At 38.7% G+C, this 277,500-nt stretch overlaps 4 protein-coding genes and 1 pseudogene across 11 annotated transcripts in view; 1 reads left to right on the top strand and 4 right to left on the bottom strand.

The window, feature by feature from the left end:
- The window catches only part of IKZF1 (IKAROS family zinc finger 1), an 87,830-nt gene extending 69,892 nt beyond the window's left edge, over nt 1–17,938 (bottom strand). For all 8 annotated transcript variants that reach the window (XM_032237815.1, XM_032237817.1, XM_032237821.1 and 5 more), the window contains exon 1: nt 17,758–17,938. In XM_032237815.1, the coding sequence (XP_032093706.1) occupies nt 17,758–17,905 (148 nt within the window). In that variant the 5' untranslated portion in view covers nt 17,906–17,938. The remainder of the gene's footprint in view (nt 1–17,757) is intronic.
- A 68,683-nt stretch (nt 17,939–86,621) lies between these two features.
- On the bottom strand, nt 86,622–118,862 carry SPATA48 (spermatogenesis associated 48). The gene is made up of 9 exons (XM_032235890.1): nt 118,284–118,862; nt 115,790–115,887; nt 110,938–111,008; nt 110,147–110,273; nt 107,992–108,059; nt 106,475–106,516; nt 105,429–105,536; nt 88,399–88,506; nt 86,622–86,769 (listed from the first exon to the last, which is right to left on the bottom strand). Exons 1-9 carry the CDS (start codon nt 118,783–118,785, stop codon nt 86,622–86,624), a joined length of 1,272 nt encoding a protein of 423 aa, XP_032091781.1. The 5' UTR covers nt 118,786–118,862.
- A 9,820-nt stretch (nt 118,863–128,682) lies between these two features.
- ZPBP (zona pellucida binding protein) lies at nt 128,683–169,372 on the top strand. The gene is made up of 8 exons (XM_032237841.1): nt 128,683–128,909; nt 135,881–135,946; nt 140,691–140,816; nt 147,381–147,530; nt 149,506–149,724; nt 150,506–150,582; nt 161,963–162,140; nt 169,199–169,372. Exons 1-8 carry the CDS (start codon nt 128,801–128,803, stop codon nt 169,291–169,293), a joined length of 1,020 nt encoding a protein of 339 aa, XP_032093732.1. The 5' UTR covers nt 128,683–128,800; the 3' UTR covers nt 169,294–169,372.
- A 15,611-nt stretch (nt 169,373–184,983) lies between these two features.
- On the bottom strand, nt 184,984–239,926 carry VWC2 (von Willebrand factor C domain containing 2). The gene is made up of 3 exons (XM_032237289.1): nt 239,207–239,926; nt 207,096–207,225; nt 184,984–185,135 (listed from the first exon to the last, which is right to left on the bottom strand). Exons 1-3 carry the CDS (start codon nt 239,924–239,926, stop codon nt 184,984–184,986), a joined length of 1,002 nt encoding a protein of 333 aa, XP_032093180.1.
- Nucleotides 231,983–232,079, bottom strand: LOC116523114 (annotated as a pseudogene).
- Nucleotides 239,927–277,500: the final 37,574 nt, after the last annotated feature.

Raw genomic sequence — 277,500 nt, 5'->3', positions numbered from 1 at the left:
AAAATGAAGAACGGACTACTCCATGGCTTGAAAAAGGGAGTCTTGACCTATGATTTAAAATACCATAGAACCCATAAGTAAAAGAGATGAGGATGCATAAAAACTTGTACACTTCACTATCAGTAACACGACAGCACTCTCTATCAGCTGAGGACAGGAGCCTTGTTTAGAACAGCAAGCCAGCTCCTCATTGTCCTCAATGATAGGACTAGTTGCATGTGGAAAGATTCACAGGAACAGACATGTTCATATGTGGATGGTATATATGTTATATCCATGCTATCAGATATCCATATAGATCATTATGCATTTAAAGTTAAGCACTTGTAAGTGATTAATTCAACATGAGTTAAACTATTTAACAACGAATGTAAAATGTTCATATTTCCATTCCAGTCTTCTACTTTGCTTCTATCCATAATATTTTCACTAGCATAAAGGATCGATATTAGATATAAGAATGATGCGCATATGCCTTCTTTATTGTTATTCCTGACTTTTGATAGACTTCAGAAAGATCTGGTTTTTCTGACCAGAACGCTAAATGAGTCCATTTTATGAAAGTGTACATTATCATCAGTGACCTTTGGTATATGTTCTTATAATATATATTAGTTATAGGTAGTCCTTGACTTACAACAGTTTATTTAGTGACTGTTCAAAGTTACAATGACACTGAAAAAAGTGACTTATGACCATTTTTTACACTTACAACCTTTGCAGCAGCCCCATGGTCACATGATTTACATTCGAATGCTTGACAACCAGTTCATATTTATTTGCAAAGTCCAGAGGTCATGTGATCACCTTTTGTGACAAGCAAAGTCAACGGAGAAACAAGATTCACTTAACAACCATGTTATTAGTTTAACAACTGCAGTGATTCACTTAACATATATGGCAAGAAAAGTGATAAAATGGGGCAAAACTCAATCAACAAATTTCTCACTTAGCAACATAAACTTTGGGCTCAACTGTAATCATAAGTTGAGGACTACCTATATTTGCTTTCTTGTGTTGTTTTCCCTTTTCCCTTTTTGGATCTTGATTTTCTTTTTATCTTTGTTGTTATATGCCAGCCAGAGACACAAACTGTGATAAGAGATCCTTATAATTTTTAAAAATCAATAAACAATAAAATACCAGTTGATTTTTCTGTAGATATAGAGCTTGAGCCATCACAGTTGTGCATACAAAACCAGCTTTGTTTCTGCAACTTTCACTTCACTATACCTGTCTTGTAATAAATATTCCAAACTAGCAGGCAAACAGAAGGAAAAAGCTCTCATTATCACAATGTTAGAAAAGCTACAGTTCTATCAAAGAACCTTGATGTCCATGGGAGTGTTGTAAATATGCAATACCCTTATACTGAAGTCAAGAAACGTAAAACAGTTTATCTTTGGTAATATCATAGATGGTTTTTTTTAGATTAGATGTTTTTCCATAATCTTCTGACAACTGAAATGATATATTTTTTATAAATGCACATCAATTAAGTTGTACATAAACAGAAAAGATCCACTGTTTCAACATTATTGGTTTCCTTCTTGTGCTATGGATAAATAATAACTATGTTATTATTGTTCTGTCTTTCTGATAGTTCTTGTTTTACATTTAAGGATAGGATACAAATGTATTTAAAGCATCCACAGCCAAAACTACAATATATGAAGCTGGAACTGAATATTTCAGATTTTGTTTTCTACAATATATACAGCTTTCCCATAAAAGAAAATACATAATTTTAAAATTGTAAGTAAATGTAACATCTCGGAGTAATAAAGACTGCTAGATTTTTGTCACTCAGTTCTGCAGTTCAGGTCTCTGACTAAACTGGGATCCACCCAAAATTAGATTTGAAACATTTATTCTATTAATAGTTACGTACTATTTATTGAGGAGCAGGGCAAGCACTTTATCATAGACAAATTGGTATCTAGGCAATGACCAAAGGCTAAAATTCCATAGTGTCCATGCCAAGATTCTCACCCAATTCTAGTTAAGAACAAAGAAAACATCAAAAACTATTTGATCCTGAGATGTAACATTAATATCCAGGTGGGGGAGTGTCACATATTAAGAAAACTCCATATGCCAAAATACTCTATTTTTGCTGTGTTTAATGTTTGATGTTTAATAAATTTATAGGCCGCCCAATCCCGAAGGGCTCCGGGCGGCTTACAACAATACATTTAAAATAGAAGTTAAAACACAAAAACATAGTTAAAAAGACCACAACATACACCCAGTCTAATCGGGGCTGGAACTCAATCATGAGTTCAACAGCCCGGGGCCTGCCGGAATAGCCAGGTCTTAAGAGCCTTACGAAAGGCCATGAGAGTGGGTAGGGTCCGGATCTCTGGGGGCAGTTTATTTCAGAGGGTCGGAGAGGCTACAGAGAAGGCCCTCCCCCGGTTAGTTGCCAGCCAACATTGTCTGACTGACGGCACCCGGAGAAGGCCCTCCCTGTGATCTTATCGGTCATTGGGAAGCATGTGGCAGAAGACGGTCCCACAGATATCTGGGTCCTAGGCCATGTAGGGCTTTAAAGGTGATAACCAGCACCTTGAATTGCATCCGGAGACCAATGGGAAGCCAGTGCAGCTCACGGAGGATAGATGTGGTATACCCAATATCACTCGCGTGGCTGCATTCTGGACTAATTGTAGTCTCCGAACACTTTTCAGGAGCAGCCCCATGTAGAGCGTGTTACAGTAGTCAAGCCTCGAGGTAACAAGGGCATGAGTGACCATGTGAAGTGCCTCCCGATCCAGGTAGGGCTGCAACTGGTGCACCAGGTGAACCTGGGCAAAGGCCCCCCTGGTCACAGCCGACAGGCGATGCTCTAATGTCAGCTGTGGGTCCAGGAGGACTCCCAAGTTGTGGGCCCTCGCTGAGGGGAGTAGATTTTCACCCCCCAGGCATAAGGATGGATTAATCGAACTGTCCTTGGGAGGCAACATCCATAGCCACTCGGTCTTGTCAGGATTGAGTGCGAGTTTGTTCACCCTCATCCAGACCCTGACAGCTTCCAGGCATTGGCACATCACTTCCACCGCTACACTGAGTTGGCACGGGGCGGACAGATACAACTGGGTATCGTCCGCATATTGGTGGTATTTGATCCAATGCCGGTGAATGATCTCACCCAGTGGCTTCATGTAGATGTTAAATAGGAGGAGGGATAAGACCGAGCCCTGTGGCACCCCATATTTAAGGGGCCTAGGGGTCGACCTTTGTCCCCCAACCAACACCGACTGCGACCTGTCAGAGAGGTAAGAGGAGAACCACCGCAAGATGGTGCCTCCCACTCCCACCTCCTCCAGCCATCGCAGAAGGATACCATGGTAGATGGTATCAAAGGCCGCTGAGAGGTCAAGGAGCACAAGGATAGAGGAGTGTCCTCCATCCCTGGCCTGCCAGAGATCATCGATCAGTGCGACCAAAGCGGTTTCAGTGGCGTATCCAGACTGAAAGGGATCATATATGTATCCCAATTGGAATTCAACCAGAATAAGTTGCATCTCTATTTGTAGTTTTAGATCTGTTGCTATATAAGTTCCAATCCATGCCCAGAAAACATTCCTTGAATTTCTCAGTATATTTAAAGATTGGAATAATATGATACTCCATCCAAGCTATTTGGAACATTGAAGTCTATTACCTTAATTTAAACAAGATTTGCACTGCATTTTTTATAATTTCTCCATTTTCAGTGGAGCTTATTTGCAATCTATAGTATTGTTAGTAAGCTTCATTAAATGCAGTAAGAATTTTTCTACATAAATGTGTATTACCAATCAGTTTGACAATCCTGTCTACCTAGATAACACTATCAAAACAGATATGATCTCTAACGATTTAAGAGAGAAACAATTATCCTTACATTATCCTTAACTCAAATGTGAAAAAATGAGTTTATTTTATTCTTCAAAGAAAAAGGAATATATGCTAAGTGGAGAATGAAGAGAAAATAAAAGTTCACTTTACAACAATACCTTTATTTCAAAGATCACAAAACATCGCATTGTAAAGCAAATAAGTTACAAAAGGGGAAAGGCTGATTTGACTTAAGCAACACAGCACCTTATCTCCATAAAAACTCTATGTAAACTTCATGATATTACCATTAATTTGCATGTTTTTGTTTAATTTATGCTAAAATGGCCATTAGAATTCAACTTGCAGAGTTGATAATAAATATGTTTATATTCTGCCTACTACACTGATGGTTTTGCCTCTTGATAAAATGGGAATGAATTGCAAAGACATATTCCACTGTACAGATTTGTATTCTGACCACTTGTGAAGGAACTTTACACAATTTATCATACCCAAGCCAGAACTCAGATGCACAAAGTGTCACCAGACATTTCCCAATTTGATACACTTGAAAATATTTTTCCAAAATATTGGAAAAATCTTTCAATAGTTAATAGCGAATTACAACAGAATGAATGGCAATCATGGGTATTATGTGGAGGAAACGTGGCTTCCCTAACCTTATTCACAGAACTCTATATGTATTTAGGGGGAAAAAAGAGTAAAGACACAGGAAATAGGCAATGAATAGCAATCTTTCAAAACAAAAAAAGCATTGAATTTAAATCTAGAAATTTGAAATTTAATCTGTCTGACGTTGAAAGAATCTACTGCTATCATTTTACAAAAAGTTTCTTTTTAAAACCATTCTTTAAAAAATTATAGCAAACATTGTGTGACATCTAGTGGGCTCCATTTAAACATGAGTTTAGTTAGGGTATAGGGATGTACAAAACTGTTAAAACTTGCCCAATACAAATTGTCACCCACTACAAACTCTGAATGAATAAAAGGAAAAACTGTAATATATATCAGTGAATATAGAATTCATTGCCTTAAGAGTTGATGACAGCCAGCTATTTTAAGAAAGTATTAAGCAACTGTATTTATGGATTATAGGATATTGAGAATATAATTGACTTACATTCCTTTGAAGCAGGAAAAAACAGTTCCCCTTTATTTTATTTTATTTTGCTTTTTTCTCTGCTTTATTAGCAGTTGTGGTCAGTATGCTGATTTGAAAGGTTTTTCTTCAGAGCAAACCATTTTGGGTAAGAAAACTTAGTACAGATATCAAAGGTATTTTATGATGCAGTACCTTTACCATCAAGGCATATTATTCAGTGAACCCAGTCATTTGTTGTGCAGAACTGCATCAGCTATCTTAATAAACTTGAGAAAGGTTTATGTGGCCTAGGTTTACTAGAATTTCAAGGGCAAGTGATCACTTCTTCTTCTTCTTGCTGCTACAGGAGCAGAAAGGTTTGCCAGAAAGGTTACCGTATCCATCCCATTTTCTGCCCACTGAAGATGTTCAGTGCCATTCTAAATTATTTTTATTACCTTTTTCAGATTGACATCATATTAAATTTACCTGCTTTACAACTGTCATGACTTACAATCATAATTGCAGGGTTCAATTATGATCATAAATTGAGGATTACCTATAAAATAGGTAACAGGTGGATAATGCATTGGGAAGAATCAGAAGGGACATATTTACTTGTCAATCTACCACCAGAATCAACCCACTGCACTCTTTACAGTCCTCGCTCTGTTCCAAACAAAGAACATCAGTCTTATTACCTGATCCCAAAGTTTTGATTTGTGTAAAATTTCCTCAGAACAAGATGTCAGTATTCGTCAGCTATTCTGGAAAACCTTTAGCCATTTCCTGTTCAGGAAGTTGCTACAGCACTCAGACAGTGATGGGATCTTCAAAAAGCAGGTCTATACAACATGCAGTCTACCCTGCAGCCTCGGGCAGCCCACTAACAGTTTTAAAAAGTAACACGTTTGTCCCTGCCACCCCAACAGATTTTTCCCAATGGCAGCAACTGCATGGTAAATAGCATCAGTAGAAAAATTGAGTGGTGGCATTTTTCTTTTGGCAGCAGACAGGGGCAAAGGCAAAAGCTTCCAGCCTTCTCAGTTTGTTCTCCCTGGTTTGTGGAAGGGTCACTCTCTCCTGGAGAGCAAAGCTTGGGAAGATATCTTGATAATGACAGTAAATGAGAAATGCTTGGACTCTTACATTACAATTTGCTGTGACAGTTAAGGCTAGAAACCGGGATACTGTGACTTCTAGCCTTGTCTTGGCACAAAACCAGCCTAAGGGTCAGTCACTCTCCTAAGAAGGAGGAAATGGCAAACCACTTCTAGAAAACCTTGCCAAGAAAACTGCAGGGATTAGTCCAGGTAGTTGTCAGGAATCAACACTGGCTTGAAAAAATAAAATAAAATAAAAAAATAAAATAAAATAAAAAAATAAAATAAAATCCTGGCTTTTATTATCTTAATGGCTCTACCAATCCATATAGACCCAGACATGCATTTATAACTTTGGACAGTTCTGCACTTAGACAATTTTGCTGAACTAAATACAGATTCTTATGGATGAATGCACTGGAAACCTTTGTCCAAAATTGAAAACTGTCTTTAATTAAAAGTATTCAATATCTCTACTAGCAGCTGATAATTAACTTTATTACTGGAATTTAATAAAGTAGACCTCTCAATCCCTATGAAAGATTCTACTTTAGAACCATTTTAATTCTATTTTTAATTTCCTCTCCAGCATACTACATACTATACAAATAATAACTAACAAAAAAGTCCTTTCTAGAAACAAAAACTGAGAAACGTAGTAGTCTTTCTTTCTCAAATTTCCATTAAATAAGTTTTCTCTCCAAGATTATCAAGATATGCAAGAAACAAAGTTTATAATTAAGATCAATTCATTTCCTCCTCTGCAGTGTTAACACATCTATATGGAACTTTTCTGTAGAAAAAAAAGGGATTATATTTAGTCATAGTTTCTTTTCTCAGGAAGTTAGATGAATTGACGGTTATAGTAATAAGCATACGGTTTCACATCAGGCTTCTACCTACCTAATGAATCCAATTTGTATCCTTCTTTTTGCAACCCTCCCCCAATTTGAATATGACTAAATTCACAGTCATATCCATGAAAGGAAATCCCACTGTATTAACTAGAACTCACTCTCAAGGGCCACAAATTTGAAGCTTTTGTGTGTTTCTATTTTTTTAAACAAATTAAAAATTACACATATAAACACAAATATGTTCAGAAAATCCTGTATAATTCATTGTTCTGGATTAATTTCTTGTCACCAAATTCACATGTGAGAAAGATGTTCTGTGAAAATAATGCATTAAAAACATTTCCTTCTTTTTGGATTAATTCACATTACATCCTGTTGATAGAAAATATAGTTCCCTTTATAAATGGCATTTAAATTATCTTACTTGCTCTTCACATTTTAATATTTGAAATATGTTACGGGAAAAATTATTACAAATGCCACATATTCAACAAAGCTATGTAAATTAACCCAATCCTATGCAAGTTTATTTGTGTCTAAGTATAGTGACATCTATTAGTGACATCTAACTCTGCAAACTATTATAATCTCAATCATTTTCCCAGGATGTCAATCATTTTCCCAGAATAAAGAAATTTGCTTCATGAAGCATGAATTTGAGATCAGTACACTTTCCTATTAAAGTAGTTTTTCCTAGTTTTTGATTATGTGCAAATTCAATAAGTATTGCTTTTATTTCAATTTAATAGGTAAAGTCAACATCATACTAAGTGGAATAATCAGATGCAAAGTCGATTAGATTTTTGAACATTTGGATAAAAGAAGATATTTTGATACATGCAGCTTATGGTACAGGAGTAAAAAAAATGTATTTGCCACCTGCTAATTCAGTACAAAGATCAGGGATAAAGAAGTCCCATTTTGCCCTCAGTACGATCACAATGTTACCAATCCAGAAAAGTATCATTTTAAGTAAGATTAGTTTGAAAAAAGCTTGCTAGAACTCTCTTTAAAGAAGTGGCTATATTTGGATCACAAAAAGATCGCATAAAAGATAAGATTTTAAAGAAATTACAAAACATTCTGACCTAACAATAACAGTGTACCTGTTTTATTTGTATTCCAATATGTTTAATGGAATACATTCAATAATTCTTTCTAATTTCTCAATACTGTTTAAGGAATTCTAGGTTAAAAAGAAAACAATCAGATCTTAGATTTTTGCATTTTAGATAGGTGAAAGGATTTCTAAAATGAGTTAATCAATTTACCTTCTGTCTCCTTGGGCCAGCTCTTTCAAGTTAACTTATTTTAGGAACTAACTCTAACTCCAGGTCAGAGTGAAATGAATGACATCTCATTAATTTCAATGGGATGGATTAAAGATGATTAATGCTATGGTCTCTGACCAGGCATCATTCCTTTTCACTATTTCAATTAGCCACAAAGAAAGATTCATTCTTGATGAGGGAAGGGAAAAGACGTGTTCATTTTAAATCTTTCCCACAAACGTAAGTTAAGCTACTTAAATATTTGTTTTCTGTATTCAGTATTACTTGTTTCATTTGAATTAACCTATGTTTCCCTTTAATGTGCCACTTTTCAGATTAAGAACATGCCAAAGTATAGGCAGGACCAGGGGGAAAAGTTCATTTGCTTTAAATTAATTTAAGTGAACATTAATTAAATTATTTGTATTTAACCCAAAATTTAAGTCATATATAACTTTGGGGTCTGCATAGGGCTTAGGGTTATCAGCTGATAGTAGAATAATACTGCAGTTGGGGGGAAAACTATAAGTAGCTTTTCTTCCAACTACAACTCAATCTCAAGTCAAGCAACAAATTGTGCAAAAGTTGGTGCATCAATTCCTGTTCTAGAAAAATATTCAAGTGATAACGGCATACTTTATAGTACTATTGGCATGATTCCAAGTTCATAAAGGGCCACTATTGGACCATTAGGAATTATGTCCATAATATATTCAATTATTCATAATTATATAATAATACATTGTGAATATAATTATTGATATTGATTTTAATCTGTAAATGTAATTTATTTATACTTTTCTCTGTTTATTGTTACTTTTTGGGGCTTGTTTATTCTTAGAATTTCTACCAATAATAATTAAACAAAGAATAATATCTGAGTGTCCAACAAAATGGATTTTTCTAAAAAAAAAATGAAAGCAGCAACTCAATAAAAAAGGAATGCTCAAGCAAAGTTAAGTGGGTAAAAGGGGTGTGAGAGACATATGCACATGAACTGATATCTCAAACACTAAGAATACAGGAAAAAGACTAAGGCAGTGATGTCTAATGATGCGTGCAGTTAAAACTATGTTGGCACCCATCTTAGCCATAGTGACTTAATAAGCTCTATTTCAAAGCAGTATTTATCAAATGTTGCACTTTTATTTGCAAGCAGGCAATCATCTTTGAATTAAACTTATAGATTCACAGGGCTGGAAGGAATTTAGAGGTCTTCTATTCCAACCCATTGCCTGACAGGAAAACATGTGTTATCCAAATAGTTGTCCAATGTTTGTCTTGAAAATCCCCAACAATGGAGCACCCACAACTTTAATTATTCTCACTGCCAGTAAGTTTCTCCTAGTTCCAGGTTGGTCCTCTCTTAAATGATTTCATACCTATTGCTTCTTGTTCTGCACTCAGGTGCTTTGGAGAATAAGTCAACCCTCTCTTCTCTGTGGCAGAGGTGCCAGTTGGCCCATGGAAGAAACACAACACTGATCTAGAAATACATGTGGTGTGCCACAGCAAGATTCATCTGCTGTGCATTTTGGATACCATATATTTGATTGCCTGCAATAAGCAAGCATTCCGCACAGATTAATTAATAAGGAATATTTGTATTGTATTTATTTAAAGTGACATTTCTATTTCTGATTTTTTTAAAGCTGTAAAGGCTTTATATAAACTGTCTGCTATTCTAAAGTGTATATGGAAGAGACTATTCACTGAGAAATCTTCATTACATACCATGACTCCTGCGGCATTTCCTTATTATGGGTGAATGCAACATAGCTTTACTTAATCAGCATTCATAGAAACAAATTGGGTTGATCAACTAGCACTGGCATGCAGCTGAAAACCTTTTTCTTCCTCTCCTGAATTCCCTGAGATTACGTCCACTGAAACTGAATTGGCAAACTGATGAACAAATATCTATAGTTCACCCCATAAAACAAGACACCATGTTCATATTTTAATTTTGGTGTAGATTAAGCACTTATTGCAAGTAGTTCTGTATGAACATAGAGTAGAAATCTCCTAGAAAGTTATAGGCAGTTATAGACATTTGTGCACATGAGCTTCAATGCTGTTATAGACATAAAAGTTTAAATAATCGAGTTGAACAAGCCACAGAAGTCAACGCTTCACATTTATTTCCTCCGTAGTTATTCAGGTGACACAAAACTAATTAAGTTTTGCAGGAACATGTCTTAATCAGGGAAAATTGAACTTGATTGAGACTGAAGAGGACACTGAATTTTGAAGGAGTATATAATGTCCTAAGTGATTTTAGGAGAGATGCAAATAGTGATAGATATTAATAGAACTGAAAAGCACTATAGGATTATTGGTTTAAAAATGATTTTGTAAATTTCACAGAAATATAAACTACACACCAAAATCAAGGTATCTAAACATTCTGAGGATTTCTGCATTCCAGTTATTAGCTTCATACTTGTTCAACCATGGAGGCTTTCCCCCTCCTTTGATAATATTCCTTACGGAAGTGAATCTAAACCAAATATTGGTTGGTAATTACTTTTTACCGTATATACTCGAGTATAGGCCGACCCGAATATAAGCCGAGGCACCTAATTTTACCACAAAAAAACTGGAAAAGTTATTGACTCGAGTATAAGCCTAGGGTGGGAAATGCAGCAGCTACCGATAAATTTCAAAAATAAAAATAGATACCAATAATGCCATTGCCCATTGAATAACATATACAGCCTGCCTGTGCCCATTAAATATACAGTAGCCATTGTAAAAATTTGCTCTGCATAACAAATTATTATCACACAATACCGGTGTATTCAATGAAATACTTCACTCACCTCATGATGCTGATGTCCCGCTGTGATGATGATGTCCCGCCTCCTATGACACACGGCACAGTGATTCCTATCATTGGATCACTGTACCAGAGGAGGTGGGACATCGCTATGTGGCTGCTTGCCATAACATGGAGGAGGTGGGACATCGTTGCAGAGCGGCAGGAGGGGGAGGAAGGGGAATCGTAAGACAGCCCTGCATTACATTAGAACGTGAGGAGGGGGGATGGTGCGGTGCACGCTGCGCGGCAAACTGACACAGAGGGAGGGGAAACTCAGGGGCGCTGGGCCATTCACGAGCGTCACCCAGCGGCATGGCCCCGCCCCTTTTTCTCCTCCATTTCAGGCAAATTTTTCACTGACTCGAGTATAAGCCGAGGCGGCTTTTTTCAGCTCAAAAAGTGGGCTGAAAAACTAGGCTTATACTTGAGTATATACAGTAATTTTACTTTGAATTGAAGAGGGGCTGGAAATACAGACACAATAATCTATGCATGTCTGCATCTTTTTCTACTTCTACTGCAGGGTGATTGAAATGCCTATTTCAGATGATCTCACAGAGCAAGCAATGAAAGCAGAGTTTAGAGCAAGATTTAATACAGGTGCTTTGGTGTGGGAGGAGTTATTTGGATTTCAGTTTGTCTAAATTTGTTCCATTGTCTTGATTTTTCATACAAGAATGAGCAGAGGGACTTACTGGAACCCTTTTGTGAAAGTTATTGTGTGGAAGAAGGTTTCAGAATCTACTGTCCATCTCTTTGGAGAATCACTTCCACATAGACACTGATCTTGCGTCTTTTACCTTTGCAACATTTTCACACTGTTTAGGCAAGTATCTTTGCTACTTGTGCTCCAATCTTTAAACAACAGCAGCATTCCTTCTGATCTACTTAGGAAGGTCACAAAAACCGGGAGTGACATGGCACCCCATCTTTATTCTTCCCTCACTATCTTTTCATTTCACACACAAAAAATAAGTTTTTGTAAAACTTCAAGTGGCGGGGGGAAATGGGAGGAATGCAGGTAAACTGCCATGACACCCTGTAGAGGAAAGGGAGGAAAATCCCAGGAGGCAAGCGGAGTTTACACAAATGAAAAATTCTGTATCCTTTAGTTCTAGAGGAAACACTGCAAAGATGTCTTTGATTCTCTCAGTCAGTTTACATTTCTAACCTCCACATAAGTCCTGCAATATTATGAGGCCACATTCTCAAAAAATCATCTACACAAAAGGGCTTCAGGAAAGAAACATTTCTCTTAACAAACTGATCTGTTATTGAATATGAATACCTAAACAGAATAAATAATCTACCTCCATAGAAATTGTGAATGTTGGGTTTGTTTTTAATATGTTGTCTTTGTCTTGTTCCCCCCTTTCCCTTGTCTTTTGTGAGCCGCCCGGAGTCCTCCGGGAGTGGGCGACATACAAGACAAATAAATAAATAAATAAATAAATAAATAAATAAATAAATAAATAAATAAATAAATAAATAAATAAATAAATAAGTAGATCTTGTTTACATCTAATCTCAGTAGAAAGGGCTGGACGTAAGTGTGGCTTTAATACAGGAGATAAAGGACATGTTGAATATAGTTTAATGAATTAAATACTATATGTTACCTAGAAATTTAAACTGCCACATATCTGTAGACCTGATCCAATGTTTATTTAAATAGATATCTATTAATTAAAACTAAAATAGTTGAAGTTTTTTCCTCCTGTGGAGCTAAGCCTCCAATACAACATTGAAAATCTTATGTGCCAACTTGCAACTGTCAAATCATCTACAGCATGATGAAATTATAAACTAAAAATTTCATTTAATTGTTCTTCATTTCAATATTCAATTATTACAGTATAAATCATGATGTACGAATATTTTAAGGCAGAAAATGAGCCTGAATGTGTATGTATTGATTTTGGAGAACATAAAGAACCATGCTTCTAACTAGAACAAATAATGTAAAATTGACACATACCAATGGTTGTTTAGGTCTAACAAAATTCAGATTCAAGCCTTGCCTCAATTATGAAGCAAATTTGTGCAAAAATCTCTACATTCAGAGAGAACACACTCAACTGTAGACACTTTTCGCCAATGAAATAAAGGAGGACTGCTGTCTTACATCTTTTTCTGCAACTCAGAGCATCTCCAAAGATGGACATTACCCAGGTTCTTCAACTTGTTTGCATGACCCAAAGTCAGGCATTATCCCTTAACCTAATTAAACATTTGGTAATGATATGAGCCTAAAATATTTGGATAACGTTGGTTAAAGGATATAGATATATATCATTAATAAAGAAAATACCAGAAAGTTAGAGTCAGCAGCTTGTATTTCTGTAAGTAATGGAAGAAGAATTTATTTTCCCATATTTTACATTATAAAAAGTCAGGTTTAATCCAGTTAGGTTATGAAGCAAATTCAAGTAATCCTTTAAAATCAGGAATAATTAAGGAAACCATGCCACATATCCTAACATGGGTTATACTGGACCACAACAATTCATAAATGGCTGATATCTTTTATGATTGATGAAATAGTGCCAAACTACCTTTGAACATTTTGTCTTTGACTTTCCTATCATCATAACTTTCAGAATACTTGAATACAATGCTGTTGTGTCTGTGTAATGAAAATGATTCATTTCTAACCAAAAACAAAAAAGAATGGAGTTGATAAGTTACTTTTGGATCCAGAAACAACACATCAGGAACATAGTGAAACACCACAGCACTCCTCAATCAAAATAAGAGTCTAATAATAGGTGTTATATGATTCATATTCAAGATATTTTTGCCACTGTTTTGTAATCATTTTAATAAAAAAGCCACATGGAAACCTTTTTCCTTGTTTGAAAAGTTCCTATTGACATTAAAACCAACTAACTTCTCTAAGTGATCATCCTTTTGAGTTTCTTCACCTTCAGAAGTCAAAGTTCAGAACTTGACTAATAGATTTTCACTTTGGCTCTTCAAAAATGAACTTATTCTCTGAAAAGAGATAGCTAAATATCAGAAAACTTTCTAATGTCTTCTAATAAAATACCTACACTACCGAGAATGGAATTTATACGTTTCATTACGTTTTCCCATTATATATATTTATAAATAACCTTTTAGTATTGGATACTTAATGTATTTAGCACATTAAACTGTAATAGGGGTATTATAATTTAATATGAATTAAATATTGATATTAAACTCATTGAACATGCTTCTTTTCTGACAACATAAATTAAGTATACTTTTGTTTTAAGCAATGAATAAATTAGCTTGTTTTAATGTATGGAATATTATATTTTCCTACTTCTGTTTTACGGTGGCTTGCCTTATGTTGTGCAGGTTTATTTGATGCACTAGCTTATTTAAAAGAGATGGTAATGAACCAAATATATTTGACAGGCTTAAAAAGATCTAACTCTACCTATGAAAGATCAACTATCTTGGTGTGTCAGCATTCAACCAATCTGAGAAAGTCTGGGACACCGATACTTGAATTCACAGTAGGAGCAAAATGTCCTGAATCTACTTACACATTTCAATCGCTAAATATGCTGTTGTGTTATATGCAATTCTATTTGCTCAAGCTATATTAATTTGCATGGTACATTTCCAAGAAGAAATGTAAGCCTGACTCCCATATTGCAACTAAATTACAATTCTAAGAATGATGATTAAATCTTAAAATGTTAAGATTTAATGTTAAGATTTAATGTTATGTTTAATTTAAAAATTAGCTTTCTGTTAAAAAAATCAAAATTATAAGTTTGTGATACAAAATAACAATATGTTTTCAGTGTAAAACATTTGGAGTTAGCAGTGCAATTAGAAAAAAAACTTTTCAAAATATGCTCATAGAAGATATTTAACAAGATTCCCAATGTAGCTTCCCTTCATTGCTACTGTGGATTATTTGTGTGAAAAGAAAATTTATTTTGAATCTATGCAGATATAAAGGGAAACCCTTGCAGAGATGGGGTACAGAACAAACACTTCTCACAAACATCTATATTTCTACATGAACATTCATGCATTTTTTTTGAAGGGATACAGTTCAATGCTTTGTGTCTAAAAACTACTTTAATCCTAGTGCACTAATAGTAAATCTTTATATCGACTACGATGTAAAATAAATCGTGTTCATTTTTCTAAGTTGGTGCATGATCTTAAAAAAATGAAAAAGCTGCAAAATTATGCATCACAACTACTATACCACCTCTTACTACAACTATTATTACCTTTACTATTGCATTAATTCTTTAAACCAAGCATTTTATAAGTATGTTTTTCATTCAATTACTACAGAACACATTTGTCTGGCAAGAATATTTGAGAAAATAAAGTTATATCAGGGACTCCAAATAGAATTCAGGGCATAAATAAATAGCTGAGAACTGTATAAGGCAGAGACTCAAAGACCTCACTGAAAATGTATGTGATTTCTTTCTTGAACTCACTCTTTGGTGCTGCTGAATTATTATTATGGTTACTGTCATTCCATACCTATTCTTATTTGGAATAAATCTCAATCACCTCCAGGAATATTTTTAGCAGAATTCAAGCGAAAGGTGGTTAAGGACTGTTAATTCAGCTTCTCCTGAACAGGACTTTCATTAAAAAAAATCTGGGCATGCAGACAATCCTGTTTTTTAAAACTTCCTATTTGATGTTGAATTTATGTGTGTGTAATTGTTTGTGTAACTTAACTATGCATTTCAGTGTAATGCATTTTTTCTTAATTCATAAGTCACACTGGATTCAGAAGATGTTCTGTGAAAGAAGAGTGCACAAAATTGCTTTATTCATTTGCCTGAAGTTTAATTTTAGTACTCAGCATATATTAAGACTGGATTAAATAGTACAAATTAAATGTTTCCTGTTCATAGATTCAGAGATATAGCTTTATAAATGGGAAGGTGGTAGGGGAAGATTATTAGAAACCTTTAACCATAATTCTATTTCAATCCCTCCCAGTAAAAATGTTTAGGTTTGGCTTCTCCCAGTTAAAATGTTTAGGACTCACTGGAAATTTATGGAAGCTAGTCCCATTGTCTTTTAAGGAGGCTTATAGCATACTTACGATTGCAATTTAATGAATTTCTCAGAGGCTGAATTTCTAAAGTTAATCTTGCTTTGAATATGGAAGAAATTCTTATTACCCAGCTAATCGTGTATTTTACCTGATGTCTTATTGACAAGTACAGTGGATCACTCACTTTTTCATTGTTTTATATATAAACATCAGGAAAGATTGGTAGAACTGCATTGCATTGCCCATGGAAAGTAAGCTTTCTTTGTACAATAATTCTGTTTTTAAAATGCAAATTTAATAGTTATATCCTGAATCAATTTTATTTTTTGGTTCAGTGATCAATATAGTTTTAGAAATGCTAATTTCATACTCATGGCTGGCCTTATAAAGTGTAGAGAATCTATAAAAATGAAAAATTCTCTATTGGGACAAATATATTCCTAATCGAAAACTTCTTTCTCCCCTTCTTTCAATAACTAAATTTACTGATTAGAGTGTAAAATGCTACATTTCAGTTCTCACTGTCCAGCATATAACTTTCCAAACCTAACTTGTTTATTTAAGCAAATTTACTTGTAATAAGCAGCCATTAAGTAGAAAAGGGAGACACATTTTTTCCAGTAAAATGAAAATAAATAAATTTAAAGACATGCTATCAGTATTTCGTTTTGTTTTCTATGTGTTGCATTACTGTAATAAATTAATTTGATGTCAGTCTTTAATACATAAGTTTAAAGAGCCCTTAATTTTAATTTTCTTGTGAAATAAGCATTAACAGATTATTTATAGCTAACACTGGAAGAGCATGCCTGCAACTCATGGATGGTTTGACTGCAAACAAAGTATTACATGGGCATTTTGTGGAAATTTGGGCCCCAACATTTGGGTATCCTAAGAATCCTTGATTTTTTACTTCTTGTTTTTTGGGAGGGTGGGAGAGAGTGTAATTGTAAAGTTCAGGAAAAAAACGTTCAACTTCTTGTATTTGGGTGTTGCAACAACTTAAAAAGTGGGAGAAACTGTCCCAATTAATGACAGAAAATATTTACAAAAATAGCTTTTATTTTTTACAGCTTAATGTTTTTCATAGTCCTCAACTCAGCACTTCAGCTTTGAATTTGTTTTGAATTTCTTATCATTTCTCCTTCGAGTTTAAAATGCAAGTATACAGAAATCCCTTTGCTTATCTCTTTCAGAAATTCAGGCTTTTGGGAGCAAGAGCATAACTTCATAATCTCTTTTTCACAGATTACAACTAACGGGTCAGTTTGTAATGGGAAAAGAAAAAGTAGTAAACTCGGCCCAAGAAACAACTATCTTCCCAGGTTTAGAGCCAGACTGTCGCTTAAAAAAATGTCCCTCTTCCGAATAGAGTATTCAGCGCGATATTGTTCATTATACATTTGTGTGTATGTATGTGCGTGTGAGTGAGTGAGAGGGAGAGAGAGAGAGGAGAACGCGAGCTCTAGCACTTGTTCGAAGCGCACGCACTTCACTCTTCTCCGTTTCTCACTACTCAATAAAACTTCTGCTTTTTACACCCTTCCCAAAAAAGTTTACAGCCATAGAATAAACAGCTCCGAAAGAAATAGAAAAAGAAAAAGAAAGGAAAGGAAAAAGAAAAAGAAGGAAGGGAGGGAGAGAACAAACGAGAGAGAGAGAGAGAGAAAACCGCTGTCAAAACAGCAGAATAAGACAGGCCAATTTAGATGGGCGCGCTCTGGCGCGAAAATACGGTACCTGCTCTGGCCGGAGCTGGATGCAAAGAACTCGCCCAGATCTCTCCACTTCCATGTGCAGCGGCTCCTCGGCCAAGCAGAGCGACAGGAGGCAGCTCCGCTCTCAGTCCCTCCCCTCGCCACTCCACTTCCTCATTCCAGTGCAACATCTTTGAAAACGGCCGGTGGCTCCTGCGGGCATTTCGCCCCTGCACTGGGTTTTGCGGAGCTTTTTCATTTGTGGGCAGGAGGGAGAGAGCGCGGGGGACTTGTCGTGCCTGTCAGATGATGAAGGCAACACCCCTTCTGCTGCTACCTAAGGTTCCTAAGCAGGGCAAGGGCACACTTTGCCTTCTTGAATCCTGATGGATGCACCTTGTGTGGAAGTATTGATTTATTTGGTGAAAGAAAAACCCAAAGAGAAAGATAAGTCTATTTTCATTCAATAGTGAGCCTGGAAAAAAGGAGCCTTCACCACTAGTATACCTTAGAGCCCAAGATGATCATGTGGGGGTTGCCTTTATATCCTGATAAATATAAGTATAATCTTTATTGTCATTGTACTTAAATACAACAAAATTGATTGTAAAAAACTTCCCATATTAGTCTATCATTTTTCTCTGAATAGTCTTGGAATAGATGTCCCAGTTCTAAACCCAGTTAGCTTGAAAAAATCTAATAGTATAAGATCCAAATTGAGTAATAGCTTTGGTCTTCAGATTAAAATAGGTCTTCTCTAGATAGGTGTGTGTTTGGATCCAACTTATTGAATTAAGTTCAACATACTTTTGATTAAATGCACCTAAGACCACACATTTTGCATATTCCAATATTCCCATGTGGGAAGTATTATTAAGAATTATTGTTATATCTATAAACTGTCAAATAGTGGTGAAGGCATGTTGAACTTGTTCCAGAAAGTTACTTCTAATTTCTATTACTGATTTCTATATATAGTATCAGAGGTGGGTTGTTCCTGGTTTGGCCCAGATCAGGCGAACTGGTAGTGGCAGCGGCAAGAGGCTCCGCCCACCAGCGGAGAAAAATCCTTTTTCTGTTGAGTTTTTAATTGTTCTTTTAAGTGGATCCTGTTTAATGGATAAATGCTTAAATGACCCAATAATTTTATTTATTCATTTATAAAATTTATGTGCACACATTTTAATTGTGATTCATTCTGTGTTAGTTAAAATTCTCAAAGGTAGGCAAGAAATATATCAACATTAAGCACTATATGGACACTTAGTAGAAATGGGATTGGTGCTTATTCCATGGGAAAAAAATAATCCAATTAAGTCTTTGGTGGGTGTGGCAGGGGAAGGATATTGCAAAATCCATTCCCACCACATTCTGGGGCCAGCCAGAGTTGGTATTTTCCAGTTCTCTGAACTACTCAAAATCTCCGCTACCGGTTCTCCAGAACCTGTCAGAACCTGCTGGATTTCACCACTGCTTTAGGGCTAGTCACAATCTTGCAGACCATAATAGAAATCTTGCAACAGAATAAAAAAAAATAAAGGACACACAGACCCAAACATCTCAATTGCAAACCCCCAAAATATATAAAAACTCATGTTCTGACCAGACCAATTTGCCCTCTATCTCCAGAAACATTTGCTGTTGTCACTGCTGTGTCTGGGTCAATACAGTTCATGGGACTTATCTGGGTGTCAGTTATGGAATTTGTTAGGCAGTTTGAGGACTTTAATTTGTTGGGAGTCAGCCTATTCAGTTTCTGAGGGGGGAAATCTTTCCAGGATACCAAGTAATGGGTTTTTTCTCTGATGCATACAAGAGTCCAAAATGTCTTTGACTTCAAAATTCTGCTATATTATAATGGAGTTGGAAGGTGGTTGCAGTTTGGGATGCAAGTAAGATGTGATTTCTGGTTTCAATAGGCTACAATGAAACACTGGGTGTATGCCAGAGGTGGTATTCAGCCAATTCTGACAGGTTCTGGAGAACCGGTAGCGGAGATTTTGAGTAGTTCAGACAACTGGCAAATAGGCTGGCCCTGCCCTCCACTGCCTCCCAGCCTCCCAGCTGATCTTCTTTTGTTGCCCTGAACAGGAGAATGGAGCTAGTTGGGATTAGATTTTGACTTGTGTTCAGATGGTGACTGGAGTCACCTGTTGCCTGGAGGGGATGACTAGTTTAATCACCTCTGGCTTTAAACTATTGTCTTGCAGCAACCGGGATAAAGCATCTGCTAGAAAGTTTCTCCTTCACAGGAGATATAACATGACCTTGAATCAGTTAAAGTACTGGGCCCATCAGGCCTGTTTGGATGATAGTCTCTGGGAGTTTTTCAAGGTTTCTAAGTTTTTATGGTCTCTCCATATTCAAATGGGATTTTCTCTCTTTCTAGAAAATGCCTCCAAGTTAGGAGCACCCAGTGCACTTCTCCCAGACTTTCCATTTCTGCCCCATCTCATTTAGTTTTTTAGAAGTGTAGGTGCATGGCTGTAATATCCCTTGATCATTTTCCTATAGAAGCACTGTACTCACTGCAACATCACTGGCATCAACCTGAATGACGAAGGAAGAGTTGGGGTCTGGATGTTTCAGAAATGGCTCGGCTGTGATCAGGCATTTAAGCTTTCTGAATCCAGCCTGGCATTCTATAGTCCATTTAAGTGGCATATACCTTTTGTCTTTAGAAGATGGGTCATAGGGAGAGCAATCTGGGCAAAAGAGGGGATGAATTGGCGGTAAATGTTTGCAAATCCAGAAAGCTTTGTAGTTGCTTCCAGGTGTGGGAAGGAGCCCACTCTAGCATGGCCAGCACCTTTTGGGGGTCGATTTCCATCTCCTTGTGGGAAATGTGGTAGCCCAGATAAAAAAAATTTACTCCAGTGGAATTCACATTTGGACAGTTTGGCATATAGTTTGACTTCTCAAAGCTTCTTCAGCACAGCTCTGACTAGTTTTACATGTTCAGCCATGGTCTCAGTATAGATTAAAATGTGATTCAGTTAAACTAACATTCCCTTATACAAGTGTTCATACTGCACTTTGTTTATTACTGCATAAACATAGCAGAGGCCCCTTGCAGTCCAAAAGAGGGAACCCAGAATTAAAATCATCCTAAGGGGAAATTGAAAGTCATTTTCCACCCATCCTCTGCTTAGATCCTAACTCAGTCGTACGCTTCCTGCAAATCCAACTTGGTGAAGACATTTCCCTTCTCTCGTACTTAGTTTCTTGACAGGGCATGATTGACCAGGCATCTGGTAAACCCCGAGTCCAGGACGGCTACTAGATTCCCTTTGTGCCCAGAGGATTGGCTCACCAATTTTGGAGGATAGTCACTCGGTTGACCGGGCAACTTATGGAGGGATGATCATTGTAGCCTGATTCATTTTCCACTGGGTCTGTTAGAGTTCTCCCACCCTCTTTGGAGGATGGGGAGAACTCTAAGACTTCTACTTGCGTGCTCACATTTGCAAACTGGTAGAGAAGGTAAGTGTATGCCACCCCTGGACCAACCAAATAATCAGGAGAAGGAAGGAAGGTTAAAGGGACCCTTTAACTATTCTGTTAACCCTCTCCTTCCCTGTTAAAAATACTACAGGGAAATTGATGGAACTTATATATAACTGTTAAATGTCTGTAATCACTAGAGACAAGATTTTAAATTCTGTTAGGGGAAAAAATGTAAAAATAAGCCATAAAAAGGAAATACCTTCACCCTAGTTTGCCTGGCCAGCAAAACAAGGTGAAGAGAACAGTGTTCCCTTTTTCTTCTCTGTACTTTAAGTAGTTTTGTCAGGAGGGAATGTTTTAAACTTATTTAGAAGAAAAGGTTTTTTTTGCATTTACTGTATATGTTGTAAGTGGGTCTAATCTGTCTATCCTTCTTCTAAAACATGAGATATGTCCATCCACAGGAGCCTCATAAACTCAAGTTTGCTTGTGTAGGGAAATAATCTTTTTCTAATTAAATTACTTTTCATCTTCTCAGTAGTCAATAAAATTCCTATAGAACTAATCCTGATACAAATGGTATAAGCATTTTTCAATCTAAAAAAAAACAACAATATGGTCTTTTCATCTGAACTGTATATTGATAACACTGAGCCAAATGCTACCAGGATGTTTAAATATTTTAAAGTAGGCTCTCCCTGCCCTTCACAAATGGTACAAGGTAAAATATTATGCTTATAAAATTATTTTGGAACATTCAGCATGCTTAAGATGCCATCCCTTAAGTCTTCTTTAATATGTACTTTACCAACATTTGTTACATTTGTCCATTTTCAGAGGTTGTCTTTTCTTGTTCTCTTCCATCACTAGACATCTTTTTATTATTACCAGAATATAGCTTTTCTATCTTTTTTATCTGTGGTGTTCCCATTTTTTTTGTAACAGGTTTATCTGTTTTTTTTTTAAAAACTGAAGTGTTAATGTCTTGCGTGGGTCTCTACCCCACTCCACCTCTTCATCTCTTCTCTGTTCTCTATTTCTCATGTCAGACTAACAACCCCTCTTCTGGGAGGGTCACCCACAAAGGGGGAGTTTGATCTTGTCTTCATATCATATCACTCCTGCCCAGATAACTCTGCAACCTGTGTAAGCAGAGTTCATGGACCCAGACACTGCTTCTAGAGGAGACTCTCCATCCATTGGAATCATGGGATTTGATTTGGTCATTTGCAAAAAAAAAAAAAAAAAAAGGGGGGGGGCTCCTGGATCCTTTGGTCCCACATAAAGCCAGCCATAAGATTAAGATAACCTTTATTGTCAATTTTTACTGTGAGCACTGTACACATTAAAAAGGAAATTCTGTTTCCTGCTCTCAAAATAAAATATATATCTATACATTCAGAGATAACACACTCAACTGTAGACACTTTTCGCCAATGAAATAAAGGAGGACTGCTGTCTTATACCTGGTATATGTATGGTATATACATATAGCAGTAACAATAGCACTAGGATTTATATCCAAACCCCTCACATCCTGGACATAAATTGTTTCAACTTCTACTTTCAACTTCTACTCTCAAAACGACACTATAGAGCACTGGGCATCAGAACAACTAGACCCAAGGACAGTTTTTCCCCCGAATGCCATCACTCTGCTTAACAACTAATTTCCACAACACTTATGACTATAACCATGTTATTTGTATCTTTAAATTTATATTGTTTTTATTGTTTCCTAGTACAATTTGATACCTTATTAGTAACCTTGACTATCACTAAGTGTTGTATCTTTTTATTCTTGATGAATGTATTTTTATTCTCCTTATGTACACTGAGAGCATCTGCACCAAAGACAAATTCCTTGTCTGTCCAAACACACTTGGCCAATAAAGAATTCTATTCTATTCTATTCTATTCTATTCTATTCTATAGCTTCACAGTGCTTTACAGCCTTCTCTAAGTGGTTTACAGAGTCAGCATATTGCCCCCAACAATCTGAGTCATAATTTTACTGAAAGGAACTAAATGGAAGGAAGGATGGAAATTAGTATAGTCCCTTATGGCTGGAAATGGGATATCTGAAGGCAATTAATTACTGTATCTTCATAAAGGTGTGCAGTATGATCTTAAGATATTTTTGTCATTTTAAATATCACCTAGTGGTGTCACAATTTGGGGAGACTTCCTCAGGGAAACTCTTATGTTTTATTTGAATGTTACTTTAGTGCCAGAAAAAGATTATATACTTATATTTTACTTATTTATTAGATTTGTATCCTGCCTTGATTACTTTATGTACTGCACTACATACGTGTGCACAGTGCATAAGGTTCACACAAAACACACAAACACATTATAACTTTTAATGCTGTGAACATTGTTTTTATGGTATTTGGTATGTTTGCTCTAATTTACAAAATGCTTTTTATACTGTACATTTATTATGGTTTATCTGTCTTATTCGTCTGCTTTTATTTTATTGATGTTTTAATTTGGGAACATGTTATAATGTTAAAGGAAATAAAACCAACAACTTTCTTAAAACCTTCTGTAGCTCTTTGCTGCCACCTAGTTGTTGTCTGGATTTTTGTAATTTTTAAGTTTTACTTTTACTATTGAAATGAAACAAACAATAGCAAAAAATACACTTTACTTTAACAGTAAAAATAATCCATTCGTTTTAAACATTTTTCAGCGCTGAAAGTTACATTTGATTATTAGTAGATAATTACATGTTGATTACAAATGACATAAGTAAGTGCTGCTGTGGAATAACGTAGACTGGAAATAACTAGAGTTTTATGAAAAGTGTGGTTTAAACAAGGATTTGACCTTTTAGAAAATATGTATGTATGTATATGTATATGTACAGTAAGTGTATGTGTATATATATGCCACATGACCATGGAAGCATCTTCAGACAATGCTGGCTCCCTCACCTAAGAAACAGATGAGCACTGCCTTCTGTGTCTTTCTGTTTCTGTTTAGCTAAGGAAATAGCTCTGAAATAAGGGTGTGTAGTTCTTATTGCACAGTTCTCAGTGTCAAAGCCCAGGAACCTTGCAAGGGGAAAAACCAATGGAAATCATGTGACCATGATTGATAGCGGAAGCATGGCAGTAGGTTTAGACTTCCAACTTGCTTCTTGGAAAGCTTGTAGAGAGTCAATGGTGTATCTTGCAGGGAAGATTGCAAGTTGCTTGGATAAGTCTCTCCAGCCTGTGCACTCTTGGTCAGTTCATATCACTCAAGTCATCCTTCAGTCACCCAATAGCTCACAGATTTTTTAGTTGAAAACAAAAGGCATCTATGGCTGGACAAAATTAAATTTATGAACCCTCAATTTTTTTCTAGATTTTTTTCAGTGCAGACATGCTAGTCCTTTATAAACTAATTTTTAAGATAAATTCTTACATGATAAAATAATGCAATAAATTCAGAGCAATAAAATTCCTGAAGAAAGAAATTCTCTCTCCCACATTATTAGTCTCATACAAAACAAAACAAAAAACAACTCATATCTGGTGTTATTGTCCTTCAGAGAATGAAACATTTTGTAGACCTCAGAAAGAAGTAGAAAAGAATCCCTCTCATACCCAAGAAATTTTAAAAAATGAAATAAGAGAAAGAAAACATAACCACCTTACTTAAATACCCTTCACATTTTTTTGTGTTCTTAAAAGCTATCCAATGGCATTTCATATTGTTTTCCTTCTTTAAATTTCTTAACTCTCACATTTTACTCAATTTAAAGATAGTCCTCAACTTACGACCCTTTAAAAGTTATGATGACTTCAGTTAAACTATGATGCTGCCCCACCCTAGGATCATGTGGTAATCATCTGGTGGTTGACAATCTGTTCATACTTCTTACTGGTTGCATAGTAAGTGCCCAATAAACACCCAGAAATTATGTGATCACAACGAGCAATTCTCTCTTCTGGCTTCCCCAGAAAGTCAAAGGGGAAGCTGGTGGGAAGACTACAATATGCTGCCATCTGCTGAGAGGAACGACTCTCATATCTGGGCACTGGCCAAAAGAGCTGGCTGCCAAGGGGTGGAGAATAGAGAACAGATCCTGAAGATCTGAACTCTGCCTGCACCTTTCCAAAGAAGTTGCCTTCCACACGCAGAAGAGAGCTAAACTCCTTTAGCGAGAAGGAGAAATGAAACATAGATCTTAATGTTTTAAAATCTGTTTTTGCACCTGCAGAAGGTCCTTCATCCTCATTTTTTAGCAATGATATTATTACATGCATTTTCTCTCATCCATAACTTGTGTTATTGTACTTCCATACTGCCCACTAATGAAACTCTTGGTACTTCTGTAAAAGTTTGTCACATAATGACCTGGATAACCCAGATTTGATCCAGTCAAGACACAGATACTGTTGGTGGATGTTTTGTCTGTCCAGCTAAATGGTGCCTTGCCTATCCTGGAGAGATCTGTACTTACATTAAAGTAATGTAAGTGCAGATCTCTTGTAATGCAATGCGTTATATGTGGAGGTGCCTTTGAAAATTGTCTGCAAACTTCCTTTGGTTTAAAATAGAGCAGTTAAACTGCTCACTGGGGCTGACCAATGCAATTCTATTGTGGCATTTCTTAGTTATCCATTCTGGCTGTTTCTAGACCCAATTCAAAGTATTGATTTTGACCTTTCACGATTTGAACAATTCAGGATCAGGTTACTTGAAGAAGTGTCTTCTATACATGCAACCCAGTTTTCAAGATTTTCCAATAAGACTCGCTTCCAGAAGTGAAGTGGACTGCTACAAATGGTAGAGCTTTTTCTATGGTGCCCCCCACCCCGTAATGTCACAGCATTATCTCTCCAGAGAAATTCAACTTATACACACTAGCATTACTTTAATGATAGCGGAAGACCTTTCTATTTTCCCATTGTTTTTAATTGCCTCTTAATTATATTTTGTATTTTGTGTTATATTTTAATCCATATAGCTGCCTAGTTTATATGATATTCTTAATTTCACATTTGTTTAATTTTATTAGCAATAGCAATAGCAGCAATAGCAGTAGACTTATATTCTGCTTCATAGGGCTTTCAGCCCTCTCTAAGCGGTTTACAGAGAGTCAGCATATTGCCCCCAACAATCCGGGTCCTCATTTTACCCACCTCGGAAGGATGGAAGGCTGAGTCAACCCTGAGCCGGTGAGATTTGAACTGCTGAACTGCTGATCTAGCAGTAGCCTGCAGTGCTGCATTTAACCACTGCGCCACCTCGGCTCTATTATATATTTTTAAATTCAAAATGCTTCTTTATGATAAATTGACTATTTAGAATATAAATTAACTATTCAGCTATTAAGTGTTTTTTTTAAAATAAATAAATATTCTTTCCTTGCTGTTCTGAGCAGAACTTGACACTAAAGAAAAGTGGTCAATCCCATATTCTGTCACCACCCTTGTATTCTTCACTAAGTCTATCTATCATCATAAACAATCAAACCAAGAATTCTTTTTCTCTTGGACTGTATTTGTTTGGAATGTTGAATAAGTCTACACCCCATTCCCACATTCATTTCCATTCACTGAATAGATTGACACCAATCTATGGATTCTACTTTCACACACACACCCCAACAACTTAGATGACACTAATTCATACTTTCTGACATATATTTTGGCCCTTTCATTCATAATAATATACATCCTACATGTATTAATTAATTCCATTCTACAAGATCTGGCCACCTTTATTAAAATATACTACATCTTTCCCTTTCTCGTATTTCATAGACAAACAATATGCAGGTTTTTATTTGATTCATTTTATTTGTTAACATATACTTTAATGTTACTTCTCCTTAAAGTTGCAGTACCATACAAAAAGTGGTCATCACTGAATGGGCCCATTATAGCTTTCTCTGATTGAGGCTTTCTTATAATGTTTTTCATAAGATCAATGAAGTTTAGCTTAGCAGCCTTAATTGTATTCATGCCAGACGCAACATTTCATACTAATGGTAAAGCTAGTACTGATCACTTTTGGAATATATTAATCACTACACTACACTACAATCAGAAACCAGCTTTATTCCAAGCATACTCACTTTACTCTATGCCAGCTATAACGTCTGTTCTAGATATTACCATTGCATGACAACACTGTTCCCCTCACCATACCGCCTAAAAGGTGCTATATGCACAGTGCATTGACATACTTTTAGGATTGCACAAGCTATGTATGAAAATTGAAAGCTGATGAAAAGGCCATCAGAATGCTATCAAATGATGCCCAGGGAAATAGTATTCCAGGATTCAGTCACAAGAAATTTCTAGTTGTACCTAGAGAATGATAACACTATATGTTTACATTGCAAATGCTTAACTTAAGTTTGCTACAAGAAAGCCATAGAAGTGTTCATCACCACAACATAAACAACTACATGCAAAGAACAAGACTGCAGTGGCTGTTATAAGTTAAGACAAGCAGGTTGAAAAGTTTATTTTATGAATTCTGAGGAAAAAGAATTTGTGTTAATGGGAAGTGACAAAGTGGGAGTGTACTGAACTTTATTTGCAGCAAACTTTATTATGCAATATTTGCAAGCAAGTAAGGAATTGAAGTTGTTTTGTTTTGCCTATAGCTAGGCACACCTACTCATGTGCCTGGATTACTATCCATTGCTTGGAACAATATGTGAATAATTTTATACTGTGTATGTTATCAAAGGAAATCTAGCACCACTATTTGTGGAAAATATTACATGTGTCCTTCATATTTTTCAGAATATTTAAAATATTACATGTTCTTAAACAGAGTAAAGGAATCTATTGTGTGAGTTGCGTAGCATTTGAGATGTCTATCATATGCCATAGTAGAAGCTATAAAATGTTGAATTACAAAACAGAATCATTTGGTCTAATATTATACAATAGTATAGTTTGATCCTATTGGTTAATGCATCAGTGCAGAAACCAAGAGACAGTAGTTCTCCAATAGTCCTGCCTTTAGGCATGACAGCCTCCTGGATGACTTTGTGCCAATAACCTTATCTCAGTTCACGATGTCAGGCTGAAGTGATAATCAAGTCAAAAATTAAGGCAATCTAGTCAGTTTGCACTCTTTCCAGAGTCTCAACATTTGTTTTTTTAAAATATGGTGACAAAAACTGGATGAAATATTCTAAATTTAGAATATTGCATCCAGTTTTGATCACCATATTATAAAAAATTTATTGAGACTCTGGAAAGAGTGCAGAAAAGAACAACAGATGACTATAAGAGACTGGAGGCTATAACATACGAAGAACAATTACAGGAATTGGATATATCTAGTCTAGTGAAAAGAACTAGGGGTGAGATGATAGCAGTGTTCCAATATCTTCAATACTTCCTTAATAATTAAATAATTATTTTATTTAAATTATTTAAAATTAAACCATTAATTTTTTTAAATTATGTTTTATAAATTATATTAATATAATTATTAAAATTAATAATTCAATATTTCAATATGGTCTCAAAGATATTGCTATTTTTCCATATGTTGTCTCATCTGAAGAAATTAAACTTCATTCAAATAAAGTAGAAGCTATTCCACAACTGCTGGGCACTAGAATGTCTACCTGATGAAAATTATTGCTAATTATATAAATATTTCAAAACTTGACTATGAAAGGAATTGCTTAGGACTGGACTGAGATAGCTAACTGCATTTCAGCAAGTGTAAGATGCATTAAGTAAAGATTGAATTCTGGTTTGTAATCCAAAGGCACCAACTTTTGTGGTAACTGGTCAGTCCTGTGGGAATTGCTGCCATCTTGCTGCAAACTGGAAGATAGATTAAAGAAACCTGTTTTCTATGTGTCAGTTTTTCTTTTCTTCTCTGCTCTATTATTATTTTTGCCTATTAAACAGTTAATCAGGGAAGTTTTCCAGCTGAATAGACATGGAGGATGTCAGCTCTGAAGAGCCTAACATAAAACCTGTCTGACAAACCAATTCCGAGATCCTTTTTGGATCAGAACCCCCCTGGAGTGGGGGGCAAAGAAGGGGCAGCGTCTCATCAGACCCAGAGGATGACAACAGGTCCCTCGCAGGTCGGAGATTTGCTCTCTGAATCAGAGTAGGAGCAGCAGCGTAGCAACATAGCTGCACAAGAAGCTAGCTTCCAGCCAAAGCAACTGAGCAGGAGCATACAGGACAAGATGATAGACTGATAAGAAGATCTAATTACCTCACAATCATAAATCAAAAGCTGGAAAAGGCAAAGAATCTTGAGAGTATAAATAATATTAATGGACAGATCTGGATTTTGGCAAAGAAAGAAAGGAAGGGGAAAATGGAGGGTTGAATCACTAGCTCCAAAAAGCCTTTTGCTTGAAACAATTTGGACAGAAAAGGAGAAAGTAGAGAAGTGACAAACCCACTCAAATATAAATTCTAAATTTGGTTTTGGATTTGAAATAGAAACCAAACATACCAAGATTTGCTTCATCTGAATTTCTTCTAACTAATATATCTTAAGCAACTCTAATTAATGAGAGGTGGAATGTAAACAAGGGAAAAAATCAAGAAAAAAGCACTATTTTCTCACTGCTAACTGATAACCTAATCTTGCCTGTGCTGTAAGATTAAATTAACCAACCGCCATAAATCAGAACTTGGAAAAGAAGGAGGTGAAGAGAAACATACCTGAGTTTGGCTGTATGCAGGTTTGTTCCAATTAATATATTCTGAGCAACTCTAAGCAATGAGAGGTGGAAGGTAACAATAGAAAAATAATAGTAGAATCAAGAACTGGGAAAATCCGAAGTTTTTTTTTCTTTGCAAAAGATCAGCTAAATTTAAGGTAGACCAGAATTTTGAAATAAGAACTGTATAACTATCTACAATTTTGGAACTGGACATTAAGGAAGAACAAAAGATGTGTACAGCTTGTTATTCTATATAGTAGATTAAGGGAATTGTAATGAACATTGAACAGTAAGGATTGTTATTTAAAGACAATTAAGGGTAATATAAGCCAAGATATGGAAAAATGGAGAGGGAATACGAAATATACTTACAATGGGAAATTATTAAGATTTAAAGACAGAATCACAAATTTGGGGTGTGTAAGGATGCATAATTAACTTGATTTTGTATTTAATAATGGCAGCAAGACTGTTGGTGGTGCAATACTGGAAGAAGGAAGATTTGCCTACTATTCATTAAAGTAACAAACCTAGCAGAGATGGCTAAAATATCAGCATATCTCAAGGATCACTCAAATGGAGAGATAAACTGGAGTGGAGAAGATGGATTGACTATACTCAAAATAAATATGGGACTAAGAAATTCCAGATAGTTTATGACTGAAGAAACAAGGAATGATATAATCTGTTTAGAGTTAGCCTAACAAAAGAGGAGTTAAAGCTCAAATGAAAGATAATACTAACTTTCTTTAAGTTTATTTTAGAACATCTTTGTTAAAGATTTATACCCTGTATTTGTTCTGGGAAGTCAGGGGGGGGGTTCGGGTGGGGAGGGGGGGAGGTAAACATTTGCAAAAGTTTTTTTTCTAAAAATTTTCAATTAAAAAAAGGATGCATAATTATATAAATATAATGGTGAGAATAGCTGGGAATTGTAACCAGGTCTACATCTCGGCCAAAAATAGGCTGGGGTGGAAGGGTTAAAAACACAATTACTATATATGTATACTTTTTCTCTCTCTCTTTTAAAAAGAAAAAGGAGGAAGATAAATGTTAAAATTAAATATGTATAGTGAAAAGAAATTATAAATACCATCAACATAAAATGGAGCTCACTCAGAAGCTGAAATACACCAAGTAAATGAGATAAAGAGTGAAGTAGAGGAGAGAGATAAGGGAAGAAAATAGGGCTAGAAGAGAGGGCTGAAGAGGAAGAGGAGAAGAGAAAGAAGGAATGGAAAGGGGAGAAAGGAGAAGGAGAAAGCAAGGGGAAGTAGAGAAAAGAAGGATGACATAGGGAAGAAAGGAGGTAGGGAGGAGGACAGGGATGTGCAGTCACTGGAGGCAGGGGAAGTGGGGCCTCACCAGACTCATGAGGAAAAGGAAAGAATTTTTAAAATAATTAAAAAGGCCAAGGTAGTTGCTGCCAGACTCCAAGTCACAGTGACTCTGAGTCTGCTTGTTAACTGTAGGGGGAGGCGAGAGAACTATGGGCCTCCTTTGCATAAGGAAGTTTTCACCTTTTAAGAGTTAAGCAAGGGTTAAAAGGTGAAAAATTCCGTATGCAAAGGAGGCACGTGATTCTCCTGCCTCCTGATCTGGGAACAGCAAATCATGCCTTGCAGGTTTGAAGTTGAGCGACTGTGGAAAAAGAAAGAGGAGCCATGAGGAAGGCACGCTTACGTTGGGCGGGTATTTTTGGAGGGCGCAGAAGGAGTACCTCAATGGCAGCAGCCTCTGCATGGAGTGCCCAAGTGAGCCTGCTGGCTCTCTCCAAATTTGGTCCTCTGGCTGAGATCTCGTAAGCGCAGTCTTCCCCACAGCAGCCCGACATGCTCGGTGAGGTATCGTCTATTTCAAATGTAAAGGGTCAGGACAATTGTTTTTTTTAAAAAAAAAAAAATAGCAGGCCCACATACACAGACCTTCCAGCTGGTGTTTTCTCAATAAAATTGATCGTATTTGGTGAAACAATTTGATATTTGTCGAGATAATTTTAACAGGGTGAATGCTCTAATCTAAGCAAGGAGGCAATGTATTAAAAAGGGGTGTTTTGTTTAATTAAAAAAAACCCCACCCAATTATCCAGCGATCCGGGACTTTAAAGTCCTGCCGCTGGGGCCGTGCCATCACTTTAAAGCCTTGCCACCCTTTAAAGTGGCGGCATCCGCCATAGAGTGGGACTCCGGGAGAAACCAACGGGACGGCTGAGAAGACTCCTACTGTACCCCATCAGCTGAGAAGAATTATTCGGTGGCAGGCAGGTGGGCAGCAGCAGAAAGGAGGAGAAGGGGTCCCATTCACAGCCTTGATCCCCCTCTCCATTTCTGAGCTGGGGAGGAGGGGCTCGGCACAGCTCTGACCCGGGCTGAGAGGAGATCGCGAAGGCGTGGGGTGAGATATCCCTTTTGGAATCCCCCCCGGGGGGGAAGGAGAGCCCAGAGTGGTGGATGCCGCCTCCACCTCCCCAGTGCCAGAGGGCTGAGCGGGGGAGAGAAAGAGAGGCAGGTAGTCACCCACCTACCCTCCTCCCTGCCTCCGCCCCGCGCAGCTGGAAGGCCATGCTAGGGAAGAGGCCACGTTTCCCAAACTTCCTGTCCCTCTCGCTCGGCCAACAGGTGCCAAGAGCTGCCGACGTGACCGCCACCGAGCAAGCGCTTCCTCAGCCAGGGGACCACAGGAGCCACCGCAGCCGCTCCCCAGGGAGAACCTGAGCGCTCGCTTTCTTCTCCCTTGTGGAGTGTGCATGCGCCAGCGAGATGAGCGGGCCTCCACTTCAGGGCCCCGGAGACAGGACTTAAAGTCCTGACCCGGCCCCGCTCTATGGCGGACGCGGTGCCGGGGCTTGGGTGGGGCTTTCGTGCTTGTCTCACCAGCCATGAAGCTCACCGCACGTCACTGGAGGAGGAGGAAAGAAGGAGAAGAAAGTGATGGATAACATATAAATATAGTGTATGGACAGGAGAAGAGCCAATAATTGTTTAATTATTCTTGGGAGTTGATGATAAGATGAATTGATGTAAACATTTAATAATATAATACGATGTTGGCTATATAATAGTATATATGTGGTTATATGTTATGAAAATGAAAAAATAAAAAAAACTTTATATATAAAAATAAAGTTAATCAGTTCTTTATGTTTATGCTTTGATCCTTTAAATAAATTAGCAGTTAGCCTAACTCTGGACAGCATTTAACTTTTTGTTTAGGAATGATACTTATCTCTCTAAAATATTTGTTGCCAAATGATATAAGTTTATCATATTTCTACCACAAATGAAAAAAGACCTTTTTTTGACAAGATATCTACTATTTGTAAGAATATTTTTGATATATATGTGGGAATCTAACAGGAGTTCAATGCTGATGATGTATAATCATCCACTACAGTTCTTGCACTGAAGCTGTAATGAATTCATCCAGTTTCCATAACTTCTACCAACTTGTTTCCTGAATGGTTCAGTATCCCAAGGTTCAGTAACCCCAACATCCTCTACTCCATAGGGCAGATCTCCTATTTCTAATTACAGTAATAACCCTTAAATGTTTGAGACTGTTCCTTTTGATGTTTTTTTAAATATGTATTAAATTCTCACAATTAATATCTGATGATTTCCTGGACATACTCATATAGCCTGGAAGTGGTTTGTAATTATAGGTAATCCTTGACTTATGACCACAACTGAGACTAAAAAATTCAGTCATAAGTTGCTGCAGCCATAAGACATAAATTGAGTCAAACAGGCAAATAAGAATGCTGGTACTGATCATATAGGCAAGGAGGCAGGGAATGTTTTGGGTTCCATCCTCAAGGGAGATACACCTGGTGGGACACAGAAGGGTCTTCTCCGTGGTGGCTCCCTCTCTCTGGAACATCATTTCCCCAGAGATTAGAGCGGTCCCCATTCTAATACTCTTCCGGAAGGTGCTGAAGACCTGGTTCTGCCCGTGGGCCTGGGGAACCCAAAAAGGGATGGTGCCCATTAAATGGCTCATGTGATCGGCTGTCACTGAGGCGGAAGGTGGGAGTGATTTTATTACATTAATTTTATTTGATTTTTTTATTAGTTTTACTGTTTTTAGATGTAGTTTTTTATATTCTGTAAGCCGCCATGGGCGAATAGGCAGCAATATAAGGATAAATAAATAAATAAAATAAAAAATAAAGATGAACTGGTTGCCAGGGATCTGAAATATGGCAATGTGATTAAGTGGGGAGGAGGGCTGAATCTAGCGCTATAATTTCCCAGTTTAAATTACAGATGCAAAAGTTTTCCATCCAAGTATTAACACCTAGTTATGCTCTATCAAATAATTTCATAATTTTATGCCAATTGTTTCTATGCATATATCCATTTTCTATACTTAAACTTCTAAACTTTAAAACAAGAATGTATTTTGTTTTTGTATATACATGAAGAAATATACATATTAATATATATGTACAATGGGTCACAAAGTAGCCAACTTAGTAGCAAAAAGATTAGCAATGAAGAAGATATGCTGTAATTTTGACAGTTCACTGGGTAAAAAGCATGTGCTCCCAATTTTTGAGCCTTGTGCATTGACATTCTTTGTGTCAGAAAGTCAAATGGGAATTACCTTTCCCCTTTTGGCATTTTTATTTAAAATTTGAACTTATCTTTTCAAACCCTATCCCCTCTTTAATTGACTCCGCTGGTATTTAGCATTGTCCTCAGTCTGTTGTACTAATATATGTACTAGTCCTGCTTTAGATACAAAGTCATATGAATCTCTCTCTGCCTCTCTCAGGTCTAGGAAGGAGGCAATGGTAAACCCATTGTGAAAAATCTTGCCAAGAAAACTAAAACGATTTATTCAGGCAGTTGCCAGGAGTCAACACTGGCTCTAACACACATACTTATATTTTTTGTACTATTACAAGTGCTAGATTATGCCTAATTTGGGATCCTGTATCATTTTCCTAAGAGAGAGGGGGGGGGGGGGGGGAGAGATAGATTTTAAATGAAGCTCTTGATTTTTGAGCTTTTTTAAAAAGAGAAAATGAATTTCATATTAGGTTAAATTCACTGGCAACCTAAGAATATGTGGAATCTCCATGTTAAGTCTCTTTCCTTCTTCCACCCATGCAGAATGATGAGGGTTGAGAAGGATATTGGGATATGTAATAGGTGATGGTAAGTTGAAGAAGAGTGGTGGTGCGATGGAAGTCAAGAAAGATGAACAAGAGTGTGCAAGAAATGCTCTGAGAATTGGGTGTGTGTGCCAATGTGCAGGGGAGGGCAGGAAGAGTGTGCAGGGATACACAGAGGTGCGCAAATGTTCCAGTGAGGGCATAGAGACATGAGAAATATCACATAGCTTGGGGAATGCATGTGGGTGAGCAACATGGAGGTTTTAAAGAGGAGATTGGACAGCTATTTGGCTAGAATGGTACAAGATCTGCTGCTTAAGCAAGGGTTTTACTAGAAGACTGCAAGTTCCCTTCCAACTCTGTTATTCTGTAATCTGTATTTCTATGGCAACCACTTTGGTCTAGTGGTCAAGGTGCTGGCCCAGAAACCAGAAACCAGTGAGTTCTAGTCCCACCTTAGTCATGAAAGCCAGCTGGGTAACTCTGTCACTCTGGCTGAGCTCAACCCAGGGAAAATGAAGAGGAAGGAGAATTAGGTATGTTAGCAATTTCAGTTATTTATAAAAAATATCAAGATGGTATACAAAGATTCTGGAAACAGAATTTTCATAAGCTCCAAACATTTGGAGCTGTTGGCTATTTTGACCCTTTGACTCTGTTTATTTAATAGCTGAATGAAATTAATGGGGATTAGCATTAAAAAGGTGAATATGATGCCATCAGTACATTGATGATATTCAATTTTATTTCTCCATTCCTTTAGCCTCAGAATAACTTGTTCAGTGGCAGGTTTGATATCGTGAAACAGTAATGGCTGGATAAGAATCATTAAAGTTAAATCCTGGAAAGGTAGAGGCATTATGACAATACACTTCTCAGATCTGGATATGAGAGACATTTCCTATTCTTGTTGGGACCAGTACCTAATCAGGCAATATTTCTTAAATTAAGAGTACAAACTGGACACAAGAGTATAAACATCTCCATGGGTTTCTCTAAGAAATAATGTAATACAACAATGCATATAAAAGTGATAGCAATAAACTATTCCTAAATAAGGAGATGTTTAAAAGAACATTGAAAAATGTGTGTGTTATAGTGATAGAACAGTTGGAACAACCAAAGTTCAAGCCCATCTTCAGCATTGAGCCTGTCATTCTCTCCCAGCCCAATTTATGTCACAGAATTATTGTTATGGGGGAAATCAGCAAATAACAAAAACCAAAATCAAACAAAGAAAAAGTGTTCTTTTTTGAGAAAGAAATGATTGTTGATTTTATTAAATGGCAAATTAGGAAAACAAAATTTAAAAATCCAGGAAATTTTAAAATGCAACAGAAAGAATGTACATGATAATCAACAATCATTATGTTATGCAAGATGGTAGGGGTTTATACCATAGGAATGAGAGTGACTAAAATGTTAAGGCTTTATGATGGAAACATTCAGATTATATATGGGACCTATGAACTGCATTTTCAAATAGTCATGGATTCTTTCACTTGCTTAAATTAAGAAGTGGCCAAATTTGTGTAATATCCTGCTATCTCTCTTCAGAGATGTGCAAATCCCTGACTTCTCCACTTCAACTCATTCCTCAAGGACCTCCTCCCATTTGCCTTTTCCTAATCAGGTAGGCAGCAGAGAAATTTTCAGAAAATTAATAGAGAAATAGGCCCAGGTGCATGTACCAACAGAAACAACTCAAAAGCATTAGCAAAATGTATTCATAAGGAATAATTTCTGTAGTAAGACTCATGTATTGGTTTTTTAGAGTGCTTTAAAATATACTTGATTTGTGATTTATCTAATCACTGTAGACTCAATACATTGATATTCTGAATTAACACTTATGAACTGGGGTACCATCATTAATACAAAATAATAAAAAGGAAGCACATAATTTTTATTTTCCTTTAATCCTAGGAAAACTCAAAAGACTGGCGAAGTATTTTTAAACACTTTTTCTACTCGACTTGTTTCTCTGGATCTGATGTCATTGCAAGAACGATTGTCAAAATATTTTAACAAGGAAGATTCTTCAATCTCTACAGGCAATCTTTTTTCATTGCTTAACTCACAATTTCTGGAATTATGAAATTTTTCTGGATAAACAAGTTGAGTTGTAGTTTCTTCAGTCAGCTTCACTTCCTTAGTGGCAAAGCAAGAACGATTGCTTCATACTATGTTCTGAAAGTGGTTAAGTTAGTTTCTTTGGGTTAAATGCAACCTACTGTTTAGATTCCCCTCACATGTTACACTTTCATAACATGTGTTTTCTCACCTCTAAACACGTTCCAACTTCCTATTTGTGTGGTAATTAAATCTACACTTAGTTGCATAACTCTGCAGTTTTCCTTAGAAGATCCCAAATTGCTTTATTACAAATGACCAAGCACATTTCATATCATTTGAGAGTGTCACTTTACTTCCTACCAGAGTAGAGTTCAGGACCTCTGTTTATCTCAAAGCAAAGGAAATAATTGCCTTTGTTTATGTCTGAAAATGCTGGGCAATTGTTGATGTGTCTTCTTGAATATAAGGGTTTCTTCTGTAGCATTTAGGACCCAAAATAAGAACAATATGTGGACAGCCAATGGTCAAGAAAGAGGCCAAAGAGTGAATATAAAACAATAGAAGAACCAAGGGACCTTTTTAGCAACAATTCACCTAGACTAGAAGACGAAATAGAACCAATCTATTTACAATAGCTAGTGGCATTCCAGATTTATGCAACTACTCAGTTTAACCATCAATAAATCTAGGTGTTCTGGGTACAAATCAGGGTCTTAGAGAAAGAGATCCAAGTGACTTATGCCTATGAAGATACGACAAATTGAAAAATGCATGAGGAGCATCTCTCCATTTACCCCTTCTGTCCAGAATGTAGACTTTGTGGAATGTGGACAGAGAGGACCATTGGTATGAAAGAGAGGTAAAAAAGGCTTTCATTGTTAAAATTGAGCAGTCCTCTCTCAACAGAGGGGGAGGGATAAGACATCGCCTATCTCCTGTCTACAATGCAGTCCTTTCAGCAATTCTAAGAAGATTACACACCCGTTTGCACTTTGATTCATGTAGATGTAGGTTGTACATACGAAACCATCCTCCGCACTGCAGCCTGCTGCTGCTGCTGCTGGTGGTGGTGATGGTCTGTGGAGTCAGAAAGGTTGGGGACTGCTATTGTATTACATTTAGAAGTAAGCACACACCAAATTTAAAAAAATACAGAATTGGGGACAAACTAATTATACAGGAGAATAGTGCATAGCTAAATGTCTATGGAGAACCTGAGGGCACATATAAACTCCCAAATGTTTCAATGGCTCTGAGAGAGTGTGCTAATGACCAGATCCCTGCAAAGAAATATGATCCTTCAATTCCCTCCCCTCCCCCCAGCAATCCTGCCAGAACCGATTCTTGGCTGAGAAGTGAAACTTCTTCAAGGAATAAAGTCCAGTTGCCTTTTGATAAAAAGCATCTTTTAGACAACCATGACCTGGATTACTGAGAATCCCAATAGAGATTTAGCCATAAACTATTATCCTATGTAATTAGCTTGTACCCAATTCTGTTTTTTGTAAATTTGGTATGTGCTTATTTCTAAATGCAATATAACAGTGGTGAGTGGTCCCCAAAGTTTCTGGCTCCAACAAATAGTGGCAGCGACAGGTGGCAGTGGGGAGGATGGTTTTGTATGCACAACCTACATCTTGCTCACATGCAAAGGAAGCTTTGCACACTCAACTGCTGCTTGTGTGGTCTGGTTCCCAACAGGCAGTCGTCTGGAAGTTCGGGATCACTGCAATGCAAGATCGATTTTTTCCACTCAACAATCTATGTTTATTGTTATCCTGGTGCTCTAGAGTTCAAGCGATCCTTGACTTATGGCCACAATTGAGCCCAACATTTCTGTTAAGTGAGAAATTTATTAAGTGAGTTTTGCTCCATTTTACGACCTTTGTTGCCACAGTTGTTAAATGAATAGCTGCAGTTGATAAGCTAGCAACCTTGTTAAGTGAATCTGTCTTCCCCATTGACTTTGCTTGTCAGAAGGTAACAAAAGGTGATCACATTACCTTGGGAAACAGCAACAGTCATAAATATGAATCAGTTGCCAAGCATCTGAATGCAAAGGTCCCAATTGTGAAAAAATTGTCATTGGTCACATTTTTCAGGGCTGTTGTAACTTTGAACAGTCACTAAATGAGCAGTTACACTGTTGTAAGTGTAAAGGTAAGTGCAACACCTGTATTAGTGCACTTAATACCTTTAACAGAATGCAAATTCCTCATTCCAACACCTTCAGCTTTGCTTTGTTTTTTTTTCTTCACTTTTCTCCTAATGCCATCAAGTAACTGGCTAGAAAAGAAATCAATTTTATATATAATCAGAACAGAAGAAAACCTGGGCTGAAAGATTCATGTTATATTAACTGGCCATCTATTGGAGCTGTGAATCCAGTGATATTAATTCTTCAGAATTTCAAAACCTGATGACTATATGAAAGGTAGAAAATGATTTACTTCATGCTCTCTATTTGTCTGCTACTTTGCCTTTTAGTCCAAGAGATTACTAATTTGAGGTCATTGATCCTGTCTTTCTTTCCAGGCACAAATGCACCAAAAAGGATGTTCTTGGACTTCCCATCTGATAATTAGCTGGGTAATAGGCTAATTGTCTAGAATGGGATTTAACTCTGCATATAAATCAAATAAAGAAATGTTGCAAATCATTTTGGGAAGCTAAACAAACACATAGAAAAAGAAATATTAGTTGTCTTCATCTGAAATTCATTGCTTAAATGATACCAAGCTATGTTACATATAATTAAAAGCGGATATAGACCTTAATTTCGTGTTAAATAGTTTGTAAACCTGTAATCTGCCTAAATATGAAGAGTAAAATGCAATTCTCTATAAGATCAGGAGAAGAAAAAATGAAATGTTTCATTTGCAATGGCTTTGACTATTTACAAGCTAACTATCTTAGAAAAATCAAACATTCCACTGATGATAATTCACCACAATCCATGAAAAAAAGAGCCAGGAAGAACAAATGCCAAAATAAATGGATCAACAAATGTCAATTTTGCAGCAATTTTTAATTTTATTAAAGATAAAAGAAAGGTTTACAGAACTCAGCAAATGAACAAAATAGTACCTCAGTCTGGGGAGGGTTTTAAGTTTCTGTGGTTCATTAACAGAATGAGTTTGTTAGTCAAAGAAGAGGCACTCAATTTTACAATTAAAATGCCTTATATTTATCTCATTGGGAGCTAGTTTGCTCTTTGTAATTATATAATCTTTTTATGGTCACTGACCAGCAAATGTGTAATTATGTGTACAGTAATTATGTCTTATAGAAAGATATTATGTAAGATTTAAATGTAATCATTATTATGTGGCTGAGGATAGAGAATTGCATATAAAGGACACCTCCAGAAAAATGGACTTCTTGCATTAATCTGCCAGAACATAAAACAAGGGAAGCAAATAATTCCAGTTCTAAACATTGCATACATCCATGGTAATGAAAAATAAGATGCAGAAATGCAGGTGTTGTTTATGAATTAGAAATTTTAACCAAAGGTTAAAATCATACCTTTGTGAATTGATCAATGCACAGGCTATGTAAAAGGCAAGGGTATTAAGTCCAATGAATATGAGGAGGCAGGGAGAGCTGAAATTCCAGGCAAAGTCACACGGATGCAAGTTTACCTATACAATTTGCTGGGAAGAAAGCATGGTGTGTGCCTGCACACTCCTAGTTTGCTGAAAATGGTAGGTGAAATTTTGAGCAAAGTTAAGTGATTTGAGATCAGAGAGTGTAGAGAAGGGAATAATAACTATATTTTATCCAGCAGCTATTGACAATAATCCGGTATATCTTTCCAGGATGGGAGTGACTTTTGGGATGACAGCAAGGAAGATATGTGGTTTTCAAAGCCTAGAAAAGAAATCAGTAATTTATAAATCTGGAACATTTGCATATTTTTAGGGAATCATGTTGCAACCTCCTCAATGGTTCAAGAGGCAATCAGCAAGATGATCAAAGTGTCAGGCCTGCAATTATATCCCTTTTAGGATCTTTGGCCTGCCACACTTTCTATTATTTCATTGTGCTTTTTCATTAGTGTAGTAGTTAGGAGGGGGGAATAGAAAGGAGTAGAATGGTGGAATGTGTTGTTGTCATTCTTTTCTAGAAGCCAAGGTCATCTTGTGTCTCAGCACCTCTGCACCTGACTGAAACCAGCTTGGTGGAGATGCCAGCGTGGCCGAAGAAGATTGGATCGTGTGATGGATTTATGAGTGTGAGGATAGGTTCATGAACTTTCAACTGGGTGGAATCCCAGGAAGTTTTTCAGATTTGGGATTCCACAGATGTACCAAGATGTCTGGGAAATTCAATCCAGCCAGCAAGACAGGATTTGGCCAGCATCTTTCACTTGCCAGCCACCGGAAATTGGGCTGCAGCTTGTGAATGAAGCACCACCAAATTCAGCTTTCTTCCCAGAGTATGGATGGATAAGATGCCAGTGTGCACCTCCTTGGCCATCAACATGGGAAAATCCTCCAAGCCAGCAGAGGGAGCCTTGGCCCATAACTCCTCAAGCCAGCAGAGGGGGCCTTGGCACATAACCCCCCCCCCCCTAGTCAGCCATCGTTGGTTGAACTGCAACCTGTGAATCAGGCAACCCCAGGATGGGTCTTAACCCCTGGTCATGGATGGAAGGGATGCCAGTGGGCATCTGAGCTCCTTCAGCAGATGGCACCATGGCAGGTAACTGGGCAGTGGCCAACTGAGGGATTGACCTCCCCACCGATTCCAGGCTCTCCTCCAATGTCCCAACAGGTTCTTACCCCACCTTCCTACAGAGAAAGGTTCTCAACAATGGAAGAAGGGATTATCAAGGGGAAAGCTACAGAATAGATAGCAGAACAATGTGATGAGGTGGTTCCTAAGTTTAGAGATGCAACTAGGTTCCTTTCCTTGTGGGGGCCAATAAAATGCCACCCTTGCTGTCAACTTGGCCACACAGCGTCAGAGTGCTTGGCTCCAGCCCTTATGCCACAAACGTGCGCACCAACCGCCACGGCGGTAAAGAGAAGGCCCCAGATGCCACCAGAAAAGAGTCATCTGGGCCAACAACCTCTGGAAGAGGATCCCCAACTTAAGGTGATGAAGAGTCCTACCAAAGGGGAGCCTTGGAGGAGGAAAATGCTGAAGATCACCTAATGGTGAATGCACCCCTTTGCCTTCCAAGTCAACCTCCAAGTACCTGAGATGGGGGTGGAAGGAGAAGTTGAAGCAGTTGTGGACACCAGTTGCACTCGATGATTAATCAGCATGTCGATTGTCAAGCAACTAGGCATAAGCACAAGACCTCTGGCCTGTCCCATTAGGGTTGAGCAGGTAGATGGAACGCTAATTGGAGGGGCCCAACCCATGCTAGTAACTGAACTGGTGAAGTTACAAGTGGGCCGCCACTATGAGCTTCTCAGATTCATTGTGGCTCCAGAGATGCCAGAAAAAATAATCTTGGGGTTTGCATGGCTTGACAAGTGGAAGCCTACGATAAAATGGGAGGACGGTGGTAGGAAATTGATGATTGTGTTTGAGCGGCTACCACCGGTGGAGGAAAAGGGCCAGCCAGGGATGATTGAATCCAGGAGCCCAGAACCTGCAGCAGAGACAAAAAACCCAGGGGTCCAACAAGTACCAAAAAACCTGTTGGGGGATGTTTTGTCGAGAAAACCGCAGTATGACAGTAATGGAAGCCAAGATAAGCTGATGACAGCTATGAAATTGGCACTCCCAACAGACCAGTGGCTCAACAATAACCAGGAAATCCTAACAAGGGAAAATGGATTAGCCTGGAAGGGGTCCAAACTGTACATCCCCGCAGGGTTGAGGCTGGAAGTTCTACAGCACAGCCATGAGGCAGAACTAGGAGGCCACTTTGGATTCCTAAAAATGCTCCACCTTGCCAGGCATCAATTTTGGTGGCCAAAGATGGAATCAGAGGTGGAAGATTACGTAAAAAGCTACGCTACTTGCACAACGATGAAACCACTGCCGGAGAAGTCCCCTGGATTGCTACAACGAGTGGCCAGCCCTAACCGACCATGGGAAGAGGTCGCAATGGACTTCATTGTGGAACTCCCTGACAGCAGTGGAAACAGAGTAATCTGGACAGTTATTGACTTGGTTTCCAAGCAGGCGCACTTCATCACTTGCTCAGGGTTGCCGTCCGCAAATAAATTAGCGAAAATGTTTGTGAGAGACATTTATCGCCTGCACGACTTACCCAAGAGGATCATTTCAGACCACGGAGTCCAGTTCATAGCCAAGTTCTGGAGAGAGGTCCTGAGATCCATTGGGTCCACACAAGAACTGAGCTCAGAGGTTCATCCCAGCATGAACTGCTCATCAGAGAGAGCCAATGCAATGGTGGAACAATACATCTGGTATTATGTGGACTATCAGCAAGACAACTGGTTGGACTTGCTACCCATCGCTGAAGTGGCATACAATGCTTTGGTCCACAGTAGCACAGGATTAACGGTTTTCCAGATTACCAGTGGCATGGAATTTGTTGCCATGCCTGAGCTGCCTAGAGAACCTCCCTGCTCCATGTCTTGTAATGAATGGGTGGACACGCTAAAGAAAGGATGGGAGAATACGAAGAAGGGTCTAGCAGATGCAGGGAAAATATCATAGACTCCAGGCTGAATAGGGGTCACTTACAGTATCTAGTGCAATGGAAGGATTACCCTTTGTCTGAAGCCACTTGGGTGAAAAGTTGGAACTTAAAAGTGCAGAAGTTAGTGGAACAATTCCATGAGAAGTTTCCCGATAAGCCAAAGGGTCCCCCTGGGGGTGGGGGGGAAGAGGTGGTTAATTTTGTTATGTTACCTTGTATGTTATTCTCTTTTCAGGAAAAGTTTTTCTTCTGAGGAGAGGCTGCCTGTCAGGCGTGCAATTATATCCCTTTTAGGATCTTTGGCTTGCCACACTTTCTATTATTTCACTGTGCTGTTTCATTAGTGTAGTAGTTGGGAGGGGGGAATAGAAAGGAGTAGAATGGTGGAATGTGTTGTTGTCATTCTTTTCTCGAAGCCAAGGTCATCTTTTGTCTCAGCACCTCCGCACATGATCAGAACCAGCTGGGTGGAGATGCCAGAGTGGCCGAAGAAGATTGGACCATGTGATGGATTTATGAGTGTGAGGATAAGATCATGAACTTTCAACTGGGTGGAATCCCAGGAAGTTTTTCAGATTTGGGATTCCACAGATGTACCAAGATGTCTGATTTATTAAATTGGAACTTTAAGAATCATTTTGCCTTGGACTCTGATTTAATTCTGCATGATACTTGGAATGATGACACAAAGAAGCTATGTCCTAGCAAACTTACTGATAAATATGATGCCAAACTCCACATAGCTAGTTTGCAAGGTTCTTAATCCTAACCATTTTATATATATTCTGAAAATCCAGCCTTTTGGATGGTGTTTGTTAGAAATCTGATATATTTTTAATTCCATATACCTTCTCATTTTTGTCCATTGTAATTTTTGATTGATTGATTTATATTTATATAATTATTATTTATATAATTATTTTTATATATTAAATTTATATGGCCACCGATCTCACAAGGAATTATTCTGAGAGGTATAGAACAAAAATATGAAATAAACAATTACATGTTATCAAGTAATTGTTGACTCTAACTGACCCCATAGATGGATTTTCTCCATGAAGATCTGTCTATCTTGGTCATTCAGGTCTTCCATTGGCACCCACTCATACAGTAACCCAGTTCATCCATCTTGCTGCTGGTCATTCTTTTCTTTCCTGTCCTTCTACCTTTCCAAATATTAGAGTCTTTTCTAGAGACCTTGATGAAGTAGGATAATTTGAGACAACTAATTTGTGCCTGGAATGAGAACTCTGAGTTGATTTTGATTTTTCAATGATCCATTTCTTTGTGTTCTTGGCTGTCCACAATATTCTCAGGAGTATTCTCCAAAACCAATATTCAAAGGCCTCAAGTACACTTCCTATGTTTCAAGGTCCAATGTTTTATGTCCATAGAGTGTCACAGGAAATACCAAGTATATGGAATTTGTACATGATTAATGCTAATTTCAGAAGATAACTTTTTTCTACTTTTTGTAGTAGAATATCATGCTTAATTTTTTTAGTTAAAAACAATGCAGAGCATAAATTTATATGATTTAGCATTTGACAGAATATTTCAATATTAAAATAGCTTAAGCAAAATTTAAAAGAAGGAAGAGGGAGGATTAGGACTATGGCTTTTCCTCTAGCTCCCTCTCTCAAAAAGCTGATGAACAAAATTGTAGCTGTGTTTCAGCCACTTAGAAAAATGGTCCTAAACTCTTTAATAAAGTTGAACTTCCATTACAAAACAGTCCCCAATGTGCCACATTTTCCTGTTGTTTATTTGTTTAAACATGAAACACAACATATTAGCTGAAAAACAAAATAAAATCTATATCCAAAACATTTAAATTAAAAAACAACAATTTACTGTATATTATTTACATAATCCAAAAGCAATGCAGCATCAATATAATCATAAAACTCAGTGTTTCATTTCCGTTTTATAGCACAATTATTCTTTCTCCCTAGATATTTCTTTAAATCTTATTTATTCCCATGGGAGACTATTTACCTGGATTGGGGTACTATTTATTTGGGCAACAACTGATAGATGTATAATTCTCCCATATGGAAAACTGAATTTGTTTTTATTCAGACGTAGAGGTAGAAACTACCTCATGTATACTATTAAAATGTTCACAGTATAACCCAGAAGTGATCAAATTTAATAGTTTTATGTGCTAATAGGACAGGAAGCTGTTACTCTCCTTCTGGGTAATATCTTCAGAAACCTTTAAGAAATTCTTATCAGAGCCACAAATGGTAGAAGCCATCAGATCCGTCTTTCATGTTATTAATTGTTAGTTGTTAATTGTTTTAGGATTTTCTCACAATTTTAAGACTATTTTTATAGCTATTGTACTGTTGGTCTTTTTCATGTGTTTGGTCTTGAACTATAGATAAAATTTTGAATACTTGTTACACATTAATGTGGTACTACGTGGACTTTATGAATTATATTCAAAAGCAATCCTAAATATAACATATTGAAATAATCTTACAAGATTATAAAATATTGTAATTAAATTACCTTTTTTTCTAGCTAAGGAGTAGCTGGCACTTCATTTTATATTTCATTTCATGCCATTTCTTGTCATGTCATGTTATTTTCTCATTTGCATTTCAAAGGCAAGCACTGACAAGAGATGACACTTAATGCTTGCTAAGGAGACCAACCTCTTCTAGAATAGACCAAACATCCTCCTCCTGAACAGACAAAACATCCATCAGTTGTTTGGTATGATGCAGATTAAGTTCACTAGCTTTTTCCCTGTCCATTATTGTAATCACATATTAAGCACTAAATGTTCAGATTATCTCAACCAGTGGTTTGATGCATCTCTTAAACACCGTACAGGAAAATATCAGGAGCTGAATAGATATTTTCAGAATCTTGAAATACTAATTCAAATCTCAGCAGAACCACCATACATTTGTTTTATCCAAAACCAATCTAAATAGCCTCTCTGGGAGAATGTCATGTCTGAGGATCCCCAAAATGACAAGTCCAGAAGCAACAACAACATTGCTCTCTTTCTCTCTGTTTCAGCAAATGCAATCCCAAAGGTGACCAATATGGTATTAGTCCTAAAACCAGATCAAATTCTCACTGAAATGGAACTATAGGAAAAAATTATGCATTAGTAATTCAGCATTTATAGACAAATATTAACAAGAAAGTAGATTTTGGCTTTTATAGAGAATAATCCCTAGGGGAAAGGGATAAGCCAGTGGTCTGGTCAGTGGACTAAAGATTGTAAAATTATTTTTCCCTTTTCTTCTTTTCCCTATGTCCTTTAATTCCAATTTGAACTTCTGAACTTTTCCCTCCAAGAGTCATTTTAAACTCATTATATAATTTAGATAATATAGCTAATTCTTAATTATTTTGGTACTAGAATTATTATCTTGCATATGAATGTTCAAAACTGTTAAACATAAATAGTACAAAATAAAAATGGCAAAGTTTTATGAGGTAGTTCCTTTTCTAGGGGGTGGATGGATATTGATTGCAAGATGCAATAGAAATGTTCTCTTGCTACATCTCTTCAGTCCATCTGTTCAAAACTTTCCTACTCCAAGACATGTATAGACGTCAAAGACTGTGACTTTCCTTTACTCCTCAGGTAGGTCTGTCTATTTACAGCAGTTTTAACAGGCATATTATCAAGCTTCTTGTATCACTGCCTGGATATGTAGCTTTGCAGAAAAGCTACTTTTCTCTACTAAGTAGAGATTTTTAAACGTTTATAGAATGTGGCTGTTTATTTTTATAGAACATGCTTGTATGTATCCCAGAAGCAATAAAAATTAATACAGAATGGTACAGTTTCTCATATAATACCAGTACCAATCATTTTGGCTTGTGCTCCTTGGCTAGCATGATGAGGGAGAGTTTTATGAAGAGGAAATTAGTTGCAGAAAGAAAATCAGCAGAGGATGATTAATATAATATTGGGACTATTAGAAGGTAGAGAGTAAATGTCAGAAAAAGAAATATTTACTACAACTGCCCCATTACACTATAATTAGTTTATATAATTCAAACTTACTTCTATGTAATTTGTATGAGAGGAAAACTAGAAGTGCCTGAATGGATGAATCACATGAGAACACAGCTATTGAGTTGCTGGACTTACCTTCAAACAAGCAAATAATCTTGAGGTTACCTACTCACACTGTATTGTGCTGACAAATGGATCTTGACAGCTCACAGCTGAATTTGGTGAAAAATATTATTCATCTGAAAAGTCATGAATAGTAATTATTTTCCCTGTTTCTCTGACTTCATCTTCCTGTGTGAAGGCTAGAGTGAAAAAAACAACACCAAAAGAAAGTCCATCAAACATTGCAGCCTTGAAAATTAGCAATTCTGGGTTATAATACCTCTCTCTGCTTTCTTTCTTTTTACCGTGCTCATTTACTATGTTAATCTTATATTTATATTTATTGGCTCATGTAAAATCAGATAAAGTAGAAATATTCCATCATAATTGTCTTGTTTGCAGAAGAAACAAGGATACCAAAGTCATATTTAGTTCCAGTATTGAATTTGCTCAATTTTCTGATGACTTTTCTGATGACATGGTCATTTAGGATACACTCAAATTTTCTGTTGGACTAGTCAGATCAGATGAAGAATTAATTTTATGTCCCAGGAATGAAAAATAAATGTTACATACAAAAGTACAATTTTGGTGCCATTGTGAAGGGCAGAGTATCTAAGTGTGCCAATAGTACTTTCTATGGAGAGCACAAGGAAGGGGGTAGTGATATAATGAGTCATATATATGAATGAATGAATGAATAAATGCTGATTAAGTGCTATCAAGTTGCTATCAATTCTTAGTGCTCTTGGATAGATGTTTTCAATCTGACTTTTAAGTCTCTCAATGGTGCATTCATTGATATTGTAATTAAGTCCATCTTCCTTGCCACTGGCTATCCTTTTTATTTTATTTTGATTTTTCTAATTATTACAGATTTCTTGATGGAACTGGATTTCTACATTATGTGTCTAAATGTTGATATTCAGCGCTTCAAATGAGAATTTTGGTTATTAGTGCTTCAAATGAGAATTTTGGCTTGATTCATTTATCTGTTTTCTTGCCATGGTATCCTTAAAAATGTTATTCGTCATCAAAGTTCAAATGTGCATGTACTCTTTCTGTCGAGCTTCTTCCACATTACAGAGTGTCATGGGGGGCGGGGGAAGCTGAGCAATTCTTGGTTAGTGTGGACATATCACTGTATTTGAATATCCTTTCCAAAGTCTTAATTGCAACCCTCCAAGTGCTTATCTATGGTAAATTAATCAAGCAAGCAAGTGCAACTCCCTCCTCAAACAGGAGACCCTGTATCATTTCAGATAGGTGGCTGTCCAGACTTTTCTTAAAAACTTCCAGTGATGGAGCACATACAACCTCTGAAGGAAAGCTGTTCCACTTGTGAGTCTGACTTTGCTTTCTCTTTCCTTCTTATGTGGCTGAAAGTCAGGGAAGAGGCCGTTTAAATATTTTTCTAGTAGTTTCCTGCCTCCCTGGGCTTAACTCATATTTCAGCACCTGTTGTCCTTATGGCTTTTGGAGATCTTTCCCAAGATCGTCTTCATAAATCCATACACCACTGCCCACACTAGACTTAATCTTCTCTAATTTGTGCAAAGAAAGTTAAAAAATGGGAACACACTGCTGATTTAATCCTTTCTCTGTCTCTCAGTAGCTCCTTGTGGTCACAAATAAGTGTCAGGCAAATCAACCAGAACCACTAGTAAATGGTAAAATAATATTGGAGGAAGACTGGTAGAATCAGGGAGAGAAGTCAAGCAATCAGTTAAATCAGTTTAGAATCTCAACATAGTCACAAGCAGAGGTGGTATTCAGCCAATTCCGACTGATTCTAGAGAACCGGTAGTGGCAATTTTGAGTAATTCAGAGAACCAGCAAATACCACCTCTGGCTGGCTCTGCCCCCATTTATTTGCTGCCTTCTGAGTCCCAGCTGATTGGCTGGGTCTTCTTCTGTTGCCCTGCACAGGAGAACAGAGCTACAAAGTAGGTTAGTGGAGTGGGGAGGGAATGTAGATTTTACAGAATTCTTCCCTTGGAGTGGGGTGGAAATGGAGATTTTGCAGTATCCTTCCCCTGCCATGCATACCAAGCCACGCCCACTAAGCCATGCCCACCAAGCCATGACCACAGAACTGGTAGTAAAAAAAATGAATCCCATCACTGGTCACAAGAGGTCAAATCCAACCCCCTGGTTGCCATTGAACCTTATCTAGTTTTATCCAGGTCCAATCCATTAGTCTGAGAAAATTCCTGTACGTAGCCTTGAACAATAAATCAGTAATTTTGAACACTTTACTATGGATTTGGTTGTTTCTGCCTGACATGTAAACAATTTTGTTATCTTTTACCCATTTTATAAGAATCTCCATAGATTGCTTGCATTTCCCTGGGAATGACCAGAGAAGGCTTCATGGATCTTGTGGGAGGTCAAGCTTATCCACTTGTGCAATGAATCCAAGCTGGGTCTCTGCTTGAACTGTCCTTCCGGCCTGGCTGGCAGCTTCCCAACAACAGTCCCTTTAATGTAGAGGTAGAATGCCTCCCCTTCTTGTGTTATCTGTGCCGACATTCATTGTCTTCTCCCAACCTTTTTTTCAACCAACTTGCAATCCTGCAACCAGAAGTGGATGTGGATGGACAGTCTATCCTTTCAGAGGCTAATCTCTCATCTCTTCTGATGGGCCATGCTGGGAATTCTCTTCATTCTGAGATCGACATCTGCAATGTCTGAGTATTTTCCTGACAAGACAGGAGAGTCACCAGGTGTATATGCCTATGGAGAAGATGAGAGTGAAAAGCTTCTAACAAGACATTTTAGGGGTGGAAAAGAAATTTCTTCTCCACAGAACTCATGTATATTATGTAACTGTAGCCAGTTAATATGTAACAAAACGAGAATCTGTGCTACGCAGAGTGACAAGAGTTCTGTGTGATGCTCAATAGTTAGTGCTAAGAACACTGACACTATAACATTGGGCTCAGCTAATACCATTTTCCTATTTTTTTCTGTCAGCACTGGGTCTTTCTAGTGTCTGAATAGATAAATTAAACTTTTGCACTATGATCTCATCTACTAAATTAACTGAGTCCCCCTCTCCCCACAACCCTGAGGGCAAAGAGAAAATATTCCAGCATGAAATCTAAAGAAAAGGTAACAGAAGCAATATGAATTTCTTGTCCGCTGTCAGAGCCCAGCTGTTTGAAGCTTCCCCCACAGAGTTCTACGGAAGGGAACCTGTGAAATTTCCTCAGAATCCTGGAAGTGAAATCATCCCACTCTCAAAGAAACTGCAGCAGAAAGGAAACAGATCTTCACAAGGTAAATGAGTCCATTGTGGCAAGGTGAGGGAGTGGAGCAATTGTGGGGAGCAGAGGGGAATAGGCAGGCTGAATGTTGCAGTACCTCTGTGGTCGTTCATAAGGTAAATGATTGCCGTGGTGTTGCAACATTCGTAATTTTGGGACTATGTTATAAATACTTGGGATAGGTTATTCCAAAACTTTGAATGGTCACTAAGTGAACTATCATAACTCAAAGATTACCTGTAACATCAAGAGTCTGGATGAAGATGATCATTGCAAGTATCTGGGCATCCTTCAAGCCAACCATATCAAGCACACCGAAGTCAAATAGAAGATTAAAAGTGAATAGCTTATAAGAATGAAGAAAATTAAATCAAATATTTTCATTATAGTCTTTAACCACCCATTGCAATAAAAATGTGCAATAAAAGTGAAATAGTTCAACACAACAAATTTATTGTTGTGGAATGGAATAAATAATGGGACAATAAAACAATATATGGAATATATCTTCTTCTCTATGAAGTCCAAACTCAGTGAAGAAATATCCTCAAAGTAATTAATACCTGGGCAATTCAATAATTAGATACACAGCTAGAACAGTGGACTGGACTCAAACAAAACTAAAAGCCCTGGATAAGAAAGCCAGAAAAATAATGATAATGAATCATGCCCTTTATTCACACAGTGATACTGATAACTGTACTTACCAAAGAAAATAGATGAGCATGGGATGTTGCAAGTAAACCAGACAGTTGTAAAAAAAAAAAAAAAAAAAAAAAAAAGGATATTGGAAGCATGTTTAAAGGACAATGAAGAACATGCACTGAAGCTAGTACACTATAAAGGTTTATTGAGTTCCAGAGAGATGAAAGTGGCCAGCCAAATGAAAAACAGATAAGAGACATGGCAAAGCAATGTGGCCAGTACATAAAAAAATTTTTTAAAAAAATTGCAGGCAAAGCAGATAACACCAAGACGTGGCAACAACTAAGAGGAGGAAAACTGAAGAAAGAGTCGGTGGCTAATTGCAATGCCTATAATCTCCTGAGGTTCTGGAAAGCCCTTAAGACCTGGCTTTGATCCCTGGCGTGGTTCAGTGTGTTGAAGGGACCTGCTGATATGGATATGAATTCCTGGTATTATTATGACTGTTTCAGTCCGGGCTGTATGTTTTGTTTTGTTTTGAACTATTTTTACTGTTTTAAAGTTTTGTAAACTTAAACCTCCAGAGTCTCCTGGAGTAAGGCTATAACAGATTATTATTATTATGGTTGGTTGCATAGTCAATCAGATGTTTACACTGGATTTGACATTTTATCCACTGAGTCCTTCCCAAGGACTTGGCAGATGTTGTTGTTTGATGATATTAAAGGTATCATTGCAGGATTTAAGCTGTTCAAAGTAAAGCTGCATGTAATGGCTCTTGCACATTTCTTTGAAGGCCATCTTCTTTATACTCTACCCTGGTTGATATTCCCAATCACAGAATTGTTAGTATAATTGAAATAGAATAAAGGGAAAGCCTCCGTTTAATCTACCTTTAGGTACTATAGAAAATAAAGAATATAAATCTCACAAATATTGTGGGTACTTTTCACAATGTATATAATATTTAGACAGATTGAGGCTACGATATTGGACAGCAGAAATCTGAATAGCAAATAGAGGCAGCACATATTCTCTTTGCTGCCATCTAATGGTCATCATGATTTTTGCAGTCCCCACTTAGCCTCTTTAAAAAAATAGTTTTTATTTAACACTATTATTCATCATTTCTGCATGCTATTTTCAACATTCCTGTTTTTTTTTCCAATTTTAGTCTACGAGCTGCAAATATACAAAAAGCTGCAAGATTGTGTTGCTGTCTCCTTTCCCATCCATCAAATATTTCTTCCAAAATCTTGTACAGGAATCAAGGCTGTAGCACTAAAAAAAAGTAGGATGGCTGCATAAAAGCCGGTACTGAAGTCTTAGGATGATATTCATTTTATTATGTGCATCTTCTAGACAGTGATTTTAATGTTATGTAAATACATCTGGCAATTTCTAATCTTTATTGAAATGCAAGTGTCAGAGCTCTTCTGTAGTATAGGCTACCAATGATAAAAAACAAGATTTGCTTTTATACAAGGAAGAGCATGATTACCAGCTTTAGAAATTCAGTTTTTTCCAACTTCGTTTCAAATTTAAACTAAGACAAGACGCTGCAATAGAAATGGGGGCGGGGGAATAGCATCAGAAAAGCAAGTATTGTTTTTTTAAAAGGTTTGACAGGAATTGTTTTCCTTCTTTCCCTGAATTCATCAATATATGTTGCATGGAGAAGGCCTCTATTAATTGTCCAGATTAATACATTTAAAACTGGGAGGGATAGCCAACATTCCAGAAGATAGATTTAAGATCCTTATAGATCTTGACACATTTTTTTTCAATAGTGGGCCATATCTAACAAAATAAAATTCAATGGTGAGAAAAGGTTTTACACTTAGGCAAGAAAAACTGTACAGGTACGGATAAGGTGAAACCTGACTCAATAGAAGTAACTCTGAGAGGGACTTGAAGGCTTAGTGGACAATCACTTAAACATGAGCCAACAGTGTGCAGCAGCAACCAAAAAAAAGCCAATGCAACCCTAGGCTGCACTAATGGAGGAAAGAATTAAGATCACATGAAGTGTTAGCAATGCTTTATAAAGTCTTACTATAGCTATCACTTTATAAAGCCTTAGTAAGACCACACTTAGAATGCTGCATCCGATTTTTGTCACCATTTTATAAAAAAGATGTTGAGACTTTGGAAAGAATGTGTCAAGTTTCCTAATAATGCTGTAACTGATTCATAATAATCAAGCCAATGTTTTAATACAAAAAGCAATGATTTATTGATAGCTTCATTAGGAAAGATTTATTCGCAGCCAAATCTTTGCTTTGTTTATCTGTTTCTGAACTTTACCCCTGTTCCTTCCCTCCCCATAGTCTCTGTGATAAATCACGTTACCCAATAGATACACCCCTCCCAGCAGGCAGCAGTAATCTGAGATCCCATTCCAGCTGTCAGTATGCGTGGAATTTACTCCCACTCATTCCGTCCCCATGACAACACGGAGAGTTGACATCCGGCTCCCCTCACCTTCCAAAAACAACCTGTGCAAAGCAAAAACAATTTGAGTACAAAATAGGATTCAAGGCTACGTCCTCCCCCCAGGCTTGTTTGGATTTTTTCATGGTATCTTTCTATAAGGCAATCAGCCTGGATATTTCTACTCTTCACCCAAGATGCCTCGGACAAGGGGTAGCCCTTCCACTTGATTAAGTACTGGAGTTGTCTCCTGTGCCACCTTGAATCAAGGATTCATTGCACCTCATAATGAGTTTGGCCTCCTGTGACCACAGGGCTTGTGGGGAGTGCCCCAGGGTAGTAATCTCAGAGTGGATCCAACCATGGGTTTTAAGAGGCTACTATGGAATAGTGGGTGTATCTTCCCTAGTAGTCGGAGCAGTTTCAATTGCACTGTGACTAGGTTGATGATTTTTACTATGGGGAATGGTCCCACAAACTTTGGTCCCAGTTTCTTGTTAGGGAGTCGCAACCTCAAATATTTTGTGGAGAGGTAAACCTTCTCTCCCACCAAGAATAGTCATTGCAGAGCTCGGTGTTTATCTGCCTGTACCGCTTTAGCCAGTGTTTTTTTTTACATTCTCCCAGGTTGCTTTTAGCATTGACATTCAGTCTGTCAAGCTGACTGAGGAGGGGGGATCCCTTGGATACTCAGGCATTGGGACAAAGTCCATGCCACTCATTACTTTGAACAGTGTTAGTCCTGTGCTACTGTGAACAGTATTATTGTATGCAATCTCAGCAAAAGACAGAAGGTCTGCCCAATTGGACTGCTGATAGTTCACATAGCACCTCAGGCACTAGTGTGTTCAGTTTTTCTGCCCCCCCCCCATTGGTGCTCAGGTGAAAAGCCAAGCTAAGGTCCTGGGATGACCCAATGAACCGCAGGAACTCCCTCCAGAACTTAGCCGTGAACTGGACCCCTCTGTCTGAGATAATTCTTTGAGGTACTCCATGCAGGTGGTAGATGTGCTTCAGGAACAGTTTGGCCAGCTTGTGAACTGAGAGTAGTCCGCTGAAGTGTGCCTGTTTGGAGAACAGGTCTATTACAGTCCAAATCACCATGTTTCCCCCACTTTTTGGCAACTCTACTATAAAGTCCATTGAGATCTCCTCCCATGGCCTCGTTGGCTCTGCTACTGTTTGCAGCAGTCCGGGGATGTGTGTTCCTGGTCTTCATTGTGGCACGGATGGTGCAACTTTTCACATAATTGTTCACATCTTTATTTCAGGCCACCAGAATTAGTTCCAGGCTAAGTGTAAAGTCTTTAGGAATCCAAAGTGGCCTGCTGGTTTGGCATCATGGCTCCTCTGGAGAATTAGAGTGCATAGGAATTCCAGGACATAGAGTTTTGTCCAATTCCATGCAAGGTCATCTCTTTTTGTCAAAGTGTGTTGGTTGTTTCGGAACCAGGGGTCTGCTAGCAGTACAGTTTTGAGTCTCATGGTTAGGTCACCTGAAAGCCTCCTTTTCCCAAGCAGTCCATCATCTCTCTGTGTCTGTGAGCTTGTGGGAGATGTAGGCGCAGGGTTGTAAGTTTTCTTGGCTGTTTCTTTGGAGTAGCATTGCTCCCACTGCTGTGTCACTGGCATCTGCTTGGATCACGAAAAGTTGCTTGGGGTCAGGATGCTTTAGCACTGGTTCCTTTGCAAACATTTCTTTTAGTGATTTTGATAGCTGGATGTACAGGTTGGCTGCCAGAAGTTTTTCCAGTACCTGTCGGATCAGGGTATGTGGTCATTATTGGTCTCTGTGTAGATGAAGATGTAATCCAGGGAATCCCCTTGTAGAGGTGCTCATGCAGCACTTGGTTTATTAACTGCATGAACACTGCTGGGACTCCCTGCAGTCTGAAAAGCATCACTTTGAATTGGAAGCTCCCTAGTGGGCAGTTGAACTCTGTTTTCCACTCATCTCCTTCCCTGATCCATATTCAGTAGTATGCTTCTCTGAGGTCTAGTTTGGTGAAAACCTTTCTCTTGGCCAGGTGAAAGAGAATGTTCTTCATGAGGGGGAGGGGGTATAGGTTGTGTACGCACACTGCATTGATCCCTCCAAAGTCCACATACAGTCTCATAGTTCCATCTTTTTTTTTCTTTGAAGAGGACTGGCACTACAACCCATGGCTTGGCTGGCTTGATAAACTCTCATGGTAGGTTTTTGTCCATATATTTGTGCATTTTTTGTATTTCCCAGGGCATCATGGCATACAGTTTGGGTTTGGGTAGTTTTGCCCCGGGGATGATTTCGATGGTGCAATCTGCCTCACAGTGGTGGTGGTGGTGGGGCAGAATATTGCAATAGATCTCACTGAATACTGCTTTGAGGTCCTGATATTCCTCTGGGATCTGCTTTCCATCCCCCCGCATCTGTAGCATTTCAGTAGACTTCGAGGGGGGACTGGTTTCAGGGCCTGCTGTGTTGCTGTGGGTCTGCGTTGGCCGGGCGATTTCAGGTTGAGTTGACCTCTCTCTTTCAGGTCCCGTGGTTTTCTCATGTCGTTAGTGTGCAATCCATCATCAACTTTTATTGCTACTCAGAACTACTCAGAGAGTCAGTTTGGGATGTTGCGGTAGGCAATTACTTGGGCAATCCGCTGGTCCAGACTTATTCTGAAAAAATACACTAACAGATACTCTGGTAAAGAGAGTAGTCTTCCAATGAGTCTCCTGAATTTGCTGATATGCTCTTTGATGGAGCAGCCCCTCTGCTTTAGGTTGCTGAGCTCATCTTCCTCATGCAGGTCCTCCTGCATTTCCTCAAATCTGGCCTCTAGCAATCATTGGATGTCATCTACACCTTGCAGTTGGGGTTCTCTCCTCTTGTGGAGGGCTGCTAGCCATTCCCTTGCTTCTCCCTTTAGTCCCTCTGTGGTAGTATTCACTATGGATCTAGGGGATGAGTAGAGGTGTCCATAGCATTCCAGGTGGATCTCAGCTGAGTCAAGGAATAAAGCTAACTGGTTTGAGTCCCCATCAAACTTTCCTCTGAACTGGGGCAGTTCAATCAGCACTGCCCTTCCCTCCTCCTGTCGGCCTCTGTATGCTTGTGTTTATGTCTAAAGATACTCCTCAGTTCTAGTTCAGAGGAAGATTGTCTGCCCTGTGCAACCTGCCTGCTATGTGGGAGAGGCACATCTTCCTTCTAATGGGTGGGAAAGGGGGGCTGCATTCCTGTGTGTTTCTTGTCACCTCAAGAGGATCCACTGCTCCTCCCCTTTCTTTTGGCCTGCCTAATGGCGTTTCTTCATGGAGGGTGGCCCAGTCAAATTCCTCCTCCCGTTGCTCTAAGGAACTTCCCAGGGACTCCATTGGGGGCTTTTGGGGACTGGCTTCATTCCAATCCAGTATTCCCAGCTTGCTCAAGGCCTTTCCCTTTTTCTGGGCATAAGGGTGGGATGGGGGGGGTCAGCTTTAGCTGTTTTAGGGATTGAATACTCATCTCCTCTTGCTTTACCCATCGCCTTTGATGTCTGAGGTCAGGCTGCACTCCAGCCACAATCAGGCTGTCTTTAGATAGCTGGCATTTTGCCATGGTCTTCGGAGTTCCCTCCAGGCACCACCAATATTTAAAAGCAAGATTTGGCTATCTGTCAAGCAATGTTCCCTCTAATTTTTTTTCAGAGTGTGCGGAAAAGTATAGTGTTCGAGCGGCACATTTTCATGCCTGAGCACCTGAATTTTTTTTAGCCATAATTGCCATCAGAGCAGATGTTGGGAGGGGGGCAAGGAGGAAAAGGGTCCCCTCCCTCTCCCTCAGACCCCCAGGAAGGAAGGGAGGGAAGGGAGGGGGAGGGAAAGGAAAGAAAATGGGAAACAAGAAAAGGAAAGGAGAAAGGAAAGGAGAAAGGAAAGGAAAAGAGAAAGGAAATAGAAAAGAAGGAAAGGAAAAAGGAAAGGAAATGGGAAAGAAAAAAGGAAAGGAAAAGAGAAAGGAAAGGAAAAAGGAAAGGAAATGGAAAAGAAGGAAAGGAAAAGGAAAAGGAGGAAAGGAAAGGAGAAATGAAAGGGAAAGAGAAAGGAAATGGAAAAGAAGGAAAGGAAAAGGAAAAGAAGGAAAGGAAAAGAAAAAGGAAAGGAGAAAGAAAAGGAAATGGAAAAGAAGGAAAGGAAAAGGAAAAGAAGGAAAGGAAAAGGAAAAGAAGGAAAGGAAAAGAGAAAGGAAAGGAAAAAGGAAAGGAAAGGAGAAAGAAAAGGAAATGGAAAAGAAGGAAAGGCAAAGAGAAAGGAAAGGAAAAAGAAAGGAAGTTAGAAGAAGGACAGAAAGGAAAAGGAAAGAGTGGAAAGGATTGGTACTGCTCAAAAATCAAGTCTCAAGATCCCGTGGACCCCTTTGACTCAGGCATTCCAATTCCACGCTGCTTCCCTCTCTCCCCAAAGTGAAGGGATCGCAGAAAAAATGCTGAGCCCAGAACGGGGCTTCAGATGAGGCTATGCCTGAGAAACCCCGGATGTGCAGAGAAACGCAGGCTACAACCAGCGAATCCTGTTTTCCCAGGAACTGACGAAGCCCCAGAGGACCAATAGGAATTCTCCCTTCTGCAGCATCATCGATCTCCAGGCAGAGTCTTCCTTGATTTCACCAATCACCAGATGGAGGAGAGAGTTCGATGCAGAGAGAGAAGGGGGGAGGGGGATATTTTTAGTCACATTTAAAGACATTAAAAAACAGTGCGCTGCAGTTTGAAACTTGTGTGCGGTGTTTTTTGTTACCGCGCACACATGCAGCTTAGAGGGAACGCTGCTGTCAAGTTTCCTAACGATGTCGCAACTGATTCATAATAATCGAGCCAATGTTTTAATACAAATGCAGTGATTTATTGATAGCCTCATTAGGGCAGCCAAATGTTTGCTTTGTTTATCTGCTTCTGAACTTTACCCCTGCTCCTTCCCTCCCCTCAGTCTGTGTCATAAATCACGTTACCCAATAGATACACCCCTCCCAGCAGGCAGCAGTAATCTGAGATCCCATTCCAGCCGGCAGTATGCATGGAATTTACTCCCACTCATTCTGTGCTCATGACAACACAGAGTTGACAGAATACAGAGAAGAGCAACAAAGATGATTAGGGATAATAGCAGTAGCAGTAGACTTATATACCGCTTCATAGGCCTTTCAGGCCTCTCTAAGCGGTTTACAGAGAGTCAGCATATTGCCCCCAACAATCTGGGTCCTCATTTTACCCACCTCGGAAGGATGGAAGGCTGAGTCAACCCTGAGCCGGTGAGATTTGAACCGCTGAACTGCTGATCTAGCAGTAGCCTGCAGTGCTGCATTTAACCACTGCGCCACCTTGGCTCTGAGGCTAAAACATATAATTTGCATTTGTCTAGTCTAATTTAAAGAAGAAGAAATTTCCTGATAGTGAGAACAATTAACCAGTAGAATGGCTTGCTTCAGAAGTTGTGGGTACTCCATTGCTGGAGATTTTTAAGAAGAGACTGGGCAGCCACTAGTCTGGGTTGATATATCTCCTGTAGGACACCTCTAAGTCCTTCCCAACTCTATTGCTCTGTTAAATTATACATTGCTGTTAAACTTGCCTTTTTAAATGGAAGCCCAAAGGATATTTCCAGATGTATTGGTTTAGTTTTTGCATGGGTAATTCTTAAGGAAATAGTGATGAGTAAGTAATTCTTATTGGCAATCATGCTGAACAAAACAAAGACAATCTGTCTAATCTCGTGTGACTGAACTCATCAAATGTCTACCCAATTATTAGCATAGTCTTTTGATAGTAGGAACTAGCCAAAGAGTGGTAGGAAGTTCATTAAAGAATTTTATTTAAGATTAATAGAAATTGGAGATGTCCCATGTGTCATTCCCTAAATAACAGAATAATAGGGGATGGGATCTTGGAGGCCTTCTAAGCCAATCTCCTGCTCAAGCAAGGAGACGCTTGGAAGTGGTTGTCCAGTCTCTTCTTAAAAGCCTACAGTGCACTCACAATTCTCTTTTTCTTGGGGTGATGGCGAAGGTTTTGAGATTGTGTTTGCAAGCTTCTGGCAGAATTTTTGGCAGATGTTAGAAGGATTGAACATGCTCTGAGAACAAGGAAATTTTGAAGGAGGACATGTTGCTTGACATTTAATTGAAAGGACCGGAGATAAAGATGTGAACCGGGAGAGCTGTAGTATATTTGGCAATATTTCCCAGAGGAAACCCATGATATCACTGGTTTGTAACAAAATTACACTTAACATTATTTTTTAAATAAATATATTAAGAACTAAAAGCATGAGTATATGAAGCCATCTTTTGTTCAGGCTTAGGACATCTTATTTAGGAATTAAAGATACATAATCTAAGGCTAAGGTTTTTCCCAGCCCTGAAATCTTTTATCATGAGATACCTAAGTTTGGGATTCTAGTGATTGTAACCACATTGATATAAGTCTAAACACATTTGCGACAAAAAGGAAAGGGAAGGAATGAAGGAAGGGGGAAGGGGGATGGGGAAGGAAGTCAGTTTCACCACTCTGCTCACTGCTCATTGTCACAATATAAGCCTTAAAAATGGATTTTGTCTTTTCATGGCACTTTGTCTTTAGAGTTCCATGCAAAAATAGAGGATTGGTAGCAATACATTGGTAGATCATCTCTTTGGCAAATGAAATGGCTGTTGTGGACAAGCAGAAATAGCAAGTTTTTTCATTTTAAGTCTATGAAGTGTATGTCTTCTTGACAGGTTTGAAGCCAAAGAAAAGAAGACAGAATGTCCACACACACACACACACACACACACACACACACACACACACACACGGACCTAACTTGAGCACTGAAGAATACCTTAGGATAAATTGAAAAATAGATGTCAACAGCAAAATCAATTATTGACAGTTGCTGTCCTGATTGGGTTGAAATTGACAAAATTACCATGGAGAAAGAGAATATTGAATAGAGAAATAGAAATGTTATTTTGGAAATTAAGACAAGGTTTTCATTGTAGAAATGTACTCAGTATAGTTAATATATGTTATATATTTCAGAGTTTGTGCTTTATTTCTTAGAAGAATCCCTGCATGGATTGCTGCTGTGATTATGTGGGACAGATGGGGAGGAAGCTAACTCCAGATAGCAAGAACACAAGTGAGCAGTCAAACAAGGAGACCCAAACTTATTGGCGCCTCACATTGCAATGAATAAGGACATATGCAGCTACTAAGAATGTTGTCTGAGCATATACAAAGATAGTCAGGGAAATATTTGAAGGCTGGGAAATGGGTCCTGTGTCAGTCAACAGGAGTGCTGATTTACCACCAGATTATCAGATAATGAGGAGCTAAGAACTTGGCAGCACAAGGAAACAACAGACAACAATTTAATAGCAAGTCATCAACACTCCAATCAACAAATAAACATACACACCCAGGCACCACAAAAATATTACATATAAAATAGTCCAAAGTCCAAATATTTTATATTACATATAAAATAGTCCAAACTAGATGTTCCCTGAGGATAGGCTCCAGCACAAGTTCAAAAGCTCTGAAGACTAAACCTCTGGTCCCAATAATTGACCCACATTGGATCCTACAGCATTATTCTGGGACACATACATTTGCCTTCATTTATGATAATTAGGAATATTGATGAGAATAAAAACAAGGGTTTTTATCCAGGTGAATATCCAGCCAAAGTATTTTAAAATGAGAACTGTGTTGTATGGACTCAGAATGAAAACTAAATGAAGATGAGGAAATAGAACAGACTTGGGCATTTTATAGCCTGTGGACCACATTTACCTCGTGAGTAGTCTCAGTTCACCCCATGGCGTTGGCAACATCAACTGGGGTAAGATGGCAGTAGGGGGGTAATGGCCATCCACAACAGCCCAGTTTTTCATGTGGCCACTTGGAAATTAATTGCCCACTCCTCGAATAGAAAAATAAGTCCTCTCCAAAGTATATGTGACAAGATCTGATGTGATAACAGTATGGTTGTCAGAAAATCTTGAATGGTCTGTAATAATTTGGATTTCTCCTAGATTCTCCTTAAAGGGCAGGTAGAAGTTACAGCCAGAATAGCTTTTATACAGTTTCATCTTGTACATCACTTGTACATGACCATTCTTGTGCTCCCTTTGTGTGACATCTCATGCCAGTTCATGCAACTTGCTCTACATCTGATTCCCCTTGAAGAACATGTGGAAGGTACAGCTAGTTCAGAGGGCAGTAGCATAGTAACATGGTTGATCCATGTCCCTATTAGTGTTTTGGAAGGTTCTTAACTCCTGTCTCTTCTTGAAGGTCTTTGGAAATGTTTAGCCCAGATTGGTTTTAAACAAATTAAAAAGTACAGATCCTAATATTAATCCCTTAGTAACCTCATTTGAATTAATCAACTAAACTTTATAACATAAAACCGGAGAATGAACAAATAGATGTATGTATGTGTTCATACAATCCCTCAGTCACAAAAAAGATTGATAGTGCATATGGAAACACAAAATTGAATAATTCATAAAGATATATTTAGAACTTGGTTAAACAAGTAAACAATAAATAGAAATAATACAGTCTATCAAGGATTTTTTCAGGATATAATGGGTAAGTCATTTGGGATTTCCTAATGACTTTCTTGAGCCATCCCGTCAGGGACATACCTAGAGGGGTTTTTTTATTAGCAGCATACCAAACAGTAGGGACAATGCATCCAAGTCAGCCAAACAAAAAAAGGCGACAATTTCTGAACAATAATGGATAAGTAAGAAGTTGGAGATACCCTTTTAGAAAATATCATTAACTTTGAGACTAGGAACAACAGAAATTTGAAAATGTCAGATATTCTGCTTATTTGAAACAATTCTCCAATTTGAAAATTATTCATTTATTTCTACTCTTTATTTCTTTTTTTATTTAAGAATTCCTAGTTGGTAAGAGTGGCTGCTGAATTTATGTAAGAGCATTAATTAGAAGTAAATAATACTTTTATGTTGGAACATGCTTGTTCACATTCTCAGAACCAGTCTAGAAAGTTAAGGTTCCTTGAGGTTCTTTGGAGTTTGTGAGTGACACTTCCCATTTGCAGAAACTTTTAATGCACATTAAGTCTTACCTTCTAATTCTAACAGATGTTTCAAGTGTAAACTAAGTTTATGATTCTTCAGCTTTTCCTTATAGGAACTGCTTGATTTTCTGCCTTTGACCCTACAAAAGCTACAATTGTAGGGAATATGAGTGCAGGTACCATCATTTTTATTTGTAGAATATGTATGTAGAATATGTATGTAGAATATGTATATAGGCATGTAGAATATGAGTGATGAGATTTTTTGTTATTCCAGGATCTGATGAAGCCTGAGGAAATGCACTGTTTAAATAATATTATTTGTTTCTCATTCTCAGTGTTTTGAAGTCAATAGAAATGAAGACATTCATATATATTTTTCAAACTAACTTTGAGGTTTTATGGATGACAATTTTGTGACAGCTATGCTACACTTGTTTCAAGGAACTATCATGTTTCAAGGAATTAGCCCTTTTTTAGAATGAAAAATGTTTCAAGCAAATAAGAAATAGTCTATTACTTTTCAAAGTTACAAAAAATCACTGCACCTTTTTCTGCCTTCCTTAGCTTTGAGGAATGAACTAGGATAACTCAGGAGCTGTTGTTTTATATGGAAAATCTTTACAAAACTGTCAAAGTTAAATCTGTGGGCCAGAGAGCAAATTACATTGTGATAGATACCACAATTCCCAAGAACCTTGAGTTATGAGCTAAACTTTCACAGTTGCTTCTGTGAAATATCAGAGGGTGATGGCTAATGCTTGAGCACAGAATAGGCCAGCCTGTAAAGAAAGTCATTGTAAATGTCCTGCTTTTTCCTGCTTTAACCATTTTTGGCTTCATCAAGATATTTTCTTCTATTCCACATTAATAAAGGGGGGGGGGGAATGAACAAATAGAAATTATTGGGGAAATGCAGTTACAGTATGAGGAAAAAGGTACCAGGATAAATGATCCTCAACTAAACAGAACTAAACTACTGAAACAAGGGATCATGCTGTCATGAGTATACTGATTTCTACATCATGATTTTCACTACCTATAGGACAGAATACTTTACAAGTAAATTGCTAAATCAAACAATGTGCTATCATGAGAACTTTCATTTCTAGACCACAGTTTACATTATCAACATGAAGAACATCTAGCAAGAGACAGACTCCACATCACAAAGACTGGCAAGATTGTGTTTGGGAAATAACTGGCTCAACTTACCCAAATTATACCTGGAGGGTGAATGAGACCAATTTAAAGCACTAAACCCAAAGCAAAAAAGCCCAACAAAACAAAGCAGATAATGAGAAAGGGGGTAAGAAAGAGATACACAAGTGTAAGTCAGGAGAAGCAGAAAGCAAACTCAGGGTTAATTATAAAAGGCTCAGATGTCTAATGCTCATAGTGTGGGGAACAAACAATGAGAGTTTGAAATCCTAGTCCAAGAGGGCAGATAGAATATTGTTGTCCTTATTGAAATGAGGTGGGATGGAACCCACAATTGGAACACATGACTAGAAGGACAAAAAATGTTCAAAAGAATCAGACTCAACAATAGAGGAGGAGGCTGCACTGTATGTAAAGAATTACTACACCTCTACAGAAATGCATACTAGTAAGAATGAAAGCCTCTTGAAAGTAAATATCAGAGGAAAAAATACATAATTTTACTGTAGGTGTGTACTACTCTTCAACCAAGAGCTGAAAGCAGATGGACTATCTTAGCTGAGGTGTGCAAGAAACACACCTCTGTAGTAATGGGGAACTTTAACTACCTTGACAACAACTGAAAACACACTCTGCAGCAACTTTGTCATACAAGAGGTAGAGGAGAGAATTATAGGCACAGTTATATTAGATTAATCCTTACTAATAAAGATGAAATGGTACATAGAGTAAAGGTTACTCTATGGGGACCTTTTCTTTGGGGAAGAGTGACCATGTCATACTAGAATTTAACATAATGCAACCTCAGGTAAATGAACAAAGTCAGACTAGTGTTTTGATCAGGGAGTTGGACTCCAGGGTCCCTTCCAGCTTTATGATTGTATGATTCTATGAGATCCTCAATATAATGCAAAATATTAAACATCCTCCATGTGTTTAAGGAGGAGCACCAATCACCAGATTGTATCCAATTAAACTGTCATTGGGAATGATGACATAAAAAGCTGTATTTCAAGGACCTGGGTATCTAACTAGAGCGCTTTCGGGGTTATCCTCATCATAATGTATGCTGCTTATGGAAATGCTTCCTCGTGTGCTTGCATTGAGCATTCATCCTTATAAACTTTTGGACAATCAGAGAGATAGCAGTTAATTTGTGTTCTGCAATTTCTGTTTCATGGTGTTTATGATGATTGGTAAGTTATGTTTTATATTTGAAGGTTGCAATTATAAATAATTGTTAAAATACAAAATTCTTTCAATTGTAATTTGCTTCCATTTTTCATATAACCACTTTGGGGTTATTTTTATCATGACAAACAGTTTAGAAATGTCACAAACAAATAAAATATTTCATTAACATTTTGCATGCTCCTTACTTTGAACCCATTTAGATGATAAGTTGGTATTCTACAATTATTTGGTTTTTTTTTAGCTTAAAAGATGACTCAGAAGTAATACACAATATTGAAACTTCACCCACCTTTTCCTGGAGCAAGGGCAGACATCATCTTTGACTTCTGAGATTTGAACTCTACAAATTTTGTCTACATTTTCATAGTCTTAAACATTACTTACTTTTGAAAATCTAAAAGACCCTAAATTAAATGCCACGGCAAAATTATACACTTGTTTCAGTTTTGTGGGATTTATTTTACTTTATATACTTCAAAATTTCTCAAGTGAGTCTAGTCATATAGCAAGAGCTGTGTGTTGAGACATGACATTTTACAGGAATAAATTATTATTTTTCTCAGAAGAAGGACAAAGGTTGCTTCAAAACAGCAACATGTTCAACAATACTGGCACAGGCTACTTTGGCTACTAATGTCAATGAAGTTATAACAGATGAATGCATCTATCTAAGTAATTGCAAGGAAATGTTAGGAACATAGAGTGTTTAAAAATGAGCTCTAATTAAGGAGAGTTTTTTAATAAACAAATTCATTTTATTATAGATTCTTTAAAAAAATAGAAAATGGCTATTGAATAAGCAATTATAAGACTAATAAAGCCCTCCACTTATTAGGGAATATCATTTCACAATCATCTAGCAATCTATCTTCCACTCCAGTTGTCGAAAGAACAGCAATCCTTTAGAGATGTACCATTCTTATTACAAATCCTTGTCATTGCTATTACAGTTGAAAAGGCTGTATTTGTTTTAAGTTAGTTCCCACTTCAATTATCTATCAGCCTGTTGATAGTCTTTGGAGCCTTCTGCCTACAAGGATGATACCAATCTAAAATTGACTCCATGTCTTTGTGCCTATATAATCTCTCATTCAGTTATGGGTCTGTAAGAAATGGAATGAATATACATATCCAGCATTTCCTCACGGAAGTGTCAATTTCAGTAACCACCTCTTGCTTTGATAGTGAAGCACTTGGCTAGAATGGGTATGGGCTGTTTTGATAAACCTGTGTGTCTAATTGCTGAGAAAATGACAGTTCATACTAACTGCTCCACTACCAAAGCAACAAGCTAACCCCACACAAGGGACGTTGCATTAAAATTTTGTTCAGATGAGCACAAACATGTTGCCATAACCTAGAATGCCAAAGAAAAGACTCAGGCCACTTGTGCTGCATCATCCAATACAAAGTATGTCCATGCAACTTTGTACTGGACAAAATTATCAATGCATCACAATACAACCAACTGCTTTAGAAGCTGTTCATACCAAGTTTCTGAAAGACATAAATTTGTGTCCCTCATTCAACTTCAAAATGCTCCTGATCAGCAAAAACTTGGCTGCATTTCTATAGGGAGCTGCCTGAGATTTTGCAGTCTTGAAGGCTTTGGCTAAAACTAATGTTTTGGGATGACCCTCTGATTCCCTGATAATGGAGACAGAATGAGAACCACTATATTATCATGCCTCTCACTCTCCATATTCTATCCATAAGCATTACACAATTTATGATATCAAAAGCTACTGGGAGATTATTTTAAAAAAAGGATAAAACAGGATACCAGGTCTGACATAAGGATTATCAATGCTGTCTCTATTCTCTGCCACGCCTGAAACTGAACTGAAAAGGTTCTAGATAACCAATTTCTTCCAAGACCTCCATAACTGTAACCAAGCCACCTTTTCACAAAGATTGGAGACTAGGTAGCAATCAATCAGAAGCTATCAATCAGAATAGAGCTGAAAGGGACCTTGTGTCTGGCTTGCACATTTTTGCTTCACTCACAGCTTGACAATAAGGATGGGGTGGTGTGTGGAATGCAGGGGTGGGAGAATGGTATCCAAGCATCTGTTGGCTTCCATGAGATATTGCTGACATCTCAAGAACACCTGAGCAGATGTCCCAGTGTGACTGGCAGTTTCCCATAAGAAAATGAAGAGACGTGATTGATGAATGTATTGGACTGTGGATGGTGCTAGGGAAAAGGGATAATTAACTATGCTTGCTTTGCGTGGGAAACACAGAGCTGGTTTCTCTTCCTCTGTGCCAATGTGGTTTGTTCAGTAAAGTTGTATACTCTTGATAAAATAATGTCCCAGGAGTTTCTTTCCTGGATTTTCCAACTAGACAGTTAACATTAAACCAGATCTCTATGTAGCTGCCTATACGGACCCACCAGGAGCTTGGCAGCTTCAAGATGACAGCAGCGATGTGAGGGTGAAGCAAGGAGAAGCCCCCTCTTGAGAAGCCCTGGTGGCAGCCAAGCCAAAGCTGGGATGCAAGCGGCTGGCACATGCCCCAAACAGAGGGCTGAAAACCCTGCACTCAAGGGGGAGAGAGCAATGGAAGGTCTCTATTCAGGCTCCAAGGGCTGGTGAACGAAACATGTGGGGAAGGCGGTAGAAGCAGAGGACCAACCAATCTCTCCTGCAGTCATAGTGTCCCAGGGGAGCAAGTGGAAGGCTGGAGGAACAGCCAAGTGGGATGACTGAAAGACATTCAGTACTCCATGGAGAAAGAGGGGGTGCTCCCCTGCCAAGGGGAAAAGACCTGATGGCACCAGCAGCATGTTTCCAATGTGAGAAGGAAGGCCATTGAGCAAACCCCAGCCCAAATGAAGCCAAAAAGAAAACTCAGGTGGCTGAACATGCCCTGCAGGTCTCTCCTCAATCCAGCGAAAGGGAAGGAACTCTGACCTATGACATGCCTGGCTTGGTCTTCTTTGAAAGAGACAGCAAAGGGGAATGGCAGATGGCACCATCATCCCTGTGATGATCTGAGTTGAGATTTTGGTGCTCTCCTTGCGAGTAAGAGGGGGCCTCATGGTCTTGTGGACTTGAAAGGCACTCGGTGCCTTCAGGCAGTGGAGAAATTAAGACTGAGGTTGAGGAAGTTAAGGCAGCCCAACTCCCAGTTAGATGGTTCTCTTATGAAAGGGGCACCAGCAATTTGCCTAATGGAGCCAGTGAGCCTCAGGACTGGGACCCACGTAGAGACTGTCTATTTTATTGTGGCTCCTGGAATGACTAAGAGCATGGTCCTAGGACTAGCCTGGTTCAGGAAATGGAATCCATCAGTAGATTTGGACAAGTGACCAATGAGAAAGAAAGCGGCTAGCTGGCAGAAGCCAGTGAAAGCGTGGAACACCATCCATGAACCTGCAGTTAGGAAAGTGAAAGTACTGTCACTGAATACATCAAAGAACCACTCATTTCAAGTGAATACTGCAATCTAGCAAAGGCATTCAGAGAAAGGGAATTAGACATGCTCTTGGCTCATCCACCCCACACATGATATTGAGAGCTTGCCAGGGGCCAAATTACCCAAGCCGAAGGGACATGCTGAGTTACCTATCCAAAGGGAAGATTTTCACTAAACTGGACTTGAGGGAAGCCTATTACCAAGTGAAGGTTAAAGAGGAGGATAAATGGAAAACTGCATTTAATTGCTCTCTGGGTTGCTACCAATTTTGGATAGAAGATAGAAATCAAGTGTTTTAAATATATAATGCTGAGATAATCTATGGTCACTTATTAAAAAAACTGCAAGGAAGAGAGTTTCTAGTATTTAGGGGCAGTGTTCATTTTGCTCTAGTACTACAGTAGATAAAAAGATTCCTAATTCTACAGCAAATACTTGTAATACTTGTTTATTCAGATAGCTAGAATCTTTATCCAAGTTTATGCCTTGGATGATCCTTCTGAAAGAATATACCTTTGACATTCTTTCCTGGCATTGTTTATTCATCTCCCCCACGACCCACCACAAATAGGCAGCATTGCAAGATCTGGGGTGAAGAGATTTACCTTATGTTATTATCTGAATCTCACCCTACAGGAACAGAACCACTGCACAATACCCCTAACTCCAAACCACAGAGACAATAGAGAAGGATACTGTGATGAAATGCTACTGAGAGATTCAAGAGAATCAACACGGTCATATCCATTTTTCTCCCTGGAAAAGCCATTTGTTACAACAAAGGTTGAACCAATCCCATAACTGAAACTGGATGATTCATATTTCCCAAACTGATATTGTGCATGCTCTGAGAAGTAATGTTTGGTAGCTTTAGGAACTGGAAGCATTTTTGATCTTCCTCCTATAACTGATTTTTACTGTGCTTCTGAGGTTTCTAATGAATTTGCTAAACTACAATTCTTCAGAAATCAACTTTATCCTCATTTCTAGTGGAAGAGATAATCTTGTGTGGAGTAAATGTCACTGATTAGTAGAAGACAATTTTTTCCAGTAAACTTACATGTAAATCCATGCACATGAGCCTTAAAACATTATTTGACTCACAGCTGACAATTTCACACATTGCAGTCCCTTGCTGCATAATTTTTGTTCTAGATTTAGAAAAAAACTTTAAATCAGAATCTAACTATATATGATGCAGGAGCACCTTTAGCAATTTCTTATGAATTAGGAGATAGTTTATGTAATGAACTTTTGGATGAGAATAAATCATGTTATTTTCATCTGTAGAGTGTTGGAGAACAAGGCCACATGAATGTAATACATGTTTTAAAATGTTCCTCTGCATGCTTTGCAAAAGGTTGATGTAATCCATTGAGGTAAGGCATTAATGATGGATTCTCATAGGTTTCTCAGCAGAGACATTGATGTAGAAAGTGTTCCCTGGAGGTTGAATATTTCAGAAACATTGCTTTAAGTAAGATTCACTGGAAATGAACTAATGATGTTGCTGGGCACTTGAAGCCATCCCTAACGGATGTTTATCCTGTACTTTCATGAAACCTCCAAAGAAGATTCTGCAATTTCCTTAGGCAATTCACTATATTGCTCAACTTCTCTTACAAGTAGGAAATTTTTCCTAATCTTTCTCTTGAATCTCTGCAAATAGAATTCACTTCCTCTTGTCCTAATGCAAGAGGCAAAAGAAGAACTATGTTGTGGTCTACCTCTTTGAGAGACAATTGTTTTTATCATATCTCTTTCCCTAGCAAATTATATTCTTGTAGCTTCTTGATATACATTTAAGGGCTCTTATTTGGATAGCAAGGTATAACAATTCCTACTTTGTGTATATGTATTATTACCTCAGTATTAGTTATAACACACCTGGGAATAGAGTGGAAATAAGAAAATAAATGATTGGGATAAGCTGTGTCAGTCTAATTTACTATTAGATAATAATTGCATACTATTTGATGATGATAATGATGATGATGATGATGATGATGATAATACTCGGAATATTGCATATTTTAAGAAGGTACTTGGTTGATACCTAGGATGCTGGCAACAACCTGTATTAACCATTAGCACAAGTCAATGGTATTTGTGATACATTTTTGAATGGTTAGTTGACTGAGTTTAACAACTCAGTTAACAACTCAATGTCACCTGGGTTAACAAGGTCCATGCTAGATGTTGGAGTTCCTGGATATCTGGTAAAAAATGGACTGCAGGATTCAAGAGTATTGGCTAAGTAACCAGGACCAGCAGCTGCACATCTACTGAAAGAAAAGGTGTTTACTTGCCGCAAATATACAGTGATTGAAAACAAAGAAATAATTTTCTATTATTACAGAGCAAGTCCAACAAGAAGTACATTTTAAATGAATGTAACAGTTCTGGAAAGAACAACATCCAGAATCAGAAATAACAGAAGAGGCTAGCAGATCAATGTCAATTTATAATATGAATTAAAGTATCCACAGAAGCAGAATTGGAAGAACTGCAAAGGTTTGTCCAGGGCAAAGAAATCAAAGCTTGCCAGAAGTAACTCAAAATGTAGAGGCAAACCAGGGGGACTTGGCAATAAAGGAATCCAACAGAATATACAACTGTATTCATTTAGAAACCAGGCACTTTCTCTTTTGCCTCAGGAAGAGCAAAGCCCTCTAACTAAAGAAGTAAAAGAATTGAAACAAAGAATAATTTAACATCTAGAAGAGCACAAAAACATCAGAGTAATGGTGCATGCGTTGAAGCTTATTCCAAAGAAACATCTAGCACAAGCATTAAAAGATGCAAATATTGCAATATCAAGTATAAGCACCAACTTACTGCAAGACACAAAGAATTAATGTATAGCATACTGCAGTTATAAGGCAGTTATAGCTTACATCCCCAGGTAGGGATGCAAAATCAACAAAGGAAAAAAAACTGAATAGTGCATCACAAAAATGAAAGATAAGACTGGAAAATAAGATCAGCAAGTTAAGATCAGACATAAGCAAGCTAGAACAGATGAAAGAAAAGCTAAAGAACACCTAATCAAGAAATACCACTTAGAAACAAGGAAGATCAAGAAAGCAGCGGAAATAATAAAGCAGCAAATAACAACTATAGCCAAGAACATCAACAGATACGAAGCTCAAATTGCAAATTATAAGCAGAACCTTCAATTTCAATCCAATTAGAAACATTTCTACCAATCCATTAATAGATAAAGTGCAGTGAATTAGTTAGTACCTGACAAGGAAGAAACAGTGCAGTTCTGGATGCAGATACAGGACAACCCAAATAAATACAAGGATGCAGCTTTCTTAAAAGAGGTGAATAAGAATTTTTAAAAAGTTGAAATGAAAGAACTAGCCATAATAGCAAAAATGGTAGAGAAAAGAGTAAAAAAATATCAAGAATTAGTCAGTACCAGGTGAAGATGACCTGCATGGTTTTTGGTTGAAATATCTAACTAGTCTATACCCATTCGTTGCTAAGTAGTTTAAGAACATACTACAAGAGGTGAAATTGAAGAGTGGCTAACATCTGGGAAAACCTACTTGATAATGAAAGATCCAGCAAAAGGGGCAGCACCAGGTAACAACACACCAATTACTTGTTTACCAACAACTTTCAAATTGCTAACTGGTTTGGTAGCTGATGTAGTCCAACATCATCTAATTGAAAACAATCTCTTTCCACCTGAACAGAAAGAAAACTGCCCCAATATCATAGGAACAAAAGATCAACTCCTAATTGACAAAGTTATATACTGAAGCATCAGCAACACTTCACACAACGATCAATGATGGCATTTATTACTAAACTCTATATAGACTTCTTATTAATCTAGAAGACATAATTTTACAACTTATTCACATTGCATAGAACACTCAAAAGTATTAGTATGATGTAAGAAATATATGAATAGTAGATTAGCTTCACATCTTATTCTTAGAAATCTATAGTACCTTTTACAAAGAATAAACCTGTGACTATCTATGGAGATTCTCAGTCATCCAGGTCATGGGTGTCCCAAAGGTGCTTTTTCAAGAGGCATCTTTGGGATAACTGTTGTTTTTCTTTGAAGATGTTTTGCTTCTCATCTGAGAAGCTTCTTCAGTTCTGACTGGATGGTGAGGAGTGGAAGGCTTTATATTCCTTGTAGTCAGTTGGTCATTTGCATTCTTTAGAGAGTCCTGGAAGCTACTTGGAGATTTATCTGTGTCATCAGGGTCACCTAGGGTGTAGAGTCTTCTTGGAACTGCTGAAAGGACTGTGTGGTAGACTGGAGATGGGATGTTGCATCCTTCCCCTCTGTTGAGAGAAGGCTGTTCAATTTTGACATATATGGCCTCTTTGATCACTCTTTCAAATTAGCGGTCCTCTCTGTCCATGTGCGGTGACTTTGCTGTCTTCAAAAGGGTGGCCTTTGTCTTTTAAATGCAGATGGGCTGCTGAATCTTGTCCTGATACGTTTGTTCTCCTACATTGTGCCATGCATTTATGAAGTGGCTGTTTTGTTTCCCCAATGTACCAATCTGCACATGTGTCACTGCATTGTACCGCATACAACACTTTGCTCAGGTTGTATCTGGGTGTTTTATCTTTGGGATGGATAAGCCTTAATGTAGTCTTGGGTTTAAAGTGTGCATATATGTTGTGTTAGCTAAAGATCCTCCTAAGCTCTTCAGCCAGCTCACCTGTGCTTAATTGAATGATAGAAATCTATATAGAATTCTAAATACAAATATTGACATAATAATATGTGCATGTCTTCCCCCCTTCTGCCATTCAGAAAATACATAGACAGCTGGATAAACTGGAAATTTCTTTCCAGTCTCTGGAATACTTTTACACATTTGCAATATTACTATTATGCCTAGAGTTTTTCCTTCTTGAATTCAGAGTGGTTTTCTCTTTTTGAGAAACAGTCTGCATTTGTAGGTTTCCCCTACTTATCCAGTGCAGTTGACTTTAGACAGAGAAATATAGTAAGTGATCTATTAAAACATCAATGCAAAGAAAGAATGCATCATCACTGAACCTTTGCATGTTTCTCTAGCCACTGTGTAGAGTTTATAATGGAAAGACAGAAGAGAAAATAGAGCATCTCCGTTTTTGATTTTATCCATCTTTAGCTCTTTCTTAATGAAAGCTTTGAGATTTTAGGCTAAAATAAAGTTTACTTATAATTACCGAGCAGCAATGATATCAAACAGTTAAGAAAAAGTGAGTTTATAATGTTCAACACAAGTAATCATGTTAAATACTAAAATTATATATTTTTTTTTTAAAAAAAACTTTGAATCCTCATATCTCTTGGAATGTATTGTATTGCAAGATGTTAGAGTAAATTAAATTCTCCCCTGCACTCTAAAGCATCAATTTCCTTATGGTAATTATCTGCTAGATTGGATCTGTCAGTAGCAGGGAAGCATGCCTGACATTATACCCTCTTTACAAAAATGATTACAAAAAATTAAGACGAATGAGTAAAATTAAGGTTGGGACTGGTAAGCCAATATAAAGCTCTCATGGATCACTTTACCCAAGGTACCATTGTACTGGAGGCCTCAGCTTTTAATGACTAGCCAGATAATGATGGGAAGTCCATTAAAATGCTGCAAAGGTAACTGATCAGAGAGATAAGGGCTCAACAATGATTTTTCAGCCAACTAGAAGCAATTTATTATACACAAAAAACTGACCTCTAAGTGAAATACTTGGATGGATGAGGAAGTTTTTGCAAGTTGACAGGTTTTCATCCTGAGAAAGTTTTTATAAATATGATAGGATTTATTTTTGTCTCATTTTAATCTTTTCCCTTTTGGATTCCCCCCCTCCCTTACATGGGGTCAGAGGTGGGTTCCTACCAGTTCGCACCAGTTCGATAGAACCGGTTCGTCAATCTACCGAACCGGATAGAAGAGGAAGCTGAGGTGGCGCAGTGGTTAAATGCAGCACTGCAGGCTACTTCAGCTGACTGCAGTACTGCAGTTCTGCAGTTCGGCTATTCAAATCTCACTGGCTCAGGGTTGACTCAGCCTTCCATCCTTCCGAGGTGAGTAAAATGAGAACCCAAATTGTTGTTGGGGGCAATATGCTGACTCTGTAAACTGCTTAGAGAGGGCTGAAAGCCCTATGAAGCGGTATATAAGTCTAACTGCTATTGCTATTGCTATAGGTTCCACCAGTGGACCCGGAAAACAGGTCGCACCTACAGAAGAGGTTCCAAAATTTTTTGAAACCCACCACTGACACACACACACACACACACACACACACACAGATAGACAGACTCACACAGAGAGAGAAAGAGAAAGAAAGGAAGAAAGAAAAAAAGAAAAAAAGAAAGAAAAAGTAAGAGAGAGATGAAAGAAAAAAAGGAAAAAGGGACAGAGACAAAAGGAAGGAGAGAGAGAGAGAGAGAGAGACAGAGAGAGAGACAGAGACAGAGAGAGAGAAAAAAAGAAAACACATGGTCGGCAAGCCACTCCCACAAAGGAGGCCACACCCACAGAGTAGGTTCAAAAAAATTTTGAAACCCACCACTACATGGAGTTATGGTAGCTTCATTATATCAGTTCAAAATTAAATCAAAAGCAGGCATGAATGCGAGGCAGGCATGAATGCGAGACAGGCATTTCTTGCCAATCACGCTTCTGTGAAAACCAAATTAACTTCAAAACAAGTGGTACTTAAAAATATATATATCAGTATATATTGTTGTCCAAGAAAAGACAATCTACTACTATGGCATACTAGTTAGGGCCTACCCCCTATCAACCCTGGTTTGATACAGCATGTTTTGAGTCTAAAAGTAAATTGATTAGGAAATTTAAGTTATACAGAGGGAACCCATTCAACCCTCCAGAAGAAATACAAACATCTTCTACAAAATAAATAGAGAGTTTACTAGAATTTCCTGGCAATGATTGGTAACATCATCCCAAGCCACGAGCTCTACTTTATTTTGGCACTTGATAGCTTCCATCCATTTGATAAACCCTTTTCATTTCTTTATCTTATACCTGCCTTTCCATGGAAGGACCACTTTAGAACATTATAGTCACATGAAGAGTTTCCTGACTTCGATTTAGCTCTCAACGCTAACCTGCACCCAAATGGGGCCGCATTTACAAGTGCTGAAATAAATATTCATTAATCAGCTAAAACCTGGTAAAGCTACACGCAATGATTTTATCATGTCTGAAATACTATGAAATAATCTGGAATGGCAGACGCCCCCATTCCTTGCTTCCTTGTTTACTTATGTTGATCATATTGCACAAATTCTAGAGGCTTGGAGAGACCTAACCATTATTGTGTCTATTTACAAAAAGGGCACCCAAGACCTGCCCGCTAATTATTGGCCTATCAACCTCTTAAGGATAAATTAAATAAGCTCTAGATTAAATGTTTATACAATGAATAAGTCAATTGGAAAGCTTAGAGTATGTTCTGGAAGATGAACAAGCAATCTTCAGCTCTTATTCACTTATTCCTCAACACCAAAACAGATTCATCCTTATTTACTGCATTGATAGATTTCAGATCTGTATTTGATTTAGTTCCCAGAGAAAGGCTCTGGTCTAAGCTTCCGCATACAACCATTGACAGATTTCTATTACTGCTTATGCACAATCTTGATAAGAACTCCTGAATCAAAATCTGATGCATTCTAGCTCCTCTGCTGTTTAATCTGTATATAAATCAATTTGTGGCTCCATTAAACTAATTAGGGCACCATCCTCCAAAATTAGCTAAGAGACACATTGCATCCTTATTATATGCAGATGATATAGTACTTTTATCACAAATGCAAATTAGGCTTAGACAAGCCTTAATGCTCTGGTTAATTACTGATCTGAAGAAGCTTTTAAAATCAACTATAGTAAATATAAGAACATGATCTTTGCAAAAAGTCCTAAATTGCACATCTGGAAGATAAATAGCCAGAACATCAAGCAAGTCAAATCTTTTAAATAGTTGGGCATGGTTTTCCATAGCTCCAGTAACACACAGTGCACATCAAAACTACATGTTATGCAAAATGCCCAGAAAACAATGGTAGCAATTCATTTTTTTCCAGAGCACAGTATATTCTAGCAACATAACTACTCTTTGATGCTCAACTAGGATCTTATTCCTCTTTTGCTCTTCTGGGAAGGGTACAATCCAAATTTCTAAGATCTATATTTCAGGTAGCTGTGTCCCAAATGTAGGACTAAGGAGGAAGACTGATTAGTCAAAGTTGAACAGGTGCATGGATTTATATTTTTGCACATTGGTTAAAACTACTGTTTTTCCCTACAGGTTTGAGTTCTTTCCTTATAGAAGATAGCTCCAAATCAATATACCACTTTTGAATATGCATAGAAATGACTTGTTTTTGTTCCAGATGTTCTGATGCCCAGCCTTAGCATTACAAATTATTATTTTGTGTACAGGATTATGAATGAGTGGATAGATGAAATTCAGTCAATCATATGAAATTATCTGAAATGTATGGCCACATTTTTCCATGCCATCAATATTTTAAAATAAACACTTGGCCATGTTTACATAGTCTCTACTCAGATCTGATTCTCTTTGAGAATTCTCAAGGAATTATATATGTTCTGTGACTTAACAATTACATTATTGAATATAATCGAGCCAAGGTGGCGCAGTGGTTAGAGTGCAGGACTGCAGGCCACTTCAGCTGACTGCTAGCTGCAGTTCGGCGGTTCAAATCTCACCGGCTCAAGGTTGACTCAGCCTTCCATCCTTCCGAGGTGGGTAAAATGAGGAACCAGATTGTGGGGGCAATATGCTGACTCTGTAAACCACTTAGAGAGGGCTGAAAGCCCTATGAAGCTGTATATAAGTCTAATTGCTATTGCTATTGCTATAATTAATGGCACATTGAAATCACCTCCAGAACACACATATTTGCATACAGTAATATCTGTATACAAAATGGATTCTGCCTCCCCTTTTTTGGGTGAAATTGGAATATTTCCCTTCATACTTGTCTCTTTTCCCTCTTGTAAGTGGCTGTCAAGTGATAGTCTAAATTATGATGAATTAATTTGCTGGATCAGGTGCCATTAGTTAATGTTAATTATCAGAGGCCAAGCTTAGAAGTTAGACTTCTAAGGTTGCTACAGCAGTGATTCCATTCAGTAATCTTATAAAATGATGTCTTGTTTAAAAAGAGAAATTTGTCCCAAATCTGATTTAATTTTTCAGGACATTTTAAATGGATGAAGTAGCTTCTGGCTTGGGGAACAATAAAAACTATACAAGAGAGACTGAGTGGGAGGCAAGGATGACATCTTAATTAGAACATGTGTGTTATGCAGTCATCTTCATCTGCCATTTTCAACTCTATTTTGAAGTCATTTAAGGACCTACCTATTATGCAAATATGAGCTTATTTGCAGAATCAAAGTGTTTGTAGTTAATATACCCCGTTTTCCTGAAAATAAGACCTCCCTGGATAAAGCCCAATCATGCTTTGAGTGCATGCAGTAAAATAAGCCCTCCTCCCAAAATAAGCTCTCCCTGAAAATATTGCAACACAGCAGCAGCCATGAGATGACCACACTCACTGTCTCCTGCACCTCAAAAATAATAAAACCAAGTATTTATTTTGGGGGTAAAAAAAGACCCTGTCTTATTTTTGGAGAAATACGGTAATTATATGATTCCTTGCCAATATTTGATTTGCTAATTCTGGAAAAACACTTGGATTGGAATCTGTTTAGTGAAATTATTTAATCCTTTTGCAAGTCAGCCACTTAAAAAAAATGGAAATAAGAGTGAAAAGATGTCAGAGTTTTTTGTGTGCTTTAAAATCCCATAAATTATTGGTGATAAAATTATTTGTGGTAAATAAAGAAATAAACAAACAAATAGTATAATAAACAATGCAGGAAAAAGTAGATTTAAACTGAATTTAGTAGATGTCATAATAAAAATGTTCTATCTCCCCAGGCATTGCTTTGTCAGAATCAGGTAAACACCTCTAGAAATCTATCACTTGTCACAGATGGACAAAACTGAGAGTTGTGTCTCTCTAAGTCATTTTATTCACACTTTTAACATGTGATAGAAAGGAACAACTCCATTTGACAAATGACAACTTGTTTAGACACAAGAACAATGTGTTTTTAAAATATGGGAGATGGTATAAGTTCAGCATGATTTCAATCACTTGTTATTTTGAGGTATCCCTTGACCGGGTTGGTTAGAAAGAAAAAAGCAGTACAAGAAGTAAGGAAATTTATCAAGTAGAGATCCAGCCTAGAACTAAGAAGAAATTTCCTGACAGTGAAAACAATCAGAGGAAAGGCTTGCCTCCAGGAGCTATGAGTGCTCCATCACTGGAGGTTTGTAAGAAGAGATTGGATAACCATTTGTCTGAAATGTTATAGGGTTTCCTGCTAGAGCAGGGAGGGTTGGACTAGAAGACCTTCAAGGTCCCTTCCATTTCTGTTATTCTGTTCTGTTATTTTTCATTTTCACAGTAATAAACTAGGCATGGTAAACAAGAATCTCTACATAATATTTCCCAACCTCAACAACTTAATGATGTGTGGGCTTCAACAATCAGAATTCCCCAGGGGAATTCAATTCTGGAAATTAAAGCCCATACCTCTTAAAATTGCTGAGGTTAGGAAACACTGTTCTAGAGACAAGCATAGCTCACTGGAGTTTCCCATGTGTTTGCAAAATTCTTCCAAAACTTCTCTTTTCTCCCAATCCACCAAGATTTGGAAACAACCTTTATTGAAGTTAATAAATGTTATTTGGAAATCTGATTTTCAAATGATGAGGCATCTCTGAGGACAGCTGGTTGACAATGAGGGAAAGAACAATTTGCTGCTCTTCAATGTTGCAAACTCCCATAGGGATTAAACAGGGATCAGAGGTGTTTTTAAAAAAAAGATTTGCTTGGTGTTCATGCACACCTGTATATACTATATTTTGATGCTTTGATGTATATTTGACTATATGTCTGGAAGACCACACACATGAAGGGTGGGTAGTGATAATTGATTTCCTAGAATAGAAAGGTGAGAGAGCAGAGCAAAAGAATTGTCCAATAAGAGGTCTTGGTAGCCTGTTTGAAATGAATACTCAATAACTCTTCCTGAAGTGTGTCAGTGTGAAAAATATTTCTTAAACTGATTTACAGCAGTGTTTCTCAATCTCAGAAATTTTAAAATTGTGGATTACAACTCCCAGAATTTTTTAGCCAGTATGCTGACAGGAGAATTATGGAAGCTAAAAGTAAAAAATCTTAAACTCTGGCAAACCAGCATACACACCAGTGGTGGATTCCTACCGGTTTGGCCAAGTTTGGCTGAACTGGTAGTAGTTTGGCAGTTGGGGTCGCTGGAACTGGAAGTGACCTAGGCCTGCCATGCCCCCAAACTGGTTCTCCCGCCACCGATGTAGGTACTGCCATCTTGATTTTTGCTTCTGTGCATGTGCAGAACGATTTTTATTGCTCTGCGCATGCACGCACAGCACACATCCATGAGCAAACCAGCAGTAGAGACTGCCGGAACCCACCCCTGGAGCACAGGATAGAAATTGCTTAAAAGTAAGTGTATATATGCCCAAAATTATCTATATGCCCAAAATTATCTATTATCTATTGAATTAACTATTCAATTCTGTTTTGGAAAAAGAACATTATCAAAGACAATGTAAGAATCAAAAGAAGCTATGTGAGCATAAAGCCCATTGTAGAAAAATTACATAAAAGAGTGAATACTGTAATCAAAGATGTGAAAGAATATCCAAATGAAATATAATCCAAGATCCTTGAGAGTTCTGTTGCTTGCACCCGTCTATGACAGAAGTATCCTCTAAGGTTCCCAGAAGGAGTATGAGGGAGATGAAAAGTGGCTTCAAAATGCCAAAAGAATTTTGTCAGAAGTGGCACAGGTTTATTTCAAATATTTTTTTAGTAGCCTTAGATCTTTAATTCTTAGCAAAATCTAAAGCAAGTTAATGAACTGAGGTAACCATTCAGTACAAATAGTTGAAATATAGTATTTTAATCTACTGTTCACCAGTTACTGTTCACCTTCATTATCACAAAATCTATCAAGAAAAGGGAACTATTGTGAATAAGAAAATGTAGCTGGATGAAAATGTTTAGGAAAGGAAAGAAGTAGATAGATGGCTACTTTACATAACATGATAGTTTGGCTATCAGAGTAGTCAAATAACAAATTAAATTGACATAACTTTTAATAAGTATGCTAAAAATATGTAATTCTCTTTAAAAATAAACCCCAAAGTAAAATCTATTTTGATTGGTCTTGGGTTGAGTTGACTAGAATTTAACATTATAGGAATAAATTATATAGGTTGTATATTGCTTCCAAGAAAGAGGAAAAACATAATGCCTTTTGTTCTCTGACTACAAAAGAGTATTCATTTGAACAGAATTCTAGTTAATAGAGAAGTAACTCTTTTCACTCAAATAGTGATGGCAGGGCAAGAAAGTACACAAGGCACCAAGGTTTTCACCAACTTCTCTAAGTTTGTATTGTCATTAACTCTCTGCAATTCATGAGTGCCTGCAGGGCATGGGATGATCAGTTTAGACTACAGTACCATTGCCCAGAATGCAGATAATCAATATCAAATTGGGAGACTACATGGTGAAGGTGGGATTCCAGAAAGATGAGTAGCATTCGCACTAGCACTTAAGACTGCTTTAGTGTGTTTTACATTCCTCTCCAAGCAGCTTACAGAGTCAGCATATTGCCCCCAACAATATGGGTCCTCATTTTACCCACCTCGGAAGGATGGAAGGCTAAGCCAAACGTGAGATTTGAACTGCAAATTGCAGGCAGCCGACAATCAGCAGAAGTAGCCTGCAGTACTGCACTAGCCATTGAGCTAGTGGTTCATAAGTACTACTGGAGAAGCCACTGGAGTTACAAGTCAGATAGATAGAGGGGAGACAATGCTAGTGGTTTTAGAGTTTTTGCTTTGTGGCATAAAATACATTACTGACCAGAGGGCTTGGACAAGACCAGCCTTAGAGAGCCTGTAATGACAAGAAGGTTGGACTTTTTCTCCATCAGGATAAAAGCTAAATTAGGTTTCAAATGTGAATCCCCCCACCTTCTTCCTTTTACATTGCTGATACTGGTGGTGCTAGTTGAGCCCTCTCTTCTTCCTCTAAATTGAGTATATCCCTTGTTAGAGAAGCCACTCTTCACATCTGTGACTATAAAGCTGTAAGCCACAGGAATATTCTCCATCCCTGTCCACCAAGCTGAATCTATTTCTTCTAGAAGTTGGTACTTCAATTACTCTGAACTTATTGTAAGATGGATACTCCATCTCCTTACCTCTTTAGACCTGCTTCTGATCATTTTATTTCTGGAAAAAAGAACCATTAAATTCTGTTTTGGAAAAAGAACTATCCAGATTAAAAAAAATAGACTTAAACCTACATGTATGTGTTTCTGTTCCCTTTAAACATATTATTTTCTTCCAATTCATTTTATAACACAAGAACGAGGAATACCGTCTCCTTTTTACCCTACCTCATTTTAGTCATCCATTTGTTTTCTGTGTATTGTTTATCCATGAGACATTTTCCTTTCACTTGGTATATTCATTATGAAATCATTCTCTGAAAAGATACAGGCCACTGGTTTTTTGCAATTTTCATGAGCACTAGTTATGTTGAAAGCTAAGCTTTTTGGTCCTCTTGCTTCAGAATTTCATTAATATTTGTGTGACCTTTACTGGGTAGCAGATGAGAAGCATTAGGATTAAAAAGACAAATTCGCAGATAGTATGCTTGAAAATGGTGGATTTCATTGGCCACCTTGAGCCAATAGGAACAGAAAAAAGATGTAGCCTATTTATCACTAAGTTGTAAAAAAGTATAAAATACAGGAGTCCGCAACTTATGACCACAATTGAACTCAAAATTTATGTTGCTAAGTAAGGCAGTTAAATGAATTTTGCTACATTTTATGACATTTCTTACTACAGTTGTTAAGTGAATCACTGCATTTGTTAAGTTAGTAACACAGTTGTTAAGTGAATCTGGCTTTCCCATTAACTTTGCTTGTGAGGAAGTTGCATGACCCTTGGACACTTCTACCATCATAAATATGAGTCAGTTGCCAAGTGTCTAAATTTGATCATGTGACTATGGAAATGCTACAATAGTCATAAGTGTGAAAAATGGTAATAAGTCAGTTTTTTCAATGCTCAGAGTTCATTATAATTTCTAACAGTCACTAAATGAACTGTTATAAATTGAGGATTATCTGTAATTCTACTATAGCTGGCATACTGTGAGCTTTAGTCCCATTTTAGGTACAAGGCCACCTGATGGGCTACACCCTCCCTCTCAGCCCTAGGAAAAAGGCAATGGTAAAACATTTCCATTGACAGTTTATACTATGTTACTTCTTTCATTACTGAATTTAGGCAACATTCAAAAGTACCAATTACTTCCTTGGAATTGGATAGTAAGGAGCAGTGAATCATACAATTGAATCATAGGACTGGAAGGGACCTTGGAGATCTTCTAGTTCAAACTCCTGCTCAATAGCAGGAGATTGTACACCACCACAGTAAAATGGTTGTCCAGTCTACTCTTGAAAACCTTGGAGCACCTACAACTTTGGGAGGCAAACTCTTCTCTTGATTAATTGTGCTCATTGTCAGGAAATTTCTTCTTAGTTCTAGATTGGATCTCTCTTTAGTTTCCACTTATCAATTCTTGTCCTGCCCTCAAGTACTTTGAAGAAACAGTTTACCACTCTTCTTTGTGAAAGCCCCTCAAATGTTAAAAGGAAGCTATCATGTCACCGCTGTTCTGTTTGATAGGTTAGATATATATACGGTTTAGCCTCCAGACCCCTTTATCATCTTTATTGCTGTTCTATGCACTACACAACTTCTAGGGCCTTGATGACACATGGAGCCATTTTGAGGAAGTGTGAGGCATTGCTTTGTCAGCTCCAGTGTGCATGCGCTTGCTGACAAACTGAATTTTGGCCCTGATTTTTGGGCGTTTTTCGCCATGGAAGGAGAAAAACAGCCCAACGGGCAACCTGGAAGTCCGTTCCCAAACTTCCGGTTTGCATATTGGACCATTTTTCACCCTGCCCAGGCTTAGGAGGCTTCCCTGAAGCCTGGGTAAGACAAAAAAAAAAATGGCCCAACGGGGCCAACCAGAAGTTCGGGAATGAACATCCGGGTTGCCCGTTTGACCGTTTTTCTCCCTCTGGAGACTTCAGGAGGCTTTTCTAAAGCCTGTGGAGGGCACAAAACAGCCTAACACATCTCCCAGAAGTTCTGAGACTTCAGTGAGGCATGAGCGCATGCATGGGGGTTGTATGCACATTCACGCAAGGGGGCTTGTGAGCGCATGCATGGCGGAGGGCATTGCATTATGGGTGTGGGCACATATGCACATAACCCCCCACGCTCCCCTCGCTTTTGGCTCACCCAGACAAAAAGGTTAGCCATCACTGTTCTAGGGTCTCAAAATCATTTTTTTCTACCATAGTAACCAGAACAAGACACAATATTACAAGTGTAATCTCATTAAAACAGTATAAAGTGATACTATCACTTCTTGTGATCTTGATGCTATTGGTTTTTTTGGCAGCCAGGTTTTATTAGCAAATTGATAATATCCCACTCCAAAATGGGATATTATTTGAATGACTTTCCTCAGTAATTTTACATAGGTGTTAAACAGCATGGGGAAAAGATGAACATAGGTCAGCGATGCCAATATGTTAAACATTAATCTCACAGCACCATCTTCTGGACATACCCAACAGAAAGTGCCATATTTATTGAGAAACAAGGCCCCATAGGCCTAATGTTACCAGACAGTTCAAAACCCTGTTGTGGTTCATAATATCAAAAGCTACTGAGGAAATTGGTGAAAGCTGCACTTTACCTTTCTAATAGATGGAACCACATGTCATGCAACAAGTTGATAAAAAAGAAATTTGAGCAACATATTCTAAAAGACCAACTGAAATTGAAATCAACATATCCTGAAAGACCAACTGAAATAGATCCAAAAAAAAACCAGTATCATTCAAATATGTCTGGGATGTGGGCTACCATCCTTTCTCAATTGCCTTTCTCAGCAATGCAACATAATTGTAAAGATGTCCCAGATCAACTGATTTTTGTTTTCACCAAAAAATTTACAACTGTCACCATAATGGCTAGATCTAACCTGCCAAGTTACATTGTATACTTGGATTTCAGAAACGTATTTGACAAAGTAAACCACAACCTACTTCTTGATAAGATGTAAAAATGTGGGATAGACATTGGTTGACAAACCACACTCAATGTGTAGTCCTTAATGGAACTACGCTAAATGGAAGGAAGAAGCAGTGGGGTATTCCAAGTTTCTGTTTTAGGCCTAATCCTCTTCATAAATGATTTCGATGAGGGAAGAGATTTAGGAACAATTTAGATGAGGGAATAGAAGGGAAACTCATCAAATTTACAAATGACACCAAACTGGGAGAAATAGCTAACACCACAGAAGATAGGCTTGAGATTCAGAAGGATCATTACAGAGTTAAATAATGGGTGCTATCTAATAAAATGAAATTCAGTGGTGAGAAAAATAAGGTTTTATACTTAGGCAAGGTACAGGTATAGAATAGGTGGAACCTGGCTTAATAGCAGTAACTTGCGAGAGGAATCTTGGAGTCCTAGTGGACAATTATTTAAATATGAGCCAGCAGTGCCAAAAAGCATTGCTGGCTTAACAGATAGAATTAAGATTATGTGAAGTGCTTTACAATGTCTTGGTAAGACCATAATTTGGAATATTGCATCCAATTTTTGTCAACCCAATGTAAAAAAGAGATTGAGACTCTGGAAAGAGTATGGAGAAAAATAAAGATGATTAGGGAGATGGAGGATAAATATATATAATGGTTGCAAGAATTTGGTATATCTAGTCCAGTGAAAAGAAAGACTAGTGGCAACATGATTGCAGTGTTCCAATATCTGAGGTGCTGCCACAAAGAAGAGGGAGTCAACCCATTTTCCAAAGCACCAAAAGCAAGACAAGAAGCAATGGATGAAAACTTTGTGTGGCAGAATACGCTCCTGTAATTTGCCCCTAGCTCTGGGCCAGCAGGCAGGGCGGGTGGAGGCCAGGGCATGCCGAGAGCTTGGCTTGTTGCAGCTGCAGACAAAAAGACAGTGGAACGGAGAGGGTGGGGCCAGCAGTAGCCCATTGGCCCCTGCGCTCGTTGCCTCCTGTACTTAAAAAAAATGAGACCTCCCTGAAAATAAGCCTGAGTGCTTATTTTCAAGCCCAAAAGAAAATAAGACCAAGTCTTATTTTTGGGGAAACACGTACTCTATCGTAAAAAGCAATGTAGACTTCCCTGGTTATATATGTCATATGCTAAAAAATAAATGAACACTAGTTTATAAGGCAGTTTTCTTTGACTAAGATTAAATAAATAATTAATATAATTGGGAAATCAATACATTTTAATGAATTATGGGATTTTCATAAAACTATATGTAAAAATGTATATTTTATTAAAATATGCTATGTACTTGAGTGCATTATTATATGGAACATGATTTTTCTATGTCATAAAGGCAAACACTGGAAAAGTATTGATTTTTAAAAACAAATGCATGTTACAATTTTTATTTCCTGGGACTAATGTTTTTGCAAATTTTAAGTTGCACTTTTTCCTTCTTATTGAAAGAATTCTGTGGTTCAGTGGTTGTAACGACCTGTGATAAGGGTCCCCAATGGGGAAATTCTTTTGGCTGTTCATGTTCAGCTAAGTATCTGCAATAACAAAAAATATTTTTCATGTGAATGTGAATTTCAAGCTCAATCATCCTCACTCATGTCAGGAGAAAATAGATTTATTGCAGTATCATAATAAAACTGCACATCAAAACTACTACGATTTCAGAATTCTGTTTTAGATTTAAAACTATTATTGTTTAAAAGCATTACGCATACTACACAGGACATAACTGCACTAGTATCTCACTACTATGGTATGTATATAAATGATAATATAATATACTAATTATATTCAGTGAATATGGTCTGTTGGGAAAGATAAGAAACAAAGAGATATGTAGTATATAACACTGTCCACAAAATATCATATATACACAAATGTGGGATATTATCTGCTAATATACATTTGCTTAATCTAAAAATATATCTTTCCAGCAATCCTATATTTTCTATATCATAATACTCTTACAAGAAAACAGTGTTCATACAAAGAATATTGCTTTTTGAGAAAAGGAGTTTATGTCTAATTTGAGACTGATTTAAGTCCAATAATACCATTGTTAAAACCAATGTTATCCCCAAACGTAACTGTTCTTTTTTTCTTTTAAACAATTCAATAAATCTATGACAAAAAATGTAGTGTTTCCTGGAAAATCTTCAATTTGTTTACCATGGTGAATAAAAACATTGTAAGATGTAGTTTCATTTAAAATTTCCATATAATTTCTCTGGGAACTAGAAAATCTAGATAGACTTAAGAAAAATAAGATAACTGGAAAAAATGTGAATGCAATCTTTGATCTTAGCATATCTGTGCTTAATATATGATAGTTTCTGTTCAAACTCCAAAATATTTAAACTCTGATCAAAGAGAAATTCTGCACTGACCTATAGAAATCTATGGACAGATTAGGATTTCTGGTGCCTTTCTTAGGTAAAGGTAAAGGTTCCACTCGCACATATGTGCTAGTTGTTTCCAACTCCCATTTCAAAGCCGAAGAGCCAGCGCTGTCCAAAGACATCTCCGTGGTCATGTGGCTGGCATGATTAAACACTAAGGCACATAGAACACTGTTACCTTCCCACCAAAGGTGGTTCCTATTTTTCTACTTGCATTTTTACATGCTTTTGAACTGCTAGATTGGCAGAAGCTGGGACAAGTAACGGGAGCTCACTCCATTATGTGGCACTAGGGATGTGAACCGCCGAACTGCCGACCTTTCTGATTGACAAGGTCAGTGTCTTAGCCACTGAGCCACCTTAGTGCCTTTGTGCTTGGTGCCTTTCTTAGTGAAATGTAAAAATAACATGGTTGTTATTGGGCAAAAAAAAGCTAAGGAAAAAATAACTGATGCAATTTTCTCTAATCCCAGAAGTTGTTTAGAAGAGAGATAAAGATACTGTATATACAACATTGTAGCATGTCATATGTTCTTTAGTGGTCAGTATTCTGCTCCAAATTTTAAATGACATGCAGGAATTCTGGAGCAAACTGCTTTTGAATATTCATTTATGACTGTTATGAGATTTGGCTCCCCCACCCCTTTTTTTACTAAACCACAGAAATACCATCGTAATATTTAATTGTTCTTTAATGAAATAATCATAATTAGGATTTTCTTTATAACTCATATGAGCAAATTAAGTAATGTGCCTTACACTTACCCATACATTCGTGAAATTATTGATGGCAATGTTGGTGGAAGATTAGAATTTACTGGTTGGGTGGCTGACCAATGAACCTTGCCAGTGTATCCAAGGGTGTTTGGAGAGCTAAAGGAAAAAGTTAAAGGGAGAAGAGGAATTGATTAAATGGGCACAAGCTTGGAATAATTATTTCCTGATAGCTGTAATTAAGCCAAAAGTGATGGCTTATATTTGTACTTGTGATAAAGGGATATAGAAAAAAGTAAAACATTATAGTATGAAAATTATATTGACTTAATACAGTACAAAAATTGGAATAGATTAAAAAATAGTTATAAAATGGCACTATCAAATATATTGTTAGTAGGGAGTCCTAGCCACATTCCTAGCAAGTGAAAAAATCTGAAAAGTGGTCATTCCTACATCTCTCTCAAAGCAAATGATAAAAAGTTAATTCCAGATTCATTAAAAAATTAGTCTCTTTATAGATCAGTCAAACCACAGAATATCATCTATAAGCTAAAGAGGCCAATATACCCACGCTGAACAAACCTAATCATACGCTCTCAATATGAATATATTGCAGGGAATAAGCTATTCTTTTATGTAGCTGAAAGAGTCTTAATTTGGGAGGGGATTTCTAAAAAATAGGAAATGCATTCTATTTCCATATTTTCAAATTATACTGACTAGTGTATATATATATGGCTATTCAAATATAATCGTTCTAATAGATAATGCAATTCCATCAAGTCTTGTGGATAGAGCACTGTAGCTCAGAGAACAGAAGAAGACTCATGAAACGTGAAATTCCATTATACCTTGCAATATATCCAGTAATATTGGAAAAATTAGCTTACCCTTAATAAATGTTTAAGATTGGGAACATATGAATATCATTACACATTGCAAAGAATTTTATTTGTAAACTGGTCTGATCTTTATAGCATGCAAAAGCAGAGTTAACATGGAACTTTTTGTTACAATTAAAGCTATTTTGTTGTTAATGGCTGTTTGTCATCTGAAAAATGACAAAAAAAGAATGCAAGAAAAAAATTTCTATATTACTATCTGTATTTGATATAGCAGCAGCAAATGCCAGATCTTTTGAAATGATTTAAAAAGTAGGTATTATTTGTATAACTGCAAATATATATGTCGCAGCAATGTAGCACTTAGCTTCCTAATATACTACACTTATATCTATATTCAATGCAATCTCCAAATCTCTGAAGCCCAGGATAAGTGAAGAATATCTGGATATTTTCAAAGTAAAGAATTTCAGACTGACCAATTGTTCCTGCTTAAAATGACTTATGAACAATTCACATTTCCCAATTTTCATCTGATTTAAGATCCATACTTTCTTTCTCCTCCTTTTAATCATTTAATCAACAAATGATTAAAAATGACACTCTGTTTGACTTCCTGTTACTATCTCATTCTTTCAACACACTGATACCATATAATTGATATATGTTTCCCTGAGAGAGGGAAAAACATTATTTACATGGTTCATTTTTAAAAAAAAATCAACAACCACCAGAGATTATTCAGCAACTTGTCATATTTACAATTACTTTACAATAAACCTTGTACTTAATAATATATCTAGAATCATATGCACAATTTTTCTATTTTTGGAAAAATTATTATGTAGGAATGACACAAATGAAACCCTTAACCCCAGAAATCTTCTTAGCTTCATTCTTCAAAACATTATTAATCCTCAGAAGAAAGATCACAGTACTTCAAAGTTTAGGGAATAGCATAATTTCTTCTTTTAGCAAAAACTGTCCTTTTTCTCCCATTAGCTCAGTTGTAAGAAGTAATTCTCTAATACCCTACTGTATAAAGTTAAAAAACCAATAAGAACACCATTTGGGACCTCATGGAGCATCCAGTTTTTATATTATAAAATACATTGCGCATCAAAACATACATTATATTGCAACATATATTGCAATATCAATGCAATATTCTTACCTAAAGAATACTTTCTAATAAAAATGTTTATAGCATATCCAACTAAAGAATCATATTGCATATAAGGCCTGTCTACAATTAGCAGGTGTCATGAACTGTTTGATTTCAGCAGTTTGTATTTCCATGATTATGCCATGTGTTTCATTGTTTTTGGTATGACACCTGCACCTCTTCGAGAAGTCAACAGTGCTAGTTTTACTCATTGAAAGCTTATCTCTCTTGACATCTAACTTAGCTAAGTTAGCTATAGCATCTAGCATTTGATCAATACAGGTTTATTGTAATTTGTTAACTAACTACCAACCACTATTAGCATGTTACCATTTTTACTATTAATTTTAAAGCATATGTTCAGTCTCTCTGTGTTTTATTGCATAATAAAAGATTTCAGGCTTGGCTTTGTTTTTTGAGACTGCTGTACTGGTAAAAGAGGAATCACACCCCATCTTTTTCTATGCATATCTGTTAAGAATAAACTGTAAATTGATACCACTTGCTTTTAGCATGATCTGCAAAGATCCATGGTAAAGAAATCTGGAAAACAAGGATTATGACTATTGAAGTTTTTAACAGAGATATTCAAAAATTGAGTAAAATGTTTCTTATAAAAAGATATTTTTATGAAATATTATTTATATTTTATTTTTCATCAAGAAATAGAAATCATCAATTCTGGTTCAAACATAGGAAGAGCAATAAGTAATTGGAAAGCATCATGTTACAGAATTTATTCAAACACTTACTGCTTTTGTCAATTATTACAATAGGGCATGATCCCAAAAGTTTATAAATAATTTATTTTGATTCCCCCAAAAAGAGTCAGAATGAACAGACTTGCAACAAAAGTTAAAGATAATAAAAAGTTTCTTTCAAAATATAAATAACAAGAAAAAAGTCAAGTAAACAGTCGGTGCACTAAAGAGAGAAGATGGCAAGGAAGTAATAGGTGGTAGAGAGAAAGTAGAATGGCTTAATTCATTCTTTGCATCACTTCATGCAAAAAGAGACTATAACCCAACCTACCAAAAACCTAACTGTAAAAAACAGACTAGAAATAAAAATTAAAATTTGCAAGAAAATGGTAAGAAAACAGCTGTCTTATTTTGATGAATATAAATCACTGGGACCCGACAGATTACATCCCAGAGTTCTGAAGGAGCTGGCAGGTCAACTCAGAACCTTTGTACCATATCTTTCAAAAATCCCTGAGCACCAGAGGATGTTCTACCAGAGGACTGCAAAAGAGCTAATATGATTCCACTCTTCAAAAAAAAGGGGGGGTTGTAAATAGACCCTGGAAACTACAGACCAATCAGCCTAACATCAATACTGGGGAGATACTGGAAAAAAATAATAAAAAAACAGATCTGCGAATATCTAGAAACAACTAAAGTTATACCTAAAAGCCATCATGGGTTTGTTAAAAACAGATCATGCCAAACCATTCTTATTTCATTCTTTTACAAAGTGTCTAAATTAGTAGACCAGCAAAAAGCTGTGGACATAATATACTTAGAATTCAGCAAGGTATTTGACAAAATAAACCATAACCTACTTCTTGGTAAACTAGAAAAATGTGGGATAGACAGCATCACTACTAGGTAGATTTGTAACTGGCTGACAAACTGTATTGAAGGCATAGCCCTTACTGGTACTACATTTATATGGAGGGAAATAAGCAGTGGGGTACCACAAGATTCCATCCTAGGCACAGTACTCTTCAATATCTTCATAAATGATTTAGATGAGGGAATAGATGGGGAACTCATCAAATTTAATGATTACACTAAGCTGGCAGGAATAGCCAAACCCCAGAAGACAAGATGTTGACAGACAATGGACTCTATCCAACAACATGAAATTTAATGTGGAGATAAGCAAGGTTTTACACCTAGAAAGGAAAAACCAAAGGTACAAGTACAGATTAGGTGAAACCTGTCTCAAAAATAGTAATTGTGACAGGAACCTTGGAATCCTGGTGGGTTGATCACTTAAACCAGGGTTGCCCAAACTTGGGAACTTTAAGACTTGTGGATTTCAACTGGATGGGGAATTCTGGGAGTTCAAGTCCACAAGTCTTAAAATTCCCAAGTTTGGACAACCCTGACTTAAACTGAGCAAGCAGGGTTCAGCAGCAGCTGAAAAACTAATATAATCCTTGATTGTATAAACAGAAGCATAGGATCAAAATCATGTGAAGTATTAGTACCACTTTATAAAGCCTTAATAAGGCCACAGCTGGAATACTGCATCCAGTTTTGGTCACAACACTACAAAAAGATGTTGAGACTTTGGGAAAAGTGCAAAGAAGAGCAACTAAGATGATTAAAGGTCTGGAAACAAAAACATATGAAGAACGGTTGCAGGAATTGGGTATGACTAGCCTAGAGAAAAGGAGAACTAGATGTGAATAGATAGCAGTATTTCAGTATTTGATGTGGTGCCAAAAAGAGGCGGGGCTCAATTTATTTTCCAAAGCACCAGAAGGCAATAGATGGAAACTAATCACAGAGAATCTAGAATTAAAGAGAAACTTCTGAACAGTGAGAATAATTAACCAGTAGAACAACTTGCCTTCAGAAGTTGTAGGTGCATCACTGGAGGTTTTTAACAAAAGACTAGACAGCCACCTGTTTGAAATGGTATAGGGTCCCCCTGCTTGTGCAGAGGTTTGGACTAGAAGACCTCCAAGGTACCTTCCAGCTCTATTCTGACTGATTAGATATAATTGACCTTCACTTTGAAACCAGGGATAATATATCCCTGAAATATACTTCATTAAAATATTTTCATATATTTTTATAGTTGATACCCAAAGCTACTGATTTAATTTGCACAATCCTTTAAGATAGTTAAGATTCACTTTTGGTTGATATATAATTTGAAGAAAATATACTTCTGATAGAAGGAGGCTACAGAGAATATACTGATATGAAATAGAACAGCAAGAAAGAGTAATAATGAACCTGGGGGAGGAAATTAGATCAAGACCAAATTTTACTTGCTTGATTTTTTTTCATCCATCGTAATGTTTACTTTTAAAAATGTGCAGCACATGAGTGTGCATGCATGGCAGAACTAAACTTAAGAGACTACGTAGCAAGTATTTTGAGCCTTGTTAATTTCCAGTATTTCCTTAATCAGAATTAGAGAAATACAGTGAATTAAAAGAGTCTGAAGTCCCATCTCACTGAGTACTCTATTGCCCTCTCTCTCTTCCTCTTGGTGAATGTTTCACAGGAAATCCCCACCTACAGTTGCCAATTCCACCCCCCCTGACTTTTTGAGCACCTGCAGAATGAAAACGTTTCTTACGGGCTTAAACATCAATGCAGCAAAGTATTGTTGGGGGAAGGAATAATCCATGACAGCAGAAAAGACGGCTTTAAGTCTTAACAAGAAAAACAGTAAATGATAATGAAACAGGAAGAGATCCTCAAATGAAGAACAAGAAACCAACCTTATTTTGTTAAATCCCTGTAACTTGTTTCATCTATGTGCCATTTTTGTTGTTATAGCAGTTGCCTTGTAGAATGGCCACTTTCCATTTATTTAAAATATACAAAACACATATGGAAATTAACAAACATACAGTTATCAGGTTCAAAACATTCAAGGATAATGGTTACAAGATAATACTCTTGTACTTTTAATTGGTTAGTTTTTCTTGTTTTGGACCTCAACACTTTGTCTTCCACAAAGAATTCTGTACAATATATTTTAGGCATTATTCTCTCACTCACTTAATTACCCTCTTTTGCTCCAAACCTGCCAAACTGCTGATCAACAGCACACCAGTAACTTTTTGACAGGATTTTATACAGTAGGAAAATTTCCTATTACTACTATTAGCTGTGGTGACTTCACAGATACACATGGCCTTATTTTTCTTGGCCCCAAGACTGTTGCATTCATACAAGGAGTAGAAAAACTCTACATCATCATCATCTTCTTCTTCTCATTAACAGAAGTCAGTAAAGAACCAGACACTGGTCAAAATAAGACATATACAAATTGTGAGCTTTTGATAAGAATGCAGGAGGAGTGGCCTCAGATGCTACCAAGTTCCAAGTAGCAACTAAGGTCTCCACTGGGGCAGCCCTTGAAGAGTATTCGGAGACTTCAACTCGTTCAGAATGCAGCCGCGCAAGCGATTGTGGGTGCACCTCGGTACACCCACGTTACACCTATCCTCCGCGAGCTGCACTGGCTACCGATCGGTCTCCGGATACGCTTCAAAGTGCTAGTCGTAACTTATAAAGCCCTTCATGGTATTGGACCTGGGTACTTGAGAAACCGCCTACTGCCAATTACCTCCCAAAGACCCATTAGATCACACAGGGTCGGCCTCCTCCGGGTTCCATCTACCAGCCAATGCCATCTGGTTACCACCTGGGGGAGGGCCTCTCTGTGGCAGCTCCGACCCTTTGGAACGAACTCCCCGCAGAGATTCAGACCCTCACCTCTCTCCAGGCCTTCCGAAAAGCCGTCAAAACCTGGCTGTGCCGGCAGGCCTGAGGTTGATGAGTTCCCTTCCCCTCTCGACCTGTGTGGCTGTGTGATTCTTGGCTATTTTAACTACTTGTATTGTACTCTGTGTTCCCTTTCCCCCTTTGAGTTGTTCGCCGCCATGAGTCCCTCCCGGAATAGGGCGGCTTATAAATAAAACAAATCTCAATCTCAATTAATTCCATCTCATTTTTATATGAGTTTACCAATTTTTATCTCCTCAAACTAACACACATATGCACAAAGATCAATGTTTTAAAGAAATGAAGCAAAATACGCACCTAAACGTAGGGTGCACTAGAAAAAAGTATGCACAAAACCGACTAATTTCAAAGAAAGTAGGAACTTTGTTTGCAAAAAGTGAGCACAGGAAATAAAACTCTAATTAAATTGTGCAAAAAATGTGCACTTTTGGGCTTAGGAACTTAAATACTTAGAAAAAAGAATGAGATAAATTTTTGGTTTCAAAAACAGAAATGAAACAAAACAAAACAAAATATTTTTTCATTTCATTTCTAGGTTGGTATTTCAACTGAAACCATCCTCTGCCTGGAAGTATTAGGTTTGATGTATGATACCGAGTAGTCTTCCAAACCCAGAGTACATGAGATACACTGTGAACAAAGGGAAATAGTTATATAGGTCCAGTTATATTTTGTTATATAATGAAGCACCTAAAATGTAAGTATTCAGGTGGAACTGAATTTATGTTCAGGTGCAACTAAATTATTTTATTTTAAATTGTTCCTAAAATATATATATATTCTGTAAAGTGCCCTTATTTTTCAAGCCTTTTACATTTGAGACAAGCTTTTAGAACATTTGTTTAGAAAATCTAAAACATTTATTGTTCCTAAATTGTAATAGGGCGGTTGGTGAAAGGTAAAATGATATATAATAAAAGTTCATAGTATTAATAAGTCATTAATTAATTAGCAAACACTTATGACTTCCATATATTAACAGCAGAAAAACAAATTGGATTTTTGAAATTAAAAATTATATAATCTATATTAATTCAGGATAGATTATAAGTATATATGTAAACCAAGCGAATTTAGTACAATTTATTTCCCAAGCTACAGTTTAATACCTCCATCTAGTTGGTAGAATACAGGACTTAATAATAATAATAATAATAATAATAATAATAATAATAACAACAACAACAACAACAACAATAACAACAACAACAATAACAACTCCGCCGTTGCCGGTCCCAAGCCCGGATGAGAAAGGAGGAGGGTTGGGGTCAGGTTGGCATCTGGTCCCGTAAAAAAAACCTGCCAACCCATACAATATGGTGAAAAAAACAAATAAGAATTCCATACCGCATCGGTTGTCGCGCGGGTTAACAAGGGCCGCGGTGGATGTTGGGGTCCCTGGACATCTGTCGACAAGTGGGCTACAAGTAGACCAGCCAACAAAACGACAAAAATATAGTGCAGATGAAAACCGTGCCATAATGGCCTGTTACTACAACTCAGAGCCAGAAAAAAGAGGCTACTTAAAGTGAATGTATGAATTATGGAAACAACAATATCCAGATTCAAATGTTAGTGAACAACGACTAGCAGATCAAAGGCGATTTATTATACGGAATAAAGTGTTTAGTGAAGTTGAACATGAGGAAATTCAGGCAAATTGCAAAACCCAAAAAACAATATCACAAGCAGAAATAACTGATATTCAAGACACAACTAAAGACATTATAGTAGAACTCCCAGAAGAAGCTCTCGGGGAGGAAATAACATCACCACCACTAGAACCAGTTATCACTGAACCAACTGATGAACTAACTCAAAAACAAAAAGAATTGAAGGATAAGATCATGGAGCATTTTCTGCTTAATGAGGAAAGGCAATGTTTACCATCACTAAAAACTGTGCCTAAGAAAATTTTGGCCCCTATCATGAAAATGGTTAATGCAGTGTTTTCAACAATTGAACCGGGATCCATCTTGGAAACAAACCAGTTAATGTACAGCGCAGCTGTAATAGTCACTAATGAACTAGGCATTAAAATTAAAGTACCTAGTCACACAACAGAAAAAGCATCAAAGCCAAAGTGGAAAATCCGTTTAGAACAAAAAATCAAAAAATCAAGGGCAGATGCTAGTAACTTAAAGAACATGCATGAGCAACGGCTTAAAAACAACAAAATCATAGATCCGCTATTCAGAAGATATAGATTGGATACAAGAAACATCAATGAAGCTGTAGAGATTGTAAAACAGCAGATAACAGCAACAGCTAGAAAAATTGAAAAATATGAGGAACGAATCATCCAATATAAACAAAATCAGCAATTTCGATCAGACCAACGGCGTTTTTATCGAAGTCTTAATGTGAATGGTGACACCAAAAGTGAAAAACCAGAAAAGCAGGCCACAGTTGAATTCTGGAAAGAATTGTGGGAAAATGCAAAGGACCACAACAAGGAAGCAAAGTGGATACATGACTTTGAGAAAAGCATTGGCAACAAACAAATGCAAGTATTAGAAATAACAACTGAGATGGTCAAAAATCGAGTTAAAAAGGTAAAGAATTGGACATCACCTGGAAAGGACCAATTACATGGTTTCTGGCTCAAATATCTGACCAGTTTACATGCAATATTGGCCAGGCAACAGAATGAAATTTTACAAAAGGGCCAAACTGATGAATGGTTGACAACTGGAAAAACATACTTGATTCGAAAAGATGCAACTAAAGGAACAACACCTGAAAACTACAGACCAATAACATGCTTGCCAACAACCTTCAAATTACCCACAGGCATTATTGCAGATAACATGATGGATTATTTGGAAACAAACAACATCTTGCCAGTAGAGCAAAAAGGCAACAAAAGAAGGAGCAGGGGCACAAAAGATCAGCTTCTAATTAATAAAATGATATTAGAAAATTGTAAGAACAGAAAAACGAACTTGAATTTGGTCTGGATTGATTACAAAAAGGCATTTGACTCACAGCCACATAGTTGGATCATAAAATGCTTAGAAACAACTGGCATTAGCAAAAATATTACATCCTTTACTGAAAAGCCGATGAAACAATGGAGAACTGAGTTGGCAGTAGGGAATGAGATCTACGGAATGGTTAATATCAAGCGAGGAATTTTCCAGGGTGATTCACTTTCACCTCTTCTCTTCATCATCGCAATGATCCCACTATCAGTAATCTTAAAAGAAATGAAATTAGGCTACCAAACAGCCAAAGAAGCTGAAAAAATTTCGCATTTACTATATATGGATGATTTGAAACTCTATGGAAAGTCAGAAATAGAAATCCAATCATTGACAAACACAGTCCGAGTATTCAGCACCGATATTTCAATGCAGTTTGGCATGGAAAAATGCGCCACTGTATCTATAAAAAGGGGCAAAATCACTGCATGTGAGGGAATTGAAATGCCCAATGGCCAATTAATTAAATGCAAAGAAAATGAAGCCTACAAATACTTAGGCATTCTGCAGTTGGATAACATCAAGCATGGAGAAGTAAAAACTATTGTCAGGCGAGAGTACACCAACAGAGTTAGGAAAATTTTGAAATCTAAATTGAATGGTGGAAATACAATCAAGGCCATAAATACCTGGGCAATACCAGTTATAAGATACACAGCTGGTATAGTTAACTGGACACAAGCTGATTTGGACCTTTTGGACCGAAAAACCAGGAAACTAATGACAATGCACTACAGTTTACATCCACGTGGTGATACTGATAGACTATATCTGCCCCAAAAATCAAGTGGCAGAGGATTATTACAAGTGAAGCAAACAGTTGAAGAAGAAAAACATGCACTGGCTGATTATTTAAAAGAAAGTCAAGAACATCTATTAATCGAAGTAAAGAACAAAAATCTACTGAAGGCCCAACAGACGAAACAAGAATACAGAAAAGATGTGATAAAATCAAGAATGGAGAGTTGGCAGAACAAAGCACTGCATGGCCAATTTCTGAAAAAATAAAAGATAAAGTGGACAGTGAACAAACTTGGTTATGGTTAACAACAGGTACATGAAAGAAAGAAACAGAGTCACTAATCCTGGCTGCGCAAGAACAAGCTATCTGCACAAATGCCATTAAGGCCAAAATCGAAAAATCCTCTGATGATGCCAAATGCAGACTTTGCAAAGAAGCTGATGAAACTGTTGATCACATACTCAGCTGCTGTAAAAAAATTGCGCAGACTGATTATAAATTGCGGCACAATTCAGTAGCACAAATGATCCACTGGAATTTTTGCAAAAATTATAATATTAAAACAGCAACAAACTGGTGGGAACATCAGCCTGAAAAAGTCACCGAAAATCAGATGGTCAAGATCTTGTGGGATTTCCGTATACAAACAGACAAAATACTGGCACATAATACACCAGGCATCACACTGGTTGAGAAAAATAAGGTCACAATCATAGACATCGCAATACCAGGTGATAGCAGGGTCGCCGAGAAGGAACATGAAAAAATAGCAAAATACCAGGACTTAAAAATCGAAATTCAACGACTATGGCACAAACCAGCAGTGGTAATTCCAGTGGTAATTGGCACACTGGGTGCTATTCCAAAAGCACTGGAATTACATTTAAAACAGTTAAAAATTGACAAAATCACCATCAGTCAAATGCAAAAAGCCGCACTGCTTGGATCTGCACGCATATTACAAAAATACGTTACAACATCCTAGGGGCCCGACTAATAACCAATGCCAAATCCGGCGAAACAACTGGCCGCTGTGATACAATTGTATAATAATAACAACAACAACAACAACAACAATATAAAGTCTGGTGACAGCACCCATGGAGTCTGAGATACATTTTAAAACACATAATCCATGCCACATCAACTTGACTTCTTAGGAGTCATTAATAACTACATGCCCTACAATAGCTGTCCCCAACGTTTTGGGCACCAGGGACCGGTTCCATGGAGAGAGGTTTTCCCACGGACTGGAGGGTTTGTTTTCATGGTCCTGTTTCTATATGCTGTGAAGCTATGCCGGTCCCTGGACTGGGGGTTGGGAACCTCTGTTCTACTAAAAAGTATCAAAGTTTGATAATATGAGCAACAGTCATTACTATCACAACTTAATTAGAGGTCTCAAAGATAGAGACCAAAGAATCCAGCTTCTCTGTGTTTCTCCATTGTGTCCATTTCCATGCCACAGAAGGTGTAGTACTGCTTGCATAGAAGCTGGCACTGCAAAAGAAAAGGAAAGCTTGTGCCTTGCAAGTCTGCATTGGTGGGGAAAAAGGTGAAACTACCCAAGATCAAGTAATGGTATGGAAAGGATGCCTGATGCCTCTTTTGCTTTTTCCTCAGGGTGCTAGCTTGTGCACCTCTTGTTTTCCCTGATGCAATTAATTTGTCTGCCTGTTGATGACATGAAAAATGGAAGGCTGGACTGTTGCTGGGATAGACAGCAAAGTCAGTGGGAAACAAAAAAATAAACAATTGTTTTTTAAAGTTATAAAGTTATTCTATTGGTCTAGGATGGTCACATTTTCCCAACTGAAACTATGGTTAAGTCTGTCTATATGTTGTGAAATTAAATAGTTTTCATCATGTCTTCTGACTGCAATTAAACATTTGCAAGAAAACAAGCAAACTCAGTGAGCACCAAGAACCCTGCATTTTTGTATTTTGTATTTATATTGTTTGTTATAGTGAGCCTATTGTTAAATTTCTCTGAAAGCACTTATTCACAAAAAAATGAACATTTTCAAATGCCATTCAGAGAAAAGTATTACAATATCATTAGTAAGTGCTCAGATAAAGGTTCATTATTTTTGCAGAGCACTAAAGATTTATGTTCAGAGGACATCTAGTGGCAACTAATATATAGGCATGTTAACATAAAGATTCTTTGTTTAGGAAAAATACAGGTAGTCCTCCATTTACCACCAGACCATTTGAAGTTACACAGCACTGACAAAAGTGACTTAAGATTGTTTTTTACATTTATGGCCATTGCAACAACATCATAGTCATGTGATCAAAATTTAGAAAGTTGGCAAATGGCTCATATCTATGACAGTTGCAGTATCATGTGATCGCTTTTTGCAACTTTCCGACAAGCGAAGACAACAAGGAAGCCAGATTCACTTAACAACCATGTTACTGACTTAACAACTGTAATTATTCATTTAATAACTGACCAGAAAAAATGTACAATGGGGCAAAACTCACTTAACAAATATCTCAACAACAGAAATTTTAGGCTTAATCATAAGTTGAGGACCATCTGTATACAGGTTCCACAAATAATCACATATATTTTTCTCTTAGATTTAATACACAGTGGTTTTTATTTAGAAATCTTACTTTTAAAATGTTCAACAACTAATTTCAATGTAAAGAAAATAGGTATTTATTTATCTTTCCACCTTATAAAGCAGCAGGAAGCAAGACTGGGCTGAAAAATGGTTGATATCAGGGGCATAAAAAGGGGCAGTGGTTTTGTCTGCACAATCATGGCCACCATCTTGATTTTTTTTAAAAAAAATTCTCCCTTGCAAGTGATTTTGTCTTGGTACAATAGACTGAATTGATAAATTATAAAAATTCCAGCAGAAGGCAAAGAATATTTAACTTGAATAATTTTCAGTTCAGAAAAAATGTACCCAATACATTTAAAATAAAAACAAAAACAAAAACAAAAACTTGATGTAACTGTCATTTTACCCTACATTTCTGAGATCTGCAAATTTTATAAAACATTCTATGACATAAAATCATAGACGTTTTATGACATAATACAAAATATAATAAAATGTTTCCTGCGATCAATCCATTTTTTGAATGTGCTATATAGCTGAACATGGGCTACAGGAGTCTTTGATTTATGACCAACAGTTGCTTATGGACAGTTTGAAGTTAAACAGACTTCCCCAGAACTCAAAGCTCCAATGACTGTCCACCCTGTTGGGGAATTGGTGTGATTGCCCCCACAGCCCATTGTTCTCCAGAATCTGTCATGTGTTGCGTCTCTTCAAGTAGCATCTATTTCTGTAAATAGGTGTGGCCTATCTGAGACTGCTCCAAGTCACATAAACCTTTTTTCCTTGAAGCGGCTTTGGAAAATGCACTTTTGCAGCCTTAAAAACTGCATAAAAGTATTATTGATGTTAAAGCCCTTAAAAACATTTTCATTTTGCAGATGTTCAAAAAGTTTTTGAAATTGAATTTGGAAAATGAACATGTAAAACATTGTATGACTCAGTGGAAAAGGAACTTTGGATACAATGTGATGTTTGAACAATGGGAAAATATGTGGATGAAGGGTTTAAAATTCACATTAAACTATAATCTAAAAATATTTTTTAATAAGATCATATACCATTGGTATATAACACCAGATAAGTTATCTAAGATGTACAAAGATATGTCAAATGAATGCTGGAAGTATAAAAGTAAAGAGGGGACTTTTTATCATCAATAACATGTGGACATGTGATAAAGCAAAAAAAAAATATTGGAGTATGATTCATATTTTAATACATTTTTTAAAAAAACAGAGATAAAAATGAAACGAGAACTTTTCTTTTTAAGTATAATGGAAAAAGAACTAGAGAAAGAACTTGGATCTTTTTTACTATATATGTTGACAGGAACAAGACTATTATATGCATAAAAATGGAAGGACACTTCAATTGCTACCAATTTGGCTGAAATGGCAAAATTGACCACTTTGATTAAAGAAAAGAACATAAGTACTTTTGTTTTCATATGGAGACCGCTTCTGAACTTTGTGCTTGATGTGGAGAAGAATGAAACTTTGCCTTTGGGATTTACTGATTAGACTGATAGATCTTTATAGAACTGGCATATTTATACTATTAGGATAACGCAAAAAGTTGTGATTTGATGTTGTTAATGCCTTATTTTACTGTAACAGAGAGAATCAGAAGTCAATGATTCTTTTTCTTATCTTTTTTCACTTCTCCTTCCCCTTTCCCTCCCCACTGCTTTCCTATTTACTTTGTATTTTGTATTTTATATTACTTTATAACTCAATAAAAATGTTAACTAAAAAAACCTGCATAAAATTATACTGCATTCTTGCATGATTTTTGGAGTTCCACTTCTCATATGAGTTCTGGAGGTTGCATGAGAGGCCTCGGCAGCATTGAAAAATCATGTGAGAATGTAGTGATCTTTCAAGATTAGTTGTTGCTGAATTAGATGTTGGTGAATGCTAGAATGTCATTCAAAACGTTTTAGGTATATCACCTTTGACACATATCATAAGTTCACCATCAGAGGCTTATGTGCTATAATATGTGGTCTTAGGTCCTAAAGCAGTCTTAAGCATCCTGCAAAATATGATATAAGTGACACTTTGCTCCGAAAATGGATCTATACTTGTAGAGAAATTCTAACCCCGAAGAGATTGTATTTGAACATAAGAATATAGAATAGAGCACAAAATATAAAACAGATGACTTCTTTTCTATGCAGGTATCATGAAAGCAAGATAAAGATTTATAGAAATCTAGCCTATTTATTACTATTGTCCAAGGGACAATATTCCAATTTCAAAATAAATCTTAAAATAGCGATACTTAAACAAAAGAAATGTCCTCACTATACTTCAATGAAAACCCAGGACAATTTTTTAAAAATTGTTATAAACTATTCATATATATATGAATGATTCAGTGCTTCTGGCGACTGCTGTGCTCCTGAGTTGCTGCTGCAGTCACATGATCTTTATTTTTAACTTTCTGTGATAGTTTCTTAGCCAATCTCATGATCCCTCTCTCCCTCAACCCAGCAGCAGGTACTTACCCACATGCTGGGAAGGGAACGGATAGGAAGGAAAGAGGTGGGGGGGGAGGGAGGAAGAAAGGAGGAGAAATAGGGAGGAAGGAAGAATCCTTCTTCGTTCCTGCCAGCCTGGCCCACAATGTTTTTCCCTATGCCTTCCTTTACCCCTGGAGCTTCTTTTGAACATCTTTCCCAACCTCCCACACCACACCATATCATTCTTTTTCCTACCCGTCAGTAGCCATAAAGGAAGAGAGGGAGGGAGGGAGGGAAGAAAGAAACCCACCCATGTTCATTCTGTTTCTTTGTTTAGGTAAGAAAATATCTCTGAAACGATGTATACTATTGAGATATAACGAAGGGGATACATCTACTAAAACATGTTTTAGTAAAGATTAAACATAATATAACATAGGAACCATAAATAAAAATACAGAAAATTTACCAAAATATTACCAGACATAATGATAACACTAAATACAGCATAAAAATCACATTAATAATGCTAGTAATAAAAGTATTTTTGAAATCATTAATGTAGCTGCTAATATCCTTGGGAAAAGAACATGGTTATCTTCTTTGTATTATTGGGTGAGAGTACTTGGTGAATACCTAAGATGCACACATTTTGGTAAATATGGGTAAAAATGAAAAAATATTGCTTTGGGTAATCTTTTCCCAAACTATTTAGACCATTCTGGTCATAGCAGCACTTTGTATTGGGACCAGAAATATGCTGATAACCAAAGCTAAAAGTAATGGAGCTTTTTAAAATCACAATAGCATTCAAACAAACTATCTATCATATAGCTATAACTATGATGTAAGAAGCAAAGGAAAGAAAAAGAAAGAAAGCATATGTATGAACATTTAAATGAACCCATTGAAACAGTGCTATTTCTCAGGATTTGGAGTTGCCATTATTTGTCACTAAGCCTTGAAAATCTGAGCATTTAGCACCCCACTATGACAAGTTCATTGAACATCTTATAAAAAATGTCTTAGCATGCTACCTTAGTGTAAGTTCTCAGCTTTCCAACTGACTTCAAGAGGAGCCTAGAGTTTTGTCTGTCCTAGATTTGTCATATTAATTTCAGAAATTGCTGCCCAAATTTGTCAAAGTAATGGAATTTGTGAGGAAAATGACAACTTTCTCCAGGCATATCTCACATGGAAATGATTAATTAAAATTAGCTGGGGGCAGTGGGATTACTTGATTAGTGAAATCATCACGATATAACTGAATGAGAAAAGAATTTGTTATGTTCTCATTAAAATATATTTGATTTGGTGTGAAAACTTTGTTGAACAGGTGATAAACATTTCTCAGAGTTCCATAGCTCTCAGTATATTTTCAGAAACAGATACGAAGAGAACCTTAAACATTAAAATCCCATGTTGCCATACCTTCCAATTATGTAACCATTATTTATATAAAGTCATATGTGTACATACATATGCATTTATATATAGTATTTAACTTGCATATCTTATATTTCAATTATAGGCTAATTTTACTGTAATTGTCACAAGCTGATTGATACTTAGACAAAGTATCAGCATAATAGAACAGATAAGGAATAGATAAGAAATAAATGTAAGCATAATAGTTTTTCTGTATATGAATGACAGCCCAAGCTATTGAGGAATAATCCTGTATCTCCAAATAACTGAAATCCTACTTGATAATATAATATGAAGAACCTTCCATGATATTCAATTAAAACTCATCTATTAATTGATAAATAAATGAGAATATACATATATGCATACCTTGAAGATTTTACATAATGTGGCATTGCAGTACGAACTCGGTTGTAGGTAATTAAGTCAACAAAGGGGTTGTCTAGATCCTCAAAATTCTCTGAACCAATATAGCCTCTGTTTGGAAGAGAACATGAAAAAATAACACATATTTTACATAACTAAATTGTCCAAAAACAATTATTTTCAGGATTAACAGAAAGCTCAGCAGTCCTTATAGCAAACCCCCACAAAATATTTTTGGAACAGATTTCAGGGAAGCTAAAACAATAGGAAATGGGTGAATTAATCCCCTGCCCGCCAAGCCTTTATATTCAGCCTTGAGAAATTGACAGATTAAATCAAGCCAACATAACTGATGACCTATCATGCCAAACAGGCCATTAAGCTATTCATGGTCACATGGATATAGACATTTTGGCTGACCATGATTCTGAATTTTATCGCTAAAAGAAAATTCAAAAAAGGGCATGGTCCTATGTAGAGCTCATTATTCCTCAAATGTCATAGTCTTTGTGGCAACTTCATAGTCTTTGTGCAATTTCACAAACTGAGTTTTAGATAAGCTGATGAGGGAAATACAATTAGGATCAGATACTTTACTGAGCCATTCTTTACCCATCACCTTCCTTTCTTATTCCATAGCTCCCCAATGGGTGGCCATGTCATGAAAATATTTACAATAAATAAAAGTTTCCAATGTCAATAAAAAGAATATAAGAAACCAAGTCCTAAAAATCCAACTTCCTATTATTTACAATAGTTATTTAATACTTTCAGCAAGTTACGCTCTTTTGTAGTTTATATCTTAACAGCTGATTATTGTATTGTATAGTTATATTCCTTATCAAATATACACAATTTATATTTTATATCTTGCAGCATAGTGCCTCTTAATTTGAGTTTATCAAATAGCTATCCATTTTTTATTAACGTGTTTTATTTTGCAACACATATTAAGCAAATATATTTATCACCTTTGTTTGTTCAGATGAATATATGTATGTATGTTCATTGAAGCTCAAAATTACATATTGAAACAAACTATAACTTACGTGTATGAAGGGATATGCTGAGTTCGAGAACTTGGGCTAACACTGTCAAAAATTAAACATAGTTTAAATTATTTACATTTACTATTAATATAAAATTATGTTTAATGAAATATAGGCCTAATTATATATTACACTGATTGAGCAAAGAGTAATAGCCTTCAATCAGACATTTCCAGCAATGCCTAAGCAAATATTCTTGAAGAGCAAGGCATAAAGACAGCAGACACTAGCAATAAGTTGATGCAATTCCACAGTGCATACAACATACAAAAGAGCACTTTGATGGCACAATATTGTGTTGGACGTTATTATTAGAAATAAGATATTAGAAGCCATTCCTTTATACCCCCTGAGACTCTGTTGCATCCATATATCTAGTTTATCCTGGTGGCCACCAGTTTTTGTCAGAAATTACAGCATTACAACCAATTGTCCAGGCTTGTATTCTTTGAGCAGGGGATTGGACTTGAAGACTTCTAAGGTCTCTTCTATGATTTTATTATTCTATCTATTGCTTTCCAACTTTTGCTGGCACAACCAGCACTCTACATTCTGATTGCTGCACTATATTGGCTGTCATGCACTATGAGAAAGAGGAGGTATCCACTCTTCCCTCCAGACACAAGTTGCTGCTCTTTACATTCATTTCATCCTTGGTTTATTAAATTGTCTATTTCCCTAGTGGAGTAGAGCAACATTGGAACTTTTGTTTAATTGGTTCATTGGTAGACTTTCTTTCTTACAAGTTCATCAGCAAATACAGGTAGTCATCGATTTGTGATCATAATTGAGCCCCAAATTTCTGTTGTTAATTTGTTAAGTGAATTTTGATCCATTTTACATTTCTTGCCAGAGTTATTAAATGATATGGCTCCCCCACTGACTTTGCTTGTCAGGTCACAAAAGGTGATCACATGGCCTAGCAGCCATCATAAATATAAGTCAGTTGCCAAGTGTCTGAATTTTGATCATGTGACCATGAGGATGCTGCAACAGTCGTAAGTGTAAAAAATGGTCATAACTCACTTCAGTTTTGTTGTAACTTTGAATGATCACTAAATGAACTGTTATAAGTTGAGGACTACTACGTTTTATGGTATAAAAATATTGACTTTTTTCTTCTTTGTTAAAAGAAGCTGAAATAGAAATCCTCTGCCTGTTTCCCTAACTATCTCTGTAGTAGGAAGAACAGTAAAATAGTTGCTTTACAGTAAAACAGTAAAACAGAAAGGGGGAAAAAGGCTGCAAGGGAGTAGCTGGTTGGGGAATCTGGAGATGAAAGACTACAATAGCCATCTAATATTTTGCACTTTCTTCATTAAGCATCAAACATTCAAGCAACTTCCTAAAGTCCTTAATAGGGACTTTTTTAAAAAAAAGAATGTCGACTCTCTAAACTTAAAAGATACACCTGACTGTTAAAACTTTAACCTTCTCATTATTCAAAGCATTTCATTACATAAAGCAAACACATACAATATTTGTAAATCTCAAATTATATAAAAAATGGTACTCACAAATTTATTGGCCTGTATGGAACTGTAAACATTCTCTTTTGAAATCTGTCCCAGAGACCTCCAACAACCTAGTATGATAATTAAAATGTGTGTGAATCTGTTGAATGTAAGTAATGGTTTTTATACTGCATCATTGTATTTTTAATCACAGCAAAATGCTTTATAAACAATAGCTCATTTCCTGCCAGGCCATCTGGTAAAAAAATCAATTGCATATATCGCACACACTTTGTACACACTTTTCCAAACAGAATCAAAATATCATAATAGGTAAAATCAGTAAACCAAAAAGGCAGAATGAGAATTTTAGCCCTATGATCCTGATGAGTCACTGACTTAGCAACAGCACTTAGATGTATATAGGACCCCATTGTGCTTCAACATTTTACAATGTTAGCATATTGCCCCCAAGAATTTGACTCCTCATTTTACCGATCTTGGAAAGATGGAAGGTTAGTCAACCTCGAGCATTGTCAGGATTTAACTCCAGGCTGTGGGCAGAGTTTGCCTGCAATATCGCATTTAACTACTGTGTCACCAAAACTAACTAACTATCATCTATCTATCTATCTATCTATCTATCTATCTATCTATCTATCTATCTATCTATCTATCTAATCTATCTATCTATCATCTATCTATCTATCCGGCTGTGAGTGTGTATGTTCCAGCTTAACTCTGGAGAGCCTCAAGCAATTTCAACAAAACTTGGTACATAGATTATTTATTCTTTGGAAACAAATACTGTGAGGGTAAGACACTCCTAAAACTCCTTGGTATGTGTTCTGTTAAGATACAGCCTATTGTACCTTAAAATGGCTTCTACTGTACTGCTGTAAATGGCTCCTACTGTGCAGTGCAGTGGAGTTAGCAGTAGCAATAGCAGTAGACTTATATACCGCTTCATAGGCTTTTCAGGCCTCTCTAAGCGGTTTACAGAGAGTCAGCATATTGCCCCCAACAATCTGGGTCCTCATTTTACCCACCTCGGAAGGATGGAAGGCTGAGTCAACCCTGAGCTGGTGAGATTTGAACCGCTGACCTGCTGATCTAGCAGTAGCCTGCAGTGCTGCATTTAACCACTGCGCCACCTTGGCTCTACCATGGAGTTGCCATGGTAACAGCTTCACAGCACTCCACAAGGGGGGTCCCTCTGGTAAGGGGGAAAATCCAACATTAGAAATTACGTTTGGTCCGGACATTTTCCTCCTATAACAAATACCCGGGCAACGCCAGGTTATCGGCTAGTTCTAATATAAATTCTCTTCCAGGGAGTAATGCTGAAATCAAAGGCAGAGAAGGAGAAATCTTTTTCTGCAAGTTGAGCAATCTCTACTTGAGAGTCTACTGCTTGTGCTTGGGAGTGTTTAGAATTCACTGTGAATTTCCTATTAATTAGCATCTGCATTTCAGGCTATTAGTTGAGGACAGAGAACTATGGCCAATCATCAGCTGATGGTTCTCCTTTACCAGATAGTAAGGAATATCTCCTCTCTTCAGTTTTATTTTTTAAAAAATCCCTTCCCTCTCATAAATAAAAGGAAAATGACTATTGTTTGCATGGGGTACAATGCCAATAGACTCATGGCGTTAAGCGAGCAAGACACTATTTCTATATTAACATTATGTCTGCCCGGGTTTCTTTCTTGCAGAGTAGATGAGGGGATGTAGAAGATGACCCTGACAGGGACTGAAACAGGCGTGTCCAACTCGTGTCCTGTGCTCTACCTGACACCCTGAACACCTAGTAATGTAACCCCACAAGGTTGTACAATTTTAACATTACTAATATATATGTAACACACACACACACACACACACACAACACACACACACACCATACATTATAAGCAGCATAAAACAGTTTCACTTCATTCAATGAAGTTCAGAGAAGCCAAAATTTTGGATACTCATAGGCTAAAGAAAAACCTAAGTTATTTATTTTGTTTGAGGGCTTCAGTTTAAGGAAGAGAGCTCCTTTTCTAGCCTTGCCAGAAATCTAAAGGGGTTGGGGCTGGGCCAAGTTAGATATTGTTTCTCATCATAGCTATAGATACAAGGGGTTGAATCTGAAGGTAAAGGATGTGATCTACCACTGCACTTTATCCTGTGTTTGCTTATCCCATATAATTATAATGAAATAGATTTCACAAACTTGGCTTATTTCTTCTGCTGGTTCATATCGCTTGCTTGTAGCAATATCCTCCATGGGTTTTAATCTTGAATGTGCAGGCATGACTTTGGGAGATAGCATATTATCCCAGGGAACTTCTTCATATCCTCTAGAATGCTCATTAAAATAAAAGAAAAATGATTTTTATTATAGCTAATTTATTAAAGCAATCAAAGTCATTCAAATAAATAACTAAAAAGGGAATTTTCTCCAGATAAAATAGGTTTATTTGGAGGGAGGGAGTATGACTGGCTGGAGAGAGAGATAGAAAACTGATATTTAAGAATGATAGAAAGCTAAGAGTGAGTTGGAGTAGGAAAACTGATTTTGGGCCAGTCACTCTCTTCACAGGGTTGTTGTTTGCAGGGAAAACCGAAGGACGGATATTATCTATGTTTGCTACCTTGAGTTCCTTTTAAAAGAAGGCTAAATTCTAAACAACAACTCGTGAAATAATAAAGTAATTGAAAATGATTCCCAGGTCCTTGGGAAGGCCTCTATAGATGGATAAATAAGCCAAATCCAGTCTGAATATTGAGCTGACTGTGCAATAACCCATAATAATTATTCTAAGATCAATTCCTATCCTATGACCTTTGTTTTGCTATGTAATCAGTATTTGTATTGTTGTAACTAATAAACACAGTACTTAAAGGAAATGTACTAGTATTATTAGCCCGATCAGGAAATATGATGTATACATTTTGCCAATAACAAGAGGAACATAGAAACTCAGTATCATCACATTCTTCTTAAGAGAAACAGAAACTCACCTCTGGACTGTGGATGTATACATATACTTCAAAGCTCTCTTATCTCTGGGTTCAGAAGAAGTATCAGTTGACTTAATAAGAAAATACAAAATAAAGCATATAGAAAATAATGAAGTGTTCAGAATTCAGTTGAATATTTCCAGATTATTTTTCAAGCATGTATGCATATGATTACTTCGAATCTTGCTTTTGTTTTTTAAAAGGATAGAAAAAAGTAAGAGAGTTAATTTGCAGTTAACTTGTCATGGTATTTTAATTACCTCTTCATTAGCCAAGTCAGCATATTCCTTCATCTTCTAAATATAGGCAGTCCTTGAATTATGACAGATCACTTAACAGGTATTTGAAATCATGACAGGCCACACACTCCTGCCCCCCCCAACCCCACCCTATATATGATCCTGTTTCAAAGTTGCTGCAGCACATCTGCAGTCATTCACCCTTATGACCAGCCTTAGTGATGCTGCAGCACATTTCCCCCTATACCCTGTCCTTGTGGAAATTCATAGCACATGGCCCTGCTCACCATTACTCTTGAAAAACCATCATTTTATGCATTTTGAGAATTTCTGCAAACTACTCCTGGCTCTTACTAGTTTAAGCCAACCACCTACAAGCAAAGGCAGCAACTTCAGGAGGAGCTTCTCAAAACCTTTCCCTTGGTTCATATACTCCATCCCCCAGAAACCCACATTTCTTTAATAAACAAAACGGGGGGGGGGGGGGACTTGTGGATCTTTCTCCTCCCATTAGATGCTGACATTAAATTTTCTTCCTTTGCTCTTCAATCTCAATCCCTTTTAAAGACCTCATTTGCTAACTTTACTGCATGCATGAAAAAAGAGTGACAAAATCTGTAACTTACTTATCTTGATAAGTGACTGCCAGGCTGAAGAGTAGAGGAAAGCAAGCAAGCAAAGAAAATCTTTCTGCAGCTTGTTTGCATTAAGGCACTGAGGAAAAAGTTCAGCTCAGAAAATTCAGCCAGCTAAAGCACAACATGTGCAGCAAATGACTGGGGCAGAAGCTGGATCCTTGGAAAACTTGATGTTGTGTGTCAAACTGCTTTTAGGATTCAGCTAGTGCTAGAGATTGGAGAATAGAATTGTTTTTGTTTCAGAGCAGTTTAGATGTAATCTGATTTTGGAGGACATTGCTATTAGATTGTTGCTATAGTCAGATTACTTTATGACCACTTTTTAGTTCACTGGTGTTACCCCACCTCATACTACCTCACAGTGAGATAATTTGTTACAGATGATCAGACTGGTATCTTGCCTGATCAATGATAGATATGGCTGGATTCCAGAAGGAGCTTGAAGTTTTTCACAAAGTCTGTGGAGTGACTAGTTGAGGCCTTAGTTGCTGCCTGGAAGTGACAAATGACAGAGGCATAGGCCAGATTGTCCCTTTGCAGCCTCTTTTCTACATGCCTCCTGGGATGCATCTTAGTTCTCCAAGAAGCTCCAAGGAGTTCTGGGAGAATGAAAAGGTGGGAGATGCCAATTTCAGAATGCAGCAGTGTGGGCATTTTTACGGGCCTCTAGGATGGCACATGTAACAGCAACAAAAACTGCACTGGTTGCCAATTTATGGTAACTACCTCCAATCGGATTGGTCCAAATCACTTGTCCAGTAAGTCTCCCAGTGCCACTTGACAGTGAAATGGACAACATATAAATTTGCATAAATAAATAGATAAATAAATAAATAAATGCCATAATGAATTCTCAAAATTAATAATTCTAAAAAAAAACAGTGGCCTAAAAAGGTATTGAATACTTGTGTTGCAGTATACAAATAACAAATGTAATTCAAGCAATCTCTCTATTTAAACACTATTTTACAGATCTGAAAATTGCTCCAGTAGAGTAAGGGACCAGATTCTAGTGGCTATCTTTGTTAGAATTCTGGGCTATACATTCAATATTAGTTATGAGGGAAACTGGCATGAGCTTTTAATCACTTATGTTCAAGTAAAGACCATTTGTTAGAATCATGAATGCATCTCAAAAGAATAAAGGCAAAGAACATGAATTAATGAATGGATGAAAATAAAAGTAGTACATTATACTGTATATTTGTGAAACTTAAGAGAATGGATGCAATTAATGAATGAGAATGGCTTGATCTTGTCAAAGTTTTGGAGCTGATTAAAACATGCAGGCAAAGCGATGGGTAAATGGTTAATGAAAAGCCTAAAATGCTTGACAGAAAGTATTAATTCATCTAAACTGTTGTTTGCAGTTTAACCACTTTAAATGAAAAAAAGAATCCACGGGATGGTGACAAGTGCATGTTACACCTCCATAAGTGGTGATGATGTGCAACATTTTAAATGAATGTAATATAGAAATAGTTTTGTAGGTGTGAATAAGATGAGAAAGTACAAAAGAAGTGAATGGACTACTTGGAGTCCTAAGAATTAATCAAAGTAATATCTGGTGAGTTTCTGCTCAGAAAAAGGTGTTTGTTTCAAATATTTGGTGAAAGTTTAAATCAATTTGCATGGATTGATACCATAGCAATGAATATAAATCTAAAAATGTAATTGATTGATTTGTTTTTGATGAAAGACTGAGAAACTTGCTTTAAGACTAAAAGAATAATGAGCAGTTCTGCAGTTTATTTTTGGTGACATTAAGTGGATCTTTGGGGAAAAAATGAAGATCTGCTTATTGGGGAAAACATATTTTGACATCAATAACAAGTGCCATATAAGGATCCAGCAGCATGAATAAACTGAAAAAAGACACAAAGTAATTATTTGGGATGAAACTAAAATGAAGGAATAGTAGAAAGAATAGCTTAGAGATTTGTATGGGAATCATATTAATAATCCTCATTTAGTAATCACAATTGGGACCAGCAATGTGGTGATTAAATAAAGCAATTGCTAAGTGAATTATAATGTTATGCTTTCCTTTGTTTTCTAGAGCTGCAAAGTTTATATAAAGACCAATGTGATATTTCACTTTTTTCTTTTAAAAAAATTTACAGACATTTCTAAAATTCTCTTTCCATTTTGTCATTATGGGGTACTGAATGTAGATTAATAAGTGTAGAAAAAATGAATTTCAATAACTGTAGAATCAAGCTGCAGCATAACAAAATTGACAAAAGTGAAGGGGGACTGAATACTTTCTGAATGCATTGTATGTAAAGCATTTGCTTGTATCTCTTAACAAAGCCTTGATATATTGAAATCAATACAGCTAGGAGGTTAATACAGAATATATGCTATGTACCATTTAATGTAAGCCACTCACCTAAGATCTCAGAGGAACAGATATTTCTGAATATATTCTCTTCATAAAATCCCAATCACTAAGCAAGGCTGCATTTCCAGCAACCTCAGGATTCCTTTTTATAAATATTCCAGAGTAAGTCGGGAGAACTGATTTTGTGTGCCTCAATGGATAGCACAAGAAAGACAACATAGCAATTAACTGAGATGGAATGGGAGTCACATCTATAATGTTACAGTTCTCCATAGCTAGGTTGTCAGGGTTTCATTTTAGGTGTAACAATGTGATGAATTCTATGTTTTTAAAAAACTGCCTTATTTTCATTCAATGTTTGTGCTGGTTGTCTACAATTTGTAAGAAACCCTTCCTAGGAAGCTCTATTTGAATCTTATATATTCAAACTACAAGCCAAGAGTATGTAGTTCAAATATCTAAGTATATTTATAGCATAATCACATTTCAGTAAAAGTCGTATTTTATATGTATATATCTAAAACAATTGTTTGTTCCTATTAAAATGAATCTGTTCATTTGTCATATTTCTCTCACATTATGACTCACAAAGCTTAGTCATTGCTCTCATTTATTTTTTTGTAATGTAAAAGGGGAGACATCATGAGCCTAATCATCTTTGGTTCCAGAATTAAATAACCATTTCCCCCCCAGATCTCTATTATATACTACATATTCATTTTTAAAGTGCGTACAGATAAGTCTGGCTTTTTTCTCAATGTCCATCTTATATACAAACTTCCTCAAGTATTCAAAACCAACAAGTCCTTATGTTAAAGGGAACCACATTCCAAGTTGTACCTGAATATCTTGTGGAAGAAGAAATGTTTCTTTCTGTTTCACACCAACTGAGAATTAAGGAAAAAATTCCTGACAGTGAGAACAACTAATCAGTAGAAAAGCTTGCCTCCAGAAGTTGTGGGTGCTCCTGCACTGGAGGTTTTCAAGAAGAGATTGGGCAACCATTTTTATCCAAAATAGTATAGACACTCCTGCTCAAGCAGAAGACTGGACTAAAAGACTTCCAAAGTCCCTTCCAACATTGTTATTCTATGCTCTATGCATATCTTATATTGTAAATTATAAGAGAGGACTGTGTCTCCACAGCATTATATGGCCTAGAGCTAGGTTTTTACCAAATGCAGAAAAAAACTTCATATACACCTATGATGAGGATTTGGCTATAAATATAGGCATAGATATAATTAAATTAGAATGTATCTATTCTGAGACCACATCCCTCCTCAGAACTCTTTATCTTGGATGGAAACCCATTTTGATTAGTGTAATTAGTATGTGGAAGGCTACATCATCCTCTGGATCATCTATATGAAAAATGGAGTTCTATGATGGGCAGCCACAAAGTGAGTGCTTTTTCTAGAAGGAGACGTACAATGTGGTTATCAGATTAATCATATGAAATTGAAGCATTGGGTGAGTGATATTTTAACAAGAACGATATATAGGGCCATTCTGTCTGAAGATGGTATGGGGCTAGTGGCTGAATAATTTTTAGTGATATCACTTGATTATTCTTTGTCTCATTAGAATGTATGTTACTGATTTGAAGCAGCAGTAGTAAAGAAATTTACCTGAACATCTGTGTCCACATGAAATACAAATGTATGAGGTATAAAATTTTCTTTGGCTTTAGGTGGATTTGGTATGACTTTTACTGGACTTGTCCATCCTGGAAAAAAAAAGTTGAACATTGTTCACTAAGTAATATTCATAGCACTGAGATTGCAGTTGAATACAAAAATGAAATTTATATTAGTGACAATCACAATATGCCATGCATAACATTTATGAATTATTATTTTAATGACAGAAAAGTCAGAAGATAAATAATTACAGTTGGTTGGTTCAGTAGTGGATTCATATATTGTACCAAGCTACTGACAACAGAATTAAAGAAGAGAAAGAAAAGGGAATAGCTGGAGAATTGCTTATTCTGAAAAACTATTGTTCAGTTATACAGAGTAAAAAAAATGTTGAATGCAAAGGGATATAGTTTGAGAATTGTGGGAGACTGATTTACAGCTTTTTACTGAATAAGGCTATGAAAAATGTAAGAAAACTCAGAGCAATAGACAGGAAAAGTCAGAAGTTTTGAGAAGGAAGTTAGGAGACATCCCTAACAAATCCTAAGTCAACACATGGCTAAATTGAGAAAGAATGTGAATAAATGTAAGCTTTTTATTGATGTTACATGAACACAACAGCAGCCATCTTCTGCAGAGGTGCCAGTAGCCATATCCATGAGTGGATGGGGGCCATTCTCTCCCCCTCTGTCAATCAATCAATCAATCAATCAATCAATCAAATAAATAAATCAGAATAGAGCAAAGAGTAAGATTGGGTCTGCAGACTCTCAGGAAGCTTCTTGTGATTGAAGAAAGAAATGATTTATATAAGGAAAAGGAAAAAAACCCTCAGTATTTGAAGCTATGTTATAAACACATTTATATATTGGCTTATAACATCACTGAAATTGTTATCATAGTGTAATCATACACTGGGCTGAGATAGAATTACAAATTGAAATTCTTTCTTGGAAACCCTGTAGGAAAGGCAGAGAAAGATAGGGTATTTATTTTTGGGACTACAGGCCAAGTATTTTAGGATGAAGAGTCAAATGTAGTCTATAGATTGTAGGTTCCTGACCTTTGCATTAAGGAATAGGTGAGGCTGAATGGATGTGATTTGCAATCATGACCTAAAGTCTTGTGGCATGTTTGCATTCATACTTGAAAGAAACAAGGCATCCATTTGCAGGAAATGGATGCTTATAGTGATACTTGAAAGAAAAAAAGGCAAAGAATTGAAGCAGTGAGTGGTCATATTTTCGCTAAGATCAAATAAATACAAGTTGAATCCCTGAAACTAAAACTAATCTTAGTGAACAAAAATGAAAACTTGAAATAAGAGATACTGAATGTACCCTCCACTTTGAAAAGATCTTGAGGCAGTCTCCTCTCTAAATATTTGAGGGGAGAGAGAAAGAAACACTCTCAAATATAAGTATGGTTATTTGAAAAGCAGAGAGAAAAGTTTTGGCTGAAAAAGACAACAACAAAAATCAAGATATTTGCTGTTTCAATCCCATGGAAACTAAGCAAACTTATGCTAACTAGACTTGTTAACTTATGTAACATCCTTTCCCTTTGTTTTTGCCTCTCTTTCTAAGCTCCGAACTCCAGAAGAGAAGAAAAAAAATGTTTAAAGGTTACGATCCAGCCAAAAGGAAACTTTTAATCCACAAATACAAAAAATGGAAAAAGTATAGAGGAAGTCCGGTTTAAAAGTAAGAGGCATTTGTAAAAAGTCCATCCATAGAAAACAAACAAAATTAAAATGAAAAAGATAACATGATAGTTTTAAACCAGGGTTAATTTGCCACTTACTTACTTCTGTCTTCAACTTTTATTTTAACTCTAAGTCTTTTGGGTTTTCTCTTCTCTAATAATAAGGATTTTTCTCACCGTTTCAACACACTGTCTCTTCAGTTCTGCTTCCGTTTCAGGGGACTGTCCCAAACTTCTGCAGCCATTTTGACTGCTTCTCTTGTAGCTGGCAAAAAGAGTTTTCTCCTGGATCGATCAGGGACTTTGCGATGTCCCTGAGATCAGCAGGACATGCTCTTCTCTATCACCATTCCTTCAGAATGGTTTAGATCCAAAAAGGACCATTCAACAACAGAGATATAGACAGCAATCTTGGAGCCCCAAGATTGCACGTTGTGTCATTGCAACATCAAGACCCGCCCACAGGTTCTTTCAGTTCTTGATTGCAATCTCAGCTTGCTGGTTTCCATGAAACCAATGTTGTGGAAGAATTGGCTAGAAACTGGGAGACTGTGAGTTTCTGTCCTTCTGTCTTGGACACAAACACAGCTGGTGACCTTGGGCCAGTTACTTTCTCTCAGTCCTAGGAAGGAGGCAAATACAAACTCACTTTTGAAATACTGTGTCAAGAAAACTGTTGGAATTTGTTCAGGCAATTCTGAGAATTAACATAATTGAACAGAAAAAAAATACACACACACAGACAGACAGTGGCAGTTGTAGTGGCAATGATATTTACCTCCAAGTCTTGATCTCACAGAAATGTCAGGTACTGCTCTAGAATTCCACTGTTGGTTCTGATTTATTTCTTTCAGCAGTAAAGCGCTTCTATCACCAGGTTGGCTTCTTCTGCAAAATACAGATGCCTGCTGTGAAGAATGTGTATCTTTGCCATCTCGCAGGGGTTCATAGGCTTTGTTATCTAAGATTTGTCGATCAACTTTACCACCTGGGCTCACAAATCCTGTAGAAGTGTTGATTATTGGCACATCATCCCGATGTGGTGCTAAAAGGTAGCTTTCATCTTCAGGAGGAAGGAAAGGATTTAATTTTAGAAAAGCATTACTATGTTTTTCTTGGAAACTGGGAAAAAAATGCCTGTCTTCAGGTCCACGTACAAAAGGCATATACATTCTCTTCAACAGATCTTTGTGTTGGTTTAAATGCATCTTGTGAAGTGAATCAACTGGATTTAAGTATGAATAAGGATGAAAATGTCTTGCAGTGACTTGAGAAGCCATGGTTAATTTTTAACTTGATTTAATAACTTTCATTAAAAACAGAAGCCAGACACAACTGCGAAGCGATTGTTTGGAAAAAAAAGTAGCGATGTAGTGCTTCTTTCTGTAGCTGAAATAAAAAAAAGAAAAATAAATGGCAACACATCAAAGGAATGAAGCTTCATACATACAAAGATTCTCAGTTGCTTAGTGACAATGGAACACGAACACATAATGAAAGTATATGCAATGCTCTTTTGCTCTGTAAGTAAAGAAACTTTTCACTTTTACACAAATGATTTTTATTATCACATTATTTGTCTATTCTACATCTATATTTGGGTAGGATAGGATAGGATGGGATAGAATAGAATTCTTTATTGACCAAGTGTGATCAGACACACAAGGAATTTGTTTCCAGTCCATAACGTCATAGTGTACAAATAAACAGCAAGTAATAGGTCATAGGTCATAATCATAGTTACAATAATTAATTATAAGTTACAAACAACAATTGATAGTCATAAGAAACTAATCAGAGAAGATAGCAGGAAAGATTTGAAGATGAGAAAAGATGAGAAATGAGGCAGTACTGTGGGAATTAAGTTTTCAGCAGAGTGATGGCATGGGGGGAAAAACTATCTTTAGGTCTGTTTGTTGTGGCATGTAATGCTCTATAGCGGCATCCTAAGGGGAGAAGTTGAAATAGATTATGTCCAGGATGTGAGGGGTCTGTAGGTATTTTCTCAGCCCTCTTTCTGGTTCACCAAAAAAAAATCATTTCCTGCATGATTCTGGTCTTTGTTGGTAGATACACCCCAACATCTGATTGATTTCCAAGGCCTTCAATCAAGTCCTAGACCTGTGATGGCGAACCTATGGCATGAGTGCTGGAAATGGCATGTGAGCCATCACCCATTACTCTTCCAGGTTGTGGTATGCCAGCCAGCTGTTCCTCATGCAGTGCAGGAAACTGGAAGAGCAGCTGCCCAGTGCATATGCTTGCGGGGGCAGTTGATCTTCTGGTTTACGGCACACGCATGTGCACTGGCCATCTGGTCTTCTGGTGCACATGGATGCATGAAGACCAGCTGGCATGTGCATGCCGGAAATCGGAAGATCCAGTACTCGGTGCTGAAAAGGTTCACCAACACTCTGCTAGACTATGACATATATCTTGAACTTGAAACTGGTTGCATAGTGACCGTTCCAAGTTACAACAGATCCCCCTCCAAAGCTACTTATGACCCAGTTTTGAAGTTACACCTGCTGCAGTACCTCTGTGGTCTTTGCTTTTATAACTGAATGCAGGACACTGCAGCAATTCCTCCATTTATTTTCCCCCATTCCACCCCAGTGGGCCCCAATGAATTGTAGCTGCTCCAAAAATGGTTCCTACTTCAAGAACAATGTCATATAGCCCAAGGATGTCAAGGGGTGAAGCAGTTTGTCCTCCTTCCCCAATGTGACTTCTGGAGGTTTTCCAAAGATAAGTGTGTGACTAGTGATGGGGGTAGAATGCTGTGGGGACTAGTCAGGTGGATAGCAGACCTAATACCTATTAAGACCTGATGTGTGGGGGGAAAGCAGGGTCAGGGTCTTTGGGTATTCTGAGGGGCAGAAAGCTGACCATGGGATGAAAAGCCCCGAGAGGCACCTTGAGGCACTCTATGCTCTACTTTAACATCATTGAGGAAAGTAGGGGTTGGGGTCATTAATTGAGTTGATCATCTAATTACCTAATTTAATGACTGTCATGGCTTGCAAATTTCATTGGTTCCTTGACTTTTATTTCTAGAATTTGCATATCATTTGGATAGCCAATTTGGTATAGTGCTCAAGGTACTGGCCCAGAAATCAGGAGACTGTGAATTTGTCCCACTTTAGGCATGAAAGCTACCTTGGTGACTTTGGGCCAGTTGTTTTTTTTCTCAGCCCAACCTATCTCACAGAGTTGTTGTTGTTGTTGTTATTGTGGAGAAAAATAAGATGAGGAAGGAGTCATGTGTATATTTGCCACCTTGGATTACTTATAAAGTAATAAAGGTGTGATAAAAATCTAACAAATATTTAGCTGAGCAGTGTCATCATCATAATGCAGGTTTATGACGATTTTGTTAATTTCCAATTCATCTTCCCTCAGTATACATTCACATATTGGTTGAATAAATACAGGTAATCCTCACCTATTACCATAATGGAGTTTGAAACAGTCTAAGTGAAACCGTCTTGCTTAATGACCCCCACCCCTTCTCTCCCTGATACAGTCATTAAATGAGCAAGCAGGTTATCAAGCAGAGCACAGAGGTTGGAGAGGCCCTGGAGGGCCCACTACCCAGCTGGATCCAAATAAGAAGCAAACAAATAGCAAAAAGCTTTGAAAAGCCAAAAACAGGATAGCATGGTGAAGTGCCCAGCTCAGTTAGAGCTCAGTGCTGTGTTCAGTATCAAAGAGGCTTCCAAAGAAACTTAGAAGTTGACTGTGAGAAGTCCTGATGCTTTGAAACAGCAGGGAGGAAGCTCAGTGATCTATTCACTGGTGGCATTTTACAGAGACAATGTGTATGGGCTGGCCTCTGTCTTGATCAGCTGGCAGTCAGGAAATCTCTTGCTAGGCCGGAGGTCCCCAAACTTGGCAACTTTAAGACTTGTGGATTTCAACTCCCAGAATTCTCCAGCCTGCATAGCTGTATCAATTGTACATGTATCACACAACAGCAGCAAAAACTGGATCCTAAAAGGAGTTAGACAAGGAGAAAAAAAAGTTTGTAAAGCTTTGGACAGCTTTTTGTTGCATATCTGAAACCCTTTAGGGCCAAGCTTCTGTCACAACTGTTTACTGCACATATGTCTGGATAGAGAGGACCAGTAGTCTGAAAGAAGAGCCAAAGAGACAATCTACATTAAGAGTGAACAGCCCTCTCTCAACAGAGGGTAGGGATATGCCACATCTTACACCACCATCTATATCCTGTTTATACTACAATCCTTTCAGCAGTTGCAATGAAGGCATTTGCATTTTTCAGGTGACCCTGAGGACACCGATAAAATTTCAAGTGGCCTCAATGACTCTCAGAAAGAATGCTAATGAGCAGATGACTGCAAGGAATATAAATCTTTCCATCCCTCACAATTTGGTCAGAGCTGAAGAAGCTTCCTGAATGAGAAGTCAAACTAAGTTGCCTTTTGGGGCAACCATGACCTGGATGACTAAGAATATCCATACATGCATGTGATATGCTTCCGATAGCTTTGTAGAGTATTTTCCTGTCCACATAACTTCCATAAGGATTTTTTTTTTGCTTCCTTCATGCTCCATCTCTCCACTTTTAAAAAAATTAAAATCCTTTACTTAATTTCCTCTATCTTTAACTGGCAAGCTACTCATCATTGTAAGTAACTTAGATTTTGTCACTCTCTTTTTAGGCATGCATTTAAAAAATGAGGTGTTAAAGGGGATTTAAAAGGGATTGAGATTCGAGGTCAGGGTAGATGAGCACCTAATTGGGAAGGGAGGGAGAAAGATCCATAAAGTCTGCACCTCCTAGCTTTTTTTCTATTTTCTTCATTGAAAAATATCTGGGTTTCTGAGGGAGAGAACAGGTAAAGCAAGAGAACATTTTTAGGAAGGTAATCTGGGAGCTGCTTCCTTTGTATGTATTAGAAACTTAAAAGGCCTCCTACCTGCCCTTCCACCCCCACCCCCCTTTGGCACCTCATTGGGTCCATGGGAGACAAGTATTCTCTCAGAGTGGGGGAGACACCATATAAATAATTTGCATTTCTGAGGGCTAAACAATCTATCTTTTCTGCATTTCAAGCAGGATTAACACTTAAAGAAGGGGTATCCCAAACTGCATAGGAAGGACTAGTTAAAACTACACAAACCACAACCCAAATTCGCACAAAGGACAAGTTCCCTATAAAGCCAGGTCCCTACACCCATCTTTTCTGTAGACTCCCCTTCAGAAGAGTGTCTTTTGGTTTTGAGAATAAAGTTTCCTTTACACAGTGTGTTTGGATTTCATTTTGATTTGTTCTTGCATTATTCCGGTTCATGGAAACCCAAATTATTAACACATGCAAGGGGCTGGTTTCCCCAAAGTTTAGCAAGAAGCAGGAGAGGCCTGCAGTCTCCTGACTGCCAGATATGAGCAGAAAGCTTGGAAGCAGCTACCATTTCTAAAGCAGACGTAAAGTGAGATTTGGACATTGTGTGAAACCTACTGGGTCAGGCTGGACAGCTTCTTAGAGCCCCTTTACTTCTAAATTAAAGCCACATAGGCAGAGTTGCAGCTTGCAAGAGAACAGGAAGCCAGTGCCTAACCACAAGATGTCAAAAGTCCAAGGTTCAATTAAAGTTCGTTAATGACACGTACTCCATAAACCTTATAAGGTTTTCTCCTCAAGGTAACCACTAAGAAATGTGTTAAGTATTTCCGTGTTGCAATGCTTTTGAGAATGTATAAGAATGCGTGCTTCGATAATTAAGGTTGTTCAGAACTTGCAATGCTAGCCATGGGCTAGCTTTCTGAACCTGGCTGCCAAATAAACTTTTCCTGTATCCTGAGAAGTCTAACACCTGTCATTTTCTGCAACATATTCTGGCGACCGTGGCACAGGACTTAGAGCGATATTTCTCTGAGGACAGAATGGACCGACCGGTGCCCCATCGAGGCCATCTCACCCATCTTCAGGCGCCACAGAGACCTTTCTCTGGAAGAAGGCTGATGACCTCTCTTGGGCATCCGGAGGACACCATCGATCCAAGAATCTGACCAGGGACAGGACAAGTTAATAAAAAATTATGCCAGCTGAGAAAGAAGACGCCTGCAGGCAAGTATCAAAAGAATTGTAGACCCACTCGTTTAGGAGTGAAAGAGGGGGCCCGATCACCCCCCTGGGCCCCGGATAGCGTCCCTTCCAAACGGAACTGGCGTATCCTAATGAGGCTCTAGGTTTGTATAAGAATGTGTGCTTCGATAATTAAGATTGTTCAGAACTTGCAATGCTAAGCCATGGGCTAGCTTTCTGAACCTGGCTACATTTCTGCAAGGAATTTCGGCATGCTCAAAGTGGTGGTCACTTCTGGAAGGCAGCCAGGAATGAGTTGCCTTCTGCAACATGAGATCCAGAGATCTATAAAAGGTAAGTATGTGATGGTAAGGGTGGGGAATAGGCCCAAGGCCTGTAGAGACCCAGCAGGGTGCGATAGGCAAGTGGGGGGCATTGCAGTGTTCCTGTGATCAGTCAGGCATAAGGCCACTATAACTTTCAAAGAAGATCATCAGTAGCTTAGAGGGTGTGTGTGTGTCTATCATAACTTCAAACAGATAGTAAGTAACAATTTATATCTCAAATACTATTTGTAATAGGACAAGGACAATATGCAGTTTTGTCTCAATCCTTTGCAAATTTGTGGCTCCCTGACTTGTGTATGAGTTTTAAATAAAAACTAGTGGATGTTCTAAAATTTCCATTTTCCTAAGTATATAAGAATTATAAAAGCATAGACTCATAGGACTGGAAGGGACCTTAGAGATCTTCTAGTCCAACACTTGTCCAAGGCAGAACTTATACTGTCATAGACAAATGGCTGTCCAATCTTTTCTTGAAAACCCCCAGCGATGGATCACCCACAACTCTAGAAACATAAGCTGTTGCACTGATTGTTAATAATATGATTTATGCAATAAAAATTATTTGTATAATCAATAAAGCACAGTGTTTTTTTTCTATTTTTGTTACCATACTCTTTAATTGTGCATATTAGGACAATGATTTTTGAACTAAGTTATCTCAAATGGGCTGTTAGAATGCCTCCAAAATCCATGACTCCCATGCATTGAAACTTGGCAAATTTTATAAAACATTTTATGACATAAAATATCATCAAGCTGTTTATGACACATTATAAAATGTCATAAAACATAAAAACGTGCTGATGTTTGACTGCTACACAATTCAACATGGGTTATTTTCAAGGTATATACATTTCTGAATGTATGCCATTTTTTCTGGTGAAGGCAGTACATTAGAATTTCTTTCTTTGTGGAAGGCATGGAGAACTCTGGTAAGGAAATACCTCTGAAACAATGACCCACGCAGTCAGTGATTGTCTGGTTGCCACTAAAATTATCCACTTTCAGCATCTTCATATATTGTTGTTGTCCAATATAGGTGCCTGCTTGCTTAAATTGGCAGGGGGGCCTTGAGTGATTCCGTTGGTTTATAAACATGTCACTGGTATTCTTCCGAAAGAGTTTCTGGCCACAGTAAGACAACTGGTATTGGAAGAAATGGGCACACATAGCCTAGTCATAATAGTCTGAGTATTTTTTTAAATTAGTAGTTTTATATTGTTGGAAGAAAAATCTTCTGGGTTCAGCCCCAAGTGGGGAAAAAGACACTGGAGACATGGAGGCTGCTTGGAAAGATGGCTTAATGGTGGACAGGACCACATGGCTTGAGTTCTGAATAGAAAAGGGGATCACATGCTTCAATGTTGGGTGAAGAAGAAGAAAGAGACAGAAGGGCTGAAAATTCCTGGCTTTATACTCTCTATTTGGCCTCACCTCTCTGTTTCCTGTTCCTGTGTAAGAAATGTATTCTGATAGGTTGTCAGACTCCAATGGGACCAAGTTTGAGTTTCCAGATGCCATGTAGTGAGTTTCTGTGGAAGGCTAATGCTATCATGCTTTAATCCCATCACCCTGGAGCTGAAGGGAAGAACTCTTTATTATGTAGAATAGACTGGCTTGGGCATTTTAATGGGCCATTAAGGAAAGTGGGGGCTATTAAGAGTGAGTCTGTTTCCTGCTTAAAAACATGTTTCTCCATTTCTTACCCAGGAAAATATAATTTTCTGCCTTTTCAATATTTCCTAGAATATTTCATTTTTCTAGGAAAGGGGTGGGTGCTAACTTCCTACAATATAAAGCACAGTTAGATTAGACTAGAATAGAACAGAACACTTTATTGTCACTTTGAATCAGTGGTGGGATATAACCGCTACACCCTGGTACAGGTGTACCGGTGCCTGCTGGGACCACCAGGTACTTTTCCGGTATGATGCTCCGGAGGGTCCACCTGCCCTCCTTACCTGTATTTGAGCTAATTGAGGCATCTGTGCATGGAGCGTACAGCACCTGTTTGATGCTCTGCTGAGCAGCTGGAGCATCGCGGGCGGTAAGTACACATGCATGCGCTGCGCGCGTGCATGTGGTAGACGCCCGGCTTTGTTTCACCATACCCGGTGCACTGGAATCCAGAACCCACCATTGCTTTGAATAGATACTAATCAGCATACATTAAAATGAAATTACATTGCATACAGCTCAAAGGGTTTGTATCTCTAATATAAACATATGTTATGTTTAAACATGACAAGATAAATAAATAAATAAATACAGAATTATGCATGTATTCACATATATTATAGGACACTGTGTTTTATATAAAACTACTTTTGAAAATGATTTGGAAGCTCTAGTTCAGTGGGTCTCAAACTTCCTAATGCTGTGACCCCTTAATACAGTTCCTCATGTTGTGGTGACCCACAACCATAAAATTATTTTACGTTTTCCGTATTTTTTTGAAAATATGTGTTTTCTAATGGTCTTAGGTGACCCCTGTGAAAAGGTTGTTTGACCCCCAAAGGGGTCCCAACCCCCAGGTTGAGAACCACTGCTCTAGTTGACATAAAAGGTAGCCATTAAATTGCACTATGGAATTTCTGCAGAGACTATTCAGCACTATACCACATTAAAGGTTTATATTGTCCTAATTAGTTCCAAGCTTTAGTAGCAATTTTTAAAATACCAATGATGCTCAAAAATCAAAGAATATTTAATAATTGGAGGGTCTAGAAAAGGAAATGGAGTCAATTCAGTACGTACATAGAGGGGCCTAGAGCCATAAAGAAAATTTATCTAGGAAGATATTGTCCTTTGCTTGTCTATTAGATACAAATACAATCAGTTCTACAACCAAGTTTCATCAGTCTTCAGTTAAAATACAGGCAGTCCTCAACTTACAACCACAACTGAGCCTATTTTTTTTGTTGCTAAGTTGTTAAGTGAATTTTGCCCTATTTTACAACTTCTCTTGCAACAACAGTTAAGTGAATCACTGCAGTGTTAATAGCAAGAATGTTAAATGAATCTGGCTTCCCCATTCATTTTGCTTGTCAGAAGGTCACAACATGTGATCACTCACGACACTGTAACTCTCATGAGTCAGTTGCCAGGTATCTGAATTTTGATCATGAGGATGCTGCAACAGTCATGTGTGAAAAAACATCTTAAGTAACTTTTTACTTAACTTTTCCCAGTGCCATGGTCAAATGGTCACTAAATGAACTGTTGTAACTACTTAGAGGACTAACTGTATATTGCTCAAAAAAACTATTTCATTGATAAGTGAGAGTAAGACCACTTAAAACAGAGGTGTCAAACTGGTGGCCTGTGGGCTGAGTGCGTCATGTGCAGGTCACACTCACCCCAACTCCACAAAGGGGGAAACATTGCAATGGTTCTGAGATCATGACTGCCAGCTCCTTCAGAACTCTGGGATGTAATCCATCACAACCTGATGATTTGAATTCGTTTAGAATGGACAGGTGTTCTATTACCATTTTATTGCCTAATTTAATTAGTATTCCTAGTCTGTCTTTTACAGTTGTTTCTGGTTGGTTGGGCTATTTTTTTTTTTGCATAAAGACAGATGCAAATAAGAATTAAGCAGCTCTGCGCTCTCTGTCTGCTGCCTGTTACTTTCTTACCATTGTCTCCCATTAGTGGACTAATTGTTTCCTTGGCTTTTTATATGGTGAAATAAACGTAAAAAAATATTTTGGACATTTGTTATTAGTCTTAGTGCATTCTGAGCCTTAAATTTCCGCATTTCATCTTTGCAGATTTGGGCTACATGCTGGGATTCTGCCTTATGTGTCCTTCTTTCCATTTTTTATACTTATCCTTTTTGTCTTTCATAGCATTCTCTATGCTATCACGGTTTCTTCTTAGAGTTCTTATTTTTCTTTTTCAGAGGTACTATGCTGCACTGCGCTTTAATAATTGTTTTTAGAGTGGGTTGTTTTCCCCTTTAATATTACACTCAGACTCCTTCCCAAATTCACTCTAAGTTTGTTGAAATCGGTTCTTTTAAAGTCTAAGACACTGGTTTGATTATGTTCTAATTCCTGTGTCTGCATTATATTGAATTCCAACACGGTCAGCCTCCCCCAAAGGTCCTGCAACCTCAACTCCCTCTATAATTTCTTCTCTGTTAGCAATAATTAGGTCCAGTATAGCTGTCCTTCTAGTTCCCCCCCTCTATCTTTTGAATTACGAAGTTGTCAGCAACTTTGTTAGTAAGGAATCTGTTACATAGCTCACTTGATATAGGGTTTGTCTCCCAGTTGATGTCAGGGTCCCTCATTACTATTGTATTATGTTTCTTACGAACATTTTGTTAACTATTAGCAAAAAGTTAATCTATCCATCCCAGACCGCTTCAATTCATTTAAAGACACAGCACATCTCCCCCGCCACGGAAATCTGCGCTTTTGTGGCTTTTCTTGCTAAAAGTGACACTGATTCGTAGCTAAATCACGATTAGCAGAGGCAGAATTTATTAATCTACACAAACATACAGAACGTTCTAAGTGTGCAGCAAAAAGCAAAAAACTATTAAGTCGTGTATGCTCAAAGTAGCGGTACTTTAAACTCAAAGAGAGGTTATGGTCAATATGCCAACTAGCCTTTTTAGGTCGCCGGCACGAGGATATAAAGAATGGTTTTCAATTGCGTGAGAGTCGCAGGCGAACGCTCCATACTACGCGAAGCCACCCGCCAATTCATCCGAACAATTCTGCGCCATGCTTCATTGCACTTCCTCCGCCCCGCCCCTTTTTCCATTGTGACGAGAGGCATTCGACGCCAGCGACTAACGAATTTGTTGGCGCCCGTGTGCGAAAAAGTGGAGGGGAGAACGGGAACTCACCCAGTCCCGCCGCATTTGTTGGCATGCGGGGATGCGGCGCCGAGGATTGCGGAGAAGACGTGACTTCTCCTCTGCATACTGGAGTTTCTGTGTTCCCTGGCTCGCTCTGGCATTGTCTCTATTGCAGGGTCTTTCCTTAGGTAAAAGAGCGCGTACTTCAATAATTAGGAGGAAGAAGGAAAGAGGAGGGCTTCCCAGCCCGATCCCCTTGGCATATTGGTCTCACATAATGCGCCTCCTGCCCTCCTCTTGGCATATTGGTAATGTAATTCGCGAGGAAAGTCCCGAAAATACTGCATATTTGTTTGGCTAGATCATCTTTAGTTGCCGGACGGAGGAGTATAACTGGCAAGCAAATCCATAGTAATGATTCGCATAGGAAAGACAGCGTTTGTAGCTGGTCAATTAGCATCCTGTCTTCCAATCTATGCTTCCTGGGCTAGTAGCGTATGGTCTCCGTATGAATAATTCATTTTTTGCAAAATTATCATTCATTATATTATTAATTTCATTATCTTTAAATACATTTCAGTCCCAGAATTCATTTGGGTACTAGATGTAAGCATATAGACTTTTCATTACTTCCTAGTTTTCTGCTCAACCTTTCTTTGTTTCAACAAACAATTTTGGGAATGTGTGCCAGTTGTTGCAGTTACTAAAATGTTCAGTCATAAATCACTCAGATCTACTATTAAATCTTTATGCAAATTTCTATCTGCTACCATAATGAACTTGCATACTGTTTTCTAGTAGTTTTCTTTTGTAATTTTCCAAAAGGATATAAAAATAAAAGTAAATGAAAGAATAAAGTTATTTGGAATAATTTTGTATTCGACAAATAAAAGTGACATTTATTTCAAGATTCAAGATCTTTCAAACAAAGGATCCTAAAATGCTTTTGAACAAATGAACTAATTGAGAGAACAAAATAAATGGATTTTCATTTTTATCTGAGAAAGAGTAGTGTATTAGAATGTATGTATTTTCCAGATTTTATAATTGAAAATAGTTCTAGAAAAACTAAATGTTTAGAATTACTGTAATTTATTATATTTTTACTTATTTAAATATTTATGGTTATATGTCTCCACCTTGTGGCTCTGCATTGTAGTTATTTTCTAATCAGAAAAGTGTACTGAAGTTTAAAACTTAGTTTCTTTTCAGTCTGTTGAGCATTGCCATATTATCCATGCTTGCAAATTATATTTAACTTTATCTGGCTTTAATTGCATCATCATATAAGATTATTGCATTATCGCATAAGATTATAAATAATCTGCCCCTATTTTCTTCTAGTTTTATTGTTATAACAGTGTTTTTTAGGATCAACATACTTTCAGATTCCAGAATGTTTGGCTCTAATTTCATTATTAAACTTTCAAACTTTTAACTGGCCCAGCTTATCTGAAGGATTTTAAACTAAATATAGAATGGGACGAAGACCAATCTTTAGGACATGCTGTAATGCCAAGCAAAAACCTTAGCACAACCAATTAAATAGTGCAAAAGATGGGGAACTCAGATATAAAATATGTTTCATAGAAAGCAAATGTGGGACAGTCAAAAAAGACATAAAACATAAAACAACAGAGTTGGAAAGGACCTTGGAGATCTTATAGTCTAACCTCCTGCTTGAGCAGTAGACCCTATATCAGTGATGGCGAATGTTTTTCTGCTCGGGTGCCAAAAGGGCATGTGTGTGTGCGATAGCCCGCACGTGCGTGCCCGCACCCATAATGCAATGCCCTGTGCATGTGTGCACAACCCCCCCCCCCCCCCGCACATGCATACAGGCTGCATTGAAGCCTCCAGACCTCCGGTAACTGAGCCGTTTTTCACCATCCACAGGGTCCGGACGCTTTCCTGAAGCCTTGGGAGGGTGAATACAGCCTCCCCTGTCCTCCGGAAGGCTGAAAATCAGCTGGCAAGCACGTGCATGCTCGTTGGAGCTGACAGGGCAATGCCTTGTGTGCCCTTAGATATGACTCCATGTGCCTGCTGCCTATGGCATTCGTGCCATAGGTTCGCCATCATGGCCCTATATCATTTCAGACAAGTGGCTGTCCATTCTCTTTTTAAAAGCCTCCAGCGATGAGGCACCCATAGCTTTTGAAGTCAAGGTATTCCACTGATTAATTGTTCTCACAGTTAGAAAATTTCTCCTTAGTTTTAGGTTGCTTCTCTCCATGATTACTTTCCATCCATTGTTTCTTGTGTTGCTTTCTGGTGCTTTGGAAAATAGGTTAATCCCTCTTCTTAATGACTCCCCTCAAATATGGAACACTGTTATCATGCCATCTCTAGTCCTTTTCACTAGACTAAACATACCCATTTCCTGCAAATATTCTTAATAAGTTTTAGCCTCCAGCCCCTTAATCACCCTTGTTTTCTCTGCACTCTTACTGTTGTCCCAACATCTTTTTTATATTGTGATAACCAAAATTGGATGCACTATTCCAAGGTTATTATTTATTTATTAAGGATTTATAAATACTTCACGTGATCTTGATTATATTCCTCTTATTAATACAGCCTAGGATTGCATTGGCCACACACTTTTGGTTCATATTTAACTAATTGTCCACTAGGATTTCAAGATTCCTCTCACAGTTACTGGTACTGAGGCAAGTTTCATCTAGTCTGGAGGTGAACAAATGTTTTTTTTCTTGCTTAGGTGTAAAATCCCTTATCCACTATGAATTATGTAGGGCTCAGTATTCAATTTGTCAAGATTCTTTTGGGTCTTGAGCCTATCTTCTGGGGTATTGGCTATTTCAGCTAGCTTAGTGTCGTCTGCAAATTTGATGAGTTCATTTTCTATTCCCACATCTAAATCATTTATGCAGATATTGAAGAATACTGGGCCCAACCAGAGCCTTGGGGTACCCCACTTCTCACTTCTCTTCATGTGCATTTAGTTCCATTAAGGATTACATGTTGAGTATTATTTTTCAGACAGTTACAAATCCAGTGGTGGTGCTCTCTATCCCATTTTTCTAGCTTTCCAAGAAGTAAGTTGTGATCTATTTTGTCAAATGCTATGCATATTATGTCCACATCATTTCACTAGTTCCTTAAATTAGTCACTTGATCAAAGAATAAAACAAACTATTTGTTTAGGTTGGCCTTTTTTTGACAAACCTGTGTTGGTTTCTAGATATAAATTTGCTTTCTTCTAGGTTTGCAGATGTGTTGCTTGATTATTTTTTCCAAGACCCTTTGATTGGTTTGTTGTTTCCTAGATTCAATTTTTTACTTTTTTGAAGATGGGAATCACATCAGTTCTTTTCCAGTCTTCAGATGGTGCTCTAAGAATATTGATAGATATAAGTCAATGGTTCAGAGAACATGTCTGCCAGTTCCTTCAAATCACTGGGATGTAATCCATCAGGGCCCAGTAATTTGAATTTGTCTAGAACTGATAGGTGTTCTCTTATCTTATTTTTGTTTATTTTAATTTGAATTTATACCCTGTCTTTTATGGTTCTGTTTTTGGTAAGTTGGATTGAATTATCTTTTTGCATGTACACGGATAAAAAGAATGAATTAAGCAGTTTTGCCTTCTCTCTCCTGGCCATTACTTTTTTGTCTTTATCTCCCATTAGTGGAACAATTGTTTCTTTGATATTTTTACTAGTTTTTTATATTTTCATTAATATTACTATGCTAATAATTTGTTTATGTAATTGTTTAAAGTTGTATAGTTCATGAACTTATGTGTAACTATTTTCATCACATATTCATCCTGTTATACCAGAAATGAATGCCCATAGGTTGCATATAGCTCAATTATGCCTCAGTTAACAGTTTAGATACCAAAAATGCCCATCATTTGGCAGAGCATTTGAATATATATCTGCAGTTTCCATAAGTTCACCTAGGACAGTGGTGGCAAACATCTGGCACGCGTGCCCTCTCTTTGGGCACATGTACCATTGCCTCAGCACAGAGTTTGCCAGCGTTCGCCAATTGGGCCATCCCTGGTGGGATTAGCTTAGGGGCTAGGGTCCTCGCGGGGCAGCCTAGGGGGCAGAGCGCTCACCCTGGCAGAAAGTGAGGGCGGGGGAGAAGAGCCTGACGGAGCTAGAGTTGCAGAAGTGGAGACCAATGTTTACAGCGGGCTGAGGTAACCTATAAAGTTGCAAAGGACCTGCCTGCTATAAACATCAGTCTCCACTTCAGCAGCTCCAGCTCCATTAGGCTCTTCTCTCCTCCATACTTTCCGCCAGGGCAAAGAACCCACCTCCTAGGCTGCCCTGTGAGATTCCTGATCCCACTATGGCTGCCCCAATCCCCTTCTTGAGCCCTACACCCCTGGAGGAAAAGAAGCAAGGGAAGACTAATGTGAAGTGCTTGGTTAGAAAGAACCAGAGCCTTTCTCTGTGGCAGACAGACAGCACCGAGGTCACAGGCCCATCAGGAGTGCCATAGACATCCCTCACTCAGCCAGGTCCTGAATTAACTGTCTTAATTTGGTTACTGTTGTAAAGTCACCCCTGAATCTTGATTTAATTTGCAAATACATACAACTACAAGCCTCATCCATGTAGCACTCTAAGTCATAAAAAGATATTTTGGCTTGTCAAAGTCAACACATTTGACTATTTTGAGCAAAGCAGTTATGCAAACTATGATATATGTTGCATGAACATGACATTAAGTCCTAGATTGGGATCATACTTCATAATACTAAGGCCCAATAGGATTTGTGGTAGGTTGTGTTTCTTCAGACAGGTTTGATGAAGCTGTTAACAAAACCTGCCTAATAGGGTCCATGTGCCCAGCATGTTGTACAAACTAAGCATTTTGGTCATTGCCATGTCAGAATATCAACAAAATATATTAGAATTATAATTGACTTTCTGAAAAAAGGAGGTTGGATGGATTGCTTCAGTTATCATCAATGACTGTGTAATTTGTAAAATTTAAAACAATTGTTGAATATTGTTTTAATATAATATAAAACAAGCTAAAAATGAGGAGAGAAAAATTCCCTCACCCTCCCCAAAGAAACCCAGGATATATTCTAATGATTCTAGCACTTATAATTAACTTCTTTTGTAAATCATCCTAAATCCATAAATTGTCAATAAAGTGGCTATATTGATAGGGATGTTAGCCATTGTTAGCCCATGTGTAAAAGGACCTGAAAATATTTCTCTGATTGTGTTATGCAACAGACTTATTTGATACTCCATAATTATTTCTATCTTGTAGACAGAGCATCTCAACCAGGAATATTTGGTGTTTAAGAAGTGGGCCATACACTTGCTAAAAAGATGAATGGGAAGGCTGTGTTTGATTTTGGGGTTCAAATACTCTATTAATGTTGCCCCAATGTATTTGGGAACTGAGCTGCCATCAGCAAGATTCCCTCTTTGAGGAAGATGGGCAGTTCAGAAATGTAAATACATAATTAAATAAAATTATGGTTGAGGTAGGCCCAAAATTGTAAATATCGAAAGTTGTTTGTATTATTGAAAGCTCTGTTATTGTGTTGTTGTTTTTTTAAAGACAAAAGATTTTAATGTATGTTGCTTTTCCTAAACTAAAACCTCAGTATTCAGGTTAAATTGCAATAAATAAGTGGGTTTTGGGTTGCAGTTTGGGCACTCTATCTCTAAAAGGTCACTGCCCTATAGCACTTCAGACAAATGATGATCCAATTTCTTCTTAAAAACTTCAAGTGTTGGAACATTTACAACTTCTGGAAGTGAGTTGTTCCATTGATTAATTGTTCTATCAGGAAATTTCTCCTTAGTTCTAGTTTGCTTCTCTCCTTGATTAGTTTCCACCTATTGCTTCTTGTCCTGTCCTCAGGTGCTTTGGAGAATAGCTTGACTTCCTCTTCTTTGTGGCAGCCTCTGAGATATCGGAATTGCTATCATGTTACCCATAGTCCTTCTTTTCATCACATTAGACATACCCAATTTCAGCAACCATTCTTTATGTTTTAGACTCTAGTCCCCTAATAGCCTTTGTTGGTGTTCTCTGCACTTTTTCTAGAGTCTCAACTTCTTTTTACATTGTGGCGACCAAAACTGGATGCAGTATTCCAAGTGTGGTCTTACCAAAGCATTATCAAGTGATATTAACACTTCAGGTGATGTTGATTCTAGGCTGTTTCTGCAGCCTAGAACTGTATTAGCTTTTTTGGCAGCTGCAGCACACTGCTGGCTCATATTTAAATGATTGTCCACTAGGTCTCCCAGATCCCTCTCACAATTACTACTATTGAGCAAGGTACCACATATTCTGTATCTGTATCTTATTTTTCTTGCCTAAATGTAGAACCTTTTTTCACCATAGAATTTCATTTGTTAGATAGCTCCCAACCTTCAAGTTTGTCAAGATCCTTCTGTATCTTAAGCCTATCTTCTGGAGTGTTGGCTATTCTTTCCAGCTTGGTATCATCTGCAAATTTGATAATTTCCCTATCTATCTCCTCATCCGAATCATTAATGAAGATATTGAAGAGGACTGGGCCTAAAATAGAGCTTTGGTGTACCACACTGCATACTTCCCTCCATGTAGATGCAGTTCCATTGAGGACTACACATTGAGTGTGGTTGGTCAGCCAATTATGAATCCATCTGGTGGTGATGCTGTCTAAAATTTTTCTATCTTATCAAGTAGTAGGTTGTGGTCTACTTTATCAAATTTCCAAGTAAATTATATCCACAGTGTTCCTCTGGTTCACTAATGTTGTCATTTTGTTGAAGACTGCAATAAGATTTGTCTGGCATGATCTGTTTTAGACAAACTCATTTTGGCTTTTGGTTATGACTTTCTTTACCTCTAGATGTTCACTGATTCGTTCCTTATCTTTTCCAGAATCTTCCCAGGCATTGAGGTTCCCCAGTGGTCCAGGATCTTTGAAAGATAAAGTTCAGTGGTTCTGAGATCATGTCTGCCAGTTCCTTCATATATTTTTAAAGGTTTTGGATTATTGTTTGAATATGGCCACTTCATTCTGTATTGTTGAAATTGTGTATAAAGTGGCTCTGGTTGCTTTGATCTGTTATTTTTTTCTAATTAATCAACAGTAATTTGTGTCCTAGTTATATTTCTAAGATTTGAATTTATACTATTTTTTCCTCTCTTTCTCTAGAAGTTCATTCTTCTACCAGAATAAATCATCACGAACCGAAAGTTGTAGGATCAACAAATTTACCAGGTATATAGTAAATGCTCTATATTCTTTCAAACAAGTTTGAAATTTTGGAGAGGTTTTCAGCATTCACACGTTGATATTTTGCCTTTAAATGAAATACACAGTCCATGCCTCAGGAATGTTAATGCCATTCCTTTACTCTCTTCCATTACTTTCTATGATAAGTGAAACAGATCAAGAAAACACAGGTCATATTAAACTAACATCAACCAACTGGTTAATGGTTAAACTAAAGATGCCACTATATAAAATCCTGATTTATATACTTGGTTTCTTTTCCTGCATTTTGATCATGTGACCATAGGGATACTTCAATAATTGTAAGTGTGAAAAATGATAAGTCACTCTTCCCAGTGTTGTAACTTTAACAGTCACTAAATGAATGGTTGTAGGTTGAGGTCTACCTGTAATAAGAAACAGATTCCAAAAAAGAAAAGGAGCAGATGCACTGTATGTAGAAATTTTCAGATCTCTACAGATATACACAATACCAAGGATGAAAGACTTCTTGGTTGCATCTGGTGAATATTGCTATAGGGTTATACTAAACAGGCCACCCAACCAAGCAGAGAAAATAGATGAATTTTTGATTAATCAGTTAGCTGGTGTGTAGGAAATACACACTATAGTAGTGATGGACATTAATTGGAGACAAATTCTGCAGCAGGGGGGGGGGGATCAAACAGGTTCCTGATGAGCTGAGTTGACAATTTTATCATCCAAATATCAAAGGAAGAAATTGGAGGGTCAGTTACATTTAACTTAATTCTTACTAATAGGGATGAAATGATGAAGGGGTAGAAGTCATAGGAACTTTAGGATCAGAGCAGTGCTGAAATCTATATTTTTCCCCCATTGGTTCTGGGCGTGGCTTGGTGGTGGTGGTCATGTGATTGGGTGGGAAAAGAAAAACTTCTTTTAAAGCAGTTTTTTCCTGCCTATTCGCCCAAACTGGCAGGAAAAAATGCTTTAAAAAATGTGTGTGTGTGGGGGGGAGAACTTCCAACAATTATGCGGATCAGCTGTTAGCCGCACGATCTTTGGAAGCTACCCCACTCCACCCCGCTTTTTAAAGCATTTTTTTCCTGCTGGTTTGGGTGAATAGGCAGGAAAATAATGCTTTAAAAAGTGAAAAAAAGAGTTTCCAATGATTGTGCGACTCATAGCTGAGCTGCGTGATCCTCGGCAGCTTTTTTTTTTACTGCCAGTTCACAGAAGCAGGGACAATTATCCCTATCTGTTTGGCCGAACCAGAAGGATTTTACTCCTGGAGCAGAGTGACCGTGTTATAGAATTCAGCATAATGCAGGGACTGTAGTTGAAAAATATCAAAGGAGTGTTTTAGATTTCAAGAGAGCTGACTTCAACAAATTAAGAGATTAGGAAGAATTCCATTGATGGAAATCTGTTCTGACCCCCCCTCTTCATACACCAAAGCACACCAAGACAAAGATACTTCAAGGATTTATTAACACACAGACTAGACATTGGCAGTAATCCAGCACAGACTAGACCTTGGCAGCCATCCAGCCTACCAAGATAGCCACGATAGCTTCTCCAGCTCTAGTAAATATGTTGATTCCTGCGACAAGCTTATGAAAAGCCATTCCTTTTATAGTCTTGAGAGGAGCCTAATTACCACCAGCTGAGTTCAATTATCTCCTGTAACTGCGTAACTTTTCTTTACGCCTATTAGCCCTCCGTTGCTGGGCATCCAGGACCAACTCCCTTGTCTCCTCCCCACTGTTCCAATGCATGATGTCAGGATCACACTCCCTTGTCTCCTCTCCACTGCTCCAAGGCTTGACTTCGGGAGCACTCTCCCTTTGGCTCTCACCGCTGCTCTAACCTCAGGTGCCTCCTGGTGGCCAACCAGCCTCTGTGCCCTGCTCGGAGTTGGAACCCTGTCCAGGGTCCTCCACATCTTCCAGAGCCGACTCATAGGGCCCCTCACTGTTGGAGTCTGGTGGCAGCTCCAACGGCTCCTGCTAGGCCACAACAGGAATCCTAAAGAGAAAAGCTATTCAACATTAGAAAACATTGAAAAATAAGATTAAAAATGCCAAATCAAACGAAGTACCACAGAGAAAAAAAATCAAGAGACGAGATGAAACCAGTGTGGTTCAACAAGGAGTTCTCTGGCAAACTGAAGTACAAAACAAAGTATAGAAATAGAATGAGGAGCTCATACTAAGAAAAGAATACCAATAAATAGCCTGAATCTCCAAGTATGGAGTCTTAAAATGAGGTAAGACTTGCAACAAATGCCAAAAATAACAAAAAAGTTTCTTTTAATATGTAAGGAATAAGAAAGTCAAGGAAATAATTGATCCATTAATAGGAGAAAGATGGCAAGATGGTGACAGACAGCAGGGAGATATTCAAACTGCTTAATTCCTTCTCTACATCAGTTTTCATGCAAAAAGAAAATAACTTGGCCCAACCAATCAAAAGCAGCACCATGGGAGACAGAACATGAATGCAGAATAAAATAGGAAAAAGTTATTAAGAGAATATATTACCTATCCATTTTAGATGAGTTTAAATTGCTAGGACTAGATGGTTTACATCCAAGGATTCTGAAACAGCGAAAAACAATCCAACACGCAAACAGTTACTTCCGGAACAGACTTCCGGTTTGCATGTTGGGCCATTTTTCTCCCTCTGGAGCCTTCAGGGAAGCCTCCTGAAGCCTCCGGAGGACTTCCAGGAGGGCAGGGGAGGGCGTTTTTGCCCTCCTTAGGCTTCTAGAAAGCCTCTGGAGCCTGAGGAAGGTGAAAAACAGGTCCATCGCGTGCCAAAAGCGGGAGGAGGATGGGGGTTGCACGTACATGCGTGTGAGAGGTGCACATGGGGGGGGGGTCGCACACATAGTATGGGTGTGGGCATACCTGCGCACGATCCCCCTGTGCTCCCCCTGCTATTGCTTTCGATGTCACTGGCATAGGGGAACTGCCAGAGATTGGAAAGGAACTGATGTGCAATTTTCAAAATGGAAAAAAGTGAAACCAGGAAACTACAGACAAATCAGCTTGACAATACCTGGCTTAATTCTGGAAAAGATAATCAAGCAATGCATCTGTAAACATCTATTAGTGACGTATTTGTAAGTACCTACAAATGAAAAAGATGATTACTAGAAGCAGTTCTGCATTTGTTAAAAACAGATATTGCTTTATTGTCGTCTTTGATAAAGTAATTAAATTAGTAGATCAAGGAATGGTATACTAGACTTCAATAAGGCATTTGACAAAGCGCACAGCTTACTTCTTTGTAAGATAAAAACAATGTGGGATAGATCACAGCCTATCTCTAGGTAAGATAAAACAATGTGGGGTAGACAAAACCACCACCAGATGGATTTGTGGTTGACCAACTGCATTTGGCATGTAGTTTTCAATTGAGTTACATTTAGTGTATATGGAGGGAAGCGTGCAGAAGAATACATCACATTCTATTTTGGAGCCAGTGCTCTTCAATGTCTTAAATGATTTAGAAGTGGCGATAGAAGGAGAGCTCATTAAATTTGCAGATGACACCAAAGGGGGGCGGGGAATTGCTACCACCATGGAAGAGAGACTCACAGTTTAGAAGGATCTTGACAGACTTGAGCATTGGGTCCTATCCAGTCCTTTCCAAGGATGCAGCTCAGTAATGGGAAAAGTATGGTTCCTCAATTAAGCAGGAAAAATCAAATGAACAGGTGCAGAATAGTAATTGGCTCTACAGGAATAACTGAGAGGGCTCTAAATGTCCTCATGAACAACCAGTTAAATATGAGCCAGCAATATGCTGCAGCTACCAAAAAAGCTAAAACAATCTTAGACTGCATCAACAGAAGGGCAGTAATCAAAGTTACAGTGCTGTTCTATATTGTAGTAAAACCATATTTGGAATACTGCATCCACTTCTGGTCTCCATGACACAAAAAAGCTGCTGAAACCCTACAAAAAGTGCGGAGACGAATAACAGAAATGATAGGGGTGTGGAGTTAAACCATACAATAAATAGTTAAGGGAACTAGATATGCCTGGTCTAATGAAGAGGAAGATTAGAGGTGACATGATAGCTGACTTCCAATATTTGAGGGGCAATCAGAGAGAAGAGGGAGTTGACTTATTCTCCAAAGCACCTGAGGGCAGGACAAGAAATAAGGGGAGGAAACTAATCAAGGAGAGATCCAATCTGGAACTAAGAAATTTCCTGTCAGAAAAATTAAGGGAACAACTTGCCTCCCAGAGTTGGTGCTTCGTCGCTGGAGGTTTTCAAGAAAGGATTGGACAATCATTTGTTTGGGATGATGTAAGGAGTCCTGCCCTGGACAGGGAGTTGGTCTGAAAGACCTTCCAATCCTATGAGTCTATGTTTCTAAGCAATCTATTGCTAGAATCCTGGCTTGTCTATCAATCTTATAAAGAATGGAATGTGAGCAAAGGACAGTCTTTATTTTTTAATGTAACATTTAATTATTGAGATGCCATAAGAAAAGATATAACTTTGCTAGTTATAACAAAGGCATCCTATATCTGAAAGTCTAAACTTGTATTCTCTTATGTATACCAATTAAATATATTTCATGTAATTCTAAACTATTTACAAGCAATTTTCCTTGAAATTAATCAGATTTACTTCTGAGTAAATGCATAAATCTTGAAGATAGCATAGCTTTACTTGGATAATTGTTATTTTAAATGCATTTTAACAATGTACGTTCTTTTAACAAATATTAATTAAATTATATTTTCAGTCAAAGTTTATGTCAGACAGCATCATAACAGCCCACATATTCTATGTTTAACAAATCATCTGAGAAATTCAGAATTGATCGACCCAATATTTGAGTGGCATGGACCAAGTGGTGATTTGGTTACAGGTATTTTCCTCCAGTATTGCTTAATAATGTTTTCCTGTTTTTCATCTAAAACAAGAACAGAATGTCAATTTACATGTACTCTCTTGTATTAAACTAACTCTAAGGGGTTTAATTTAATTTTAGTTATAATTAAACACAGATAAACTAAACTAATTGTTTTTAACAATTATGGGTAGTTCTTGACTTACAAGCATTCATTTAGTGACCTTTCAAAGTAATGACAGTGCTGAATGAATGATGGTTACAACCAATTCTTGAATTCTGACCATCTGGACAACTTCATGGTCTTAGGATCATGGTCTGGGTGCTTGGCAATTGACCCCTACAATGTTAGTTGTAACTCCCCTCAATCATGTGATCATCATTTGCAACCTTCCTTGTCAGCTTCCCAAGAAAATTAGTGAGGAAGTATTCCCCACCTGCACACCCTTCTTCCCCAGTCTCTTCATTTGTGCTGCACTCACAGGTCTGCAAAAAAAAATTTTTGGGGGGGTATGGGACGAATTGCTGAGCGAAGATTGGGGTATGAAATGGAATGCTTCCATTTAGAATGAAACCCTTTCACATCACATGAACAAAATTACAATCATCACTATGGTTCTTTTGCTCTCACCATACCATAGGAATCCCATAACGGAAAGATTTTTTCTTACCCTGTTACCAATTTCGGAGGTCCTCAACACACCATTTGCACACTTTATGAGGAGCCCAAACTTTATCTTGATCTCCAATTTTTAGTCCAAAGTATGCAAAGTATACTTTTTTCACAAAGTCTGTAATATTCTGCTGTTGCTTCAACATTGTATATTCACCACAGATAAAACAGAAACTGTCTGGCGAATTAATACACTTTCGTGGAGCCATAACATAATGGTTAAAAAAGGATGAGCTAACATGAATTGTGATGAAAAAGTGTGAACAGCCTAGAATCAAGAACCTGATGATGATTCATGCACAAGTGTGGCATGCAGGAGAGAGCAGCTCTGTTTCTGTACACGAGATGTCACAGTGCTGGCCACGCCCCCTGCACTGACCGGAGATGCTGCTATTTGCCCTGTGTCCTCATCCCACTGGATTCTTCAGGAAAGATTAACCCCTTCTACCATTAGAAGCACAGACTTAAAACTTGCTTAGCTTATGTATATATGGCTGACCATCAGATTTACAGTGCTATATTTTTTACGGGGTTTTTTTTGGGCATTTTATATCTTAAATGCACTTATGTGAATTAATTAATAGTAATTTGGACTTTAAATTTGATTAAAAACCTATAATATAAAAAAATGCCAAAAATTAAAAATAGATAAATTTGAAGACTATTCGTTGTTAAAATGAAATAACAAAATATTTCAGTAACATCACTTTTTCTATAAATGAACTACAGTTTTATCTACTCAAACATTTTGTTGAGGATTGTGTGATCAGGGTTTCAGAATCATCAGTGATGATAGGAAATCACAGATGATAAATACTATAACATCCTAATTCCAATTCTGTAAGCAACTCACATTTCACTGCTTATCTTCAGTCTTCTGACCTATAGGATATTAAAACCAATATTCCATATTTATTCGTAGCAGTGGAACAAGGAATAATTTTGCTGATCCTGAAACTCCTAGGAGAAACAAATTAGCTGGATCCTTTCCAGGCTAGATTCAGTTCATACATAGATTGGAATGGAGGTACTTTGGTTTCCTAAAGAAGAATATAGTGGGAGAGAAATTGAGAATACAACTTGTTGATACTCTATATTTCTCAATGATTTTTTATACTGCTAAGAGCAATAACCTTTTGGAGACTTCGTGCTGAACATTGGAGATGCTACTTCACTCTTACTACTGTGAAACAATTATTATTATTTAGCATATGATGAGAACATGACAGAAGAGAAGTAAACATGTGTGTGTGTGTGTATGTATGTAGATATATATTCTATGTAGTTAATAAGTTAATAAGTAAAACTTCTATGAGGGTATGACAATGGCCTCATATCTGGATGTCCAGTTAAGTTTTCCAGGTGATTGCCTCTGGTATTGCTTCATGTAGATCTAGAAAACCAGGGAATGCACATTGTGAGCAATATGTTTAATAGTTTAGCATATCAGCACCATAATTGGAACTAGGGAAATATTTTCATCCCCGCTGATACAGGGCTAAGGCACTTCTTCCAGGGTCACATCACATTTTGTTCAATTTCAACCAGACAAAGTTAGGCCAGTCAAATCCAGGTGGTTTAGTAGAGGAATCATTAATGGTCAGGCCACAAGAAGGTATCTTGGAACATTCCCATATCCAGATACTCTCTGGGTTAAACAGGATGCATGTTAAGTGAATAATTGCTTTCCAAGCTGATCTGTGGGGTTTCATTATTGTGATGGGCTGTACATTGTCCTGGTGAATAGGGAGGATCTTGTTCAGTATCGACCATAGTCGAATGAAAGCTTGTTGATATCTAATATGGAGTGATACAATATTACTAAGTACAAATAACTAGTGGATAGGAGTGGAATGCAATGTGCCAGAGATGATATGCATTGGTGGCAAACATTTTGGTGGCGCTATTACTGTACATGCTGACATTCAATTGTGTAATAAATCAAAGCCAAGGAGCTTAGAAGGTTATCATCAGCACCCCAGGATGTTCCATCCAGTCTGTTCAGTAATAGTTGTAACTTTTCAATTTTGCAGCTGTTTTTTCCAGGTGTTGCTGGAAGACTAGTGATCTTGCAAGTGTTACCTCCATATTTCAGGGTACTTCAGGGAGTTGTTAGATTGTAAAATACAGTTCCAGACTTCAGTGAAGACTGGTAATTTATATAGCAATTGCTAAGGTGGAATGTGGCTATTTTTGTTTTTGTTAGGCTCAGTTGGAGGCACCATTTTTAAAAGTAGTCAGCCAGGTTTTGGAGATGTTGAGAGAGAATGTCTTCTGCATCACTGACGTTAGTTCATTGGACTATGAGATTGATATTATTGGCATAAATAAATTTTCGAGGAACAGTTTCAGACGGGTTATGGTAAAAAGAGCAGAGGATAGCACTAATCCTTGTGAAAGTCCAACGTATGATATCTGATTCTATTGAATTATGTGAAAACTTGAAATAATCTGTTACTCAACTTGCTGTCAGTCATGGCAATGGTGTTTACAACAAGGTACAACCTTTATTAATTTGAGGAGAAATCCTCTCATCATCATTATAGGCTACTGAGAGGTCAAGAAAAACAGAGAAATTTTTCATTTTCCTTTCCAATCGATTATCCAGATAGAAAGTTAATGCAAGGACTTGATCGCAACAGTCTTGTTTGGGGCAAAATCCAGCTTGTTTAACTTGGATTACAGATTCTACTGCTAAGGCTGTTCTGTTTAACATAAGTGTTTCTAAAGACTTAGAAAGACTCTGTGCCACCGTTTGTAGGTGACACAGAGAAAAGCAAAAATAATTTTGGGAAACTTTTGGATCCTTTTCTGATTTCAAATTTGTAATAATTTTGATGATCTTGAAGATACGAGAGAGCCATTCTGAGCTGGGTGAGATCATACGCCGGCACGGGATTAAGTACCATCAATACGCAGACGATACGCAGTTGTATCTGTCTGCCCCGTGCCAACTCAGCGAAGCAGTAGAAGTGACGTGCCAGTGCCTGGAGGCTGTTAGGGTCTGGATGGGAGCAAACAAGTTGGCACTCAATCCAGACAAGACCAAGTGGCTTCTGATGTTCCCTCCCAAAGATTGGCCAATTATTCCATCTCTCAGGCTGGGGGGTGAAATTATACGCCCCTCAGAGAGGGTTCGCAATTTGGGAGTCCTCCTGGATCCCCAGCTGACTTTAGAACACCACCTGTTGGCTGTGACCAGGGGGACCTTTGCCCAGGTTCGCCTGGTGCACCAATTGCGACCCTACCTGGATCGGGAGGCCCTTCAGACAGTCACTCACACCCTTGTGACCTCAAGACTGGATTATTGTAATGCGCTCTACATGGGGCTGCCCTTGAAGAGTGTTCGAAGACTCCAGTTAGTCCAGAACGCAGCCGCACGAGCGATTGTGGGTGCACCCAGGTACACCCACATCACACCTATCCTCTGCAAGCTGCACTGGCTACCCATTAGTCTCCGAATCCGCTTCAAGGTGCTGGTCGCTACCTATAAAGCCCTACATGGCATCGGACCTGGGTACCTGAGAGACCGCCTCCTGACGATTACCTCCCTCAGACCGATTAGATCTCACAGGTTAGGTCTCCTCCGGATTCCATCTGCCAGCCAATGTCGGCTGGCGACCCCCCGGGGGAGAGCCTTCTCTGTTGCAGCTCCAGCCCTCTGGAATTATCTCCCTGTCGAGATCCGGACCCTTACTACCCTCCCGGCCTTCCGCAAAGCCACCAAGTCCTGGCTGCTCCAGCTGGCCGAGGGGCCTGTGAAATATCCAGCCCCACGGAAATTGTGAATGTTGTGGTTTTGTTTGTAAAGTGTTGTCTTTGTCTAGTTTTCCCCCTTTCCCTTGTCTATTGTGAGCCGCCCGGAGTCCTTCGGGAGTGGGCGGCATACAAGACAAATCAAATCAAATCAAATCAAGTATAGTATGGAATTAAAAGTTCCCTCCGGTAATAGGGCGGCATATAAATGAAATAAACCTAAACCTAACCTATAAAAAAGGAGGCAAGCCAGTGTTTAATTGCTGGTCCACAGTTTTTCAGTAATTCTTGGTACATGCCATCAATCCTGTAGCTTTACTTTTTTATAAAGGATCCAGCCCTCTCTGCACTTTTGGTGTAAATGCATGTGAGTATAAAGCATGTGGTTGGAAGATCATAATTTAGTAATCTAAATTCAGATCTAATTTAAGTGATTTTTTTTATGTCTTGTTTCCTTGAAGTAGAGATGAGATGGTTAGTTATGGATTCCACAATAGAAAATTTTCTTGATAGTACAGATGATGAGTCAAATTTTTGGGTTGAGGGATCAGGGTTTCCTAGTAGAGTGGATAAAGTTCAGATTTTCTATAATCTTGGATCATTTTTCTTTTCTGGCTTTGTCCAGATATTTTGGCAATTTGGTTGCAAATTCAGGAATGGGTGTTCAGACTGTAAAAGATTGGATCTAGTAGAATAAACTGTGGAGAAAATGAATTATTGTTTGTTATGGATTTGCTGGACTTCTGAATAGGCTTGCATCAATCTGAGAATTGATGCTGTTTTCAATGGCAATTGGAACCTGGATTTTTCTTACTAAACAGTATGGTCCAGTGATGGGTTCCGGATCCTGTTCCAACCGGTATGATTGGAACGGGCCTGGCAGCATCCACATGGATGCGCGTAGCATGCATGCACACTCACGCAGCGAGCACATGCATCTTAGCGCTTCCGCGAGCCTCCGCAATGCTCAGCTGCTTGGAGCGTCACGCAAGCGCTATATGCACCATGCGTGTGCGCGAAAGCCTTTAAAGACAGGTAAGGAGCTCGGGTGGGCCCTCCGGAGCACTGTACTGGAATGGTATCCGGTGCTCCGGGCAGGCTCCAATATGCCCGTACTGGGTTGTACTGCCTGCAACCCACCACTGGTGTGGTCATAAAGCACAATATCATGTTTGGTGACAGCAAGTCACATTTAGCGCTGCCAAAAGGCACAATGCCAAAATTTAATAACTGAAATCCTGGCTTTCCCTGTCGCTGTTGTAACCCCATGTCTGCATGGATCATTAAGTGAGAAGAAGTGGGAGGTAAAGAACATGGGAAAGGGGAGGACACTCTGAGCAGGTGCTGAGGAACAATGGCAGCAGATGGGCTCTGGGACATGGGGTACTATAGACTATAAATCCCAGGGATTTATAAGTGTGGGGGGGGGGTCCTTGGAGAAAAAAAAACTGCGGGAATGATTTATGAGAGCAAATTGTTACCTACTGACTTCTTGATTGACTTTTCTTCTGAGAAGCTGATAGCGAAGATTGTTAATGGTTATCATGTGACTGCAGTTTGCTGCATTGTAATCGTCAAATGGGTAGTGGGTCATGACCATGGTGATGCTACAGCAGCTGCAACTCGTAGACTGCTCACAAATTCCCCTTTTTCAGTTCTGTCATACTTTTGAATGAACTCTGAATGACTAATTGTAACTTAAGTTACCTGTAATAGTTTGGGCTTGCTTTATAGAAGTAATATAGTTTTACCTTAGGACATTTTTCTCTTGGATATTTGTGAGGGATGATTGCCTGACAGAGTTGTGTTTGAAAATGTAATATACTGAAATGTTTACTCTCCTGTATATGGCGATAATGGAGACAATAAGCAAAAATATTACAGTAATTTTATTTCTATGCACTTCTGCAACTTATGAAGATCCCTTTTTAATCCTGTCTCTCTTACCAGTCTGGTTATATTGAACTAATTAGTACTGGCTGGTTCTGTTGATCTTTTTAAAAATATTTTTGGGGAGTATTATAATTTTAAAAAGACACACACACAAAGTAATTGTGATATGCTTTAGAATCAGGACTAAATAATTAAAACATGTAGTTACTATGGTTTGAAACTCCTTAAACAACAAAATTTGTTTTATCATTTCAATACAGGAAACGAATCTTTGACAATATCCCCATCAGGAACTCTTGTATTCCAACATTTCAAATCTTATATGAGTGGAGTTTACACATGTTCTCTAGTGTTTAAGCCTACTACTGAGCAAGAAGAAAAAAGCTATTTAATTAAATATGTTATTTACGGTAAGACAAATAACTGTCCTTTTTTGTTTTTCAGTGTTTCATTTTTTTGCCAAAATTATATAATGAAATTTACTACACAGTTAAACATGTTGCGGCAATTAATTTCTAACCAGCTAAATCAGAATTTAGAAGGTATTTACCCTTGGTACATAATACACGTATATAGATTTCTGCAGTTTTTTTCTTCTTTTAAAAAGGGAGCAAGAACTCTAAGTAGAAAACTCTGAGAAAGTAGAAAAATAATATCTAACTAATAGTTCAACTATTGGGGATAAGTGGAATGTTCAACTTGAGGCCATGTTTAACTACTTGGAGTAAACTGAATTCCAGAATTTTAACTCAAGTTTCAAATAAGGCATCCTGTGATCCAGAGTTTTCTCTCAAGTTTCGATCAAAGTGTGGTAATTTCTTCTGCATTTGCAAATATTTCAATATCCTTCCTTGAAGCCATGACCTTAAAACATGCATGATTTCAGTCTTTGCTGCCACTGGCTCCACCACCATTGGTTTTAGAAATTGAGCATATTTTAGATATTGAGAAATATTTTGGAGATAAAAATAACGCTGCCTCCCTGATAAAAGGGGGAAATTCTTTCTCCCCTTTCTTATACTGTAGTGAATTAAGGAGGTATCTCTGACCCACTTCTAAACATTATTTGGACATGGTAGACTTATCACTTGTTGGCTTGACAGCAGAGGTTATGTATCTCTGTCAAGGTCCCCTATAATATTTTCTACAGATTCTGTATTGGGATAAAAATGGAAATTGTAATTTAAATAAATGAATCAAATGGTGTATTGAAAGGTAACAAAATAGGTTTCAACCAGGTCTAGGTCTTAAAATATTGTATCTTGGTCATGATATAATATGATTTATTTTTATTAAGATTTTTGTATGTATGCATGGGTTGAATTAATCGAACTGAATATTTCCTTTGTTTTAAGTTAAATGTTATTGAGCCGTAATTATTTTAAAATAATATATCAATGATTGTTAATTAGTAATGCAAAAAGTATCTTAATTTCTCAGAAAAAAATAGTTATTTATACATTAGGACTAAGCTGATCTCAGAATATTTGCTGTTATAGCACTTTTTAAAAATTAAACATATGCTGTAGAACAAGCATGCCTGGCCAACGGTGCACTATTGGCCTTGAGCTCTTAGGAACTGGGCTACAGAAGTGGCAGGTGTACAGGTGCTTGTATCCCCTTGTGTGAGTGGCAGCAAGCACACCAGTGCTCCATTTGCACAAGTGATGGATGCACTTGCCTGCCATTTGTGCAAATGGAGCTGTGCATGCAAGCTTGCACGCCTCTTGCGGAACCATATCCTTCCTTCCCCAGCCCATCTGCAAAGCCAGAAAGGTTGAGGAACTCTGCTGTAGAGACCTTCTGTGTTATGTAAAGTTGTTTCTTGAATTTGGGTCTTGCTTTGGGCAATTTGAGACAATGCAGTTGCAGAGTGGTTAAAATGCTGGCCTTGTTAGCTAGAAAAGCCAGCATCCCTTGTTTGAGACCAGAGTGCCATGAAACGGGGTGAGTCCCCTCCTTGCCAACCTAGCGAGTTTCAACCTAGTTTGAAAGCATAAAAATACGAGTAGATAAATAGGAACCACTTTGGTGGGAAGGAAACACCATTCTTAAAATTTTTTAAATGTTTAGATCTCAACTTCAAAAATGCATGAGTTATTTGTAATAAAAAATTATTTACTGTTGTGATTCTTGAACAATGAACAAACAGTATTTTGACAGAAGTTGGATAAAATTTTATCAGCTGTTCAAAAGAAAAAGATCCCACAGGAGAATTCCAACTACTTGAGTATACATAAAGTAGCAGCTTAGTTCCTGAGTGTAATATTCTAGAGGATTGTATTTTTTCTCTTTTAATGCAATTATTGTTTAAAAAATAAATTAAGTAGTTTTAAATCTTGGTATCTAGCTTTTGTTTTGAATCTAAACTTTTTTCCCCTGCAGCTTATTCTGATCCTAAATTTTACTATGAGTTTACAGCTCGGTATCATTCAGCTCCCTGCAATAGTATCTATAATAATTCTTTTGAAAAGAAGTTGCTTCAGATATTGGCCAAGCTTGTTACGGAGCTAGCCTGTGAGATTTCATTACAAAAGTCTGAATGTCATCATGTAAAAATGCAGAGAGCTGGAATGCAAAACGAGCTATTCTTCACTTTTAAAGGTAAGACTAGTTTGAAGTCTATTTAAGTCTAATAACAACACATAAGTCCTTGAAAAAAATATACTTGATCCATCCAGGAAATCCGATTTTGTGGGGTAATAAAACTGTGACAATGATGACAAATATGATTATTCACATAAGCAGTAAATATATTTTGTGGTCTTTATATAACTACACATTCTCTTCTTTCAGTCTAAAATTTACTCTTTTGTATCATATCAAGTCACATCATTGGACTGTTTAGACCAATACCGTGTGCTACATTTTGGACAACAAAACTCTCTTCTTTAAAAAGAGATCTTGATATTCAACTTAAAAACGTTAACTTCTAATTTATGAATTCTATGTCAGAGGTATAACTACATCACATACTCTAAAATATTGTTCATTGCATCATTTACATATACAGAGTATAAAAGTAAAATTTGGTGATATGTGTAAGAGGATTAAATTCATTAATCGATTATTTAAAAATTCACTGTTAAATAGATGCTATAGTGGCTGAGAACACCTGTGACCTTGACAGATCTCTAAAATTTTAAGTGGCATGGATCAAATTAGTATTTAGATGGGGGACTTACAGAAAATCTAATACTGCAGAGTAATGTGAGATGTTGAAAAATACCTTTGAAAAATTGCATTGACATACTACTTACCAAATATTGCTAAGAAAACAATATGGATATCTAGTCCAGGAGTTAAAGTTCACTCACTAGTTCTTTTAGAAAACAAGACTTTTTATATTGTATAGTTTCCCTCGTATAGCTGAACATTTTTACAGTTTCTTCTCTAGAAGCAGTAAAAGGCAAAAGTATGTGTTCGAGCGATGTATGTGATGTATCAAGAAGATTACGAAAGGTAATATAAATCTTTCAGAAAAGAAATGAAATTCATAAGAATGCACTTGTTTCTTGTTTATCTTTCAAAAAGTAAATGAATAGCTTTAATATTCTTTTTGTGTAAGTTGTAAAATAAATCTTGAGTAGTTTATTATCAAAGAATATGGGATGAAATAAGAGAGGTTCATGCAGCAAGTTCAAAGTTTTTGTCAAATTAAATCAATTAACAACAATACTAAAAAATTTAGCCTCATTTCAAAAACAGTGATCAAAGTTGTAAAATTTTGGTCCAACTTGGTGATAGTTATGCATACATTGGTTTGTTCTGTGAAAATTGTGGGCATCCGTTAATAAAAGAATATAAAATTAGTATATTAACATCTTTCCATTGTTAACATAGAATACTTATCCTTGTAAGAAGGGGAAAGGGGAAAACAGAAGAAATGTAAATATTCTTCATTTTGGGCTTAACTGTAAGCCCAAAAATATATGTTCATTCAGTTTCCCAATTACTACTGCATTTTTAATCTGCTGCCCAGAATACATTGTTTGCCTTCTTTAATAAAGGACTAAAGAAGTGGATCTGGAAAATGCTGTGAATATGGTATACTAAATGCTGTACATATGGTATACTTATGAATTACGGGGTCTAAGTCAGAGGTTTGGCTAAACCAGTAGTGGTATGGTGGCATCGGTCACTCGGATTGACAGCGACCCAGGCCTGTCACACCCCCGAACCGGGTGGCACTGTTGGCACCATCATGTTTTTAAGTTCTGCGCATGCGCAGAACAATTTTAATTTAATTGCGCATGTGTGCGCAGTGGGCATACAATGCATGCACGAGTAAAACGGCAGTAAAGCTGACTGGAACCCACCCATGGTCTAAGTATATTATAAGTGTAAAGCATTTGATAACTTATTTCTTGGTAAAATGGAACAATATGAGATAGTATCATCATCAGATAGTTTCACAAGGATCACCAACTACAATTACACATCTGGTCTTCAATGGAATTACATTTATGTGGTGGGAAGCAGTAGGGTTTCTTAAGTTTCTGTCTTGGATCCAGTGTTCTTTAATATCTTCATAAATGATGTAGATGAGGGGATAGAAGGAGGAGTCATTAAATTTGCAGATGACAATAATCTGAGGGGAATTGCTAATACTTTAGAAGATAGACTGAAGATTCAGAAGGACCTTGACAGATTTTAGCAATAGGCCCTAAGATGCAGTTCAGTTTTGAGAAGAGTAAGGTCCTGAAAAAACAAATGCTCAGGTATAGAATAGGCAGTGCTACAGCTGCCAAAAAAGCCAATGCAGTCTTAGGCTATGCCAATAAAGGGATAGTACCAAGATCACAAAAAGTGATAATACTGCTCTGTGTTGCATTAATGAGGCCACACTTGGTATACTATTTCCAGTTCTGGTTGTCACAATAAAAAAAAGATGATTATACCCTAAAAAGAATACAGAGAAAAGCATCAATCTTTTCTGGAGGTACCTCTTAACTGTATGATAAATAACTAAGGAAAATAAGTATGTCTAGTCCTATGATGGTGAATCTATGGCACACATGTCTCAGGTGGCACGCAGAGCCCGCCGTGGGCACGCCAGCTTTTGCCCCAGCCCAGCTCCACCATGCATGCTGACCAGCTGGTCTTCGGGTCTCTGCCGCACATACATGGGGGCGGGGCCTTCCCTGATCTCTGCAGTTCCCCCACCTCCAGCATGCCCTACCTTTCTCCCTCCCCACACGCCTTCGTTTTCTCCTGCATTACTACTGCCCATGCCTTTCCTGATCTCTGATGGTTCTACCCTCCGGAGGTGCCTCTCCATGACGGGAATGGAGGAGAAAACTAGGGCGCACTGGGGGGAGAAACTGCAATGATCGAGGAAGGCACAGGTGGCAGGAATGCAGGAGGAAGTTAGGATGTGCTGGGGGGAGAAATTGCAAAGATTATGGAAGGCATGGGAGGCAGGGATGCAGGAGGAAGCTAGGACGAGCTGTCGGGGAGAAACTGGAAATTGTCAGGCCCTTCCTCATCCCGTTCTGGGCCTCAAAAACCTGCACCAACCTGGAAGCCAAAATGGGGTCCACGAGGGTGGGGTGCATGCTTGGGGGAGGAATGCACAGGGAACATGTGGACATAGGTGGGGTGCATGCGCAGGGGGCATTTGCATTGCATTTTAGGGATTGAGGCACGAGCATGTGCATTTGCGCACACACACTTTGGACACTCGGCACCAAAAGGTTAATCATCACTGGTCTAGTCTAATGAAGAGGAGGATTGGTATCAGACCTGCCCAAATCTAACTCTAAGAAAGAACGACCCCAGACTCCATTTGGTTGAAGTAATAGGTATTTTTACTATGATAGAATGATTGCAGGGCACGTAATGTGGGATTTGAAGAATTCTGCACAAAGCACCAGATTTTTCCTTCCCTCCTAGTCTGCCTCCTTGAGTCAGTCACCAGTGTCCAATAGCAAGTCATTTGGGTGTTTTGGGAACTGTTTGATGGTGGGCAGTCAATCTGCTCATTTTCAGGCCAGTTGTCCTTGAAGTCTGGAGTAAACTGGCACAAGCACAAGTGGTTATACTCATCACTGTCAATTTCCCCCTCCCTCCTGCCTCCTTCCTTCTGTTTTCACCCCGGCTGTAACCCACATTCCAAATCCCCTTTTCCCCCTGTCCTTTGATATCAGAATTCAGGCAGAAGCATGGTCCAAGTTGCTGAAGATGGCAGACCTGACATTCTTTCCCCCTGAACAGGGATGTTAGTCCTGGAAAAGAAAAAGAGACAAAGGGGGGGGGGGGGGGAGAAAGGAATATAGGCATCAGCCGGGTTTGTCCAGGTATTTGGAGTGGAATTTTTTTAGCATTGACATGGTGGGCACCTACACATTCAGTTTCACTCTTATGTGTGCAAGAGTCCAGAATGTCTTTAACCTCAAAAATATTGTTCACTTTCAATAAGAATAGGAGATGGAGGTGGTGGTTCAGTAGAACACAATGGAGAAGTGCTTGCAGGCTTAAGCAGGTTGCAATGAAACACCAGGTGAATTCACCTTAGCGATTTTGGCAATTCTAGTTGGATAGTAAATACATTTATCATGTATTCAGGATCCAGCTTTTTAGATGGCTGTGTTGATAGATACTTGGTGGATAGGTAGACTAGATTTCCTATTTTAAATTCTTTTGGTGGAGAGCATTTTTTGTCCACTTGACTGTTTGTTTGTGCCTACTGTGCGTCAGCTAATGTTTATGAACCATAGGCCAGGAGTTTTGAAGTTGGGTTACCCATTCTGCCAGGGAAGTTATGTTAGGTGGAGGTTGAGGTAATTTGGGCATGGCTACAAGATCGTGGCCTGAAGCCACTTTGAAATGGCTCAAAGCTAGTGCTGCTGTCAAAGGAATTGTTATAGGCTACTTCTGCAAAGGGAAGCAGATGACCCAATTGTCTTGTTGCTAATTGATACAGCACCTGAGGTATTCGTCTAATATAGAACTTGTGCATTCACAGGATCCATTAGTTTCTGGATAATGACAGGAGCTAAGTCCCTGGGAGGTTTCCAAGAGTTTAAGGAACTCTTGCCAGAACCAAGAGGTAAATTAAATTCCCCGGTGTGAGATAATGTATTCAGCAACACCATGTAAGCAATAGATGTGCTGAATAAACAGTTTAACAAACACGCACCTGAATGGATTTTGTGACTGGGCATAAAGTGCATTTGTTTAGAGAAAAGGTTGTTTGACTGTCAGGGTGTTTGACTGTAATGTCCATGGATATTTCTTTCCATGAGGCTTGGGGTTTAACTACTGGTTGGATGAGTCCTTGTTTTTTCTCCTGGCACCATTTTGCTGAGGCACACGTGGGGCAGCTCGCTATATAACATTCAACTTTTTTTTCCAAGATGGCCATCAGAATTGACACTTTACTAGGTTTAAAATTTTTACGAACCCAAAATGACTCACTGTTTTAGCATCATGGCACTTTTGAAACACTGTTATTTGTTGGCTTTGGAGGGCTGTATAGTTTTCACACAATCCATGTAATTCCACCAAGCATTGTGTATTCCGCTTCATGGTCTCTAAACCACAGGTTTGAGCTTAGAGCCTCTTTTAAGGAAGTGAGCAAGTTTTTTGCCAGAAGAGAATTCCTGCTAGTTGTTTTTAGGGAATCATTGCTCTGACTCTTTCTTTCTTTTCACTATTGTACTGGGGCAGCATTTGCCAGGAGGTTTTTCCCTCTGGGGAGGTATCATAAGGTAAACTTTAATTGATTAAAGTATTGGGCTCACCAGACCTGTTTAAGTGATAGTCTCCTGGGGGTCTTTAATGCCTCTAGATTCTTATGATCAGTTCATACCTCAAATGGGAATTTGCTGCCTTCTAAGAAATGCCTCCAATAGAGCAGCACCCACCAGACTGTCTTTCTCCCATACTGACCACCTGCACTCTCTTTCAGTAAGTTTTTTGGAGTATAGACACAAGGCTGGAGGATTCCTTGATCATTTTTCTGTAGCAGCACAGCCCCCATTGCCATGTCACTGGTGTCTGCCTAAATGACTAATGGGGAGTTGTGATTGGAATGCTTTAGCACAGGCTCAGCTGCAAACAAGTGTTTGAGGTTTACAAAAGTGGCTCAACATTCCATTGACCATTTAAGAGATTGGTTGGATTTCTCTCCCCTATCTTTGTCATAGAGAGGGCTGTTTGTATGAATGTGGGAATAAATTGGCGATAAAATTGGCAAACCTCAGGAAACTCTGACATTTGTTTCTGATGCAATGACAGGCCCCAAAACTGCTTGGACTTTTTCAGGGTCCATTTGATCCTCTTGTGGGAGATGCAGTACCCTAGATAGTCAATTTTGCTGTGATGGAATTCACTTTTTGATAGATTAGCATACAGTTTGGAAGCTTGCAGCTTTTTTAACATGGCTTGCACCAGCTTCACTTGCTTAACCATGGTTTCCGTGTAGATCAGAATGTTATCTAAGTACAGTAGGACTCCTTTGAACAAATGTTCATGCAGCACTTTGTTAATTAACTGCATAAATACAGTGGGTGCGCTTTGCAGGTCAAATGGAAGTATTTGGAATTGAAAACATCCAACTGGGCAGTTAAAAGCTATTTTTCATTCATCCCTTTCTTTGATTCCGACACACTAGTAAGTATCCTGGAGGTCCAGTTTAGTAAAAAAGAATTTCCCTTTGGCCAGATGAGCTAACATGTCCCACATAAGTGGCAAGGGTAAAAGTCTTCCACGCATACTTCATTTAACCCTCAACAGTCCACACAGAGATGAAGGGACCCATCCTTCTTGGAAAAGTACTAGTGCCACCACTCATGGTCTAACTGTCTGTATAAAGCCTTGTTTTAAGTTTTTGTCAATAAAAGCCTGGAACTCATCAAGCTCCCTTGGAGTCTTTGAATATAGTTTAGGCTTAGGTAATAGAGCATCTGGCAGTTTTTCTATAGAACAGTCTATGGGGTTGTAGTGATGGTAGTTTGCCTGAGCCCTTTTCACTAAATACAGCCCATAGGTGTCGATACTCCTTTGGGATTTGGGGCTCGACTTTGGGTCTCTCCTTCACTTCTGCCTCCACTTCCCCTCTGAGTTTCACTGTAGCTTCTCTCCTTCCGTGTTTGGGCATTCTTCCCCTGGGATTTCCCTAGTGTTCCCACTGTCAGATCTTTAAGAGCCACCTCCTCCAGTTCACATAGGCTTTCCACTTTTGAAGCCATGTTAATCCAAGCCTTTCCGTGCAGGCTATGAACGTGCACATTTCACACGCTAGCTGTAGAAATATGAGACCTGACTCTAGCCAAAGGTATGCATTGCATTCTCCTCCCTTTTCTCTCTTTTTTATGTCAACTTGATAATAGTCATGAAAATGCTTTACAAGTTGACATCCGGCTCTCCTCACTTCCCAGAAGCGACCAGTGTGAAACAAAAACAATATGAGTACAGATATATAATTTAGGTATACATCCCTCCCCCAGGCTTGCTTGGATTTTCTGCATGGAATTTTGCTATAAGGGAACAGCCTGGATATTTCTACTTTTTACCCAAGATGCCTCTGATAAGGGGTAGCCCATCTCCTTTATTAAGTATTGGAGTTGTCTCCGTGCTACCTCGAATCAAGGACTTGTTGAACTTCATAATGAGTTTGGCCTCCTATGACCACAGGGCCTGGGGGGGTGTCGCAGGGTAGTGGTCTCAGAGTGGATCTGACCATGGGTTTTAAGAGGCTACTATGGAATAGTGGGTGTATCTTCCCTAGCAGTCGGGGCAGTTTCAATTGCACTGTGACTGGGTTGATGATCTTTACTATGGAGAATGGTCCCACAAACTTTGGTCCCAGTTTATTGCTAGGGAGTTGCAACCTTAAATATTTTGTGGAGACGTAAACCTTCTCTCCCACCAAGAATGGTCATTGCAGAGCTTGGTGTTTATCTGCCTGTTTCTTATAGGTTTGTGCTGCTTTAGCCAGTGCTTTTTTGACATTCTCCCAGGTTCTTTTAGCATCGACATCCAGTCCGCCAAGCTGACTGAGGAGGGGGGATCCCTTGGATACTCAGGCATTGGGACAAATCCATGCCGCTCACTACTTTGAAGGGTGTTGATTTTGTGCTACCGTGAACAGCATTATTGTATGCAACCTCAGCAAAAGACGGAAGGTCTGCCCAATTGGACTGGTGATAGTTCACATAGCACCTCAGGTACTGCTCTACCATAGCATTCAGTTTCTCTGCCCCCCCCCCCCCCATTGGTGCTCAGGTGAAAAGCCAAGCTAAAGCCTTGGGATGACCCAATGAACTGCAGGAACTGTCTCCAGAACATAGCCATGAACTGCACCACTCTGTCTGAAATAATTCTTTGAAGTACTACATGCAGTCGATAGATATGCTTCACAAACAATTTAGCCAGCTTGTGAGCCGAGGGTAGTCCGTTGCAGGGTATGAAGTGTGCCTGTTTGGAGAACAGGTCTATTACAGTCCAAATCACCATGTTTCCCCCACTTTTCAGCAACTCTACTATAAAGTCCATTGTGATCTCCTCCCACAGCCTCGTTGGCTCTGCTACTGTTTGCAGCAGTCCGGGAGGTTTTCCCGGTCGTCTCTTCATTGTGTGCAGATGGTGCAACTTTTCACATACCTATCCACATCTTTCTTTATGACAGGCCACCAGAATTGACTCCGGCTAAGTGTAAAGTCTTTAGGAACCCAAAGTGGCCTGCCGGTTTGGTGTCGTGGCTCCTCTGGAGAATTAGGATACACAGGGATTCCGGGATGTAGAGTTTTGTCCCCTTCCATGCGAGGTCATCTTTTTTTGTCAAGATGTGTTGGTTGTTTCGGAACCAGAGGGCTGCTAGCAGTTCGGTTTTGAGTCTTATGATTAGATCGCTTGCAGGTTGGTCTTGGTGGTCATGGTGTTGCCACCTAGTGGTCACTTAGGCAGCTATTTGAGTAGAGGGAATAATGGCATCCACTACCTGCTCCCCTTCACATTTGTACTGGGGCATGCGGGAGAGGGTATCAGCTAGAAAGTTCCTCCCCCCTGGTATGCTTTAAAACAAAATCAAAATGATTGAAGTATTGAGCCCATTGGACTTCTTTGGGTGATAGTTTCCGTGGGGTCCTAAATGCCTCCAGATTTTTGTGATCAGTCCAGACTTTGTATAGTTTCTGGTCCCCTTCCAACAGGGGTCTCCATGTTAGCAGTGCCCATCTCACCGCAAAAGCCTCCCTTTCTCATGCAGCCCATCGTCTCTCTGTGTCTGTGAACTTGCGGGAGGTATAGGTGCAAGTTTGTAAGTTTCCATGATTGTTTCTTTGGAGTAGCATCAATCCCACTGCCATGTCACTGGCATCTACCTGGACCACAAAAGATTGCTCGGGGTCAGGATGCTTCAGCACTGGCTCCTTTGCAAACATTTCTTTTAGTGTTTCAAACGCCTCTTGGCAGGTTAGGTGCCACTGTAGGGGTTGTTCCAGTCATTCCTGCGCTCCTTGTCTTCAGGAGGTCTGTCAGGGGTTTGGCAATCTTCACAAAGGGGATGAATTGCCTGTAGAAGTTTGCAAACCCTAGGAAGCTTTGTAGCTGTCTGAGGGTGCGAGGGGGTTGCCAGCCTAGGACGGTTTGTACTTTGGCCGGTTCTATTTCTATTCCATCATTTGACACTCGGTAACCCAGATAGACTAACAGTGCATGGTGGAATTTGCATTTTGATATCTTGACGTACAGGTTGGCTGCCAGATGTATTTCCGGTATTTGGCAGACCAGGAGTCTGTCATCGTCCCTGGTCTCAGTGTAGATGATGATGTCATCCAGGTAGGCGAGGACCCCCTTGTAGAAGTGCTCGTGCAGCATCTCATTTATTAATTGCATGAATACTGCTGGGGTCCCTGCAGTCTGAAAGGTATCACTTTGAATTGAAAGCTCCCTAGGAGGTGGTTGAACACTGTTTTCCACTCATCACCCTCTCTGATACGTATTCAGTAGTATGCTTCTCTGAGGTCTAGTTTGATGAAGGCTTTTTCCTTGGCCAGATGAGATAGCATGTCTTTCATGAGGGGGAAAGGTATAGCTTGCGTATGCATATGGCATTTATCCCTCTAAAGTCCACATACAATCTCATAGTGCCATCTTTTTTTTCTTTGAAGAGGACTGGTGCCGCGACCCGTGGCTTGGCTGGCTCGATGAACTCCCTTGCTAGGTTTTTGTCGGTGGGCAGGTCTACCCCATACTCCTGCATGTATGTCCATACTTGGGTCAGGAAGAAGGCCAGCTGCTTTGGATCACCGCCACACTTTACCCACAGGGCAGGGGATTTCTGCCCCATTGTCCTTGGTGTGGCAGTCCATTAGGCTTGAGGCTGCTAAGCTGCTGGGGGCAGAGCAGCTGTGACTGAGGTGTTGGAGCTTGGGCTGCAACCACCAGAGGAGGTGCAGTCACAGAGGGGAGCACAGCTGCTTTGTTGTCCATGTGGGCCGTCACTGGCTAGAGCCCCAAAGCACCCATCTGGGCCAGGGCCTTCTGCGCCTTGAGGTTGCAGAAGGCCTCTCTAAGGAAATTGAGTGCCTATTCGAATAGCACACTTTTGTGATTGAGCTCCTCAGGTGCCATGATCTCTTTCTTGGGTTCTCTGCTGCAGCTTCCATGACTGGCCATTTGGAAGTTGACCCCAGAAGGCTTCTACTCCCAGTCTTCTTTTATCTCGATGCCTAGGGACAACATGAGCTTTGGCTATTTGTCACATGCTTTGAATTCCACAAGCTACTCAGGAGGATTTCTTCTATTTTGGGGTCTGGCTGCTGCTTCAGCCGAGGTTTCTCCTTCCTCCTGTTCACTGTTGTGAGCTGACATTGCGTGTATGGTTCCACGATAGAGGGGGTCCAATTTTGCAGACCTCACCTAATGTCAGACCTGCCCCAAATCTAACGCTAGGAAAGACTGACCCGAAACTCCATTTGATCTAAATTATAGGTACTTTTACTACAGTAGAATGATTGCAAGACAAGTAATGTGTGATCTGAAGAATTCCGGCACAAATCATGAGATTTTTCCTTCCACCCTGGTCTACCTCCCTTGAGCTAGTCACCAGTGTCCAATAGCAAGGTGTTTGGATGTTGTGGGAACCATTTTATGATGGGCAGTCTATTCACTCATTTTTAGGCTGTCCTTGAATTCTGGAGCAAACTGATCATTCTCATCCATGTCATTCTCACCTCTCACCTCTGCCTCCTTCCATCTATTCTCACCCTGGCTGTAACCCACATTCCACAGTCCCACCTCCTGTCCTTTGATGTCAGGATTCTGGCAGAAGCATGGTCTAAGGTGCTGAAGCTTGCAGACCAGACAATTGGGGTGACATAGGTATCTTCCAATATTTGAGGGGCTTCACAAAGAAAAGTTGATCAATTTATTCTTCAGAGCATCTGAGGGCAAGACAAAGAACAATGGGTGGAAGGTTCTTAAAGAGATACTTTCAAGAAAAAATGGATATTCATTAATCAAAGATGATATAAAGAATTCTGCCTACAGATAAGAGTTTCGCAGCCTAGTGTTGGATTAGAAGATCTCCAAAGTCCTTTCCAGTCATATAATTGTATATAGATAAATAATCTTGCATGTCTCCCCCTAGACCAGGGGTTTCCAACCTCCAATCAATGAACTGGCACCAGGCTGAGGCATGCCAGAAACCATGTATCCACTCTCTGAAAGAACCGAAATTGAAGGAGAAATTGGGAGAAATTTGATGGCATCAAGTGATTGGAAAGGTGTATTTAATTATCCTCACTTTTGATTGTCTGTAGCTATTTGAGTGCAGTGGCTAAGATGCTGAGCTTGTTGATCAGAAAGGTCAGCAATTCAGTGGTTTGAATCCCTAGCGCCGCATAACGGAGTGAGCTCCTGTTACTTTTCTCAGCTTCTGCCAACCTAGCAATTCGAAAGCATGTAAAAATTCAAGTAGAAAAATAGGGACCACCTTTGGTGGGAAGATAACAGCGTTCTGTGCGCCTTTGGCATTTAGTCATACCGGCAACATGACCACAGAGACATCTTTGGACAGCGCTAGCTCTTCGGCTTTGAAACAGAGATGAGCCCTGTGCCCTAGAGTTGGGAATGACTAGCACATATGTGCGAGGGGAATCTTTAACTTTAGCTATTTGAATAATAGGCCAAACTAAGAATTTCAGTTCATCAGTTTTCATAATTGGAGCTAAGGTTAAGAATCTGTCTGAACCATCATAAACATTTATTATCTTGACATGAAGACTCCTGTAACAGAATCAAGAAGTTTGAATGGGCCACTTAGGTCATTCAGTCCAAACTGCTACTCATTGTAGGAACCTAAATTAAAACATCAGAAAACATGGCTGTTTAGCTTCTTCTTAAACACATCCAATGTGTCTACCACATGTTCGGGCATTTATTTTATAAAAATGCTTTAGATAGAAAGTTTTTCTTATATTCTTTATTTAATACCCTGCAATTTATATTCAGTATTATATATATACTGCATTCTGGAATGAGAAAGGACAAGTTTCTTTGATATCCTTTCAAGTGTTTAAAGAGTGCTTTTATATCTCTCCCTTCCAAACACACACAACAGTCATCTTTACTTAAGGGTGAACAAACATAACTCCTTCAATCGTTTTTCTTAAAATTTATTTTTTAAAACACTGAACCAGCATGTCATAGTCATTCGCTAGTCGTATAAGAATATTTATTCATTGTATATTGCAATAAGTACATTAGCCAAGAATAAACAGTTAATGTTATTGATACAGTTTGTATTTTTATATAAGTACTGGTAAGAAAAGAAATAAATAAGAAAATTGCTAATTTTTATCTTTATCAAGAGAATAATTTCTTTTTACTTCAGGCAAAAGACCTAATAGAGAAATTCTTTAGCCAACAAGTTGAAGTTCTTGGAAAAAGAACAGCACCACTACCTGAAATATACTACATTGAAGGCACTTTACAAATGGTGTGGATTAATCGCTGTTTTCCAGGTTATGGAATCAATTCTCTGCTACATCCAGATTGCCCTAATTGTTGTGGTAGGTTGGAAGCATAACAATTTCCAGGATTATAAATACAGACTAAAAATATATTTTAGAGGAATTATCTGCTTAACTTTTTATTACAACAGTTAGTATATTTATTGCTTGTGATAAATTTGGTTATTATTTCTTATGGTTTTTGTTGCATAGTTCATGGTGAATATCTTGAAAATGGAATGCAGCTGCAAATGAGTTGGTTACTATGATAGACTAACTTGTTGGCATTGTTCGTTGTGCCTGAGATAAATGGATTTAGTCTTAGTATAAATCAAATTTAAATCAAACTATTGTGATTTACCATTATGATTAATATATTGGCTTGTGCCTATCTTTTCTAGAATAGATGACAATTACTCTAAAGAATTGGAGTTAAGAGTTCTTAGGGTGCCTTTTGTGAAAGCAAAGTTTAAAAGACTACTTGTGCTTTCTTGAGTCTGTAATGCAGTTCTGATTTCAATAGGTAGACATTCTGCAATCACTCTATATTTGGGGATGTCTTCCTTGTACCAAATGCTACTGAATTAAAAGGGAGAAAGCTTAATACTATTGGATGAAAACTGTATGTGTCTAATGTTACATCTGTGAATCAGAAAATATAAGGTCCTCTTAGTTATGAGTTGAATCTTGTGGTGAAAACCTTACGCTTTTTCTTCTTTATCGATAAAAGCAATAGAATACTGAAGCTTTTCATGTCCAAATCACAATATTACAAAGCAGCGGATTAATATTGTTTGTCACTCTGTATGTTCTGCTCCTAATCCATGACAAGTTCCAGTGCTTTGAGATTAGACACTTGACTCCAAACCACAGATTTTACAACCCACTCTTTCTACTATGCTTTTAAAAGCACAACTTTTTTTTTTAAAAAAATGCTTTTAAAAAAAATAGTTCCTCCTTTAATTTATAAATTTCCTTGTTCAAAAACAAATACAACAAAGCATTATGAAAAGTGTCTATTAACTAGAGGTATTAGAGAAGAAATAACAGCCACTCACATAAACATCTTACCTGAATCAAATTAATTTATCCACAATAAATTAAAATATTAAATAGTAATCTTTGGTGCAACATATACAGAAGAAAAAAGTGTAACCGGCGAAAAATAAAACAGTTTGGCCATGGACCAAACTAAACTTAAATTTTGAAAAAAGGACAAAATATTAACTTGGAGAAGAATGGGGAAGATTTAGTGGCTGATAATTCAGCATAATTCAAATGCACTTAAGATGAATAAAGGGCTCTTTTACTTTAGCCGAAATCTTTCATTTGATAATTTTAAACTGTTTTTCTTCCCAAAGCCTTGATACTTCTACGGTCAGCTTATTGTTGATCAATTCCATAAATTCGGGTTGCATTAGATTAAACAATTGCTATTTGAAAGGATGTCGTAGATTTCACAATATACTCTTAGTTTAGAATTGAAAACATACTGTTTCAGGGATATACAGTAGATAATATTTTGTTCTGGAGCAAGAACAATTTTTTGCACTCTGGATGGACTACCAACGCAGTTAATCCCATTGCTTTTTTTTGTCAATTATTAATCCATTCCAGTTATTTAGAAAGAAGTCTGTTTTATTTTTATAGAATCAGGGGAAGTTTCTTTCATGTCATATCTATTACAAAAGAAAGTTGAGTCCTTTTGATAATAACCTCTGGCTATTGTTTAGAATTCATTTTCTGTAGGAGAAGGAGTAGCACAACCAACCTGGGGTGGAGTTAAAAGAAGAATCAGCCACCATAGCCACAAGCAAACTGAGTTCTACCACTCTTGAATTTATCCTTATCTGTTGTGGCCCGGCAGGAGCTGTTGGAGCTGCCACCAGACTCCGACGGTGAGAGGTCATGAGTCAGCTCTGGAGGAGGTGGAGGACCCTGGACAGAGTTCTGACTCCGAGCAGGGCGTGGAGAGACTGGTTGGCCACCAGGTGGCACCTGAGCCCTGGATCAGTGGGGAGGAGAGAAGAATGAGTGATCCAGACAATACCTGTGAGTTGTTCTGGGATGCACGCCGTCGAAGGGCTACTCGGCGTCAGGAACAACTGCGTAATCACGGGAGGTGATTACGCTCAGCTGATACTCATTAAGATCCTCTCCTGATTATAAAAGAGACTGTTTGTGCCACGCCTTTTTGCAGAAGTCAACGTTCACGATTTAGAGAAATCAACTTGGCAAGTTGGATTGCTGCCAGAGTTTGTTTTTGCATTTGCTGCCTTGGTTTGTAGGACTTGCTGCCAGAGTGCTTATCTCTTTGTTTATTTTGGGCTTGCAGCCAATGAGAGTCTGGACTGAGTAAAAGTATTCTTATTTACGTTTGTTTTTGGCTTTCGTTCCTGGACGGAGAAGTGGGGTCAGAACACTTATCTAATGGTTAGAATCTAGTTGGGGTAAGATAAGGATCTTTGGAATTCAAGGGAGGTTGGACTTAGTTCACTTGTGGCTATGTAGGGATTTTAGATTCATCCCGTTTTTAACTCTGCCCCCAGGTTCTGCCTCTCCTATATTTTCTCCCTCCTATGAGAGTTGACTCCATCTCTTTTCATTTTCTTATGTATGAGATGAAAGTCTTTTCTCAAGTATGTTTGAAGTTTTGTTTTAGGTTTTTACCATCCCAAGAAAAATGGCCTCCAACTTACATGAAACTTTTGAGATCAATAATAAGTATTTGTTTTTAATTCTATTTGTCTCATTTGAATATAATACTTTGTTTGGTCTTCAATTTGAAGATGTTGCTTTTATGGCAGAATTAAGTGCTGATTTCCTGTATTATGAAATAATTTTAGAAATGGACAACAGTTATTATTCATTAGTCCTATGAGCTGGTGAAACATTCTTGCCCTGTCCTTGTGAGATATTCAAATAGTGCCTTTGTCAGCCTTATTTTTGACTAGTGTGTATTATTTCTTCAGTTTGTCAGCAGTCTTTATGTAATATTGTCTTCAATACTCTCCTAAACTACCTACTTCATGGTGAGATTATAGATTCATCTGTGTGAATCTTAGAAGTCTTAGAAATTAAAATGAGAAAGAACTGGGTCTTCATCTGAATTCTGAAAACCAATCTCTCACCTGATTTGGATTGAAAGTTAGAATCTTGGATTCTGTCCACTGTGATGGTTATTGGATTGAGTATTGAGAGGAGACATTCCTTTTTATATGACATATTGTGGGCTTATACAAAAAAACTCTCAAGCTCTGTAACATTTCAAATCTGAGCTGAAAACTCAGATGCCTCTGTGTGCATTCATAGAAAAGTACTAGAAGTCCACTAGTAAATAACCATGGACAGTGGGAATGTGCACAATAAGAGCTGCAATGGTGCAGTGGTTAGAATGCAGTATTGCAGGGCAGGCTATGTCTGCTGACCACTGGCTGCCAGCAGTTTGACAGTTAGGGTCTCACTGGCTCAAGGTTGATTCAGCCTTCCATCCTTCCAAGATTGGTAAAATGAGGACCCAGATTGTTGGGGGCAATATGCTGACTCTAAATTGCTTACGCAGGGCTGTAAAGCACTGTGAAGCGATATATAAGTCTAAGTGCTATTGCTATTGCTAATAAAATGTACAAATTGTGACCATATGTATTAGGTAAGAGTGCAATTGAGCAGTTGCTCCATGGCTAAACCTTATTGAAACTACCTTAAATCTCAGATTTAAGCCTTCCTAAATTAGTTTAGCTATGTTTTTGCCTGTAAATAGAAGTAGAATATTTTGTGATGCTTATTCTGATACTTATTCTTGTCAGGCTGAAATAGTGTCAATGTATATTAGTTACTGTAAGGCTATTGAGTTGTAATTATATAAAAATAATTTTTACTTTTTAGCATAGATCTCAAAAGTACCAGTTTACCTGCTCAAACATTTTTATACCTTGTTTTTGCCTGGGAAACTAAAATAATATGATGCAATTAATTTGTTGGTTGCAGTTCTAAATTTTTATGGAGAACCCTACAAATATTTGCAATAACTGGTTAGGACCAGTTCACATTCAACAATGTTGATGTAAGAAACCAAGAGTCATGAATTTGAGTATGAATACTCTGCTTACATTTTCTTTTCTTTGAAGATTAACCCATAGTTTTCTGGTATGGGGATAAATGGAAATTGTTAGCTAATAATTTCCATTTTTATAATTTCAGTTCAGGTATATGAGAGAACGTAGGCAGGGAACCAGTTGATAGAGAGTCTGATTTTTAATTTAATAAACCATAAATAAACTGAAAAGTCTGTATCTGAACAAACCTTTTTTTAAGTAGAAAAGACAGTTGAAGTAAACAGGAGTACGGATCAGTATATTATGATTAAAAATGATCCAAAATTGTTATTTCCATCCTTATCTTGGTTTAGTATTTTGTTTTAAACATTTCTTATTCCACTTTACATTTTACATTTTTAATTTCTTTTAATTAAAGAGCTTTTGGCACTGTCATTGACTCCATGTCCCAAACATTCCTCCGGTGCTAGCTCTTCTCTATCCCTTGTCCCTTCTCTCACTGCCTCACATCAGGTGATTTACTGTGGGGGAAATTTCCCTGGTCCCTATCCTGCATGGGACAATTAGCCATACAAGATAATTTATCACACATCAGTGCAGGGAGAGTACCTGTGGCTGGGTGTTGCACTGCCCCTCCCAGCTGAGAAGAGGCACTTTGCTTTGTGGAGGGAGGAAGGAAAAAATTCCTCCCTGGCTGAGTTTGCACCAGATACTTCCCCATGTGTGTAACAACTCAGAGGCTGGGGAGACCGGGGGAGGAGGACCAGGACTGTGTGCTCCTTTATGTGTCACCTGATTCTCTCCCTCCCCTCCTGCCCTCCAACAAATGTGCTGGGATCTGCCCCCCTCTGTCCCCTAGGAGAGCCTTGGACCGTCTTCCACATAGCCTAATGTCAAAAATCGCTTATCTTTTGATGATCTCACATTGGGACTGATTTGCACCTCACTGGAAGCTCACACAAGCCTTCATATTCCCCATGCTACCCCACTTGCTCCTCTGCATAGTTTGGTAGACAACAGTTGGGCTGAGGAGGGGGGAAGATTACATGTTTGTGAGAAAGAGATACATGAGTGCCTGGTGAGGCAACGTTGAATCCTAATAGCAGTGATACAAGACCACTCAGTCCATCCAGTAAGGGACCCTAAATGTGCCAAGCGCGTGGGCAAGGAATCTTCTGCACTTCCTCAGAGTCATGGGGTTCTTGAATTGTGCCTTAGTTCTGTTTTCATGTGTGTGCAGTTTTAAATTTTTAATTTGCATAGCGTTAATATTTTAATTATTTTTTTGTCTTTTCATAATATGTAAGGAAACCCCCCCCCCCCGATGCAGATGGGTGGACTTAATAAAGAAATAAATATTTATGAATTGAAAATAAAACTATCTTTCAGAGCTCAAAGAATTAAAAGCACATTCAGAGAGTAGGTAGAGACATTCTTATAGAGCAAATGCATGAAGAGAATATTTTGCAGTTCAGTTTTCTAGCTTGGCCAACCATGCCTTTTTTATTAAATCAAAGCAGTCCTCCAACTTTTCCCAACAGTTGATTGGTGGTTCAGTGATAGAATTTTTGTCCGTCATGGGGAAGGCCTGGGTTCAATTCCTGGCTAACACAATGAGGCTTTGCTGCTGCTGCTGCTACTGCTTTTGCTGTAGATTTTGCCTCCATTCTCTTCAAGCAATTCCATACTTAAGGTCTTTCCTTTCTAGTTTAATTTATTCACTTGTACAATAAACATATTTTTTTTAATTGAATTGTTTCTGTGGGTCTAGTTGTAGGGAGAAAAGGCAGCTAGGCAAATAAAATCCCCTTTTCTGGATAAATATACAGTTTTATAGAAAAAATGCAGCATATATTTTTGTCTTATTTTTGTTCTTCTTACTCTTTGAGGATATGATTAAAGAAATCTACAAATGGAATGCGGGGCTGAACTTGGCCAAGAGGGGTGGCTGGTATTCCCTTCACCAACATACCAGGGTGGGGAGGAGCAGCCCAGTATGAGGCAGCGGGGGGGGGAGGGGATGAGGGGTGGGGGAGGGCTAATGCTGGAGGGATGCCTGTAGTGCTGTGCTGGGAGCTTGGTGGGTATGGCAGTGCATTGGGGGCAACTGGGGGGGGGGTTGCAGTGAAGTGGCTGCAGCAATGTGGCTGTTGTCCCAGTTCAAGCTGGGAAGGTTGCAAGTGCTGATCATATGACCCAGGATGGCACAATCATAGTAAATTGCATTCTGGTTGCCAAGTGCCTGAATTTTGATCAAGTGGCTCTAGGAATGCTATGATGGTCATAAATGCGAGGACAAGTTGTAAGTCACTTTTTCCAATGCTGTTGTAACTTTGAATGATCACTAAATGAACGGTTGTAAATTGAGAACTATTTGGACTCAAGCAGATCCTAATCTTGGAAGTAAATGAACAGTGCAGACCTCGACCCTGTCTTACTATATTTGCTAAAGTTCTTTAAAGTTCATTATAAATTGCTGGAGAGATCACTGAAGGACCATGTTTCAATAGTTTTGTTCATAAGAAATGTTGGAATCACAGCTGCATAACAAACCAAACCAATCCAACCATAATGATCAATAGTAGAAGATCTATAACATTACAAGATTTATATTTTATTTTGGTACTAGCTGTGAAACATATGAGTTTTCATACAATACAATACCCCAGCAAATCCAATACCAGATGTTCTGTACCTGTATTCACATTGACTCCTATAATGGAAGATAAATCTTAGAATATGATGGGATGGGGCAGAGATGTTAGCTAATATACAATGTGTTGCAGATAACTGATGGAGTCTTCTCAAAGTTTTGTTCGCCTAAGATGGCTATCTTATACTTTTTACATTTATTTTTGCCTCCTGTTTCCTTATTTTATTTTTTCTTAAAACATCTTTGTGAATCTGATTCCTGAATTTAGGAAATAAAATCCCATGTAGACAAGACTTCTTGAAGCAATTGACTGGCTTTGAATTTGGAATCTTCATTTGATTGCAGAAAATTTTAATACATTTGATGACATTATTATTTTTGTTTGTTTTGTTTGCTTTCTTTTGTTATAGTGGTTTGCAGTCCAGGATCATTCAACCCTCATGAAGGAACTCATTGTCTTCCATGCAACAGAAGTCTGGCATATGGAGCCAAACATTGTTACTAGACTGTTAACATAATCCTTTCGCTATGTTTAGTAACTTTCCTGTACTTTACAACTTTACAATCCAAATAAAAGGATTTTTCAAAAAAAAGTTTATATATTTATATTACATTATTACATTTGTATGAGGAATACTATGTGGCAGAAAAGAATAAGGAGAAATTTCCTGACAGTGAGAGCAATTAATTAGTGGATTGGCTTGCCTTCTATAGTTAAACGAGGGAGAAGGGTGATCAATCTTTAGGATCTTTGGGACAATTCCAAGCACAAGCCCGAAGACAGCCAATCAAACAATGAGGTAGAAAATGATGGGAAGAACAACTTAGATATAAAATAGGAGAGATAAGAAGCATACCCAGGTTCAGCAATAAATGATTCAAATGCCTATACACAAATACTATTAGTTTAGGACACAGAATAAACTTGAAGAACTAGTACACAAAGGCAGATATGATATAATTGTCATTATGGACATTTGATGGGATGAAACTCATGCCTGGAATGTACTAATGGAAAGATACAAACTATTCAAAAGGAATAGACCTAACCAAAAAAGAGGTGGAGTTGCATTATATGTAAGAGATCATTACATGTCTACCAAAATCTACAAAACCAAGGATGAAAACCACCTAGAATGCATATGGGTAAATATAAAAGAAAAAATGACATTGCTATAGGCATATACTACATGCCATCCAACTGAGCAGAAGAAATAGATGAATTTTTTGCTAACCAAATGTAAGTAGAAAACACATTACAGTAGTAATGGGGGACTTTAACTACCCTGGTATTAACTAGGAGACAAACTCTGCATCAAGTGGAGATTGAATAGGTTCCTGATCAACCTAGCTGCTAACTTTGTCATCCAAAAAGTAGAGGAAGAGACTAGAGAAAATGCTATACTGAACCTAATTCTTACTAACAGAGAACTGATAGAAGTAGTTGAAGCTAATGGAACTTTGGGTAAGAGTGACCGCTTCATATTGGAATTCAATATAATGCAAACTCAAGCAATGAAAAATTAAAACAGCATCTTAAATTTTAAAAGAATTGATTTTAACAAACTCTAAGAAAGCTTGAGAAATATTCTATGGATGAAAATTTTAAATGTTAAAACAGTCCAAGAAGCTTGGGAAACTGAAAAATATATTATAAAAGCCCAGTCCAGCTCAATATCACTGAAAAAGAAAAAACAAGTAATCCAAGAAGAAACCAGCAGGGTTACACAAAGAACTTGCTAACTGAAAGACAAAAAGGGTAAGTATAAAAAATGGAAAGAGGGCACATAACTAAGGCAGTATATCAACAAATAGCCTTAATGTGCAAATATGAAATCAGAAAAGCTAAAACTCAGAATGAAGTAAGACTTGTAACAATGTCAAAAATAATTTTTAAAACATTTCTTCCAAGATATAAAAAGCAGGAGAAAAGTCAAGGAAACAATCTGTCTACTAGTGAGAGATGATGGTAAGGTAGTAATTGGCAGTGGAGAGAAAGCTGTTTAATTCACTCTTTGCATTTGCCTTCATACAAAAAGAAACTATAGCCGAACCTACCAAAAACATAACCATAAAACCCAGAATAGAAATAAAAATTTAAATAAGCCATAAAATGGTAAGAGAACATCTGTATGATCTAGATGAATTCAAATCACCGGGACTTGACAGATTACATCCCAGAGTTCTGTAGGAGCTTGCAAATGCTATCTCAGAAACAGTGAACCATATCTTTCAAAAATCCTGGAGCTAAGAGGACCTGAGGACTGGAAAGAGCTGATATGGTTCCCGTCTTCAAAAAGGAAAAAAAAGAAAAATAGATCCAGGAAACTACAGGTCATTCAGCCTGACATCAATACCTGAAAAAGACTGGAAAAACTAATCAATCAACAGATTTGCAAACACCTAGAAGCAAGTAAAATTATAACCAGAAATCAACATAGGTTTGTCAAAAACAGATCAGGTCAAACAATTCTTACTTTACAAAGTCACTAAATTAATGTACCAGCGAAATGCTGTGGGCATAATACTTTTGGATTTTAGTAAGACATTTGACAAAGTAGACCACAACATATTTCTTGGTAAAAATGCGAGTTAGACAGCATCATCAATAGATGGATTTATAACTGGCTTGACAAATTGCACTTAATGAGTATTCCTTAATGGTACTACATCTAAATGGAGGGAAGTAGTGGGGTACCATAACTTTCCACCTTAGGCCCAGTCCTCTTCAATAAATGACTTAGATTAGGGAATAGAAGGGAAACTCGTCAGATTTGCAGACACTACTACAATGCCAGGAATATCCAATATGCCAGCAGGGCTTGGATGGTTTTACACCTTTTATCTTTCTTGCTCCCACTGCAGAATACCCAGATGGAAATCCAAATGTAGAGTGATTTTTACATGCATGTTGGATTTCTCCAGCTATACTGCCAAGCTCTCCTAAAATTTTCATGAAAAGGGATATAGATAGATGGTTGAAGTTATCCAGTGCTTTATTCATTGTTTTGAATGCCTGAAAAAAATGCTAGTGTAGGAAGCCATCATTTAGGAGCTGTGTTGGGTTCTCACTATAAACGTTTTTTTACTTGTGGCGTTTGGTGACTGAATCTAACGAAAGTTTACATATTTTAATGTTGGGTCTGAATAGATTAGAAAGGAAAAAAAACTGGTTTGAAAACTTAAGTAGTTTGAGTTGTCCCAATGATGTTTTATAAGCTTAATTAATAAATGAAAGACAAGTTCATTTATAATAAAATTAATAAGATTGTAAGTCTAAGAATAAACTCATTCCTGATTCCAGATGGTACTCATCTCAGAGATCTTAAAGCTGAAGTGGAAATTGTGGAACTAACAAAAATAAACAACTTTTTAAAGAAATCAGCATCTGATTTGGAAATGACCAATGTAACTTTCCTCTTTTAAAATGGATTAAAATTAAACAGGCTATTTAACAATATATGGGAACTAATGGAGAGACTGCCTATTAGGCACTTACCTCAAAATAGCCAATGATCTTAGAACTTCAATTCTTAATCAGCCTGAATAGGCAATCTTTCTTTTCTGGTTTTAATCTCCAATCATGCAGACATACCAAGAGCATTGCATGTTGTTTATGGCTCCAAAGTTCAGAACTGCCACATTCTTTTTTCTCTTGGTAAGACAAAGATATCCAGTTTCTGGTACAAATGATTCTTGACTCCATACATCTTATGCTTTCAGTTGAAATCAATTGTTTCCTAGAACTATTTGAAAACAAGTTCTTGGTGGTTATCTACTCTTGTGCTTCCTGAGGAAAATCTCCATACTTTTTATCAGCTTTGCTTGGGTCCAGTTCTGGTTGCCCAAAGAAGTCAGGTAGTGAATTCATATTCTTAACTTACAATATCAATCAATATTCTCCAGGCACCTTCCCCCAAACTAAAGTATACATCCTATGGATTTTCACCCCTCAATCTGACAGCCTTTAAATTGTTAACTTGATAAAATCCATGTACTACCAGGCAGACTGCTAACTATCAAATATTTAGGGTCTGTAATTTGCTATTTGCCTCAAACATTCTCTACACAATTGTATGTTGATTATAATTACAGTTACTTTCTGATTTTCTTGAACACATTATAGCTTTTAATTAATGTTTGACTTCAACCAAAGTAGTTCTGTGGGAGGTCCCAGTTTATAACTATTCTGTTATGCTGCATGAAACATAATAGAAGTTATGAATTGGGTGTTAATAGTATTTTCTAGATACTAACAAATATGAAGCTAAGTAGTACTTTGAATTTTCAATATTTTTTTCCTTGGGGAAAATGTAATTATAAGTGGGTGGGTTAATTTCTCAGAATTAAGAAATAATATATCAATTAGCAAGATAGGTATGTGTCTGGAAACATTTGTTACAGTTTTTAAAAAGCATGCAAGAAGGAATTGGGAGGCTAATGAAAAAATTAAAAGGAATGTAATAGTTTAATAGAATATTTTAACTGCTGAAAGTATAATAAATATAATTAATATTGTACAGATTATATAAACGCTACTGAATATCATTTCAAAATAAGTTAGGAAAAGCAATATAAACAATAATGAAGAAACTCATTTTAGAATCAACAAAAACTTTTTCATTCTATTTGTCTTCTGTTCCATAAAATCTGGAATTTTGATTAATAACAATTACCTGTATCTTTCAGCAAAGTTATTTCTTGGGAAAAGAACAGATGAGGAACAGAATAGGACAATGAAACACAGCTGCCTTAACACATCCACTTCATCTTGGGCACTCTAGTATGACTGGCCCAAAACAGGCATTCTTACTCTGCCGACTCTCTCCCAGCTTTCCTCTCCCATCATTGGTCAATGTTCTTTCCCTGACCCTTCATCCACATGCCAAAGGGTCAGCAGGCACGGGGAGGCAATGTCATTTCTTTGATGTGCACACAAGGACAGGAGACAAAATGTATCTGGTGGAAGGGGGAGTGGTCAGGAACAGGGCCTCCTCCCTGGGCATAATGACAAGGTTAACAATCAGCTTATCTGCCTTTGCGGCATGGCTGAAAAATACTGCAAGGCCAATATTTATTTCCAAATATTAATGAGAAAGAGCAATGTTGAAATAATTGCTGATTCCCAGTTCCTTCAAACAGCAGACTTTTAAAGAGAGAATCTTGTTATCAAAGAGAGACAAGAGAAGGGCAAAAAAGAATAGCTAGTTTTGAGTGAAGAAGTTAGACCCTAATCTAAACTGGCTCTCTTAATATCTCTCGAGGTGATTTTTACACACACACACACGAGACACAGAAACACACACAAAGACTCTTAAGGCCTTCGTACCTCAAAAACTGCAGCGATGTGGAGGAAGAGTGAATATTTTTGTCTTATGGTCAAGAAGTGAGAAATTTAAATCTGGTCCTGCCACAGATTGGGCAAAAGGAGGGGAGCAAGGTCATCCCAAAACTGAAAGAACACAGGGGACCCCCCCTTTCTCCCGTCCCCATTTGGTTTGCCATGATCTATTTTAACAAACGCATGCTGGCATTTAGTTATAACCTTGTTCCTAGATATTCGTAAATCTGTTTTTTTATTATCTTTTCCAGTATTTTTCCAGGTATTTATGTTATCCTGATTTCCTAGGTCTTTTTATTCCTTTTTTTGGAAGTGGGAACCACAGCAGCTCTTTTCCAATCTTCAGGTAATTCACTGGTGTGCCAGGTTTTTTGAAAAATATGATACAATGGTTCTGAGATAACATCTGCCAACTCCTTCAGAACTCTGGGATGTAATCCATCAGGTCATAGTGATTTATATTTGTCCAGATCATTTACTTGCTTATTTTAATTTTTATTTCTAGTCTGTTTTTACAGTTAGGTTTTTGGTAGGTTGGTTATAGTTCCCCCCACCCTTGAAGGCAGATGCAAAGAATGAGTAAAGCAGTTCTGCTTTCCTTCTGCTGCCTATTACTTCCTTGTCATCTTCTCTCTTTAACCGTCTGTTTCCTTGATTATTTTCTAGTTATTTATATGTTTAAAAAACTTTTTTTATTATCTTTGACTTTTGTTGCAAATCTTTGTTCATTCTGAGCCTTTGCTTTCCTGACTTCCTCTTTGCTATCTGCTGATATTCAACCTTAGTTCTGTGTCCCTCTTTCTAGTTTTTGTACTTGCCTTTTTGTCTTTCAGTTTATCAGAGAGATCTTTGTACAGCCATGCTGGTTTCTTCTTGGATTTCTTATATTTCTTTTTCAGTGGTATTCAGATAGGTTTTTATGACCATATTTTTCATATGATCCCATACTTCTTGAATTGTTTTCATCCATGGATTGTTTCTTAGACTCTCTCTGTTAAAATCAGCTCTTTTGAAATTTAAGACACTGGCTGGATTATGTTCTAGTGCTTGTGTTTGCATTGTATTGAATTCCAATATGATGTGCACACTCTTGCTCAAAGTTCCAGCAACTTCACCCCCCTCTATCACTTCTCTGTTAATAAGTTTTAGGTTGAGTATAACTTTTCTAGTTCCTTTCTCTACCTTTTGGATGACAAAGTTGTCCGCTAGGTTGGTTAGGAATCTCATTGATCTTCCACTTATTGCAGTTTATCTCCCAGTTTATATCAGGGTAGTTAAAGTCTCCCATTACTACTGTGATATATTTCCTACATACATGTTAGTTGTTTAGCAAAAAGTTCATCTATTTTTTCTGCTTGATGTGTGGCCTGTAATAAACGCCTCTAGCAATGTCATACTTTTTTTCTTTTATATTGACCGATATGGATTCTAGTACGTGTATTTCTGTAGAGATGTAGTGATCTTGTATATATAATACAACCTCACCTCCTCCCTCACCACCTCTTTTGTTAGGTCTGTTTCTTTTGCATAGTTTGTATCCTTCCATCAGTACATTCCAGTCATGAGTTTCATCCCACCAGGTTTCAGTAATGGCAGCTATATCATATTTACTTGTACTAGCACTTTAAGTTCACCCTATTTATTCCCCCAAACTTTAGAGATTTTTAGATTTTTTAGAGATTTTATTAATATTTGTAGGCCGCCCTTTTCCCTGAGGGGACTCAGGGCGGCTCACATAAAATCAGGGAGGGGGAATACAAACATTGACATAGAGACATATAATAAAATAGCAAGCAACATACATTCATCATTCGGGAGGGGCGCCTATCCTTGTCCCCAGGCCTGACGGGCTAGCCAGTTCTTAAGGGCTGTGCGGAAGGCCTGGACGGTGGAGAGGGTACGAATCTCCACGGGGAGCTCGTTCCAAAGGGTCGGGGCTACTACTGAGAAGGCCCTCCTCCTTGTAGTTGCCAGCCGGCACTGGCTGGCCGATGGAATACGGAGGAGGCCTAATCTATGAGATCTTATTGGTCGCAGGGAGGTAATTGGCAGAAGGCGGTCTCTCAAGTATCCAGATCCACTACCATGCAGGGCTTTATGGGTGACTAATAACACCTTGAAGCGCATCCGGAGATCGACAGGTAGCCAGCGCAGCTCGCGGAGGATAGGTGTTATGTGGGTGGACCGAGGTGCACCCACGATCACTCGCGCGGCCGCGTTCTGTACTAGCTGAAGTCGCCGGATGCTCTTCAAGGGCAGCCCCATGTAGAGCACATTGCAGTATTCCAGCCTAGAGGTCACAAGGGCCCGAGTGACTGTTGTGAGAGCCTCCCGATTCAGGTAGGGTCGCAACTGGCGCACCAGGCGAACCTGGGCGAATGCCCCCCTGGTCACAGCCGTCAAGTGGTGGTCAAACGATAGCTGTGGATCCAGGAGGACTCCCAAGTTGCGAACCCTCTCTGAGGGGTATAGAATTTGACCCCCCAGCCTGAGTGATGGAATATTGATCGAATCTTTGGGAGGGAAGCACAACAGCCACTCGGTCTTTTCTGGGTTGAGCACAAGCTTGTTAACCCTCATCCAGTCCATAACGGCCTCAAGGCCTCGGTTCATCACGTCTGCCGCTTCATTGAGTTGGCACGGGGCGGACAGATACAGCTGGGTATCGTCCGCATATTGATGGTATCTGATCCCGTGCCTGCGGATGATCTCTCCCAGCGGTTTCATGTAGATGTTGAATAGTAGGGGGGATAAGACCGAGCCCTGAGGCACCCCATAAGTTAGGGGCCTAGGGGACGATCTCTGCCCCCCCACTAACACCGACTGCGACCTGTCCGAGAGGTAGGAGGAGAACCACCGCAACACGGTGCCTCCCACTCCCACCTCCCGCAGTCGTCGCAGAAGGATACCATGGTCGATGGTATCGAAAGCCGCTGAGAGGTCAAGGAGGACCAGGATGGAGGAATGTCCTCCATCTCTGGCTCTCCAGAGATCATCGGTCAATGCGACCAAAGCGGTTTCTGTGCTGTGCTTTGAGCATTCATGTATAGGCATTTAAGTTCTTTATGGGTCTTGGGGTGTGTTTCTGGTTGAAGGGACCTATACTACTTTGGACAAATGGCTATCCAATCTCCTATCAAAAACTTCCAATGTTAGGGCATCCACACCTCTGAAATCAAGCCATTACATTTTTTAATTATTTACACTTTCAGGAATTCTGGGAGTTCTGAGTTCTCCTTTTGGTACCTTCTTTGGCTAATGATGTTGCCCTTTTGATAGTTTGTAATCCAGAGATGTATTAAAAAATGACAGTTGAATAAAATTAGAAAAGGAAAAAAATGTTACCTTAGCTGAGAGTAAAAAATGAAATGTCAGCTTGTTAGTGTAATATATATATATGTGTATATGCATGCTCATATATTTTGTATGTGTGTGTGTGCGCGCGTGCGTGCACGCATTAAGGATTATATAAAGATAGTCTACAAAAATCCACCAAGATATTTAAAATATTTAAAAAATTAAAAAATACTGTACAAATATTGTAGTCACTGATCATTTTTAATCCAAGAGAGTAGAGTAATAATTGCAGCCCAGAGCGAAAAAATTTACTATCAGGGCAATAAAGTTTACGATCTAGGCAGTAAAGGTTTAAAATCTTCCGGTGATAGTTGTAACAATGTTTTAAACTTTTTAAAATGATTACTCATTTTTTTCAGGAACATACAATATATACAAAATTCATATTCAATTAATTCATGATTATTTAATTAATAAAAACTAATCCTTATAAATCTTACAAATATACAGAGAAGAAGGGGAAAAAAACCTTCCAGAGAAGAAAAAGATTTTACTCCATAAAGATAAGCTGGAAGGAGTGACTTAAACTTAATGTGTGTTAACTGGAATTAGGATGGATTTTTCTGTAGTTAATATGGGCAACTGAAAGAAAGAAACTGAAAATGTAATTTATTACATATATATAATGCTTAAGTAATTCTTAAAGTAGGCAAAAGATATTGAAAATATATTTGATAGTACCTTTATTAAGAGAAAGTTCAATTAGTTAAGTTAAAGAAAATTATGTACCAGTTTAAAGAAAAACTGTTAAAAAGGATATTTATAAAAGAAAAAAATCTATAAAGGTACTGTAGTTTGAAAGAAGGGATCTAAACATAATACTGAGGTTTAAAACTTGTATGTTAAGAAGTCAAAGAAAAATATAAATTAGAAAGTTTTGATTTAAATTTTTTTTTTAAGTTTAGTACTTTGAAGGAAAAAAGGGTGAAAAGAAGAGTTTCCCCTCCTTTTTTTCTATAAGGTCAAAAATTAGAAAAAATACAATGAATTTTGTAAATAAATATGGTGACAGTTCACAAAGATTATTAGGTGGAAATAAAAATACCCTTATTTTCCATAGCAAGAAGATAAAGCAGAAATTGTTAAATTGATTATTTTATTCAAAGAGAAAAATATATTTTTATTTGTATATAATTTCTGGATTTTTTGCTTTTGAAGGAAAAAAACATTGACTTTGGTTTTGTTGACCAATGATTTGCTGTTATAGGAATGGCACAATATATATTAATATGTAAAAGAAAAAAGTTGAAGCTGGAATGTGTTTATCTTGTAATGTGCTAAGAAGAGTCAGAAGTCAATGCCTATTTTTTTCTTTCCCTTTGTATCTCACACCCTTTTCCCCACTTCCCTTAATTTCCTATTTTTTCTTCTCTTCTTTGTATTTTATGTTAAGAAAATAAAACCTTAAATAAACGGAAAAGTAGGTAATTTGTGGCCTATAACAGATCATAACACTGTTTTTGCAATCTTCTGAACCCTCCCAAGTATTTCAGGGCAAGCAAGGGAAATATGTTTGGCTCTTTTTGTTCCATTTTGAGTTTTGAAAAGATTTAATGAATAAAAAGGGGCACATAAGAGCCATGGTGGCACAGTGGTTAGAATGCAGTATTGCAGGCTACTGCTGACCGCCAGCTGCCTGCAATTTGGCAGCTCAGTTTTCACCAGCTCAAAGTTGACTCGTCCTTCCATCCTTCTGGTCAGTAAAATAAGGCCCAGATTGTTGGGCTTAAATCTATTCTCTCATTTAAGAGACCATAACCATTTAAATATTAAATATATTTTCTTATTTGGAGGGATTAATATGGGACTTTAAAGCTTGTATAATATTTAAATCATGGTGGGAATATTTACAGGTTAGAAACAGGTTTAAAAGTGATAAGGCACGTTTCGGGATCTACCCAAACCCTCAGGGGCTAGATAAGATCTTGTTTGGTGGAGACAAGAAAATGTTATCGAAGATCTACCAATTTTTGACCTGCCAAGATACCAATGAAGAGATGGACAAAAGCCTTCTAATAGTATGGGAGAGAAACCTAGGCTATGAAATTGAAATGGGCAAATGGTGGGATCTATGGAGTAAGACCATTAAACTTACAACATCTACTGCATTCAAAGAAAACATATACAAGATGGTTTATAGGTGGCACTTCCCCCCAACGAGGTTAGCCAAGATGTTTCCTGGGTTATCTCCATTGTGTTGGAAATGTGGAAGAAAGGATGGCACATTCTACCATATTTGGTGGTCCTGTACTGAGGCCACGAAATATTGGAAAAGGATTAAAAAATGGTTAAAAGAGGTTACCGGGGCAAACATTGAATGGAGACCCAAGAACCTTTTACTAAGCATTAAACCAGAAAACATAAGCAGTTCAATATGGCATTTGAGCCTGCATATAATTGTGGCCGCAAGAATAACCTATGCACAATTTTGGAAATCCACTACTATACCGTCGGAAGATGCTATAATTAAAAAGATCTACGAATGTGCAGAAATGGACAGAATGACGGGTTGGCTGAGGGACAAAGGAGAAACAGAACATTATCTTAGCTGGAACCTATGGTATATGTGGGCGACTAGGAGAACAGCAGGGACTTAAAATGGGGAAAGTTAACATAGGTACTGTAATAGATCCCTGAACCTTGCAATGAGAAGATGTGGCTTAGAGACCTAACAATGAGGAAGGAAAGAAAAAACTGGGCTGTGAATGACTGTCACCGCGGGGGGGGGGAGGGGAGGGGGGGTTGTATGTTTAAAACGGCATTTGTATCTGTATGTTTTACTTTATATTGTTATGTATGATTTGTCTTGCTTATGTCCTTGTATTTATGTCGCTGTATTTTTCTTCCTGTTTTTTAAAGGTAATAATGTTTAATAAAAATTATATTTAAAAATAATAATAATAATAATAAATCATCCATTTTGATTCTTAAGCTTTTAACAATTCCATCACAAAAGTTTGCAAAATATTGGTCTTACCTACATTAGCTAGATGTTCAGACTGGATTATTTTAAGTGCATGATCTTACATTTAGAAACAATGAATTGCAGTTTCCACATTTTTGAACAATTTTCCAGCAATGCCAAATTGTTATGATTACCCACATGAATCTGTCCACTATGTCCTTTAGCATGCTAGTCCATGGTTGGATCTTCCTTCCTTTTGACTTCAGGAATCCTTTGAAAGAATTTATGTTTTCCTATCTTATTTAGGGTATTTGCAAAGATCGACCTAATACTACTTTCTGTCACTTCTAACAGCTCTGAAACTCTTAAGGAACTCTTTATTTCCTTTCTGAGATTTTTTATTTCTTGCCTTTGGCTTCTCTTCTCTTTTTGGCAAACAGTTGTTCCGATATCTAGTTTGCTTTCCTTTGGTTCCCTGCCAACCACTATTTTTCGCAGTATTTTCATATTCTTAATGATTTCTTTAAGTTTACTCTACTGATTCTTTTTTAATGAGGTTAAGGATCACAGCAATTCCTGATATTTTTCTTGACACTGCAGATTTATATGAAGGTATTAATAATGAAACTGCATTTAGTATCTACATTATGATGTTGTTTCATCTAAAAAGTTAACAGGGAAAAACAAATGTATGCTTAATATTGAGGTTCATTCTATGGCAGGAACATATTATATGGCAAGACAGCTCCAATTTTCCTTTACTATTAATGGTGATGAGCTTCTGGACTAAGAGGCTTCTGAACCATCATGAAGTGATCTATAAAGCCAACCACTTTCACCTTTGAAGATGCCAGTCATAGTTGCTGGTGAAACTTTAGGATATCTAATAAGCTCAGACTATGGCTCAGCCTGGAAGCTCATAACCGTGAAAGCCTCCACCAACATACAGTACAGTATGCTTTCCCGAAATCTTTATCCTGGGCACAAAAGGATTACTGTCAGACAGATTGAAATGTAATTATCTTAGAGAACATTCATTTTATAAGATCTCTAATAAACAAACCTCCCATTCACTCATAGACAAGACACAGCAGCCTTTCCTCTCCAACATTGAACCAGAGAGCCTATACTTATTCCAGATCTGAACAATGGGCAGGAAACTACGTATTAACTACAAAACACCTTGAGATGAGGGAATGGCAAGAAGAAATTTGCTTGGCATACCCAGCAGGTTCTTTGCAGCCCCACTGTCCTCATGGGGGAGGGGGAGGAGACTCATTTGTCTGGAGCGAAAAAGAGAGAAAAGGAAAGTTATATATGAAAGGGAGCATCACCTAAATAATTAATCTAGAGGACAAAAGAATACACCTAAAAGGGAAAGAAAGATATGTTGTTGAAAGGTGTAAGCAAAATGGGAACTAGTATCAACCAAATGGTTTTGTTAAGCTAGTTTTCAGAAGCAGAAAGCTTGTGCAGGAGAACTATGGTAGAAGCAAAGTTGGAACCAGAGGTGAGGGAAGGTATAACTTGAAGTCAAGAAAGCATTCAAAGAGCTGAGCAAAATGTCTGCTTGGGTAAGAAGAACATCTGTAGATAATGTGTGAAAAGAGCTCAACTAAGTGTTCCCAGGCTCCTGGTTAGAGAAAGTGCCAAACAGACTGGAATTCATAGGAATCGGAGATTACTCAGGGTATACTAGCACAGAAGTGAGCTGAGAAAGTCCCTCTAAAAAATAGAAGTTCTAGATCAAGATGTCAATTTTGCTAGATTTTAGCAGAGGTTTTTTAAAAAAATGGATGAATATTAAAATGGCTTTGTCCATACCTGCAGCAGTAATGCAGTTGATTGGGCAATGCTTAGTTTATCACAGGTTCTTACTAATAATTTGTCTTTATTAGGGGAGTGAAAAATCAAAACAGAAGAGTGAACAGTGCCTCATTTTCTTCTGTTTTGCAAATTGTCATTTAAGAAGTTTATTTAAAAGATAAACAGAATTTACCTACCTACCTACCTACCTACCTACCTACCTCCATCCATCCATCCATCCATCCATCCATCCATCCATCCATCCATCCATGTATCTATCTATATCTTTGGAACTCAAATTTACAGATTATACTTAACTGGCAGGAATAGCCAATACCCCAGAATATAGTCTCAAGATCCATCTGGATCTCAGCAGACTTGAACGTTGGGCCTGATCTAATAAAATAAGATTCAATGTAGAAAGACACCCCCCCCTCCCCAATGTATAGGCACAGATTAGGTGAAACCTAGCTCAATAGCGGTAACTCTGACAGGGATCTTGGGAGTGCTAATGGGCAATCATAAATACGAGCAAGCAGTGTGTGGCAGCAGTCAAAAAAGCCAATGCAATCATAGGGTTGCATTAATAGAGCGATATAATCAAAATCACATGAAATATTAGTGCCACTTTATAAAGCCTTTATAAAGCCAATGTTGGTTTTTACACTTAGAATACTGCATTCAATGTTGGTCACCATATTATAAAAATATGTTGACACTCTGGAAAGAGTGCAGGGACGAGCAACCAAGATGATTAGGAGGATGGAAGCTACAATATAGAAACAATGATTTCAAGAATTGGGTGTGTCTAGTGAAAAGAAGGGCTAGGGATAACATGAAAGCAATGTTCTAATATTTGAGGGGCTCCCGCAGAGAAGAGAGGTTCAACCTATTTTCTAAAGCACCAGAAGGAAAGACAATAAACGATGGATGGAAACTAATCGAGAAGCAACCTAAAACTAAGGAGAAATTTCCTAACGGAACAATTAACCAATAAAATGGATTTGCTTCAGAATTTGTGGGTGCTCCTTAACTGGAGGCTTTTAAGAAGAGACTGGACAACCATGTGTCTGGAATGATATAGGGTCTCTGCTTGAGCAGGAGGTTGGACTAGAAGACTTCAATTTATATAATAACGGAATAACAGAGTTAGAAAGTCAGGTCCCTTCCAGCTCTGTTATTCTGTTATTATTTTAGGAAATTGACACATTTTATCAATATTGTATTAGAGATGTCTTCTAGTGACCTGTGTTTTCTAGTGGAAAATGACCAAATCCTGTTTTAAACATGCTAATAATCTTATATTAAGATGAAGAAAATGTTAAAATTAAGATGATTCTCCCCTCAGGAAGATGATACAAAAATTACCTGTTGGTTATTATTTGCATTCTTTTAACATAATCTTTGAATTTGTAAGGTAAATTGTTTGGAAAAGTTGTATCATTGTTTTATCATGAAAATACAATAAATAAGAAACACCTTAGAATTTTCAAAAATATTCAAAATACTGAATGCAAATTTATTTATGAAACAGTCATGAGTAAGATAATTAATAAGCAAATTTAAAAAATACAAATATTTTCCACTTCTTTGTTAAGAGCTGAGGTATATTTGAAAAATGCTATTTCTCACTGGAATTATATTACTTTTTTAGCCTTGAAATTGAAAAGAAATACTAGTTCTACTGGTTTAACTGTTTTAATAACAGTAAATTATTTTGAGATATTTGGGAAAGATGCCTAAATTAATTAAATGCTTAAAAATTCTTCTTAATTGAGTTTCATTTAATAATGCTATTTTTATAGAGCAAGTGTTGCCAGGATTTCACAGAATTTAGTAATTTTCTAACATAAGAACTGTAATATTTTTCATTCTGTTTTGAATTTTTGAAAATGATGTCATGGGAGCACTTGGCTTGAAAACTGGCAATCTGCCTTTTCACCAATAATTTATATGTTAGTGGGAATGTACTTTGTAGCTGCAACAGGATATTTTTTGTCAGATGTTATTTGCCTATTAGGAAAAGTAATTTCAACTAGGTTAAAATAGGAAAAAAAACATAAATTATGTGATTTATTCATATGCATTAAATGCCTAACCACAGAAAATACATGACTTATATTTCCAGACTACCGATGGGAGACTAAATTTCTTATAACAGAAGATCAAAAATATCCAGCAGATTATGAAGTAGTTCAGTTGCTCTCAGATTACTGTATATTCATGCCAGCATATATGAATAATAAAGAAATATAGGCACATATTGTGTGCATATTTCTGTGCAGATAAAAATTACTAAACTCAATAACAAATGTCTTGTTGCATTAAATAGATAAGCACCTCACTCCTTGCAAATGTAAGTGGTTATAATAATATCTATATTTTCTACCTTTTCTATGCCTATTATTGTTTCTTCATAAAAATAATCTATATAACAAACATTATTTATTTTATGCATGGTCAGATGTTCAAGAAGACAGTCAATCATTTATGTTACTGTAATTAGTATCATCTATATAAAACATTAAACTAATGGCACTGTAGAAATAATATAATCTGTGAGTCTATTGTAAAGTACTCACTTGGAAATATAACACTTACAATGACATAAATATTTTAAGTGCAAATGTTGACATATATATTTCTCCCTGTCAAAAACAAAATATTTGATGCCTACTTAATCTTCAACAAAATTATCCTTTGTAGTTGACTCTTGTTTTGCACCAAATCATCTGGTGGATTTAAATATTTTATAAAAAATATCCTGATTCCCTAGATTAGTAGATCTAAATTTGCTTGCATTCATGTCTGGTACACATAGCTTGTCGTTCAATTCTCCAAGTAATTTCTTCGTAAGTACAGTGGCATATAGTACATTCATCTGTCTTCACTTCTCGACCTGCTGGAATAACCATGGTCTCAGCAAAGCAATTGGGCCCTAAAACAAAAGAAAAAGAAGTGTTTCATATGACCCTGATTCCATGAGATTGGCTGGCATATATAGATAGGTGAATTGAAATCCCTTCCATGTCCAAAACCTCACTGTGTACCCTTAAGTAGATCATTTTTTTCTGCTTGACCTAGTATGTCAGAAAGTTGTAAGGATGAATATGATGTATACTAAAATACTAATGGAATTATTTCTACATATGATTCAGGATGAGGTGTCTCCAAATGTATATTAGTTTTCCATATATTTCTTTGTTGAAAAGATGCAAGCAACAATATGCTAGCTTGCAAGATCATCTCTAGTTTAGAAATCCTAACTTGAGTACAATAGTGCGAGAAATAGGCTTTCATTGACATATTGGTCTAAATATTCACTCAACTGACATACTGATCTAAACACTGACTCAATTGATAACCCAGACTATTCTTTATTAAAAGTATCATATGAAAGCTTAACTAACCACAGCAACATCAATGATCATTATCCATGTCCTTGCTTCTTGATGATCAGAGCATATGAAATACTATGATTGTATAAGAGAAGTAAATGGTGTATGAATTAATAAACAGAAAGACATTTTTGAAATTAAGCAAAAGGAAAATGATATAAGAAATCTGAAGATAGTTATGTTTTATGAATTAATGCGTTCCAGGAAATGGTGATAAATGAAAAACTAAAAATGAGTTTTGAAGAAAATTGGGCAAATTTATGTAGACATTTTTACGCAAGAAAAATATGAAAAAGTACAGAAAATGAGATTAAGAAAGAAAGAAAAGAGAGAAACAGCAGAAAAATTTAAAAAGAGAAGAGGAAAGCTATTTTAAAAATGCTTTTGGATCTTTAGCACAGTTACAAATGAAATTAGTATCATTCCATCCTCTAGGATTACATTACGGCTTCTTCCCATAGTTAATCCTTTTCAATAGGCAAATCCAAAAATCATCATATCATTTCTGTTCACTTTCAGCAAAAAAAGTGCACAAAAGGTTTCTGATATTTTATAAAAGACATACAGTATTATTTCTGATCAAAATTCTTTTATCTTATTATGATACCCTTAGCTTAATGTTAAGACGTATCCTTAGAAACTGGTTCCTTATTTTCTTCCTGATAAAAGTCCAGTGTATTTCTTAGTACAGGTCTTAATGTTTCATTCTTTTGTGATAATTCTGTGTAATTTGTTTAATTCTACATTTAGGGCTTCAGCAACACTACCCTTTCTATCTTCACTAGATTTCCATCAATGATACTACAGCTGCCACAATAATATTGTGTTCGGTAAAATGCGCAATTATATAAATTTTATTGGCAAATATTATTCTCAGATTTGTGCATCGTTTGTCACAGTTTCTGGAAAAATTCAGATTTGCTAAGTTGACAGTCCTTTCCTTCCTTCTTTTATTTCTTCCCAATATTAACCATTTCTCTTCTTAAACTTCAAAAAGTTAAAGCAAGAAAATGTGAACTTTTTTCTTAACTCTTTATATCCATCCAACTCTCCATCATTCTATTGTCATATTTCACTCATCTTTTTAAGAAAACCCACCAATTAGCTCTCTTAAGAAAGTTAAACAGTCTACTTTCCCAAGAAGATATTTGTTTAATTAAAATCAGGTACTTTGAAATAACTAATATTCCAAATATTCCTTAACCAAATTTTAAATGTTATAATTTAGACTTTCAACAAGTTTTTAAAAAAATTTCGCCAGTAGTTCGGCAGTTTGAATCTCACTGGCTCAAGGTTGACTTAGCTTTCCATCCTTTCAAGGTCAGTAAAATGAGGTCCCAGATTGTTGGGGAAGATAAACTGACTCTGTAAATCACTCAGAGAGGGCTGTAAAGCACTGGTACATAAGTCCAAGTGCTATTGCTAAGTGCTTTCTCTGTTGGATTTTCAGAAAACGGAATCGGAAGGGACATTGCAGTTCTTCTACTCCAATTCCCTTCTCAAGCAGGAGATGCTATACCATTCCAGACAAATGACTGTACAATATCTTTAAGAAGACATTGGACTTCTAGAGACAAGCCATTCCACTGGTTAATTTTCTTACTGTCAGGAAATTTCTTTACTTTACTATATTGGTTCTCTCCCTGATAAGTTTCCATCTGTTACTTCATGTCTTGCCCTCAGGTGCTTTGGAAAATAAGTTGATATCCTCTTCTCTGTGACAGCTACTCAAATATTGGAAGACTGTTATAATGTCACCCTTAATCCTCTTCATTAAACTAGAAGTACCAAATTATTTTAACTGTCAAATATTTCAATTTCCGGTCTCCTACTCATTATTGTTGCTTTTCTCTGCACATTTTTGCTTCAACTTTTTGTGTGTATCATGATGACTAAAACTGGATAGAATATTCCAAATGTGGTCTTACCAAAGCAGTATAAAGAGGTAGTAACACTTCACCTGATCTTGATACTATCCCTGCTGATGCAGGTTAAGATTGCATGGCTTTTTTGGCAGCAGTGGTTCACTGTTGGCTCATACTTAAGTTGCTGTCCACTGGAATTCCCAGATCCCTGTCACAGTTACTGCTGTTGAGCTTATAATAAAGCAAGGAAATATTAAGACTAGCTCTTTATCATCACAAGGTTTTTAAAATAAATATAATAAAATCGTAAGTTTTCCTTTTAGAACTGTTAAGAAAGAAAGAAAATTTGTAACATTATTTATGTAGACAGTGTTGATAATCCTGTATGCACAAAAATAGAAGGACACATCAATTCCCACAAAGGAAGAATGAATGGAAAATGTGATGTAGGTGGCAAAGATGGCAAAATTGACTGTTTTAATTAAAGAACTTAGTTTTGTTTGTATTTGAAAACCACTTCTGGGACTTTATGCCCGAAACAAAAAAAATATATGAAACTTTGATTTTAGGCTTTGACAATTAGATTAACTTTGTTATTACAGAAATTACTTGTATCTAGAAGAATTGTAAAGCAAAAATTTGAGGCTGTAATTTTATTTTGTACTCAACTGCACTAAAAAGGCCATGACACTGATTTTTTTTCTTTTAAACCTTAATTCTCTCACCCACCTTTGTTCTTTCCTTTCGAATATTATATTATAATAAATTTCAATTAAAAAAGGGCTGGAGATAGATTCTGTCTGAGACTGGGGGCTCAAAGTTTCTTTCTCAGCTTGCCATAGTATACTTGAGGTTTGGCCATAGATTTTCTAGAATCTGCTGGTTTCCTCGTCAGAAGCAGCACACGCACAATCTTTTGGCTTCTCCCTGTATGGAGTCACACTTTCATCAGTCTCTACTTCAGATTTTTCTCCATTCTTTGAAGATCTGTTAGCTCACAAATTTCCTCAATATAACTCTTAAGGTCAGATGCAATACACAAGAGTTTCTTACAAAGCCAGTTACAGGTGCAAAATGATGAAACGGATGCAATCTGGCCACTCTGTCTTTCAAGTTTTATATCAGTGGCATGATGAAATGTATAAACTATTCAAATGTTCATCCCTGTTGCTTTATGGAGATGATACTGTAGTACCAGAGGCAGGGTATTGGACTAGAAAACTATCAAAAGTCCCTTCCAATCCTATGATTCTGTGGTTCTTCCCAGAACACCAATAGGCCTTAAAAAAAATCAGATGCTGCAGCAATGACAATCTCCCAATACACTATTAAAAAAACCATGAAATTTGCCAAGAGGATGATGCTCTGTTCATAGAGTGTTAATGGTCACAAGGCAGTATAGTATAGTATAAATCTTTATTACAGTCAAAGACCAGCAATACACATTACTTTTTACCATATGTTAAAAGTGCTAACATTAAAATATAATGAAAAAGTATTGATGTTAAAAATGGGTAATAACATATATGTTCTAAAATTGTTCGGGTCACTCCCTGGTTTACCTGGGTGCAGATTTCAAGTATTAGGAATATGCATGCCACTAGTTCAAGGAAAGCTCATTACAGACATGCCATTGTCACTGGACAAAATCTCCCAATGCTATTACGTTTTTCACTTCAAGAGAGCATATGGCATCCTAGCCATGTGTAAGACTTTCAGGCTAAGACATTAGCCTCACTCTTCTTTTGGACCTCCAGCTTCTTTTACTGCCTGCTGTGTTGCAAATGCTTATTTGTGACTGAAAACAGGCTTGACAAAAGTTGAGGCAGGAGTGTGCATTGCTTCCATAAATTTTTGGCAAAGCTTAACTTTTACCTTCAAGCACCATTGATTCTCCAGGACAACTTTCAACTATCTGGATTAAGGCTATTTAAACTCCTACATCTAAGTTTCTTGATACCTTTGGGTCTCAAGAATGGAATGATCAGGTGAAACAAACCCTGAAGCAGAGTATCAAGGATATTGGCATTAGGAACACCTAGGGAAGGCCTCAACCTTCCTGTCATCCGCAAACAATAGATAATCCTCATTTAGCAACTGCCTCATTAAGCAACTGTTCACAAATATGACAATAAATAATAGTAACAAAATAATAGTTTTTCAACTAACATGTGCACTTACATAAAATTTTCTGCACCTGACAACATAAGCCATGAGAGTGAAAGTATTGTTGGCATTACTGCACAAAAGAATCTAGTATCTTCAGTGTCTCTCATTCACATGGTTTACTTAATGACCATGTTGCTTGGTGACTGTTTTGCCTGAATTAGTTGCAGTTGCTAAACCAGAACTACCTGTATTCATTGTTGTTGGCTATTTCACAAAGCTAGAAACAACTAGTCATCAAAAAGCTTTGCCTCTAATCCAGTGCCATGTTCTTTCCTTTGAATGGCAAATAGAGAAAAGGAGCATTGGACACACTATCCTTTTGATTCTGGAGACATGGAAATCACAAAACGTACTCTTCTTTTATAAAGACATTTGAACCAGATTCATCCTTCCTTTGTCTTGATTGTTCAGATGTTGATTACAGATGAAGTATCATTTGTTGCAGCACATTTAGCTAGATTTGTGTAGCAGCATATAAAATCTAATTGCTCTTGAAAGGCTAAGCTCTACTACATAGATGTATTTTATGTAATTTGATATATTATCAACTTTTATTTAATTTTAGATACCACTTTACATAAATTTTAGATAACATATTTTTATAATTGTAGATGTTATTATTTTAAGTAATTTTAGATACTACCTCACTTATAACCTAGACAGATATCTTTTGGACTTTACTCACATTATTTTATAGATATATATATATATTAATTTGGTTTACTGATTTCTTAGGATAAATTTATAAGAGCTCACAAATCACTCAGAAACATTTCTTGTACTGGTCTAAAATTAACAAACCAGTTAACATGTTACACCAAAAGTACAGGCGTTAAATATTTGGCTGACACCTAAGAATTAATTTGGAGAGATTGTTAAAGATAATGATTAGGTAAAGAAAAGAAATAAGTACATAGATGTTTCTTTTCAATAATCTATGAAGAGAAAAAAAGTAGGTTTAGTAAATGCCTTTAGTGTTTCTCAACCTTGGCAGCTTGAAAAATGTGTGGACTTCAACTCCCAGAATTCCCTAGCAAAGAAAGCTGGCTGGATAATTCTGAGAGTTGAAGTCCATACACCCAAGTTTAAGAAACATTGCCTTGTATTATATATTTGTAACATCTTCCCATTAAAAGATTGATTTTTTAAAATGACATAAAGATGATTTTATTTTATATCATTACCTGGAAAGTAAGAGTATGCATTGATCACAAAAAATAATTCAAAATGCTCATATAAAAAACAGCCTAATTCTCTTTAGATCAGTGAATGCTGGCTGGGGAATTCTGGGAGTTGAAGTCAGGACATCTTCAAGTTGTCAAGGTTGAGAAACACTGCTTTAGATTGATGTAGAGGCCTCTTTAATAAAATCTGGACCTAATTCAAATTTCAAGAAGGAAGTTTGAATTTTCCATTTAATGTAGTTGAAAATTAACAAGCAATTATTGAAATTAAATTATCTATTTCTAAAATATGTTATGTTGTTATATTGACCAAACTTTTTTTAAAAAGAGGATTACTAGTAAATATAAAGTTTATAAAGAAGCTTGATCCTATTGTCTGCTCTTTTCAATTGCTTTCTCAATTGTCCTTAACGCACTGGCTGCCTTTTTGTTCGCAGCTGTTTTCAGACAACTCAACGCAAGACATCTAAGCCATCTTCTTAGCATTCCTAACCCACTTAGATTCCACAGCAGCATAAGTACAGCTGAGGTCTATTTTTTCAGTCTGATTTGGAGTGAATTTCATTAGCTGATACTTACTTTTATGTGGTTAAAGAAACCCACAGAATATTGTTGTTTGAAGAGTTGGGAAGTGGGTATCTGAATCTGTGAAATCAGTTAAAATTGAGCTGGTTGAATTTGAAGGGAGAATGGAAAAAGGTTTGTAAAGTGGAAAGAGAAGATGAAAGAAGTTAATTAATGATAAAGTGAATATTTTAGGAAGCTAAGAAAATAACAGAATATAAAATAACAGATTTGGAAGAGACCTTAAGGTCTTCTAGTCTAATCACATGATTGAGCAGGAGAGCCTATACCACTTCAGACAAATGTCCAGTCTCTTCTTTAAAACCCCAGTGATGGAGCATCCACAACTTTCGATAGCAATCTGTTCCCTAATTAATTGTTCTAACTATTGGGCAACTGTTCCTTATTTCTAGGTTGGTTCTCTCCTTGATTGGTTTCCATCCATTCTTTCTTGTCTTGCCTTCAGATGGTTTAGATAATAGGTTATCCCATTCTTCTGTGTGGCAAGCCTCTCAAATATTGGAAGACAATTATGTCACCCCTAGTACTTTTCTTTAGACTAGACATACCCAGTTCTTCTCTGCATTGTAGTGGTCTTAACAACTTTTTGTATTATGATGATCAGAATTGGATGCAATATTACAAGTGTAGTCTAAGATACTATACTGCAGTACTAATACTTCATATAGATACTATTCCTCTTTTCATGTAGCCTACGACTACATTGGCTTTTTTTGGCAGCTGTAACACACTGCTGGCTCATATTTAAGTGGTTGTTCTCCATGACACTTAGATCCCGCTCACAGGTATTACTGTTGAGCCAGATACAACCTACTCTATACTTCTGGATTTGGTTTTTCTTGCCTAGATTTAAAATCTATTTTTCTCATCACTGGATTGCATTGTGTTGCTTAGAGCTCAGCGTTCAAGTCTGTCAAGATCTTTCTAGATCTTGGGCTTATATTTTAAGGTGTTGGCTATTTCTCCAAGCTTGGCGCCATCAGAAAATTTGATAAATCCCTCTTCCATCCATTCATCTAAATCATTTATGTAGATTTTGAAGAATACTATGCTTAAGACAGAACCTTGAGATACCCAATTGCATACTTCTTTGCATGTAGATGTAGTTCCATTGAAGATTACATATTAAGTATGGCTTGTCAACCAGTTACAAATACATCTGGTGGAGATACTGATACCACATTATTATATCTTAAGAAGAAGTAGGTTATGGTCTACTTTGTCATATACCTTATTGAAATCCAAGTATACTAGGTCCATTTTGCTGGTCCTAATTTAGTTACTTTATCAAAGAATAAAATAAGATTTGATTGGCATGGTCTGATTTGAAAACCCATATTGGCTTCTAGTATTAGCTTTGCTTGCTTCTAGGTGTTCACAGACCCATTACTTATTTTTTCCAGGTTCTTCCAGATACTGATGTCAGGCTGATGTAGTTTCTTGGATCCATCCCCCGAACCCTTTTGAAGATGAGAACCACATCAGTTCTTTTCCAAACCGCTGGTAGTTCCCTGGTGCTCCAGGATCTTTCAAAGATATGGCCCAGTGACTCTGAGATCACATTTGCCAGCTCCTACAGAATTCTGGGATGTAATCAGAGGTGGTATTCAGCAGGTTCTGACCAGTTCTGGAGAATTGGTAGCAGAAATTTTGAGTAGTTCGGAGAACCAGTAAATGCCATCTCTGACTGGCCCCACCCCATCTATTCGCTGCCTCCCAATCCCAGCTGATCGGGAAGAAATGGGGATTTTGGAGTAGGGAGGGATTGGAGATTTTACAGTATTCTTCCCCTGCCATGGCCACCAAGCCACACACACAGAACTGGTAGTAAAAAACTTATAAATCCCACCACTGGATGTAATCCATCTAGTCCTGGTGATTCATGGAAGAGCTGTGGATTTTGAAAAGGATTAAAAGAACCCACTGCAGAAAAATGAAGGTTGACTCCAAATGGACATGACTTAGGGGAGCTATTAAGGCCTATCTTGTGGTGATGAGAGTGAAGAAAAGACATTTCTCGGCTTCCGGGGGAGGTTCTTGCCGCCGTCGGCAGCTTAATGAAGCTGCCCTCAGAGTTCTGGTTCGTATATCTATTTAAGATCTTAGATAACTTTTTCCATTAAGGAAAAAGTAGGGAGGGTCCCTCAGCCAGTTAGAATCCTCTTTGAAGTTCGTAGCCTTTTTTTCTTTTTGGCTGCGAACGAAAGAGAGTGAATCAACGAAAGCTGAGTCATTTACTCCGGCCAGATCTTCTCAGCTGTTTTTTTTTCAGCTCTAGGTGAGTTACTTCCCCCCCCAGAACAAGCCTTTGTAATTAACCCATTTAAGATTAATCCGGGCAGTGAACATACCTGTGAATTTTTCCTTTTTCTCTATTTAAAATACCAGCTTCAATTTTATAAAAGACTCCTTTTGTTTAACCTTTTTTTTTTCTTAAAAAAAAATGGCGATTTTGTAACTTCCACATTTGCTATAACGATATATCTTCAACTTCCTGGACAGACTTAAGGGATTACAAACTAATTAGCCCTGTTCCCTCGAAGATTTCTTTTTATTGATTGCCAGGGGTTTGTTGAAACTACCTTATCTCAAATTAACGTGAGCAGAGACCTCAAGGGTCAAGTGGGTTTGCTGCTAACGTACCTGCCTCCCAACAGCGTTGCAGCAGCCCTCCCCTCGCTCCTCGAGTCAGTAGCCGAGCTGGCAGTTGAGTTCCCTAGGCTGATGGTCCTGGGGGACTTTAATCTGCCGACGCTCGGTGAAAACTCTGACGGGGCGCTGGAGTTCATGGCTTCCATGACAGCCATGGGCTTGACTCAAGTAATCCGAGGCCCAACCCATTCGGCGGGACACATGCTTGACCTTGTATTTCTCTCGGAGCAGTGGATGTGTGATCTTGGTCTGAGGGGGAGTGACATCATACCCCTGTCGTGGTCAGACCATTGCCTACTGAGGCTCGACTTCCGGAAGCCCAACCCCCACTGTAGGGAGGAGGAACCGACCAGGTGGTTCCGCCCCAGGCGTCTTATGGAGCCAGTAAGGTTCCAGACAGAGCTTGGGGTTATTCCTGATACTCTCACCCACAGTCCGGTGGAGACTCTGGCTGCTGCGTGGCACTCGGCAGCGTCAGAGGCCCTCGACCGGATTGCGCCACTGCGGCCCCTCCGAGGCGGCGGATCCCGGAGACCACCTTGGTTCACCGAGGAGCTCCGGGAGATGAAGCGCCGGAGGAGATGCCTAGAGCACCGTTGGAGGTCCGATAAGTCCGCATCGAACCGAGCAATGGTAACCACCTGCACCAGGGAATATACTAGGGCACTTAGGGCAGCTAAAAGATCACATATAGCCTCCCTGGTTGCGTCCGCAGAGTCCCGGCCAGCCGCCCTGTTTAGGATAACCCGCTCCCTGTTGAACAAAAGGGAGGCGGGGGAACCCTTGCAGGGCAGAGCTGAAGAATATGCCCAATTCTTAGCGGACAAAATTGCTCGGTTTCGGACGGACTTGGACTCCACATCTGCAGTTCCAGCCGAGACTCAGGGGGACCAAGTACAACAGCTCTGGGTTGAGTTTCAAGAGGTTACCCCCGGGGATGTGGACAAGGCCATGAGAGCTGTGAGTTCCTCCACCTGTGCTTTGGATCCGTGTCCCTCATGGCTGGTTTCTAACTGCAGTGAGGTGACACGAGGCTGGATCCAGGCGGTTGTAACCGCCTCCCTTCGGGAGGGGAACTTCCCCGCCGCACTGAAGGCGGCGGTGGTGAGACCCCTCCTGAAGAAGCCATCCCTAGATCCAGCTGTCCTTAATAACTACCGCCCGGTCTCCAACCTCCCCTTTTTGGGGAAGGTTGTTGAGAAGGTGGTGGCCTTCCAGCTCCAACGGTCCTTGGAGGAAGCAGACTATCTAGACCCCTTCCAGTCAGGCTTCAGACCCGGTTACAGCACTGAAACCGCCTTGGTCGCATTGATGGATGATCTCTGGAGAGCCAGAGATGAAGGACATCCCTCCATCCTGGTCCTCCTTGACCTCTCAGCGGCTTTCGATACCATCGACCATGGTATCCTTCTGCGAAGACTGCGGGAGGTGGGAGTGGGAGGCACCGTGTTACGGTGGTTCTCCTCCTACCTCTCGGACAGGTCGCAGTCGGTGTTAGTGGGAGGGCAGAGATCGTCCCCAAGGCCCCTAAAATATGGGGTGCCGCAGGGTTCGGTCTTATCCCCCCTACTATTTAACATTTACATGAAACCGCTGGGAGAGATCATCCGTAGGCACGGGATTAGATACCATCAATATGCGGACGATACTCAATTGTATCTGTCCGCCCCGTGCCAAATCAATGAAGCGGTTGACGTAATGGACCGGGGGCTCGAAGCCGTCATGGACTGGATGAGGATTAACAAGCTTGTGCTCAACCCAGAAAAGACCGAGTGGCTGTTGTGTTTTCCTCCCAAAAATTCGGCCATTAATCCAACACTCAGGCTGGGGGGTCAAATTCTACACCCCTCAGAGAGGGTTCGCAACCTGGGAGTCCTCCTGGATCCACAGCTGTCATTCGACCATCATATAGCGGCTGTGACCAGGGGGGCATTCGCCCAGGTACGCCTGGTGCGCCAGTTGCGACCCTACCTGAACCGGGAGGCGCTCACAACTGTCACTCGGGCCCTCGTGATTTCTAGGCTGGAATACTGCAATGTGCTCTACATGGGGCTGCCCTTGAAGAGCATCCGGCGACTTCAGCTAGTACAAAACGCAGCCGCGCGAGTGATCGCGGGTGCACCTCGATTCACCCGCATTACACCTATCCTCCGCGAGCTGCGTTGGCTACCTGTCGATCTCCGGATGCGCTTCAAGGTGCTATTGACCACCCATAAAGCCCTACATGGCAGTGGATCTGGATACTTGAGAGACCGCCTTCTGCCAATTACCTCCCTACGGCCTATAAGATCTCATAGGTTAGGCCTCCTCCGCATCCCATCGGCCAGCCAATGCCGGCTGGCAACCACAAGGAGGAGGGCCTTCTCAGTAGCGGCCCCGACCCTTTGGAACGAGCTCCCCGTAGAGATCCGCACCCTCTCCACCGTCCAGGCCTTCCGCATAGCCTTGAAGAACTGGCTCGCCCGTCAGGCCTGGGGATAAGGACCATTGCCCCGCCCGAATGTTGTATGCATGTTGTGTATTATTTTATTATGTGTTGTTGTTTTAGTATTGTATTGTTTTGTATTCCCCTCTCCCTGGTTTCTGTGAGCCGCCCTGAGTCCCCTCAGGGAAAAGGGCGGCCTACAAATAAAATCAATTCTAATTCTAATTCTAATTCTGTTTGCTTCCCTTTTTATCATGGCACCGAAATCGAAACCCAGATGCTCATCTCAGGCATTTGTTACAAAGCCGCTGTCCTTGCCTTCTACGCCCTCTACTGGAGATTTGCTAACGAAAGAATTGATTTTTGAAATCCTTAAAGAGTTCAGAGAGGAAATGCAAAAATTTATTTCAGACTTTTATGACAGACTTGATGCCAAGATTGCTCAAACAAAGGAGGATATGATCGAGGTTATGAATGTTATGACAGATTATATTGCTGGAATGGAGGATAAATTGGAACTTTTGGAAGAAGCTAATTCCAACCTGACATCTAAAATTGAAATATTACAACAGGAAATCCAAATTGCGCAAAAACAACTTGTCATGATAAATTATAAGAAGACTGAGTCTGCAATAAGAGTTAGGGGATTGCGTGAAAATGAGCAGGAGAATTTGAAACAGACCTTTTTTGAGGCTTTTAGTCGCTCGGTGGGAAGTCCGGGACTTAACTTTGATTGGCAGATTCAAAAAATCTATCGCCATAATTCGTACGTAACAAAACAGCGACAACTTCCGAGGGACATAATTATATATTTTGCCACAAGAGAATCCAGAAACGCGATAATACAGGAGTTCTACAATAATAGGCTGCGAATTGATGGACAGGACTTGATTGTTTTCAAAGAAATACCACCTCAAATATTAAGAGCCAGAAGAGACTATGCCTTCTTAACTAAGGAACTCAGAAACTCTCAGATACAATACAGATGGGAAGTGCCGTTTGGTATTACTGTTACATTTGATAACCAAAAACATTGCCTCAACTCTGTTTGGGAAGCCCGAGATTTCTATTACAATATTCTGAAGGCGGGACTTCCTGAATTACCCGGACATGGAGAAAGACAAGGAGAAGGAGAAGAGAAACAGCGGAACACGTGGCTACAAGGCGAGAGGCATTGCTTTCCCCCTCCGGAAGGGCAGAAGAGTAGAGAATAAAGACTTAGTTATGCTTCTAAAACATTTGCTTAATTTTTAATCTGAATAATACTTTGTGATTTCTGTCTTGGGTAAAACGGTGTAGCTGCATACTGATGAAGAGACATTGAGACTGAAAGAGACTGAAAGAAGTGGCGATGATTTTGGAATATATATTGTATGGGATTTAAACAGGACTCGATGGATAACTTTGAATTTCTACTTAATTGTTCATGATTTATTTTTTAGGGTGAGGAGAGCGGAGATCGTGATCTTCTTGGATTGTGGTTCGGGTTGAATGGAGCTGGGAAGTGTGGGGTAGATGGGAGGGTAGTGAAGGTTTAAGTAGAGTTTATTTTGAGACAGAAAGTAAGCTGATCTTTGTATAAATTGTTATTTGAATATAATGTTTGGAAAGATATACCTATGGAGTCTGCAGGAAGGTGAAGCAAATATAAGAGGAGTACGGATGAAAATAAAATATATATATGGACACGGGTAAAGGCAGGATGGGAGGAGTTGGAAAAGGAAACCGAGAGAAGTATTTGAATGTTTAAATGGTTTAATATAGAAGGAGGTAAAAGAGATAAATCAAAGGTTTGGATATTTAGATAAAGAGATAAGGCCTTCGCTGGAATTCCATTTAATTAACTTACTTGGTTTCAATATAGTTTGAAATCCTGCAAGTAATAAAATAACTGAAATTAGGAATGAGGTACATTGTTTAAGATTTAAAAATGATGGGAAGCTGAGTTTAATGTAGAGAATTTGTTGATTTTTCCCGTTTTTCCTTTTTTTTGTGTGTGTGTGTGGTTTTTTTTCTTTTTTTACTATTTCCTTTTTTTTTTTTCATTTATCTTTTATCTTTTAATTCTAAAGTTATTTGATTTTAATATACTCCAGACTGTGCTTGATAAAAAGTTATGCCGGGTATGGGACCTGGGAAGCCGAAAGGGGGTTAGGGAGGGGGGTTTAGGGGGGGAGGGCGGAGGGTGGAAATACAGTCCCAATTTTCAGAACAATAAGAATGCACTTGTATACTGTTGCTCTCTTTTCTTTTTTTTCTTTTTTTCTTTTATTTTCTCTTTTTTCTTTTCATTTTTCTTAATTTTAGAGTAAAATATAAACTGAATAGATTAATGAATTGTAGAGATACACCAAAGTGAGGAGTAGAGGGAAAGAAGAGGGAGAAGTAAAGAGGGAGTGAGAGGGGAATGTAAGGAGGGTGAGATGGAGGGAAGGGGAGAAAGGAATGTTTGAGGGGGAAGGGAAGTAGAAGAGGGGAATGTTGGAGGGGAGAAATGAAAGTTGGAGGGGGAGAAGAAAGGGTGTATGGGGGATTGAAGTGCTATGTTGGTTTTCTATGGTGGAAGATGAGTTGTGTTCATTGATTTTCCTTTTTTTTTTAAATGCACAGTATATAAGTGATTGTATAAAATGAAAATGAAAATGAAATAAACAGTTTAAAAAAAAAAAAAAGAAAAGAAAAGACATTTCTCTGCCTTTATTGCATCTCATCCATGAATCCTGGACCAGATCACCTAACCCCTCCTGGACCAGGGAGACAGACAATCCTTGTGCAGAGGAACTTGCTAATGAATAAAGTCACTTGAATTCGTTCCAGGTTGCAACCTAAGGTTGATGTAGGTCTTCGTGAGATGCCTTGGGAAAGGCCTTGCTTGATGGTCTGGGAATGGCTTGATCCTGTTGGACTTAAGGAAGTGGGTAGTGTCCTTGGTCTTGTCAGTGCAACCATCTGTCAATTAGACCCTTGTCCCTCCTGGTTGGTGAAAGCCCCCAGGATAGTGGGTTAATGCAGTGATAAATTCCTCCCTGCAAAAGGAGATATTCCCAGAGCCTTTTAAAGAAGCCATGATTTTCTCTCCTTAAGACACCATTGCTTGATTCTACCTGGCTGGACATCTGTTATCCTGTTTCCCATCTTTCCTTTTTAGAAAAGCTGGTTTCTTGGCAACTTCAGAGGGTCCTGGATGAAAATTTTTTTCTTGATTCTTTCCAATCAGGTTTGAGCTGCTATGAGACAGAGACAGCATTGGCCACACTTGTGGATGTGACTTTCTGGCGATGGCGGTGATGCAACCATCCTCGCCCTCGTTAACTTCTCAACAGCATTTGATACAATCAACTATGGTATACTTTTGAATCAGCTGAAAGGTTAGGGGAGAGCCAGCAGAGGTCTGCATTGGTTTGGTTCCTTTCTCCAAGATTGGTCCAATTAGCATTGATACGGAATGAGAGATCCACTCCCTTCTCCCTGAGTTGCTTTCATGCAGTTGTTGCAGGGCTCGGTCACTCTCTCTGCTCCTGTTTAACATCTATATGAAGCTGCTGGTGAGATCTCATTACCATGGGTAGAGGCATCATTAGTATGCTAATGTTACTCAACTTTATATTTCTAGGCAGAGATAGAAAACTTAAGTTGATTTAAGTACATTATCTTTAAACTGAATTGAAATTTAATTAGCCACATTCAATTACAATTATCAGAAATAAATGTAATTTTTTCCTTTCCTATGTATTAAAAATACAAACAGGAGCTCTAAGGCTGGTATTGGAGGTTCTGGAAGACTGCATGTAAACCTTATCTAACAGATTTTGTTGCATTGAAAAATGTATGCACTTCTTTTAAAGTTTCATTTTTAGCTAAATTCCATCATGTTTAGAGCAGTTTTTTAAAATATATTAGCAATAAAATAAAGCAATTTGTCTGCCAATCAGTCATTTTATTTCAATCATTGACTGGCAAAACAAGAGTCACAATTGATTACATTAAGTCAAGCTATAAAATCATAAAACAATAAAAATGAAATTGTAGGTTAAAGTTTAAGAATTTGAGATGTAAAAATGAGAGTAGTAAAATATGATATACAAGGTAATTAAATAATTGTTTAGAATAACAGAATAGTAAATTTACCAGTCTGGAATATATAGGCTCATTATAATGCTAAAAGTTATGGGAAAGTTGTAGTTAATATTGCAGGTAAAGAAAATGTAATAATATAATATATAAGGAAGGATAATACATAAGGCATGATTATGTTATAACCAATTATAATAACTATTTATCTGTATAGTTAAAATGACTCTGAAATTAAGTCAAAAATAAGATTTAGTTGACAATAAGGAAATAAAAGCATTGATAAAAATTAAAAACTAAATGTCAGCTGCATTTGAAATATCTCCAGATGAAAAATATCTATGAGATATTTGAAAAGAAATTATGGCATATTTTAACTACTAAAATGTCAATATCAAGATGGTAAGTAGTCAAGTGTTCTTTGACTCTGAAAGATTATAGAAACTAGGTTATATTAAAAACTGCTAATCAAACCTAAATAAACACCTTAATTTTTAAAATTTTGCACATTTTTGGAAGTCTGGCATTTTTCCTAAGGAATGATGCTATAAAATAAACAACTTTATGATACATCTATAATTCCATAATACTTTAAAAAACTAATTATGCCCTATTTATTCATAGTAAATAAAGTTTCGTTGACACGTTGTGATTGGACACATATACCAACTATCAAAAAAGAAGCAAACCCTTAAAATAGAATGAAATGTTGGTCTGGTGCAATACAACATAATTCTATCTTTTCTAGACAACAGTAATATTTACGATGCAAAGTCCTTCTAATAATGTGCAACTTCCAGGGTCCTGGGAATTCCCTAACTAGCCCTCTGGAAGCACTTACCCAGCTGACCTCCATATCCATCCATCTTCCAATTTTCAGTTTCTTGATGGAAAAGAAAGGGGAAACCTTTCGTTGGATCCTTTTCTCTCCAGCAAAATAAATGAAAACTGCTGTGTATCCATCACACTGGTAATAAACTTGAAGCAACTTTAAGCATTCATACTGACAAAAATATCTCACATTTGGTAATTTTGATCAGAAATGTGAGATTTTTACCTTTTAATAGGGTACAGATGTCCAAACCAGTGGTATTTTGGCAGGCAAAAATCAATCTGGGAATTTGAGAGTCTGAAAATTCCTTTAGTGGGTGAAACAAGAGTTCAAACAGTGAAAAAGTTCATCCTCCAATCATTGTAGTCCTCACTCTGTCTCTAAACTTAGAATTGTATGCCAATACTAACAAATGTACACCATGTTTCCCCATACATAAGACAGCTCTAAACACCTCTGCATTATTAAAATAAGGGTAATTTTGATGTTTAGAAAACTGATTAGATTTTAAACATGATTTTTTAAAAAAATGGTGTTCTCTCTAAACCTCAGAGATAATTAGCATTATTTGCAATTTGCCGAGACAATGAGATTTCCACATGAGTAAACTGTTTCTGCTTTATTTTTTATATTTACAGAATAAAAAAATGCAAGCTAAATCCTGTTTCTTTGCATGTGGTTATATTTGAAAAACAAATCATACTAATAAATGTATGTGACATCTATTGGTAGTTTTGATACAGTTTTAAAGTCTTTAAAATGAGGAATTCTCATGGGAATCCATAGCAACATTTTAAAAAACCCACTATGATTTTGTAGCTAAAGGCAAGCAAACTCCATTATATTTCACTATTTTGAATAGTAAAATTAACATTTTTTATCAAACATAAGCCAGAAGTTCCATAATTTGGGAAAAAACCTAATGGAACAGTCAAAATCTATTTAATTTACTGCAAAAACATTTTTTTAACATTTTAAAGAGTAGATTCTAGATTTGTAAGAAAAATGGAAAAATAAGGCATCCTATATATTATGTATTGAAACAACAAATAAACCATGATTTAATGTTATAGGTTGAGGTTTCCTTTCAATGTTGTCTTTGGTGCCATATATGTGCTGCATATATCCATCCCTTTCTAAATCATAAGCAAATTTAACAATTTAACCTTGGAAAATGGCTTCATTAAAGTCATTTTTGTCATAGTGAAAATAACCAGAGTGTAGAGGATATTTTCAGAAGGTCTATGTAAAACTATGTATAATTTCACTTTCTGTAAAAAAAAACCCTTCTCTCCCATTTTTTCTACCATATTCTCAGCTAATGTAGTTTTCAGAAAATGGATTGTTATCTTTCTAACTCTCAGCTGATAAAAGCACAGTGATGATTATTCGTGATGCCTATGACAAAGAACAAACAGAAATAACATAAGCACAATTATACTTAAGGAGGAAAAACTCAAGAAATCATAAAATATCAAAGAGAAGAGAATGTGAAGAACAATATGTAGCTATTTAATCTTGTTTCCCTAGTCACCTTGGCTCAATGTACATATATTGAATAATTTCTTCATTACCAAAAGTCAGTTACACAGTGACCAGGGCTGTTTTTTTGTGAGATTTTAATTTATTTCAGAAATATTCTCCAAATCTTAATCTTGCTAAAGATTAGCTTTAATAGATTCCTAATATGAATGACAATCAAGAACGATTCACATGTTGTGAACAAATTTATTACATATAGCCTGTAATGCTTTAAATCCTGAAATAATGAAAAAGTAATAAGTACAATTGTTTAACATCTTTTTGGTTTTAGAGAAATTGCTGGTTTTATGAAGCCATGATTCAGAAATCTGCTGAATTTCTTTTTATTTTATTTATTTGGTCAAGTTTTATAATAAATGTTCATAAGTGTTTGTGTGTGTGTGTATGTGTGTGTGTGTGTTCATTCATTCATTCACACGCATGCACATTTATACATGAATAATTTTTCAAAATGACATTTATAGATTTTGTTCAGTTTATGAATACTGCAAAGTATGTTAACATTTATACTAATTTCTTTTCATGCTATTGTGATATAATAGTAATATTCCATAAGAAGAATTTTTATATTCATTATTCCTTTCTAGAATTTTAAATGAACGGTATTCATCTGCCCTTTTGAACAGACCCTTCACATTGCATAGATTGTCAGTGCCAAATATTATGACTGTATCTAGAACTATTCTCCACATCACTAATTCAAAAAACAATACTCGATTAAAATATCGGAGAAAATTATTGATCACCTTAACATATGGATACAAAGCTTCATATGTGTACTGCCCACTTACCCCCCAAAACAGTTGCTGTCTTACAAATCCATTTTAAACAAGTTCATTATTTCTGACAGAATTAAATTATGCAATCCTTGGCAGAATTAAAACATAACACCTCTTTCAAAGCTCAAGAATGTTTTTAGCAATAGCAATAGCAGTAGACTTATATACCGCTTCATAGGCCTTTCAGGCCTCTCTAAGCGGTTTACAGAGAGTCAGCATATTGCCCCCAACAATCTGGGTCCTCATTTTACCCACCTCGGAAGGATGGAAGGCTGAGTCAACCCTGAGCCGGTGAGATTTGAACCGCTGACCTGCTGATCTAGCAGTAGCCTGCAGTGCTGCATTTAACCACTGCGCCACCTTGGCTCTTTTAAAGTGGATATTCCTGGAATATCTTAAACTTTTACTGGAATCTCCAATAAAGACCTTAAAACAACCTCAAAATATTAAATGATATCAGCAAATCTGCAATTAAGCTGACAAATAAAATATATTTAGGGTGTATTAGACTTCCTGGATATGTATGGCAAAGGTTAAACATCAGATTTTATTTCCTTGAGGTGTAAACTGTTGAGAATTCATTGATTCTTATGATATGGTCATATTGTTATTTGATTTCTTTTGAGGATAATAACAACAGCAATAGTACTTATACTATATACTGTTTCACAGTGCTTTACAGACTTTTCTAAGCAGTTTAAAGAGTCAGCTTATTGCCTCCAACAATCTGGGTCCTCATTTTATCGACCTTGGAAGGATGGAATGATGAGTCAACCTTGACCTGGTGAGAACTGAGCTGTCAAAATCAAACTCAGCAGAATTAACCTGCAGTACTGCATTCTAACCACCGTGCCACCAATATATTAATGAATAAAGCAGATATATGGGAAAATCTTTGAATATTAAAGGTCTTAACATTACATATTAAAACTCTGTTAATTAAGAATTATTGTTATGTCAAGTATGGCAGGGAATGGTTAGAAGAATTGCATTGAAACATTGGAAATCTGATATGCTAGATGTAGTTGTTGGACATGTGATAATAGTTTGGAAAGGGCAGTATTTTCTAAAGGAAGCCATCATATATGTTAGAATGGCAGATTTTGTAATATTTTATATTAATATATTATACTATTCATCATTAAAAGTGTGAATATTGGATGTATAAAATATAATGTAAATTTTTCCTTCTTTGCATTTTTTTTTAATTTAAAGGTTGTTTTGTTAATTGTGTATCCATTAAATAAATAGTCCTGTAAATATAATTTTTTTGGTCTGGAGAAAAGAACATAGGGAGGATATTTTAGTACTTCTCAAAAATCTGAAAGGACATCATGTGAAAGAAGATTAAGTTATATATTTACTCTTTAATGAGAATGATAAGCTAGCAAACACATCTCTGAATAAGTGAAGATAATGATGTGGGATCTCAGCGAGGAGATCATTCCCATGGAGTATCTCCTGATAAGAAGAAAATGGAAGATTGTCTACTTGTTGCTGATTGCTCCTTCCAAAGAGACTGCAGGATAGCGATTTCTAATAGACACGTTCAAAAAGACAAATTTGCAACTCAAAGTGCAAATTTATGACTTTAGTGACTTTACCTTCATTTTAAAACAAAGGAAAATTTAATAAGTTTAAGAATTGAAAAACTCTAAAATAAATGACAAAATCTAAATGTTTAATTCAAGAAAAGTATGAACAAATTAAGGGACCAGATGAATTTGGAATATTAAGAATTTTGCCATAAAATTTTAGAAATAATAAATAGCTCCCCTGTGGGAACTAAATTGCTTTGTCTACCCTTTGTCTATGAAATAAATCATAAGAGAAAATCAAGACTTTATGATTCCAGAAATTGGATACCAGAGGGGACTAAGGTACCAGAGGCATAAAACAAAAGAAAAAGAGAGACAGGCTTGCCTTTTGCCTTTGGTCAGCACTGCGACAAAATGACAGAAACGATATGACAGCTGAAATGCTCCAGGAGATAAATGAAGAATGGGGATAGGAAATAGCAGCTGCAATGTCAGCAATGTTCTCTGCTTCTATGGATAGACTATGCCCAAAAGATATTTTTAAAATGACTGATGTGCAAAAAGAATATCTTAGAGGATCTACGGGATCAACAACTGAATGTTTCCCAGGTAAGCAAATTTGACCAGATGAGCTAATTCTAGATACACTAATATAATCTTACAAGTCTGATAATACAAATCTCCTGCTGTTTCTTCTACAACCTAAAAAGTTAAGCTTTCTTTGCCCATTGTGCAGCTGTAGGTTATGCCCTTTCTTATCTAATCATTCCTTGGGTAGTGTTCCTTGTATGCCAAGGTCATATCCACATACCATTACATTGAAACAAGCCTTATTTGATGCTGAAAAACTAGAACGTAAAGATGAAATATTGAAAAATGAAAAAAAATTATAAGTCAGATGACAGCTAAAATAGAAATAAAAATGATAAGTCAAAGCAGTGACCTGGACAATGACTCCATACTGGACTTACGAAAAAGGTTTGTTAAAGCCTCAAAAAAGCCTTTGGGGCAGAAAAATAAAATCTGATCTAATTTGAGTGCTTAGCTAGCGGCATGCATTTAATGATGGTTGCAGTGCTTGGGGTCTTGTCAGTGGGGAAGCCTGATTCACTTAACAGCTGCATTGTTAACTTACTAACTGAAATGAACCACTTAACTGTGCCCCCTCCCCCCCAAAAAACATTTTAAAATGAGGCAAAATTCACTTAACCACTGTCTTTGCTTAGCAATAGAAATTTTGGGCTCAGTTATAATTGTAAATTGAGGAGTACCTGTAATTAAAAAAAGTAGTTATTATGAAATATAGATTAACGTATTAGCAAAAATAAAATAGATAAAATATGACTGAAAATATTGGAATATAATAATATGACAGGGAAACTTAAATGAATTGTATAAATTAGCACAGATAACATATCCAGGTTTTATACTGAACCTGAATATTTATTCAACTGAACAATTAAACCAGAAAAATATGCAATATATGCTTAAACAATCTATTACATCAATAATCTATTATTAGATACTTCAAACATAACACATGAATTGAAAGCCAAATCAGACCTGCCACAAAATTTATATTCTCTGTTCTAGACAGACATGTTTTCTTTTCTTTTTCCATCCTTAAGTTTCCCTGGGTCATTCTGAAGCAATTCTTTCTTTAGACATTTAGAAAATTGCCATAAGAATATGGCAATTAAGCTACATTTGCTCAGCTTTATACTTCTGGATCATGTGCAGACAAATATGTTTTTGAAATGTAATTATTTAGCTAATGACTGCATATAACAATGGGGTTGGGGTTTTGTTGGGGGAAGGCTGAAGCACTTAAGCACAAAAATTTGCATCTGTTACCTACCATTTTTGCAGATGGGGCAACACTGATCTGGTTCATATACAGGATCCACACAATCAGTCTGAGGACAAGCAGACACGGTGCACACTACTTCACCATTGGCTTCACATCGACATTTCTCACAAGATGAAACCTAAAAATAAATCAAAGCATATTAAAGTTAAGGTGCTGAAAATTCTTGATTTAATTCTCAACCTTTATTTTTCCTGCTGGATCTTTGAGGTCCACCAAACAGAGAGAGATAGAAAATATAGTTGCAGAATGGTGACTCAAGGATACAGATAGTCCTCAACTTATAACCACAACCAAACCCAAAATTTATGTTGCTAAGTGAGAAATTTATTAAGTGAGTTTTGCCATGACTTCTCGCTACATTGGTTAAGTGAGTCCCTGCAGCTGTTAAATTAGTATCAGTTGTAAAGTGAATCTAGCTTCCCTGTTGACTTTGCTTGTCAAAAGGTTGCCGAAAGATGATCACATGACCCCAAGATACTGCAACTTTCATAAATATGAGTCAGTTGTCAAGCATCCAAATGTAAATCACATGACTATGGGAATGCTGTAATGGTCATAAGTATGAAAAATGTCCATAAGTCACTTTTTTCAGTGCCATTGTAACCGAACAGTCACTAAGTAAACAGTTGTAAGTTAAGGACTACCTGTAGTACATTTGTGCTATGTATGTATATTTGGATTTATATTCTGGAAAGAATTATGAACATACAAATTAAAAAAGGTAAAAGGAGAAGGAGAATACTTTCCATGTAATTACATGTGATCCTTATTTAATAATCATTCATTCAGGGATCATTTGAACTAACAACAGAGCTGAATGTATGGTACTTATTACTGTTCTTCATACTTTACAATGGTTGCAGCAACACCGCAATCGTGCTTGTAATCCAGGTGCCTAGCACCCGGCTCAGAACAATGATTTGCAGTTTATTTGTCAGAATCATTACAATTAAAATAATACTAGCTGACATAAAATTTAAAGAAACAAGATTAAAATATGTACAAATTAAACAGATCTTGTCTAGAAACTAACAACATTAATTGCATTCTGTCATGCTGCCATGAGGGCCGCAAGTGTACACTGATCAGAGCACAAAGGACAGGTATAGATATGTGTTTTTGTCTGCCATGTCATCACAATTGCAAAGAGCAGAAGCAACTGGATAGCCCCATTTGTTCAGAGTATCTCTGGACCTTGTACCCATGGGCAGTCTATTCAACATTTTCCATACTTCCCAGCTTTAATGGGCCAACTGCCAGCTCCTCCGTTGGTTCCATGTAGTGTTGGTTCTTTGAAGGTTTTCATAGAACCATTCTGCTTTCAAAGTCTTCTGTTGACGTAAGGAAGCCTTTCCTGGATTTCAGTCTCTGCTGAGCTGGCTGTGGCATTGTTTAGATCTTGATGATTTGAATGCCTTTCTGTATGCTGCTTCTTCTCTGAACAGCAGGCAGGGCAATGCCAGCTAGGTGATAGATACCTAGAGGGATAGGTTTAAAGCATCTGGTAATAATTCTGCTAGGCTCATTCATACCAATATCTACTTCCCCAGCATGTGCTGATTTATACCAGAGTAGGCAGGCATATTTACCTGCTAAGTAGCAAAGAGCTAGAGCTATTGTCTTAAGGACCCTTCGTTTGGCACCCCAGATAGAGCTCATTAATTTCCTGAGCATGTTATTTCATCCACTGACCTTCAGTTTAATGTTGATATAGTGCTGCTTATATGTTAGGGCCTTATATAGAGTTTAGGTTGTGGCAATGTTACAATAACATCCCTTTCCATATAATATGCAGCTTCACAACAGCCTTTTTTTAAAAATGGAAGGTGCATACCTGAAATTTTGCTGCATTTGGTCTTAACTGACTATTGTAATATTGATCCAGCTCTACTAGGGCTTCAGTTATCATTGTTCAATCTCATGAATGAAGGTAAATATATGTATCCCAAGGTAATGTTGCAGGATTTAATCTGGGTCAGTCAATCTGGGTTCAACCTTTTCAAATGTTTTTGTCTGTACTACCATTGCTTGATCATCAACATACATATAATTGTTGCTATCTTCAAGGAGTGAATGATAATTGGTGTAAATATTTTTAAAAAGTTGGAGCCAATACACTACCCTATTGTAAGCCATTCCTTTGGTTCCTCTATGTACTTCGCCTTGTCTGGAATGCCACAAAGAAACATGGTTCTGAAGCAGATTCCTGATGATATTTATAAGTTTAAAATCTTTAGTTATATCATAAACTTCTAATGTCACAGTGTCCCACAGTCACATGATCACCATTTACAAACTTCCTTGCCAGTTTCAAACAAGCAAAATCATCTAGGTCATGATTGTCCCAAACTGCTTTTTCAGGAGGCAACTGGACTTTTTTGTTTTTTCTTTGAAAACATTTCGCTTTTCGTCCAAGAAGCTTCTTCAGCTCTGATTTGGTGGTGGATAATGGAAAGATTTATATTCCTTGCAAACAGCTGGTCATTTGCATTCTTTTAGAATCATTAAGGTCCTTTGGAGGTTTATCTGTGTCTTCAGGGTCACCTGAGTAGTGCAAATGGTTGTGGAGCCTTCTTGGTTGCAGGATGTTTTCTGCCCTATATCCCTTCAATGTTGAAGACAGACACATGAGTCTGTGTTGTTTGCATCTCAAACTGAAGTTCAAATGGTTCCTGTAGTCTGCAGTTTTTCTGGAAATCTGTTCATATGCCCATACCATTCGAAGGGTGTTCATCCCAAAGGGCATAGCTAAAAGTTTATGGAGGTTCTCATCATTAAGATTGTAGCTGTCCCAAAAGTGCTTTTTCAGGAGGCAAGTGGACTTTCTTTCTTTTTTTTTTTGGAAGACATTTTGCTTCTCAGTCAAGAAGCTTCTTCAGCTCTGACTGGAAGGTGGGGAAAGGGCGTTGGTACTTACCTGATACGCCTCTTCTCATAGTGGGGGGAGGAGTATCCAGAATGGGTTTGACCTTATCCTCTTGTGATTGGTTTGAGTCAGATAAGCTCTTTGGGCTCCGCCCCCTGGAGGTGAGCCTGCCCAGTTTTATGACGAAGAGCTCTCTCCGACTCGTTGCATCATTCACTCCAGACTCTTGATTCAGTTTTTTGCTTTTATTGTCTTCAACATCAATAATTAAATAACAATATAAACAATGAACATAACACTTAGTTGTACAAACCTAGTCAGGGAGGGACTGGATACTCCTCCCCCCACTATGAGAAGAGGCGTATCAGGTAAGTACCAACGCCCTTTCTCCATAGTGAGGGGGGAGGAGTATCCAGAATGGGACGTACCAAAGCCTGCACGTCCCTAGGGAGGGAGATCCCTGAGGCCATATGTCCCCCACTCAGGCCTGTTGAGGCACGGGTCCTGCCCTGTGAACCGCCTGCAACACCCTGCGGCCGAACGAGGCCTCTGCCGAGGCAAAGGAGTCCAACTTATAGTTCCTAACAAAGGGAGAGGGGGAAGCCCACGTGGCTGCCCTGCAGATTTCGGCCAGGGATGCTTGTTGGCCCAGGCCGTGGATGTGGCTGCACTCCGTGTGGAGTGGGCTGTGATATGATTTGGTGTCTGTAACCCCTGCGATTGGTAAGCAGTGGCAATGCAGGTTCGCAACCACCTGCCGATAGTGGTGGAAGTTACCTTATTACCCAGGGATCCTGGTTGGAAGGAGACAAACAGGGCTTCGGATTTCCTGTTTGGCCTGGTTCTCCTGAGGTAAATCCTCAGAGCCCTCCTAACGTCCAGAGTGTGCCACTTCCTCTCCAATGGGTGAGAAGGGTCTGGACAGAAGTTGGGCAAAATCAGTTCCTGGGCTCGATGGAAGCAGGAGCACACCTTGGGAATGAAGGATGGATCCAGCCGTAACACCACCCTATCTTGGTGAAAGACACAGAGATCCTCCCTGGTGGACAGCGCCTGCAGTTCGGATATCCGCCTGGCGGAAGTGATGGCCACCAGGAAAGCCACCTTCAGGGTCAGGAACTTAAGGGAAACTGTTTGTAATGGCTCAAATGGGGCGCCCGTTAGAGCGTCCAATACCCTGTGTAAATCCCAGGAAGGGTACCTGTGTACCGTAGGTGGTCTGAGGTTGGAGGCCCCCTTAAGGAATTGCCTGACCATGGGGTGGTGCGTCAGGCTCTGGTTTCTGCCACACAGGAGAACTGATGAGATGGCTGAGACCTGTCTCCTAATTGTGTTAGGCGCTAACCCTCTATCCAGGCCCACCTGGAGGAAGTCCAGAACCTGAGGCACCGTAGCCTGGATGGGGGTGAACCCCCGGGAGTTGCACCAAGAGTCAAAGGCCCGCCACGTGGAGCCATAGATGCGCTCTGTGGAGGGCCTGCGGGCGGCCTGGATAGTCCTTATCACCCTGGGGGAGAAGAGGTCTTTCCTCAGGATGCTCCGCTCAACCGCCAAGCGGTCAACTGGAGCCATTGAGGATCCGGGTGCTCCAGCGCCCCCTGGCTGAGGGATATCCTCTCCTGGGGAATTCTCCAGGGCCTCTCCACCGACAGAGACTGGAGATCTGCAAACCAAGGCCTCCGGGGCCAATGAGGAGCCAACAGAACCACTTCCGCCCCCTCCTGAAGGATCTTCCGTATGACCCTGGGAATCAGGGGCAAGGGAGGAAAGGCATACAAAAGACCCCTGGGCCATGAGCTCCGCAGAGCGTCCGTCCCCTTCGCCCCCCGTGTCCGGTACCTGGAGAAGAACCTCGGGAGCTGAGTGTTGAGGGGAGTGGCGAACAGATCGACTTCCGGGCGCCCGAAGCGCTCGGCCACCTCCTCGAATATTGCAGTCTGTAGCCTCCACTCTGAGTTGTCCACCTCGGCCCGGCTGAGCCAGTCGGCCCTGGTGTTGTCCACCCCCGCTATGTGTTCTGCCCTCAAAGACCGGAGGTTCCTTTCGGCCCACTGACCCAGACGTTTGGCCTCCTTCATGAGGGCCCTTGATCTTGTCCCCCCCTGTCTGTTTATGTGAGCCTTGGTGGTGATATTGTCTGTGAGGACTAATATGTGCTGGCCCCTGACCGAGTTCTGGAACCGTAACAGAGCCAGGCGGACCGCCCTGAGCTCCAACCAGTTTATGTTGTGAGTCCCTTCCGCCTGAGTCCACTCTCCTTGCGCCATCTGAGCCAGCAGATGGGCACCCCACCCACTCAGACTGGCGTCCGTCGTTACCGTCAAGCGGTCTGGTGTCCAGAAGGTTTCGCCCTTTGTGATCGCTGGGGATGTCCACCAAGCCAGGGAGCGGGAGACGTCTAGCGGGAGAAGTACCTTGGTCTGCGAACAGCTCGTGCGCCTTCGCTGGAATGGCAAGAGGAACCATTGGAGATCTCTGGTGTGGAGGCGAGCCCACGGGACGATGCCAATGGCGGAGACCATGGTGCCTAGTAGTTTAGACAGAGTGGCTAGGGACACCTTGTGCTTCCTGGCTATCGAGGAGGCTAGCTGTCTAAGCGCTATCTGTCTGTCGGGTGACAGGAAGACCATGCCCGCCTGGGTGTCTATTCTGGCTCCTAGGTGAATCAGACTAGTAGAGGGGTGGAGGTGACTCTTGGCTAGGTTCACTGTAAACCCATGGTCCCTCAGGACTGTCATGGTGATGTCTAGGTCTCGCAGAGCGCCCCTAAAGGAGGATGACTGCAGGAGCAGATCATCCAGGTAACATTGGATGCGCACCGGGACCTGTCTCAGGTGCGCTGCCAGTGCTGCCATTACCTTTGTGAATACCCTCGGGGCCGAAGACAGCCCGAAGGGGAGGGCCCGGTACTGATAGTGGTGACCCATGTAGCAGAACCTGAGATACCTACGGTGATCCTGGGCAATGGGGATGTGCAGATAGGCCTCAGTGAGGTCTATAGAAGTGAGAAAATCTCCTTGTCTAACCCCCTCCAAGATAGAGTGTAGGGAGTGCATCTTGAACCTCCTATAGCGAATGGAACGGTTCAGGCGTTTCAAGTCAAGGATCGCTCTCCAGCCCCCAGAGGCCTTGGGGATGACGAACAGGATGGAATAGTGCCCCTGACCCTGTTGCTCTGGAGGCACTGGCTGGATCGCCCTGATCTCCAACAGGTGTTGGATGGCTTCCTGCATCAGCAGCCTCCGGGTCGGGTTCTTAGAAACCGGACATATCCGGAAGAAGCTCGGGGGACTGGAAAGAAATTCGAGTGAAAGGCCATGGCTGATGGTCTTCTGCACCCATCTGTCAGAGGAGGTGAGGTCCCAGCGGTCAGTGAAATGCACTAAGCACCCCCCAATGGGGAGAACGCTGGGCCTAGCTTTAATATTTGCGGAAGGAGCGCCCCCCTCCGCCTCCTCCGCCCCCTCGAAAGGGCCGCTTCTGTTGCCTGCCTCTTTGCTGTCTGTCTGGGTACCTCTGTCTAGCAGGGAATCCCCCTTGATACTGCCTGCCTCCTGAGAAACCTGCCTCTGACCCCCTAAGGAAGTCCTGACCCCGAAAGAAGGAACCAGAGTCCTGACCCCGGGAGTAGGAGCGTCTGGGGTATGGAGTTGACCTGAAGCTGCCTTTCTTCTGGGCAGTGGCGAGGACCTTCCTCTTGTCCTTGTTCTCAACCAGGAACCGGTCCAGAGCCGAGCCAAAGAGGGAGTCCCCTGTGAAGGGGGCTGAAGCCAGGCGCCACTTGTGACGAACCTCCACCTGCCACTGTCGAAGCCACAGCAGCCTGCGTGATGCCACCGATGATGCGATCGCCCTGGAAGCAAATCTGGCTGCAGCCAGGGTGGCATCCGATGAGAATGGCCGCTGCCAGCCTGTTGATGTCCTGATGTGACCGGGCATCTGCTATGGGGGTGCGTTGCTGTAGCTCCTGCAGCCACAGCAAGGAAGATCTGATGATGAAAGAGGCTGTGGTGGATGCTTTCACAGCCCAGGCCGCTGCTAAATGGCCCCTCTGCAAGGTGAGGTCTGCCAAGAGCCAAGGTGGCGCAGTGGTTAAATGCAGCACTGCAGGCTACTGCTAGATCAGCAGGTCAGCGGTTCAAATCTCACCGGCTCAGGGTTGACTCAGCCTTCCATCCTTCCGAGGTGGGTAAAATGAGGACCCAGATTGTTGGGGGCAATATGCTGACTCTCTGTAAACCGCTTAGAGAGACCTGAAAGGCCTATGAAGCGGTATATAAGTCCACTGCTATTGCTATTGCTATTGCCTTCTTGTCTTCCGCCTTCAAGGCATCCTCTGGCTCCCCAGGCATGTTGGTGGATGTATGAAGAGCCACGATTGGATCATCTATGGTGGGCTGTGCAAGTAGCTTAGCCAGCTCTTGGTCCACATTAAAGAACATCCTGTCTGAAGAGGAGGGTGAGGGGCCCTTTGTAGGAGATGCCCATTGGCGCCTTATCAAGCCTAGGAAGGTCTTGGGCGTAGGAACAGTGTCTGCCTCGATGGCCTGCTCATCAAAGATGTTCTCTGCTGAGAGGCCCTGGCGTTGGGGTGTGGCCTCCGCTGCTCTGTTGCCTAGCTTGACCGTTGCCTTGGCCTTGAAGAGCAGGGACTCAAACAGTGAGGGCTGGAACAACCCAGTGAATGTGGGTTTAGGAGGAGGCATGCCTTCATCCTCTGATAGCTTGAGTTCTCTGAGCTCGCCTTCCTCACTTTCATTGTCACTGTCCTCCTGGGATGAATCTGAGGAGCTGTGAATCTCTTCCTCCTGGGCCTCTGGGGATTCAGGAGCCCTGGGGGTGGGGGGGAGGGGGGCCCCCTGAGGCTGTGGCTGCTGAAATGCTGCAGCCATGCATTGCTGAAAAGCCTGCATCATTAATTCTTGGAAGTTGGGGGCCCCTGTGGGAGGCGCTGGGTTGGGGCTGAAGCCCCCCTGAGCAGGGGGGGGGCTGCCCAAAAGGGGAAAGCCAGTAGGCAAGGCTGCCCCCACAGTAGGGGTGATAGGGGATTGCCACCCCTGAGTGGAGCCCCAAAGCCCCGAGGTGTCTATAGGGATCCTTGTTGGCAGGGCTGGATTCTCCCCTGAGCCTCCGCTGGATAAGGGAGTGCCTGGATTTTCCCCCCCTTTGCCTGGGGCGTTCTGATGGCTGGCTGCTTGGTTGCAAAGCCTCTCTAAAGCCTTATGCCTCCTCCGCTCGTATTTAGAGGGCTTGGGAGGCTTGTGACTCCTCCCTTCCTCTGGATCTGCCCTGGGGGAAAGGTGCTTGGTTTTGCATTTAGCCTTTCCTCTCCCCCCCCTCCTCGGGCAGTCTCTGGGGAAGCCACTGACCTGGGTGCTTGTTCTTCTGCCCCTCCGGTGGGGCTGCAGTCCCTGCTTGCAACTGCCTGGGACTCTCCTTCCTGGTAGTTGCTGGGCGCCGCCATCTTGGACCACGTGGGTCCTCCCGGCTTCAAAATGGCGCCGACCGGCTTGCAAAGGGGCGCGAAATTTAAAAGTGCCTGAAGCGAGGCTTGAGCTCCTGAGAGCTTGCCACGTGCGCACCCAGCCGGATTCTCTTCCTCCTGCCTCTCCTCCGATGCCGCTGTGGCCAGGAACAGCTTCTTTGGCTTCCTCACGATCCTCTGGCCACGTGGAGGCAGCACGGGCGCTCCAGGGCGTTTGAAAGCCCTGGTTCGTCGCTCAACCCTTGAGGGGAGCAACGGAGCGCTCCAGCGACTTACAAGCCTCAGCGGTTGGGGCTGCCTGCTAGAGGCTTTTGCCCGTCCTCCTGGTTAGGGCTGCCTGCTAGAGGCTTCTGCCCTTTCTCCTGCTGCCCGGCCAAGCTCCTCACTGAGAGTCTTCGGATCTCCTCAGTGTCCAGGGCAGCCTGCCGCCCCAGGGGGGCTAGTGGCAGTCCCAATCCTGCAGGAGGAGGCTGTGTGTGAAGCAGGGAGGCAAAACTCGACGGGTCCAAATGAATTTTCCTTTAGATCCTAGTAAATTCCTGGAGCTCTCGAATGAGCAACTTCTCACGATCGTTTTGAGTCAGAAAACTGGGCAGGCTCACCTCCAGGGGGCGGAGCCCAAAGAGCTTATCTGACTCAAACCAATCACGAGAGGATAAGGTCAAACCCATTCTGGATACTCCTCCCCCCTCACTATGGAGAATGGAAGGATTTATATTCCTTGCAGACAGCTGGTCATTTGCATTCTTTTATAGAGTCATTAAGTCAGAGCTGAAGAAGCTTCTTGGATGAGAAAGAAAAGAAAAAAAACAAGGATGTTCACTTTATAAAGCTTAGTAAGGCCACACCTGGAACACTGCATCCAGTATTGGTAACCATATCACAAAAAAGATGTTGAGACTTTGGAAAAAATGCAAAGACCAGCTAAGATTAAAGACCTGGGGACTAAAACATATGAAGAGAACTTGCAAGATTTGGCTAACCTTGAGTAAAGAAGAACTAGGGAGCAAACAATAGCAGTATTCCAGTATTTGAGAGATTGCCACAAAGAGGAGGGAGTCAATTTATTTTCCAAAGCACTACAGGGCAGGACAAGAAACAATGGATGGAAACTAATCAAAGAGAGAAGCAACCTGGAACTAAGGAGAAACTTCCTAACAGCCAGGACAATTAACCGGTGGAACAGCTTGACACCAGAAGTTGTGGATGCTTCATTACTGGAGGTTTTAAAGAAGAGACTGGATAGTCACTTGTTTGAAATGGTATACGGGCTTCTGCTTGAGCAGGGGGTTGAACTAGAAGACCTCTAAGGTCCAATGTCATTGTATTTAAGTACAATGACAATGAAGATTATACTATATTATACCTTCCAGCTCTATTCTGATTGAACCTTTATAAAAGAAGAGATATCTGATTTGGGGGCTGTTCTGTAATCCATGAATTCTCTATGCTCATAAATGGCATCAGTGACAAGAAGGCCCTCTGTCCAATTTTGGTTAACATAGGATAGTCTGGCCAATTATCCCTGGTGATATCCAATCAGCACTTACCCATTCAATTAATAACATAATTGAATTATTAATGTGCACTCTAGCTGGAACTTCATTTAAAGATGCTCCAGGATCTCCTGCTGGATGCAGATACCTGATTAATTAAATGCCTAATTACTTAAAGGGACTACATAATACTGAAATTTAAAGCATAACTATCAAGCCTAATACAAAATAACAGATTTGGAAGGAACCTTGAAGGTCTTCTAATCCAACCTACTCAAACAGGAAAACATACAATTTCAAACAAATGGTTGTCCAATTCAAGACGGTGCCTTTTATCTTCAAATGTTATATAGGTTAGCATTCACATTTTTTAAAAAAAATAACTGTGTCAAAAGATTAGCTGAAGAAGTCTTGCTCCTCATTTCATCTCAGCCATGAATTTGTTTCTCCAAATGAATATTAGTTACATATTCCACATTCATTAAAATATTCTGCATTTCTAGAGATGGTATCACAAAAATAATGATATACTTTTACATACTCTTCTGACTAATTGCAGCGTCCCAGTCACACGATCATGATTTGCAACAATTTTTTTGTTGATTTCCGATAGTTTGTTTAAATATTGCAAAACAGCCTAACCATGTGGGTGTCTCAATTTATGACAAGATTTCCAGATTCAGTTGTTGTAAGTCGTGGACGATCTGTATTTTTAAGGTATCATTCTGGCCCTTCTCCCCTTACGAGTTATGTAAGTCTAATCTACATGGTTGCTTTCAGGAAGCAGGTGAGTTAGTGGAGTCAATTGCGATGTTGGGACAATTGAGTATGAGAAGGTAATCAGAGATTGGTATCACCAGTAAAAAAAAAAAAAGGGGGGGACGAGGTAGAGGAACAGTCCGCAGCTTTAGTGTAACTATGAGAGCATTCCTACCCTAAACCTATTGTGTTATGAGTATGGAAGTGGACGACGGCAGTTATAGCATTGGAATTCAAAAAGTGCCATCATGGGGGACTTCCTGGGGGCGTGGCCTGTTGCCGAGGAGGGCTCCACCGAGCTCCTCAGAGATCTGGTCTGTATATCTAAATAAGATCATAGATAGCACCCCTTTTTGGCTAAGAAAGGGGCAGGAAGTAGCTCTGTAGGCTAGGGTCTATTCGTAAGCCACAGCCTTTTTCTTTTTTTGGCTGTGGATAGAGATTAGATCCAGCCGGAGCGGAGCTTTTATCTCCAGCCAGTTCTTCTCAGCTGCCTTTTTTTTTTTGGCAGCCCCAGACAGGCTAGCCCCCCCCAGGACAAAACAAAGTTTTTTTCAAGCTAGAATTGATACGGGCGGGTCCCACTCCTGTGAGATTTATGTTTTTATTACTATCTTAAATACCAGCACCATTTGTCTTAGAGACTTCTTTGTCTAAATGGATTTCAAAATGGCGATTTCTCTCCGTGGATGATTGATAGTGGATATACTTAGCCGGTTTTACCTTCCTGCAGACCGCTCCTTAACAAAATAAACTCTTCTTCTTTGGAAACAGAGGGGAGCAAAGCGCTGCTTACTTGTTTATTTATTATGGCACCCAGGTCAAAGAAGCGCCTTGCTACAAATGTGTCTAAAGAATTTAAAGAATTTTTACTGGAACCACAGCCTTTGTCTCCTATGCCTTCTACTGGAGAATTTTTAACACAGGAATATTTCTTTAAAATGTTTAATGATTTTAAACAAGAAATTAAGGAATTTGTATTGGAACTATATGATGATTTAAAGTCTAAAGTTAATCAATTGAAGGCGAATACGTTTGCAGCCGTGTCTGCCCTGTCAGATTATTCTGCTGAAATAGAGAACAAATTGGAAAGTTTGGAGAAGGCTAATTTTAATTTGACTACCAATATTCAAATTTTACAACAAAAAATTAGAGACACTGAACAACAGCTTATGATGATAAATTTTAATAGGAAGGCATTTGCAATAAGAGTCAGAGGATTCCGTGAAAAGGAGAAAGAGAATCTGAAACAGACCTTTGCTGAAGCCTTCAGCCATGCGGTGGGAAGCCCGAGACTTAATTTTGATTGGCAGATTCGGAAAATCTATCGCCAGAACTCATTGATAGCGGAACAGCGACAGCTCCCGAGGGACATAATTATACATTTCTCTACAAAAGAATCTAGAAACGCGATTGTGCAAAAGTTTCATAACAACAGTCTCCGAGTTGATGACCAGGACCTGATTGTCTTCAAAGATATACCTTTCCAGATGTTGAAAGCAAGAAGGGACTACACCTTTTTAACTAAAGAGCTTAGGAGTCAACAGATTCGATACAGATGGGAGGCCCCTGCCGGCATCACGGTTACATTTGAGAATCAAAGATTTCGTCTTAACTCTGTTTCGGAGGCTCAAGATTTCTACTGTAGGACTTTGAAGGCGGGACTTCCTGACTCACTTGGAAGAGAGGAGAGACAAGCGGAAGGAGAAGGCAAGCGGCAGGCCATGTGGCTGCAAGATGGAGGGGGTAGCCTTTCCTCCCTCGGAGAAGCAGAAAAACGGAGATCGAGAATTTAGACATTTCAAAATATTCGCCAAAGTTAAGGACTGAATGGGGGTTTGAGACCTCTCTCCGGTAGAAAAAGCGGACTAATTCTTATTAGAAGGGAAAGCTGGGTGAAACTACTTTGAGCTAGATTTTAAATTAACGTTAGCATAAATTTGATAGTGGTAAACATTAGACAAGCAAGGGATGAGGGTAAAATATATGTGGAATGATTTACGTTGTTTAAAGCTTATTAGAACAGAAAGCCGGTTGGGATTATCTTAAGATAGGTGTAAAAAGAATGCGGAATGATTTATGTTGTTTAAACTTTGTTAGAAGGGACTATTTTAAAACAGAAGGTTAACTGACTCTTGCTGAAAGTATTATTTGAATATGTGGAATGATCCATGCTATTTAACTTTTATTAGAAGGGAAAGTTGGTTGAAATTGCTTTGAGTTAGATTTTAAACAAATGTTAGCATAAATTTGATAGTGGTAAATATCAGACAAGTAAGGGATGAGGGTAAAATGCATGTGGAATGAACTACGTTATTTAAATCCTATTAGAAGAGAAAGTCGGTTGGAATTATCTTAAGATAGAAGTTGATTTCTGTGTAAAGTAATATTTGATCTACGCTGCTTAAATGATCTTTTACGCTGTTTAAATTTTACTAGAAGGGAAAGCTTGATTACTCTTCTGCAAAGTAATTTGAATATGTGGCATGAACCACGTTGCTTAAATTTTATCGGAAGGGATCATAAGGTTTAGGAAGAGGAACGGGAGAGTCTACAGAAGGTTGGGGTAAATAGCAAAGAAGTAAGAGACGAGAATAAAATATATATAGAATGATTTATACTATTTAAGCATAGATAAAGATGGGGGGCTGAGATCAACACAAAGAGTGGTTTCTCTTTTTTTCTTTTTTTTTCTTTTCTCTTTTCTTTTCTCTCTTCTTTTTTTCTGTTTTTCTTTCTTTTGACATATTACTTTTATTTTTTAATCCATATGTATACAAGATATTTTAGACAGAAGGTAGTGCCAGGTGTGGGCCCTGGGAAGTCGGGAGGATTAGGGATGGGGATTTGTGGGGGGGGGGGTGGGGGGGTGTTAACATAGTCTTAATAAGAACAAGAATGTATTTATATACGGTGGTTCTTTTTTTTCTTTTATTTTTTTTTATTTTTTTTCCTTGGTTCATTTTACTTTTATCAGATCAAACAACACTCGAATAAAGGCATACACCAAGGAGGGAGGTAGAGGGAAAGAAGAGGGAGGAGTAAGGAAGCAGTAAGGGGAATGTAAGGAGGGTGTGTGGGGAGTAAGGGGAGAAGGAAGGCTTGAGGGGAAAGGGAAGTAGGAGGGGAGTGTTAGAGGGAGAAAGGAAAGTTGGAGGGGGTAGATGGGGTGTATGGAGGATGGAAGGGTTAGGTGGGGTTGTGAATGATGAGTTGTGTTTCCTTTTTTTGTTCGTTTTATCTCCTTTTTTTTTTCTTTTCTTATAGTAAATACCCTGTATATAAGTGATTGCAAATGGAATGTGAAAAATGAATAAAATATATTTAAAAAAAAAAAAAGTGCCATCATGAATGGTTAACCAAATTGTTGGCAGTAGTTTGGCTGTTCGGATGTGGAAGAAGATAAGATAACCATGGATTATCTTCAATGGATAAGATAACCTTCATTGTCACTTTATTCTGTGAACACATAGCATACATTAAAAATGAAATTCTGATGAATTCTGAAAAGAAAATATATCTATATAGCTATACATATACTTTCAGACATACATAATATACATTACACACAAGCACATAAATTGATCACAGTCCATTTTGAATAAATAGAGGAAAAAAGTCTTGAGAGTTAACAAGGTTGATACTATATGGATATGCTGAATATTGAAATATCTGAATGGAGTAGTTGCCACATGTATCCCACTTATCCCAGGGTGAAGAAGACACGGGAGGGATCAGTTTGCCATGACAAGTAAGTGAGTTCAACAATCTAGCACTAATCTTCATTCCATCTTCAGTTGTTTCTTACCTGGGTCACCATGATTGATCACTGATGATCCCAGCTTCAAGCTGTGTTGATAAACACAACATTGGACGTGATGAACCATGGACTTGAAGCTGTTAGGGACTGGATGAGGGCTAACAAACTCGTGCTCAACCCAGATAAGACCGAGTGGCTGTTGTGTTTCCCTCCCACCAATTCGGCAAGCATTCCACCTCTCAGGCTGGGGGGGTCAAACATTATACCCTTCAGACAGGGTCCGCAACTTGGGAGTCCTCCTGGATCCACAGCTGACTTTCGAACACCATTTGTCAGCTGTGACCAGGGGGGCATTTGCCCAGGTTCGCCTGGTGCACCAGTTGCGCCCCTACCTGAACCGGGAGGCTCTCACAACAGACTCGTGCCCTTGTGACCTCTAGGCTGGAGTACTGCAATGTGCTCTACATGGGGCTGCCCTTGAAAAGTATTCGGCGACTTCAGCTAGTCCAGAATGCGGCCGCGCGAGTGATTGTGGGTGCACCTCGCTTCACCCACATAACACCTATCCTCCGCGAGCTGCACTGGCTACCTGTCGATCTCCGGGTACGCTTCAAGGTGCTACTTGTCACCCATAAAGCCCTACATGGTAGTGGATCTGGGTACTTGAGAGACCGCCTACTGCCAATTACCTCCACGCGACCTATTAGATCTCATCGATTAGGCCTCCTCCGAGTTCCATCTGCCGGTCAATGCCGACTGGCAACTACGCGGAGGAGAGCCTTCTCGGTGGTAGCTCCGACCCTATGGAACGATCTCCCCGTGGAGATTCGTACCCTCACCACCCTCCAGATCTTCCGCACAGCCCTCAGAATCTGGCTATCCCATCAGGCCTGGGGCTAAGACTGTAACCCGCCCGAATGGTATGAATGTTGTGTTTTTAATTATGTATTGTCTTATATGTTAAAAGTTTGTCTCCCCCTCCCTTTTGGGTTGTGAGCCGCCCTGAGTCCCCCTAGGGAAAAGGGCAGCATACAAATAAATTTCTACATTCTACATTCTACATTGTAAAATATGAACCTGTTAATACACAACCTGATAATGTATGAATCTGCAGACCTGGTGGATGAGGGTAATTTTTGTGGATGAGGGTAACACTGCTCTTTTAGAATTGTTCTTTAGGTATTCAGGTATTTGAATACTAGGGATGTGTGGCAGTGACCTTGAGAGAAAACTTCCTTATAACCAGGATCTCTGCTTCTGAGGTTGCAGTGAAAGAGTACATATGCCTGAATGTTAAATACAAATATGTTAAATTAAGCAGCAGACAAGTTGAAAAATTTGCTGCTGCTCAGTGGACTTCTTGCCTATATACCTGTTCAACATTATCTCTTAGCCAATGTCAAAGCACCATTTTTGAAGCTGAATCACTTCAACATCCATGCCCTGCAGGAAGAGAAGAGTGCAGATTTCATGATATTAATTATATTAGACAACAAAGATTTTGCTTCCTGAACATTTTTGGGTGTATAGGTTTTGGCTGCTAATCACAAACATAACCTGTAATTTAACTGATCAAATATCATGTATAAAGTATTCTGTTTTTATACAATGGCAGCATACATCCTTCAGTGCCTGTTAGCTATGTTGAAGTATATTTAATATGCCAAGTACAACTAGAATATCTGTGGAGATCTAAAGGTAGTGGCTCTATTGCTTGGAATGCCGCTGAGATATACCATGTACTATTGCTACTTGTGCAAATGGACAGCAATACAAGAGAGTCACATTGCATTAAAAAGAAATGACCACTCGGAAGGAATTTGGTTCCAGGACAGAAAAATGTAGCGCATGAAGCATTTGTTGACCTGACAAAAATGTTTTTTCCTTTTCTACCTGAAATTCAGACTGATGAAGTTTTGTTTACAAGGGCAGTAAAGGTTTTCATTATTTGAGCCAAGGTTTCAAAGAGTAACTGATGCCCGGATTAAGGAAGGTATTTTGTTGGTCCACAAATTAGATATGTCATCAATGACAAATGATCCAAAAATCTGTTACTGGGCCCAGTGAAAATTTTCTGGAAAGCATTCAAGGATGTTGCTAAGAATTTTCTGGGCAACTACAGAACACAAAATCATTCAGCTGGTTGACAAACATCTTATAGCATAGAAGACCAAGAAATTCAACATGTTGCTGAAAATTTGATTTTCTGCATTCATTTGGACTTTGTTCCTGAAAATTTAGTTTCAGTCAAAGATAAACATAGTGAAAGATTTTACCAGGATATTGTCACAATGGAAAAACAGTTGAGGCTACTAGAATCTATCAATGCTAGCTGACTATTGTGGGAGTTTGCAATAAGATGTATCAGACACTGAATACAAATGAAAATGAGCAGCAAAACAGTTTGCCATATTGAATTCATGCAGCATGTCAGCAACAGTGTGTAACTAAAAACATTATAGTTACTAAAACAATTTTGTATTTCTCAAGATTCCTACATAATAGAGTTATTCTAAAATTATATTTGCACTTTGAAGGATCGATCATAACCATGAAAGTTTTTTCAGGAAATGAAATAATTTGTTGTTTGGTGTTGTGACTATGGGTCTATCCCAAATAATTTTGGCCCAAATATATAAGCAGCCACATAAATGACCATAAGTTTGTCTGAGAGAAGTTATGTAATTCAACATTATGCAAGCTTAAGCAATAGAACAAAGGCAAACTAGAGTTTTGGACATTAAGAGAGCTAATTTCAGTAAACTTAGAGACAGCTTGGGAAGGATTCCATGGATGAGAATCCTCAAGGGGAAAACAACCCAAAAAGTTTGGGAAACTTCAAAAATTGAGATTATAAAAGCCTAGTCTAGCATAATACCAATGAGGAAGAAAAATAACAGTCTCAAAAAATCCCGGCATGGCTGCATAAAGAACTCTCTGATAAATTGAAAGACAAAAAGAACAAGTAGAAAAAGGGGCACATAACTAAGGCATAATATCAGCAAATAAGTTGATCCTGCAAAGATGGTGAAGAAAACAAAGGCTCAAAATGAACTAAGGCTTGTGACAAAAGTCAAAAATAAGGAAAAAAAGGTTCTTTCAAAATGTAAAAAACAAGAAAAAAGACAAACGATTGATCCATTAATGGGACAAAATGGCAAGAAGGTGACAAGCAACAGGGAGAAAGCAGAACTGCTCAATTTGTTTTTTGCATCGGTCTTTACACAAAAGGAAAAAAATATTCCAATCTATCAAAAACAGTACTGTAAAAAACAGATTAGGAATACAAATTAAAATAGGCAAGTAAATGGTAAGTAAACACCTATCCACCCTAGACAAATTCAAATCACCAGGACCAGATTGATTACACCCCATGGTTTGAAAGATGTGATCTTAGAATCACTGAACTATATGTTTCAAAGATTCTGGAGCATCAGTGAACTAACAGAGGACTGGAAAAGAGCTGATGTAGTTCCCATCTTCAAAAAAGGAAAAAGAAATAGATTCAGAAACAACAGATCTATCAGCCTGACTTCAATACCTGGGAAGATTCTGGAAATATAATGTCAAGCCCCGACCATCTTGTCATACCTGGCGCGAGCAGACTGCTGTGGAAGACAGGATGAATACGTCCTAACACGCGGGGCAATCATAATTCCATTGTAACTGGATTTATCACCTGTACAATGGGGAAAGGGCTAAGGAACCCATTCTATTCATAAGCAATGAATCAGCGAACACCTAGAGGCAAACAAAGTCATAACCAAAAGCCAAAATGAGTTTGTCAAAAACAGATCATGCCAGACAAATCTCATTGCATTCTTTGACAAAATGACAAAATGAGTGGACCAGAGGAATACTGTGGATGTAATTTACTTGGACTTCAGTAAGAAGTGCTTTTGGCATCCGATGACAAAAAAGTTAGCCATCACTACTATAGTCTGACAGCTCTATCAAGATGACCAATTCCTTGCCTGGGAGAGAGCACATGCAGATATCTACTAAGTAGCCACTCTGATCAGTCTATACAGCACATCATTGATAAAACTGCTCACATTTGCCAATCTCTTGATTCTTAATGATTAGAGTTCAAAATGGTGACAGGAGCAGCATCTTGCTATGCTAAGATTCAGGATGGACTGTACACTAGCGAAGTTAATGGCTCTCTGGTAGATCTGTGACAAGAGGGGTTTTCTTGAGTTTGTTGCTACAACCTCCTGGGTAAATGGAGGCCATGGCCAATAGGGAGGCGGTGGAGGGAACAAGGAGGAAAAGGCCTTGCTCACCTCTGTTTGAAGCACCAGTTCCAAGTCCTATCTGAAGTGGACTTTGTAATGTTAACTTATTAACTAGTTTATAAATGACAGCCTAAAAATTTGCAAGTAGATTTAGTAGTTTAACAGTTTGAAATTCTTTTGGCCTGTTATGCAAGGGGTGGGAAGCCAACATTGTTGTATTATACTAATCAGCATTCAACTAGGGAGAAAGTTATGGGTGTATTTTAGTTTCTTTAAGACACTTTTTTGTTAATGTCTTTTTTGTTGTATTTTCTCTTTTGTTGTTTTTAGTTAAAATATTTAGTTGTTTTGTATTTTAACCTTTTTTAATAAATTAACATTTTCTCCATTGAGGTGGAGATAGCATCCAGGTATGGATTGGCTTCGACTGCTCGCTGATTGGACTGGGTCTATCAAAGCTGTTAAGACACGCCCTTGTTGCTAGGGATCCCCAACTTTCGACTCAGTCCATCAGCAAGGATAGACGTGTCATCTCTTGTTCCTGACAACCTTTTGGACTTTCTTATAATAATTAGAAATTTATTTCTAATTATAATCTGGACTTTGTGAGGTAACTATAGGTAGAAGTTACAGCTGGCTTAGTGGCTAAAGCCTAGGCTCAAGCCACTGGCTATATGACAGCTTGAGCCGTGCACAAAGGTGACTGCATTGAGGGATTAGGCAGGCCCAGCAGGCTGAAGGCTGTGTGAAGGGTGGCATACCTCTCACAAAGCCGATTAATCGCACCACCTTTGTAGAGCTTCACATTCTTTACAGTGTATTTTTGAATTGGCAGGGGTTTTTTTTGGTTGCAGAGCTTCGCACTCTTTAGAGAAAGGCTAGAGAAAAGCTCTGGGCACACAGTTTAATGTTTTGAAGAGCGTAACACTCTCAAATTGGCTGTGAGATCCCTCTGGACCATAGGCTTCACCCCTGTCGGCAGAAGTTTGCACCCCTCACAGTGATAACTTAGGCAGTCACTAAGCAGAGCGGAAGCATGATCTAATCGTCAGAAGCTTTGGCACGTTTCACCTTTGCAGCAGTGAATCATATTAGCGCAGTCGAAGACCTCAACTCTCAAGTGCTGTTAGAAGCGATCATAGGGCTCAAATAGTCTGGTTCAACAGGAGTTTCTTTCAATCTTTGCCTGTCTGCATTTTGCTTTAATTAAAGGTGCAAAACTTGCCTGTCAGTAGCTCGCCTCAGTAAAAAGGCGCAAAACAGTCATTTGACAGCAGGGCATTCCTCTCCCTGTCAGAAATCGAAAATGGAGGATGCAGCAGCACCCAATGTCAGTGAGGGGTGCTCAGACTGGACAATCAAGAGCTAAAGGCACTTTCCCCTGCATCTCCAGTATTACCCTCCTCATTTTCAGGGCACAAGCACAATTCTAAGGTTGCCTCTAAGCTAGGGAAATCCAGGAAGGACTCTAAGACATTTCCAAATTTGAGAATGGAGGGAGAAGACATTGGAACATCTGTGCTCCAAGGCTAGGAGCCAGAGGACTCAAAGCTCCCATGTCACAGTCAGGACATTCGCACTCCAGACATACACTTGCTATGTCACCAGGGGGAGCTGAAGAGCTAAACTGTCCTCCAAACCCTTTCCCTATTAATACCTGTGGTCTATGGGGATTGGTGTCAGACTTGCATAGCACAGCTGCCATGGTGGAGCCAGAAGCCACAATTACTTCAACGGCTGCAAGTCTTCACACAGAATTGCAGTCTGATCCAATGGCCCAACAAAATTTGCAGGATATTATCGCCAATGCAATCAGGCAAGGCATTGCAGCTGGGCTGCAACACCAGTCTAGGCATGCTTTCTCAGCAGCCCCCCAGTTACTCTGAGACCACACAGACACCTTGCTAGGCTTAATACACACAAATGGCCGAGGGACAGTAGGACCAGAGGGACTGGACTCACACTATCAATTGGTTGAAGGTAAGAGTGGTCCATCTGACCCTCCGTCACTTTCAACAGACCGTCTCCAGCAAGCATGTGCTGATTCTGATGGATGTGGCCGCCAAAGCCCACGTAAACATCAGGGGGGGGATCCGATCCAGGTCCCTCATGCAGGAGGCCAAGCGACTAGGCCTCTGGGTGGAGATGCACTTACTATCTCTTGTGACAGGACACATCTCGGGTGGCAAATGTGGAGACGGACTGGCTCAGCCGAGCTTCAGTGGACCGTGCTGAGTGGCACCTGCACACGCCACTATTCTGGAAACTCACAGGCTCCCAGTAGTGGACTTTTTCACCACCCTAGACAATACCTTCTGTGGTTTTATGCCAGGTTCCCAGGAGAGGGGGTGGCTCCAGCTGACCGCCTAGTGCTTGAGTGGAACATTCTGAGGGAGGACATATTTTCTCCAGTGTCATTAAGACCATCCAGGCCTCCAGGAGGCCCTCCATGGACCACATATATAACTCTTCCTGTGGATCTTTTGTACCTAGTGCTCTAGCAAGGGCATTCCCTCCATAGGTGCAACAGTGCCCCAGATCTTGGATTTCCTCCAGGATGAATTAGACAGTGGTTTGTCTCCAAACACCATGAGGAGACTGGTAGCAGTGTTGTTTTCGGTGCTGATATATGGGACACTGCAATCTCTAACACAGCACCACATGGTGCGCCAATTCTTGAAGGGGGCATCCAACCTGAGACCACCGGTGCTGCATAGGTACCCGACCTGTACCCCATTCATACAGAACTATAAGCTGGACAGCTTTGCATCAGCTGAGGCAGCGTTTGACTGATGGGTACTACAAACCAGATGACGCCCCACCCGTAGGGACAAGCCAGCTTTGGTATGTCCAATGCCTGGATGCTATCTCCATATTGAAGGAGAAAGGCCATTGGTCTTAGCTGATACGCCTCATAAGGTGGAGATAGTATCCAGCCCCATCCTGTAGGATGCTGGTCCTCACTTCAACTGAACAAGACTTTACCAGAAGACATGTCGAGTCTGTCACTTCAACTTCACCGAAAGCTGGGGTCCCTAGCAACAAGGGTGTATCTTAACAGCTTTGATAGACTCAGTCTACTCAGTGAGCAGACAAAGTCAACCCATGCCTGGATGCTGTCTCCACCATTTGAAAAAAAGCCTAACGGATAAGACCCTACTCAGTGAGCAGACAAAGTCAACCCATGCCTGGATGCTGTCTCCACCATTTGAAAAGAAGCCTAACGGATAAGACCCACGCCCTTTCTACAAAAAAAAATTCTGATTTTAACTTGACAGATTCTTAATCACAACTTTCGCAGCTTTCAGCAGAGGTAGAAACATGTAGCCAAAAAAGAAAAAAAAAACACCTCCCAAATTAAATATATGTATCAAGGAAATGACAGGTTCAAAATAGAGTGCTCAATTTCTCTTCCAGGAACCAATTGATCTGTTTGAGAACTAAACAATCTTTCAATTCAGTGTAAAATCTATGATAAGACAAACTAATATTATGCATCACTTTACAAAGCTTTGATTTGCAAAGCTGTAGCCATAGGATCTATAGGATTTTAGGAAATTTTATTTTACATATTTGTATTCTGCCTTTATCATTTTTAGAAATAACTCAATACAGCGAACATATATTTGAAAATTTAAAAAGATTAAAAAAGCATTTAATGACTTTTGCAATGTATTGTTTAATTTCAAATACCCACAAGTTAATTTCTAAACACAAATGTTTCTCAAGATGAACACAATTTATGTTTTTAAGAATTAAAACTCTTGTTTCAATAGTGATTTAACACTTCATTCTATCCAAAAACTGCACAATTTTGTACTAATTTTTCTGAATATATCATTTAAAAAACTACACTTTTTCTGTTAATCTCCTCCTCCTAGTCCAGCTCCCTCACAATGATTTGATTCTGTGAATGTTGTAGGATTCTACTGGCGAGACTTTTTTTCCTTCATACCTAAAAGATGTTTACAAATTTATTGATTCACACAGCAAAATTGCACCAATATTTGGTAATGTTATTAACAGCAGGCAGAAAATCTAGGCCATTTGTAATCACTGATTCATCAATATTGGATCCAAAAGATTTTTAAAAATCTCCCAATCTGTAAAGATTTTATTGGGAAAACAATTCCTTCAAATATACAGCATCTGCTGGAAATTTTGATTGAAATCACTCTCATAGGAGGGGCCAAAAAACAATTTGTATTTTACTTCAGTCCTTTTCATTTTAAAAAGATTCTCCCTCACAAAAAGAAACCTATCTGTGTTTTCTGTGCTCGTCAATGGGAATCTTGACACATGTATAATAAAGCCCTTTGTTTTCCCTCTTCCCCCCCCCCCGAGAAATATAACTCTCAATCTAAATCCTTTTGTCAGTGCTTGTCCCTATTTTTCATTAAAATTCAAATAATCAAACTCCTTCAAATGAAATAAAGTATGGATTTTGAAGGAATGATATAATATTTATCACATCACCTAGGTACACTTTTATGGCTAGGAATATTGATTGTTTCTCAGCTTGCAAATTTTTTTAGAACTAAAAATAATAACACAAATTCATTCTTTCTATAGCTCCATCAGATTTGAAGTTGTATTTAATTATATTTTTAAAATCCCACTCATTATTTTTATAGATAAGTCAAAATGATGAACATGCCTAATACTCCTTCCTCCTCTTATTTCCCCACAATAATCCTATATAAGTGAGTTCAGCTGAGAAAAATGACAGGCCCAAAGTTACCTAATTGGTTTTCATACCTAAGGTGGAACTAGAACTGTCTCCTGATTTCTAGGCTGGTGCTTTAACCACTAGGCCAAACTGGCACTCATTGAAGCAAAATATATTGTATTGTCCTATCTCAAAATTGACTAACTACATAGTACTTCCTGATCACATTCCAAGTGTTACTTGCAGAAAGTAAGTAATGCTTGGAAAGTTTTTTAAAAAATGTTTTATAGGATTAAATTTATTCCAGTCATTTCTTTATATATACTCATAATCCTAGGGAACAGTTTGGCCATCTCTAAAATTTTTGGAATCTTGCTGCTAATGTTAGATTAGCCAAAGAGTCACATATTTATGTAGTTTTATTGTACAAATAAGACAGATACTTCACATCTAATTAAGTATCAATCCAATTTATTTCTTTATTTAGATTCTTCTTATATATCCTAAGAAATTCCATTGCTCGTAAACACAGCTAGAGATGATGGAGCCAGTTTAATAGAGGGTCCACTTTACACTATATAATATAGAGGCACCCTTATAGTTTCTATGCATGTTAATCTTCTTTATTAAAGCAGATTTTCCACAAAATTAGGAATTATAGCAGACAATGAATATGGAAAGAGTAGCATGCAGTCAGTACTAGTTCATACTAGCACTAGGACACAGGTGATCAAAGTAAAAATCCTAAAAAATAGTTTGGGAAGTTACACAAGTAGTCCTTGACTTACATCCATTCGTTTGGTGATCAATTAAAGTTACAACAGCATTGAAAAAAGTGACTTATGGCTAGTTTTCATTTCAACTGTGGTAGGATCCTATGATTGAGTCATTAAAATTCTGGAACTTGGCAACTTTGTATTTATGATGTTTGCAACATCTTGGGTTCATCTGATTACCAGTTGTAATTTCTCCAATTGGCTTCTGACAAGCAAAGTTAGTGGGAAAAGCCAGATTTACTTAGCAGTTGCATGATTCACTTAGCAATTGTAGTGATTTGCTTAACAACTATGGCAAAATAGTTTTAAAAAGGATGCAACTCACTTAACAACTGCTTGCTTAGCAACAGAAATTTTGGGCTCAATTGTGGTCATAAGTGGAGGACTATCTATACTACTAGCAACACAAAGGATTGATAGGAACAGCATCACATAAAATCTTTTAAATCTAAACCACTTATTGTGGCACGCAAAATGCAAAGTTTATCCGCATACTAAAAATCTTGATAAAAATCAATCCATTATATTTTTAATCCATACTCAGTAATATAATTTATATTTCACAAAAATGAATTACAGGCTATAGGATAATAACAACAGCACTAGAAATAGCACTTACTTATATACCGCTTCATAGTGCTCTAGAGCTCTCTCTAAGCGGTTCAGAGTCAACATATTGCCCCCAACAATCTGGGTCATTTTACCAACCCCGGAAGGATGGAAGGTTGAGTCAATTTTGAGCCGCTCAGAATTGAACTCCTGGAGTGAGCAGTGAGTTAGCCCTTGCAGTGCTGCATTTTAACCACTGTGCCACCACAGCTTATTTAAAAATATGGAACACTTCACGAATTTGCGTATCATTCTTGCACAGGGGCTCCAATTGTGTTGCTCCAATTTTAGTAAAGCTGGAAGGAACCTGCCAAATGGAGCTTCCCACATGGCACAAACACCCAACGTTTTCATGGCCCGATTCTGAACTGACGTGTTGGTTATTCCTGCCAGCTTGGTGTCATCTGCAAATTTGATGAGTTCCCCTCTTGTTCCCTTATCTAAGTCATTTATGAAGATATTGAAGACTACTGGGCCTAAAACTTAGGCTGGTATCCCACTTGTAACTTCCCTCCATGTAGATGTAGAACCATTAAGGACTATTCACTGGATGTGATTTGTCAGCCAGTTACAGAGCCATCTGGTGGTGATGCTCAGTGGTAAGATTCAGCCAGTTCGCAGCGGTTCTGCCGAACTTGTTGTTCCCACCCCTGGCTGATACCACCCCACCCTGCCCATCAGGATTGACATTCAGGGTGAAGAGGCTGCAGGGGCATCACTGGGAGCTGGCTGATCAGCTGGGAGGCGGCAATGGATCGGCTATGACAATCTGCTGGGAGGCTGATCAGTTAGACCTTCCAACTTCTCGAGATCTTTTTTACCTTGAGAAGTTGGAAGGTCTAACTGAACATTTTTTAAACTGGTAGTCACATGGTGGTCTTCAGTGGCCCTGCACACAGGAGAACGGAGCTGGAAAGCAGGTTAGTGAGGGAATTGTGGTTGTTCTGGAATGGAGTGGAACTGAGGATATGCATTATCATTTTTTGGGGTGAATGGGATGAAAGCGAGGATTTTGCATGATCTTTGCTCTGGGATTGGGTGGAAGTGAGGATTTTGCATTGATTGCTTATAAGTAAGTAAGAACCAGTAAAAAAGGAATCTGTAGATCAGCATTTTTTAGTCTTGGCAAGTTTAAGATGGATGAATTTCATGCTGCCTTGGGAATTCTGCGAATTGAAGTCCATGCACCTTAAAGATGCCAAAGTTGAGAAGCATGGGTCTACAATACAGTTTAGGATATTCCATTCCTGCTTTATTTAGAGTTTGGTACAATTAAATAAATCAGTTGTCATTTCCTTAACAAATAGTGATTAAAGCAAAATGAACCATTATTGGACTTTTTGTGAGAAACTGAAATTAAAAGTTGATCTGCCTTTGATGATTAGATATGGGATTATGGAAATAATGTAGACAAATGTTAATCTTAGAGTAAGAGTTTGATATATTTTTTACTTATATCTGTACCATTGAAAGTTGAAAGTCACTCTTTTTCAGTTTTCTTTCTTTTCCTCTTTCTTACACTTTCACTCTTTTTATTTCACATATAATTGTGGCTGCAAGAATAACCTATGCGCAATTTTGGAAATCTACTACCATACCGTTGGAAGATGCCATAATTAAAAAGATCTATGAATATGCAGAAATGGACAGAATGACGGGTTGGCTGAGGGACAAAGGAGAAACAGAACATTATCTTAGCTGGAACCTATGGTATATGTGGGTGACAAGGAGAACAGCAGGGACTTAAAACGGGGAAAGTTAAATAGCAGTTGTTAACAATGGGAACTAAAAGTGAACGTGGGTATTGTAATAGATCCCTGAACTTTGTAATGAGAAGATGTTGCTTAGAGACTAAACAATGAGGAAGGAAAACAAAGTTGGGCTGTGAATGACTGTCACAGCGCGGGGCGGGGGGTTGTATGTTTAAAACTGTATTTGTATTTGTATGTTTTATCCTTAAAAAAAGTATAACCAATAAAGATTATTTTTTTTAAAAAAGGATGCTGCAGCCACAGACTTAATAGCCCACACCGACACTTGGAACGTCTTGCATAGGGTAAGTTCGGCCCTCTTATTGTCAGTCTTAAGCTTGTCTGCAACATACCCCGAAACTAGGGCTGAAGAGGTGGCTAGGGCCATGACTAGCGCATCTACTGTGGGAATCTGAAGGACATCGGAAAATTCCTTGTCCGTATTGTAAAACCGGTGATCATTGCTGCCAGGATTCGGAAGTGTCCCCGGGCGGGCCCATTGGTTCTTGACAACCTCCAGAAAAAGGGGTGGAGCAGGCACCTTCTCCTTTTCTGTTGATGTCTTAGAAAACATGATCTTGCCAGGTTCATCCTGAGTTGTGGCAGTGGCCAGAACAGCGGCTCCAGCGCCCAATTTGGTAGTGGAACGAGCCTTGTTTTAAAAGTGACTTTAAAAGGGCAGGGGGAAAAAAGCCCTGAAAATGCATGGGTATCTGGGTCATGTGTCCCCTCATCATCTGAGAGCTCAAGGTATTTGTGAACCTCCTCTCCCACCAGTGTTATCTTGGTAGCAAGGGAGGCTGGTCTCTGGCCCTCCCGAGGGACCGTTGTTTGGCCCAAAGACTGGGCCCTGGTGCCCTCCTTTGCCGTTCTGGAAACCTGGGTTGGCTGTTTATGTTGCCTCATGCCTGAGGCAATGTGCAAGGAAATGGCTGAAATCACAATCTTTTGCAGGCTCTCTGGTAGATTATCCAGATCAGCCAGATCCTCATAAGGGTTTGCAGCCTCCTCCTCCACCTCTCTCTGTGGAGCTAGGGTAGGCCTGGATATCAGGTGCCCTCCAGGAGGTCCCCATCAAACCCCTGATGGCACTTGGGGAAACAGGTGATGAGGGGGAAACCTCCAGCCTACTATGTCTCCTAGGCCTGATAGTGGAGGCGAAGATGAAAGGCTGGTTGGTCTGACCAGTGATCTGGACCTGGGAGAGGGGCTGGACCTGTGTGCCTGCGCCTCTCTTTGTTGCTCGGCCCGAGCCACCCTCTTTTCCAGCCCACGTTGCCTGCGCTGCTCCTCCCTAAGAGTAACCTGTGTCCGGCACTGAGAGGCCAAAGCTTTGGCTCTAGTGGCCCTAGTAGGGGGCCCAGGGGAAGAATCAGCTATCTCAGGGGAAACTTCTTGGTCTGGGGCCTTGTTGGATTCAGGGCTGGGGTCTGCCATCTTCTCTCCCTCGGGAGATACTCACGCCAGCTCTCTCTAGCAAAGGCTACGAAGGGTGGCTTGTCTGCAGCCTCTTAGCATGGCGTGGCTGTCGCTTATCTAGTCGCAACGGCGATGCTCCACATGGCCACCTTCCAGTGCCGTCTGGCACCCACGGCATCTTCAAACAGCCATCCGACACATGCAGCAGCTTCAAAATGGCTGCCCAACACACGTGGCCACTCCAAAATGACCGTTTGGCCCGCACGGATGCTCATAAAGTCTCTGGAGTCCCGCGGCGAAATGAAGAGCAGCCATACTGACTGAAAGCTGTTGCGGCATCCGGACTGCCGAACAAGAGTAGGCTGCCCGGGAATCAGCTGCTCAAAACCAGTAACTCCCAGTGCCAGGTATCGCCCAGGCTTTGCATGGCCAACAGGCCCAGAGCAGAAAGCTGAATCAGTGCTCCAGTGCCCCAAACAGCTGGCAAGGCCAGCAGCTCTCTTTTTAGAATTTTGAAAAAGCCAATTAAGTCAAATCAGAAAAATTTGCTCAGGAGCTAAATTTAATCACAGTCACCTTGACTATACTGAGTGATAAACTGGAGCTACAGAGGAAGAGGCGTGGCTTCAAGATTGACGCTCAGCCTAGACCAATCAGGCTGTGATAATAACACCATTGTGACCCTTCCAGCAATGCCCTGGAGAATAATATAAAGTAATCTAAAGAATCTGAGCATATGCAATTAAAATAAAATTAAAACTAACAGTAAAGAAACACTTTGGCTCTTTATCAGTTATGTTAACTATTTTCCCAAATGAACAAGCCAAGAATCCCCACTTATTCTCTCAAATGTCCTTTATTTTCTCAGATATTCTACATACATCATTTTTCCCACACACCAAATTACTCTTTCTCTCTCAAACCCAAAGACAATGGGATATTGTCCTCAACTTCTGCCCCAGTGAATCTGTTAGTAGTGGAAAAGAAGCTCTGAAGAGTAATTGCAAATAATGATAATATTGGACACTAAAATTATTTTCTTTTACTAGATATATAGTAAATGTAACAATACATATATATATATGTAACAAAGGCAACAGTAAAAATATTGGGTTTCTGTCTGGATGGCCTCTTGTGATGAGCCGATAGACAGAGAATGGAAGCAGTAAGCTTCCTCCCATATTTGGGCATACCAGGGGTTGTGACACTAATTACATACCTATTTCCCTGGCTTAGCTGATAAAGGAGGAGAGCCTGTGGCTTAGTGGTTAACACATCTGCCTAATATGTAATACAGCCCAGGTTCGAATCCTACTAAGGGTATGGCTAGCTGATGAGAGCTAAATAGCTTGAAATAGATCTATACTAGTCTCCCTTTATTTATTTATCAGCACAAATACAACATACACACACACACACACACACCAAACAATTAAGTATTGCAGAAGGTTAACTACAGCTGAACATTTATTTTTAAAAAAAGTCCCATGTGCTAAGGTTCATCTACTGATTAGATGTATAGAACAATTGTCACATCTATTAGGCAGTTTGAGTTCTCCTAGAACTTGAAAATCTCAAAATATTCAAAGTTAACATGGTAAAGGGTTTCAGTTGAACAAATTATGAGCTTTCTAGATAATTATTGAACTTTCCCTTTTTGTTGATTTGAGTTTATCCCTTGTTTACATTCTTAATGAAAATCTCAGCTAAACTGACAAATTATCATATATATTACCTCCTCCTTGATGTATGAGTCCAATTTAGAAAATCCTGAGTAAATGGCTGTCCAACTTCCACTTGAACATATTCAGTGAAATGGAGCTCACCATATCCCTCAGTAATTAGTTTCATTGTCAAATTGATCTCAACTGGAATCTGCCTTCCTGTAACTTGACCACTGTTCTCTGTCCTGTACTTTGGGAAAACAGAGAACAGGTTATGGCCATTTTTTATACTCTTCAACTACTTTGAATGCTTTCATACCAACTAACTTTGTCATCTTTTCTCTAGAGAAACAAAGCAGCCAGTTTCATCCATCTCTCTTTCTAGGATCTAGTTTAGTCCTCAGAATGAAGATCAATTTTTTAAAGATTTTTATCCTACTTAATTCAAGGCAGAAAACACACCACTACTCATTCCTCCTATTTTCCCCAGAACAATAACCCTGTGAGGTAATTTGGACTGAGAGACTGAGTAGCCCATAGTCACCCAACTGGTTTCAACAGTGGGAAAACAATTTAGCCACTACACTAAACTGGCTTTTTTTTAAAAATAGATACTTGCTTATATTCCATACATTGAAGCCACAATGAATGTTGAGTTAAACTATTCACTGAAAAATTAAGAAGAGCATTAATGGATTCTAATAGCATTACTCTTTTTTACTTCTTCAACATCACAAGGTTTTGCTTTATTTTTCTTTAACTCCCAACAGCATTCAATTTTAAAACTTTCTATCAAGTTTGCCATGCTCCTACTGAACATATTCTTCTCACTTCCTATGGAGGGTAATTCATAGTATGCTTATTTAGAAATTTAGCAATCTAATTTCTAAATTAGATAATGCAATCTATAATTCACAAATATGAAAAATGGATGTAAAGTGGGTCTCTACTTCCTTCATACTGTCCCAGAAAACTCACACATTTCTTGTTTGCACCTTTGACATTTCATCTGAAAAAAATGTTTGGTTATATTGGATGAATCTAATCTTCACAATAAAGGTATCAGCTGGTTCTTCAGCAATATGTAATTTTGATCTCTTTTAAGGTGAAATACATTGCTGAGGAAAATAGGTTTAAGGTGGTGGTTCAATCTAAGTATCAATTACCAAGCTAGATACACATTTCCACATAAAATAGACTCAATAAAAACAAGATACGTTGATAACCATTTTACTCAAGATTAGTTCAAGATCACCCAAATAGAATTTTTAAAATCTTCCATTAAGAATTTGTAGACAAAGTATGATAAGTTCTTTTTCTCATTCACTACTATTTCCAAGAATTGTCGAATACAAATACTACTTTTTTGGAATCATCTTTCAAGTTTTTCTTGTCTTTCTCAGGATTTCTCAGAATTGCTACTCTCTCCCAAGCCTATAGCTTTCACACATAATACAATGATTAACACCATCCCTTTACATAGAAATCAGCTTGCATTCTATTTCCCTATCACACAAACATATGACTTTCCCCATTCCTCTTCCCTCTATTCCAGAATCTCTCTCCTGCATTCCCTATAGTGTTTTATGCAATCCATCTATTACATGTCTTCCATTCCTTGGTTCCATTTCTAACTCTCGTGCTTTCATAATTGCTCCTTTGCTCAGCAGCCCCCCTCCCCCTTGCTGCAATGTACCTAAGACTGATGATTCCATTATTGTTCTTGGTTAAAAAATAGAGTTACTGCATAGTGTGTGTGTGTGTGTGTGTCTGTGAGGGAGGGGGAGGGGGAGAGAGGGAGAGGGAGAGGGAGAGGGAGAGAGAGAGAGAGAGAGAGAGAGAGAGAGAGAGAGAGAGAGATCTTAGATGCATGCCCTTTAAGCAACCTATATACAATGCAATTTTCTACAAACAAATAATACTAAGTAATTACCTAAGAACACAGTTTGACCTAAAATACGTTTCTGATTGAGCCTCAAATCAATCAGTATGCCTGCAAGTATAAATTATATTTTTAGGATAATTAAAATACTGTCTCTCTAGAATGTTTTATCAGCTATAAATGCTGAGTTTGATTATATTTCCCATATTCACTCAGTTTAATATTAGTATTTTACTACAAATCTCATAGTAAGTATGATACATATTATAAAAGTCTGCCACCCATTTATGAGGAAAATGATAAAATAAATCAATATAATGTGTTACCTAAATACATTTTTCCCACAACTCTATTGTGGAAAATAGTTGTGGATTACCTGTAAAATTTCTAGAATAAGTAAAAAATTCTCCTCCCAGAGCAATATGTTTTAATACTTTTAAAACATATTCTGGTAACATAAGGCACTGATACTACTATGAATGACACATCTAGAATTATGTGACTTCGATAGTTGGTACTGTATAAAATCAAACAAATGAAACTGATCACAGTCTTCCTTGTTAAATATATTTCAATTAACATTGTAGATTGTTTTTGTAGTACTTAAAATGCAAAAATAGAAAGATGTGATAATAACTCATAACTGAGAATACACAAGTCAACAGGAAGAACTGATCAACAATGAATGAATAACCTCTAATTCATCACAATCAGTGTTGCCTTACCATGAATTCTTCCAGTGTCTGGTAGATTTTCCCACGGAAATCACAATAATTTTTACGTTCTTTGCATTGTGGACAGCACTGAGTAGTGTCAACATGAATACAGCGAGGGTGGAGTCTAGGACATTCTGGCTGAATGCACAGTGGGCCTTCTTCAGTACAAAGACAAGGGCATGCAGAGGGTCCTGGAGTAAACTTCTCCCCAATTGCATAAACAAAGCCACTCTCATCCACACAGCCTTTTCCACGGTAGTCTGGATAAACATATTCCTCTGGGGGTTCAGATGTAGTACCAGCAATAATATCTAAGACAGAGAAATCTTCAGCAGCAGGAAGTTCCTCTTCAATATCTTTGATCTGATTATGAGCTTCAAGGTTCCCAAACTTATTATTACTTGTTGCCTGAATACTCAAAATCTGTTTTTGCTTTGTCCAAGATTCTTTATTAGAGTAATTTCTGTTACCTTTGTTTTTCCAGTCCCTGGTGCCTTCTTCTCTTCCATTCATAGTCATTTCATTCATTTTTCCTGGTCCATGATTCTGTCTTTCCTGGACTGATGATTGATATATTTTTTCCTCACTTGTTTTTATCTCCTGCTTGCCTTGAGACTTGGATAGTTTTTGCAATGGTGTAGTAGAATTACACAGAGCAACCATCAGGCAGCATGTCACAAGAAGGGAACTAGAAAGAGCCCCAATTGCCATTGCAGTATTACTGGGCATCATCTAAGGCATCCCAGACGGACAAAACATATTTCATTCAAATCAAAGGATGTCGGCCAGTCAATACACAGTCCCTGGGAAGAGATGAGTTGAAACTTCAAATAATTCTGCATTTTTATATAGAAAGCAATATATATAGTTTTTATCCAGTATGTATAAAATGAAAAGCAGGATAAGAAAAATACTGAGTCTTAGAGATTTAGTTTCAAATTATAGCCTAACTATGGACATGTTGGTCATTCCTGAATCGACTGATGATTTTCAACTTGTTCCCCACATCTGAGAGGAGAATAAGGATCTATATCATTTAAATAGCTAAATAACTTTTTAAAAAAGAAGCAGGGTGAGAAATTTGCCCTCTTAGTAATTATATATCAATGGGGAAGAAAATCACTAAAATGCCTAAATGTCAATACAAAAAAATTAAAAAGTACATTAACTGAGGGAAGAAGTTGAGAAGAGGAAGTGATACAATTGTTTCATAATAGTAATAAATTCTAAGAAAGATAATGAATTTACCTTTAAAATATTGGTGTGTGTGGCTGTGTTTCAGAAAGACAGAGAGAGAAGTAATCATTTGTCAAGATTATCCAAAATAAGAAAAATTTAGAACATGCACTATAAATGCACCAATATTTTACATTTCTGCTTGTGCAATGATTTTTGTAAACTCCAAAACATAGATATGAAATGTCATCCCTCTCTCTCTCTCCTTCTCTCTCTCTTGATATTCAATCAATGAGCAAAATAAATGTTCCTTAGTTCATAAAACATGAAGACTTTTTCTTGTAATAACCAATTATCTCAATGGATACTATATATATATATATATATATGTGTGTGTGTGTGTGTGTGTGTGTGTGTGTGTGCGCACGTGCGCGCACATAGATATATACCTATACACATATACATACATACATACATACACACACATATATAAACACACACACACACACACACACACATATATATATATATATATATACACATACACATATACACAAACATAATCATTTTAATCAACATTTTCTATAATATATTGATGAACATGCTATAGATTCTCAATGGACATCTAAATTAATAAATTAAAAAAATTAATCCATAAATTAATCCATTTCTTTTAGTACAGAAAAATCCTATTGTCTAATGTTGTCTAATGTTCAAAAAAAGGAAGCAAACGTTATTACATATAAACAGATGTTGAGAAAAGGCAAGGGATCATTTTAAATGGTCAAATAAATAGTACTGCATTTAAGAATGTTATCTTCAATTTATAGATTTCAGCATTATGTAGTATCAAGTACTCAGAAATTAATCCTGTTATTCCATAAGCTTATATCTAAGCAACTGCATGCAGAAACAAAACCTTAAAAGGAAAAAAAATATTTACTGCAGTGTGAAAACAGTTCCCTATCCTGATGAAGGAAGTTCTAAAGAGTCTTTCTTTTCAACAAGTCTTTCAAACTGAGGTACTCAATTTTTCAAAAGTAAAAGGGTGTTGAGGAGATATATCTTAGGAAAATTAGAGGAACATTCATGGATTTGACTGTAAAATACTTTCCAGAATGTGTTATTCATCCTAAATTTTACACCTAAACACTGGAATAATCCATCAGACTTGTTAGGATCATGAAATATTGCAACAATATACATATACAAGAGCACCCAAGATCATAAAGGCAACCACTTTACTGAAATTATTTATTTAACGTATGGAATAGCATACATGGCCTAGCAAAATATATTAATATTTCACTTAGATCAGTATAACACTATATATATATATATATATATATATATATATATATATATATATATATATATATATATATATATATATATATATATATATATATATATATATATATATATATTCAAATGCCAATGTCTAGGCCGTTTGTTGAAGTTGGATTTTGCAAGTGCCTGAGGAAATGAGATGTGTTTTCAAAAGCTTATAGCTTGTAGTAAAATGTTTTGTTCTGGAAAGGCTCTACCAGACTTCTCCTGTTTTTTATCTGAGAACTAGGTACTATATGTTGAATTTCATTATGATAGAAACAGGACAGAAAATCCAACAAATAATATAAATCAAAAGCTCATATGTCTTACTCTCTGTGAAGATTCCCCCCTCCATTTTGTATTCATCTTCATTATAAAGCACAATCGACATGGCATTTTATTTTATTTTTAAAAAAAATAATACCACCAAATACTCATTTCAAGGAAACTTGGGTGTGAGCAAACAGATAGATCCAAGGATAGGATGGAAAACAACATATATCAGTACAGTTACACGGATTGTAGCTCAACGTAAAACAATTAAAGGAAATAACTGTCTATGATAGCCTTGCAGCAAGAAGGTCCTTCTTGCTTAAGCTTAATGCTTTGCCTCCATCGCTATACACATACACTGCAACTTTCCCGTCCCCCTCCCCGTCCCCAGTGCAAAAGTTCCCGCTATCACTGGCGCCCCAAAGGACCGGAAGAGCTCTTCCTCTCTTTACCTTCCACTGCATAGCCTTCATTAGGCAGATCCTTTCCTTCGCCTCGTTCCAGACTAGTCAGCCGGTTGCTCCTCGGCTCGGGAAAGCAAGTAACTCGTCTTTTGTCGCCCATCCTTCGTCTGGAAGGGAGAAGACCCGACCGGCGACTGAAGATGCCACTCCCGCCCGTTGCCCGCTTCTCTTCGTTTAAGAAGCGAAGCCTCAACCTCAGTTACCCGGGCGCAAAGACGGCTCCTCCCTGACGTTTTCACAGTGCGATCTCCTCGCAGCCACGCTTGCCGCCTCCTTCCTCTATCCGCATAAAAAGGGTAGCCTGAAGCGCGCTTCCCTCCGCTTTGAATGGCTCCGTCCCTCTCTCGGCTACTTGCCCGATGTCCGGAATTTCTGCCTGCTGCGGAAACGCCATTTGTTGCCCCATGAAAGAATGACCGGCCGGGGTTGCCAGGGGTGAGAGAGCGCTTGCAAAAATGATGCCCGCAAGCAGGCTTCGAACTGCAGTAGTTGTGGGGTTGCCTCCTTGTCGCCTGCTCTGGTTCCCGCTTTTATGAAGTGGCGGGAGGAGGCTTATTTTTGGCCGGGGACTGATGACGATGATGAAATCATCGTCTAATTTATACAGCGCTTTGCACATTAGACAAGACGACCCGAAGGAAATGTGAGAAAGACGGCAGCACGGACAATGGCGTTTCTACTGCTTTTTCAAGAAGGAACATTGTGTTGGAAACAAGAGACATCAGTATGAGAAACACGCGTGCCACCTAACCTGCATGTACTGTAACAATTCAGATAGTATTGTAGGTAAATGCTGCTCCCAGTTCATTCATTTTAAATTATGCTTTCTCTAACCCAATCTACCTGATCTCCATATTTTGCCTTTAGTAAAAAGTAACCAACTACCTCCCCCCCCCTCCCTGCAACGAGGAGTGTTGGGTAGGAAAGTATGTAATGTAATTTTCGTACTTTAACCCCTTCCAATGCACTATGGGAAGAATATGCAAGTACAGGTAGTCCTCAACTTATGCCCACAACTGAACCCAAAATTTATGTTAAGTGAGAGATTTATTATGTAAGTTTGGTCTCATTTTACAGCCTTTTTTGCTTCAGTTGTTAACTGCAGCTAATGTTAGTAACTTGGTTGTTAAGTGAATTTGGCTTCCCCATTGACTTTGCTTGTCAGAAAATTGCAAAGGGGGATCACATGACCTTGAGACACAGCAACATCATAAATGTGAATCAGTTCTCAAGCATAGGAATTTTGATTACATGATCATGGGGATGCTGCAAAATAACTGTGAAAAATGGTCATGTCACTCTTTTCAGTGATGTAACTTTGAATGGGCACTAAATGAACTGTTGTAAGTTGAAGACTACCTATCCCAGGAGTGTCAAATTGGTGCCCACGGGCTGGATGCATCACGTGCAGGCCACACCTACCCCACAAAGGCAAAAAACATTATGATAATTCATGTGACATGATCAAGTTTGACACCCATCCTTTCCTTTCACAACCCAATTCTAAGAATTCTAAGGTATACTTTTCAGGAAATGTTAATGTTGGACCAAAATAGTTAAAATATTACCAAATTTTGCTTAAGTGATCTTACCCTGTTTATATCTACAGCACAAACACTTTCTGGAAATACTATGATGTTGCCTTCATATTTTCATCACTGGTATGAAAGTATCCCAATTGCAAAGGCAGCTTTAAAATGTAAAAATATGTTAGAGTTTAATGCCTACTACCTTGAAATAAGTGACTCCAATGACTAGAAACAGGCAAAGAAAGCAGGGTAGAATGAACAATAGGGATGTCAGGTGTCATCTGATGGGTTCCTTCCAGCTCTAGGATGGAAGGATGGAAGCATTCAGCAATGGAAAAAGTCTTAAGTGGGGATTCTGCCTCAAGTCACTCTGTGTAGGTTAATTGAGTTTAACATTGTTTTGGGCTAAATTTCAGTTATTCAGTATATAAATGTTTTAACACAAAATTGTGTTTATTAGAGTAGCAATACTTGCCACTTAAGGAATTTCATATGAGACAAATCTATCAGATGTGCAACCTAAATAATTTCCATAACAATCATGAAAAAAGAGACATCTACTTCTTGGAAGAAAGACCATTACAGTTCTAAACAAAACATTAAAGTTTAGAGTCATCATATTGTGCACAAAGGTATACTATCAAGGTCATAGTCTGAATTATAAAGTATATCTCCAAAGGTTGATCATTATAAATGCTAAATGAAAAAAGATTGATGCCTTTGAATTGTAGTGCTGGAGAAAATTGTTGAGAGTACTTTGGAACAGCATGAAGTTCAAATCATTCAATCATTCAAGTAAAACTAGAAACTGACTTGAAACACTAATAATGACACTATGGCTTCAATATTGGGATACCTAATGCAGAATCAAGAGACTAAAGAAGGTGACGATGCTTGGAAAAATTATAACTTCTCATCCAATTTGCCATTCATTTTTAGTATATATTGTAACTAATCCATTATAGTATCACTTTTATTCAACCAAGAATATTCTAATATATGAGAAGAAATTTTGATGAGAAAAACATTTTTTTTCATTTTCCTTATTTATACCATCTTGAACTGACAAAATACAGTTGAATAGATAAAAGATGGGATTGAAGTATGATCATCATCAAAATATTGAATACTTATTTTTCTGAAGAAAGGATGGTAGGGTTCAAATCTTCTCTGAAAATACCAATATACAATTTGTAATCTCTTTCCAAGTAAATAGAGCCACCATATATGGGCAGCAAAACTGCTAGGCTCTACTTCTTTATGGTCATCTATTGTAGTCAGAATATGAGAGAGCTAATCATAATAGGAGGAAATATGTGTTTGTACCAGTTTTGAAGCAACCATTATACAGATTGCTTTAAACCTTGAATCTCTCTTAATTACTAGCTTTGCAAATTTCCCTTTTTGTCCTACTTCTGTGTTCACATATACATTTCTGTGAGCGAATGCATTTTCTGCTGACACAAAAGGCATTAACTATCCTATATTTTGTTTGCTGCTTTGAGAGTAATTTTTCAAAAAATAATATAAAAATATGAAGAGATCTTTAATTATGCAAACAGTTTTATCCCCTTGGATGAACACACATTATATGACTGAAATTAATGTTAGGCACTCTAGTGAAAAAACTAGAATTCATTAAAAAAATATCATTTGCAATCGCATCTTCATATGTTAAATGAAAATGTCAGATATGTAAGTTTAAGAAAACTGACATTCAGGGAAAACTGGTATCTGGAAACATTTTAGCTTATATGACTGACCAATAGAGGCCAGTATGTACTGTGAAATCTGAATGAAAAGGAATCTTATATTATAAACACCAAAGACAAAAAAATTAAGATGTGGATTGATTACCTGTTAGGAAATAAAATTTTGTGCGATCCAAACTTACTTTGTCCCAGATACAATGGAACTTATCTATACAAATTTGGAAGGTTTTAGATTGCTCAATGCTACTGGGTTTGAGTTGCAAAAATCCAGATAGCCATTACGTGGCAGCAAGAAAACAATCTTAGTGTTCCACTTTGCTTGTTCCTCAGATTCTTGCAGCTCCGTTTTGATAGTTTTAGTTTTAGTTAGTCAATATATAAATTCTCCGTGTTACAGTTGCAAACTTGCAAACACGAAGAGGCAATCTACCTATTTTCCAAAGCACCAGAAGGCAAGACAAGAAACAATGAATGAAAACTAAACAAGGAGAGAAGCAACCTAGAACTAAGGAAAAATTTCCTAACCAGTGAAATGTCTTGCCTTTAGAAGTTTGGATACTTCATCACTGGAGGTTTTTTAAGAAGAGATTGGAGAGACACTTGCCTGGAATGGTATAGGATTTCCTCTGCAGAGGGTTGGACTAAAAAACCTCCAAGGTCCTTCCAACTCTATTATTCTGGGTTTTTTTTCCTGGCTTCTATTGATGATGGACAACGGGGGTCCACAGCCCCTGGTCCGCAGCCTGGTAACTTTCTGCACTCTTTTGGGAACTCCATCTAAATGCCCTACTTCCATTTCTAGATGCATGCTTTAGACTTTTGCAGATAGAAACAGAAAAAAGCTGTTGTGTAATAAGCATATTATTTCAAGATAGAAACTGGAAGTAACAGGCATTTATTTATAATCCTAAAGATGATAATTGGACACCTGGTGTCCAACCCCCCCTTCCCCCCATTTAGTTTTTGGGGGAGGAACAGTCGAGGTCAGCAGATGCTGCCACCTGCTGTGACACATTTATAGCAGACAGTTGTTCATTGAATAAAATATAACTTTAAACCATACTAAAATTTGATTTTCATCTAAGAAACATTTTTCTTCTGAACATCTGCCATCAATTCATTTCTTGCCACTACTATGGTTTTTTAAATGTGTTTGTATGTGTATAATATTATTATAAAAGGTATATACTTGTTATTTACATGTATAGTAAATATAATTATTAATAATTAATAGTAATTATTAATACAAATAAGTATGTATACTTATATACACTATGCATAATATACTATTACCATCATAGCTGCAAAACTCCTCTGTGTACTTCAAAAAGGGACCTTGAAAATACAAATATTGGACAACCCTGTTATATTTTTTGGTACCTGCAAAGTTGTTACTCGGGTGTTCGGGATCTGTCCTTTACCATCCCAGAATATACAAAATGTAGAGTAACAAAGTTGGAAGGGAATTAGGAGGTCTTCTAGTCCAGCTCCTTGCCCAAGCAGGAGTCTCTATACTATTCCAGGCAAGTGCTATCCAATCTTTTTCCCGAAGCCTCAAGTGATGGAACACCCATAACTATTATGGTAAGCCATTCCACTGGTTAATTGTTCTCATTGGCAGGAAATTTTTCCTTAATTCCAGATTGGATCTCTCTTTGATAAGTTTCCATCTGTTACTTCTTATCTTGCCCTCAACTGCTGTGGAGAATAGATTGTCCCCCTCTTCACTGTGATATTCAAATATTGGAAGATAGCTATCATTTCATCTTCACCTTGTGGAAGTTAAAGAGGAAGCAGCTCTGGGTGAAGTAGATCACGAATATGAGTTGCTGGAGCAAGCCATAGAATTTCTGAGAGGGGTCTTCAGGAACCTCAAGGCATATGAAGCCCTGCCTTGAATGGTAATACCAATAGCTTAACCAATGCAGGTCCCAGCGGGGGGTGGTACAGCTGTGCCTGCTGTTCAATTGCAGCGGCACCTACTTCTTTGGCACCAGCACCATCTCCAGCATCATAGCCAGCAGCTTCTCCAGCCATCCAACAGCACCACCTGTCTGGGCTCCCACAACCAGGAGAAGAAACTGCAGACCACCAGCCTTTGGAGTGAAGTTCAGTGATCCTAAACAATTAGGGTTTTTCTTAGCCCAAATTGGACCTGTATGTAAGAATACAAGCCAGATCTGCCCACCAAAGGGGCCAAAGGATGGTGTGGAACCATAGCGGGACTGCCACAAAGTGGAGGGTCACCTTCCGATGATGACCCGGAATCGCAAAACTTCAATTGATTTGTGACAGTGCTCTGAAGGTGCTTTGAAGATCCCTTGGCCAACACAAAGTCAGGACAAGGATCAGTACATAAGCCAGGGTCACCTACACCTAAGAGTTCTGAGACCTGACCTGCAGGCTAACTGACTCGCCACAAGACATGCTAATGGAATGCTTCCAAGTTGGGCTGAATGATATCTATAACACCTGCATCTCCAGAATCACACCCTCCATGGCTGGTATGTACTAGCCAAAGAGGTCAAGATCAATCTAGGCTGTTCCTGTAACTGACCTACTCTGGATGGTGGTGGTCCTTTCTGAGAAAAAAAGAAACCCCCAAACCACTGGTCCGCAAGGAGAGCACCAATATTTCACTGACTATTTTAAGTGCGGAAAAGAAGGGCACCAAGCCAACAACTGCCAAGTCAAAAGAACACATAGAAGAATCTACAAATCATTGGTATCAAAGAAAGGTCAAACAAAACACGTCTTTCAGTACCTTTTTATAACCTTTCTCGACTCTCCTCTTTTCATTTTGCTTGTGAAAAAGGACTTTAAAAAACTGGTAACTTTGCTAGAGTGAGTTTCAGTTTAAAGCTTAAACTGGGCACAATTCCCTAGAAGTTTTTTTAAATTTCTTCATATCCTTGCCCAACTTCTTGCTTAAGATTCATAATTTAAGTAAGTTATTAAGTTAGTACTTAAATGCTAAAAATGTAATAGTCAGTAAATGAGTGTGATTTCCAAATAGAGATAATTATTTTAAAAAACCCAATAAAAGCAGAATTGTGCCATCTGCTAATAATGGCTTGTTTCCAGCTAGAATTTCAGCAGAGATTCCAAATTATTTTTATGAGCTGTTCGGAACCAGACTGCAGAGGTGAGGGACGAATGTCTCTGTGTCTATGTGTGCATATCCCCACTTGTGCTCACTGCTTGTGAAATGGAGCTGCATGCATATGTGCTTTACAGCCACTCACAGAGACCCATCCCCCCTTCCATTCTCCTGTAAATTTGCAAAGCAGGAAATATAAGGGGACTCTGCTCCAGATTGCTCCTCATCTGTTTATCAGAATCTAGGAAAATGGTATATAGCACTTACTTTCCAGCCTTGGTCCAAGAATTTGTGCCTCATTCTAAAGGGATTCTCTAGGAGAGAGGGAAGAGTTGGCATTGTCTGTTTGTGTCTTTTGATTTTTTTTAAAAAAGGTATCCCTCCCTCAGAAATGTGATTCTCTGTTTGAGACAAGGAAACATGTATTCTGTGCCTGTGTTTAGACTATGAATGATAGAGTTTGCAACCTGTTATTAGCAACAAGACTGTTAGTATAAATTGCCAGAACCTCTATTGCCCATTTAACTGTCCCCAAAACCTATATTGTTTGAGTTAATTCTAGAAATAAATGATAAGTTGATAAGTGAGATTCAGAACTGATATGCAATATTAACATTAATTTACATAATAGTAATGAAATAAATCCATTAACCTTAGTCTTTGATACACAACAAATGTTCTTCTCTAATGATGATGTTTTGGAAATTTCCAAAACACTTACTAGCATAGTGCTTGAATTAAGGATGATGAGTCCAATCCTTATTACCTGTTTGGACTTGAGCAGGAAGTATCCTGATTTAGAAAATTGTTATTTTGATAAGAACAAAATGTTTCCTTTTATACAGGAATGTACATCAGCTACATAGAGCAACAGGAATTATGTGGTAGAACCTTTGTCAAGTTTGAAGATTTATTACCAGCTGCTCTGCAATAAACAAAGCTGAGAGTCAGAGAAGAATAGAATACTCAGCTATATAGAGACCTGCCACTGTTTCCAACAGAATGTGACTTAATGCAGAAGAGTCTAAATTTGATGAATGGTTTGGGATAAGATGTTAAATAAAATGCAACGGGACCTGAAGAGCCCATGTTTTTCTTTTTTTTTAAAAAAAACCTACAGATCGAAGTGCTATATAAATACAACATAAATATTTATTGGTGAAACATTTCAGAAAATTGCAATTTTGGATGTTGGGTATGTTCCATTTTAAAATAATCTCTTGATTTTTCTTTGAAAGGGACAATTTTATGATTCCTTTATGGGATGGGATGATGAGTTGATGACTTCCTTTCAGGTACTGTTGCACTGTAGTATGCGGGAGAGAGCGTCCACCAAGAAGTCCCCCCCCCCATATGTAATGGAGGGTAAAGTTGAAGTGGTTGAAACATTGAGCCCATGTACTTGTTCAGGAGACAGCTTCTGTGGAGTCTTCAATGCTTTTAGATTTTTGTCATCTGTCATACTTCGAATGGGATTTTACTGCCTTCTAGGAACTGCCTCCAGGTTAGGAGAGATCAAGGGGTGCTTGACTCTTGATGCTTTCTATATTTTATGTTCTACCTGGGAGAACACGGTCAGACAAATGGAGGCGAGCCAGGACTTCAAGTCAGCTAACAGTTTATTTCTAACAGATTGCCAAACGCGGCACTTCACATTTCATGCGTATTAGCTAACTGGCAACAGCTGAGCCCTGTTTGACAGCTCTTTATATACCCCAGCTGTCAAACAGGTAACCAATCAGAAACAAGGACACGCCCCCCCCCAGCCAAAAGGACCAGAGAGGAAACTGTAGTACACAACACTCCTTCACACTTATAATGTGCATGCGTAGTCTTTTAGGTGGCTTGGCTGCCACTGGACCCACCTAGACTTTCTCAGGGCACCTTCCGCTGGTGGGACTGGAATAGTGCTGGCCCTGGCTGGAGACATGGCCCTCTCAGAGTCCGGCGCTGCTGGAGCATCACAGGGAACCACTGGTAAGTCTTTTGGTGGACTTTTTATTAATTTCTCTAGCTCCTCTAGGGAGATAGACCGGGGCCTTGTGGCCTGTTCCTGACTCTCGACTTCCTGCGTGTCGGGTTGGCCCTGTGACTGCTTCACCAAATTGGCACCCCCTTGTCTTTTTCTCAGCTGATTTATATGGCGCTTCCAAACCCTGCCGTCCTCTACCAGGTACGAGCACGGACCTGTTATTTTCCGGACTATGCCGGGGAGCCATAGCTGATGGCCCGAGTAGTTTCTAGCATATACTGGCATGTCAATGGACCCCTTGAGTTGACTCTGTGAGTCTAAAGGCCGATCTGGGGCATATTCAGGGTGCAGTCTATCTAGTCCTAATGCGCCGTCCCATTAAAAGTTCAGCTGGGCTCTTGTTCGTAGTTGTACAAGGGGTAGCATGCTGCCACAGTAAATACATATCTATGTCCACTTGCCAGTTTAAGGGGCCAAACCTGTCGAGAGCCTCTTTTGCTGGACCGCACATTCAGCCAGGCCATTAGCCACTGGGTTGAATGGGGCAACAAAGGCACGGCGGACCCCCAACCAGGCAAAGAACGAGGCAAGCGCTGCAGCAATAAACTGGGGCCCATTGTCAGAGACCACTAAGTCTGGTAACCCATGGGTCGCGAATACCCGGGGTAGTACCTTGATGATGGCAGGGGCAGTTGTTGCAGACAATAAAAACAATTCAACCCATTTAGAGAAAGCATCAACAATGACAATAAACATTTGGCCCTTAACCGGACCAGCCAAGTCCATATGAATTCTGGACCACGGAGCCCTCGGTTGTTCCCAGTTCTGAATGGGTGCTTTGGGACAAGCCGGTCAGGTTTCCTGGCACTGTGGACAGCTAGCCACCCACCAGGCAATGTCCTGGTCCATGCCCGGCCACCAAGCATAGCTCCGGCCAAGTGCCTTCATCCGGACAATTCCCGGGTGACCGTCGTGTAGCATAGTCAGCACCGCTTCCTGGAGGGAGGCTGGAATCACCACTCTGCTGCCCCACAGAAGGCAACCTTGCTGCGAAGAAAGTTCTTGTTGCCTGGTGGTGAAAGGTCTCCATTCAGTGCCCAGTGGGTGGGAAGGCCAACCCCGTTCAGTCCATCCCAGCACCTTGGCGAGCACCTTGTCCCAGCTGGTATGTCTGGCCACATCAGCTGCGGTAATGGGTAACTGCATGTCATCGATCAGCAACACTGTAGAAGCAGGCGCCGGATCCTTGACCGCAATAGGCAACAGGCATCTGCTTAAAGCATCCGCTTAGCTGATGTGCTTGCCAGGTCTATAATGCAACGTATAGTCATAGGCAGCCAAAAATACAGTCCATCTGGTGAACCTGGGGTACAGGATCTGGGGTATCTGCTTGTCACCTGCAATGATGCCCATTAAGGGCTTGTAATCCGTCACAATGTGAAAATGACAGCCGTAGAGATAGGAGTGAAACCGCTTCACTCCAGCCACTATAGCCAACGCCTCCCTGTCCAATTGGCTATAGTTCTGTTCAGGCGAAGACAGCGTTCGGGAAAAAAATGCTATTGGAGCCTCGAGCCCGAATGGCAGCCGATGGCTCAGAACCGCCCCAACCCCATACGAGGAAGCATCACAGGCCAACACTACAGGGAGGTGTCATCATACTGCAATAGAACACTGTCAGACGTGAGGAATTTCTTAATAGTCTCAAAAGCAGCTGCCTCACGACGTCCCCAAAACCACTTCGCCGAACGGTCTAAGAGTCTGTGCAGGGGTTCTACAATAGAAGCCTTATGTGGCAAGAAAATGTTATAAAAATTCAATAGCCCCAGGAAAGTTTGCAGTTCGGCTTTTGAGGTAGGCATTAGGGCATGACTAATAGCCTGTACTTTCTCAGGGGTAGGATGAATCCCCATCTTATCTATTAAAAATCCTAAAAATTTGACTTGGAGAACCGTGACCCGGCACTTGGATGTCTTAAGTTTCAAGCCGACGTCACAGAAATGACAAAGTACAGACCGCAGGCGGGCCAGGAGAGAGGTTAGGGAGCGGGCAGACACCAAGACGCAGTCAAAGTAAGGGACGACGCCCGGTATGCCTTTTAACAACCTTTTCATTAAATTTTGAAAGAGCCCAGGTGCCACACTGACTCCAATTTGTAGCCAGTTACACTTGAACGCACCCCTATGAATATAGTCTGTACTTCAGCAGTTGTCTCGTCCACAGGCAACTGCTGATATGCCTGTGCTAGGTCTAGCTTCGGAAATATGGTCCCCTGTCCCAGAGAGGGCAGCAGATGCTGCACCACGGGCACCAGGTATGCGCTCTGCTGCAATGCTCTGTTTAATGTGCATTTAAAATCAGCGCAGATCCTCACAGATCCATCACTCTTCACTGGCATCACTATCGGAATTTCCCAACGAGTGTGGTCTATGGGTTCCAGTACCCCTTGGGCCAGTAACTTATCAATTTCTGCATCCACTTTAGGTTTTAATGCAAAAGGTACCCGCCGTGGCTTCAGCCTCTGCAGCGGAACCTGTGGGTCTAAAGTGAATGAAATGGGAGTACCAGTGTACTTCCCCAAACCCTCCCCGAAAACTTTGGGGAATTCCTTAATTAACAAATCCAAGTACGTAGTACTCTGGATTTGATCAATGCATGTTATGCCAAGTCCCAAAGCCTCAAACCATTCCCATCCTAATAAACTTGGCCGGGGACCTTTCACCACAATCAGAGGTAACTTTTTATTGAACTGCCTTACAGAGATATTTACCCAGCACTGGAATGGGATTTCCAAGGAAATCTTAACAGACAAGGCTCAAACTTGTCTTGGCTAAAACCGGGATAATCCTCCTAACCGTTGCCCAAGAAATTATTGATACAGCTGATCCTGTGTCAACCTCCATCTGACAGGGTCTGCCCTCCAAGTGGATCATAAGGAAAATTTCCCCTCTCGGACCATGGACAATCTGGTCCACTTCAGCTTCTTCCCTATCCTCATTTACAGCAAAACAGGAATCCCTTTTCCTGAAATTCTGGCCTCTGGCAAATTTGGGGTTTTTTTCTGAAGCCCTGACTGGTGCTAGGGAAACTGCCTTCCTGCACATTTGCGCAAGGAGCGGCCGCCCTGCAGACCCTTGCTAAATGACCCCTTTTTCCACAATGGAGACAAATGGTATTTTTAAACCAGCACTCGATTCTATCATGCCTACCTCCACACCCTGGGCAGGTAGTTTGGGGCAAAACTGTTGACCTCTGGCCTGCTCCACCTTCAGGCGATGTACTTCATTATTTCCAATACCCCCTTCATCAGGGAAAATGTCTTCATGATGCACCTCAGTGGCTTTTTCTCCGGCTTGTGGTCTACAGAACCTCTGGATGTCTTCTGTGGATTTTGTTGACAGTTCTACTGCCCTGGCTTCATCTAAAGCTGTTTGTAAATCTAACTCAGGTTTGGCCAATAGATGGCGCTGAATATGGAGGTCTCTAACCCCTCTCCCCTTACAAGCTGATCTGTAATGGACTCATCCAAATCTTTAAACCGACAATGGAGGGTCGCAGCTCTTAAGGCAGCCACATACTCATTAATTGTCTCTCCCTCACGCTGAAACCTTCTATAAAAGGCAAACCGGCGTGAAATGCGAGAAAGTGATGGGGCATAATGATTTTTTAACTTTGTCATCAAAACATCCCATGTCACATTGTGGACGGAGTGCAGAGCCACTAGCGATTCCGCAAGGTTAAACATCTCCGTGCTATACCAATTTTAAAAAAACGATTTCTTTCTCTGTTCAGTTAGGTTAGTAAAGCCGTTGGCTTCTAAAAAAACACTCAAACCAGGAAATATAAGAGTCCCAAGTCTGTGTGGCCGGGTTAAAACTGGCTAATGTATTCATTGAAACCATTCTGAGATAACTTTTCTCCCCTTTGGCTTAACCCCAAATCGGTCTTCGTAGTAGAAGTGACTTGCTCGACGTCTCGTCGAGGGATTCCCTGAGGGAATTCAGCTCTAGTGACTTCGCTCTTTGATTAGTGACTTTCTCAGCTCTGCCTGGGCTCAGCCTCAGAGGCATCCCATCCTTGTCGCCAATGTTCTAGCTGGGAGAATGCGGTCAGACAAATGGAGGCGAGCCAGGACTTCAAGTCAGCTAACAGTTTATTTCTAACAGGTTGCCAAATGCAGCACTTCACATTTCGCGCATATTAGATAACTGGCAACAGCTGAGCCCTGTTTGACAGCTCTTTATATACCCCAGCTGTCAAACAGGTAACCAATCAGAAACAAGGACCCCCCCCCAACCAAACAGATTCGAGAGGAAACTGTAATACACAACATTTTCCATATCTTATCTGTAGGATGCCAGATGCATACTAGGTAATGAAATAAAAGGAAAGAAATTTATAAATAACTGTCTTGCACTATGCTCTCGATTCCTTCCTTTTGAGAGACCCATCTTTGTTCAGCTGAATAAACACATTAGTTTATCATTGCATACATCTGGAGACTGTCTTTTATTTCACTGAGCTACACCTATTGATCTGCATAACAGGAGTTAATTAGGGAATCTTTATGCGCAAACTCTTAGTTCTTGCCTTGCCTCCTGTAAACCCTTGGCGTTAATAAAAGTAACTTTTTTGCTATAAGAGTTGAGAGTGTTTGTTTCCTAAAGGACCAAACTGAGCCAGGTATGACAGGTGGTCCAGCAAGCCAGAGGGAAATCAAAGAAATCTGGCCACGGATTAGTGGTAACATTTTCCCACAGTAGTTCTCTGTATCACTGCCCTGAGACAAAAACCAGATCTAACATGTAACCCCTATGATGTATTGGACTCTTTAATATTTGCTATAGGAAATACCTTTTAGTACTCCCACCACCATAACTGGATGTTGACAAGGTATCCTAGTTTAGTGTTTTATTATTTATATAGTTATTGACCAAAATGTAGAATTAAAATATAAAACATCCAGTGTAAATGTCCCATACACTGCAGAAAAAACAAACATACAGAACATTACATTCATTCACATCCAGTAGAATCTAACTACAGTACTACTACTACTACATTTGGCTATTTTACTGGAGTCTTCACAATACTGGTATAATAATTTAATGGGAAGCAGCGTTACCTGTTGAAATCATCCAAATAATCTGCAATATTTTTTTCATAAAGTTTTTTATTTTTCATTTTCATAACATATAGTCGTATGTATACTATTACATAGCCAACATCATATTGTATTATTAAATGTTTATATCAATTCATCTTACCATAAACTCCCCAAAAGAAAAAGAAAAAAACCAGTTATTGGCTCTTCTGCTCTCCATACACTATATTTATGCGTTCACTTTCTTCTCCCTCTCTCCCCTTCCCTACCCACTTTCTTCTCTATATCTTCCTTCTCTTCTCTACTTCCCCTTCCTCTCTCCTACTCCTCTCTCCCCTTTCCACTCCTCATTTCTCTCCTCCTCTTCCACCCTCCTGCCCTCTCCTATCCCTCTCTCCTTACCTGTCTCCTTTTCTGCCCACTCTTCATCTCGTTTTCTTGTTCAGCTTCTGCGCAAGCTCCATTTTATGTTGATGGTATTTATAGTTCCTTTTCAATATACATATTTAATTTTAAACATATAAAGTAAAAATAGAACAAAGAAATATACATATATAGTCATTGTACTTGTTAGGGATGTAGTAGAGCCGAGGTGGTGCAGTGGGTAGAGTGCAGTACTGCAGGCCACTTCAGCTGACTGCTAGATCAGTAGTTCAGCGGTTCAAATCTGACCGGCTCAGGGTTGACTCAGCCTTCCATCCTTCCGAAGTGGGTAAAATGACCCAGATTGTGGGGGCGATATGCTGACTCTGTAAACCGCTTAGAGAGGGCTGAAAGCCCTATGAAGCGGTATATAAGTCTAACTGCTATTGCAATTGCTATTGCGAATCTTGGGTTGGCTATCTATCTATCTATCTATCTATCTATCTATCTATCTATCTATCTATCTATCTACCTACCTACCTACCTACCTACCTACCTACCTACCTACCTACCTACCTACCTACCTACCTACCTACCTAAGCCATGATTGAAATAATGTATCTGTCACTTTAAATGCTCAAGTGAGATGCAATTGGATGCTGTTGCTTTAATCAGCCATAAGAGGGAGTAGGAACTACTACTGGTTGTTCCTGGTTGTTCCTGTATGTTCTCAGTGCTTGTTATTGGAGTTGAATATTGTATATTGGATGGTGGCTACTCTGTATGTTAGTTACCTGTCTACATGGTGAATCGTGAGTTGAGCATCTGTAAACCAACGTGTTGTATCATAGACTGTGAATATAATTCAAGACTACTTATCGCTTAAGGAGGAGCCAATGTCGCGACAACACAACAGTTCAAGACTGCCGTTGACACTTTTGCCACTGGATGGTCCAGCAGGACCTAAACCGTCCCGGAGAGACGATGATCAGGAAGACAAAGCCTTGCTGGTCTCAGGGACCCCATAAAATCCCTGATTGACCCAAGGAAAGCGCTTCAAGCCGGCCGCAAACAGGCAGCCCCAAAGCTGACGAAGTCGGAGACGGCTCCAGAAGGAAGGAAGTGAAAGTGAGTCCATCGGTTGAGGGTTTTTTTTTACTCTGAGAAAGATTGCCCAAAGAAACTTTTTAAAAAAGATAAATTAGTCCTTTAAGTAAAAAAATAAAGCAGCGAATGTAATTCTTATTGGACTACCTTGGAAAGTTTTTGTTTTTTCTTGTAACGATGTTTTGTGGATTGAAGTGATTGTAACGTTTCCTGTTTCTTCGCTTGAAGTGAATGGATTGATTTTTTTCCTCTATTTTTTACCACCTTATTTTTTGGCTTAAATTGAAACTCTCTTTTTTATTTTAACAAATTCTCCCTTCTATTTGTTATTAAATACCACCAAAGACAATTAAAGATTTTTGTTTTCCATAAAATTGAGAAAAGTATGAAAAAGTGGAATCTGCCATTCGGAAGCCAGGGTCTGAAGTCCTCTCTTTGAGGACTTTGTTCATTCCTATTTGATCTTACTGACTTTGTAACTGAAGGGTTTGCAACTTGCTTACAAAATCTGATAAAGAGTCAAGGGTACCTGCAATTGTTTTTTGCAGGTGCTCTTGGAAAATATTTTGACAAGAGAAGGAAAAGGAAAGAAAAAGATATTGATATTTGTAACCAATCGACACACTTTCTATGTTTTTTGTGTGTGTTTTTGTTTAATTAAAACAATAAAACTTTTCAAAAAAAAAGACTACTTATCTCTTGTTTTGGAGAATGTTTATCCTACTTTATTTTTGTTAATGCAAGTAAAGTTATCCTTGTTTTAACTTCAGTGGCTGTGATTGATAGTGTGACTATTCAGCTGCACATTCCTTGCTACCTTCTGCTACTCAACTCTAGTCTCCAAAAGGAGATATACTTAACAGTACTTTTTTTTAAAAAAAAACTCTAATTTTGGTTGAGATATAGATCTGATTACAGTTCCCAGCTATTCTCATAATTATCTTTATATAATTATACATCCTTACGTGCCCCCAGTTTATGATTCTGCCTTTGTCTCAATAGTTTCCCATTATAAGTGTATTTCATGTTTCCTCTCCAATTTTTCCATGTTGTTGTCTGTGAATGGCAAATCTTGCTGTTCAATATTCATTTCAATTCCCTTAATCTATTATATACTATAGCAAACTGTAAATATCTCGCTTTATTTTATCATCTTAAAAGTACTATGTGTATCCATGTTTCATATATTTTAGCCCATGCTTAGTTGTCCTTCTGTTGTCGTTTCCAGTCAATTTGCTACTCAGTTTAATTATCATATATAAAAGTGAATAGCAAATCTCTGCTGTACAACCTCCCCATATCAGTTTCATATTTATCCACATTCCATATCTTTTGGGCTTTGTTTAGTTGTCTTTCCATTATTATATTCAGCCAGTTAGCAACTCCATTTTATTGTCATGTTTTTCATAACCTCCCCACATCAATATCAATATTTATCCATATTCCATATATTTCAACCTTTGCTTAATTATTTTTCCATTGTTACATTCAATCAATTAGCAACTCCATTTTGTTGTCATATTTAGAAATAAAACCCTTATCTTAATTTTATATTCTCCCAGATAAAAATACCTGGTTATCTGATTTTTTCCTAGTAAGTCTTTTGTCCCACTTCTCTGCTCCTGCCCTCTCCCTTCTCTTTGTTTTGGCACATCCACTCTCCCCAACTTTCCCTAGGCCATTACCAAAAGGATGTGTTTTTTTTATTTCTCTTTGTTGGGGCAAAGCCTCTTTCTTCAATTTCCCTTATACCATTAACAGCCTCAATCTCTTTTGTCTGCCTATTGTTTCCCTCCATTTCTACTCCTTCATTATCTTGCTCCCCTTGCCCCCCTTCTTCTTTGAATTCCTCTTTAGATATCTGCTTCTCTGGATTCAGAATTCTATTTAGGCTTGATTTTAGTGATTTATGCATATTTTTTTATAATTTCACGCAATTCTTCACATTCCCAGCTTTCCTTGATGTCCAGTTTCAAAGTTAGAATTAGCTATACAGTTCAAAGTTCTGGTCCACCTTAAATTTGTTCACATCCACTGCTATAGGGGAGAACAGTGGTGTTTGCAGAATTTAAAAGAATTCTGGAGACGAGGTTCGGAGTAGAGTAATAAAATTCTCTTTATTATCAAAAATCAAAGCTAATTTGAAAACGGTTTGCAAAGCGTTGGTGGGTCTCACCCTGACTTCACCTGAGTCACAAAGGAGAGCCACACCCACAATGAAAGTGAGACAGCAGTTATACCCTCCCTAACTCCTCCTACTCCCATATCAGCTAGCCTGATCGGGGCGGTCACAAACCAGTCAGCAATAGTAACGCCCTAACTATTACCTTATATAGAATTATGACATTTAACCAATCAACTTCTAACATTGTTTTTCTTTAACCAATTAAATGATTACAAAGTTCTCTTCTAAAACTCTCTCTTGGCTCCCTCTAGTGTTCATACAAAATATTAACTCTTTTTCAATTTTATTCCATCAATTCCCCCATCTCTTATATGGCAATTTTCTTAATATTTTCCCTTATTTCTTTCAACCTTTCTCTTTCTATTATTGCACTTTCCATAGGGAATGTATTCATGCTTTCCAATAATTGGATCTGATCCCCAATTTCTTTTAATACCATCATTGACTTTTCATGTTGCTGAGCTTGTATTATGCTTCCCACCGTGGAGGTGACAACATTTCTTATTATGGGAATTAAACATGGTAGCATCATTAATCCAATAAAAATTATACCAACCATGAACAATGCTTGTTTCCAATTTCTAAAAATGCCCCCCTAAAAAGCCCCCACCATCCAAATTGAATCCCCGCCATATCTGGTCAGGATTATAAGTTAATTGCCGCATCTCTGCAGTTAACTGCTTCACAACGGCCCCAGTTTCATCAATTTGTAAACAACAGTTAGATAGATTAAATTTTCCACATACACCCCCTTCCTTGTGGATTCTTTCTAAAACCTGTCTTAGGCAAGCCTGCCCATAAAGTAACGTTAAGGCGAACTGGAGTGTTGGGATTATAACATACAGTTTTTCCCTTTAGAGTACACAAACTGTACATCGTTTTGTTGTGAAGGCAATCCATTTTAGTAGGTTTACATCCCTGGGGTGGATGCGTATGATATATTAAGGTGTTGATAGTACGTTCACCCACCTTAGCCTTGGTAATGCAGGGTGAACAGTTCTCTGACTCAACCTTAGTTGCAGCAGTTGGAACCCTTTTAGTTCGAGAAGGGCTTTTATTGTACCAACTGGGTTCCCATAATACTTTACACATCCCACTCCATCCTAATTGCATGTTTTGACTCTTATTATTATTATTACAGAGAAATTGTATATCTCCAGGGCTTTCTTCTGAAATTTTGCAGCTACTAGACCATAAAATTTTATCAATCCAATAACACCTTGGGTCTCCATTATCTAAATCTTTCTTAGTTGCATTTTTACATATTTCGAAAAGTCCCTTTCTCCACCCGTCATTTTGATTCTCACATGACCAGGCCAATCCTCTCTTAGTTTGTTTTGCCATTACTTCTAATGTTAGATTGCATCCCTCATGTGTCATTTTCGAATATTGGAATTCTCCTTTCTGTAGTCCTCCTCCTTTTATACAAATGGTGTTTACAGGTGAGTTTATGAATTTCTTCGCATGATGGTGAAAACTTATCTCTCTTTTTGAGCGATTCTGTTTAGAGGGAGGTCCATAGAAATCCTCTACTATTCCCTCCTTATTTTGATATTCACATGCTCCCCACACCACCAAAAGTAACATACCCATCATTATTGTCATGCCTAGAAAATGCAACAGGAAATACTTGCAAGATGGTCGAGGAGCCCAATAGTCCCAAAATCCCGTTTCCTGCCCAGGTAACAGTCCTCTGATGGAAGGGCATCGTGGTTTCATCTTCTTTAGGGCCCGGCGGCGTGATAATTGTCAGAAAAGGGATTATCAAGCGCTCTCTGTACTGTTGGGGTAATACGGAGGTCTGTGGTGAGAGCAGTTGAAGATAGACTCGGATAATAAAAATATGCCGCCAGGTATTGTTCAATCAATATAATGTCACAGGGGATCCGGCAGTGGATACAAAGTACACAGTCAATACAATGGGAATAGCAGCAAGCTCCACACGGACAAGAACAGAACCAGCACATTGGTCACAAGCCAAGAACTCACGGGCCTTTTCCTTTAGAAGAATTACTGCCTTTTCAACACCAACTTCAATGGCTCCTTCTGAAAGGCCTTCCAAGTTTCCGACTCCTCCAAGTTGGCTCTCTTCGCTCTGGTGTAGTGGGTCCAGCCTTTTTCTTCCGTCCGGATGGCAGTGTCTGTGGTCAGCAACACCAGGAATGGTCCATCCCACTTCGGCTTTAGGGAATCGTCCTTCCAAGTTTTTATCCACACCTGGTCTCCCACTTCAATGGAATGTACTTTGAAGCTCAATGGAGGAGTCTGTATTAAATAGCCCGCTTTCCTGAAAGAGTCAAAAGTCTGGGACAGTATTTGCAAGTATTGTATCAATCCTTTGTCTTTACTAGGTAAATTCCCCATTCGTATCCCAGCATTCCTTAGTGGCATTCCAAATAACATTTCATAAGGTGAGACTCCCACATCCCTCCTGGGTTGTGTTCTTATTCTAAATAAGGCTATCGGCAACGCTTTTATCCAATTCACTCCTGTTTCCAAATACAATTTTGTCAACATTGTTTTAATCTTTCCATTCATATTTTCCACCTTCCCACTAGAGGGCGGATGCCATGGACTGTGTAAGTCCCATTTTATTCCCAATACGTTAGCCACTCCTTGAGTAATTTTCCCCGTGAAGTGTCTTCCCTGGTCACTATCAACTCTCTGAACAATCCCATATCTTGGTATAATATGTTCTAATAATAATCTAACAACAGTTCTAGCAGTTTCATCAAAACATGGGTAGGCTTCTACCCATCCTGTCAAATGATCTATAATAACTAACAAATATTTATATCTTCCCACTTGTGGCATTTCGGTGAAGTCTATTTGTATATTTTGGAAAGGATAGAGCGCTAAAGGCCTCCCTCCCTTTTGTTTTTCCCTTAATTGATTTCTATTTACCCTTTGACAAATTATACATTTTTGAGTTACTTGTTGTGCTGCCGTATAGACTTTTACTCCTGCATATTTTTTTTAATACTTCATCAATCAAGGCTTGAGTTCCCCAATGACTCCCCTCGTGTAGTCTTTCAAAGATTTGTCTCATGAGGGGGTAATTGAGAATTTGTCTCCCATCTGGTAACCACCATTTCCCATCTTCATCTTTCGTTCCCCCCATCTGTTTAATTTTGTTTTTCTCTTTCTCATTAAAAATTGGTATCTCCTTCATTTCAAATACATGGGGAATCATAATTTTAATTTGTTCAATAACTTCATTCATACCAGCTTCTTTAGCTTCCTGGTCTGCCAACCTGTTTCCCTTCTTCTCAACCTCATCTCCCTTTTGGTGTGCTCTCAAATGCACTACAGCAATTCTATGGGGCAGGGCAAGGGCTGATAACACCTTCTCGATTAATTGCTGGTGGATCAGGTCCTTTCCCTGACTTGTCACATATCCCCTTTCCCTCCAAATCTTCCCAAAGGTCTGCACCACTCCAAACGCATATTTAGAGTCGGTGTAAATCGTTAAATTTGATTTTTCCCCCAATATGAGAGCTCTTTTCAAGGCATACAATTCGGCTGCCTGTGCAGACCAATGGTTTGGCAATCTCCCCCCTTCTAGAAGAGCCCATGTGCCCTCCTGGATTATAGCGTATCCATTTTGTCTTTTCCCTTCTACCACTTGTGAAGAACCATCAATGTACCATCTTTCTCCTTTTTCCAAAGGGGTATCCTGTAAGTCTGGCCTGATTTTTGTTTCTAAATCTACTATTTCACTACACCAGTGTTCAATTTCTTCACTTTCAGATGAACTGGTTTTATTGAGGAATTGGGCTGGATTCAATGCTGAGTCAGTTGTCAGGACTAAGTCAGCATGATCCAGTAACATCCCCTCATATTTTAGCAACCTTGAATCAGTCAACCACCTCCCAGCTTTTTGTTTCAACAATGTTCTCACTTGATGTGGGCTGCTTACAATTAGCGCCCCTCCCATTGTGATTTTCTCACTCTTCTTTACTAATAACGCTACTGCTGCTATGGCTTGAATACATGTGGGCCATCCTTGAGCTACAGGGTCAAGGTTTTCGGACAAATATACTACTGGTTTCTTTTGCCCTGCCCAACTTTGTGTCAAAATCCCCAGGGCTGTCCCTAACTTAAACTTTTCTAAGGTCTGTTCTAATACTTGTCCAAACAAATTTGGAGATTCTGTAAATCCTTGAGGCAACACTGTCCATTGATACTGCTGTTTCCTCCCAGTGAAAGGATTCTCCCATTCGAATGCAAATAGAGCCCTACTGTCTTTGTCTTACTACCTCACTATTGGGTTTCAATTTTATCTTTAGAGGCTCTATCTCTAACCCGCCCCTATTTCCCGGTTGCACCCACACTAAAGGGTCGATCTTTTGTTCTTTATCTTCTGTTAGAACATAAACTGTTTCACTTTTGTCAAAGCTTATTGTAATTCCCAAGGCAGACATCAGGTCTCTTCCCATGATGTTAATTCCTGCTTCAGGCACATACAATAATTTTAGAGTCCGGATCTCATTTTTCCCATATCTTATTTTCACTGGTTCTAACTGCTTTACATTAAAAGCTTCCCCCTTTACCCCACTAACTTTTATTTTTGCTTGATCATCAATTTTTCCCTCCTTTGGCATCACACACATAGAGGTGCGAGATGCTCCAGTGTCCACTAAGAAGGTATATTCCTGGGTTCCCACCTCCAAATTTATCAAGGGCTCCCGGCGGGAACTCCTAATGAAGGGCCCCTGACTTCCCTAATATATATCTTCATCTTCCTCCATCAATCGGTTAATTTGCTCCTCCCCGGCCAGAGTGGGACATTCTCTCTTAAAATGTCCTGTCTTGCCACAATGGAAGCAAGTTCCTCTTTCTCCCATTGTTCCCCTTCTCATCATTCCTCGGTTAACTCCGCCTCTGCCTCTCATTCCGAGCTTCCCTCTAAGTCCGGTATCGTCTCTTCCTCGTCCGTGTGGCACCCAGCCCCGCCCCCTTCCTTGCTCGGGCTGTGTTTGCATAGCCCCCCTTACTGCTATAGCCATCATTCGACTTGTCCTCTGTCCGTCCCTTTTCACTTTTTCCTCTTCCCTATTCACATATATTTTCTGCGCTTCCTTTAACAAAACTTCTAAAGATTCTGTAGCCCAATTCTCTCTCTTTTGTAATTTCCTTGCAATGTCTGGCCATGCTTTAGTTACAAATTGAATTTTAACTATCTGTACATTTAGGGCATCGTCAGGATCCGCCCCCGCATACTTTCGCATTCCGTCCTTGAGACGTTGCAAAAATGTAGCTGGTGCTTCTTCCTTTCCCTGCTCTATATCCATGGCTTTAGCCATGTTCTGAGTTCTTGGTATTGCTTCCCTCATCCCCTTTATAATTATTGATCTTAAATCTTGCATGTTTCTTCTCCCCTCTGCTTCATTATTATTCCAATTTGGCTTTACCAGGGGATATTTAGTATCTCCTCTATCTTGATTCCCTCCCGCCACCACAGGGTTTTCTCTTTCCCACACTGCCATGGCGGCTACTCTGATTAAATTTCTCTCTTCGGGGCTAAACAAAATACCCATTATATTTTGTATTTCTTCCCAAGTATATATGTTAGGTCCTAATAGGGAATCCAATTGATCGCTAGCTGTTAATGGATCCTCAATGAAGTTTTTCATTTCCTTTTTAAATGCCCGAACCTCCGTTGCCCTTAGCGGTTCGTGTACATATGTTATAATTGGGGCCCCTTGGGCATTTACTCCATTCGGGGTCTCTCTTAGAGGAAATTGCTTAACCTGTTCCTCTTCACCCAATTGGTTTATTAAATTCTTCCTTGCACTATCCAATTTGTCCTTTGAACATCCTGTTTTCTCATCAACCCCCGGAGAGTATGGCATTAAGGACGGGATGGGGGGGGTGTTGCAATTAGGAGTCCAAACTGGGTTCTCCCCTCCCTGTGGACTTAATACGGGCATCGGAGAACCAGGCCACTGCCCTGGGGTAAATTGGCTTATCCCTCCCTGCATTCCAGGATATAATGGGGGAGTTACTGCATTAGCCGGGTGTGGGGGATTTTGGATTTGAACTGGATTATACGGAGGAGGAATATTTTTCAACAAATCCCTTTTTGGGGTTTCTTCCTCTTCTTCCTGCTCTCCGGGCTTCACCATCAGAATACGTTCTGATGGCCAAAGGTCCGGGTTCCAGAGCAGAGCATAATCTAACTCATTGTCCAAATGTTTACACTTTTTCTGTTTCACATAATCATATAGATCACGGCATTTAAAGAAATTCATAGAGCCGTCCCGCGGCCACTCAACATTATCATCTTGCCACCAAATAAAACAGCATAAATTTACCATATTTTCTTTAGTCAATCCTAATCTCAAAATTTCCCGATTATAAGGTGGGGACCCCCATCCAGCCAGCATTTGGCCCAATGGGCCATTCGGGTCAATTTTAAGCTTAGGATTCTTTCTAATTTTCTTTACACTCTGTGTTCCTTTCTCAGCTGAACTTGTATTTCCCCCCATCTCTCATATGGGTAGGTAGCCCTCCCTTAAGTGTGTGCTTCTGTGTCCCTCCCAGCAGCTCTTTTCAATTCCACACGTCACCGTCTCCGGATATTTACAATATCCCCATCACTCACTCCGTCCTCAAAAGGACTTATGCCCAGCCCCACTGCCAGTTCTCACATTCACACACTCCCTGACCGCCCTGGGTCTTGTCTGGTGTTTTCAAAACCAGTACTCACCAGGGTCCGCGCGCAGGAGTTATCCGGTCTGTCTTCAGGCTTTTTCTTATTTTATTCACTCCCCTCCTACTGTTCGTCTATGACACAATTTTTACGGGCTTCCAAAAGCTACGTAGTCCTCTGGGTGGCTCCCCTCCTCTTAAAAAAAGGAAAGGGGTGCACCTGAGGGGGACCCCTCAGAGCCCCAAAGCAGATTGGATCCCGGACACGAGCCCCCAATTTGTTTGCAGAATTTAAAAGAATTCTGGAGACGAGGTTCGGAGTAGAGTAATAAAATTCTCTTTATTATCAAAAATCAAAGCTAATTTGAAAACGGTTTGCAAAGCGTTGGTGGGTCTCACCCTGACTTCACCTGAGTCACAAAGGAGAGCCACACCCACAATGAAAGTGAGACAGCAGTTATACCCTCCCTAACTCCTCCTACTCCCATATCAGCTAGCCTGATCGGGGCGGTCACAAACCAGTCAGCAATAGTAACGCCCTAACTATTACCTTATATAGAATTATGACATTTAACCAATCAACTTCTAACATTGTTTTTCTTTAACCAATTAAATGATTACAAAGTTCTCTTCTAAAACTCTCTCTTGGCTCCCTCTAGTGTTCATACAAAATATTAACTCTTTTTCAATTTTATTCCATCAGTGGGAACCATCTTGGTCTTTTGTTCTTCCTTAATATCCAGTTCCAAGATTGCAGTTAGTTATAAAAAGTCTTGTTTTGAGGTTCTGGGCCATCTTAATCTTTGCAGTAAAATAAAAAGATGAAGGAGGGAAGAAAAAAGAGAGAAGAAAAAAAAAACCTTAGCATTTTTCCAGTTCTTATCTCTGTAATAATTCTTGCCCCTGTTACCTTCTGTTCCGATCAACCACAGCTGCTTAAAACATATCAATTAGAACAAACTTAAAAAGAGCTAGGTTCAGGTACGTGTCCCTTTTGTCTCCTGCTCTTGCAGCTTCTGATTTATGGTAGTTGATTAGTTGAAACTTCTCACACAGTGGAGGTTGGATTATCCGTTATCAGAGAAAAAGAGATCAAAATATTTGGTTTCTATTTGATATTCGAGACCAAGTGGGTTGAGTGGGTTCAAAAGAAGACGTGCTTTTTTTCTTGACCAAATAATCTGCAATTAAAGGTGAGATTACTCCAAGCTCCAAAAGTGATAGATGGGTCAACACAAAGAGTACATGTAGATTTGTCTTAATAGTGGAGATATGAACAAATGTAAAAATACCTTTGATAGGGAATGTTTTTCAATCTCCTTTTTGATTTCACTGAAGGCATGGTATCTGGATGCAACATTTAATGTGAAAGTAGAAAGACATTAAAATATTTGGAGAATGATAAAAACTGGATAAACAAAGGCATTAAAACAGAATTGTGGGTTGTTAGCGCTATGTTAGTTTGCACATGAAGATCTAAAATCTGTTACTTAACATCACTTCAGGCTTTATTTAGTTTCAACAGAAAAACATGCATTTATAAGGAATTTAGACTAGACTGCTTTTAGTGTAGGGCTATCCTTATATAGAGAACACTGAGCTAGAGAGCAAAATATTTAGCATTTTAGCCTTGAATAGTTAAATTGCTGTAGGCACATAGTTATTCTCTTTACTGCTTGCACATCAGGTTACTGTATTGAAAGCTTTTAGTGCCTGTAACATAAAGTTTGAAAAGTAGAGTTTTGAGGAGGCAGAGGCCTGAAAATAAATACTTGAAAGCCTTCACTTGCTTGATTTGGTTGCTATTAGCGTTCCAAGAGTGATTTGTATGCTGCTTAGAAAATACCACTACCTAAATTTTTGTGGACCTGATTTCCAACATTTAGATTTTGACCCAGCCCCATGTAGGATGCAGAAAGAATAGCAACATTTTCAGCTCGTAATACTATAGAGATTAAGTTATCAGCCAGAGATGGAGGATAAAGATCAATTTTGTAAAGGCCTTGTAAGATTAGCATAGATGTGGTCAGTTCTCCACTGTTGGTACATCTGGCCTGCATTATAGAAAGAATCCCTTGGGAGATTACTTTATGAAAAGAAAGTTAACATGATTTCATTTTTTTTTTCATTTTAATTTATTTGTATGCCGCCCTTTTCCCTAAGGGGACTCAGGGCGGCTCACAACTCAAAGGGAGGGAAAAACAAACAAAGTTACAAAAAACATAAAACCATACATAGTTAAAAAACACAACAATCATACCATTCGAAGTGGGGCAGCGAGTCTTTAGCCCCAGGCCTGTTGGAACAGCCAGGTTTTAAGGGCTGTGCAGAAGGCCTGGAGGGTGGTAAGGGTACGAATCTCCACGGGGAGTTCATTCCAGAGGGTCGGAGCAGCCACAGAGAAGGCCCTCCTCCGGGTAGTCGCCAGTCGACACTGGCCGGCTGATGGAATTCGGAGGAGGCCTAGTCTGTGGGATCTAATTGGTCTAGTGAAGGTAATTGGCAGTAGGCGGTCTCTCAATTTGAGCTTTGGATGGCATGGATATGTATGGAATGACAAAGCTAAAGTTAATGTAGATTCTAAAAATAATTTTATTAGATGTGCTGTACTGAGACTATATAGAACAAATATAAACCCAGTAGATTATAACCAAAATATCTCTGTGGCTTTCAGTTTAAGAAGCATTTTATGGAAGAGAAATTTCAACTAATATAAATATATCTGATATACTATGTTTTTGTCAAGAAAAATGTAAAATAAAATCTTGAAAATACTAAAGATAAAAGGAAAGACATGTCAATGGTTTTCTTATATACAATTTAAATTGCAGTAGATAAAATAATTTTAACAAGACTTGACATTGAAATAAAATTGTATCGAAATAAGAACATTTTATTGCTAAAACATGTAAACCTTTATTGAAATTTTCAGCAGAAGTGAAAGAATATATGACCAAATAGGTTGAATTGCTTATCATAAATCGAAATAGAATAATGGGAGAATATTTGTTGAAAGAACTAAAATATACATTGTATTATAATCTTAAAAACAATTCTTATTAAATGATGTATTGTTGGTACTTGTTCCTGGAAAAATGAGAATATATAAAGGTACTTCAAATTTATGTTCAAAGTGTAAATAAAAAACATTTCATTATGCTTGTTCAATATGTAAACAACTAGAAATTTGGACTCAATTACATATACTTTAAAAATAATATATGATTGATGCCAGAATCTTTCTTTTACAATCGATGAATAAACAGCTGGGGGTGAATCAATGGTTTGTATTTTTATGTAACAACTGCAGTGAGATTATTATATACACAAAGATGGAAAGATTTGACCTTATAGGTAGTCCTTGGCATACAACCACATTTGAGCCCAAAATTTATGTTGCTAAGCAAGATAATTGAGTTTTACTCCATTTTAATGACCTTTCTTGTCACAGTTATTAAGTTGAAAAATTGGTAAAAGGTTGTTAAGTGAATCTGGCTTCTTTGTTGACTTTGCTTGTCAAAAGGTCTCAAAATGTGATCACATGATACTGCAACAGACATAAATATGGACCAGTTGCCAAGCATTTGAATTTTGATCATGAGACCATGGGGATGCTGCAATGTTTGTAGATGTTAAAATGATCATAAGTCAGTGTTTTGAGTGTTGTAACTTTGAATGGTCACTAAATCAATGGTTGTAAGTCTAGGACTACTTGTACCTATGATGGAGGAATGGATGGTGAAGGTGATGGAACTTGCTGAGATGACCAAATTGACAGTTTTAATTAAAGATAAGACATTGTCTAATGCTGACTGGAAATTGCTTCCCATTTTGCATGAAACAGAAAAAACAATAAAATTATGACATATGGTGTTGATGTTTAAAATAATAGAATATAAAATGAATGTTAAGTAATGCTATAACCATAGAGTAAGTGGTTAATTTATACTTGTATTTATATCTGATATAAAAGAAAATCAGAAGTCAATACACAAATATACACACAAATGAATGAATGAATACACATACACACACACAGGTCTTGGCGTATTCGGGTATTTTCCTGTGTAAGATTGACAGTATCTTGGCGAAGTTTTGACAAGGTCACACTCGTCATCTTCAGACTGGTGCCTTTGGCTTCATGACAAGTGTGACCTCGTCAAAATGTCACCAAAATACTGTCAATCTTACACGAGAAAAGACCCGAATATGCCAAGACCTGCATACCTTTTATATATATATATATATAAAAGGTTCCGATGATCGGGGTGAGGCCCGGAAGGGTTGGTGACGGCCTCTACGGAACACAGTCCAAGACACTGGTACCCCACCGAGAACCTAGAAACAAAGTCCAATGCTGTGGGGACCGGGGTTGACAAAGGCTGGAATCTTGGTGAAGTCCTCCTTGCAGACCTGGCCCATTGGCACTGGGCACATGACTCCACGGACCTCCGCACGTCATTTCTCAGATGTGGCCACCAAAATTGACAGGAGTCCAGGTGCAATGTCCGAAAAAAACCCCAATGTCTCGATGCAGAAGCACCATGAACCTGCGAGAGCAGCCCTCTACAGATGTGCCCTGCGGGAACATAGAGCCGGCCCCGATACTTCAAAAAATCCCCTTCCACTTCCGGGGGGCGGAGCCTGTTGCCGAGGAGGGCTCAACCGAGCTCCTCTCAGAGATCTGGTCTGTATATCTAAATAAGATCATAGATATCACCCCTTTTTGGCTAAGAAAGGGGCAGGGAGTAGCTCTGTGTGCTAGGGTCTATTCGTAATCCACAGCCTTTCTCTTTTTTTCGGCTGTGGACAGAGATTAGATCCAGCGGGAGCGGAGCTTTTATCTCCAGCCAGTTCTTCTCAGCTGCCTTTTTTTTGCAGCCCCAGACAGGCGAGCCCCCCTCCAGGACAAAGCAAAGTTGTTTCAAGCTAGGATTAATACGGGCGGGTCCCACTCCTGTGAGATTTATGCTTTTATTGCTATCTTAAATACCAGCACCATTTGTCTTAGAGACTTCTTTGTCTAAACGGACTTCAAAATGGCGATTTCTCTCCGTTGGTGACTGATAGTGGAGGTACTTAGCCGGTTTTACCTTCCTGCAGACCGCTCCTTAACAAAATAAACTCTTTTTTTTTTTTTGGAAACAGAGGGGAGCGAAAGCGCTGTTTATTTGTTTATTTATTATGGCACCCAGGTCAAAATCGAAGCGTCTCTCTACAAATGTGCCTAAAGAATCTAAAGAATTTATATTGGAGTCACAGCCCTTGTCTCCTATGCCCTCTACTGGAGAATTTTTAACACAGGAATCTTTCTTTCAAATGCTTAATGATTTTAAACAAGAAATCAAGGAATTTGTATTGGAGCTATATGATGATTTAAAGTCTAAAATTGACCAAATGAAGGCGAATACGTTTGTAGCCGTGTCTGCCCTGTCAGATTATTCTGCTGAAATAGAGAATAAATTGGAAAGCTTGGAGGAGGCTAATTTTAATTTGACTACTAATATTCAAATATTACAACAAAAAATTAGAGACACCGAAGAACAGCTCGTGATGATAAATTTTAATAGGAAGGCATTTGCAATAAGAGTCAGAGGACTCCGCGAAAAGGAGTGAGAGAATTTGAAACAGACCTTTGTTGAAGCCTTCAGCCATGCGGTGGGAAGCCCGGGACTTAACTTTGATTGGCAGATTCGGAAAATCTATCGCCAGAACTCGTTGGTAGCGGAACAGCGACAGCTCCCGAGGGACATAATTATATATTTTTCCACAAAAGAATCCAGAAACGCGATTATGCAAAAGTTTCATAATAACAGTCTGCGAGTTGATAATCAGGACTTGATTGTTTTTAAAGAAATACCTTTCCAGATGTTGAGAGCAAGAAGAGACTACGCCTTTTTAACTAAAGAGCTTAGGAATCAACAGATTCAATACAGATGGGAGGCCCCAGCCGGCATTACGGTCACATTTGAGAATCAAAGATTTCGTCTTAACTCTGTTTCGGAGGCTCGAGATTTCTATTACAAGACTTTGAAGGCGGGACTTCCTGATTCACTTGGAAAAGAGGAGAGACAAGCGGAAGGAGAAGGCAAGCGGCAGGCCGTGTGGCTGCAAGATGGAGGGGGTAGCCTTTCCTCCTTCGGAGAAGCAGAAAAGCGGAGATCGAGGATTTAGACATTTTAAAATATTTGCCAAAGTTGTGGACTGAATGGGGGTTTGCGACCTCTCTCCGGTAGAAAAAGCGGAACTTATTGGTGGGGTGATATTGATTGTAATGAATGCGGAATGATTTATGTGGCTTAAATTCTGTTAGAAGGGATTACCTTAAAACAGAAGGTTAACTGACTTTTGTTGAAAGTATTATTTGAATATGTGGAATGATCCATGTTATTTAATTCTTATTAGAAGGGAAAGTTGGGTGAAATTACTTTGAGCTAGATCTTAAACTAATGTCTGCATAAATTTGATAGTGGTAAATATCAGACAAGCAAGGGATGAGGGTAAAATGCATGCGGAATGATTTACGTTGTTTAAATCCTATTAGAAGAGAAAGCCGGCTGGGATTATCTTAAGATAGAACGTAAACTGATTTTTGTGTAAAGTAATACTTGATTCACGCTGCTTAAACTTTACTAAGAAGGGAAAGTTTGGTTAGATTATTTTGAATTACTGTTTTAAAATGAGGTTAAGAAAGATTATTTATGCTGTTTAAATTCTATTAGAAGGGAAAGTTTGATTATTCTTCTGTAAAGTAATATTTGAATATGTGGCATGAGCCACGTTGCTTAAATTTTACTGGAAGGGATTATTTTTGGCTAGACTGTATATCGATGCCTACACAAATCTGTATAAATGTTTATCTGAATACAAGGTTAAGGAAGAGGAACGGGAGAGTCTACAGGAGGTTGGGGTAAATAACAAAGAAGTAAGAGACGAGAATAAAATATAGATAGAATGACTTATACTATTTAAGCATAGTTAAAGATGGGGGGCTGAGCTCAACACAAAGAGTTTTTTTTTCCTTTTTTCCCCCCTTTTCTTTTTTCTCTTTTCTCTTTTCTTTTCTCTCTCTCTTTTTTTTTTGTTTTTCTTTCCTTTAATATATTACTTTTATTTTTAATCCATATGTACACAAGATACTTTAGACAGAAGGCAGTGCCAGGTGTGGGCCCTGGGAAGTCGGGGGGATTAGGGATGGGGATTTATGGGGGGTGGGTGGGTGGGTGTTAACATAGTCTCAATAAGAACAAGAATGTACTTATATACGGTTGTTTTTCTTTTTTCTTTTTTTGTTTTTTTTCTTTTTCTTTTCTTTCTTTATATTTTTTTTCCTTGGTTTATCAGATTAAACAACACTTGAATAAAGGCATACACAAAGGAGGGAGGTAGAGGGAAAGAAGAGGGAGGAGTAAGGAAGGAGTAAGGGGAATGAAAGGAGGGCGTGTTGGGAGTAAGGGGAGAAGGAAGGTTTGAGGGGAAAGGGAAGTAGGAGGGGAGTGTTAGAGGGAGAAAGGAAAGTTGGAGGGGGTAGATGGGGTGTATGGAGGATGGAAGTGTCAGGTGGGGTTGTGAATGATGAGTTGTGTTTTCTTTTTTATTGTGTTTTCTTTTCTTACCCTGTATATAAGTGATTGCAAAATGGAATGTGAAAATGAATAAAATATATTTAAAAAAAAAAAAAAGATCCCCTTCCAAAGTCCATGGGGACACCAGCCCTACTTCCGCCTTTCGTCACTCCACCCAGTCATCACCCCACTGCGCATCCCATATCAGAGACTGTAGGCTCACGGGATGACAAACGTCAATGCAGTATGCAACGGGTAGAACAGTCCGAGGTGGAAGCAAGTTCGCAGGGTCAGAGTTCTCCGCTTTACTAGGCAGGGCATCCGCCTTGGGATTCCACACACCCCGAATGCACGCTACCTTGTGCGAACGGGGTATCACGGCCGCACAAACATGCGGGTTGTCCGACAGGATAGTGCGTTGCTGAGGGACGGCTGCAGTCCGTGCAACCCTTCTGTTCTTCTTGGGGCAACTCCCTGCCAGGTGTCCAAGATCCCCACAATAGAAGCACAATCCCTCAGCATGTCGTCTGTCCATCTCAGTACGTGACACTCGAGGTCTGACAGCACCCAACTCCATGGGCTCCTCCCAGTCCACTGCAGTCTCTTGCTGAACTGGCATGCTGGTGGTCTCCTGGAATGCACGGCGAGGCCTTCGCCTCTGCAGCCGGGCATCTATCTGGAGGCACAAGTGGACCAACGCGTCAAACGTTGGTGGCCTGTCCACCCTCGCCAGTTCATCCTGCAAGGCCTCAGACAATCCATCCTGGAAGTGTCCATTAGAGCTGGTTCATTCCACGTGGAATCCTGGCTACGCAGCCTGAATGAACTAACATAGTCCTACAATGAACCACTCCCCTGCTGCAGTGACTTCAGACTTCTAGCTGATGTTTCCCCCTTGATAGGATCTTCAAACATCCGTTTAAAGTATTGACAAAAACTCTGGAAGTCATCCAACAAAGGGCTCGGCTGAGTTAACAAGGAGGTCGCCCAATGGCAGCTGTGCTTGAGAGCAAACTGATAATAAATCCCACCTTCGTCCGATCAGTGGGAAAGTCCTCCGCTCTCAAACTCAGGAACAGCTGGCATTGTCCCAGAAACGCGGCAAACATGGCCTGACTCCCATCATATTTATCTGGCATGGCTACTGGGCACTTCCTCCTTGGCTGGGGGATTTTTGCAGCTCTCTGCAGCTGTGCAATTTGGTCCACCAATACCACTATCTGTTGAGCCATTTGCCTATTTTCAGCAATTAATTGCTCCATAATTAATCAAATGGAGGCTTGTCTGCCAGAAGTCAATCTGTTCTGACCCCCCTTCTTCGCTCGTTAACAGATGACAGTCAGACAGACTTAAAAGGAAATAACTTTTATCAGTCCTGGTTCACGCTGGCTGCGAGCCCAAAATGAACATAGATAAAGTCTCTGTCAATAAGAGTGACGCACCAGAATGCAGAAACAAAACTCTTACAGCACCAGGTTTTCAAGAAGCAAAATGACTTATCCAAATGTCTCACAAACTCAAACAGGAACAGAACTGAATTCTCCATAAATGAACGACGAACCATGAACGAACGATGAACGTTGACTTCTGCAACCAGGGCGTGGCACCATCAGTTCTTTTATCTCCAAAAGATGACACTAACGAGCCCTAGCTGCATTGTTATTCCTGCATCCTGCGGCTTTCGATACCATCAACCATGGTATCCTTCTGCGACGACTGCGGGAGGTGGGGGTGGGAGGCACTGTCTTACGGTGGTTCTCCTCTTACCTCTCGGACAGGTCGCAGTCGGTGTTAGTCGGAGGGCAGAGATCGACCCCTAGGCCCCTAATGTATGGGGTGCCGCAGGGTTCGGTCCTGTCCCCCCTTCTCTTTAATATCTACATGAAACCTCTGGGCGAGATCATTCGACGGCACGGGATAAAATACCACCAGTATGCAGACGATACACAGCTGTATCTGTCCGCCCCGTGCCAACTCAATGAAGCGATGGACGTGATGAGCCAGGGCCTTGAGGCGGTTAGAGACTGGATGGGGGTTAACAAGCTTGTACTCAATCCAGATAAGACCGAGTGGCTGCTGTGCTTCCCTCCCACTAATTGGCCAAGTGTTCCATCTCTCAGGCTGGGGGGTCAAATAGTACGCCCCTCAGATAGGGTCCGCAACTTGGGAGTCCTCCTGGACCCACAGCTGACTTTTGAACATCATTTGTCAGCTGTGACCAGGGGGGCATTTGCCCAGGTTCGCCAGGTGCACCAGTTGCGTCCCTACCTGAACCAGGAGGCTCTCACAACAGTCACTCATGCCCTTGTGACCTCTAGGCTGGAGTACTGCAACGTGCTCTACATGGGGCTGCCCTTGAAGAGTATTCGGCGACTTCAGCTTGTCCAGAATGCAGCCGCGCGAGCGATCGTGGGTGCACCTCGTTTCACTCACATAACACCTATCCTCCGCGAGCTGCACTGGCTGCCTGTTGATCTCCGGGTGCGCTTCAAGGTGCTAGTTGTCACGTACAAAGCCCTTCATGGTATTGGATCTGGGTACTTGAGAGACCGCCTACTGCCAATTACCTCCACTAGATCAATAAGATCCCATAGATTAGGCCTCCTCCGAATTCCATCAGCCGGCCAATGTCGACTGTCAACTACCCAGAGGAGACCCTTCTCGGTGGCTGCTCCGACCCTCTGGAACGAACTCCCCATGGAGATTTGTACCCGCACCACCCTCCAAACCTTCCGCATAGCCCTTAAAACCTGGCTGTTCCGACAGGCCTGGGGCTAAAGACTTCAACCCCACTCGAATGGTATGACTGTTGTGCTTTTTAACGGTGTATTGTCTTCATGTTTGTAACTTGTCTATTCCTCCCTTCCCTTGAATTGTGAGCCGCCCTGAGTCCCCCCAGGGAAAAGGGCGGCATACAAATAAAGTAAAATCTAAAATCTAAATCTAAATCCCGACTCAACTCACAGCAAACTTCTGCTGAGTCACAACATATATATATGTTAGGCCTCCTCCGAGTCCCATCTGCCAGTCAGTGCCGACTGGCAACTACACGGAGGAGAGCCTTTTCAGTAGTAGCTCCGACCCTTTGGAACGATCTCCCCGTGGAGATTCGTACCCTCACCACCGTCCAGACCTTCCGCACAGCCCTTAAGACCTGGCTAGCCCGTCAGGCCTGGGGACAAAGATAACCTGTCCCCACCCGAATGATGAATGAATGTTGCTTACTATTTTACTTCTATGTATTGTTTGTGTCTATTGTCTGTATACCCCCCCCTTCATTTTATGTAAGCCGCCCTGAGTCCCCTCAGGGAAAAGGGCGGCCTATAAGTACTAATAAATACAAATACAAATACAAATACAAATACAAATACAAATACAAATACATATACATATACATATACATATACATATACATATACATATACATATACATATACATATACATATACATATACATATACATATTTATATTCATTCATTCATTCATTCTTGTGTGTATTCTTTTCTTATTTCGGTCCCCCCTCTCTCTTCTTCATTTTACATATTAGTTCTTGTTGGTTTATCTCTTCTTAAAATTTTAATAAAACTATATCTAAAAACCAAAACATATTACAAGGTTCTTGGCCTATTCAGACAGAGTAATAATTTGCATTTAGTATTTCTGTAAGATGTACTTTGAAATATATATCCGTATGTGTGTGTATGTATATGTGTGGTATGTGTGTATGTGTGTGTCTGTATGTATGTATGTGTGTGTGTGTGTGTGT

This window comes from Thamnophis elegans, chromosome Z (assembly GCF_009769535.1).
Source record: "Thamnophis elegans isolate rThaEle1 chromosome Z, rThaEle1.pri, whole genome shotgun sequence".
Taxonomy (NCBI): Eukaryota; Metazoa; Chordata; class Lepidosauria; order Squamata; family Colubridae; genus Thamnophis; species Thamnophis elegans.
This window is presented reverse-complemented; position numbering and strand designations above follow the sequence as displayed.

Coding starts and splice junctions, on each gene's coding strand:
- ZPBP (XM_032237841.1), top strand. CDS start 128,801: ATGCGGCGCCGAGGATTGCGGAGAAGACGTGACTTCTCCTCTGCATAC. Junction 128,910..135,880: donor ATTGCAGGGTCTTTCCTTAG/GTAAAAGAGCGC, acceptor CTCTTTCTCTAG/AAGTTCATTCTTCTACCAGA. Junction 147,531..149,505: donor AATTAAATATGTTATTTACG/GTAAGACAAATA, acceptor TTTCCCCTGCAG/CTTATTCTGATCCTAAATTT.
- VWC2 (XM_032237289.1), bottom strand. CDS start 239,926: ATGCCCAGTAATACTGCAATGGCAATTGGGGCTCTTTCTAGTTCCCTT. Junction 207,226..239,206: donor AGACACTGGAAGAATTCATG/GTAAGGCAACAC, acceptor ATTTATTTTTAG/GTTTCATCTTGTGAGAAATG. Junction 185,136..207,095: donor TTGCCCCATCTGCAAAAATG/GTAGGTAACAGA, acceptor CTTTTGTTTTAG/GGCCCAATTGCTTTGCTGAG.
- SPATA48 (XM_032235890.1), bottom strand. CDS start 118,785: ATGGCTTCTCAAGTCACTGCAAGACATTTTCATCCTTATTCATACTTA. Junction 105,537..106,474: donor CAGCATATCCCTTCATACAC/GTAAGTTATAGT, acceptor TCTTCCAAACAG/AGGCTATATTGGTTCAGAGA. Junction 88,507..105,428: donor CATTATGTAAAATCTTCAAG/GTATGCATATAT, acceptor TTTTTCCTTTAG/CTCTCCAAACACCCTTGGAT.